The sequence below is a fragment of the Lissotriton vulgaris genome, chromosome 5 (assembly GCF_964263255.1).
Source record: "Lissotriton vulgaris chromosome 5, aLisVul1.2, whole genome shotgun sequence".
In the NCBI taxonomy this organism is placed as follows: Eukaryota; Metazoa; Chordata; class Amphibia; order Caudata; family Salamandridae; genus Lissotriton; species Lissotriton vulgaris.
The window spans coordinates 371880614-372168971 of NC_141693.1; the positions used below are offsets into that span (position 1 = coordinate 371880614).

Genomic DNA, 288358 nt, shown 5'->3' on the forward strand with positions numbered 1-288358 from the left:
CTCACATCTGAGTATACCCTTCCACGCTTATGGTGGACAAAAATGATTCAGAAAAGGGGGTGGTGATGAACAGAGTGTCTGAATTAGGCCGACCACTCTTACCCAGTCCAAAGATCAGGGCTTGATCCATCACCGTTTTTTAGCTCACTGCACCATCCCAGCTCAGAACTTGGCTATATGCAAATTAGTCTGACCCTGGCCCAGTGCATCATGGGAACAGGGCAGACCAAACTACCAAGCCAATTCTTATACTGGGAAGGAAACAAGCTACCGGGGACCGGTTTCTGGCATTTCAGCAGTCTTCGGCCCGGCTTGCTTGAATCCTGATGGTGCAATGAGCAAGGGACTCATATCTGAGTATACCCTTCCACGCTTATGGTGGACAAAAATGATTCAGAAAAGGGGGTGGTGATGAACAGAGTGTCTGAATTAAGCAGACCACTCTTACCCAGTCCAAAGATCAGGGCTTGATCCATCACCGTTTTTTAGCTCACTGCACCATCCCAGCTCAGAACTTGGCTATATGCAAATTAGTCTGACCCTGGCCCAGTGCATCATGGGAACAGGGCAGACCAAACTACCAAGCAATTCTTATACTGGGAAGGAAACAAGCTACCGGGGACCGGTTTCTGGCATTTCAGCCGTCTTCGGCCCGGCTTGCTTGAATCCTGATGGTGCAATGAGCAAGGGACTCACATCTGAGTATACCCTTCCACGCTTATGGTGGACAAAAATGATTCAGAAAAGGGGGTGGTGATGAACAGAGTGTCTGAATTAAGCAGACCACTCTTACCCAGTCCAAAGATCAGGGCTTGATCCATCACCGTTTAGTAGCTCACTGCACCATCCCAGCTCAGAACTTGGCTATATGCAAATTAGTCTGACCCTGGCCCAGTGCATCATGGGAACAGGGCAGACCAAACTACCAAGCCAATTCTCATACTGGGAAGGAAACAAGCTACCGGGGACCGGTTTCTGGCATTTCAGCCGTCTTCGGCCCGGCTTGCTTGAATCCTGATGGTGCAATGAGCAAGGGACTCACATCTGAGTATACCCTTCCACGCTTATGGTGGACAAAAATGATTCAGAAAAGGGGGTGGTGATGAACAGAGTGTCTGAATTAAGCAGACCACTCTTACCCAGTCCAAAGATCAGGGCTTGATCCATCACCGTAAATGCAAATAAGGCCACTCGTATGTACCGTACTTCTGGGGGGCAGGGGGGGCAAGCTCTCAGCCACGTTCTCCAGCAACAAAATTCGGGCCACTGAAACCCTCTGTGGCACCCGACCACCGCCTCTGCAACACTAATCTAGCCGCTACCTATGTAGGTGGGCAATACGGCATGGCGTTACCTCTCCAATGCTGAGCAGCTGTAGACACTGCGCCACTACTCCAATCCTGAGCAGCTGTATACACTGCGCCACCGTATCTCCACCAGGGGATGTAGCTGGGGACCCCAGCACCAGCACCGACAATGGATCTTAAACCCCCGGGTTCACTTATCAGCAGTCCGGAATGTCACGCTCCACACCCAATTGCTGCCACCTCCGAGGTACAATCCTTGAATGCCCGATCTTTCACCCAGCCTCTGCTGCCAGGTCTTCTCCACTTGCTCTCCGCTGTGACAGGCCTCACTGGCCCAAGCTGCAATGTCCTCTCACTCGCTCCTATCGCCACTGCATTGCCACCTTCCACATTGCTCTTTGTCCCCCAGGCTTTAGGTGCTGCCTATCTGGTATCCTGCACACTCCCCCAATGCTGCAGTCCTTACACACCCTCGGGCCTACTCACTGCACAGTGCTTCCGGCTCCGCTCCTCAGTGCAGTGCCCACCAGCTGTCACAGCCGGTGACTCTGCCTCCAACCCCGACCCAAGTCCCAAGGGAGGCCATAAGCCTGTGCCTCTATTAACCACCTAACGGCTGGGCAGCGCCCACTAGGTCTCCTCAGGCACTGCTATCCTCACTCTCTCACCACCAGCCAGCAGATCCAGGGAGAATTCGGCCACTTTTTAGGGCCCCACTCCCTATCCGACCCTCTACGAGTTCCGACTCAAGGGGCCTCCACACTACCGTCTCCCGGTCCTGTGACCTAGGCCCCAAAGCCGGGGCCTCAATTAGCCTTGCTGGGGGTCCGCCCGGCAGAGAGAGCAGAGACAGAGCGCCCCAGCGAGTCACAGCCTCCGTCGCTCCGCTCTCCACAGTGGGGACATTCTGCCAATGGCCCTGGAGCCCTCCGGGAGAGACCCCCCACACATCACGGGGCCTCTCCTCACTTTGCCACCAGCCAAATAACCACCACTCACCACCAGGCCAGTCTGTGGAAGGGACGACAACGTGCCCTTCCACCTCCGTCAGCAGGCTTAAATTACCCCCGGGGACGGGAGAATATAACAATTACTGCTGTGCCTTTTTTCCTCCGTGGATGACTAGGATGAAGAATGATAGACGACGAGAAGGTAGGAGCCGAGTTAGGCTGCGGCCGTTCTCTACGGCTGCTAGCCACGCCCTCCGGCTGATTGCATTTCTACGAATGTTAGCTGATGCCCAGGAGCCTCGTTGGCAGGCATAGCACATATGTGACCATCACCGGTTCTGAGCCATGTGCTCAGCTTTTATAGTCTTTTCACTATGTCTAGGCGCATTGCAGTAAATTACATGTAGTAAATCTATGATGTTACAAATGTTGCTTTACCACATGTTGCAAACCTGTTGAATCATTGTGAAGAACATAGTAAAAATACTGCCACTTGTTACACTGTATATATTGCACCGTTCCACCATTGCAAGCGCTATGTGATCAAGGCTGCATGTCTGGTGGCCGAAATGCGTCACTTGGACATTGATGCTATGAATAAACACAACTAAGCATTAAGCCTTGCCTACGGAGTCTGTTTCCTGGTACTTTGCTGCTCTTCTGGAGGGTTGCACTGCTGGAATCCTGGTGTGATATATATATATATATATATATATATATATTTTTTTTTTTTTCTCTCCTCCAGTGCCGGTTTGCGCACCTTGGGCTGTCGTGGAACGGTTCCCAGATAGGCCACCGACCGGCCTTGAACATGTACCAGCAATTACCTCCTCTGTTCCGAAGTAAGGCAGGACACCCGGAATGTGTTTGCGAAATTTATTCAGCAAAGTGAAAAAGTTACCTGAGTTAACTATAACTTGCGCCCCCGCAATGCTCTGCTTATGACCTCACATATTACATCACTCATGACATGGTCAGTGACATCACTGACATTCAAAGCGAGCACACTTGTTTGCTTCGGCCCTGCTCTCGCCAGCCCACGCAGCCCCGGGGACCATCAACTCCCCTGGGCTATTTAAAAAATGGGAGGGTGGCCACACGGCCCCCCTTCCATTTTTCAAATAGCCCCGGGAGGTGGCAATCCCTGGGACTGCAGGGGGGGCAAGTGGCCCTACACGCATTACAATAAAACATAGCTCTAGGGAGGTGGTGGTACCCGGGGCTGCAGGGGGGCATGTGGCCCCCACATTTCACACTATTAGCCCCGGGAGGTGGCAGTCCCCAGGGCTGCATGGGCGGACTGGAGAACCCCACGCATTGTAATTAAAAATAGCCTCAGGGAAGTGGTGGTCGGAGGGGCTGCGGGGGGCTGTGTGGCACCCCTGCATTAGAAACAATTAGCCCCGGGGAGGTGGCGGTCCCCATCGTGGCATGGGGGGGGCTGGAGCCCCCACGCATTACAATAAAACATAGTCCGGGGAGGTGGCGGTACCCGGGGCTGCAGGGGGCCGCATAGCCCCCCACACTTCAAACTATTAGTCCCAGTGAGGTGGCAGTCCCTAGGGCTGCGGGGGCCAGAGCGGACCCCCAATTCTTTATTTATTTTTGGCCCCAGGACAAATGAAGTACAGGAGCCAGCGCTTCGATTTCTGCCGATTTTGCAGATCCACCACGAATCCCGTGAAAATTCTTTTTCAAAAAATGCTTTTTTTTTAGCCTGGGGGTTGTGTTTTGATTCAACCTAGTCACAAGATGGCTGCCAATACTTCCTGGTTTGAAGTGTTGACAGCCAATCAGATCTCAGGCACAAAATCGAGAGGGTTCACTGATCCACCGCGGCCATAGTTGTTTACTACTGAACTGATTTACATCATTTAACAAAAAGAGTGCTCTCTTGACCAAGAGCTACCTTTCTGCCAAATTTGGTGTAATTCAGTTCAGCAGTTCGGGCTTTAGATGCGTCAACAGTTTCCTATGAACATTTTAGGACCGCCCCCTTTTTCTCAGCCCCTGCATGATGGATCACTCAGAAATTTTCAAGACCGCAGCTGACTTGACTGCCCCATTAGTTTTGAAAATTTTGCGAGGATTTGTCAAATGGCACCAAAATTATTGTCAAATCAAAAATGTTTTTCCTATGGAAACTAGGTCCGAACTAAAACTACCTACTGGCAACCGCCAGTAGGTAATATATATATATTGAACACATAAATCTTGAGCAATGTTCACGATTCAAAAGCCCGCAAACAGCTTGATGGTTCCAAGAAATTTCAATGGCCATTAAGATTTCTTTAAACAAACATGCTGTGCGCAGGCTTTTGAATCGCGAACATTTCTCAGGATTTATGTTTTCAATTTTGAGCAAGTCCCACACTCACTGACCTGCACTTTCCCACCATTCAGTGGATGTGACTTTGCTGTGGGAACGGCAATAACGAATATATATATATATATATATATATATATATATATATATATATATATATATATATATATATATATATATATATATATATTCACTGAAAAAAACCATAGGTTTCACACCAGTTATAGTTAGGAATTAGCATTTAAAAAACCTATTAAATTCACTGAAAAAACCATAGGTTTCACACCAGTTATAGTTAGCTGGAAATTTTACTGATATAAAACCATTGAAATTCCCACGTTATAGTTAGTCGGACTCACTATAACTTGCGCGTGCAATGCACTGCTGATGACATCACATATTACATCACTCATGACATGGTCAGTGACATCACTCATGACATCACTGATGACACCATCCTTGTGACACAGTCACAGACCTCCTCTCAGTGTAAAGTAACCCTTGAGACACATATTCAAAAATAGAAACTGAAATTTTTAAAAAATGGACATACCTATATCAGTTACAACAAGCAATTCTGTACTTCCACTATCTATATACACATCCACTCATTCACCAACAGTTCTATATAGTCACTCATACATATACTCACTCATCATATGAAGAGATACACCTATACATCCTGTTACACACCAACATTCATCCAAAAGTTACTCACACACATATTCACACGTGCAAATAAACTATTGAACAACCATTTATTTGAATATAGAGTTATACACACACTTCCACCTTACTTCTACTGAAAATTACACATATTTATTCTCTTAAACAATCACTTATAGAAACACATACTTATTTAAACAGGAAATCTTACAATCTCTTACTCTCACATATACTCACTTATATACATCAATATTCATATATACTAGATTAAAACATATGTAGTTACTGATAAAGACACTAGTGAGCCAGTCATTCACTCACTAACAAACACATATAGACACTCATCCACCCATACAGTCCTGCACATATGCTGTCTTCAAAACACATACAAACAAAGAGTCAGTCACTCATGCATCTATGTGCTAAGTAATACCTCCACCAAACCACATAGACACTCATACTGATACTACTAAAAATATCAAATAACCCATATACATACGCATGTAGCTACTTATCAAGACATGTAGCCACTTATACACAAAGTGAAACACTAATATATGTATTTAAATATTTAAACATAACTCACTAATATTTATTTTTCAGAAAGACACATATTCACTGGATGGTGTCATCAGTGATGTCATGAGTGATGTCACTGACCATGTCATGAGTGATGTAATATGTGATGTCATCAGCAGTGCATTGCACGCGCAAGTTATAGTGAGTCCGACTAACTATAACGTGGGAATTTCAATGGTTTTATATCAGTAAAATTTCCAGCTAACTATAACTGGTGTGAAACCTATGGTTTTTTCAGTGAATTTAATAGGTTTTTTAAATGCTAATTCCTAACTATAACTGGTGTGAAACCTATGGTTTTTTTCAGTGAATTTCAAAGGTTTTTTTAATGCTAATTCCTTACTATAAGTTTCACTTTATAAATAAGACTGTTAGCACTCTAGTTGTTCTTTTTAACACTCTGGTACATTCTGTCATTGGGCTACAGTTGGGCTACATCTAGTTGAATTTTGGGCTACATTTACAATTTTTGATCTCTGGTGGCCATCTTTGGGCTACATTGGGCTACTTTGGGCTACATTTGGGCTACATTTTGGCTCTAACATATATTAAGCCCAATGTAGCACAATACATATTTTTATAAAGTTAATTTTTTTACAAACCACTTCAGAATAGGGCTACCTGTCTCTACAATTATCCCATTTTTTTTTTTTAATTTTTGGGGGGAGCGCTCCCAGAGCGCGCCCCGGAGTGCGGCCCGAAAAGCGTATTTCTGAAAAGCGCCCCCGGGCGCGCTCCGGGGAGCGTCTCGTGAGCGCCAATATCGCAAACGAAAACATGATCGTGACGTATCGCGTAGCCGTGACCGCGTGATACGCACGGCGTAAGCGCACCCGGAAGTACTCGAGCGAATACGATCGCAAAACGTAAACTTCCGACGCGCTTACGCTGCGCGCCCCCGTGCGCGTAGCGTAAGCGCGTCGGGTCATGTGAGCAGAAAATAACACTTTTCATTGGTTCATAACAGTTTTAGTTTCATAATGATGAAGCCCCTGGTCTTGTGACCTGAAAATAACACTTCTCATTGGTTCAGGACAGTTTTTTTTTCTAAATGATGAAAGACCCCACCTTTTTTCCTTATTCTGACTTTGTCCTTTGACTGAGGAAGACCTGTTTGTTGCTCTCTCTACTTTTTTGCTCCAAATAATGGCTTCAGTAGTAGCATCAGCTGGTGCATCTGCCCCACCACCACCACCACCACCACCAAGAGGACCAGCTCCAAATTATATTGGTGGTCAAGAACAGGAGGAGGAGGAAGAGAAAGAGGAGGAGGGGAGAAGAAGATGGCTGCCAGAAGAAAATACACCTTACAAACCCAAACCACACATTGTTTGGCAGTTTTTGTCAATTCCAGAGGGGAAAAAAAAGGTGAATGCTCCCAAGGTGACTTGCCTCATCTGCAATGATGAACTTTCACGGGGCAACCCAAACAAGAAATATTCTTTTGGTAACTATACCATGATTCGGCACATGACAAGAAAACATCCAAACAACTACTCTCGTGCAGAGTTCCGGGAACTGGCCAGTAACCTCCCCCAGTCATCAAGGACCCCCTCCCAAAGAAACCAACCCACTTCCTCGCAACCAGAAACATCTGAGGTGATGCCTTGCATTCAGCCGAGATTTGCTGATTTTAAAATTACTTGTACTGCTTGTGGCAAGCTTATCTCCTATGGGGAACAAAGTATTAAGCTCATCGTCCTTGCAGGTGATAATCACAAGTGCCCCAAAAAGAAATAATTTTTTGGGTTTTTTGTTTTTTTGCTCCAGTTGAGCCAGTTTCAATTCCCTTTTTTTGTTTCTCCCCCTAAAAAATACAAAAAAAAATATAAAACTGTTTTGAAAAGCCAAAAAAAGTTCAAAAAGTTCCAAAAACACAAAAAAAATATAAAACAACAAAAAGAAGAAAAAAAAAAGTTCTTTTAAGAACTACCTCCAATTTCTAAATAAAAACTTCATTTTTTTAAAACTCTGTCATCTTTTTCCCTCATTTTACGCTCCCCGGTGCGCTACCTGGTGCGCGCACCGAGCGCTTCCCCCGCGCAAAACGAAAAAAATATATATATTTTAAATGCCCCGCGGGGCCCTTTTATAGCCCCCACATCAAACCTAGGGGGTCAAAGGGGTCTATCCCTGACGCCTTATGGTCAGTTCCCACTTTGTTTTAGCCACCTCTTATGTCTCGATTTTACCGAGACACAAGATGGCGACCGCTCTGGACTGTTTGGAATGTTTACAGACACCCGAGAGCCAATCAGCTTTCCATGCGCACCTCGCGTGTCGCGCCTGGAGCGCACTCCGGTGCGCGCACCGGTGCGCTGCTATAGATATATATATTTTTTTGAACCTAAATTACTCAAAATCCACTGGAGCACATATCTTGAGACATAGCAAAGGCACATCGGGCTACCAGTCCCTACAATTTTGCCAAGTTTGGTGTAAATCCATTCAGCCGTTCGGGCTAAAAGTGAAATCGACCGCCCTATGGAAATTAACATGGGGAAAACGCGTTTTGGGACCCCCCTTTTATCTCGGCCCCCGCTTATTGTATCCCCCCCAAACTTTCAGGGAAGGACCGGAGCTCGACGAGGCCATTTTCATGAAATTTTCAGGCAGATTCGTCAACCGGTGCCAAAGTTATTCCAAATAGAATTTTGAGATTTAACATTGAAAAAAATCCTAACTATAACTACCTACTGGCGACCGCCAGTAGGTAATATATATATATATATATGCATACATACATATATACATACATATATGGCACTTGCAACCCACAGTACAAAAGGAAGGAACAGGAATGGCACTCCTTGGAGCTGAAATATAATCAAGGATTTATTCCAACAAAGCTCAAAATAATTGGTAAAAGAGCGTCAACGCATTTCAGCGTGAAGCCTTTTTCACGATGCTGGCTCACAGTTTGTATACAGAATTTATCATGGCCATCAAAATGGAGACAAAAGAAGGGTGCAAACAATTCATCATATTGATCTTTTGTTTTGGTGGCCGTCTTGTGACATGTTTATCCCCGCCATTTACTAGAGTCATTTTTAAAAATAAAATCCTCCAAAAGTAACGTCATAAATAACAGACCTGAGAAGACAACATATTATGTAAAATGAGCATTTGGATATTCCTTATTACAATATTTCAGCTTCAATGCAACGTCTAAGAAGACAGTGATGTAATGTCGTATTTTTATACCCAAAATGCTCGGCAACTCGTAACAAATAATTTTTATGACAAAAAAATACAAAAATATGAAAATAATTGCAGGGAAATTCCCACCATGACACATTACCGGTCCTGATTGGCAGAATGGCAGCCATACTATCTCACTTGTTTCACATATTTCCACAAAAAAGTATGTACATTTTAAATTTCCTAGCAAATAGTAGTCATACGTCGTGATCTTTAGGTACTTGATAACATACAACGGAAACCTCTCGCCCATTGGGCAAATTATGACCTGGTTTCTTTGCCACAGTTAAATCCTATCTCCAATAAACAATTTATACTTTGGTTTACCAATAGCGAAAAACTCCTGCCCCATTGGGCCAAATAGTAACAAATTGTTATCTGTATGTGATACTCAAGGAATTGGCGTGAATCACATAGCCCTCAGGTCATTCTTATTGTGATGATACTCTCAGTACCAAGGTAACAATAATGCAATAATAAAAATAAAAATTCCAATCATTAGTGAAACACAAGAAAAAATCTCAAGAAATTTTCAAACAAAATGTAGATATCGCAGCTTTTTGTGTCACTCTCATGGAACTGGTAGTCGGCTCACCAATGAGTCAGTTACATCTAGATTGGCCCTGAAAAATAGAAAATACATTCCTGTGAATTATGTAAAAATATAAGAATTACAACCCTGTCTCTTCAAAACTGTCTCACCGCTGTGTCATAACTGTCTAGATAAAAACAATGATGAAAATCATTTAGAACAAGGCTAATTTCTCTAATGTTTCTGCAGGTAAGTATGCAACTCCTCATTGACGTTCAGGCCTGTAGGTTCTCTTGTGTTCAACCGTAGAATGTGCTTACACTCTAACTGCCTGAGTGCCCTCTCTCTTTCACCACCTCTGGGTCATTTCTCTACCTGATCAATCACAATATATGTCAGGGACTGTGGGTTTCAATCGTGATGTTGCTTGAAATGACGTGCCACAGGGTAAGTTTCATCTGTATTTCTGATTGACCGTATATGTTTTAATATCCTCATATGTACTTGTAGAATAGGGCTGCCCACATATGTCTTGTCACAAGGACAGACCTACACAAAAACTACAAATTCAGACTTGTAATTGAGAGATTTGTTTATTGTTTTTCTCTCCCCTAAGTCAGTGTAGAATACTTTAGTTTTCACACCATGCATGCAGGCTTTGTACTTGCTACACTTTCTGAATCCCTTTGCTGGTTTTAGCCAAGTCTCATGATCGGTGATCTGATTCTTGACTATGACATCTTTTATAAACCTAGATTTCCTGTAGGTGCTCAATGGTCTATTTCCCAAATCCAAACCTATCACTGGATCCTGTTTAATTAGGTGCCAATGCTTTCTGCTGAATTTTTCTTATCTGATTGTTGTTAGGGTTCAGGCTGTAGGCAGTGCAGACAAGGCTCCTGAAGGTCAGAGCCTTAATGCATGAGAAGTGAAATCATTAGTTCACTGAGGTGGTAGTTTGGTGACGGTCCCTAACTCACTTAAAAGATGGTCTCCCCTGTAAGCCGATGCTTGGCTTACTGTTCCTGACTGTGACCACGCCCCCTCCTTGTTCCTGTTTCCCGTGATAGTGTTTACTGTTTGTTGCCTTCATCTCCTACATGAGATACGAACCTCAAGCGCTGTTGAAGTTTTCTTTTGAGTCCTGCTGTTTGTCCATGGTCTCTGGTGCTAACGTGAGTGTCGCTGCTCCACTCCCTACCCCCTCTGGAGCCGGCCAGCGCGCCACGCTTTTCCATTCCCCCCTCCTGTTTATCGGCGTGGGTGACGCTGCTCCGCTCCATATACCCTTTGGAGCCAGCCAGCGCGCCATGCCGCTTCTTTCCTTCCCCCAGCTTGTCGGTGTAGGCAACACTGCTCTGCTCCTTTCCTCTCAGGAGCCGGCCAGCACGCCTCGCCATATTCTTCCATCTCTCTCTCTTACCGCGTGTGTGTCGCAGCTCCGCTCCCTACCTCATCAGGAGCCGGCCTGCACACCACGCCATTTTTTATTAGTATTTTCTTGCTTTTGTCGGAATTCGTGCACGCAGCTGCTCAGCTCCATTCCTCATCGGAGTCGGTCAGTGCTACACGCCGCATTTGAAATCCATACCTGTCTGTTATGTAAACGCGGCTGCCCCACTCCATTTCCCCAAGGGAACCAGTCAGCACGCCACCTTTTCCTTGTGTTTAAAAAATACTGCTTCACTTACCTGATATTCTGTGGAGCCAGTTTGTCTGTCTGAAATCCTTCCACTCTCTTTTGTGTTCCTTAGTGGCTATTTAGACTCCCACCTTATACTCCTTACTATCCCCAGGTAATCTAGTGTGAATGTGGATGAAAGTGAAATTCCTGTGTCCCTTATGTATCCCTACTCCCAGTAGCCTCCTTATGACTCCTCTACAGACTCCACTTGGACAGTTCCATTGCCTGGGATATCCCAATTTAGTCACCCACTACCACCCAAGTAGAAATCTCCGCTCTGCGGAGGCTTTCTTGGCTGTGGTACCCAAAGTTAGGAGAGCTAGGACCGGAGGCAGGATGTTCTCTCTGAACGCCTCGAAGTTGTGGAACTCACTTCCTTTACAACTCCGGTCCAACCCGAACCTGCTCTCCTTCCGCAAACAACTGAAGACCCTTCTGTTTACAAGGTCCACTGAGTTCTAACCTCTTCGGCACTGGCCAGCTCTGTCTACATCCCCAGCGCTTGGACGCCCATTGGGCAGCAATCGCGCTATATAAATCAATATTCAATTCAATATTCAATTCAAGAGATACTGGGACATTCTAGCTGGTAAGTGAACTATAATTACTGATACTGACATGCATTAATGCTCTAAGACTTGTTTGTAGCTTATTTATGGTCAACCCATTCCATCCAGTTCCGCATCACCAGCGTTACCTGTTGTACTATCTGGGGAAGAGTGGTGATCACTCTATGATTTATTCCCTCACTTTTTTGCAACCATTTCTTGTGAGTGAGTTTTTATATCTCCTCCTGTAATTGTTGTTTAACAGTGTTGGGACTAGCATCTTCGCTCCTGTGGAATCAAGCTTGGATCCGGTTGGTTATTAGTCTCAGGCCCGACAATTGTGCGCCATGCTGTAGGTAGTTATGAACCTGCACTCCTCTTGCACAGGTGTGTTACTACGTTGAGTTGTTCTTGTTCTCTCTTTATTATTTTTTTTATTGACTTGTTGATTGAATAGCAGCTCAATTCTTATTTTAGTACTGACTTTCTCTTTAGCTTGTTTCAGGATTTTCTCATTGTACCCCTGCACCGTTAATCTCTCTGTCATCTCTCTTTCTACTTGGAGAAAGGAATCCTGGGTACTGCAAATCCTCTTCGCTCTTATCAGTTCTCCATATTGTATGCTCCGTTTAAAGGCACCCGGATGTGAGCTAGTCGCATGCAGCGTTGAGTTACATGAGGTTTCTTTCCTGTATACCTTTGATGTAATTTTGTCCCCTATGACCTCTAATCTGATATCCAGGAAATCAATGCATGTGTCACTCACACGACTGGTAAAAGATAATTTCAAATTGTTATCATTGATCTGTGTGACAAATTCAGTAACTGATCTGCGATCACCTTTCCACAATATAAACAGATCATCTATATATTTGAGCCAGATAATAATGTTCGATGACCAGTCATGTGATCCTGTGCTGTGGAGCACCTGCTCCTCCCACCAGCCCATGTGTAGGTTTGCATAACTGAGGGCGAAGCAGGAGCCCATCACAGTCCCTTGCAACTGTTGAAACAGATCATTGTTAAAGACGAACACATTACTCTTCAGAAACCATTTTATCATGCCCATCAACATCTCATTATGCTTCAAGTAGTGGATCGGTATTGTTTTCAAAAAATACTGTACAGTATTCATCCCTTCTGCATGGCAAATTCACATCTAAGCAAACCATCAAGAAATCGGGCTCCCAGTGTAAATCAAAGATGTGTTTTAGGAAATCTGTGCTGTCTCTGATGTGTGATGGTATAGCTTGTACGTAATGCTGTAGGAAGTAATCTACTTATTTCCATCTATTCGCCAAAAAGCTACCAATAGCTGACATAACTGGTCTACCTGGGGGGCAATCTCTGTTCTTATTTACCTTAGGTAATAGATACAGTAATGGCAATTTAGGATGCTTAATGTGCAAGAAATTAAACTCTTCGTTACTTATGAAATTAGTCTCCCTCTAACTTTTTAAATCTCTGTGGAAACTTTCTTTCAAACCTTTGTAATCTCTTCAAGTGATTTTACAATAGCACTGTTTATCATTCAGTTGATTGTATGCTTCGTGCACATACATCTCTTTTGACCAAATCACTATGTTACCGCCCTTATATGAGGCATGCATAACCTATTTATTGCTTTTAGACCATTTATCCAGTACACGTTTGAATTTCAGATTCCATTGTGAATTCAACCTAGTCTTTCGACTTCTCGATTCCTTAGTGTTTTGAGATCTTGGGTTACACTCTCACTGTTGTCATGTGGCATAGATGGAATAAAACGTGACTTGCATTTAAATGGGGTAACTATTCTTTCGCTACACTGTATTCCAGTGATACCTCAGCTCCAGTGGGCACCATCTCCTCTTCCCTACTTTCTTGTTCTAAATCAGTCAGATCCCTCAAGAGATCTATATCTGCTATGGTGAGAGCGCTCTGGATAGGTGTAATTGTCAGTTTGGTACTAGGTTTTTTCTGCACTTTAAAGAATTGTTTTAGCTTTATCTTTCTTGTAAATAGAGGTCAATACAATTGAGAAGCAATGGGACAATAAGATATGCCCAGCGCAAGTGCTCAAATCAAACCAGGTGTTTGTTAAGCGCGACTACTCACTTGTAAGGGTCTCAAGGCGCTGGGTGTTTGGGGGGGTTCGCAGGTTCCAGTCCATCAAGAAGGGGGTCTGTCAAAGAGCCAGGTTTTGAGGTTTCTTGCGAAGATGGGGAGCGATGTTATCTGTCTGAGGTGGAGGGGAAGGTCGTTCCAGGCACTGGCTGCGTGGAAGGAGAAGGAGCGGCCTCCCGATCTGGTCTTCCTGGTGCAGGGGACCACAGCATAGGAGAGCTGGGCTGATAGTAGGGTCCTTTGGGGTGAGCAGAAATTGAGTCGGCTGTTCAGGTATGCTGGTCCGGTGTCGTGGAGGGCCTTGTGAGCATGGGTTAGCATTTTGAAGGTGACTCTAGCTTCGATGGGGAGCCAGTGGAGTGTGCGCAGGTGCTGAGAGATGTGGCAGTGGCTTGGCAGGTTGAGGACCAGTCTTGCGGCAGCATTTTGGATGTTCTGTAGTTTGCGGGTGAGGTTTTTGTTTTTTCCGCCATAGAGTGCATTGTTGTAGTCGAGCCTGCTGGTGACAAGGGCGTGAGAGATGGTCTTTCTGTGTTCGAAGGGGATCCATTTGAAGGTCTTACGAAGGAAGCGGAGGGTGGGGAAGCAGGAGGATGAGATGGAGTTGATCTGGCAGTCTATTTTGAGCTCTGAGTCCAGGATGATTCCCAGGTTGCGTGCGTGGTCCGTGGGGGTGGGCGGGCTTCCGAGGGTGGGGGGGCCACCAGGTGTCGTTCCAGGCATCTGGGTTTGGGTCCATGATGAGTACTTCCGTTTTGTTTGTGTTTAGTTGTAGGCAGCTGTTTTTCATCCATTTGGCGACGACTTCCATGCATTCTCGAAAGTTGTGTCTGGCGGTGTTGGGTTCGTTGGATAGGGAGAGGATGAGTTGGGTGTCGTCTGCGTATGACATAATGATGAGTCCATAGGTTCTGATGATCTATCTTCATCAGTTAGTCTCATTTGAAAGGTTGATTACCATATTTGAGTCCACTACTTCTTGCTGCGAGTTCTTGTCAATACTCCAGGTGTACTTCCATCTTCTTTTCTCTTCTGCACCATGCCTCTGCCGCCTCTTCATTTTTTTCGTTGATTTTGAGGTCTGTGGTCTGTCAGTCTGCCCGCGTGTAAAAAACTAAATTCATCATTTACTGATGTTGTTGGTCCACTTTTATCTGAAAGGGAGTCACAATCTGATTTGTAGCCTGTTTCTGAGCTTAGATCGCTCAGTGTGTTATCCTGCCGTGCTATGTTTTTCGTCTCCATTCTTTCATCCCTGATGTTATCAAACTTCCTAGAGAAAGTGTAAATTCTGCCTTGTTTATAATCTTTGCGATCACATTGAAATTTATGTGCCTTTCTTGCTGTGATGGTTTCTTCATACTTCTTCATTCATGACTTCAAATCTTTCAAAAATATCATCACAAGTTCCTTATCATTAGTATTATGTAACTGATCTGTCAATTCTTTAATGGTTTTTATAATGTTCTCTCTGTCAATGTTAGCATATTTATGAGCAAAGTGATCATCCTTTGTGAGCTCTCCGCACTGAGTTCTGCCCATTCTTTAAAGAGGTCCGGATGTGGATTTTCGTATGTGGGAGTGATCATGATATGTAGGCCCCCTGGCACTCTCAGTTTGTAGAGGAACGTGGAGCACTCCTATGACTTACTTCTTGTTTGACTCAAAGCTTAATATGATATCACCCTTTCTGTTGTGCGTGCTACCAGTGGTGGACACACTGACTCTATATGTCCAAAACAAACCCACCTTAAAACAAGTGTATACCACTTGACCACTGTGCACAGTTGCTATGCGTTATTGCTCATTCATTTTACATATTTTACTAAAACTTTCCCGAAATGAAACTTAAAACATCATCAACCAAACGAAATCCTTCTCAAAAATCAATTGTAATATCCCTTTGTTGTTTCATCATCATGTACATGTTTAATCTTAACACACAGGATCCGTTTGGAAACTGAAGCAGTGTTGTATGTCATGGTATTTTCCAGAAAGGAAATATTTTTGGTAATTTTTTTATAATCTTTTGTAATGTATAAGAATTATTGCTTGGGTTGGTGTTAAAGGATTACACAGTTTACCACTGAACTAGGAATTTGTACCACTTGGGGACCACATACAACCTGTTTACATTTCGTTTTTCACGTGTATTTCTCTTTATTTTCTTCATTTTCTGTTTTAACTGGACTTTTTGTAGTGGTGTTCAGTCACATGAGCATATCTTTTCTATTAGAAATACGCTGTTCGGAATTTTGTGGTATTGGTCGAATTTTTAAGCCACTTTTATGATTGGTGCTAGAGTGATACGATTTTCCTTCAGAAACGCACCGCTCAGAATTGTCCGGTACTAGTTACATTAGGAAGCTACAGTATGATTGTAACCGGCGAGATATGGTAGTAAGATGGCGATCACCATAGTGTTAGAAAGAGTTGTGTCACTGGGTCCGTCTTCAGTGTTGAGGTGAGAGAGGAAGAGAAATAGATGAGGGACAGACGTAGGCAGGAAGTAATCGGTATTGGGCAGAGACCGCTACGCCGGCACAAACCTGGTTGAACGGATGACAGTAACACAAAGGTACTCCGTGTTCAGTCGATTGAACAGAGTAGATTGATTTACATGTAACAACGAATGCAGAACCTCATAGACTTTGGTTTTTTGTGGTAGCAGTAGGGGACGAGTCGCGGTTGAATCCACAGATTAAATTTGATTTCAAGAGACGCTCAGGTGAACACGCATGGGTGTGTACGCAGCGTTAAATTGTGAAAGTAGGGCGGGTAGTTGATCCGAGCATGACGGTATTCAGTAAGTGTTCTTATGTGCATTTTCTTTCTTTGAACTCACAGAACGTTTTTGTTTATGCGGAAGTCAGTTGTAGAAGGCCGACAACAGGTAGCTCTTGGTAAGCACGTCTGGAATAGTATATACAAGATGCACAGCACATATGTGAATGTTGAAATGTTTAGAGGTGTTGCTTGGAAGATACGTGTCAGCCAAGATCTGTTGTTACACGCGTGGAGTTTGTCTTTTCACTTGTCTCTTCACTCGGTTCACAAGGGGTTCTTTTTTTTTATTGTTTTATCAGCAACACTCAGAGCAACTACATCACATGAAATAATTAATTTGAAGTAATGCTGTGTATTGATTTTTCCATGTACATTGAAGGCAGATTTACAGTATACTATATTGTTTGTTCCAAATTATAGCCCCCGAAGAAGGGCCAAGAGCCCGAAATGCATTTGGCTTCTGCGCTACAATGAAGAAAAGTGATTACAACTTCAAACTGAGAAGATTGTAGCATTGTGTTAGATATTTTATGTTTGTTTAATGAAACAAATTAAACAAACATGTATATTATGATGAAACAACAAAGGGATATTGCAATTGATTTTTGAGGACGATTTTGTTTGGTTGATGTTTTAAGTTTTATTTTGTGAAATTGTTTGTTAAATATGTAAAATTAATGAGCAATAACGCATAGCAACTGTGCACAGTGGTCAAGTGGTATACACTTGTTTTAAGGTGGGTTTGTTTTGGACATATAGAGTCAGTGTGTCCACCACTGGTAGCACGCACAATAGAAAAGGTGATATCATATTAAGCTTTGAATCAAACAAGTAGTGCTCCACGTTCCACTAAAAACCGGTATCACTGCCTCACCAAGTGGAAGCACCCATCATGTCTTTTGATGCTATATCTAGTTTAACAGAAAATAGGGCAAATACTTTAGCATACATAGCTGAACGAGAACGGATATTTATGCTCTAGTTACAGAAATGAAATAAGCCAATGTATAGGGGAACACAGTATCGCAGCAGTGGAAACAGCTTGAATATTTGACAAGGCGAGAACTAAATCAACACCTCCATGCATCCACACTGTTCCAGTACCACGGGGCTAAAAGGATTCCGATAGGACTATGACTCTCAATCAAACCAATGTTATTCAGGTTTTATCTGAACAAGGATTTTATGGAAAGATGGTATGCAATTCATAACAAATGCTCTTTAGATTTCATTTTACTGCTAATAGAGGAATTATCAACAATAATACGTGATATTGAAGAAGAAATTGCCAGTATTAAATCAGATTTGGAAGTAAGAATGGAATCGAACATATGGAACAAAACAATGGAAGAAATGAACTTGAAACTGGAAGCGTACTCTAAAGAACTGCATGAAGGAAAGTTACGGAAGTTCAAACGGGATACATTGGATTACAAGCTTAACGAGGTCTATACTTGGGCAGCGGTTTATGCATAGAGGCGGTGTATTTTACAAAGAACATCACTTCATCAGAGGAAAGTGTAGCAACAGAAAGAGAAGTAGATGTGAACCGAGCACCGGTGCAGGTGGACAGAAGAACAGAGGAAATCTCGACAGATGTTATGTCAGAATCACAACCGCAAGTAACCACATCAAAGCCTTTTTTAGGGCAGGGCGGAGATTCCAGTCAACCAACGGGAGCAACAGGTGGAAAACAAACAGGAAAACAAGGACAAGTAAAAGAAAAAGGGCGACAAAACCTGAGGAGTCACATAGCAACCTCAGAGTAAATATTTCCTCAACTTCACTGACAGCACAACAACAAATAGTTTTAAACAAGGGGCTAGGCTTCGTCCCTACTTACAAGACAAACAACTTGGAATGAGATGTAGCATTCTTTAAATTAAGAGGGTACTACGACTGAGACATTTTTTTACCAATGTTCTACCCCCTAGAGATAACCGCGAGGAAGAATTTGTGGAATTTAAACCAAAGTCCACTTTTCAAGCTCGGGTATCACATAAAGTATTAGATTCGCTTGAGAATTTAGTCAAAAAAGATCTACAGAAGCTGAAAAACAATGATCGAAGTAAAGGGAATTTTTCAATGCAGGAACTAAGTGGTTTGAGATCCCCGACACAGAACTCTGCAATACATATCCAAAAGGCTGACAAAGGAGGAGCCATAGTTATTATGGATAAGATCTTTTACATGCAAAAGGTTCACGAACATGTGTCTGACACAACAACATACCTCTATCTGGAATGTGACCCTACAATGAAACTGATGGAAACCATTAGCTTGATTCTGAGCAATACATTAAAAATGAGATGGACAACTGAAAAAACTAAAGCATACCTCACTACACAGAATCCTTGGAGACCCCGACTTTACATGTTACCAAAGATACATAACAATTTGAAGAATCCACCGTTTAGACCCATTGTCACTAGGTGTGACACCATATTTGAACCATTGGGACATTACTTGGATCACTTTTTACAACCGTTTGTACAAAATTGGGCTTCGTATGTCAAAGACACAACAGACTTTTTGAAAAAACTGCAAGGTATTGAAGTGAACAAAAACATCATTCTAGGAACCATCTATGTCAAATCATTGTATACATCAATCCCCCATGCTGGTGGGATGGAAACTGTGGAATGGGCACTGCTAAAGCAGACAAACGTCAGGTCAGAGAAAGTTTTTTTACTGGAACTGTTGCACTTCTGTCTAAACCACAGTTATTTTGAATGGGAGAATCTGTTCTATTTACAGCTAACTGGAACATTGATGGGGTTTTCTGGGGCCCCAGCCCATGCCAAAACGTTCATGGCCCACTACGAAGATGAACACACTGGGTAGATGGGGACTCTTCTATTATACTGCAGATACATTGATAATATATTTGTGATATGGACCGATACCAGTGAGAACTTGGAACGAAAAGTCAAGCAGTTGAATACATTTGATGAGCACAAACAGTTTACCTATGGTATCAGTGAAACAAGTATTTTGTTTTTGGATGTTCTGATTGAAGTGGATGGCGTGGGAATAAGGACCGAAGTACACTGTAAAGAGACAGATAAGAATAATGCACTGCAGTTTAATAGTTTTCAAACCAGGAATCTGATCCAAAATCTTCCTTAGTCACAGTTTCTGAGAGCCAAAAGAATCTGTTCAGATACAACAACACTGAATGAACATATAAAGAGGCAGAAACAAAATTATATAGCAAGGGGTTACCCAGAACAGATTTTGGATATAGCCATTAACCGTACCGAGAAGAAGGACAGAAGCAACCTGCTGGAGAAGCATTCCAAACACATCACGGAATCGACAAATGTTTGTGACAAAAATCTCCTCTATCTAACATAGTATTAAAAAATCCTCAACAGTAGTTGGGAGATCCTGCAGAACAAGGATGACTTTAAGGATCTGTTTAAAGTTAAACCATTACATGCCTACACCATGTCTAGGAACGTAAAAGAAATTTTACAATCAAATCCTCAAGTCACCACGGGAGAATACAAAGGGACTAAAAAATGTTATAGTTGAGTCCATTGTAATAATATTATTTTAGGTAACAAGCTACAGCATCCAACTACAGGAGAAACCATCAGATTACATCATAATGCAGACTGCATTACGAATAAGGTTATATACGGCATAAAGTGTCCGTGCGGACTACTTTATGTTGGTAAAACAGAGAGGAAAATAAAAGTTTGTATATCCAAACTTAAAAGTACAATACGAAATCAGAAAGTCAGTAGTTGCCTGGCAAAACAAGATAGAAGCACGACACATAATTGCCCAACTAAGATTCCAAATAATTGAGGTGGTGAAACCCACAGCAGGCAGGGATCTGACCAGGGTTCTATTACAACAAGAGATTTTTTGAATAAGGAAACTTAACACACAAGATCCGTTTGGTTTAAATGATAAAATTGAAATGGGATGTTTCTTGTGAATACAAAGAGCAACATTCAGAACTGTTGTGAAACTGAACCAGTGATGTATGTCATGATATTTTCCAGAAAGGAAATATTTTTTGTAAATTTTTTATAATCTTTTGTAATTATAAGAATTAATGCTTGGGTTGTTGTTAAATAGAATTACACTGTTTACCACTGGACTAGGAATCTGTACAACCAGGGGACTACACGCAACCTGTTTACATTTCGTTCTTCGCATGTATTTCTCTTTATTTTCTTCATTTTTCTTTATTTTCTGTTTTAACTGGACTTTTTGTAGTGGTGTTCAGTCACATGAGCACATCTTTTCTATTAGAAAGGCCCCGTTCGGAATTTTGTGGTATTGGTCAAATTTTTCTGCCACTTTTATGAATCGGTACTAGCCTGATACGATTTTCCTTCAGAAACGCGCCGCTCGGATTGTGCGGTACTAGTTACATTAGGAAGCTAAAGCATGATCGTAACCGGCGAGATATGGTAGTAAGATGGAGGTCACCATAGTGTTAGAAAGTGTTGTGTTACTGGATCCGTCATCCGTGTTGAGGCGAGAGAGGAAGAGAAATAGACGAGGGACAGATGCAGGCAGGAAGTAATCGGTATTGGGCAGAGACCGCTACGCCGGCACGAACCTGGTTGAACGGATGACAGTAACACAAAGGTACGCTGCGTTCAGTCGATTGAACAGAGTAGATTGATTTGACATGTAACAAAGAATGCAGACACTCATAGACTTTGGTTTTTTGTGGTTGCAGTAGGGGACGAGTTGCGGTTGAATCACAGATGACATTTGAATTCAAGAGACGCTCAGGTGAGCACGCATGGGTGTGTACGCAGCGTTAAATTGTGAAAGTAGGGCGAGTAGTTGATCCAAGCATGACGGTATTCAGTAAGTGTTCTTATGTGACTTTTCTTTCTTTACACTCACAGAACATTTTTGTTTATGCGGCAGTCAGTTGTAGAAGGCAGACAACAGATAGCTCTTGGTAAGCCCATCTGGAATAGTATATACAAGATGCACAACACATATGTGAAGGTTGAGGTGTGTAGAGGAGTTGCTTGGAAGATGTGTCAGCCAAGATCTGTTGTTACACCTGTGGAGGCTGTCTTTTCACTTGTCTCTTCACTCAGTTCACAAGGGGTTCTTTCTTCTTATTGTTTTATCAACAACACTCAGAGCAACTACATCACATGAATAATTAATTTGAAGTAATGCTGTGTATTGATTTTTCCATGTACATTGAAGGCAGATTAACAGTATACTATATTGTTTGTTCCAAATTATAGCCCCCGAAGAAGGGCCAAGGGCCCGAAATGCATTGGGCTTCAGGGCTACAATGAAGAAAAGTGACAACAACTTCAAACTGAGAAGATTGTAGCATTGTGTTAGATATTTTATGTTTGGTTATTGAAACAAATTAAACATGTATATGATGATGAAACAACAAAGGGATATTGCAATTGATTTTTGAGGAGGATTTCGTTTGGTTGATGATGTTTTAAGTTTCATTTGTGAAAGTTTTTGTAAAATATGCAAAATAAAGAAGCAGTAACGCATAGGAACTGTGCACAGTGGTCAAGTGGTATACACTTGTTTTATGGTGCCCCTGGAACTCTCCCCACTACTAGATATCTTTTAAGCGATTGTACCTCCCACCACTTGAAGATCTCTCTGCTTTTGTCAATCTTTCAAGTTTTGTAGAGATAGACTGAAAGGACGTTTGATCAGCACTGCTCTTAGAGCTAGATGTAGATGTTTCTTCCATACTTCTGTTAGATTCTCTAAATACACCCTCAGCCAATTTAAGCGTATGTTCTATGTCTTCATCCGCTATGTTGGAAGAGTATTCACTTCAGATGTTGTATTCAGGTAATTTTCCATGCTCCTTCTGTGACTCTAGCGCCTAGCCACTCTAGATGCACAGAGTGGTTCACAGTCGACTCCCACATACACAGCAATACAGGCAACCCAAGACTCCGTGCGTCTGATAGAGAACACCCGGATCCCTCACAGCGCACTTATCTTCGTTGTTTCTTTGTAGAGCGGGAGGACGGCAAGTTGTGGTTATACTTCTGCAGATCCGCGTATGCACGGCGTGCATCCTAAGCATCGGAGTGCCGAAAAACACCCTCGCCTTGGCGTGTAGAAATGCTGCACTTCCAACCTACAGTACAAAAGAAAGAAACAACACTCCTTGGATCTAAAATATATTTGAGGATTTATTCCAACAAAGCTCAAAATAATCGATAAAAGTGCGTCAACACATTTCGGCGCAAAGCCTTTGTCACAACGCTGGCTCACAGTTTGTATACACAATTTTTCATGGCCGTCAAAATAAACACAAAAGAAGGGTGCGAACAATTCATCGTATTGCTCTCTAGTTTTGGTGGCCATCTTGTAACATGTTTATACCGTCATTTACTCAAGTCATTTTTTAAAATAAAATCCTCTGAAAGTAACGTCATAAATAACAGAGCTGAGAGGACAACATAACATGTAAGATGGGCATTTGGATATCGGTATTACAATATTTCAGCTTCAATGCACGTCTAAGAAGACAGTGAGGTAATGTGATTTTTTTATACCCAAAAATGCTCGGCAACTCGTACCAAATCATTTTTATGACAAAAGAATAAAAAAATGTGAAAACAATTGCAGGGAAATTCCCTCCCTGTCACATTACCCGCACTGACTGGCAGAATGGCGGCCATACTATCTCGTGTGTCTCATATATTTCACAAAAAAGTATGTACATTTTAAATATCCTAGTGACTAGTAGTCATACGTTGTCATCTTTAAGATGTACGCTGTGCACACGCGGATCAGCAGATTATATATATATATATATATATATATATATATATATATATATATATATATATATATATATATATATATATATATATATATATATATATATATATATTCCATTTCAAAGGTCCAAGCTTTCAGAAGGCACACAGCAGCATTCTCATTCCTCAGTGAAGCGGTGTTGCGATCGTCAGCCCTACGCGTTTCGAGGCCGTCCGCCTCTCATCAGGGGCTTGTTACTCTGTTCTGGCGTTTCCGATATTTCTCTGATGCACGCATTTATTTATTTCAGCGTTAGATAGTTCCCATCTGTCCAGCCGTGCAGAGGAGCACCGTCTGATAAATTACAGGGGCCGAGATGGGAACTTAGCCCGATCGAATGGCAGCAGCAATTCGCAACTACTACAGGAAAATGTCCCAGTGCACGAGTGAAATATTAAACAGCTCAAAATGAACTGCGCCACCCGAGCCTAGAGGCGTGGCGCCCTTAGTGGCATCCGGGGGCAGAGCCAGCAGGGGACGTCTTCGAGGCGGAAACAGGAAAGAGTCAGCACCCAGTCCTAAACTATACTTTTGTTGTTTTCACTTTGAGGAAACGCTTCGGTTGAACGCAGTGATGGAGGAAGTTCCGGATCCGCCACCACGCTCGGGACGCGGCAGCCTAACCTGGTAATATGGGAAGATGTTGCAGCGCTGGCGGCAATGCGATATGTAAAATGCTATCGGCTGTTGGCCAGGGCTAAATACAGGGATCGTAAAAGAATCACATTTCCCGTGGGATGGTAACACAAGGGCTAATCGAATTTTGGTAACGTGGGTAGAGCTACGATAAGGAGTGCAATACTCATCCAGAGTATTTTTTAGAAAGTAATGCTGGTGAGCCAGTCAGGAGGAGGTGGGGCCAATATAGCATGCCGCAGAGTACTTTAGCCACGGGCACGAAAAGAGGCTTCATACATTACGTAGCAAAAATTGGGGCATGTCCGACTATAGTCTAATTAGGGCAAGATATTACAGATGCAGAACCCATTCTCGCGCCCGAATCATGCCATCTAGGGAAGCGTGTCACGATAGCGGTCTGTTTGCATTTTAAAGACCAGAGAAATGAGGATGTAATTCAAGTTCGGACATTTCAGGTAAAGACTGGCAAACGATTTAAACATGTTTGGTAACACCAATTATGGGCAGAAATGTTATTGCTGTTTATTTGTGTGGGTGGGTGCATTGGTTGGGGGTTTTGCCACAATAGCAATGCTTAGCGCGCTAGGAGGTGTACTTGAGTGGGGGTGTACCTGAAGACGAGTATTTCGAAATGCTGTCGTACGTTGCTACTAGAAAAAAAAATGAGGTTGCCATGCAAAACAAGTTTGCCGGATACTGCAAATGTAAACAATAAATAGTCCCTGCTTTCCAACATGGGAAGAAAATAACATGGAAATAATTATTTCGTTCGCCAGTGGGAAGACGCTGATAAAACAAGAGACGCATTTACCCACTCACCGACATTATTTTGTCAGAACCCTTAGCACCAAACTCCAGAAACAATAAATGTACCTATAACACATACTTAGATGATCTGATTTCACGAAAGGCGGAAGTTTGAAACCCCTACTTTACAGGGAGCCGTGAAATATGGACAACATTTTTCTCGAGGTGAAGACAGGAAGTGTTGTAATGTTTCCTTCTTCTCCCCCACAGGACACTAGGACACTTGTTGTTGTGAGGAACACTCGTTTATTATTACAAGATGTAATATTCGAGCCAAGGGCGCCGAGCGTCTAACTCTAACAGCTCCGGTCGCCAACTGCCTTTTTCGTCGCGTTCGCGCCTTTCCTCTGTTCTCCCTGCGCATGCGCGCCTATCCGCTCTAGCCTACGGCGTAACGCGTCATCGCGTATACGCCCGTAGACTAGAGCGCATACCACATATCTCCCCTCTTTAATGAAAACAAAGTTATAACATTTTTCCCCCCAACAGTAAGTGTCCTCCAGACGTGCACATTGTCAATGGGGGGCACCCAGGGGGCCGGCACCCAGCTAGTGTCCATCCATCACAAAGTCACTATAACGAGAGGGCACTACAACTGCCCTTCCGCTGCGGGTGTGTCTTACCGGCACGTTCTCTCGCGCCTCTGTCTGTTGTTGGGACACCCCAGCTTCTCTCACGTCTGTTCTCTGCTCCGCATTAGCTTGTATTCCTCCTCCGTCGGTCGGCCTTGCTCCCAGGACCACCGCTTCATTGTCCTCGCCTGCACCTTCCCCTTGGTTGTCTGTGCCGTGCTCAGGAAGGGGTCCTACCTCCGGGTGATCCATGTGTCTGTCGACTTCCTCGGCCTTGGGCCAGACTAGTATTTTGTTGACTCTGGCCATGCGATCTTGTGACCAGACCTTGCCGTCACTGAGGAGGGCCGCCCTGCCACGCACTTCTTTGACTTGTAGTGGCTGGCTGAATTTGCTTTCGCCCTTCTTTTGTAGGGTGGGGAGTTTGATCCTGACCCACTCCCCTTCTTCCAACGCCGTTTCTTTCGTGCTACGCCTTTTGTCATAGTGTGCCGCATAGATCTTCTGGGCCTTCTCCAGATTGCGTTGCACCACCGCTGGGGACCACTTGCTGGTGATGGTCTTCTCCCTCCATGCTACGTTGTCCCGGGTGAAGGGATGCCGTCCTCTTAGCACTTGGAACGGGCTATACCCCACTACCGAGGGCGTTATCCGGTAGGCCCATATCATGTTCATTACTTCCACCTCCCAGTCTTTTCCTTGCGATATGGCTGCCTGGATGGAGCCCATGAGCACCCTGTTGAACCTTTCGACCTGGCCGTTGCAAGCTGGATGGTACACAGCAGTGTGTCTCACTTCGATCCCGTTCCTCTTCATGTATCTCCCCCATTTGTCTGACACAAATTGCGGACCATTGTCGCTGAGGATAGTTCTGGGTATTCCCTCTCTGAGGAACACCTCGGTTAGGAACTTCAAGATCGTGTCCGTGTCCATCGACTCTTGTATGTCCACTTCTGGCCACTTAGAGTACTTATCTATCAACACACAGATGTACTTATTCACACCTCTACTGTCCAGCACGGGCCCCAGAATGTCTATGGCCACATCCTCCCAGGGGCCATGCGGGGTGTCGAACTTTCCCAGTGCTGGCCGGAGTGGGCGGAGCACCTTGTCCGCTCCTTGGCATTGCCCGCACTCCCGCACTTGTCTCTCGATGTGGGCATCCATTCCTGGCCACCAATACATCTGTTTGACCAACGCCTTGGTTTTCACTATGCCCAGATGCCCCTCGTGGAGCAATTTCAGCAGTCGGGGTATTAGTGTCAGTGGGGGCACCACTCTCTCTCCTCTGTACAAGAATATCCCCGAGTCACTCAGGGACAGTTCTTCTCTCATTTCGTAAAACCGTCGGACACCCTCCGTTAGCTTCTTCTTGTCCGGCCACCCTGACGTGAGATGTTTCCTCACTTCCATCTTCTCCTCACCGAGCTCGTACGCCGCCTGCCATTCCTGTGCACTGATTGATGTCTCATGATCCTCCATGCTGGCGACCATTTCCTCCGTGTCCGGGGTCTCTCCCGGCGCCTCTTCCATGGCTGATGCCCTGCTGAGGTAATCCGCTACCTTGTTCTGCGTACCTGGGAGATATTCTACATCGTATGTATAATCTAACAACTTCAGGGTCATTTTTGCTATTCTCGGGGTGGCGGTGTCATGGCCCGATGACGTCAACACTTTGACAAGTGGCTTGTGATCCGTTTGGAGCCTGAATCTCGTGCCCCATATGAACTGACGAAACTTGTTCAACGCCCACGTGACCGCCAGCATCTCCTTTTCGATTACGCTGTACCTTTGTTCCGTTGGGGACAGCGCCCGGGATGCAAAACTGATTGTTTCTTTGGTGCCGTCTTCCCTTTCCTGCGCCAAGACAGCCCCCAAGCCCTTGTCGCTTGCGTCTGTTGTTACAATAGTCTTGCCCATGGGGACATACCCCTGCAATGGGATGGCATGGCTGATACAGTCTTTGACGGACTCAAATTCGGACTGGGCCTCCCTGTCCCATTCGAACTTTGTGTTGTGCCTGATTAGCTGTCTCATCCTATACGTTCTCGTGGCGAAGTGTCTGACAAACTTGCTGTAATACTCGGCCATTCCGAGGAATGACCGTACTTCCTCTTTGGTCGTTGGGGCTTTTGCGTCCTTTATTGCCTTCACATTTAGTTCCTTCGGCGAGATGCCATGCGTGCCTATCTCGTGCCCTAAGTAGGTCACTGAGCGAGACCCAATTCTGCACTTGCTCCATTCCGCCGTCATTCCTTTGCTTTGCAGCACTCCCAACACTTGATGTAGTTTCTTGTCGTGCTCACCCTTGTCGGAGCCCATCACTAGGATGTCGTCTTGGAAGTATTGCACTCCCGAGATGTCTTTAAACAGCCTGTGCATCAACTTCTGGAAAACGGCCGCAGCGGATGCCAGGCCGAAGGGCATTCTCCTGAATTGGTAGCATCCAAAGGGTGTTATGAAGGCTGTGTACTTCCTGCTCGATGGGTGCAGCTCTATCTGGTAATACGCGGACGTGAGGTCAATGGTGGAAAAGTGTGTGATGCCTTTTGTCCTTGCTAGCATCTCCTCTATTCTGGGGAGCGGGAACCTCTCCACTATGAGGTTTTTGTTGAGCTCCCTCAGGTCCACACAGAGCCTGACCTTACCATTGGGCTTTTTAACTACTACCAAGGGCGATAGCCATTCCGCACTGTCCACTGGCTCGATGATTTCTAGCTCTTCCAACTTCCGTAGTTCCTGGCGCACCGCCTCACTTGTGGATATCGGTATGTTCCGGACCTTATGCACTACTGGTACTGCTCCCTCCTTAAGGACTATTTTATGCAAGAATTTGTCCAGTTTGCCTACCGTGCCCTCGAAGACTTTGGGGTATGCTGCCTTCCAGTCCTCCTCTTTCGAGAGGGGCCATTCATCCGTTAGCAAGATCTGTTCTTTCCCTCCTGGATTGAGTATGATGCCGAGGTCACCTGCGTCTCTCCATCCTAGTACCGATGGGCCCTTCTCCGCTACATACAGGGTGCACGTGGCTGACCGTCCTCTGAATTCGAACTCCAAGTCCCTGCATCCAACCAGTGGAATGGAATTTTCGGTATACGAGATGGGTCTGATGTCCGGCGGCCATAGGTCGGGCCCTATGACTGGCGCGAAGTCCTCTTCCCATATCGACCTTTGCACGATGGTCCAGGGGGACCCTGAATCCACGGCCACATGTACCTTGACGCCCCCGATGAGCATGTCGGTGCGGGGCTTGTCCCTTCGCTTCCCTGCTACGTCCAACACTTGATCTTCTATGCACAGCACCAGGTCATCCTCTTCCGGGTCGTCCTCCTCACTTACGTTGACCGTGGCCGCGTCGATGCACTTGACCGTGGACTTCGTCCCTTTCTTTCGGCAGACTTTTTCGAAGTGACCGGTCAGTCCACAGAATGAGCACCTGGCGCGAAACGCGGGACATCGTCTGTCCTGGGCCGCGTGCGCTGCACTGCCACATCTGTAGCACGCGAACTTCGTTCCCTGGCTGGGGCGAGACATCTGCTTCCCAGACCCCCTCGTGTCCTTCCTCGGGTCTCCGTTAGCACCTTTGGGCTTGCTGGATTGTGGTGCCTCATCAATCTTGTTGATCATCTGTCTCAGCCCACTTTCCCTTTTAGCCGCCTCCGCGCCTCTCTTCGACATTTCCGCCTTCTTGACCATCGCCACAACCTCTTTCAGGGTTGTCTCATTCATCGCCCACAGCTTGTCTTGGACTGCTCTGCTGGTGGTGTGCATTACAATTTGGTCTTTGATGTATTCATCCTGCAGGTTCCCATACCTACACGTGATTGCTAGCCTGCGGAGAGCTGCTACATAGTCGTCGATGGATTCCCCTGCCTCTTGTTTTCTCTGTTGGAAGTTATAGCGGTCTATCGAGACGCAAACTGCTGGGCGATAATGGCTGTCCAGGTCGTCCAGTGCGTTCACAAAGACATCCGTCTCCGCTGCACCCCTCTCTTTGGGCACCAGGTTCTTAAATACCCTTACCCCTTCTGGGCCTAAGTTGTGGAGCAACAGTCTCTTTTTCCTCTCCGGCTTGTATTCACCTTCACTTTCGTCTTCAAGGGCCTCAATGTAATTGAGGAAATATTCTTTCCAGTCTTCCCATTTTAGTTGGGGTTCTCCTGGTCTGGTTAGGAACGGGACGGGTGCCATTAGGGCTGACGCTTGATTCGCCATTCTGGCTTCGCCTCTAGGTCCTCCTTCCTGAGCTCTTAGGGTAGGTGCACCGGACGTTCCTGCGCTCTCTGCCGTGTCACCTTGGCCCCTTGGGCTACCTGGGGTATTGTCCCTCGTAGTGTGCGCTGTCTGTGCTACTTTCCCCCCTTCCTCTAGCTTGGGGGTGTCTCCTTTGGTTGCCAGGTTGCTGCCTGGGGGTTCCTGGAGTCCTGGGCCACACTAACCTGTATAGTGAGGCTTGTGATCTGTTCTTTGTCGTGCTGCTGCGCTGCTGCCACGCCCTTGCTCTTCCTTGTAGGTCCTGTGCCTTGCTGGCTCGTGGGTGTGGGCTGTGGGGTGTTTTTTTTTTTTTCTGCACCTGGTGGTGTCCGGATCTCAGCCTCGTCGCCACTGTAATGTTTCCTTCTTCTCCCCCACAGGACACTAGGACACTTGTTGTTGTGAGGAACACTCGTTTATTATTACAAGATGTAATATTCGAGCCAAGGGCGCCGAGCGTCTAACTCTAACAGCTCCGGTCGCCAACTGCCTTTTTCGTCGCGTTCGCGCCTTTCCTCTGTTCTCCCTGCGCATGCGCGCCTATCCGCTCTAGCCTACGGCGTAACGCGTCATCGCGTATACGCCCGTAGACTAGAGCGCATACCACAAGTGTAAATGCGGTAGAAAAAGAGCTTTGCCTCCCGAAGGTTTCCAAAAGCAATGGCATTTTAAGCGTTAGGAAAGGCCATGGTGATGAAAACAGGTTGTCATGCAAGGAAGACATTTTAAAATAGGCTGGGTTTCCATTATTCACTTAACTGGCAGTCACGCTTCTTGGTGAAATACACAGCAAAGTATGGAGCATGCTGGAACGCAGTTATTGGTTTTGTCAACAAAATAGGCATCCAGCCGCTAACTGTGGTTACGGCGCGGAAGTACGGGGCTATAAAAGAGCTTGGGATTTGCAAATAGCGAAAACAACTTTATTGCTCCTTATTAAAAGGAAAAAAATATTGTTCCTGCTTAAAAGGAAATGAAATTAAATGGTTATAAATCCAAGGTCTGTTAGTAGGGAGTCCTTGCTTGCTGAACCGGTAATAATAATAACCCTTCAGAATAGTGGCCAGAGCGCGAGAACGTACTCCCTGAAATTAAATGGCTAGGAACCCAAGGTCTGTTAGTAGGGAATTCTTGCTTGCTGAACCGGTAATAATAATAACCCTTCAGAATAGTGGCCAGAGCGCGAGAACGTACTCCCTGAAATTAAATGGCTAGGAACCCAAGGTCTGTTAGTAGGGAATTCTTGCTTGCTGAACCGGTAATAATAATAACCCTTCAGAATAGTGGCCATAGCGCGAGAACGTACTCCCTGAAATTAAATGGCTAGGAACCCAAGGTCTGTTAGTAGGGAATTCTTGTTTGCTGAAGCGATGGTTCAAGAACCGGTAATAATAACTCTTCAGAACCGCGAGGGTGCACCAGGGGATCATAGGCTTGGCATATTTACATTCCCGGGAACCCCTGGGCTGCTAGCGAATATGAAAGCTTTTCGTTCTTCTTAATTTGTGTTCTAGTGTTCCATTGAAAAATAGCCGGAAATACCGTAACATTGCTCAGAGCAAAAAGAGTCACGTTAATAGGCCTTTGCATAATTGAGTTGAAAAGAACGAAAGCGTTCGGCTGCTCTCACAGAGCAATAAAATGGATTGATGGTCCTTTACCATGCCGGGATACATTTATAAGGGAACGTATTTACAAACCCGAATGTTAAGGTACACGAGCCAAGTGGTCATAGTGAGCAAACAAAATACAAAAGTTATCTTACGGCAAACAAGGGGTTGGATCATAGGGCTGGCTGCCAGGAAAGTACACATATCTATTGGGATCAGAATTGTCTCTTTTCTACAGAAGTCAGCGGCCCCAGCAGCATGAGGTGTCAACTAAGGTTGTCTTTTCCTTTTGCTTTAGGTTTAAAAAATTGCTATTTTTGGTGTGGCATATGTTTAAAGCGGCCTCTTAACGGCAGGTAGCGCCTTATAAATCACTAAGAAAGGAACAGCTCACTCGGGTTTTATAGCAAATGGTTCAGAATTTATTGAAGATATGTCGCATATGATGACTTTAGGTGGCAAAACGTTATCAAAGATTAAGTGGTCACCGTTCAGTCGCTGATTATTGCCGAGTTATAGTGCTGTGCTCCTACTAATGGGGTTAAACAGTTGGTCAGACAGAATATGTGTGTCTTACAAAGGGCAGAAGGGTTATGTAATTCTTCCACAAAATGCGCCACATTACCCTGCATAATGTGCCTTTTCTTACTACGTAATTTAGTTAACTCTGCCACTTAATTTGGGCCTTCATGCATGGTCCTGCCTTCTTACGTTCGTGGTCCTGCCTTCTTACGTTTGGTGGTCCTGCCTTCCTACGTTCGTGGTCCTGCCTTCAAGATTCTAAGATGGAAGGTAGCAGGGACATGACAGGAGTAGAGAAGTGCTGGTCACCTGTAGTAGCATCTATTATCATTGCTGCTTGTAGTTGGTATACATTTGGGTATCTCGGGAAGAAGGCAGATAAAACAACGAGTTTGAGCAAGCACAACTAGGCAATCTGTACAATTTACACCAAATTTCCTAAATAAATTTCTGCTTTTCTTCGGCGTTATGACTCTGGGACATATGACTGGTTAAACCTAGTCTAAAAAATGAGGATTCTTTTAGGGCAACTGCTGTTTAATTTGCACATTGGAACACAACATCAATATGTTCCCAGACCGAACCGGCTTCGATAGTATGTGCTGCTCTGTATTAAATCATTGGAACATTAGTCAAGCAGGAGGGTACATAATAATAATAATAATAATAATAATACTGGATTTTGTAAAGCGCGAACAGCTACCTCGCTAGGAGGTGTCCCGGCGCTAGTGGAACACAGATGACCTGGGGCTAGAAAGATAGGAAAGCTAGCGGGGTAGGGAAAAAAGCCAGGTTTTCAACAGTCTCTTGAAGCTGGGTTCAGAAGGAGCCTGTTGAATTCCTGTGGCAGGGTGTTCCACAGAGCGGAAACGTTTGCCGAGAAAGTCCGACCGCCTAGTCGAGCCTTTTTTCGTGCGTGGGACTGCCATGCAGAGATCTAAACGCCAGCGTCAGTGCTTTAAATTTTATTCTGCTGGCAACTGGCAGCCAGTGCAGGGATCGAAGATGCGGAGAGACTGACTGCTTGAGTGGAATTCGCAGTAACAGTCTCGCAGCCGCATTTTGAACTACCTGAAGCTTTTGTGTCAGGTATTTTGGTAGGCCCAGGTGGAGTCCGTTGGCATAATCCAGCCGTGAGGTAACAGTAGCATGGATAACCGTTTTTTCGGCAGTTCTCCGGGAGGAGTCTCAAGATTTTTCGGAGATTTCTCAACTTGCTCAGGCAGCAGCCGATGAATGTTATTACATTTATAAAATCAAACATAGATAACATTTAAATTCAGGTAAAATCAAGCAAAGATAACATTTAAAAATCATGAATTATCAACCTTGCGCGGGTATAAAATATAAGCAGGACTACACGGTCGAAGACCTAATAATACTGCTATGGATATAGTGCTGGTAAGGGTAAATCCCAAGAATGTGTAACCTTACTGCAGAGGTGCTTAGCATTTGCTTTGCGGTACTCAATTACATCAACACCCATTACTACAAGTTCTGTGTTATGAATGGCACTTCAGTACTGAGGCACCAGGCCCCAGTCTAAAGGGAGCCTCTACCACTAATGACAGCTGTCGGGCTATTGGACAGGCCATCATTTGCATACATGTATTGCGCCATCAAAGTCTCGGCCAACTCTATCGAATTAAATTGCCAGTTAGAAAAGAGAACCTTACATGCATTTAATATATTCTGACTCAAATATTCTACTAACAAAGTACATTGTTACGGCCCAGGGGTGGTAGACGGCAATAGCTCAAAATCTAAACTGAAGGTATTAGTGATTGGCAAGTTCATATGTTTACAAATGTAAAGAAGCGCAAGAAGGGTTCCAATCCATCTACACCCTGGGGGGTTGAAGTCGAAGATCCAAACGAATGACATTTGACGGTTGATGAAGAATCCATTACATTTTATTTAGAAACAGATATTTGGTATGGCAGGACCATCCATTCCTTAAGGCAATCCCTACACTAGGGAGGATCAGCATTGCCGGACAACATATGTGTGCTCTTAGTATCTATTCTGGCCGTGGGTTGTTAATTCAAAGTTCTCTCATATCTGGGGAATGGTTGGCCATTGTGAGGGTATGAGGTTTGAATTCGTCTTATGTAGGAAGACGTCTTTATCGTGACCAACTGTAGTTACGTTAAGGGTTATATTGCCTCACTTTAAGTAATGCGTGTCGCAGTCATCCTGAAAGTTAATGTATTAACGGTTTACCTCCGGGTGGGACTGGCAACCACAAGGCAACTGTTAACCAGCAGGTGAGGAAAGCCACCCCGGGAATGAAGGGGGGTTCCCTAGGTCCCAGAGATGATTTTCTTGGGTTAGCCCCATTCAGACCAATACGGTGCAGTTGTCTTGATCAGGCCCCAACATAAGCATCAGAAGGGATGGGATGTTGCCGATGGGAGGCTCTACGTGCCATTAGTTGTGAATTCATACAGGAACAGAGGTGGCACCAGCAGCGCGAAGGCTCCTAGGTCGGGGGGGGGGGCGAGCGCGCCAGTAAGCTACTCGCCCTGTGGCGGGGTCCCAGGCAAGAAAAGGGGGTGGACTTCCCCTTTTTGGTATGGACTGGCTGCCCTTGGAAGGGGCAAGCAGTCATTGTGGGGCTCTGAGCTGGCGGGAGAGGGGGGACTGACCTGCTGGTGGTCCTGACCACTCCTGCCCTACCCGTATGACGGGGTGTCGGTTTATAGACATTGGAGGGGGTATACCCCGGTATGTTTGTCACGAGTAGTGGCAGATTATTTGGATTATTTACCTGCGGCTCTGTTGACCGGAGGGCGGTCAACTTAAGGAGAGCAGGCTATTTACCTGCGGCTCTGTTGACTGGAGGGCGGTCAACTTAAGGAGAGCAGGCTATCTTGGTTGGGGCCTGCTGGCACAGCCCGAAGGACAGGCAAAAAGCCCCCTTGGAGAGCGGGGCGTAAATATAATGACAATCTATAACTTTGAAATGATTCAATGCTGTTGTGTTGATAAGCAAGCATTTTTAAAAGATTTACCTTAAACCTTAATCAAGATGAATAAAAGATTAATGACAATGCTTGAAGTTTAATAAAGACTACGCGGTGAACGACAACAACCTGCTTCATGTCTTTATGGGAAGGGGGGCGACTTGCACCCGGTATGCACACTATGAACGGCGCCACCCGAGCCTAGAGGCGTGGCGCCCTTAGTGGCATCCGGGGGCAGAGCGAGCAGGGGACGTCTTCGAGGCGGAAACAGGAAAGAGTCAGCACCACACGTCATTAGGAGGCAGGGCCGACCTTCCCTCCCCCGAGGGTACAAAAGCCTCGGGGGAGGCAGAACTAACCCTCTTTGTTCTCTCCCAGCAGCTCCGGCGGCAGCGGACCAGTAAAGAAGTACCCACCCACCCATCCCTGCAACAAGGAAGAGAATGGCGGGGTCCCAGGCAAGAAAAGGGGGTGGACTTCCCCTTTTTGGTATGGACTGGCTGCCCTTGGAAGGGGCAAGCAGTCATTGTGGGGCTCTGAGCTGGCGGGAGAGGGGGGACTGACCTGCTGGTGGTCCTGACCACTCCTGCCCTACCCGTATGACGGGGTGTCGGTTTATAAACATTGGAGGGGGTATACCCCGGTATGTTTGTCACGAGTAGTGGCAGATTATTTGGATTATTTACCTGCGGCTCTGTTGACCGGAGGGCGGTCAACTTAAGGAGAGCAGGCTATTTACCTGCGGCTCTGTTGACTGGAGGGCGGTCAACTTAAGGAGAGCAGGCTATCTTGGTTGGGGCCTGCTGGCACAGCCCGAAGGACAGGCAAAAAGCCCCCTTGGAGAGCGGGGCGTAAATATAATGACAATCTATAACTTTGAAATGATTCAATGCTGTTGTGTTGATAAGCAAGCATTTTTAAAAGATTTACCTTAAACCTTAATCAAGATGAATAAAAGATTAATGACAATGCTTGAAGTTTAATAAAGACTACGCGGTGAACGACAACAACCTGCTTCATGTCTTTATGGGAAGGGGGGCGACTTGCACCCGGTATGCACACTATGATTCTTGGCGCAACGAGCCCACCATGGGCAAATGACTATTTTCTCTAAGGGACTACAAAACCCAGCATGCATAGAAACATATGACGTACTAACGCTGAAATAAATAAATGCGTGCATCAGAGAAATATCGGAAACGCCAGAACAGAGTAACAAGCCCCTGATGAGAGGCGGACGGCCTCGAAACGCGTAGGGCTGACGATCGCAACACCGCTTCACTGAGGAATGAGAATGCTGCTGTGTGCCTTCTGAAAGCTTGGACCTTTGAAATGAAATTAATCACACGGCTGTCCAGCCGTGCAGAGGAGCACCGTCTGATAAATTACAGGGGCCGAGATGGGAACTTAGCCCGATCGAATGGCAGCAGCAATTCGCAACTACTACAGGAAAATGTCCCAGTGCACGAGTGAAATATTAAACAGCTCAAAATGATTCTTGGCGCAACGAGCCCACCATGGGCAAATGACTATTTTCTCTAAGGGACTACAAAACCCAGCATGCATAGAAACATATGACGTACTAACGCTGAAATAAATAAATGCGTGCATCAGAGAAATATCGGAAACGCCAGAACAGAGTAACAAGCCCCTGATGAGAGGCGGACGGCCTCGAAACGCGTAGGGCTGACGATCGCAACACCGCTTCACTGAGGAGTGAGAATGCTGCTGTGTGCCTTCTGAAAGCTTGGACCTTTGAAATGAAATTAATCACACGGCTGTCCAGCCGTGCAGAGGAGCACCGTCTGATAAATTACAGGGGCCGAGATGGGAACTTAGCCCGATCGAATGGCAGCAGCAATTCGCAACTACTACAGGAAAATGTCCCAGTGCACGAGTGAAATATTAAACAGCTCAAAATGATTCTTGGCGCAACGAGCCCACCATGGGCAAATGACTATTTTCTCTAAGGGACTACAAAACCCAGCATGCATAGAAACATATGACGTACTAACGCTGAAATAAATAAATGCGTGCATCAGAGAAATATCGGAAACGCCAGAACAGAGTAACAAGCCCCTGATGAGAGGCGGACGGCCTCGAAACGCGTAGGGCTGACGATCGCAACACCGCTTCACTGAGGAATGAGAATGCTGCTGTGTGCCTTCTGAAAGCTTGGACCTTTGAAATGATATACATATATATATATATATATATATATATATATATATATCAGGGTTAACTGCCTGTTAATTTCCTCTCTCTCACTTAGGTGTTAATGCTGGTAGATGCAGACAAGGTGATCATCTAAGCAATTAAAAGAAGACAACCATGTATTATGCAATCAGATCAAGGTAAATATATAGGAAAAGAAATGTTATATGAACTGACCTATGATGTTGAAAAATGGGATGTAAAAGGCCCCTAATCAGATTTTCAATATTATGAAAAAACCAAAAATGTATGTAATCCTAAAAAGGAATTCAGGTGTAAAACCAAAAAATGTGTAGGGCTAGAAAATACGGATTAGTTCCTAAACTTCAGGAACTGACTAATTCCTTAATGCTTTTCCTTTATTTCTTTTCAGTAGACAAGTGCACAGGGAAATGAGATCTGCAGAAGTTTGTTGACAAGTCAATCAGATAAGTGATATCACTCATTAAGTAAAGAATATACAGCTTAGCGTTACCACCTGTGTGTAGATAGAGTGGATTCTTTATAGGTATTTTATTTACTTCTTCTCTTGCAGGGGTTCCTGGAGCAGCGAGACAAGTACCCGTCGATCAGGGATGCCCTGATATGGCGAAAGCGACGACCAAAAGCTGGAGTTCAACAACCCGCCGAGGAACCTCTAGAATTTGTGAAGTGCAGTGACCCGGAAGCAGGTGAGGGAAATTATAGGGCGGAAGACACTGGGGTCAACTAGAACACAAATTGCTCTTCCTTCTGTGCCGGCAACTTTTATTCATGGTAATGCTCCACCCTATCTGCAAACGTAATCGGTAGCGGAGCAGTCATAACAATAACTTTAAAGTGAAAACTGTACTTAATACAGAATCTTATATCTCAGCAGCTAACACAACTGAGAAAGCAGTTTAAGGGGTTAAATATCCTTTTCTAACCGTTAACTTGTTTAAAAAGTGCCTTATGTGCAAATAGATGTGGTAAAACTAAAAACGTTCTTCCATATATACTAATGTGCAAGCAGCACATAGTGCAAATACTGTGTATCAATTATATCACAGCAATCCTATATGAGTATGCTCACAACCTTCCTTACATCTGAGGCAGAGTATACCAAAATTTACAAAAGTAAAAAAGTACAGACCGTATAAAGTGATGCTGAAAACTGAAAAAAATAATGTGCGTTAATGCTGTAGTGCCGATTTCTCTGGGAATAGCTGACTGAGCTATTGTTATGCCATCCAGGCTGGGTAAAAAAGCCTGTTTTAAAATTACCCAGATAATCATTAAACCCATAACTTTCTGAAGTACATTTTGCGCCTCTTCTAGGATAACACATGGATAAAATAGACCTGTAAACAATATTTTCAACTTTGATTGCTGGACTATGGAAACCTGAGCACCAGCTGCTTTAAGTTGTCTACTCAATCCTACGAAGTCTCTCTGTTGGTGGGCAGCAGCAGTATACATATCTGAAAGACCCATATTTGAGTTTTATAGGGCATCAGGAAGGACTTCGCTTTGGTGAGAATACTCTTCTTGATGTGATAGTCCGCAAAGTTCACAATAATTGTGCAGGGATATTTTGCATTGGATAGGTGCTAGGTGGGGACCCGGTGAGCCCTCGTGATGGTAATATCTACAGGAGCGTTATCAAGGATGTGTGATTTAATCATAGCTTCAATGAACTGGAGAGAACTCTCATGACGCCCCATATTTTCTGCCCCTTCAGGAATCTCCACAAGTCTCAGATTCGATTTCCTAGTGCATCTTTCCATGTCATCCATTTGCTCTACGAGTCCTGCAACCTTTTTTGAATAATAGCAATATCTTTGTCCCAGGTGAGAGAACGATCCTCCAGATCGAAGATTCTTTGCTCTACCTCTTTATTCTCTCTGGTATTTGCTGCATGACCTCACCTTTTTTATTTAGTCATTGATGCAATACCTCTGTTTCCTGGGCCTGAAGCAATAATGGAATTGGTTTGATTTGGTAGTAGGGCAATTGGAACGTGTGGACGGTGTAAATCGTTTACCAGACATACCTATAAACCCCACTGTGGTGAGTAGCTGGGAAGTGTTGACTATTTTTCATTTTGACTGGATTTGGCCAAATAGTGTGACGTAGGTTTTTCTTGTTTTTGTTTCAAAATGTTCCGGTGTGGCAGTCAGATAACTACACCCTGATGAGACCCTATAAAAGTTTGAGGTCGAAACATCGACAATCCCCTCAATTGCTGGTTTTGAGGATTCACAAGTTGAGGGACTGATAATTCAGTTGGACCCACTTACTCCCTCAATTTTGCTTTAACAATGATCTCACAACCATTTGGCTTTGTACAGTGTCTTGTTTGCTTTACGTAGTAAATATGATCACTATATGTACTCTGCATCATCTGCACTTTATTAACTTATATAACTTTGTATTATATTGTACTGAACATGGATTCATACAATACAATTGCAACAGAAACCCAGATTTGATTTCTTTTCTACAATTCATTTGGAACAGAACTGCATTTCTTTCTAATTTGTCTTTGGATTCCTCTTAAGTTTTGGTTAAGTTTCCTGATGTAAATGAGTCCCACATGACTTTTTGTTTGGAATATAAAACTAAAACATTTGTGTCTTGCCAGAGGGGAAACAGCCTTTACCTCAAGCATTTACCACAGAGGACCTTTACAGCACAGTCTTTACCACGCAGGAAAGGACCACCCAGATAACCATTGTACCTTTAATACACAATGCAGGTAAGAATTTGTTTTCAAAATAATATACTTTTTATGTTATTTCAAAAGTGCTATTAAAGTTTAGGGATGGGTAGAGGTTAAGGAAGGTAAGGGTGACTTTAGGACTGAGAATGGGTAGAGGTAAGTGGAGGTGAGGTGACTTGAGGGTTTGGGGTGTGTAGAGGTAAAGTGATGTGAGGGTGACAAGGGTTTCTTGGGTGTGCAAAGGTAAAGGGAAGTGAGGGGCATTGAAAGTTTCAGGGTTCGGTAGAGATAAAGGGAGATGAGGGTGACAGAGGGTTTTCAGGGGTGGATAGAGGTAAAGGGAGGGGAGGGCAACTTGAGGGTTTCATGGGTGGGTAGATGTGAATGGAGTACAGGAGGTGAAGGTGGCTTGAGGGTTCAGGAGTGGGTAGAGGTAAACGGAGTTGAGGGTGACTTGAGGGCTCAGGGATGAGTGGATTGCATGCTGTCCCAGGCGAGACCCAAAAATGACAAAATAATGAAGTGACACTATTACAAAATGTGCTGAATTACACTGCAAAATATGCCTTTTCTTGCAGCATAATGTAGTCAAAGTTGGCCCTCACCTGCCACATAATTTCTGTGGCCTTGACCATAACCAATACATGCAAATTCAACAACTTGGCCGCTTGAATGCATCACCGTCCTAAAGGCTGAAAAGTCTAAAATCAGATTCTTTCTTCTTGTGCAAAGGTTTGCTAGGATGTACCTTCTTTATCAGCCCCTCCAATACTGCCACACAGTAGTGCAAATGCAAAATGTGATATTCTTACCCTTCTAGACCTGGAAAGCAGAGCATCATGAAAAATGTACGATAATAAATAACGGCATCTTCGTGCACTCATTGTGCACTTCAATTTAAAAAAGCAGAAAGGAAAGATGTTGACAAAGAAAGAAAATAGGTAAATTACTGGTCTTTTGCGAGTCCGCCTGGGCTGCTCCCCAAAGTAAACTCTACCTTTGGGGAGATGTGAGCTGGGAGGCGGTAAAGCCATACACTGCAGGACAGACGGGACCACTCCAGGGTCGGGCTGGGTCAGAAAATAAGCCTTTCCACCAAAATAAAAGTGCCCTCGATTAGCAAATGAGATAGCTTAAATAGTGGCCCAATTGGAAATTAAGGCAGTTTTAAACTTTTAATGACAATGTATATGTGTTTAGCAAAATGTGGGTTACTCTAGGCATTTATGCTTGCTGAAGTAAATGGCTATGGTAATACCAGCGGGGAAAAAAATGGCCCACTAGACCAAAAAACTAGGCCACATACTGTCATGCCAGACCAACCCATCCGGCACTACATAATTGACTTCCTTAGCCAATCTAAACATGGACCGCTCACTCCGGTGGTGACTGCATTCTATTCATCTACAGGATTGAAATTCTGTACACTCTGCCTGTTCAGCCAATCAGCTACTAATCTTAGCGGTGGTGCCCTCTCAGCCACCAGAACACAACTACTGAAACTATGCCTGTTTGTTTGGAAGGCTGCAGCTTACTAGTTGCGTCATATGTAGGCAATCCTTCATTAATTTACTTTGTCCTCTACATTCAACATTTTACCCTTAACCGCTCTCTTAGTGAACGTTCACTGCCAGCTACTTTTCTCCTCCTTTTACCAGTTGACTTTTCACTACAACAAGCTCTTGCCTTTTTCTTGCACCAGGTGGCCCTGAGTCCGCCTGCCATCCTCGTGGTGTTGGGACCGGCTGCCAGACATGCGGTGGTCCCGCACTGCGAATTAAGATGCGACTACCACCCTGGCGGTCGCATTCCGCATTTTGACAGTGCTGCGGGTGCTGCTTACAGCACCACCCGCTGCAATGTCAAATTTGCATGCCTGACATATTACTGCACCACATGGCAGGCACCACATTGTGCCTGCCATTTGGTGCAGCGACATTTAGTGGGATACCATAGGTACCCCCCAAGTGCACCCCTCCACGCACCTGGGGGCCTGCAATGGGCCCCCAAGGCCAATCTCCCCCAGCCTTTCCATGGTGGCAAAGATTCCATGGTGGCCCAAGTCCGCCCGGCCGGCAATTGGAACGATTGCCGACTGGCTGAAAAGCGGCAGACGCACTTTGTGTCCGCCGCGATACCCCCGCCATTATAATATAGCGGGATAATACTCGCTACGATTGCGTAACGGTCGCCACGGGCGGCTCGCAGGGCCTGATTTAGATCTCGGCGGACAGGTTACTCAGTCACAACGGTGACAGATATCCATTCTGCTAAAATATAAATCCCATAGGATATAATGGGATAAATATTTTGGATGATGGGATATCCGTCACCGTTGTGACGGAGTAACCCATCTGCCCAGATCTAAATCAGGCCCTAAGTGCTGGAGCTCAAATTTGTTCTCAAGAGCCCACGGCCATTGCTATAGAAGGTCAGGGTGCCAAGTATCAGTGCTGCATAGCTTTCATTCCAGCGCATTACTTTTTAATCTACCATCAGCCAGCCTCTGCCTCTTTATCTCACTCTGTCAGGTTTTCTTTCTTCTTTTGTTTTCCACCTTTCTTTTCTTCCTTTTTTACCACGTTCTCTTTCTTGCTCTGGGTTAAAGTCTGAGTGGGTTTGGTATGAAATGGTAAAAATGAAGGTACCCTAAAATGAGTGCAAATGAGCCCCACCTGCAACCACCGGCTAAAATCAGACACTTCCTATGTCCTCTATTGTTTGTTCCCCACTGTTTGGCTGTACACTGCCAACAGGCTCTCATTAAGATATTGTACACTTATTTCAGATCTACAGATTGGCCCTCCACTACCAGTAGTTTTCAGTTAGTCAGGCCTGCCAGTTGGCCAGATGACAACACCCTTTAGGTAGCTGTGCTTCATTGACTCTCAACCAATCAGGCAAACTGTGGACCAAATACTGATGGTAGCTTTTCTTCATTTGCCTGTCAATAGGACATACTCCATGACTGCATGCTTCTGGTAGCTGTGCCTCATTCGCATTCAGTTAATCTCACTTGTAGGCTTTGCACTTCCAGTAGCCATGCTTTACCGGGTCAGTTGAGAGAATGCCTTTATATATTTGGCTGGAACACACTTTGCAGCACATATCAAATATGATGTTCTATTATAATAAAGAGTGAGTTAGTAATTCTTATCCTTTTCAAAGAGATAAGCAATTTTCTTAGTGTGTGCAGATGACTGTATGGTTAATTTAGGAAAGGGGTTTCATGATTGTCAGGGACTTCAATGATGAAGGGTTTGATGATAGCCTCCTCGAGACATACCCAAGACAGCCTTTGGGTATGGATTACTCAACTTGTCTAAAGGTGTGACTGTTGTACTCTAAACACATTATAATCATTTTTTTTAATAGGAAAGAAAACATTTGCTCTGTCTGAATTTCACAGCCTTTCTAGGTCAACTTTTGGGCAAGGTGACCATTGAAAATTATTGATGTAACCATCATCTTCGCAGTATTAAGACATAGTATAGTTTGAGCATAATTTGAGAGGGCTTATTCTCTCCAGAACAGTTGCAACATTTTCTTGTGTTAATTTTAGATTACATTGTGGCATAGAAATGGAGGCTCAGATATTGGAAAGATAATATATGGCAGCTTAAATGTAAAAGCCATATATCATTCTCAAAACAGAGGGTGTTAAGAAGCATAATTTGTATTTTGTGAGATGCAGTTCATACCCTGAGAAGTTAGAAAAATTTGGAATTGACTATAGAGTTTTGGAAATTTAATTATCAGGGTTAGATGGTTGGAGTAATATACAATATATGTACACTGAGTAATTTACTTGAAATTATTTAATACGCAACTTTTACCTTTAATATACTAATTTGCTATTTTTTGAAAAAAGGTTCCTCGGGCCATAATAAAAAGTATTGTTAAAGGGGGGCTTTTTACCTTTACAATTACCTCTGCATAGGCCAAAATCCTCAGATATGGTCCTTTGACCAAAGTGTAGGACTTTGGGAGAGATATGCTAGGTATTAATTATTTGGACACATTTGTGTGGGAGAGTGTGGCGAGATGAGATCTGCAATAGAAAAGGGCAATCCATTTTGTCAAAGGTCTTCTCTGTGTTATGGGTTGCAGCCCACCAGGCTCATCTTTCTTTATAGCAAGACAGATATTATTGGAGAACAATCAATAGACAATGCAAGTTGGCCGTTGACCAAGCCTGTAAGGGAGAGTTGATCAATTAAAGGATTAAAGTTTCTAATCTAATGGCAAATATTTTAGTTAAACTTTCCTGTCAACATTAATTAACAAGATTTGTGTTTCTTCACTGATGGTAACTTTAAGTTGAAACATAGATAATTCCCATTCTAATGTTGCAGTAGGTCTTTAAAGTAGGACTCAATCTTATATTGGATGCTAAAGATCACTTGAATTGAGTCTTTTGTAGTATCTTTACAAGATTTCTGCATTTTCAGTTAAGATGTGTGCTCACCTTTGACAGGTGCAGTCTCATTGTATTCGTTCTTGCTTTTACGGTATCGTGCTAAATGTTTGCTGCATCTGTTTCTACCGAGAAGCATCCTGGCTAAAGGGGCGCCGGCCTATTTAATGAATCCAGCTAAATTGAAGATTATCTTCCAGGAGCGAACAAATTGTTTTACTACAGATGGACTAGCTGAAGAGTATTTGAATTGCATTTAGAGATACAGGTTTAAAATGGTGGAATGATGGGTGTCTAAATTATAGATTTTATGTATCTCTCATTTTTCGTTTTCCTTTTCTTTTCCCTCTATCTCTTTATTCCTGGATATTAGGTATAACTGACTATGATTATTAACAATTTTTCTTGTTTTTCTTTTTCCTGGCTCCGAAATGGAGGAATTTGTAGGTGGCTTGTGGGCAAGGGAAGGGAATCATGGCAGCTGTCATCTGCAGGACCATAAGTCCTAAAGCCTTGTTAAAGGGAGGGGAGGGGAAGGGGGGGACTCAGTGTGTTGGAGTGGTGGGAGGATGGAAGGGTAACAGTCGTGGGGTAAAAAGGGGGTGGGGGAAAATTCACAGTTTCAGCAAAGGAGAGACAACAAAAAAGGAAATGTATCAGGAGGGGGTGTGTATTTTGTGTATTCTGTCATATAAACAAGAGTATTGTGTGGCCTATTGCGAATTTAGGTTTTATGCTTGATGGTTTCCAGAGGAATTAAAATATGCTCTTTAAACATTTCTGGTCTGAATAACATTAATAAAAGAAGGAGGATTGCTGCTGAGCTACGCCATATTTACCCGGATCTTGTATGTCTCCAAGAGACGCATTTACCATGGAGTAAATGTCATTTGCCATATGATCATCGGATTCTCTCATGCTGTTTCCTCACAGCAATCAGTAATGACCCGCGGTGTTGCGATTTTAGTCAAATCCAACGTCTATATGGTTCGCCGAAAACTGGCAGACAAATTAGTTCACTGGGCCATAGTCGAATTTGCAGGGCGACTCAGAAATTTTACTCCATGTAATATCTATGGGTCTAATTTAGATGAGGCAGTAATTTTGGAAGAATTGAATATAGAACTTGCAACATGGCCAGCCCCGCTAATTATCTGTGGAGATATGAATATTAATCTAACTAATCAGGACGTTGTGGGGAGGGTCTTTAAGGCTTTGAATAATCTATTAAAGGACCATGGGTTGATAGACACATGGAAGAAACTATTCCCTGCAGATCCAGGATATACTTCTTATTCTTTCCCCCATAAAAAAATGGTGCAATTAGATTTTTTTTTTTAAGTACTGCCTCCCTGGCGGGGGTGGAAATGCAGATATGTCCTAGAATCTCATCAAACCATTCCCCTATTGTATTAACATTGTCAGGTTGGGGAGAGGCCGCGAGAACTTAAAAATGTTCCTTTGACCGGAAGCTATGTGTTAACAACAATTTTATAGATCATATTTCTAGGTGGTTAAAGGAATTTTTTGACATTAACATGGACTCAGCCAGCATCGACATAATATGGGATACGTTCAAGGCCTGTCTTAGGGGGGAAGTGTTGAGCTTCGGGTTATCTCATCAAAAAAAGCCTAGAGGGGAGATAGAGAGTCTTTATTCTGATCTGAAAAGGGCAGAGGAGAAATTGATTTATGGTATAGCACATCAGGGTAGTATTTTAGATTTAGAGGATGATGTTGCCAGAAAAAGGGCCAAAATAACGGGTGTTTGCGGCAAAGAGACCGCAAAAAAATACTTGACCCATAGGAAACTATGTCACGAATATGGGGAGACAGTTGGGAGATGTCTTGCCCTCAAACTGCGTATGAACGAAGTTAACCATAACTTTGCAGCATTAAAGGATAATATGGGGACATTAAGGTCGGACCCAGAAGGGATTCTAGCCATTTTTCATCAGTTTTACACTAATCTTTATACACACCAGCAAGGGGGGAGCAGTTGGAGTAAAACCTATGCCATTTGGGGATTTTCCTAAATTAGATTCAGAGGCGTCAGTTTTTTTGATGCCCCAATCACCATGAAAGAGTTAGAAATTGCAGTTAAGACTTCAGCAATGGGGAAAGCAGCTGGCCCCAATCATATACCGGGAGAGATATACAAGCTCTTCTTTAATCATTTGAAGGAAATGATGCTGGCAACGTTCAGGGCTGCTCAAACTGGGTTGGCTCCTAAGTCTTGGGATGAAACTGCAATTGTTGTTTTTGCAAGAAGGGCAAAGAGCTAGAGTTACCTGGCTCTTATCGCCCTATATCACTTTTAAATTGTGATGGCAAAATATACTTTAAAATTTTAGCTAACCGTCTCTCTAAAGTAATTGCCTCGCTAGTATCACATAACCAGCATGGATTTATACCTGGAAGGGGCACAGTGTCACACATCAATAAAGTGATCACCTTGTTCGATATAGCGCATGTTGAGAAGCGACACTTAGGGTTAATTTTATTAGACGCAGAAAAAGCGTTTGATCGTGTTGAGTGGGATTATTTATGGAGATTAATGGAAATTGCGGGTTTTCAGAAAAGTTTTATGACCGCTCTATAGGTTTTGTATGCTTCGCCAGTACCTAGAATAGCGGTAATGGGATCAATTTCAGAGATAGTAAAGATTACCAGAGGTATGAGACAGGGATGTCCCTGCTCCCCTTTATTTTTTTGCTTTATATATTAATCCTTTTGTAGAAATGCTCTCTAGGAGCCAGCTGATTAAGCCCTTTTCGTATGTGGTATCCCCCATACAGTATTTGCTTATGCAGATGACATCGCAGTGACATCCGAGGACCCGGCTACCGCACTCTTAGAGATCGAACGGTTAGCACTAGAATTTGACCAGGTGTCGGGCTATAAGCTGAATGTTACCAAAACGCAACTTGTATGTACAGATAATGTTGTATTACATGATCCAAGAGTCGTCATTGAAGCTACATACTTGGGTGTAAAAATCAGGACATCCATGACAGCATTAGTAGACGCAAATTGGGGGACATTACTTCGCAACATTGCTGAGTCTTTGGAGAGATGGAGCAGGTTATATTTCACTTTGATTGGTCATGGGAATATTTTAAAGATGAATATTCTTCCGAGGGTATTATACTTATTTAGAGCTACACCACTTGAAATATTGCCAACTCAACTGCAGAAGTTACAGGCACTTTGTTTTAAATTTTTGTGGGCCCCTGGTAAACCACGCCGAGCTATGAGATTCATGTCTCTTCCAACTGCAAGGGGTGGCTTAGCAATACCTGATTTTGTTTTGTATTATTATGTTTGTTCTTTGCAGAAAATGTCTATACTATTGATTGGAGAGGATATTGGTACCACTGCAGAAATAAGCTCCATTTGTTATTTAATATTAGGATCAGAAGCAAATCGTAGTTTATTTAGGTATATTGATGGGAGTTATTATGAACGGACCAGGTTTAAGGTCTTGGAAGCAGAGGTGAAAACATGGAGGAAAGTACGCAAACTAATTGATTTAGAAGGCCTAACCTATTACACTTCTATGAACGCGGCAAAGTTGCTCCCAACAATATTCCGCGATAGAGTGGCTATTGGTTGGCGAGACAAGGGTGTACTTCAGATAGGAGACTTATATGACGAGGGGGGACTTATTAAGCAGTATGCAGATTTGGTAAGGCTATAAAATTTATCTCATTTACAGTTTTTTAAGTTCCTTCAAATGCGGGATTTCCTAACACATAGGAATTTGAAATTGAACCCACATCCCTTTTTTGAGGATATCAAATCTCATGGTAAAATAGGGGTGTTTTATAAAATATTGTATACTTTTAAAAAGGATGACTTGGAGAAACATAATTTACAATGGGCATCGATATTGGGAGAAATTGAAACTGATGTGTCAATAGAAGAGGAAATCGCAAGATCGAAGGACGTTTTTTTATCTGCAAATCTAAAAGTAAAATTTTTTAAAACTTTATTCAATTTATATTACACCCCGGCACGTATGCATAAGTGGAGTGACTGATATGATGGTAAATGTTTTCGTTGCGGGGGTGACAACGCGGATGGTATCCATATATTTTTCAGTTGTGTCAAATTGAACAAGTTCTTAAAGCATATTGAAAAGTTTTTATCAATTATTCTTGGGTCAACACTTAATATTACTCCGGCCTTAATGCTTTTAGGGATGGGGCGAGTAGTCGCTAGAGGGAGTGTTTTTCATCAGCATCGATATTTGTTGTTTGTAGCAATGACTATGGCTCGTTTATATATCGCTGGGGACTGGCTTTGCACCGAGCTTCCAAGGTTCGAGGTCTGGCAGGCTAAAATGTATCAATTAGCCAACCTAGAATTAAGTTTGTATTCAATAAAAGGGGCAAGGAAACAAAAATTAGTAATGGGGTCTTCGCTGCTCATATGAACGCATGATGTATGGTCTCTTATCTGTTTTATAGTTTTGACATTCTTTAATACTTTTTTTGTTATTATGTATGTAATCCTGTTTTTTGGTATTTGTTCTAGCTGAACTGTGAAAATAAAATACATAAAAATAAAAAAAAGAAGCATTCTCGCTTTTATTTACATTTCTTCATATGTGGAACATTTCTTGTTGCATTTGATGTGGAGCTTGCTTAGTTCCAAAAGAAGCTTTCAATCTTCGCTCTCCCTCGTATTCCTTGTTTTCGGCTCCTCTTTATCTTAGGAGTCCAGATGATGTCTCCCCATCTTATTGATGGATCAAAACATAATCAACTACCACAATGGACCATAGCTAGAATATGTCATATATAAATTGGCTGTGTTTTTCTTGTTTTTAAGATACACAAATTTGATCACTGAATTTGTTCACAGTGGTGTATCACTTTGATGAGAGCACCAAACACATTTCTCAGTACACACCCACTGTACCTTCACAAGGTAAAGTTTTTTTTGTACTTTTCTAAAAAGTTCTTTATATCTGATTTATTTTAACTAATGATTAAATTAACCATTTGGTTCATTTGTATTGATTGCGTTGTTTTCAACTGTGGGACCATTGTTTCATATACATTTGCTTAATTCACACAGAACGTCTTCAGAGTTAATGTCAGCAAAGATACCTTCAATGGTTTTGATTATTTTTTTATACCTTCTCAAGGCTTTATTTGTTTTGGTTTCTTATCCAACAAATTCAATCATTTCACCTTTTAAAGTGGCTTTGCCTAAGTCTCAGGTGATACTGGGTTTGTTTCAATTCTGCACTTAAGAAAAAACTCTTATGTGAAAGCTGGAAAATGGCTCCTTACATTTTTTCAGAAAATGTTATTGCTTAGGTTGTGAGGTTTTAAGTTAAGAGACAAATGCATGGGTGCATAGTGAAAATCAGTTGTAGGGACGATGTCAGCTTCACATAATTTGGATAGATTCTGTTCACTCAAAAATAGTCTAATGTAGAACAGGCGTTGGGTTTGGCGAAGAACAATTGATATTTAGAACTCTCACAGTAGCGTATTCTCCAAGGATTAATGCAGATTTTGATCAAACATCAATATCTTGAATTGTGATTGAATATGTTCAGGCAGAATTGTGCATCCAATTTAGTTGAGAAGGTAGTTGAAGTTCCTACCCAGACTTGTGCAGTCAGAGGTCAACTGAGATGTTAGCTTTTCTACTTAATAATCAAGCTAATTATTGATAAGAATGGCACATACATATGGATGAGTGTTCTGTCCATTTAAGTCAAAGGTAATCTTAACTAGGGGTGGCCGAAACTCACAGAATTACTCAGTGGAATTCCTTGGAGATGCATAAAAACTCTGTGAGATTCCATGGAGTTCTGTCAATGGGCAGAAATACTGGAAAATTTAAAAAATGATGCGGCGGAACAGATCTGACAGTCTTTTATATTGGAAGGACACTTTGATTAATCCTTCACCAGGAATATATATCCAAAATATTTCTTTGTATATTCAAAAACCATATACCAGTATGTGGTCCAATGTTGTGTTTCTATTTATATATTTTTTTTTAAAAGTCAAGATACAACATCTATACACAAAGTTCAATATACAAAGACAATCACAAAGACATTTGTTACACAAATATATACAATTCCTGTTAACCCTAACTATTATTATGGATCCAAAACACGAATTTTTGGAATGCAATAATTATCTTTTGTAATCGGTATTAGTGAAGATAGCCCATATACATAAACACAACAGGAGGGAAAGCTCCTAAACCCTCTTCACTTTTTAGGTTGTGCTTAACAATTCCTTTTTGCATATAATTTAGATTTTTTGGGGCTTTTCCAAATAGTCTGTCGACACGTTTCAGCCCGGTTACTTAGGACTGGGGTAACACCAAGAAAACCTACAAAAACAAAACATATTTCCTGTATCTACCAATGTAAATATAAACAAATATAATTTTTACAAGAATATCTGGAGAGCAAAGGCATTTACACAGGCAAATAAGTGTGACTTAAACAATTAAGATATCAATCCTTGTCTTTGTGCAGCAGTAAGCAAGGTGTTGACACGGTGAGTAAATATCGAAATAGTGAACCCAAAAGATGAAGGCAGGAAAAGGCATGAAAAATAAAAACGTCTTTGAAGCTGAACAAACGTGCTGAACATTCAAACAGTGAATTGAAAGTGAGGAAATCACCCAATGAGGAAAACCAGAAAGACATCACATCAGTAAAAAGTGTCGCCAAAAAGGTTCGAATCATTCACGTGCGTCTCTCCTTTTTGTGACTCAAAAAAAAAAAGAATAGAAACTTCTTAAGTAAAGAGAGGAGTAAGCACTTGTGACTACTACGATTAGCATTCTGACCTGAAACTGTTCCGGCTCGTTGAAAGACTTGAGGACACCGATTATCAGTTAACTAAAGGGGTCCCAGGAAAGGAAGTTCTATTAAAGAAAAATGGAAAGAAAACCCAATAAAGTATCATTTAAAAATAGTATGGATTACCACTATGGAGGAGACAGGATTAAACCTCTTAGAAGGTATACATACTTTTACGGTATATTCATGGTGTATCCTATATAATTCCCGGAAGGAACCTCATGCATAATGGAAGAATCTGGTCTCTCTCTCTGTTTTAAATTTCCAATAATTCACTTGTGTTTTAAGAAAAATAAAGAGACCTGGGCAATAAATATCCTATGTAGTACGACCATGGAAGTCCTACAGCTTATTCTAATCGAACCATCGGAGGGAGGGCTCATCACTCACCATAAATTCTGGTATCGAACGGACGACAAATCAACTGTAGTGCGGCTTCTATCGCAATTAAGTCACGTAACAAGAACTGATGCGTCATTGTGTTTATAATCCACTTGAACATGAAAAACGAAGACAGACTAACAGCTTTGTGTTAGTCTATCATAGCAGCTTAGCTGCCGGATATACACAAATAAATGTAAGCAACCACTAAATCGGAAAGGAAGAAAAAATAATAAATAGGAATAAATAGAAAACTAATTAAACTTAACCAAAAACATAACCAAAGAAAATCACCCAATATCACATGTCTTGTTGCTATTATGCTGCCCCTCACATTCTAAACGTCACTTGTTCAATGACAATGTACCAGCATCCAAGCAAACATCACCAAATAGCATGTAACAGTGTAAATGTATGTCATTGAGGACTCGTATTTCATAATACTGATTATCATACGAAACTTACTAATTCTGACATCACTGATATTTACTGATATGGCAAGAAGATGTAATCCAGTAAATTGGTTCATTTATTATAAAAGAGCCCACATTTCATCCCAGTCATTTAGGCCTACGGTAGCTGTGTGGTATTTTTCTATCAATGTTGCTTCCAATCTATTTAGGGTCCTTTGTGTAGTATCACTGGATTTGTGTACTTTCAACTACAATCAATACGGACCAGTGTATTTCATTTTCGGTATGGCCATGGTTTTGGTATTGTTTGACAAGGGGTGCTCCTGGAATATTACATTCAATTCTTGATTTATGTTGCAAGATTCGGTTCTTCACTGGCTGTCTTGTCTGTCCTATATAGAACAAATTACAAGGACAATTCAGGCAGTAAATCATATTTTTGTATTACAATTTGAGATGGTTTTTTGTATCTGTTGTTGTCCATTTAATGTGACTTTTTTTGAGTCCGCTGTCAGTTGACATGCAACACAATTTTGGCATAAAAAGTGCCCAGGTACAGGTGATAAACATAGCATACCTCTTACATTTTTGTTGTTGTCCTACATTAAGTTAAATGGTGGCTCTCACCAACTGTTGACTGACATTTTTTTCCTTTACAGAAAGCAAACAAGGGTTTTGGAAGCCCAAGATGGCTTATTATTCTCCAGTTGTTTAAGATGATCTTTTTGATTTTATTGGCCTTTGCATTGTAAGTCAGGACACACGTAAGTGGTGTGTCTCCAGATATTTGTTTTGGTGCTAATAACTCCTCTCTGGGCATAAACCATGCTCTTTTTAGTGCTGTTTTGACCGATTTACGGGGATACCCTCGATTCAGCAACTTGTTTTTAAGGTTTTCAGCATTTGCAAAGTAGTCATTTTTGCTCGTACAATTTCTTCTGACTCTTAAAAATTGCCCATATGGCAAATTTTCCTTCAGACTTCTAGGATGTCCGCTTGAAAAGTGTAACAGAGTATTTCTATCTGTTGGTTTGGTGTACAAACTGACTTCCAATGTACCACTGGTACATTAAATCCATACATCGATTGTCTTAAGAAACACTCAAGACTAGCGAGAACAAGGATTTCATGATCCGTAGACACAGATATCCCCCCTCTTTTTGCAGCCCCTCTGTGATCAAACTGGTCGGTGTTCCAAACCTAATAATGATTACCAACCCTTGCACAGCAATTTAAACTAATCCCCATACCATGCAAATTTTCCTTCACCCCTATAAAGGAGCAAAAGTCTGTGCGGGGTCTCATCCCAGATGCCCTACTAGAATCATCTGGTGATGGTCCTGCAGGAGCCAATTACTACCCTTTCCCCATGAATGCATGGTGTGTCTCGTCTAATATCTGTTAACTGATAGTAACCCTCTGCGCCCCAATCCTCTTCAATGTCAAGAGGATCCCCCTCTCCCAATCTCCAATGTAGCTACATTATGCAGGGACAATACAACAGACTTCCTAATCACCAATGGTATACTTCAACTAGTCTGTAAGTCTATATTTTCCAGTGGGATGGTAGCACCACTTCTGCTCCACTATTCTGCGTGACGGAAAAGTAAGTACTGTCCATTAACAAATCCGCCAATGTTCAGTCTTCTTGGACTTTAATTCAGCTATCAGGTGTGTCCTCCAATGACGACTGTCTCTAGGATACGCTCCATGGAGCTGTACTTTGATGTCCCCGCCTTTTACCTCAACCAGTTCTCTATGACCCTCATTCACCCATCTACCATGGTTAACTATTGTTCCTACTTATCATTACTGCCAGGCAAGGTCTCAGGGGGCAATGGGTTACATCGTCTCTCCCCAGTGGAACGTCCTGGAATTCAGGTGAGTGGCTTGTGACACCAGCAGTACTTTATCTCAGCGTTATGCCATGCCCATGCATCTTCTGGACAGTCAAAAGAAAGTGTCTTACCCTGGGTAACCACTCCGAGCCTCACAAGCAACTGCAACATATATGCGAGGCCCTTGGTCCGAAGCTGTTGCTTGACTTCTACAAACGATTTCCACTGTGCTAGTACCTTTCAGGTATAAACAGGGAAGTTGGATATTGTATGATTTTCAAATTTCTATGGTCCCGGTGTGCGAGCCGTTCTGAGAATACAGTCCCGATCAAGGTAATAGAAGATCCTCACAATCAATGCTCTTTGAAGGGTCCCTGGCTGAAGGCGTGTGTCCAGTGCACAATGTGCACGCTCCTCCACAGACATATGGGTTAAACCTTCAGGTTTGAGGGAATAATGAATCTAGTTCTAAAAAAGGAATTCTGCAGAGTCTCCCTCCCATCATTCCGGAAACCCCACCAGGATGATATTATTATGGCAGGATCGTCCCTCTGTGTCCTCTGTTCTATCCTCCAATATCTTTGCAGTGACTGTCAGTCTCACCATTTGTTCTTTCAATGCGTCAGCATCTTGGTCCAATCCATCAATCCTTTGTTCCGTGGCAGTCACTCTTGCAGAGATTTTGTGCAAATCCGTCCGCAGTAGCCCCACCTCAATTGCCACTGAATCTATTTTGCCTTCCAGGACTTTGCACGTCCCATGTATGGCCTCCATTAGAGCCACCCTGGACAGTTTCGGCAATGGCCCCTAAGCATTGGCGTCAGTTTGTCTTGTGATACTTTGCGGCAGCCCTTATGGTTAGAAATATTGAGTCATTGTATTGCTTTGCAATCCCTTGGTTAGCTTGTCTTTCCCCATATTCAGATCACAACCTGCTCTTACCGTCTACCTCTGTGTCCCAGCCAGCTAAAGAATAGGTTCTGTTTCGGTGGGCACTCAATTACCCTTCCTCTGTGCTAGATCAGCAAACAGTGGCCTCCTAGTCTAGTCGGCTTTTGCAACAGTGCATGGAGTCCTTATCACTGACCAACTTAGTGGTCATAGCCACCCCTCATGACTTGCTCTGTATGTTATTAACCAATTAACGGCTCCACAGGGTCCAGTTATATCTCCAAGGAGTTACTGTGGTAGAACTGTTCCTTCAGATATCCTGCACTCCACTCACAGCAGTGTAGGGGTTACCCTTCTCATCCCAGTTACTCAGTCAAATACAAGACTGGAGCAGCTCCTGGGAGTGCACCTATTGCAGGCCGCCTATGCATGAGTTTCACTGAATGGTCCCCCAGCGTTGGTAGTATGATTCTGCTGTCCCATATGGGTCTATACTGGGCAGGGAGGAGGGCAGTGGCAGCTCAACGTAACACTCAGAGAAGATAGGAGGGGCAGTGGCAGGTCCATGGAACATGGTGGGCAAACTGGAGGGTACTGGGGCATGCACAGAGATACTAGAAGGCAGGGGGAGAAGGGGAGGGCAGCAAGCTAAGCACGGGGGCTAAGCAGGAGGGCAATGATAGGGCATGGACTCAGAAGATTGGGAAGGGACATTGAGCTAACTGGAGGGCAGTGGCAGCACATTGAGCCCTTCAGTACAATGTGGTGGGTCTAGTTGTATGGACCCAGACAACAGAGGGCAGGGAAGAGGTGGGTATGGGCAGCAAACTGACTGTGCAGGGCAGGTGGGAAGGGCAGTAGCAGAACAAAGGCCACAAGGGGATGGTACAGCTGCAGGGTATGGACTTGGACAATGGAGGGCAAGGAGGGGGGGCATGGACAGCAAGATTAGAAGGATGCAGCACAAAAGACAATGCCAGACTCTGCATCCAATAACGCCCTCGCCATGCATTATGGTGTTCATCTTACTTTACATTACAAAAACTCTAGAAATACACTGGGAAAAAAGGTTAAAGTGACTTTATAGTTAGGAATTGTAAGAATATCTAACTTTATGTCATAAGACTCTTACTTGAAGTGTTCCCTAGACTTCATGGGAGCAGAACAACGAGGTTTTTCACAATGACTCTCTAGGAGTTTCTCCACGCTTCCAAGGAAAACTCTTGTTGCTTGAAAAAAAACCTGGGGGGGAAAGGGGTATGGGACAGAGAAGAGATGGCTGGGTCGTGTGGCCAGGTGTCTTCTATAGCTACCTCTGTTTATTTTCTTGCGGTGACAACACTGTAATACACAAGCAACGATTACTAAGTTATTTTTTCATGTGCCGTCAATGAAAATAAGTAAGCGTGCTATTTCCTAAGCTTCTAAACTACCTACCCTTGAGAGACCAAGCTACTGCCCCTCTTTTATTTGATGGTTTGATCCCAGTATTATATATTCATACTGTAGAGTAGTGGTAGGTTAATATTTCCTGTGAAAATAACATAACAGTGAATTTCTCGTCATGGGTTTTTGTCTTATTTTAATATATATCTATATGACGTTCCTAAACTTTTACTAACCTTTCTTTTATCTTTTGTTTATCTCAGAGAATCTCCAGAAATGATATAACTGAAGAATTCCAGTCAGAAGAACAGCCAGGTAAGGTTGTGTAACGCTATACTAATAGGTTCTTTGAAATGATTTTCCTACTTCAGTATCTAATTACTTGTAAAACATGAAAAACTATTAACAATGAAATGCCTTCTTTTGTCTTTTCTTTTCTCTCATTTAAGGTTCTTGCATGACTGGGAAGATCGTCTTGGCAGCTGTTGTCCTGAAGCCTGATACCGGTAAGTTCCTTGCAATAACACCAACTGCTTCGCAAAAGTATCTCCAGAATTCTTTAAACTGCAGAAGTCCGATGTGTAGTGATTCTAACTACCGTCTGTGAAGAAACAATAATGCCGCCTTGCTACACTGACTCTAGAAACGCAACGAAAAACAAACATCTCCAAACGTCTAAACAGACTTGGTGAAGTGCGCAGTTCCTAGACCCAGCACAAGCCTCAGCTGTGCTCAGGGCTGGCGCAAATCACAGAGACACTGCAGTGCTGACCGCTCATCAAATGGCCATCTTGAATTTCCGCTTTTTAATTAAAGCAGACCAAGATCGCCTGTCATGTAGATTTAGGGTTCTAGGAGCGCTACAGTATCTTTTGTGTAAAGGGGCTAGAATAGCCCCCACAGAACGCTATACTCGTGTTTCTGAGTTCCTGAGACTTTACATTTAAAAAAACGTAGAAATTCACTGAGGAAAAACAAAGGTTAGAGGAATGTTCTAGTTAGGTGACAATGTCACTTAAAGCATTCCTTTTGAAACTAACAAAACCACTTAAATTTACCAGTTACAGCTATCTTGATTAACTATAACTCGTACACTAAACTATTACTTTTGCACTGTTTTTGCCCTCACATATTAATTCACTCATGATATTCATTGAATACAAACACACCAGGTGGAGGGCAGATATTTGCCCTGGGGCAGCAATGCAGGGTACAGAGGTAACTCTGCACAAAGCAACATACTTGTTTGTTTTTTGGCGACTGGTGACATTTGGAAATGGTGGGGCGGAACATTTGGGTATGGCTGTTATGTAAGTGAGCGAAGCAAGCAAGCTTAATGGACAAAGGTGGGGTCCAAGGTGGGTCCAAGGTGGGTCCTCCTCTTGATTAAAAAAATTGCCAAATGGTGCATTTTAAAGCAAATTAATTTGAAAAATCAATGCTTATCATGCAGTGGGAACACATAGTCTTGAAATATTAAACACATTAAAAAGTGCCCAATATCTTACTGCATTAATCTGTTTAAAAGTTACTGTAAGGTGCAAATTGTACAGTGCAACTACTTCAGACTTTTAAAGTGTTTGCTTCCCTTGCCCAGTGTCTTGCATTGCATGAGGCATCAACTTTGGAAGAAAATGCTGTAACCAGGCTTCGGGAAGCACCCACAGATGCTGACTGTAATCAATCATATTGAAATATGTGCAGACAGGTCTTTAATTAGGATGAAAAAGTGGGGTCTCTCCAAAAGGAACATGTAAAGTACATTTCTGTGATTCCCATAGGGGGCTACCTGCTCAGTATTTTGGTTTGTCTATGAGATGTAATAGCATCCAGATATATAACACAACTGACATACACCTAAAACTGGTCAACTGGTTTTGTAACTGGTTGTTAGCTGTTTAAGATAAATGGGTAACAACAATAGTGCCATAAATCATGGAACCCACACACTTCCACTCTCAGCTATGTGTCATTAAACAAAAGGCGCAAAAAGCAACTATTTTTGGAACACAGACTGACAGATATAATATTCTTAACAACATTCTGTGACCAAAAAAGGTCGGATTTTTCAAGTTTCAAAACCATGCATAAGTATATTTTTTTTAACAGAAAATGTTGAATGACCTTTGGCCTGAACATATTACAGCAGTGATCCTAGTTCGAAGAAAAGCATTTTATTTTCACCAAGTCACTGCAGCTGTGCAGAGATCGGGAAGGGTCAAAAAAATTCAGTATGCTCTAGCAAGCACTGGAAAGGCCTTGCTCCTGTGGTTCCAACTCACGCTGGTTTCAGGATACATTCACAATAACACACTGCATGTAAATTCTGAAAATATCAATGAACCAGCATATCTGTACCAGCTCCCGCTTTCAGCAGTGCTGTGTTGGAAGAATAACACATGCTGCACCGTAGGCCTGTCAAGGAGCAAGATAGGGTCTAGAGCCTGCTGGGAGAGTACTGGTATTAACTGAAAGAAATGGTGAATAGAAAACTTGGGAGCAACATCTATTGTAATGAAAGAATGTTAGGACTTCATCTCCCAGAATGATCTGGACTGACATGATCTGCTGATTGAGAGATATTTGGGAACACCAAGCCTTATGAAAAGAACTGCTAATGCTATTCATAACATACAGTTACAATAAATGTAGAAGCATCACAATGTCGAACTGTCAACTTACCTGTCATGTTTGTGACAACTCCATTGTTTCCACCAATAACCAAAGACAAGCAGGGACTTGCAGTTTCATCTTCCACTTTGTAGGTGTGTTCAGTGACCAGGACTGGCTGGAAGTCAGCCTCATGGCACAGGCCGCTTGAGGGCTGCAATGGTTGATTGTGTATTGCTGCTGCAGACTTACTGCCTGCATTGCTACCTTTTTGTTTTACTTAATCCATGTCGTTGTTGATCTTTAAAAGTGAGTAGAGTTTTGATTTTGATGCTTTTAATTGCCACTGGTTCTTATCATACAGCAAGCTTGAGTTTTCAATAAAGAAATTTAGTAGCTGATACGTGATGTAATGTCCTTTGTATTTAGGCATGAACAGGCGTGTGAAACCACTTCAATTATCAATGTAATTGTTGGACCCGGCCCTTTTGGCAGGTTCACCCCAAAACTTTTTGCTTTTGCCTAGCCTGTTTCTGTAACCTGGTGTTGGTGATTTTAGGTCTCTGCGCACTTTTTCACTGTGGTCCAGTGTAAAGTGCGTGCGCTCTCTGTGTGTGTGGTGAGAGTGACCTGCCCTCCCCTCGGAATGCATGGGGAATATGTGTGACCATGGTAGTTCCTGATGTGTGGGGAGTGCAGGGTCGAGTTTGGTATGTGCAAACTAGTGAGATTGAATGCTGCGCAATGATGTATGCGGCATGATTGTGTCTAGTGTGGAAGTGCCACTTCTAGAAGTTGGCATGTTTGTGTAATTTGTGTCTGACGTGTGATTGGCTGGAGCTGGCTGGTGAGCCTGGTTTCAGGAGTCAGGATGGGTCTGCCCCGGTGGTGAATGGAGAGATTAGCATGCAGATGTGAGGGAGGGAAACACATGGGACCTAAATAGGGCTGGGTTTTCCCTCCACAATGCTGGCTCCACCCCATTTGGTGCGTCTGATGTCCCTAGCCTGGCCAGTGAAAGGGAGTCCCCCATAACCAGTTGTAGCTGGTTCTTACATTGCCTACACCCTGCTAGAAAAAGGGATTTTTGGGTATAAAAAGAGGCTGTGACTTCTTGTAAAATTTTCTTGTTTCTGACTGGAATCAACCAGGGGCGTGCTGCTGCTGGGGCCCTGGGGAAGGCTTGCCTCCCTGGGTCCTGCCCAGACCCTGGACTGCTGATGGACCTGGATGCCTGGAGGATCTGTTTGCATGGGGTCTCCTTTGCTTCACTTTGCCCCAGGACCCTTTTCTGTGAATCCTGAGTTACTGGGAGCCTTTTTGATGCAGGGGTCATCTCTTGGGACTTTTGGGGCTGTCCGTGCCCCCAGCGCGACGTGAGCACTTTATTTTTGGGGAGAGCGCTGTGGTTTTCCCTCGAACGGAAGCGCTCCTGCCCTTTTGTCCCCCGAGTAAGCTGATAACGTCGTGGGCGGCCTTTCTTCACCCTGTGCCCTGAAACGCCAGGCCTACGCATCACTGCCGCTGCCTGGGAGAAAGAACCTCGAAGTAACTCTCCGCCATCAGCCCCGGGGCCGCTGACATCACCAAGAAGGCTGTGCTGGCATTGGGCCGCCGCGGGAGGCTTGCCGGAGAAGCCGCGCAATCATTGGCTGACTGTGGGAGGCTCGGCCCGTGAGGCAGCGCTGTGATTGGCCCAGCTGGGAGCAGTGCCGCATCAGAGGGGGCTCGTCTGAGAGGACGCGCCAGGATTGGCCCAGTGCTTGTGGAAGTCCCGCGCACGCCGCTTCCCCCTGCCGGGGGGGAAGCCGTTGTGTGTTTTCCGATCTCCCGTAGGGAGAGGGAGACCGGAGATACTGCCTGCCACCGAGGAGGAGTCCCGGTGCCTTGCGGGCTCCGTTTTGAAAGTCCCGGTCCCGAGATGGGGGACCGGATGAAGTGTCCGGGCGCCTGGTGCTGGCGGGGCTCTCATGTGCAGAGAGAGCCCCGCAAAGCGCTACCGCCGGGCCGGGCAACGAAGGAGAACCGCAGAGAAGAGACGCCGCAGGAGAGGAGACGCCGCCTCCCAACCAGTGGTGAGTGCTGGTGTCCCAGCGGGTCACTCCTCTGTGTTCCCTCTGCTTCTGAGTCCCCGAGCGGGACTCCAACGACGGGGCAAGTTATTTTTAGAGTCAGAGAGGCTCTTGGCTGGCATTTACTTTATTTTGAGTCCCCCGGGAGGGACTCCAACGATGGCAGCATTGTATATTCGAGCCTGCGAGGCTCCTGGGGCATTTGTGCATTTAGAGCCCCCAAGGCTCCCGGGAGCATAGTTGTTTTGGCCACTGAGCCTGCGAAGCTCACAGATGGTTCTTGGCCCCCCCAGTTGTTTCTAGAGCCAGTACGCTCTGGGGCCAGATTGTTTTAATTAAGGAGCCAGTGTGCTCCTGGGGCCCCATTGTTTCCCTGAGAGGTGCCAGAGAGGGCACCGCGCTTTGCCCTGAGCGGCCCCAGATGGCAGCGGGCCGCTCAGGGCGCAGATGTGACTTTGAGGACCTGTGTCCTGTCCCTAGTGTTTGAGGGGATCTGTTCATTCTCAGAGCCAGAGGGCTCCAACAGTGGGCGCAGTTTGGTTTCTAGGGTCAGTGAGGGCCCTGTCGCAGTTTTGTTGTTTCCCAGATGCCCAGCAATTAGAGGGCAGCTGCACCGTTTAGGCGCCATTTGAGTGAAAGTCCTTGTGAGGGACGGAGATGGCATAGAGGTGCCAGGCCTTCCACAGCTGCGCAGCACTTAGTGCCAGCTGCAGCGTTTAGGCCCTTGGGATTGTCATCAGCTGCCCAGCAAGTAGTGGGCAGCTGCAACGTTTAGGTTTGCGCCGGTGGCGCACCCCTGACTGGCGCTGCATTGGCAGCGTGCCCTGACATTCTGGACACAGGACATTTGAGCCCCTTCTTGAGATGGCCAGTTGGCCAGGGGGCTGGTATGTGGGTAGGGAGCGAGGCCCTAAATGTCATTTTTGCGCCATGTGGTTTTACTATGTTTATGATGCTAATTGCCTAATGTGATTTTTGCGCAATGTGATTTTACTATGTTTATGATGGTAATTGCCTAATGTGTTTTATGGGCTAGAGTGATGTGGTGCTAGGAAATGTAATGCATTTAGTATGTTTTACGCACCCTGTATTGATACCTCTAGAGATGGTTTTTCCTGTGGAGGTTTCTGTTAGTGAGATTATGTTTCACTGTGAGTTATGCCCCTAAATGGGATTTATTCTTAGGAGGCAGAGTCTAATGTGTTTAGACTAGTGAGGAGATTGCCTACTGTATTTTTACTGGTTAGGCCTAGTGTATTTCTGCGTAATGTGCTTTGCCATTATGCCTGGGATACCTCTAGATGTGTTTACATGCTTAGGAGGTTGTTTTGCCTAGTATAGTTTATACTAGAGAGGTTATGTGTCCATGCCTGATCTATGCCTATGGTTATTAGTACTGCGTAGTGTGTACCTACCTGTTACCAGTGGTTACTGGTTTTGGTCTATAATTGTTATTTTGCGCTACACTTATTCTATGTTCTAGAAGTGCTATTTCTGCTAAGTGTTGATTCTGACACTGGCCCACATGGCCCTGTCCTGGTGTAAATAATCCCTTGTGAATATTGCCCGTGACAGTTGGCACAATGTATATTGTTTGATTACTATCTGATGTGTTTTGACAATACAAAAGTTATTTTTATATAACCTTGTGTGGAGTTCCTTTTGTGGTGTGCCTAGGATGTTGTTGCTGTTGAGTGCGTTCGCAAATGCTTTACACATTGCCTCCGGAATATGTCTGTTTGCTCGTGCCAAGCTACCAAGGGGGTGAGCAGGCGTTATCTTGGCGTGTGACTCCATCGCCCTGACTAGAATGGTGGTTTCTGCCTGGCTTTGGCGTAAGCCTTAGCCAACCAGAAATCGCAGTTCTAACAGTAATGTGTTGAAATGACAACACTTAATAAACAGAGAGAGGGTGCAGTGAAGATCGAAGCATGCCACTTGGTTGCCCCAAGCATTGATAGAGACTGGCAAAACAATACAAAATTGTGCAAAATGGTTTAAGACATTATTAAAAAAAGCAGCGCTGCATATCCGGGTCAGTTGTAAAACATAAAGAATGCATTAGCAAATTAAGCAAGTATTTAACTTTTTCTATTTTCTTAGAATACCAGACACACCCATAGCAGCGCCAAGGAAATGTGATCTACGGCCTACGAACCCTCTCCCACCCCGGTTGATAATCCAAGACCTTTCACGCATGTTGGAACCGACAATGTGGGTCAATGTGTTAAAGCAGGGCACTGGCTTAGCAGACTGAGGCACCAGGAAGGCACTTTTAAAAATAAAAATGAACAGGCACACTCACCCTCCAGTCCGGCTATGGCCTTCACTGTTCACTTCACTGCTCACCAACTGGGCCCTACTGCAGCCCCACCCCCGCGACTCCTGAGCCAATTCTTGCACAGCTCCACTGACGTAAACAGCTGGAGACCAGCGTGAAGATTGGCTCGGTTAGGGGCTGCCAACGCTCCTCTGGAGACTTGGGGGCTCTGGATGTAATCCACCCTGGGCTCCTATCCTTGCAGGTTAGAGAGGGTTCAAGTGCACATGTCGGATTGGGCAGAGCAAAGCACCTGTTCAACTCGACATTCGCACTTCACCCCAAGAGGTCCCAGTTCGTCACACTCACTCAACAACCACCATTCAAGCTCCACCCCCTCACCCACATCTGACTCCGCCCACCCTCACCTGACTCTACAATACTAAATAGCAAAGTTCACCCGGGCCATGCCGCACACTTCTGTAGTGCTGTGGCTAATAAATAGAAAATTAATCACATTTATATGGGGCCAGTGGGCAGTGGGGCAATGCCCCCATGCTCTCATAAAGAAACTGCTGCTGGCTGAAGAGAAGGTCATTTCTGTATTATGATTGCTCACTCTTTGGAACATGGGGTTGGTACTAAAGCATGTCCACTGTATCTTTATGCTCCTTATCTGTGTTATAGTAAATGTGAGTTGTGTTAGTAGCAGACAATGTCTTTTTTGACCAGTCCACTAGCACTGACCTGAGTGTGGAAAGGAAGCCAAGCCAGTGGCGGTAGCTGAGCAATACCAGGCTAGGTGCCCTCTCGTGGCAGGCGCACCCCAGCTCTGGCTGTAGTGTAGTAAGTAACTACAGCAACCCAACCCAGTCCCCATCTTAACTTCCATAGTGCCAGTGTGTGGTTCGGTCCTGAGACATACTGGCACAATTTACCTGGTGCTCGCTAGAATCTGTGAGGGAATGTGTATCCTAGACCACCTACTTGGAAAAGAAGGTCGTTCGTTAGACACCCCACTAGGGTTTTTGAGGAAACTGGCATGTATTATCCAACCGCCAAAGACAATTTAAATGGGAGGGCCTAGCTCATAATTCATTATTGAGTTTTGCTAACTTAATGCCATCCCACTTGGTTTGAATCGGGTCCCGTTAACGACTTTGTAATCAGCCCTTAATGTACCTCAGCATAACTGTTAGCACCCCATCAACCCTCTGCTCTCCTCCCATCTTCCTCAGACCCCCCCACCACCAAATAAACACCACATTTTCTTTCTGCTCATGGCCAGATCAATCTGATTTAGGGCTGCCCGTGCTTGTGATGGTTTAGGTTAAAGACTAAACTGTGTGGGGCAGACGAATCTGTTCCAAAGGATGTGTACACGTGTTTAAAGTACATAAAAGTTTCTTCACTTCTTTGTCCGAATTTTAATATATTCCAAAACACTTCTTCAAGTTTCTCTTTAAATGATATTTATTCATCCATCGATCTTTAGTTTCAATCACAGATAATAAATCGTGAAATTCATCCAAACTGGTTGAATACAAAAACAGTTATTCAATTACCCAATGCATTTCGTGTCCAATGGTGTCCCTTCATCAGGGGTCTACATGGAAAGGGACAGAAAACTAGTGAGCTAGTCTCTACTACAATGTTTCATTAAAGTTCACACATTGTTATTCAATACAACTATAATATAGAAAAACACATTTTTTGTATCACCATATTAGAATACGCATGTCTCTGTCAGTGCCTTCGTGTCATGTTCCAAAATGTTGCCAAAAAATGAAACAATATGGGTCAAATGAAAATCAACATGGTCTCAATGACAAGTCCTCGATTATTCATACAATCCGAACACGAGCGTAGATAAATGCACTCTCGTGAACAAAAATGAGATGGTGAAAAACACGTTGAATACAGGCTTGATAGTCTGAACTCTAAAGCGGAAACTTAAAAAGATGCAAACTTACAAAATTATACCGCAACTGGCTTCATTCGAAATCCCGGGGAGACCAGCTGTTGACGTCGTGCTCACGTGTCGTGTAATAGCCTATGGTGGCAAGCCTCTTAAATGTGAAATCAAAATGCGGGGTAGCCCATCGATGATAGGTGGAGGATGGGTCAAGTGACGCAAATCCCATTGACGTGCCACTACACTGTTCGAAGTACATGTTTTTCCATTGAAAGTAACTGTGGAAAAGCGCAAAATGTAGACGTTCTAGCAAGAACACTTTTTCTGAGTTTTTAACTTCATTTTGAAGTAGGCACCATTCCAAAGCTTCCGACCCTTCATTGTGTGGAATCAAAGTGTACAGCGCTGTGACATCGACTGCACATAGCCAGATCTCTTCATTTTCAATCATATTTACAGTTTTCAACATGTTAGGAAATGCGGTAGTGTCCTTTATGTATGTCTGCCAGCTTTGTACTAAAGGCTGTAGGAACCAATCTAGATATTGTCCTAAAGGTTCTGATAGTGAACCACAAGCTCAAACGATCGGTCTAAATGGGGGAGTAACAGCGTTTTTATGCATTTTTGGCAGCATGTAAAATTGAGGTCTACGTGAATACTTTATGTTTAAAAATGTGTGCGTTTTTTCAGTAATCCACTCCATTTGTAGTGCGTGGTCAAGAATAGTTTTCAATGTTGACTGAAAAGAATTTGTGGGATCCTGTATAATTTCCTGTAAATATTCACATCTTGCCGGTGGGTCCAAACACTCTTTTCATAGAATTTAGTGTTCATCACAACAAGGGCTCGCCCTTTATCTGCCTTTTGAAAAGTTAATTCCGACTTTTGAGTCAAGCTTTTTAGTGTACTCCATTCATTCTTAGAAAAGTTACTATGTGTTTCACATTTGAAATTGATGGTCTTCATCTCAGATGTGATAACTCTGTTAAAAGAGTTTATGGTTTTATGTGACGTTGGGGCACAAAAAGTACTTTTAACCCTGAACTCTTTGGGCTCTTGGCCAGTCTCTCCAACTGTGGTGGGTTGTATATTGCTAAAGAAATTTCTGAGACGAAAAATCCTTAGAAATTTGAAAATGGCTATTTCTGTTTCCTGGAGGTTGGATTTGTAAACTGGCAAAATGTGTTTCCTTTGTTAAATAAAGCTAGTTGTGCCTTGGTCAGGTGAATGTTTGAAATATTCATCACAAGATTATTTTCGTCTTGCTCCTCGTCATTCGTATAGCTCTTTCTTCTTCTTTTTCTTTTTCCCCTCCTGCTTTTTCTATTAGAGGAGCATTGTTGGCTGCCGGGCTTGTAGATAAAAAAAAGAAACCTTTTTTAGTTTTTTCTGTTGGGCCTCCTTTTGACGTGCTCGCTAGAGGAATTCTATTTTGTGTCACTTCCGAATCTGAAACGACACTTTCTTGTGATGAATTGGTGTTACTCTTTGATTGTTACCATTTCCTTTGGTTGTATACTTCCGCCCAGGAATAAACCTCTTCTAATTTATAATCTATTGTATTGCGTCGATATTTCTTCACTTTTCTTTCATGAATTTTGTTTGCAAATCTTTCGAGTTTTTGGTTGATATCATCCAAAGTTTCTTGTAAGTCTTCGTGTTTAGCTAATTCTTTTTTGATCCCCGACAGTTCTTCTTCCAGAGTTTTCAAAACAATAGATAGTTCCTCTACGATTAGAAGGATCAGATCCAAAGAACATTTATTGAGGACCTGGTACCATTTTTCCAGGAATGCCTTATTGTTCCTGCACGACATTGGTTTTAAAGCGATCCTCAAACCTCTTGGGATGCGTTTATTCTTGTGATAATGTATAAGAGTTGTGGCATGTAACCGTTGGTTTATCTCTCGCTTACTTACATATTCCAGTTGTTTTAGTAATTGAGTCACTGTGCTCAATTGTGGACTAAATGCTCTAATTTTCTGTATCAATCCGTAAATTTGTTCAGCTTCTTCTGATGAATAAGCTAGTGTTTCTGCTTTGTTTGTTGTGATTTGAGCTATTTCTTTAAAAAACATTTTTGATGTGGTGCACCACAAAGCGGGGTTAGACAAAAAGCTAATTGAATAGTTCTTTGGTGCACTTGTTGTTATCTAATATTTCAGGTTTTATCAGAGGTTTCTTGTGTGCTACTCCATCCTAGCACTTAGTCTGAAAGTGCTCATGCAAATCTGAACTGTGTGAGGCAGACAAATCTGTTCCAAAGGATGTGTACACGTTTTTAAAGAACATAAAAGTTTCTTCACTTCTTTGTACGAATTTTAATATATTCCAAAACACTTCTTCAAGTTTCTCTTTAAATTATATTTATTCATCCATCGATCTTTAGTTTCAATCACAGATAATAAATCGTGAAATTCATCCAAACTGATTGAATCCAAAAACAGTTATTCAATTACCCAATGCATTTCGGGTCCAATGGTGACCCTTCATCAGTGGTCTACAAGGAAAGAGACAGAAAACTTGTGAGCTAGTCGCTACTACAATGTTTCATTAAAGTATAAGTTACCCTGATTAATAGATGTGTATTTAAATATTAATTGCTCCAAGCCTGGCTATAAAAGAATAAAATCTGAAGCTTAAAAATGTTCTAAAGCTCACTCCAGCGCAACTCGATCGCAACGTGGCAGCCATGTTGGTGAGGGTAAAAGATACGTCCATGGAAGTGAGCGGTGGCGATGTTAATACAGTAATAACGAAAAATAATAAAAGTCCCCTACACTATCTAAAAATGCAAAATTGAGAAAAGTAAAAAAAAATATCATGTGAAAAAAACTATGGGTGCGTGACAGAATGCTGTGTTACCTATGGTAAACATGGATACTAGACATGTCAACTCAATAGGCACAATACATAAATTTGACATGAAACCTTTCACAAGTAATTACAGGAACAACATCAGTATAATCAATAAAACAGTGGTTTGAGTCGTTAAAGAAAATAAGATAATTCAATCCTATTGTTCATCCCATGTGGGTACATGCTATCCAATTTTCTAATCCAATAATATTCTGATATTAAACGTTGCTTCTGTGGATCTACATCACCTTCTGATGTGATGGTTTCCAAAATTGTAAATCTGACTTGGGCTATGTTATGACCTGCTACAGTCCAGTGCGAAGCCACTGTGGATTTCAAGTTCTTCAAACGTATACTACTTTTATGTCTGCCAGTATTACTTTCACTTTCCTTTCAGTTTGACTGACGTAAATCTTGACACACAGGCATTTAATCGCATAAATGATATTCTTTGTATCGCATGTACTTGAATGCAGTAAAGGTATTTTCTTACCCGTCCTCGGGTGTGTGAATACACTGCCTAGAATGACATTGTTACAGTGTGTACAGTTTTCACATCTTTGCATTCCCTTGTGTGCCAGCTGTGTAGTCGTTTTATTTTTGCTAGTTAGAAATTCTTTTAAGTTCTTTGATCTACTGAAAGCAAAAGTGATTTTCTCAGCAAAAAGTGGTCTTAAATCCGGTTCTTAAGTGATCAAAGACCAGTGCTTACTCATTATTTTTGTGATTTTATTTGCTTGTGTAGAATACTTAAATACACACACGGTAGGATTCTTGTCTGGTTTGATTTTGCTTTTCAATAAGGATTCACTTCACATTTTATTCTTATATAGCCAGGCTTGGAGCAATTAATCTATAAATACACATCTATTATTCAGGGTAACTTATACCCGTGTTAATAACTACTGGTGCATATTTCCGTAACGTGAGGTTTCCTGTGTCACGTGACCCATCCTCCACCTATCATCGATAGACTACCCCGCATTTAGATTTCACATTTAAGAGGCTTGCCGTTATAGGCTATTACACGGCACATGAGCACGACGTCAACAGCTGGTCACTGCGGGATTTCGAATGAAGCCGTTGCGGTATAATTTTATAAGTTTGTATCTTTTTAAGTTTCCGCTTTAGAGTTGGGACTATCCAGCCTGTATTCAACGTGTTTTTCGCCATCTCATTATTGTTCACAAGAGTGCTTTTATCTACTCTCGTGTTCGGATTGTATGTATAGTCGAGAACTTGACATTGAGACCATGTTGATTTTCATTTGACCGATATTGTTTCAATTTTTGGCAACATTTTGGAACATGACACAAAGGCACTGACAGAGACATGCATAATATAATATGGTGATTATTAGACCTGGCATCTTTGGCGTGGTTTCCCCTGTCTTTTTGGCCTCTACCTCCTGTTTTTTTGATGCTGTGCTGGATTTCGTTTTTGCTGGTTTAGATGCCTTGGACTCTCTGCCACTGCTGATCAGTGCCAGAGTGTGAGTGCTCCCTGTGTAAATTGTTATTGTGATTGGATATACTTGATTGGCATATTTGTATCACCATGAAGTCCCTAGTAAAGTGCACTGGATGTGCCAGGGCTGGTGATGACAAATGCTACTAGTGGGCCTGCAGCACTGATTGTGCCACCCACATGAGTAGCTCTAAAATGGTGTCTCAGGCCTGCCACTGCAGTGCCTGTGTGCAGTCTGTGGACTGCCATGTCCTCCTGGTCAGTGTCCCCACTGACCAGGCCTAACCCTTCCCTTTTTGTGCACATTGTTCACCCCTTTGGAAGGCCCAAGGTACCCCCCTGGGTAGGGTGCAGTGTATGTGAAAGGTAGAGCATGTACTGGTGCAGGTGACATGCTCTGGTAGTGAATTACATCCATTTTCGTTTTTCACTATTGTAAAGCTATCTTGCTCCATAGGTTAACATGGGGGACGCTGGCTACAGTGGCTACCAGCATATCTTCCCATAGGAACAAGATAGTACATAAGAGTCTAGTATCCCTGAACTCTTTTAGGAAAGGTTGTTTTTGAATCCTGTGTTTGAGAACAGCACTTTTAGAAAGTTGCTGTTCTCTTGTCTGACCTTCCTGTGCGCCTTGGCCTGTTTGTGTTTGACTGTCTGGGTTGAGAGTGACAGGGGCTGGGGATTCCCCAGGAGGCTGGCTGAGTCAGCCCTAGGCTGAATGACTGCATTTGAAACTTGAGTTGTGGGAGGAGATAGCACCTGGGCCTGAATAGGACTGTGCCTGCCTTCCACAATGCTGGCTCCACCTCCTGCTGGGTGGCTGACGACCCTGCCCCTCACTCTGAAAGGAGCAGAGAAGCAAGGAAAACAAAGTGCTCAAGAAACACCCAGAACTGGTTCAGACCGGGCTCAGGTCCCACTTGCACAAAGAAAACAAAGACTTTTAGGGGTAAAAGTACAGGACCCCTGACAACAGAGCATTAGATCATCTTGGAATCAAGACGGAACCTCTGCCAAGGAGAAAGCTGAAACTGAAGAAGGAAGATTGTCCAGCTGTTGCTCTGCTGGATTGCTGTGCTGTTGCTTTGCTGCCAAGGAGAGGGAAATTACTTTGCTTTGTGCTGTGTCCCCTTGCTTGAAGGAATCTCCAAGGGCCTGAGAAGAGCTGGCTCCCTGTTATGAAGTCCCAGGAACAAAAGGACTTCACCCCCAGCTTCCCCTGAGCTCTACTGAGAGAGTTCTGTCCTTCCTGGAGTGCGTGGCCCATGTGTGGTTCCTCTGGAAGTTATACCTGTGCTGCGGAGCTGGAAACCAAGATTTAAAGACTTTGCTACAGAAAAGTTATTGCATCGCTCGCTCCGGAGCGCATCCCCGACAGTGCGAGGAAATTCCCGCCACTATGAAGGCCGAGATTGTCGCAGCGCCTGTTGGCGCTGCCAGAGCCGTCGCATCCTTTGTTTCCGGGATGCACCAGACCGGTGCGGGAAGACTAACATCGCTGCGAGTGTCGTCGCAGAGCCTGTCGTCGCTGGGTGAAATCGCCGCACCGCTTGCTTGCGAACCGAATCACGTCACTGCTAACATCGTCGCAGAGCCATCGCATCGAGGAGCTGTGAGAGAGAGATCGACGCTGGATCGTGTATCGTCGCCCCGGAGATCGTCGCAGCCCCTACGAGATCGTCGCATCGTGCCTTAACGAGAACAAACTTCCTACGGAACCTACACACCGGAATCCATACAAGTGGCCTTCCTCCCCATATAGACCGGATTCATCGCAACACGCCTGCTGCTGCAGCGGGGTTGTGCGCGTCGCCTCCCCAAGGTCTCAGGAGCAACGCATCGCTTGTTTTCCACCGCACCAGCTTCTGCTTTTGGAACTTTGTCACAACTAAAGGTACTGTTGGCTAAACGTGACGCAACTTTGAACTTTTCACGCATCTGTGGATTATTTTTATCGCAACCTTAACCCGTTCTATGCTCATGACGGAACCGCTACGTCATAAGCATCGGCTGAGCTGTGCTCATGACGGAGCGGTTCCGTCATGGCCCGCTCGGCGCGCCTGCACGGCGCGAATTTCGCGCCTGCGCTGAGCGTTCCATTGAGCGGGCGCGTTCGTGACGGAACCGCTCCGTCACGAGCACAGCTCAACCGCGGCTTGTGACGGAGCGGCTCCGTCACGAGCATGCGAGCGCCGCTCGGCCGCTCCACCCCCTTAGAGCTGCGGCAGAATTCCCGCCGCAGCGAAGGGGTTAAGAACTCTTTTGAAACCATATTCTTGAACTGTGTATGTTGGATTTTTTTCGTTTTGGCCTTGTGTAGTTTAGATTAAATACCTTTATTTTTCTAAACTGTTGTGGAGTCAGTTTGTGGTGTTTTCACTGTGTTACTGTGAGTGTTGGTACACATACTTTACACATTGCCTTCTGAATAGCCTTGACTGCTCGTGCCAAGCTACCTAGAGGGTGAGCAGGGGTTATCTCAGAGGGTTTCCTCCTTACCCTGACTAGAAGCAAGGGTCCCTATTTGGACAGTGGTACCTACCTCTGCCAACTAGAGACCCCCAGATCTAACAGTGATACTATACATTTTTTTTCTGTATTATAGTTATTGTATTGAATAACAATGTGTGAACTTTAATGAAACATTGTAGTAGAGACTAGCTCAAAAGTTTTCTGTCTCTTTCCTTGTAGACCCCTGATGAAGGGTCACCATTGGACCCGAAATGTATTGGGCAATTGAATAACTGTTTTTGGATTCAACCAGTTTGGATGAATTTCACGATTTATTATCTGTGATTGAAACAAAAGATTGATGGATGAATAAATATCATTTAAAGAGAAACTTGAAGAAGTGTTTTGGAATATATTAAAAGTCGTACAAAGAAGTGAAGAAACTTTTATGTTCTTTAAAAACGTGTACACATCCTTTGGAATAGATTTGTCTGCCCCACACAGCTCAGATTTGCACGAGTACTTTCAGACAATGTGCTAGGATCTAGTAACACACAAGGAACCTCTAATAGAACCTGAAAAAAATAGATAAAAACAAGTGCACCAAAGAATTAAACTATTCAATTAGGTTAAAGACTAGTCAGACAGTGTTCACAGCAAGAGCCGGAAGGGAACAGACAGCAGAGGTGGAGCCAATTCAGGCCATGCACTGGCAAGTGGCCACCACTGCCCCTAGGGACGATCCACATGATGTATTCAGTTTCAACTTAAGAGCAACCACTTACTCACTTGTAGCTTCTTTTAGATGTTTGCCTCAGGCCTACTGCTCATGATGACCACCAGGCCTGCACCACCAAAAGGGGAGTTGGAGAGTTGAGAGACCAGTTGTTAAGTCAATGTGACTACTCAGCCTCACTCTCTCAGACAACCCATCCCGCCTGAGGTCTGGCTCAGAGTGACAGTAGTGAAGTCACTCACGGCCCAGTGGGGAGTCAGTTGCTGAACTTGCCGCCATTGGAGTCAGTCATTCTCACTACTCCTAGAGAGTAGACTACAGGCCCTGAGAAATCTACTCACCCACAACGCTATGGTGAGTCATATTTTATCAGGGCGAGCTACTTTTAGAGCCTACTCGCCCTTTCTGACAAGCTGGCAAATAACAGGTGTTCTGTTCACTCACCAAGTGAATGAGCAAAAAAGATGTCTTTAAATCTTGTTTTATCTTGTCACATTTGCTCTACATTCACAAACAAAGGTAAAAAGTCAGTTAGTCTTCTTACATTTATTTTTCTTTCTCTGACCGTGAAGTTAAGAGGATTTTGTAAAGCGAACAGTGTGACAATCATGCTGTTTAACTTGTGTGAAATGGAAGGCTGTAAGATGTTAGGCTTTGTTCCTAACACAACATTGACCTTGCTAATAATTGATCTGTGCAAACATTTCAAAATATAATTCAGTAGTTATGAAGGCTCATAGTTGTAATTTTGTGTGGTGAAGAGAAGATTTTTATAGGATGAAAACCATTCAGAGCACTTTGCTTCATGATGTGCAAATCATAAATGTTTTTGCCGAAACCTAATTTCCAAATATTGCTTATGCGCTATACAGTTTTATCAGTAATACTGGATGTTAATCGGAAAGTTTGTGGTCATTTCAATGGAAAATGTGCTTTCTGTAAATGACTGTGCACTACCACATCATGCTTTGGTGATATATTTATTAATAGTTCGTTTCTAAACATGAACAGAGAAATATTCTTGCCCTTGCCCTGATGACAAAGCTTTTAATGAACTAAGAGGCACATCAGGCGCCATGTGCACACTATATGTGGGCTCAATTCTTATTATCCATGAAGCAAACATTTAGTCTATTATATATAAAAAAGTTTTTTGTACAGCAGAAATGCTGAATTTGCATATTTTAAGGTCTCTCATATGTCATAATGAAGAAAAAGGAGTCTATAAAATATGTGCCTAAAATCACACAATTTGAGACCAGTTTACTGGTCATGTGCATTACAGTTAGGTCGAATAGATTATTCAAATTAATAGCAATGCAGCTCTGCTAACATTTTTTATGATTTTTCGAGGCGCTAACACGCAGGAGTGAGAATACTTTCTGTCCTGTGATTGTCAGTCAGAGAGAGTGCATTAAGCTGTACCTGCACCCTACAGTGACTATGGGACAAAATGTAATCTACCCACAAGCTGTACGGAGCCGAACAATCTTAACGAAATAGGTTTCGTTTGACAGCAGGTTTGCTCAGTGGCAGACGCTTGGCAGTAGCTGAACTTGCGGCCATTTTGTAAAAATCTTTCCTCGATTGAGCGAGCATATTCTCTGTACAATTCGTTACTTCTTCTCATCTAAACGGGCGTTATTGTCTGTACTTATCGATTTGCAGTAGAAGATTGTTATCGTCCAGTTAAAATAATTTATGTAATATAGTCTTGGATGTGTTATATTACTTTAAATATTAGCACTACTTTAGTCAAATCTCTTATGACCTTTTATAATTTGATTAATGTATTATCCATGTACAATGTTCACGATTCTCTCTTTTGAAATAGTTGATTTGCTGTTTGAAAGATGGCGGAAGAATAGTACTTTATAAGTGGGTAGTTTAAACGTTTGTCCTTTTTCTCTTTCAACACATTGACGTTTGCAATGGGCGTATATCCTCTATGTCTATGGTCTGTGGTCTTGCACCGTGCCGTCCAATTTGTTCGCTTTCATTTTCCCATTTGGCAGGAGTCGCGACACTATTTTCCGCCTCAGACATGTCTTTGGTGCGGCTGCCGCCTGAGGGACGGGTTAGCCTGCTCAGTTTTTTGCTGGGTCTGTCTGTTCTATTACTGTCGCTGCTTCCTGGACTGGAGCCGCTGTTCGGTGGGACACCAGGACGGTTAGCGCTAGCTGTATACATCGCAGGACTGAATGGGCTGCTGTTGTTGCTATATCGTGCACTGCTTTACCAGGTACTTCGATTCTAAGTATAGACTAAAATTGCTTTCCTACCCAAGCCATTGGCCAAGTTGCTGGGTGCAGATCCTTAGTGTCAAGCAGTGCTAGTGGTCAAATAGAGTAGGTTTAGGCATTTGATCAAAATGTATAGTGTGACACTCCTTTACTGTAGGCGATGTAGCACGCACAATGACTTGAAATGGTGTTTAAATGCAAGAAGACTGTGTTTAATTCCCTCTTTTATGAGACCGAGGATGCGCTATTGTTTTCGGTTAGGTTTACATATCTTGAGTGTAAAGATTCGCTGCTTTTCTCTGTTTTTTTGCAATTCATTTCCGTAGCCAGATAACATTTATAATTTTTTGAATTGTGTATGCCTACTTTTGCTGTTATCTTTTTGTCGTTATTTTCTACAGTACCCTGTGGCTATCAATTGACAGTTTCTATTAAAGGCATGGCTGTTATATTAAAACGTTAACATTACTGTGCAGTAATTATTGGCAGCTGTTCATGCAATTTTGCCTTTATTTTATTTTAAGATTGCCTACGTTGTATTAATTGTTATTGGTTGTTATGAGATACTCAGTAAATGTTTGACTTACTTGAAATGACAGTGAGCAGTCTGCACACCTTGTCGTAGAGATTCCTCTCTATACCCAGAAACCACCTGCTGTCCCAGATATAGGTGATTCTCATCCAGTCTTATTTAACTTGTAGTCCGGCATTTAGAATGCCGGGTTGTAAGGTGGAGGGTTGAACGAGATTCTTAAAAGAACACGATATTCATGAAGCCCTGCATAAATATGTTCAAGCAATGAAGGCATTTTGATGTTCAATGACAATTAAATAAAGAATGATGGATCATTGTGATGAGTTCAAAGGATAGAAATCTCCATCTGCAAGTTAGTCACCCATCCCGATGAGATGGCTTGGGAGGTTGTCTGCTGAATTGATCTGTATGTAATTTTAAGTTTATAAGTGCCAGTGAAATATCGTTGTGGGTTAATGCACGTCACCTAGTTGTGTAACTCACTATTGTTAAGTCTGGCTCTTTTAGCATGCCCACGTTCGGGAACAGAGAAGTGGGAGACATTGAAAAAGTCAGTGGAAATGAATTTGCACGCTGACTTGCACTGAAGTGGGCGATTTTCTAAGTGTGAGACAGCTGAAATGAAGCCATTTTGTCTGCAAAATCAGAAGCGCCTCTCCCTAAATTAAAATTGTTGCCATGTATGCATAGACCGAGTCAGGTGGCTGCTTAATCTCATAACCCGACAATGCCCCATACCGAGAGAGCCAATGGGCGAGCCTCATTCCGTAATTGGTTTACTGCGTTACCAGTTACATTTTGGGACCAGACCACAGCATTTCGTGGACATTAACCTTTTAGGCAGGTGCATTGATGATTGAGGAACTGACTGTATTCATTTCATTTGCTTCTTGCTGTAAGCAGCATAAGTCAACATAACAGCAGCAGTGTGTCATAGTTATTAGAAAACAGCAGTGAAACCACCTGTCTGCTCTTGTGATCCTCAGAGTACGGGGTGTGGCTCTTCTCCCTTGCCCAGAGGCTCTTATTCTACTCAAGCCTCTGGCTTGCACGTAGGAGTTCCTTGGGTGCTTCTCTGAACTTCAGAACTTTGGGTGTGGTTATCCTTCTGCTCATGTCTGGCAGTGCTCCGGCTTTCGTCTAAGAGTACTTGCAAAATCAGCAGTTGCAAATTGCGAAAATCCTGTGCACAAAAAGTATGTTTATCAAGGAAACTTACTCTTCTCACTATTGACACTGTTTGTCCTTGTTCTGCCAAATCTGTTTGGTCGCGCCACTCTCACCCAGTGTCTTCTCGTTTTTTATATTATTTCAATGCACTGATCAAGAGTTGAGGCCAATCCTTTCATACTAGTAAGTTAACCAAGCTTTTGCAAACCCAGACCTGATATTTTAGGTAGGGTATTTCACATAGCATGATTGTAACTCTAGGAGCAATGGAACACCTTGCACAAATAACACTTTTATGATGGTAGGCACTATTTGTGCTGTACATAGAATGTTTTGTGTGCTCCTGACTGGTATTGGATGGCGGCTGAAGGAAGCTAAAAAGTTGCTTGTTTCACCTTGCCATACCCCAACAGGAAGTGGCTGTCAACAGTCGGCAGAGAGAATTTTAAAAAGGCGTTGTGTGGTTGTGTGTGTATATGTATATATATAAATATATATGTGTATATATGTGTGTATATATATATATATATATATTCCTAAAGCATTATGGGGCATGGAGTCATCAATGCGAATTTCGTTTTTTACCTTGGTAGGTTTCAATGTGTTGAATGAAGTGATGCTTTAGGAACTCTGCATGAAGTTACGCCCACTATGGACTTTGCATGAAGGCACGCCTATTGGGGTCATGGAAATAAATTAAGTCAGCCAAAGAGAAATGTGAACCTTTAATGTGATGAATTGCAGCCCTAGAAGAAGAGGCTTCATGTCTTGAAACGCGTCGGCGAAAGAATGAATAATGGTGTTTGGAAAAGGCTGTCTGCATATGAAAGCCGGATGGCAGGGTGTTGCTGAGTGACCTCTTGTTGCAGAGGGCAACTTTTGGTGGAAATATATATATATATATATATATATATATATATATACTGGGAAAGCAGCTCCAATATAGCGCACTCGCAACACCAGCGACACTCTAAATTTGCTCACTTCAAAGGTCTGCTTTTCTGGATTAGCACAGTACCATCCACGTTGAAATAGAAAGGACACAGTCTTTTGTCATTTCCACAGCAAAGTCTTTAAGCGTAGGATTAGCACAGTGCCATCCATGCAGAGCTGTAAAATGGCCAAAGCCTTTTACCACTCCAAGCACAGTATTGCAACTTTGGATTGGAAAATCCATCCAAGCCAATCCTGAAATGAATAAAAGCAACCCCTCACACATGTTTTGCTCATTAGAGCTCTTCATAGAGGTATAGCTTTGTCCAGACACAAGGGAGCTCCCAGTATAAGTCAAAACAAAAACACTTTCAGGCATAGTACGCAAAAATTATATATATATTTATCAAATCTAGCTCTGAAAGTCAGTTTTGTCAGGCTAATGAGATATAGCTTGAACAAATATATGGACAGTTATAAATGCTTTCCTTATTTCCTGCTAACAAAGAAGGGGAATGGGGGTCTAAGGGAATTTTTAAGACCAAAGCCCAGGCTACTATCCCCAATAGTCAATCATAAACACAAAAAAGCCTGTAGGTCTAAAAGGAGTCAAAGAGGTGCTTAAAGTTCATAAGGCTAAAAGCTACAAAAGTATACTGAATAACCAAATAATGTTGTTTCTCATAGCTGACTCAGCGCATCCGACCACTTGCAAAAGTAGGTGAAACCCAAGGTCCAGAGATGGATTCCCATCAGTCTTTGTAGGTTATCAAATTTTATTATCTGGTCATCCACTGGTTGGGCTAGCGTGTCTCTTGATCACTGAGACTGCATCTAGACCCACCTGTAGGACTGGGATCAAAGCCCACAATTGGCCGTAGACCATGCGTTTTGATCACCCAATGGGATAAAGTGCAGTGCAAAACCAAACAAAATGGAAGTGGTGTCAGAGTTAAAAAAGAATAAAGAACAAACAGCGAAGCAACTTTAATGGCTGTAAGTCTTTTTCTGATTAAAAACACAGAACAGCGCAAAAAAACAGTGTAAACAAATAACTGCTAGTTGGGCCGACATGTTTCTGCCATAACGGGGGAAAAGACCTCCCAAGGCTTTCTTCAGGGCCTCTGTTCTTATAAATATTTATGCTACTGCTGGTGCGTGCTACACAATGGAAAAACCAATTAAACTAAAGACTAAATCAAAAACATAAAGGATATGTGTTCTCTATTCCTCCATGCCAAATGGTGTATCATTCACCTACAGGAAAAGGAGCAAAATGGTATGAATGCAACAGGTCATGCCACTAGAAAACAGTTAAAAGAGATTTATTACTTACAAGGAACAAATGCCTTACTCACCCATAATGGCAGGGGATAATACCTCCCCTCGCCTGGACCAAGCTCAGGATAAGGGAGGCCACGCTCTACAAGAGTAAGGAAACAGGCAACTCACTATGAGGGAAGAGGGGTGACTCTACTCCTCTCCACTGTCAAAGGGTACCTATCATATTCCACTCTTAGAGACCTTTATAAAAACCAAAGACTCAACAGAAGGCTCACCCACAGCCCTCTAGTTTAACAAGCTGCTCATTCGGAAAGTGAAGAATGGTTAAACCCATGTCCAAGACCAGTATCTCCTTACCTCTCTGTCGTTACCTCAGGTGATTCCTAAGGTTGGAGGAGGCAACGATTGAGGGGCGGAGGCTGTCTTTTAAAGGGCATGGCAGGTACCTTAATTACCTGTGTGTCCAATCGGACTCAAGTTGAAAGGCAAAATCGCAACCTATCAGAGTGTTGCTAATTCAAGAAAAGCCTTCTGGTTTACCCAATCGGCACGAATTAAGAGAAACTCGTAGCCAATCAGGATGTTCGAATTTAGAAAAAGCCTTCTTGTTTGTATTACTCTCAGTGGGAAGTGTATAGTTATACGCCGACGACACCCAGCTGATCCTCTCCCTCACCAACGACCCCGCCACCGCCAGAGCCAACCTACACGAAGGGATGACAGACGTAGCCAAGTGGATGACGAACAGCCGCCTGAAACTGAACTCGGACAAGACGGAAGTCCTCATCCTGGGTTCTTCACCCTCCGCCTATGACGACTCCTGGTGGCCCCCCCGCCCTGGGCAGCGCTCCCAAACCAACAGACCATGCACGCAACCTGGGCTTCATCCTGGACTCCTCCCTCTCCATGACCAGACAAGTCTACGCCGTCTCCTCGTCATGCTTCAACATCCTGCGCATGCTACGTAAGATCTTCCAGTGGATCCCCACCGAGACCAGGCAGACGGTCACCCAGGCCCTCGTCACCAGCCGTCTGGACTACGGCAACTCCCCCTACGCAGGAACCACCGCCAAACTCCAGAAGAGACTACAGCGGATCCAGAACGCCTCAGCACGACTCATCCTGGACATCCCCTGTCGCAGCCACATCTCCGGACACCCGAGAGATCTGCACTGGTTCCTGGTCAACAAGAGCATCACCTTCCGTCTCCTCACCCACGCACACAAGGCCCTACACAACCAAGGCCCAGGATACCTCAACAGCCGCCTCAACTTCTACGCTCCCACACGCCAACTTCGATCGACCGGCCACGCCCTCGCCGCCGTCCCCCGGACCCGAAGAGCTACCACAGGAGGAAGGTCTTTCTCCTACCTGGCCGCCAAGACTTGGAACTCCCTCCCGACCCACCTCCGCCTGATCCAGGACCACCTCGCCTTCAGGAAGCAGCTCAAGACCTGGCTGTTCGAGCTGTAGCGGACCCCACCTCCCCTAGCGCCTTGAGACCCTCCGGGTGAGTAGTGCGCTATACAAATGCTGTGATTGATTGATAGTCCTTCACACTATGTGGAAATGGGATGGGTGAGGATCATAAACTAATGAGACCCCTCATTAGGAGGATCGTAAACGCCGCGTAGGAACTACAAACATGGCGCTAATTGTAAACGTGGTGATGTTATGACCACGTGATGTTGACTCGCGAGTGAGAGGAACTAGTAATCCCTCCGCGAGAAAAGCGAGCCCTCATTATTGTCTGATCTTTTACTATTGTACTAAATAAGGGGTTCTGTTGCCTCTTACGTTGTCTATAGTGAAGCACTAGAAACAAGACACGTAGCGAGATCACGAAGTTAGCGTGATCTCGCGAGAGTACAAAGAACTACTGAATGACCTCACAATTCAGGGGTGTGGAATTTAATAAAATATCTACTTGTCTTTGGGGCAGGTAGCTTCATAAATCTACTTGTCCTGTAACAAAATCCACTTGCCCCTTTGGTGCCATGTAGTGCAGCGACGAATTACAACAGCAATCTCGTTATATAAGAGCTATGATATAGCCTCTCTGATTATGCCAGGGCTCATACCATAGTAGTGTTTTAATACTTGCAATCCTCTTATGTTGCCACGTTTCTGCAGATCTAAATACTGGGGCTGAAGGTAGTAGTAAGCAATAGTTCCAGGGTTAGAATACCCTTTTGAGTCTCTGCAAACCTACTAACTTGCATGTTTGAGGGTTTTCAACAACTCTTCTCTATTCTTTTCCCGTACTGAGAAATGTTGGATATTTACTCTTGAGAATGGCAGATATAAACCTTCTTCCAGAGTTGGGAAAAAAGTGGTTGGAGGAAAAGTGAACTTGCAAACACTCAGATTTTTTGCATGAGTAAATCTACACATGGATATTTGCTCATGCTCAAAAATGTTGGTGTTTGCCAATGTTTGTTATAATGGTGAGAGCCTGGCAGCTCCCACACTAATAAGGTTTTACAAAAACCAGGCCAAAACAAGTCACACATTGACAAAACTAAAAAGCTGACCATCAATTTCAGATCTACTGGCTTTGCCAATGCTTATTTATTTTTGTTTCCCATAATCTTATTGAAACGGGTTACAACACGTTAATGAATGCTGCTGTAAAGAAATGGTACCTGAAGTTTTACAGTAGTTTAGCAAAATCTTTTTTTCCTGCTTTCATTTTTTTAAGGAACATTTTATTTTGAAAGCAAAGAATCATGAATCTTGCTTTCAAGCTTCTGCAAATATTTGCATCAAAGCAGGCAGCATTCTGGGAACATTATACATAGCCTCATATTGCTAAACTTTGAAAACGTGTGTACACATTTTTATACTGGAACCACTGTCAGTAGTCAGGTGGGACCTTACAACATTTACATAGAGCGCACACCCTAATAATAAAGGCTTTCAATTAATGAACTATAAATACAAGTTTGACCAACATCAACATATGGGCAAAAATATTACCATTACTGCAGACAGTGCCCTTCCTTAATCCATAATGTGGTACTGAAAAATGGCAGCCAAAGGGTTTGTGCTGCAGGGGGTTGGGCAAATGACACATGAAAACTTGTTGCTCTTGACCCCAAACAATATGTCCTGGGCGTCGGGCTATAGGAATTCCACATCCCTGCAATTAGAGAGGCTGTAGTTCGTGAGTGAAAAACGAGGCGATGAACCTCTGTGATAAGATTTTATAGAGCCATAGATCTTTAACTGACTCTCGTTGGGAGGCACGTAGCCTTACAAAGGAAAATCATACTGTCAGCAATATTGCCAGATTGAGGAACTAACGTGATCGGGTGAGAGCATTTCGGACTAAAATATGATGTCAGATTGGAGAGAACTCAATATTGTCTGATCTGATGCTATGGTGTTAAATAAGGGGTTCTGTTGCCTCTTACATTGTCTATGGTGAAGCATTGGAAACAAGACACGTAGCGAGATCACGAAGTTAGCGTGATCTCGCAAGAGTTCAAAGAACTACTGAATGACCTCACAATTAGAGAGGCTGTAGTTCGTGAGTGGAAAAACGAGGCGATGAACCTCTGTGATAAGTTTTTATAGAGCCATAGATCTTTAACTGACTCTCGTTGGGAGGCACGAAGCCTTACAAAGGAAAATCATACTGTCAGCAATGTTGCCGGATCACGGAACTAACGTGATTGGCCATCTGTGAAACATAGTCATATGAGGAGTTATGTTGTATACTTTTGATTTGCTCTTCCACTCCACTTTTGTTCCCTATCCAAAAACAGACACTCTGCCTAATGGAACCATTGGCATTTCTACTGATCCTGCCATTCCCACCCCAGCCAAGACATTTTGACACTGTATAGCGTAGTCAATAAAAAAAGACAAGTCCTCTTTCTCTTTTTTGACAAACATGGTTAAAAGCATATTTGCATACATTTATGTGCATTAGCTTGCTTAAGAGCCATCAATTCTTCGTTTTTGTTAATCATATCTCTCCTACCTGGTGCCTTTTGATAAAGGAATAGAAGTGTGCCTAAACCAGGGGTCTCCAACCGGTAGATCACGAGCTACCGGTAGCTCCTCGAGGCCCTGTGAGTAGCTCGCAATGGCATTTTCAGTTTTTAGCTCTTTAAAGTGTTTATCGTTGTTTGGGCCGTTTTTTTACGAGTCATTGCCCGCCCTCACCCTAACCACCTGCTCTGATAGGCCTAAGAGCTTAGCTGGGTCGGCTGGGGCGGGCTGAAGAGGATGACGTTATACGTATCTGAGTCATCGACGTAGCCCATCCACTCCCCAGCCTTTAAGAGCATGGCAACGCGCTTTTCATCATGCGCAGCGTGTGCACTGCTGGAATGGAGCTGCTCCCACTGCCTTTAGGAGCCTTGCACCTCGCTTACATCCAGTGTGACGTGCCCTTTGCCGATTCAGAGCAGCAGGGGCTGAAAAACTTGTGGCGTGGCACAGGCAGGATTAAATTGTTACCCCCCCTATCGGTGCCTGCACCACTTGTCTTTTCCAGTCCGACTCAGAGTATTTCGGTAGGTAAGTCCTGTCTTGAATTAGTTGCTGCACCCTGGCCACTGAATTAATTGATGAATAATTGTTAGCCCCTGCCCTAGCCTTAGTTTTTCTCAGCCCCAGGCGCCAGAAATATTCTTTCCCTGAGCCACTGTCAATAAAGAGGAGAGGGTATGTCATGGAAAGGGTGAGGAGGGGGAGAAGAGATTGATGATGCACTCGTGAATTAAAAAAATGTAAGCAATGAATAGGCGGACATGCCACTCTGCACATGAGCTGCTGGCTTCTGAAACAGGCAGACATGATGGCTGCATATTTTCAGCAGAGGGCGGGAGCTCTGTATGTGAGGTGAAGGGTCAGATAAACATGAGGCTATGTGAAGTGTAGGGATACTCTGATATTGCAAATGTGGGGCACAGGGAGGGGGTCACTTAAGAATCTGCCGTTGAGGGGCTGGCACACATGATGATGACAAGCAGAGATGACACTGTGCATGTGAGGTGCAGGGAACAAATTTACATGACAGTAAATGAGGTGCAGCTACAGAGGCTGTACATGTGCAAAGCAGGGAGGTATACATGAGGCTGTGCATTTGAAGTACAAGGACAAACTGGCATGATGCTTTGCGTGTGAGGAGCAGGGAGCAATCAGACGACTACATGTAAGATACGGGGAACACATTTATGACATCACATGTGAGATGCAGGGAGCAGGCACGCACGAGGCTGTCCACCACACAATAGGAGCTACAGGGGGATAAAATGGTCAGGCCGCCCCCCCCCCCCCACCTAGCTAGGGATCCCTTTATTCAGTGCTGCTAGATTCCCAAATTAAAAATGGTTCCCTTCAAACCATGATCAATTCTTTAAGAGCCAACCTGTTTTGTCGCCAAATACAATTCGGGCAACTTCGCCTGGGCTACTGGGGTTCCAAATTAATCCTATCTAAACAACTCGTAAGAGAGGGTCCGAGGGAAATGTTTAACGACAAAACAGGCTAATACCCCCTGTAAGACTACCTAAATAACAACAGAGCCTGTAAGTCAAATGGTGCTGAGGTGTGACAATTAACACTGGTGAGATTGCACGGAAGTGAACCTAACTAAAGACTATCAACAGTAGCTGATTAAGTCCTATCAGCCCACCCAATGGCGGAGCCTCATCATGTAGGACTCCAATACCAAGGTAAGTATGCAATCGCTCAGTTGTAATTTAGCGATGCATTACTCAACCGTGGTAAGGTCACCACCGTTGTTAGACTTGAGGGGGAGACTGATATGTGCAGTGCAGGAAAGGAAAATAAAGTGATGTGTGTTAAAATGGCTATCGAGGCAAACAAAGACCTTTATTAGCGTTTGCCTAGACGTCAGATTAAAAAATAGTGAAAAAACTGTGTGAAAAAATCACTGTTTGACTTGCTTGGTAGAAAACTAAGTAAGATATAAGAGGGCCAACATGTTTCTGCCTTAAATGTGAAGGATCACTGGCATTCGTCAGGGCCGAATTAATATCTGCTACTGCAAGACACTATAATATGTGTTAAAACTAAGGAAATGTACAAAAAAGTGAACAAAACGGAACCATCCTACCACATCTTGTCAGTGTTGTTGTGGTGATGCGATAGATCTTTCCTGTGGAAGTACAAGAAAAACAAAAAAGAAGAAAGAAAGAACAATGTGGACATTGCATTTTGACATTGCTCCAAAGTTAAATCTACACCAACCATACTATAGTGGGATGATGTATCGTGCAAAACCAGTGAAGACTCTCAAACCTCAGACTGGACCATCACTCATTGGTAATAGTCACATACAAGGTGCATTATGACACGTCACCCAGTGATTAAAATAATGTACACAGTTTTAACACTTACCCAGCAGAGTGTGGGAAGTGGACCTCACCTCACTCGGCAACTGCTCGGACGAATAAGGCACCGCTCTGAACATACAAAGACAATATCTCAAAAGATGCATGTCTCTGGGGTATATACTCCCTATATTTAATAAAACCCACATGCTTTCTCAACTGTCTGTCACGTGTTCCCACCCGGTGTCCAGGGTGGCCACGTATAACGAATATTGCATCTAAACCTCCAGTGTAATCAAGAAGATGCTCATTGGATTTGTATTAAAACAACTACTATTTTATCAACTAAACTAGTGAGTAATGGTGTTGATTACTCCTGTTTAGAACCAGTGGGGAGATATCCCCATTTCCTAAAGTCCATCTCAACAGCAGAGCAAAGGATTAAAGTTAAGCTGTTCAGAACTTAATGGAGGGGAGTCCTTCTGTTCTTATCTATTGACTAGGTGTAGGAATCAACCTCTGAACTCCCTAGGTCCATCCTGGTAACGTAACCCAGTCCCTGCTTACCTGTCCGACAGGTAAGCAGGGACTGGGTTACGTTACCAGGATGGACCTAGGGAGTTCAGAGGTTGATTCCTACACCTAGTCAATAGATAAGAACAGAAGGACTCCCCTCCATTAAGTTTTGAACAGCTTAACTTTAATCCTTTGCTCTGCTGTTGAGATGGACTTTAGGAAATGGGGATATCTCCCCACTGGTTCTAAACAGGAGTAATCAACACCATTACTCACTAGTTTAGTTGATAAAATAGTAGTTGTTTTAATACAAATCCAATGAGCATCTTCTTGATTACACTGGAGGTTTAGATGCAATATTCGTTATACGTGGCCACCCTGGACACCGGGTGGGAACACGTGACAGACAGTTGAGAAAGCATGTGGGTTTTATTAAATATAGGGAGTATATACCCCAGAGACATGCATCTTTTGAGATATTGTCTTTGTATGTTCAGAGCGGTGCCTTATTCGTCCGAGCAGTTGCCGGGTGAGGTGAGGTCCACTTCCCACACACTGCTGGGTAAGTGTTAAAACTGTGTACATTATTTTAATCACTGGGTGACGTGTCATAATGCACCTTGTATGTGACTATTACCAATGAGTGATGGTCCAGTCTGAGGTTTGAGAGTCTTCACTGGTTTTGCACGATACATCATCCCACTATAGTATGGTTGGTGTAGATTTAACTTTGGAGCAATGTCAAAATGCAATGTCCACATTGTTCTTTCTTTCTTCTTTTTTGTTTTTCTTGTACTTCCACAGGAAAGATCTATCGCATCACCACAACAACACTGACAAGATGTGGTAGGATGGTTCCGTTTTGTTCACTTTTTTGTACATTTCCTTAGTTTTAACACATATTATAGTGTCTTGCAGTAGCAGATATTAATTCGGCCCTGACGAATGCCAGTGATCCTTCACATTTAAGGCAGAAACATGTTGGCCCTCTTATATCTTACTTAGTTTTCTACCAAGCAAGTCAAACAGTGATTTTTTCACACTGTTTTTTCACTATTTTTTAATCTGACGTCTAGGCAAACGCTAATAAAGGTCTTTGTTTGCCTCGATAGCCATTTTAACACACATCACTTTATTTTCCTTTCCTGCACTGCACATATCAGTCTCCCCCTCAAGTCTAACAACGGTGGTGACCTTACCACGGTTGAGTAATGCATCGCTAAATTACAACTGGGCGATTGCATACTTACCTTGGTATTGGAGTCCTACATGATGAGGCTCCGCCATTGGGTGAGCTGATAGGACTTAATCAGCTACTGTTGATAGTCTTTAGTTAGGTTCACTTCCGTGCAATCTCACCAGTGTTAATTGTCACACCTCAGCACCATTTGACTTACAGGCTCTGTTGTTATTTAGGTTCCAAATTAATCCTTCATGGGAGGTTCACATCAAACCATCTGGTTGCGTCCATACTGCATACCTGCAACCATCAGTCGGGGTGAATCATTTTTAATTTGTTAGCTTCACCACTTTTTAGATGTGAGGATTATCTGTCAATATCCTCAAGGGGTCCAAAGGGCATCCATGACAATAGCATGTATTAATACTATATTCACATTTAGGTTTCTATAGTAATTTTGATTTCATGGGGTTGAGATTTTGTTATTAACGCACACACACATTACTTTTCTTTCTCTTTCAGTGAGAAAGTAACCGATGATAAGTGGACCTGCTGACTAGTATCAGTCAGCGGTCCCCTTGGTGGTGTTACCGTGAGGTGCTTTCTCTCTGTTCCAGACATTTTTTCATTTTTTTCATTTGATACTTGGGTGGTTCTATGATGGTATAACGTTTTAATTAGGATACACCACAACACAGCGACTTAGATAGGTCTGGGAGGGAGTTACAAAAGGTTTAGGTTACCCCTCCAGTGTTGGACACATAGATTTTGGTGTAACTATTAATGATTAGGCCCATTGTTGGTTTGTAATACGCACAAGGCTGTACCTGTGTGGTACATGGAAAACCCTGTTTCTCCTGCTGTTCAATAAGTGTTGTGCTCCAAGGCAGGCGCGCAACACCCATTGGACTCACTGGGCTTCAGCCCCCCCCTCTGTCGTGTGTGGCAGCCCGGGATGAGACGCTCCCCGGGCACACACACTGCCACACCTGAACGTTTCACAGGTCTTTAAAAGACCATTTTGAATGTTAATTAGGCCTTGCTGTTGTTTCACCCCTTGTTGGAGGCCCTGCAGCTCCACTCTGCCTACTGATCAAAGGTTCAGCCCCCCTTAGCACCCCCCCCCCCCCGAAATTTGGCTCTAGTTGCGCCTCTGCTCAAAGGTTTTGTTTTTAAGAGCACATTAAACTCAATATGGGAATACTGAGACACGTTCAGTACCAGCCTCCATCTTCCTATTGTCAGGGATCAATACCCCATACTCAGCTGCCCAGTCTAATCAGGGAGGAGCTTTTGTCCCTTTTTATAACAGCATCCAGGTGTTTTCCTTTCCCCCGAACACTCTCTGCTTTGTTTGTGGATCAACTGGACTGAGAGTGAACCACTTGAGTGTGAAGGTGACTTGCGATGTTTTAGAAATCGAAGATGGGATGAGTACTACGGAATCATTGAAATAAAGCAGACTTTTTTTAAGCGTTTCATGTGCCCTAGAGTAAAATTTGCCACATGAACATATATTCTAGGGAACTTTAAGTATTTTGTTCAAACTACAGTATGAGCTCCAAAGAAATTAGACTTAAACTCAATGAAGGGGGGGTCCCCTCGAGAAAATGTGCACATTGCTTCACCTTTAGTAGCTCACGACGATTTACACTGATCACAAGTAGCTCACTACCGAAAAGGTTGGAGACCCCTGGCCTAAACAAACACTTCCAAAGTTTAGAGGGACGTGCTCTTGTCCTTTTGAGCGCACCATTTCCATTTGAAAGTCTGCACACCTGCCTCATCTGACTGTCTCTCCAGAATCCTAGGAATGGAATTCTAAGGCGACGTGGCGGCATCTTCTGTCAAGAAAGTGCACGCTTTTTGACGAACTACATCTGTCTGACATGGAACAGCATGAGTCTGCATGCCTCTATTCTATTCCATCTGCTGTGCTAAACACACACACCAAATCACATACTTTCTCACAGGTGCATTATCATGTCTATGGGTAACCGAGCAAGGCAAAAAGGAAACTCAATTAACGAAGGTTATTAGATGGCATTGGCATATAATACGCTTATTTTATAGCAATTGTTCTGTGTGGTCTGGTAAAACATCTCATGGGCCATGATCTGGCCCTCCCCTGCATCATCACATGCCACCAACAATTCTCAAAATGTCTCTGACACTTGATCCTGTGTTAGGCTCTGTACAAGGCCATGGGAGAGAAAATCAATGCTGACAGATGAAAAGGCTGAACTATTCCCCACAGATAGCGTATTCAGTTCTGTGAACTGCTATTTTATGGACATTTGTTTTAGCTTGTGTAATCTATGACCCCAAATCACTCCTGCTGCATTCGGATTTAGCTTCAATGCCTGTAAAATACTGTTTAGATATCTTATTCACTTACACTACAATAGTCACATACACAACATATACTTGGATGGGATTAGGTGACAAAGCAGGGTATAAATCAGTTTGTGCATTGGCCTGACTCATTGTCTAATGCCAAATTACTTATGTTGAGTGAAAAAACCATCTATTTACATAATAGTGAGGGAAGACCTTTAAATAAGACCTCTTTTTCTGTGCCATCTCCCACTGTGCAGCGTACAGACCCTGTACCAAGGGTGGATACTTCAGACAGTGCTTAAAAGGGCTGCCCTAAGTTTGGCTCAGAACAGGTGAGGGCTGTTAATGTGTAACTTATGTGTACTCTCGGAATCACAAGTTCTCTATTGCGGAAATGGAGCACTGTGTATAATGGTTTTTCTCACTCGGAAAGCCTTCTCCGACTATAATCCTAAAACCTGCATGAAAAATTTACCTTGACTTACTTCTACTCCATTCCTCCAATTTTCTTTCTTCAGAGTGACCCACTGCATGCCTTCTATTCTGAGAATAACCTCCTCTCAGTCTCGTGCTTGTCTACTTCAATCATTCTTATTGTAATTCTGCAGTTATCTGATAGCTCATTTTATAAATCAAAACCTCTCATCTTTAAAACCCTATCCTTGTAATCAAACATTAGCCCCACTAATGATTACACCTACCTGGTATTAATATATCACAAAATAAATACATGCAATTTTTCTTAACTGCACATTACTAATCACAATAACCACTGGGCTATCCACTAACCTTGGGATCCATTGTAGCGTGCTTCTCTCTGTAAAGCGGTATAAAGCCTCATCAGGGATAGTAAGTGCTCTATAAATCCAATTGCAATAGTGAAACTCTTAAAGTTAAGATGGGGCGTGAGCAGGGCTGCAAGTCAAAACCAGCCTTAAATCCTTTTTAAAAATTTTTTTTTTACATCAGTTCATCAGTTTTGCACTGAATCGGTGCTGTGAATGGCACTACGCCAGGGATCTTCAGTATTTTCTGTGAGAGCTGCTTCTGACCAGTGGAAATTGTTTTGAGCTACTGACTGTCAAGGAACTAGCACATTGTTACCTGACCCCCAAGCTTCATTGACTTTAAACCTAATATCCATTGAGCCTGGTTTGAACAAAATGCTGTGACTAGGGGCACTGTGATAGGGCTGCCATGTCCGTTAGTAAGTGCATGGTCTGTAGGGATGTATGAACATGTTTGTGAATGATTGGGATATATGTGTGTGGGTGACTGAGCCTGTGTCATAAATTTACTTGTGGCACATGACATACCTTTTACCATATGAGGCATCGTTATGTGTACAACACAAACATACAACCTTTTTTCTAAATGGGAAAATATTAAAGTACAGAAAAAATGCTAAAATGTTCATTATAAGGAACATTTTTCTGCTCTTGATGGAACATTTTTGTGTACTTTAAATTTCTCCCATTCGATTCCTACTGTGTGTAAATGCCACACTTTGAAATGCAAGAAGATTAAAATGAAGAGTTAACATAATCAGTGCAATAATAGTTAACTTCTGCCCTTTGAATCTGACTATCCCTCCAATCACTCATTGACTATATTTTTGCCTTTGAGCCTGTACAGCTGTTTGTAGCTTTTTGGCTTTGTAGGCCTTTCACAAATACTGCCTACAAACATAAAGCGTTTTACGGGGAAAGAAGCAAGTGAAAGTGAGCTTGAGAATATTCTATTTCTTTCAAGAAGTTAGCGCTCTAAGTGATGCCCTGGTTATGGATGGAACTGGGAGGCACAGGAAGGGTCTCCAGAAAATGGACCGCTAGTTCTCGCACCAGGTACGAAAGAAATTGCTGAACATATTGATGTTGTCTGAATTGTGTAGGTCCACCTGGAAATGAGTGTGCTTCAATATCGGGGCTGGTTGTCCAGTCCTCAGTTTTGATTGTTCTCCTTTTTATAGTGCTCCTTTCATTACTTTGCTTTTCCTCCTGTTTATTTTAATGTTTAAGAGGTTGCTAAAGATCACTTGAGTTCCACTCATTTCACCTGCAGAGTGCTGCATCCATATGGCCACTTCACTATACTCAGAGATCATTATGAAATGCTGTTGTCCATAATGCATTGTTTTACCATACTAAGATAGCTAACACATTGGTTGTACATGTGGCAGCCATGCTTCAACTTTAAAACAACGATTAGTCTATTTACCATACTTTTGCAAGACAGACAACCGCTGCTATACTTAGCTTTGTTATTGCAAACTTATGCCCACAAGTTCAGAAGACAGCATATTTTCTTTTTTATTCTAGTATTCTTTGAATTTATCTTGCATATGTTTTTGAATTAGTGTGTATTTAATGCAGGTCTTCTCAGTGGGTGAATGGAAGGATGAGCCAACGGATTAAGGAATGAATGGACAACTTTAAAAATTAGTGGCAGACCGTGTGTATGGTGATTTACTGAGTGTCTGCATTCATCGTTGACACAAAAGGCACTTTCATTCATAAGCCAGGTCTATTGGCATCACTAATCTTTGTTCCCCTTATGCTCAAATGTTTGTACATTAGTCAAGCATCCAGGTTTGTCAATAGGACCTTATGGTCACTTTTTCCTCTACACATAATTTTCAACTTAAGAAAAAAAAAAGTCCTTTGCTCAGTAGGGAAAAAGAACATAATGTATTATTGAGCTTGTCTTTACCCAAATTGTGGGACTCTGTGTAGAGAGTTGGGCACAACCCTGCAGCAATCAAATCATTTTAAAAATCTCAATGTCCCAAAGATCTACAACAGTCCTCAATGTTCCCCCAGTCACATCTGCTATTGAAAGCACAAGAGGGAAAAAGCAAAACCATAATCTACAGTAACATGGAGCATCGGAAAATATGATTGTGTTATCTTTTTAAATGTGAACATATTTTTTTCATCCAGGTTGCAGTGCGAGCTTGTTTTCTTGGTTTTGCCTTTGGATGTGGTTTGCTGATCAGCTTTACACAATCTCCTTGGAAACACTTTGGCTGGTGAGTAGTGATCTAAACGTTGTGTAATTAAATGACTGTTTTGGTGTTTGTGGATTGTACATGTCAGCACTGTCTGCAAAAAATGGTCTTGCAGGAGCATTTTCCTGGTTTCTCAAACTGTTCTTTTGAAAACTGTATATAAATGCCTCGCCTCAAATTTAGGGAGAGCCAGAACTCCTTTGGAACCCTTTCTGTGCTGCTGGTATGCTGTCGGATTTCTTACTGATTTACTGCCCACACTTGAGAGTTTGACTATCCTGTTTTTCCTATCTCTTATTTCTGTTACTGAGAGCCTTCATGGCAATGAGGTATACATTTAACTGAGATTTTCCACATCTGTGCTTTACTATTTCTGTATTGTATTTCTTAGAATTTTGATTTAAACCTTTATGGTTTTCTTGAATTCCATTGTAGAACTCATTTTTGAGTCAGTCTTTACTTATTTAACTGTCTTTTTGAAATGCTGTTTTGGACATCATCTCTGGACCACATTGCTTCTTGAAATTATGGTTAACACCATCCCGATCCACCCCTTTTATGGGCTCATCATTGGGATGTAAGATTTAAGGGGTACAGCATGCCCATATTTCTAACTATTATGGGAGCAAACAATTTAGAGCACTGTGTAAATTATTAGTTTACCATATAATAAGGCCAGGTGCTGATAACGCCAAAGACAATGCTATTGATATCATGGCTTTGCATGGTTTTTGGAACCTGATGTGCTGGATGAAAAGTTTTCATCTCTACTAGGCATTGACTTTCTAGATTCAATAGTGAGAAGTCGAAGGGTGGCAAATACGTAAAACATCTGATAGGAACAAAAAACTAGTGTTGGGTGTAGACCAAAGCATAATGAGTTGTCTGTGCACGTCAATATGCTGAATGTACGATTTGTTTATTGCCTACAGATCTGAATTCATCGATTAGGTTAACCAGAAACCTTATGATAATTATATTACAAAGCTGCCTGGAAGGGGTCTTTAAGACTTTATGGAAACTGAATTGAAGACCGTAATTTGCCTTGTTGAAGGGTGATGCAGCTCATCAGCAGGAAATGTAAGAAATCCATAGTTGCCCTCGGACTCAAAGAAAATATGGGGCATAAATATTAAGAATTCGAATCCCACTTCCAAATGACCAACATATACTAATTGCACAAGACTTCAGATGTCTGGGACATTCAAAATGCTACTGCTCATGGTTTTCATGCAAGCTAGATGTTTTCAAGACTTTCCCATGCATTCAGATTTGAATCAGTACCTCCCGCGAGCTGTTGTGGAGCTTCTTGTGGTTCAATTGGTTGAGCCTGCTGTAACAGAAGCAGCAGTGTCTTTTGCCATTCAAGTCCATCTTGCCATTTATTCAGCATAAATCTGTTGAGATGAGAGAACGACCCAACACAGCACTCTAAAAACCTCTGTGGTGATCTCGCCACAAAGAGTTCGGCTTGGTAGTTCAATGGCTTCTAAAGTTTCTCTCTAAACCAAATGGCCTGTCACTGTCAGTTGTGTTGACACAAAAGAACCTGGTTAGCGGGTAGGTTGTATTGGACTTGGTAGCACTAGATATCTTGAAACGTTGCCTACTAACGCCTGTACTGCCATGTGGCAACCCATTATATCGGCAAATTGCAAGGAGTGAATGCTACTTAAGGAAACCTAATTGAGTTAATCAATGAAGGCCACAATTGTGAATCTTACACTAGCTCAAGTTTCCGCAGGAGCGTAGGTCCAAACCTCCCAAGACCACTGAATTGCCCAACAAAGCCCAAGCAAAACAGTGATATCTGGGGAAGAAGGGAAATAGAGAGAAGACCCCAATGGCCGTCCCTCGTCGTAACCTCTTTAAGGACAGGGCCACACACTCAGGAAAACCCTACATAAAACAAGAAAGAAAGACTATTGTCAGTATTAATATTACACAGATGTAATGTGGTGTTACTATATCATGCTGTGAGTGAATCATAAGTACCTATGTATTCCCTTCTTCGCTAAATGAAAACAACTTGCATAGCTAACGCTCCAGAATAAATCTGAAATAATCGAAAACCTGGTAAGAGTGTAATAGTCTCTATAGGACTGGATACTAAGTCTAGACAGATCTCGTAATACCTACCAAAGACTACTAGTCTCTAGCGAAGAGAAAAAATGAAGATAATGCCCCAAATACCTATGCAGCTACAGAAACAACCTCTTTATAGCCAGGTGGTGTTTCTTGTCATCAGGAATACCATGGGGTAATCAAAAAACGGAAATAAAGAAGATTGCATCTCCATGGACAAGTCGTTACTTCAACAGACAAAATGCAAATTAGGAACAATGGCACCGAGAGAATATGCCCATAGGAACTGTCTCCATGCAAAAAGGGAGAGCGGAGACTTTGAAAATCCAAGACACAAGGGAATGCACCTACCAAGGATTCACTTTGCCCCAGGACTGCGGGGAACCAACGCCCAGCCAATCACAACCTCTGAGAATGCACAAGTGAAATGAGGACGCCAACAAACAGCGCAGCCTCAAACAGGAACAGGCTCAGAGGGAGGCGAATGTCTAGAGCCGCGACATCGAGCAGGAACCGGAACAAGGAGACCCGAGAGCCAAGAGGTATGCAGCCCGCAGCGGTTTCAGGAACAGAGAGCCCGAAGGCGAACCAGACGTTCCACAAGTGACCTGGAAGTGAGGTGAAGACCTAGACGCTGGCAAGCGAAGCGGTCTAGTACGGAGTCAGAGTGTTTTTATAGTCCTCCGTCTCCGTTTGTGCTCGCGAACTCCGACAGTCCTGACAGAAACATGTAGCAGTCCAAAATTTGCGATTCTAATGTTTGGATTTCCCACTTACAATTTGCATGTCAGAAGAAGCTGCATAGTACCATTTCTTGCAGGATCAGTTGTGTGTGTGTGCAGCCCTCTTAAAAAGGTTTAAATTTATAATGGACATATTACTGCCCTAGTGAAAAAGTTGCATATCTTTTGTAAAGACATAGTGGGCACCACCAGCTAACATGTGAAACAGCCAGACAGCTGTCGTCTGCAAGCAATTCTGTTGATTTGGAACTTTAAAAAAACTGCTGGTTGAATTGATGCACTAGTTTCTATTAATAGGTTAGCTGTCCTCCTAATACACACTTCCTCGATGTGCAAAATGCTGATTGTTTTAGCAGCCATGAAACTAGGTAGTGTGGTGCATGGTACTTTTTAGGGTCTGGCTATTGATCACTTTAGCTGTAGGGCTAAACCCCGAGTTCTCCACAACACACACTATTCATTGTGCTGTAAAGGAAATAAAATCAAGAAAAGTGGCTGGTGTGCATTTTTGTTCAGCCATTAATGCTGGGTGTCGTGTCACGTTTGGTTAAGGTGTGTGTGTGTGTGTGTGTGTGTGTGTGTCTGTGTGTTTTGGCAGTTACAGCTAGAAGTATTTGCATGCTTGATTTTGCATTTTAATCACAGACCTTTTGGCAATGACATTGCTTGTTTAACAGATTTTAGGTATAAGGTGATGTCTGGTTCCAGATTAAATCCTGGACCATTCTACATAGTCACCAACTCATCTTTGCTTTAGCATAAGAGCTGCAATATCCATCTTCCCTAATTTTGTCATGTGAAAGGTTAGCTTGTGTTGAATAGTTAGGATATAGGTCCATTAATGGGAATATACATAAATGCACAAAACCTGAAGTCCTTCTCAAACATCATACTTCGGCTTCCAGGACATACTGAAATTGTTGCCCAATGTAAATGTACATTTAAAGACCCTAAACTTTGAAATAGTAGACATACTGTGTTTCTGGATATTCAACAATGTTTCTGCTGCTCTATTTCTGATGGATACATCTATCTGCAGATTACTCACCTTATGAATAGGTCCATGCTTGAATCTGCAGATTTTTCTCAGTAATTTCCCTCGCTCATCGGTAAGTAGTCATGTGGCTCCATGCTGGATCCGTTCTGCCCCTATAGTGATGTCAGGGCCTCAATATAGTCTCCACCTCCAGGCACTTATGTCCGTTTATTCCTTGTTCAGAGTGATACAGATTAGCATAATTGGTTACTGGATTAATGGTATTCATCAGTGCAGGCAACTTATTAGGATGTCAGTTTTGTCCTTTCCGTGCCTTCTGATGCAGATCCACAGCTCGCGTCCTCAAATTCTGCCAGGCCTGCTTGACATTTTCAGAACACTTTTTCCAGTGTGCAAGGGAGATGTCTCCTCTGAAAATTGCAAGTTTCAAACCCTGTAAGGATTGCCTCAAACGGATGTTGATGGCGGACCCCCATGAGGTTTCTCTCTAGTGCATGAACTCCAAAACATTGTTTGGCGTTCTGTATGAAGATGAACCCGAAGGCCATTTAGGGCTACAAAGTGCAACTCTGATGCAGAACACGGTCTGGACGCGTTCTCACTCACAAGGTCTGTCTCTAAATTGTTAATCCGCGAAGTTCTTTTCTGCAGGCAGGTTCAGAAAATCCAAAACCGTACCAGTGGCAAAGCCCTCTCATTACCATACCTCGAGCTAACGGTCATTGCGGATGCATTGTGCTGGGCTACGGAGGCCATTAAGGGAGGTAAAGATCACAGTACTCTAGTGTTAAGTGGAAGCTCCTCTCCACATCAACTTGTCGGAGTTGCAGGCAATACGCTTGCACTGAAAGCATTTCTCCTGTCCATCAAGGGGAAACGGCTGCAGGTTCTCACAGACAACACTACTGCTATGTGATACTGCACCACACAGGACGGAGTACTGTCGAGGCTCCTGTGCCAGTAGGCTCTGTGCCCTTTGAAAGGGCTGAGTCAAATCATCTCCTTGATTGGATGAACCTCTGGCAGGGTCTTTGAACGCCAGGGTTGATTAATTCAGCCATTGTTGCCTAGTGGGCCACAAATGGCAACTGCTCTCATAGGTGTGGCGTAAGTCCTCTTTCATCAATGGGGAGATTGAGCGGCAATAGTTGCCTGCTTTTATTCTTCTTTATAAAGTACTTAATGTCCTACTAACAGTTGGGCTTTCCTCCACCAAAGTTGTATATGCAGGACTTTCCCAGCGCGATGCTGGGAAAAGTTTGTTGTATGGTTTTTGTTGGAATGTGGTTTATTAGTTTGTGTAGGTAGGGACCTACCACTAGTAATAAGGCCACAATCACAATATAAGGTCCAGTCAAGGTCTCAATAAATTATTCCCTTTGTTCAACCCTTGATAACTGGCTACGAGCATGCAGTCGTAACTTGTGAGACAGGTGTATAAAACATTTAAAAACACCAATATATTAAATAAATAGGACACAAAGCTCAATGAAAATTCTTCACCAATTTATAAAAATAGGAAAAAAAATTAAGATTAAAATTACACTAAAATGATAAAAATCCAATGCAGGGAAAAGGAGATATTAATTTTTAAAGAATAAACAGTTTCTAGTGTCTAAAAGCCAAAAACGCCACTTTGGGACATCTGGTCCTGCTTGACATGGAGACAAAGTGAAAGTTTCATGCCTCGGTCAACTCCTAGAAGTCTTAGCAACAACACAAAGCTCTGGAGCTTTAATGGCGCAAATCTGAATCTCCGCGCGGTTCATTGTCCCCAGCTTGACTGTCGTTGACGGGTTGGTCTCTTTACGGAGCTTTTTACAAAAAATTTGCCAAACTTCTGGATCTTCTTCGAAAAAGTACTTTTGAGATTCCAAAGTTTCCACGACACCAGTCCAATGTTCCAGAAGCTCTGAGTTGCTCCTTGGGATGTTGGGACTACGTCTCTCACCATGCACCTGGTCAGATCCTATAAAGTCAGCTGGTTTCTTCTTGCTGGAGATGATGCATGTGAAGCTCTTATAACCTGTTGCTTTCAGGGAGTCTAACCTTGGCAAGTTGTTCGATGTATTCTATAATTTGCAATACTTTCGAGGTATATTTTTAGCTGGCTTCTATCAATATTTATACTTTATTAAAGTATTCCCATGTTAGCCTATGGAGTTAATGCGCTACAATGGGGAAATCGAAATCGGCAGTTTTTCCATCAGCAGTATATAAAACATCTTATAAAATGTCCCTTCTTACAAGGCACCCTACCCCTGGGGCAACTAAATTAGTTTAAGACTTTGGAAGTACGTTTTAATTCCAAAGTCAAATTAGCATATCATTGACTTTTAAAATGAAAGCAGGCAACACAGCAGTGCACACCCAAGTGCATTAAAACTGCAGGGACTCTAAACCCACATAGCCTATACTAGGGGCTTACAGGTAGGTTGTCATACCAATTGTACTTACACTTAACTACTGTGAGAAGGTGACCTGGTATATGCTGCCCACTAATTAAAGTGGGCACCCTGCACCAGTCCACACGACCCTTATGATGTATGAGGTCAAAGATAACCTTACTGAAAGGTATCCTAGTGGTAGCAATGGAGAGCAACCTTCAGGCTTAATCTTGAAGGAATGTAAAGCAGCTTGTTTTACCAGAATATCAGTTCAGTTCAACTTTATTCGGATACAATAGTACCCATAAAAGCACAAGAAACACAAAATTCATCACAGTAGTTAATACAAAAGATTAAAATTAAATATACAAATATCCAAAGTGCCTTGTGCAAAAGTGACCATCATGTTAATATACACAAATATTAAAACAATTCACAAATTATGGCATACAGGGTATGGGGTCCATCATAGATCTCCGCGCCCTTTTTGCGGTTTTGAGAAAAGTGCCAGTGCGGAAGATTAGTTCAACATCTTCTTCTAAATCTAGTATTGATCAGTATGCTACCTCCAGAGTAATTTGTCTTCTTTTGTTAAAATATGGATATAAAAACTGCTTGGAGTATTTGCTGTGATGTTTACAGAAAAATATAAAGTGCATAATAGTTTGCGCACTCCTCCCATCACAAGAACACAAGTTAGAATTAAGATTTGGGCTATAACCAAGTGGGAAGCAAAGTGCGAATCAGATTGTACCAGCTCTTAGTCGAAACAATAGGCTCATTTCCCAGCGGCTCATTGGTAAAGTCAGATACATGTGAAGCGGATAACAATACTGTTCAATAGCCATGTTTTTACGCACAGTTGATTTCCTGGACTCTACCAGCTCCAGCTCATTATTATATAGGGAATACAAAGCATTCTGCAGTTCCTTTTTTGCAATTAAAGCTGCTAGTATTGGATCCCGGAAGACATTTTCTCTGTTAATACTGCATAAGCTACTCAGCACACCTCTTAGCCATGGAATTTCTAAGCCCTTGTCACAATGTAAGCAGTCCTTGATAATCAGCTGTGTCAAGGATGCCGCTTCGTTCTTCCACACTTATACCCACATAAGTGCCGGTCGTGCCTGAATAAAATCAGTTATAAAATTAATGTTGAGCTAATTGTGACATGTATATTGGGGGTAGAAATTGGGGTGCTCAGTAATTTTCTGCAAAACCTGTTTTCTTCCTGCTGGATGACTGAGCAATGGACCGTTCCCCAGATCTCGGCGCCATATGTGGCCACCGGAGTGCACTGAAGTTTATATATTTTCTGTACTGCTAAAAGAGCACCCGTGGTCTTAGGACGAGGCAGACTTAACCTCATCGCTGCTATTGCTATTTTCCCCCTGTGCTGGGCCCCAATGATAATGGGTGTGGTCATGACGGAACCCTTCCGTCATCAGCACAGCTCAACCGTGTCTGATGACGGAATGGTTCCGTCACCAGCATCGAAGGGGTTAAAATTGAGATGGCCTTTGAGAACTTGCTCCTGGCGTGAGCTAAATGCTCACTGCAGGAGCCGTTGGCAGCAAAGGCCAATCCTAAATAAACGAAAGATCTTACCGAAGTCAATTTTTGTCCATCTATTGTGATTGGGCCTATTTCACGCTTCCCCGGGCCACTACTCATCAGAAAGGATTTCTTAAAATTTACACGCAGGTCTAACTTTTTCATATAATTATAAAAAATTTTGGACAAGAAGACGCAATGAGTTTGGAGTACGGCCTATAAGAACCGCATCGTCTGCATAAACAAGCACAGGGAATGGGCTCTTTGTTAATATATGGGACATCTTGAGTAGCCGTTTTCAAAGAGGTATTGAGCCCATTGATATATATGATAAAAAGCAGGGGGGCCAACACGCATCCTTGTCTGACCCCCTGCCAATATCAATGGACCCGAGACCTCTCCTCCCGTCCCAATCCTTACTTGGGCCTTGAGGTCTCAATGTAAATATGCTAAAAAAAAGTTACTAGTGTTTCGTCCAACCCACCAGCCAAAAAGATTGCCCACAGCCTTGGCCTATTTACTAGGTCAAAGGCTGTGGACAAATCCATAAAAGCCATGTAAATAGGGGACCTCTTTGCAATAGCATATTTACCAACGATTAAGTTTAGGTTAAGGCATTGTTCCGTGGTTCTTACCTTACCCCTGAAGCCCAACTGACATGGGTCCAGGATGTCATTTGCTTCTGTCCAATCCACAATTTTATTGTACAGGACTCTTCCTATGATTTTAAGGGCATTATCTATTAGGGAGATAGGTTGATAGTTGCACGGAAGAGATCTATCTCCCTTTGAAAAATCGGGACTATTATACCACTTGCCCAAGTCTCAGGTATTTTTGCCAAAGTCAGATTATCAAAAATATTCAAGAGCAGCGGGGCCCAGAAGGCCGGGTTCCACTTAATTAAATCGATAGGGAGCCCATCAGGGCCCGGCGCTTTATTGCCTAAACTCTGATTAATCGCTTCCACTACTTCTGGAATGCTTATTTCTATGGGTACTGGGCTACCTAGATTGAAGGTTGATTCGCATGGAGATGGAGTGGAATAAATAGCTGAAAAATGATCAACCCATGCGTCACTAGCGATGTTGCAGCTGATCGGCGTCAGAGACTGGCCCATAGAACGGACTTCCCTGACCGCCACCCAAAAGATGTTACCATTTTTCAAACTGGCAGCCTCGGACAATTTGTCCCATCGTTCCCTCAGGAGTTCGTTCTTCCTTCATCTGATAGTCTCCATATATTCCTTTCTAGCCTGTTTAACTCCTCTTATACACCTCGGAGTGGTAGCTAATGCCCTGTGTAAGTTCCTCCTAAATAGCTAAATGAAAGGAGAACCACACAGTGTGTATATAAAGTTATGTATTTATTAACCCCTTCCGCGCTGCATGAATTTTCGCACTGTGCAGGGGTTTTGAGTGGGCGGGATTCAGACGACCCCCGGCTGTCATCGGCACATGCCCACCTTAACGTCAGACGGCAAGGGGCCATCCGAAGCACACAAGTGGTTAATGTAACCGCCCTACTTGTCTGTGAGGCTAGGGCACAAAGCACACAATACTGAATCAATAGAACATTCGTAAATAGCACAATACACAGTGGGTTCCAGGGGGAGACCGAACCATATACTAAAAAAATGGTATAGCAACGATGACTTGACTAGACACAGTGCTTAGAGCATTTAGAATTGCTGGGACCCCAAGTAACCACCCAGAGGAGTGACAAGGGAACCCACGGAGGACGGGTGCAGTGTGGAAACACGACTGCGTGCTCCCTACAACTCTATGGGAAAGTCGCGGTTACAAATTTAAAGTTTAAGGACACTTCTACGAGGACTTCAAGCAAACCCTTTGGAACATAGGAGGTTCTTGGACCAACCCACAAATGAGTACTGAGGTACCCGCGTTACCTATCCCAGAGGAGCCGGGTGCTTAGGGGTCAAGTGGTGTCAGAAACATTTGCCGTTTCAATGGAGAGCTGCAAAGAATTACTGCTGCCAGGAAGGCGAAGAGTGTCCGGTGGAATCCAAGCCTGGATTCAAGGTGAGAGGAACCTAAGAGCAGAGGGGATAGTCTGGGTCACTTCAGATGAGCAGGGGCTCGGTGGTCGAACGCCCTCCGATGTCGGGTGCTTCAGGTGCAAAGGAGGGTTGCTTGACTCCAAAGCCACAGGGACCAGGATGTAAATGTGTAAATGTGGCGTATTTGTATAGCGCGAACAGTGACCCGGAGGCATCCCGGCGCTTGTACTCCTACCACAAGGGAACCCCTCCTGGCTTTTCCTTGTGGGGTGTCCACTCCTGGGCATCCCATGGTGAAACCAGGCATCCCTTGTGTATCAGGGGGCCTTTGTGGAGACTAAGCAAGCTATTGCCCAGAGTTGCAGCGTGGGACCCATGCTTAGAATCGGCACTGAGGCGAGAATATCCGTTCAGAGGAATTTAAGCCCGAAACCCGCCGAGGCGGGAATCGAACCCTGGTCCCTGGCCAGCGTTCTGCATCAAGGTCTGCCGCTCTAAGCATTGAGCCACACTTCTCCACTCAGGAGACATCGAGGACAACCAGAATCTGGAGGTGAGCTGTCCCATGAAGGATGTCCAGTGCTGAGGGGTCGATGTCCAGCTGGAGCACCAACAAGCATTGGCAAATACAACCCACACAGTCAGAGGAAACAGGTTACGGAGTGGACCAGCAATGTGCTCGGGACTCTCCAAGTAATGGAGAGTCGGCGCGTCTGGAGCAACCAGGTAAGCCCAAGAACAAACAAGGTGACTGTCGCCAGGACCCACAGGCCAATGGGCCAGGGATGGTGAGGAGACCTCAAGCAAGTTTGCAATGGACCAGCCCACAGGACACTCGGAGAGTGGAGGTTGGAAATCTTTGGTGCAAATTCTGCTCGGGGTCAGGACTACACGGTGTCCAATGCACAAGCTCGGGAATCGTCGACAAGCCTATGCAACTGCAAATGTACGCACTGCACAGGGTTTTGGGTTGCATGGTCCACACAAGGGATACTGGTGTCGGAATCGCTGAGAGCGCAGATCAACCTCTGGGACCTTCGGGAACCCACCTCATGTGTTGCTGAAATCTTCGGAGTCCTTAGGAGAAGCAAACCGGTCAGATGCGTTTAAGTGCCTGCTTTTGCAGGGGAGTAACTCCTTTACTCCAAGGGAGATTATTCAGTCATCCAGATTCGTCCAGGCAGTTGAAATACTTGGTTTCTTCTTAGCAAAATCTTGTCCAGGTAAAATCTAAAGCCATGTAGTCGGGTAACCAACTTTATACCCATGGGAAGGGGTTGGAAAGATTCTGTGGACCCTCCTAGTGGAGGGGCAGGACCGAGGGGTGGCTACACCCATGTCCTTTGTCCAGGTTTGCGCCTGAGCAGGAGCCGATGGCTCTCAGAACTGTTTTGAACTGGACTATGCACAGGGACACCGAATGTGCCCCCAGTGCAAACTCTCTGGCACTCTGAGTGCACCCACCCAGCCCCAATACACAAAACCCTGTCTGGGAGGTGGTCAGGTGACAGGATGCCTATTGTCATGCCTTCCTCTGCTCGAGCTTGGCTCCGCAGCAGGAGAGCAGAATCATCTCTGTGGCTGGCAGTATCCATTTTGTGCTGCCCTGGTCGAGAAAGCTGGTACAGGGTAGACCGGTGACCCACAGTAGTGGTTCCAGAAGGGTGGAATCATACCTCCCACACCAGTTACTTTTGTGGAGGTATGATTCCAAGGTGTTTGACACCAAACACAACATGTTTCTAAGCAGCCATTTTAAAGTTAACATTTTCCGCGAGGTTATAAAGCATGCACCAGGGTGATATGAGGGGCAACAATAATTCAGAGCAAATAGGAAGAACAGTGTTCACAGATTGGAAAGAATATACAAGTAGACGTTGTTGCTTGTAGTCTTTGCGTTTCCTTATTACAGTTGTGCTTTGGTTTTTACAGCTGAACAGCTAAAGCATTTCGCCCACACACCGGCTTCTTCAGGGCTAAATGGAGTTGCAGAAATGTTGCCAAGAGGGCTGAAGTGCATCAGCGATAAGGACACATCCGTGTCGGGACGCAGGAGATGCCGTATGAAGGCCAAAGTTCAACCTGTTTGTGACTCGCCAGGAAAGCTGAGTAGCGTCAGTGACGTCTATGCGTCCGAGTCAGGACGTGATACTGCGGTATTAACCTCTGAAAGAGGGGACCACCAGTAGGTCCATGGGGGTGAAGGTCCCTGGTCAGTACCCCTGTACTAAATGGCTGTATTTCTATGTTGAAGGGTGACCGAAGTCCGGGTCTGGTGAATTCAGGTCCTAGCGCGAAGGAGGTTATAATGCACTTAAACATATATGTCTGACTGCATCAGACAACCCCGGAGAATGGTTTCCGAAGGTTGCAGAGGGGCTCTGCTCATGCAGGGTCACCCTATTGCGTAAAACCCAGCACCCTGCCTTCAGGATTGTTAAGGCCTGCCATAGGGAAGACTAATAGGTATTTAAGTATAGATATAGTGAACCTATATCTCCGTAAGTGGTGCAAGCACTATCTTACACAATCTGCAGTAGCAGGCCTATTGTGTCCGTTTAGATGGCCTCAGGGGTGGCATAATACATGCTGCAGCCCATGGGAGGCCCCTGGGGTACCCATGCCCTGGGGTAATGGTGTACCATATACTAGATAATGATAAGTGCACCCCAGTATCCAATCTGGAGTGTAACTAAAGTACATACATTGCAATTTAAGGGAGAAAGCACATAGACTGGGGTCCTGGATAGCAGGATCCCAGTCAGACTAGGCCAAAAACAGTGATACACCACAAAAAGTGTGGGTAAACAATAAGAAGCATATCCTACTTTCCTACAACTACCATATACATTTTAAACAGAGCACAGGGCACATGCTAACACCCGCATTTTGCACCCCCAGCCAGACAGGAGCTCCAGTAATTGAATTAGTAGAGGGACTGGAAGAAGAGTGTTGGGGAAACTTAGCCATGCCAGTGGGTTGGCTTAGCTAGATCTTAACCTCCAGGAGAGAGTTCCTTCATTTTGGATTTTAAAGGAGTATGATTTTACGGGACAAGCATATGCCACACTTTGGAGGAAGCGGTCCTACTTCTGGGTGGCACCCTGTATGCCATTAATGAAGGGTGCCTCCCTGCTTGCCACCAAGGAGCACTGAATAAAAAATGGAAGAGCTGCTCAGCAACTGAGATTCCTGCCTGAAACTACAATAAGGATTGCCCTGTTGGAACCCTGACCAGCAGCAAGGAACTGCACTCTGGCAGCCAGTGTAGTTTTCGAATCTCTTCCGCTATTGGATCACCTGTTGTAATGCGTTTCTTGAAAGGATTGATCCATATGTTCTCGCCTACACCATTTCTGATGCCTCAGTAGGACCTTAATTTCCTTCTCACCTTTCTCATGTGGGCCCCCATTTGAGCTGATTAACAGTTGTTCCCTATGTTTCCTGACTTTAAAGAAAGGATTCTTCATTGAAATTACACCAGCTTGTTGCATAATTGAATTGCAAGTCCTGTCGGTCCCGCAGGTCCTGCAGATGTTGACCAACTTTTTTCTGTACATACTGGTTCTTCGAACAAAAGCTGCCTTCCGAACCGAAGGTTGTCACACCCTTTCACATGGGGCAGTCCCTATTTGTAGGATATGTGATGTCACTTATATGGAGGGATGGACCTGACCTAGAGCCGCACAACTTCACCTACTCACTTGCAAGGGAATTGCTGAGAAAATACTCCGAATCCAGTCTGGCCTATGGGTATATTCAAAAGGCGAAGACTCTGCGGTGCATTAGCAAAAGCAAGTAACTTTTTCTTTTCGGACGCCCTAGTGAGGTACATAAAACCTCTTTGTAGGGCACCTTTCTGACATTTCTGATGAGACCCCCACTTTTATAGCTTTTGACAATTTCTTGTAAGTCACATGCTCATAAAAACAAGAAAGGGCATCTGCACAATGTTTCATTTGGCATACCTGGTACCGTGTTCTACTGCCAATGAATCTGATTTTATTCCTGAACACTCTCTTATAGAGACGAGATTTAACAACAAACCATTTCGATTGTGTGGAAAGCAATCACTCCATTTAGCTTATAAAAATCACCTAAAATAGAAATTTCATGCAAGTATGTGATGCTACATTAACCCCTTCCGTGCCGGTCTGTTTCCCCCGATGTGCTGGGGCCGGGGTGGGGGGCCACACCCGTTCCAATGGAACGTTCAGCACAGCAGGGGAATCAGCCCAGCGTGCGAGCGTTCCACAGAATGGGCGAGGTCATGGCTAGCTCAGCTCGTCATGAGCACCGGAGCGCCGGAGCTCATGACGCGCTGACCTCGTCATGAGCACTCAAAGGGTTAAGACCAGAGATAGCATTGCGTTGAAACTTGCTGAGAGTGTTTGTTTATACCGAAGCCGTCACAGTGTTTATTCCTTGGTCAGAGTGATGCAGATTATCATCATTGGATTAATGTTATTCATGGCACTTATGAGTGAGGGCAATTTATTAGGATTTTGGCCTATGCTTTATATGTAAATGTACTGGAGCAGTTGTTTTCAAGCAAACTAGCCTAAGTTTATATGAAAACCGCTGTACTCAAATCTGGACTTGAATTAATGATTTAATTTGGTATGGCGCAAGAATCGCTCCAACTGGAGGATCTTGGACCACCGTCAGTATGGAAATGTAGGATAAGACAAACAATGCCATTTTTAGTGCTTTCCTAAACGTGTTGTTATAGTCCGGACAAGTTCTGACAGAAATTGGCAGTTTGTTCCAGAGGGTGGGGGCCAAATCAGAAAAAGACCTTCCGCTGTATCTAGATCAACGACTACGAGGGACTGACAGTAGCTCTTTCTCACTGGAACGCAGATTCCTAGCAAGGTGATACCGGTTGAACTTCTGACATAGATACTCAGTACCTTTGCCCAGGCAGGCTTTGTAGATTAAGCAGCACATATTGAATGTTATCCTTTGATCTACTGGCAAACAGTAAACCGATTTTAGAATGGGATCGGAGGCCGTTCTAGGCAGCCAATTACAAATAACCTGTGCTGCTGTATTTAGCACGCCCTGCAATTTCGACAATAGCGACTCATTGGCAGAGCCAATAGCTCATTGCTCTAGTCCAGCTGACTTTCAACAAGAGCCTGAATCAAGGTCATCCTGAGTAAGTGTAGTATGTGGAAACAGGCGCCTGTAGTAAAAAGAACTTGCTCTTTCATTTTAAATTCCTGATCTATCTTGACCCCCTATATTTTCTTTTACTACGTTGCTAGCGATAGGGGCCCTGCCTAACTCTGGCGGCTGCCAATCTGGACACCAAAGGGTTTGGGCCTTCTCAAACAGAATGATCTCTCTTTTCCCTGAGTTTAGCTGAAAGAAATTATCTAATCAAAGATTGAATTTTTGTTTCGTTTTTCTTTTTTTTCAATTTGTATTGTAAATGTATGTTTGTAAGGGGATGGAAAGGGAGGTCAGTGATTGGCAATTTTCTGCTGTGTACAGCGTGTCTGAGAGCTAATTTGCCACAATCCTATTTTAAATACAATGATAACAGGCACGAAAAAATGTGTGCTACTGCTGGTTATTATATTTTTCATATTGGTGATTTGGTATTTTATTTGATCTCGCCTGTAGGTATGTTTGTTCGCTATCGTTTTTCCACTACTCCGAGTATTTGATTACAGCAATCACAAACCCCAAAAGCTTGTCCCTGGACTCCTTTCTGCTGAATCACAGTATGGAATACTCATTAGCTGCTATATCTTCATGGTTGGAGTTCACAGTGGAGAAGTTCATTTACCCAGGTAAATCATCCAAATAAAATTTTTTATGTAGAAGCTAATTAAAATTCCTTGAATCCATATCAATCTGACTATTTATAGAGTGCTCATATGTGTGAGGTGTAGAAAAAGTCAAGGATACCTGAACACGTCCTCTCTGGTAGAGGGCTGTATATGAAGAGCCTCTTGATGCAATGTCCCTTTTATTAAAATGTTTTTCTGAAATGTTGAGGTCACTAGCAGGTCTTAGTCTGTGGATATCTTATCTTTCTGGAGGTATTCTGTGCCAACACTTGGGAAGCCATATGGGTTAAACACCAGGATTTAAATTTCATTTTTACACATACTGAGAGCCAGTAGAGTCTGCTTCTTATCCATGAGTTATGACTCAGTGTACAAAAACTTCTCCACAGGTTATCGAATTTTGATGCTGCTAAAGCTAATAAATTAACTAGGCCAAATACCAGCATAAAAGTATAGAAGTAGCAGTCACATATTAGTAAATGCTCTTATTACTAGTGCATATACAACTTTCAGAATTACAGAACCTGCTTTAAAAAGTGAAGTTGTGAAATGGGCTATTTTGATGGTCGGCCCTACTAGGCCTTTGAACAAAATAATCGTCCCATTGCACCTGCACATTGCTTATCTCATCCTTTACACTGACAGTGGGAGCAAAGAAAGAAGTGACAGCATTGAACAATGCAAGATTAATCAGAACTTCTTCTTGCATCCAAATAAGTTAGACACAATTGTCCAATGTTGTGCTGAAACTGCTGGTTTACTATTCTCAACAATGGCAAAACATTAAAACAAGCATTTGCAATGCAATAGGTCTCGCATTAGGAAAGTGTGAGCTATTGGTATTGTAAATGACAATTTTTTTAAATATGTGTTTTTTAAAATATATAAATTAATAGCATTGTTAGTCACAAAGCCAATAGCTTACACTATCCTAATGCGAGTCCTATTGGTTATGGCAATGCTTGTTGGTAGCAAGCAAGGACAGTGCTGTTGTGGTGCTGAGGGATGCTGTTGTGGTGCTGAGTGATGATGTGGTTGGGCTGAGTGATGTGGTGGTGTATTAGAGTGATGTGGTGGTGTCCCAGAGTGATGGGGTGGTGTCCCAGAGTGATGGGGTGGTGTCCCTGAGTGATGGGGTGGTGTCCCTGAGTGATGGGGTGGTGCCCCTGAGTGATGGGGTGGTGCCCCTGAGTGATGGGGTGGTGCCCCTGAGTGATGGGGTGGTGCCCCTGAGTGATGGGGTGGTGCCCCTGAGTGATGGGGTGGTGCCCCTGAGTGATGGGGTGGTGCCCTAGAGTGATGTGGTGGTGTCCTAGAGTGATGTGGTGGTGTTGTGTGGCGTTAAGCAGTGTGCAGCAGCGTGCAGCAACAGCGTGCAGCAGCATTGTGCAGCGTGCAGCAGTGTCCAGCGTGCAGCAGTGTCCGGCGTGCAGCAGTGTGCGGCGTGCAGCAGTGTGCGGCGTGCAGCAGTGTGCGGCGGTCAGCATTTGTGTTGTGCAGCAGTGTGCAGCATCCAGCAGTGTGAGTAATGCAGCAGCGTGCAGCAGTGTGTGGCGTGCAGCAGTGTGTGGCGTGCAGCAGTGTGTGGCGTGCAGCAGTGTGTGGCGTGCAGCAGTGTGTGGCGTGCAGCAGTGTGTGGCGTGCAGCAGTGTGTGGCGTGGGGGAAAAATGCACCGAGAGAGTGGGGGGAGCACGAGCTGACGAAAGAGTGGGGGAGGGGATACTCGAGCCGACGAAAGAGTGGGGGAGGGGGAAAGCTCGAGCCGACAAGAGTGGGGAAAGAAATGCACGATCCGACGAAAAAAGCATGAGTCAGAGAAGAAAGTAAAATGTGAGCCAGAGAAAGACAGGAAATGTGTAACGAGCCATGTAGAAAAGAAAAAAAAAGCTCTATGCATTTCTGGGGGGGTGCATTCCTTTCAAATCTGATGCGGGGGAAAGTAGCCTTTGAAGTCTGATGGATTGCATTGGATAAAGTAAAGACATGTTTTTGGATACTGAAATAATATGAGATTGTAGTGAATATCCACTCTAATCGCAAAAGTAAAAAACTACTGACTTAAACCAATCGAATAGCAGATGGCTATCTCGATTTCTTGAGTAGAAACCAAGGATTGAACAATTGAACCTCTTCTGGGGACACAGCAGTGACCAGGGTTCATTCCCCAATTCAGGGTTACGCTTTTCAACAACATTATCACGTGCACGACCGAGTGCACACAACAAAAACAAAACTGGAATCATACTGGTGATACAAGTGTACACTTAAACATTTGTATGTAATATTTCTCATTTGTTGCCTTTCGTTCACTTTAGTTGATGGATTTTCACCAGCGCCGGACTGAGAATGCAACCCAGCCCTAGCAATTAAGTCAGACCCGCCCTGAGGGAGGGGGTGATGGTGGGAAACACTGCTGCTGCTTTTTGTTACAGTAGACCGATATTGCAGCAATGCTGCAAAACCGGGCCCCAGTAACAACAAGCATTTGCAATGCAATAGGTCTCGCATTTATGCGAGTTTTAGCTTTTGACATTCCAAATAACAATGCCTTTTATTTTTGTTTTAAAAACATGAATAAAAGGCATTGTCATTTACAATGCTATTAGCTTAAACTCGGGTAACTGCGAAACCTAGTGCATTGCAAATGCTTGTTTTTAATCTTCTGTTTACAGTTTCCAGCTAGAGCAGCCCAAGCTGGCTTCCCTTAACTAACAGACTTTCCAGGTCCAAAACAACAGACATATCATTCACTCACATGCACCCATGAAGCAGAGCACGCTAAATGTGTCCGACAAAACTATGTTTACACTTCAGCACAAAGCTAATTCTTTTACAGGCTACATGATGATTCAACAATGCTGGAAGCAGCAATATTCCCAGAAGCGGCTTCTTTACTCATGCAGGGGTCTGTAGATTACAGCACTCTTAGGAGTGAGTAGTGTTAAGCAGATTTTATCATGACTCTTAATATGATGTCGCATGACATGAATGACCAACAAAGGAAGTAACATTAAACAAATGATCACAGTGTTCATAATAAAGCATCATTGAATCTTACATAGAAATATGTTCTAAAACGGCACGAAGAGATATTATATACATTGATTTAGATTAAATTTAGAAAACCTCTGTAATTCCAGCAAAGAAAAACTATTTAGTGTGAAGCAGGACTCCTGTTAGCTGAAGTGAGTAAAGAAAGGCTACACTTATGGAGTATTACCATGCTAATTCTTTTTTAAGGGGATGTTCTACAAGCAGATGAGCACCGAGTAGAGTCTGATGTGGTCTAGTGGCTAAAGTAGCTGACTTTGGAGACTACGGTTCAAATCCCGCACCTTGAGTTTCACCGTGTGTTTAACGAAATGTGCCAACACACCACATAATGTACAGTGCTCTGTCAGTCAATACTAGGTTGGCACTATATAAATCCAAATACATACATACGCATACATGCATACATCTGGATGGAAAGTGCTTGTATTTCTCACATGGTTTGTTGTTGCTTTTGTGAATGAGTGGGCCCTCCATCAAGTTTCAGTCACACTAGAAGTCAGAGACTTGAGGTTAATGCTTATGAGTTATAAGAGATATTAATTGGAAGAAATACAAAAAAATTAAGTACAATAACACCTATAACAACCTCTGTCCTCAACTTTAAGCTGCATTGCAAAATCGTATGATTTAGTGTACGTTTTATTTGCTTCGTGCAGTAACTGAGTGCAGACGATGTATTAACATCTGTATAAATTGCATAAAATTGTGTATTGTCACTTGCATTTATTGTTCTTATTCGCCGTTCAAATGTTCATTGATCTTCTTAGAATGCCCCCAGCCTTGTTAATTCAATATAGTCCCCCAAAATGATGTGATCTACATTCTAGCATAAGTGAGATCCTTCGTATTTGTTCGGTCTTATTTTTATTATGTGCAAGCTGTCTGGACGAAAAAGACTTGTTGTAGGCTTACCAAGAACTTACAGTGGGCTTCCATCCCGCTTATTATTTACCAATGGTTAGTTTTATTGTCTCTCTCATTTGCTTGCATCTTATTCGTTGACTCTTCTTGTTTTTGTTCCATCTTGTTCTGTATTTTACCTTTTTTTTTAAATGCATTTTTTTGGCAGGCGGCAGGCAACACATTGCTGTCAGACCATCAGCCTTAAAAAAAGAAAAAAGCTCTTTTGTATTACTTTTATTTCATTTTTAGGTCTCGCCTGTCGATGCGCATGCGCATCGAGCAAGCGAGACTATGGGGGCTTATCCACTCTTTATCCAACTTGCAAGGAATCGTGGCGATTCCTTGCAGTGCCCGTGACTTTTAAGCTCAATGCGCATGCGCATTGAGCTTAAAAGCGCGTGCACATCAGTTCCCTCATCCGCACGTCGCATTTCTCCTCCCCCCTCGCCCCCTCCCCTCCCCTGCCCGCCGTGTCGCATTTCTCCTCCCCCTCCCCTTATCTGTCTTCCCTTCGTCTGTTCCCTCTCCCCGCTCCGCCCCCTCCCCTGCCCGCCGTGTCGCATTTTTTTTTAAATCACCACTTACCCCCTACCCCCCAGCAATGCCAACACTGACGCCGTGCTCGGTGTTTCTCTTGTTATTGCATTGGTTTGAGTTCGCTGATTGTTTTGTAAAGCTCTCTGGCGCCCTGTTCGCGCAATGGAAAATCACAAAGATAAATGCATACCCTGCTCCCCCCTACCCCCCCTCCACCCTAGCAGGTTCTCTTCGTGCACTTACTCCTATTTATAGCCCTGAGACAGAATGATGATGTTGGAGCACTTCATGCAAAGCAGCCTGATGAGTGCACAGCTTTTATCTATATTTCCTTTGCACTTTAGTTTGAATGATTCAATGAGACATAGTTTTGGCAAACTGAATTGGTAATATCTGCCAGTGCCAGGATGGCGAGTGCAGCTTGCACCTTTCTGACTGCACTTTCGCTTGAGCGCATCTTGGCTGCCCCCAGAAGCGTAGCCGAATATGGGGGACATGGTGGCTACTATGGTTTGCCGATTTGACCCAGTGATGTTTTGCAATGTGAATGACTGGGCTTGCTGTAATATTGCCCATGTGCACCGAACATTCTTGAAATGTGACTCTATATGATTTGCCGCAGAAATCTTCAATAAAGTTCGTTATAAAAAAAGCATGTTTTTCGTGGCACTGAGACTAATAGCGAGGTGACGCCCGGTCCACCACAACGCTGTTAATACCGTCATCATTGCGCACACAGCTTTATCTTTTCAATGCATCTCACACTGTATGGTCCTAATGCTTTAAATAATGATGACTTACGTTGGTGGCGCTAGGCAAGACGCTGCTGCTAAAAGCCGTTCTTTGGCACTTTAGCTTGAATGATTTTAGCGACTCGTAATGTAGCTAAACTGCACCTGTAAAACTTGCTAGCACCAGGACTGCAGATACAGCTCTGACTCCCATGAATGAACTGCAGCTCGAGCGCATCTTCTTATGGCCCCTCGACTAATACTGAGATTAGTTCATGGACCATGAAGCTAAGATCTTTCACAGTATGGGGCAGATCAGAAGACGAGGGTTTGGAAAGTTTCTGTCCCCATTGTGCACAAACTATTTTTTTTTTTAGTTTAAAGAGGATTTTATTGAAATCACAAAATGTATTACACATAGATTAAATTCAAAAGTGAGTAAGCAATACAATGCATGTAAATGTGTTGGGAAAAGAGAACAAGGAAAGGGTAGGAAAAAAGGGAAGAAGGGGGGGAGGAGAGAAAAATATTTCCCTCACTCACCCTCAACCCCTCACCCTCACTCACCCTCACTTACCCTCACCCTCACTCACCCTCAATCCCTCACCCTCAATCCCTCACCCTCAATCCCTCACCCTCACTCACCCTCACCCTCACTCACCCTCAACCCCTCACCCTCACTCACCCTCAACCCCTCACCCTCACTCACCCTCACTCACCCTCACCCTCACTCACCCTCACTCACCCTCACTCACCCTCGCCTCGGTGCCTACTCGAATCATGGGTTCACACTCTGCAACCCTGGGCAATAGCTTGCTTAATCTCCACTACGGCCCACCGCGATGGGATGCCTGGTCTTCACCTTGGGGATGCCCATTAGGGGTTATCTCGCAGGGAAAGCCAGGACGGGTTCCCAAAGCAAGCGCTAAGAGACCTGTCGGTGATTTGGCGCTATATAAATCAAAATTAACATAACATAACATAACATTACAAATGCTATAGGTGTCACATTTGCGAAAGTTCAAACTATTGACATTGTAACTGACAAAGCTATTACTTTTGCTATTTTCAAAACCAACACATAAATAAAAAAAGTGTCATTTACAATACCAATTGCTCAAACTTTCCTAATGCGAGACCTATTGCATTTCCAATGCTTGTTATTATTTACTGAATCTGCTTCATCTGAATTAAAAATAATTCCAGCCACATCGTTTTGTAAGTTGTAGCGTAATCACTCCTGCACGTCGTTAAGCTTGGAACATTTCTGGAAAATGACACTGCTGCATCATTGTGCCTTTACGATTTTCTCCTTTTGGCCATTCTGCACATCATTATGCAGGTGACGTACAGCCAAAAGGCATTGGTAAAGCCACTGAGGGCCCAATGTGAGACCTTTTGGCTTTTCCAATGCTTTTTCGGGTTAATTGCCTTTTTAGTACCCAGGAAAAGAGTGGGATCCAAAATCTGTGCACCTTTTTAATCCTACAGTGTATTACCATCGTTATACACCCTCCAGAATGTTACCCTTTTAACACCCACATTTGTCTTTTCATAATAATCTTATCATTTCTTTGCCTTCTTTCTTCCCGATTGTAACCTCACCAGTTGAAAGGTCTCTTCAAGAGCCTAAGACGATACAGCGACTAAAGTAAGGATTTACTCAGGTCTAGCTGTTTGGAAATTCTAGATGTAATGTCCTGCAAAACTGTAGGGCCCATCCCACTAAAGGAAAAGCCGATAAAATCCTACACAGTAGCAATATTTTCAACGTGTTATGTGCAGAGTGGCTGCTCGGAGATTTTTGCATGAAATCTGACATTAAAACGTCCATACTGTTGTACCAGATATCAATGTGCAACGTGTTTGCTTAATGGCATTCTCACAGATATTGTTTCTTTATTCAAATCCCTTTAGTTTTCTCCTCGTTCAGAGTAAAAGAGATCCTCGTTAGAGATGCCCTTGCTGCTCTGTTTTAATGTTAAGGAATATCCAGTAAAGAAGTGACTTATTTTCAGGGGAAATGCCCAAGTACAGGATTTTCGTGCTTCATTAAATTTTCTTAAATGACATGACCGTTGTTTCAGCCAAAAGTGTTTTTCTAGTGCAGAGTGTCTGAGAATAATTTGATCTTAGTTGAAAGAAAATGTTTGACATAATTTTCAAAACTTACTATTTGTATCTGTGAATGTTTTCCAGGATTCCTGACATAGGCTGAGCTAAACGAAAGTTTATAAATTGAAGGAGTGTACCTGAAATTGAAAGCTGGAAAATGAACATATCTTTGAAAGCATTATTTAGCTTGCTGACGCTTATTCTTCATCTTTGTTATGTTAAGTTATTTTGTTATTGGATGCATATATACACCTTGTTTTATTCACTCTGGGGATTACAATGAAGTGTTGGAAACAGCCTCAGAGGTAACTTCAACATCAGGAGTTTTTAGGTCTCGCTATTCGATGCGCATGCGCATCGAGCTTGCGAGGATATTGGGCTTTAACCAGAGTTAAACTAACTTGCAAGGAATCGTGGCGATTCCTTGCAGTGCCCGTGACTTTTAAGCTCAATGCGCATGCGCATTGAGCTTAAAAGCGCGTGCACATCAGTTCCCTCAGCAGCACTCCAGGCCCCTGCTGCTTTCACACCTCCCCGCTCCGCCCCCTCCCCTGCCCGCCGTGTCGCATTTCTCCTCCCCCTCCCCTTATCTGCCTTCCCTCCGTTAATCTCCCCACTGCCCCACCCCCATTAGTGTCCTAACTACACTTCCAAGTCTCGCTACCTCGCCGCCTCCTCTCTATCCCTCTCTCTCCGTTCTTTTCCCATCTCTTCGTCCTCCCCTCTCCTTTTCTCAATATTCTTCTTTTCATACTTGTTTTTGCAGTAATCTGGTACATCTTTTGATTTTCGGCACTATCTCGACTCGTGTAGCTCGTGTTCCTCTGCCCATTTGTGCTTCCAGTATATTCCGTCATAGCCTACTCTCCTGTTCGAGCTTGCTTTCGGAAATTCCTGTCGCTTCCACACGGATCACAAGATGTTTTATCCAGGTTAGAGCTGTGCTGGCTAACTTCTCCCTTTTATTCCGCGATGTAAAGCTTTGAAACTCTCCATAGTTTCCTTCAATAGATAACTGTACACACAACTGTGGAAGCTATGGGTGTCGTCAGCTCTCAGTGCTCGCCAGAGTATCTCATTCCGGTATTTTCAGATAACAGAGCTTCCCCGTCGCTGGGCAGTCTGAGCAAGAAGCTCTCTGCGGTTCGGGCATGCAGATGTATATTGCCACATACATTGAGGTCCGATGCTGCCATGCTCCTTCTAGGTGTCTCTGGTACAGGATCCGCTCCTGACTGCGGGGATGCTTTTCAGTGCCTCGAAGTATACTTTGAACAGTGGCCTTCATGCAGGTTATTGTGCTCCGACTCCCCCTGGCTCCTATCCAGGCAGAGAAGCAGACAGGCCCACCTTCAGCCAATTCTACTACTTGGTGATAGCACGCACAGTGGCCTGCTGGCTGTTGTTGCCCCTTATCTTGAAGTGTCCCTGTTGTCTTTGTACTGTTGCAGCAAAGAGTACACGCAACCAGAAGATGCAGTCTAACCCGCCCCCATAATCTCTGTCTCCTACTGCGAAAACTCTCTAAGTAAGAGTTTTTTTTCATTACCTTTTGCTTACATAAAAGCCTGTTTGGCTCAGACACTTCGTGCAGTTAATTACATCATCAGCACCGATGTCAATGTGTTCTGTCGGGATTCCTAATTTAAAAAAAGTTGAAATGACGCAGCGTCTTTCCTCAAAATTAATTTGGAGCTAGCACTTGCAGGTGGGGGTAAAATGTTAGCACTCCGCAGCTTACAATAAACAGTGCGTCTTGCTTCTCCGCTAAACTCCCTCACCCTCACTCACCCTCAACCCCTCACCCTCACTCACCCTCACTCACCCTCACTCACCCTCAACCCCTCACCCTCAACCCCTCACCCTCAACCCCTCACCCTCACTCACACTCACCCTCACTCACACTCACCCTCACTCACACTCACCCTCACCCTCACTCACCCTCACTCACCCTCACTCACCCTCACTCACCCTCACTCACCCTCACCCTCACTCACCCTCACTCACCCTCACCCACCCTCAACCCCTTATCCTCACTCACCCTCACCCACCCTCAACCCCACTCACCCTCAACCCCTCACCCTCACCCTCAGTCACCCTCACCCTCACTCACCCTCAACCCCTCACCCTCAATCCCTCACCCTCACTCACCCTCAACCCCTCACTCACCCTCAACCCCTCACCCTCACCCACCCTCACCCTCACTCACCCTCAACCCCTCACCCTCACTCACCCTCACTCACCCTCACTCACCCTCACTCGCCCTCACTCGCCCTCACTCGCCCTCACTCGCCCTCACTCGCCCTCACTCGCCCTCACTCGCCCTCACTCGCCCTCACTCGCCCTCACTCGCCCTCACTCGCCCTCACTCGCCCTCACTCGCCCTCACTCGCCCTCACTCGCCCTCACTCGCCCTCACTCACCCTCACTCACCCTCACTCGCCCTCACTCGCCCTCACTCACCCTCACTCTCACTCACCCTCACTCACCCTCACTCACCCTCAACCCCTCACCCTCGCTCACCCTCAACCCCTCACCCTCAACCCCTCGCTCACCCTCACTCACCCTCACCCCCTCAGCCTCACCCTCACTCACCCTCACCCCCTCAGCCTCAGCCTCACTCACCCTCACCCCCTCAGCCTCACCCTCACTCACCCTCAATCACCCTCAACCCCTCACCCTCAACCCCTCACCCTCACTCACCCTCAACCCCTCACCCTCCCTCACCCTCAACCCCTCACACTCACTCACCCTCGACCCCTCACCCTCCCTCACCCTCGACCCCTCACCCTCACTCACCCTCAACCCCTCACCCTCGACCCCTCACCCTCCCTCACCCTCGACCCCTCACCCTCACTCACCCTCGACCCCTCACCCTCACTCACCCTCGACCCCTCACCCTCGACCCCTCACCCTCCCTCACCCTCGACCCCTCACCCTCACTCACCCTCACTCACCCTCACTCACCCTCACTCACCCTCGACCCCTCACCCTCGACCCCTCACCCTCGACCCCTCACCCTCACTCACCCTCACTCACCCTCACTCACCCTCACTCACCCTCACTCACCCTCACTCACCCTCACTCACCCTCGACCCCTCACCCTCAACCCCTCACCCTCAACCCCTCACCCTCAACCCCTCACCCTCACCCTCACTCACCCTCACAACACATATTGTGTTACAATAGGTGTCACATTTGCGAAAGATAAAACTATTGGCATTGTAAATAACAAAGCTATTAATTCGCTATTTTCAAAACAAGCACATAAATAAAAAATGTGTCCTTTACAATACCAATAGCTCAAACTTTCCTAATGCGAGACCTATTGCATTGCTGTGCTTCTCTCCCCTGCTGCACTCTCCTGCTCTCTAGAGATGTGGCCTAACGACCAGAGCTGCCATCTAAGTCACGTAAATACAAAACCCTCACTCACCCTCACCCTCACTCGCCCTTAACCCCTCACCCTCAATCCCTCACCCTCACCCTCACTCACCGTCACCCTCACTCACCCTCACTCACCCTCACTCACCCTCACTCACCCTCACTCACCCTCACTCACCCTCACTCACCCTCACTCACCCTCACTCACCCTCACTCACCCTCACTCACCCTCACTCACCCTCACTCACCCTCACCCTCACTCACCAACCCTCACCAACCCTCACTCACCCTCACTCACCCTCACTCACCCTCAACCCCTCACTCACCCTCAACCCCTCACCCTCACTCACCCTCTCTCACCCTCACTCACCCTCACTCACCCTCACTCACCCTCACTCACCCTCACTCGCCCTCCCTCGCCCTCACTCGCCCTCACTCGCCCTCACTCGCCCTCACTCGCCCTCACTCGCCCTCACTCGCCCTCACTCGCCCTCACTCGCCCTCACTCGCCCTCACTCGCCCTCACTCGCCCTCACTCGCCCTCACTCGCCCTCACTCGCCCTCACTCGCCCTCACTCGCCCTCACTCGCCCTCACTCGCCCTCACTCGCCCTCACTCGCCCTCACTCGCCCTCACTCGCCCTCACTCACCCTCACTCACCCTCACTCACCCTCACTCACCCTCAACCCCTCACCCTCGCTCACCCTCAACCCCTCACCCTCAACCCCTCGCTCACCCTCACTCACCCTCACCCTCAACCCCTCGCTCACCCTCACTCACCCTCACCCCCTCAGCCTCACCCTCACTCACCCTCACCCCCTCAGCCTCACCCTCACTCACCCTCAATCACCCTCAACCCCTCAGCCTCACCCTCACTCACCCTCAATCACCCTCAACCCCTCACCCTCAACCCCTCACCATCACTCACCCTCAACCCCTCACCCTCCCTCACCCTCAACCCCTCACACTCACTCACCCTCGACCCCTCACCCTCACTCACCCTCGACCCCTCACACTCACTCACCCTCAACCCCTCACCCTCACTCACCCTCGACCCCTCACCCTCCCTCACCCTCGACCCCTCACCCTCACTCACCCTCACTCACCCTCGACCCCTCACCCTCGACCCCTCACCCTCACTCACCCTCACTCACCCTCACTCACCCTCACTCACCCTCGACCCCTCACCCTCGACCCCTCACCCTCGACCCCTCCCCCTCAACCCCTCACCCTCACTCACCCTCACTCACCCTCACTCACCCTCAACCCCTCACCCTCAACCCCTCACCCTCACCCACCCTCACAACACATATTGTGTTACAATAGGTGTCACATTTGCGAAAGATAAAACTATTGGCATTGTAAATAACAAAGCTATTAATTCGCTATTTTCAAAACAAGCACATAAATAAAAAATGTGTCCTTTACAATACCAATAGCTCAAACTTTCCTAATGCGAGACCTATTGCATTGCTGTGCTTCTCTCCCCTGCTGCACTCTCCTGCTCTCTAGAGATGTGGCCTAACGACCAGAGCTGCCATCTAAGTCACGTAAATACAAAACCCTCACTCACCCTCACCCTCACTCGCCCTTAACCCCTCACCCTCAATCCCTCACCCTCACCCTCACTCACCGTCACCCTCACTCACCCTCAACCCCTCACCCTCACTCACCCTCAACCCCTCACCCTCACTCACCCTCACTCACCCTCACTCACCCTCACTCACCCTCACCCACCCTCACTCACCCTCACTCACCCTCACTCACCCTCACTCACCCTCACTCACCCTCACTCACCCTCACTCACCCTCACTCACCCTCACTCACCCTCACTCACTCACCCTCACTCACTCACCCTCACTCACCCTCACTCACTCACACTCACTCACTCACTCACTCACCCACCCTCACCCACCCTCACCCACCCTCACCCACCCTCACCCACCCTCACCCACCCTCACCCACCCTCACTCACCCTCACTCACCCTCACTCACCCTCACTCACCCTCACTCACCCTCACTCACCCTCAACACTTCATCCTCACTCACCCTCACTCACCCTCACTCACCCTCACTCACCCTCACTCACCCTCACTCACCCTCAACACTTCATCCTCACTCACCCTCAACCCCTCACACTCCCTCACCCTCAACCCCTCAGCCTCACCCTCACTCACCCTCAACCCCTCAGCCTCACCCTCACTCACCCTCAACCCCTCAGCCTCACCCTCACTCACCCTCAACCCCTCACCCTCACCCTCACTCACCCTCAACCCCTCACCCTCACTCACCCTCAACCCCTCACTCACCCTCACCCTCACTCACCCTCACCCTCACCCACCCTCACCCACCCTCACCCACCCTCACCCACCCTCACCCACCCTCACCCACCCTCACCCACCCTCACCCACCCTCACCCACCCTCACTCACCCTCACTCACCCTCACTCACCCTCACTCACCCTCACTCACCCTCACTCACCCTCACTCACCCTCAACACTTCATCCTCACTCACCCTCAACACTTCATCCTCACTCACCCTCAACACCTCATCCTCACTCACCCTCAACACCTCATCCTCACTCACCCTCAACCCCTCACACTCCCTCACCCTCAACCCCTCACCCTCACTCTCATTCACCCTCACTCACCCTCAACCCCTCAGCCTCACCCTCACTCACCCTCACTCACCCTCAACCCCTCAGCCTCACCCTCACTCACCCTCAACCCCTCACCCTCACTCACCCTCAACCCCTCACCCTCACTCACCCTCACTCACACTCAACCCCTCACTCACCCTCACCCTCACTCACCCTCACTCACCCTCACCCTCACTCACCCTCAACACCTCATCCTCACTCACCCTCACTCACCCTCAACACCTCATCCTCACTCACCCTCAACCCCTCACCCTCACTCACCCTCAACCCCTCACCCTCACTCACCCTCAACCCCTCACACTCCCTCACCCTCAACCCCTCACACTCCCTCACCCTCAACCCCTCACCCTCACTCTCATTCACCCTCACTCACCCTCAACCCCTCAGCCTCACCCTCACTCTCATTCACCCTCACTCACCCTCAACCCCTCAGCCTCACCCTCACTCTCATTCACCCTCACTCACCCTCAACCCCTCAGCCTCACCCTCACTCACCCTCACTCACCCTCACCCTCACTCACCCTCACCCTCACTCACCCTCACCCTCACTCACCCTCACCCTCACTCACCCTCACCCTCACTCACCCTCACCCTCACTCACCCACCCTCACCCACCCTCACCCACCATCACCCACCCTCACCCACCCTCACCCACCCTCACTCACCCTCACTCACCCTCACTCACCCTCACTCACCCTCACTCACCCTCACTCACCCTCACTCACCCTCACTCACCCTCACTCACCCTCACTCACCCTCACTCACCCTCACTCACCCTCACTCACCCTCAACACTTCATCCTCACTCACCCTCAACACCTCATCCTCACTCACCCTCAACCCCTCACACTCCCTCACCCTCAACCCCTCACCCTCACTCTCATTCACCCTCACTCACCCTCAGCCTCACCCTCACTCACCCTCAGCCTCACCCTCAACCCCTCAGCCTCACCCTCACTCACCCTCAACCCCTCAGCCTCACCCTCACTCACCCTCAACCCCTCACCCTCACCCTCACTCACCCTCAACCCCTCACCCTCACTCACCCTCACTCACCCTCACTCACCCTCACTCACCCTCACTCACCCTCACTCACCCTCACTCACCCTCACTCACCCTCACTCACCCTCACTCACCCTCACTCACCCTCACTCACCCTCACTCGCCCTCACTCGCCCTCACTCGCCCTCACTCGCCCTCACTCGCCCTCACTCGCCCTCACTCGCCCTCACTCGCCCTCACTCGCCCTCACTCACCCTCAACCCCTCACCCTCACTCACCCTCAACCCCTCACACTCCCTCACCCTCAACCCCTCACACTCCCTCACCCTCAACCCCTCACCCTCACTCTCATTCACCCTCACCCTCACTCTCATTCACCCTCACCCTCACCCTCACTCACCCTCACCCTCACTCACCCTCAACCCCTCACCCTCACCCTCACTCACCCTCAACCCCTCACCCTCACTCACCCTCACTCACACTCAACCCCTCACCCTCACTCACCCTCACCCTCACTCACCCTCACTCACACTCAACCCCTCACCCTCAACCCCTCACTCACCCTCAACCCCTCACTCACCCTCAACCCCTCACTCACCCTCGACCCCCTCACCCTCGACCCCTCCCCCTCAACCCCTCACCCTCACTCACCCTCGACCCCTCCCCCTCGACCCCTCACCCACCCTCACTCACCCTCACTCACCCTCAACCCCTCACCCTCACTCACCCTCACTCACCCTCACTCACCCTCACTCACCCTCACTCACCCTCAACCCCTCACCCTCACTCACCCTCAACCCCTCACCCTCACTCACCCTCGACCCCTCTCCCTCGACCCCTCACCCTCGACCCCTCCCCCTCAACCCCTCACCCTCACCCTCGACCCCTCACCCTCGACCCCTCACCCTCGACCCCTCCCCCTCAACCCCTCACCCTCACTCACCCTCACTCACCCTCACTCACCCTCAACCCCTCACCCTCAACCCCTCACCCTCACTCACCCTCACTCACCCCAACCCCTCACCCTCACTCACCCTCAACCCCTCACCCTCACTCACCCTCAACCCCCTCAACCCCTCACCCTCACTCCCTCACCCTCACTCACCCTCACCCTCACAACACATATTGTGTTACAATAGGTGTCACATTTGCGAAAGATAAAACTATTGGCATTGTAAATAACAAAGCTATTAATTCGCTATTTTCAAAACAAGCACATAAATAAATGTGTCCTTTACAATACCAATAGCTCAAACTTTCCTAATGCGAGACCTATTGCATTGCTGTGCTTCTCTCCCCTGCTGCACTCTCCTGCTCTCTAGAGATGTGGCCTAACGACCAGAGCTGCCATCTAAGTCACGTAAATACAAAACATGTTGCATTCCAAATGCTATAGGTGTCACATTCGCGAAAGTTATAACTATTGGCATTGTAAATGACAAAGCCATCAATTTAGCAATTTTAAAAACCAACAAATAAATAAAATATGTCATTTACAAGACCAATAACTCCAACTTTTCTAATGCGAGACCTATTGCATTTCTAATGCTTGTTATTTTTAATTGTAATCTTATGGTAGTCAATCACATGTTTTTTCTGAAGCAAAGCTAGTTTTCAGAATCCTAGACAGACAAATGATGGATTAAACCCAGATCTTTTGACTGGGTGTGAGTGTTTGATTGATTCAGATGCTCCGTCCATCACCGCCCCCTTTTGTACCGCTTTTGGCCGCCATAAGTGTGGCAGGGTATGTTCAGACGTGAGTCCCTTGCTCACTTTGCCACTGGATTCAAGCAAGCCGGGCTGAAGACGGCTGGAATGCCAGAAACCGGTCCTCGGAAGCTTGTTTCCGGTCCAGGGAAGACATGGCTTGGCAGTTCGGGCTGGACTGTTCCCATGAGGCACAGGTTCAGACTGATTTGCATATAGCCATGTCTGAACTGGGGTGGCAGAGTGGGCTAAAGAACAGTGATGCACAGCATGTAATATGTAATATGTAATATTTGTAAGTCACGCCTACAGCAGACTTTACAGCCGTAAGGCAGGGTGCTTTATATTACATGTGAGGGCATACCTGCATGAGCAGATATGCCTCTGTGCTGGTCAGTTCCATTACTGCCAGTGCAAGTGAAACATGTGCTGGGCACTGGTGAAAACGAGCTCCCAGCTACATGATGGTTTCACTGAAAATAGGGATATTTGGTATCAAACATCTTATTAATAAACCCACACTGATTCCATTGTTGGATGTATTAATACATGCCACCTGAAAATCTACCAGCCCATGATGCGTTAGCTGAATGGTTCTGGCCAGCCTGCCACCAGAGACGAGTGTCTGACCCCCAATGGTGAGAGACCTTTGCTTTCAGAAGGTTAGAAACCAAGCCTACTTGGGATGAGGATGATAACCCCCGCCCCTCCCCCAGGATGACCTGTTGATTAGCATTCCAAGGCAGGGGAGCTTCAAAGCATCTACCGCCTTTGAAATGCTAGTCTGGTTTCCCCCACAGGAGAGGAAGCTGACCCCCTTTGTCCAGAGCCCTTTGGCACCTGGACAGGTAGGAAAATTAGCTAGTCTGGCAGGCATGCCCATCCACAGGCTTGTTCAACCCCTAAGGTGGCCTAATCTGAGGTGGCCACAACTTTTCAGAGTCAGCCGTCTTTGTGTTGGCAAACGTAGGAATTCTGGGACAAAGTTATGCCCACTTCATACAGGAAGTGGTCATATAGAAGGCGTAGTGACCCCAAGGGTCAGTAGCCCATTGGCTACTACCCTACACTCCCCTAACATCCTTAAATTCAGTATTTAGGGGAGCCCCTGGCAGCAGAAAAGCAGATCCTGCTGACCCAAAAGAAGACTGATGTGAAGTGTCTCAAAGAGCAAGAACTGAAGTCTCCGCAACTGATTTGGCGCCAACCTTTTTGTCCTGTCTGCTGACTTCTGCAGTTGCGCCAAAATATGACTTGTCCTGCAGCTGCGGTACCCCCAAAGCCTGGGAAACCTGCCAGCACTTTGCCCAGGAGTCAAGAACTCCCATGAAGCAGCGGACGTGCTTTCCTGCACTCTGCAGGCAACCCAAGAGACCCGAGGGCGTCAAGACAGCCAAAACCCAACGCCTAAATACACCACGGCACCTGTCGATCCAAGGCCGAGTTGAAGTGGGCCAACAGTGTCAGTGTGGTCCCCCAGCTCTTCAGAGACTGAGTCTACTGTGGTTTTGCCTCTTGTTGACCTCTCGATGTCACCTGCAGCCTCTGCACACAGGCCCCCTATACTGCGACTGCTCCCAGTAAGGAAAACCAAGCAAGTAAAGACACCTCTGCCCCTTCGCCACTAGGCTGTGGAGAAGAGGACGAAAAGGTGTCCCTACGTCCACAAGCATTGTGAGGCCTAAGCCCTCCTGTTGGTTCAGCCAGATTGGCTCAACCCAGTCAGACTCCAGCCTCTTTACATGATGACCGCATTCCATAGACTTGCATTGGACACCCAACGCTGTTGTGCACCCCTGCACATGGCCACCCTGTGCCACATTTGGTGTCTGGTGCTGCCTTAGACATTGCCCACCACTCGCTTTATCTCCGGGAGATTGGTCCCGTAAATTGTTGTACTGTACCCCAATGCCGTACTTGGTCTTCCTTCCATAGGATAAAATTGCAGCTTCTAAAAATTGCACAACGTGGCGACTTTTTGAATACAAAAGAATTTCTCTTGCAAAACGTACTTGCATGATCATCTTGGTTCTGGTGCCTAAATATATCTAAAGATAGGTGTTATTTTTATAAATTTGTGTGAATCTCCTCGCTGAGTCTTTTGCATCATTTATTTACTATTGTGTGAATTTGCTGATGTCTTACATTCCCCTCTGATAAGCCTAAGGCTTCTCGACCACACTACTCCTTGAGGATCAACTTGGGATTGCTAGAGCAAGTCCCTGTCCACTCTTAAGGAAACCCCTAGGCTCTTTGCATGACATGTCTCATTTTGCTGTTTCATATAAAGGGCTAGCCTCCTACACAAACCTAGCCTGTCTTTCCTTGGCCCCCCCAAGCCATTGATCCTGGTTTTAACTGCCTTTCCCATGCATAGGCATGGTCTACTCTCTACAACAGAAGACCGTGATACGTGACTGCGAAGAGGCCATGAACGCTGACTGGTGAGGTTTATCCAGATCTTGATATTACTGATTATGCACAATCCACCAGAATGGTTTAGAGCCAACTTGTAAGCTATGTTTAGCAGATTACCTTCATTTGTGATAAATGTACCAGGAAAAATAAATGCTTTTTTCTTGGTGGTCACTACAAAGGTGACTTGAGTCCAAACATGTTGTTATATTTCACCCTACAATACACAGTCGAATAAACTTTTCATCCATGTTACATTTCTCAGAAATGTCGTTTTTCCCCCCATTTACAGATATGAAGCAAATAACATGGGTTGCTCTAATTGGATTAATGATGGTGATAATCGGGGAGTCCCTGAGAAAAGCTGCAATGCTTACTGCTGGTTCAAACTTCAATCATATTGTCCAGAATGAGAAGTCAAATACTCATATTCTTGTGACAGCTGGTGTCTACTCCTGGTTCAGGCATCCTTCTTATGTAGGCTGGTTTTACTGGAGTATTGGAACACAGGTAAGTCATGCTTAATATCTGCTCAGAATTTGGGATAGGTAATGCTAGTCTAAACACAATGTGGGAGCCATGAAATCTTTATTGCTTCCTCCATATTTTACACTCTACTCATGAATGTTTTAGTTGGTACAGGAGATATTGACATTGTGCCAATTTTATGTTCTAAATATTGGCCTCATTCACCTCATTAATGTGCTTCTGCGTATGTGCTTTTGTGTGCGAGTTTGCAGAGTCAAGTGAGTCCTATTCCTTTCAAAGTTTAAGATCATTGTCCGAGATGTGGTACAACCATATCTTTCATCAAACACGCTGTGAAAAGTGGAGTCTAAAAATATGAATTTATATTTGACTGAACCAGATATGTGCCTTTTGACAAATCAAGCGATCCCAGAGTCCTTTGTAATTGGCTTGCACGCCTATCTTTAACGTGATCTAAAAAATACTCTATAACAAACATCAGCATGGCAAGATATGTTAAAAGTCGGGTAAATTGAGAGCAGATGTTACTGTGAAGAAAAATAGCTGCAAGCCTACTTTAAGTTTAAATCACTTTTTAAGCAAAAATAAGCAACAATAGGGATGTCACAGCACAGAAATATAGGGATATCCCAGCACAGATAGACCGCTTTCCCTGCCCAAGCAGTTGAGCAACCAATGCTTCAATTACTTAATGGCAATTGCATTACTCTGAGTCCTCCTCCCTCTCTTCTATGCGTTACACATGAGGCTTTCCTGCTTCCTGGTCCCTATGGAATTGGGAATCAACCTTGGGGCAAAAGGAAAGGATAGGCCTCAAAATGATTGTTTTAAAAAAACCTTACAAAAAGAATGCTTACAAGACAAAGTGCCCGTCTCACACAAACGCAGAGTGGAGGAAATAGCCAACAAAAAAAGTCTTAAGGGACAATAAACGCAAATTCAGTGACTGAAACGACCATCAATGCCACCAAAACCAAAGAGAGATCCCACGAAGAGAAGTGCTTCCAAGGAGAAGGAAGAAAATTACTCAATCCCCTGAAAAGCTGACCCACTAAACCATCGAGATCAGACCGATTGTTCCAGGAACTCCGAAAAGCCATAATTGCAGCCCCCTGAAGTTTAAGGGAGGCAGCCTTCAACCCCAAAGAAGCCCCCTCCTGCAGAAAGAGCATCTCATCAAACAATGCAGAAGAAGCTGGGTCCAAACCCCTACCCCAACACCAGCTACTGAAAGAATGCAAGTGACACAAGTAAGACTAATTGGTAGAGGAGCGCCTAGTAGACTGCAGAGTCGGTGCAAAACTAGTTGGAACCCCCTTATGCAGCAGACCAAGCTGTTCAACCTCCAGGCTGCTAACCGCATCCGGGACAGAACATCCCACTGTAACACAAGGAATATCAAGGGGGAGGGAGTCGGAGGCAACAACCACTCCACCTCCCTCCTTTCCACAAGAAGAGGAAACCAAGAGGCCCAGGCCCAAACCGGGGCAACAAGAATGACCTATCATCGGCAAACACACCACCGCTCCGTAAGCACCACAGACATCTCCTGACAGAGGGAATAATCCACTGACAACGGAATGGCCCTGCTGAGTGTCCATCAAAGTATTGGAGATCCCACCAGAGAAGGAGACCTGATACCCCCGCCTGCTCACATAAGCCATAGCTGTAACGTTGTCCTTCTTGACACGAACGACCGCCCCCTTCAGAATCCTAGAGAAGGCCCTCAGAGCCAAGCAGACAGCCTCAAACTCCCTCCAATTCGAAGGCTACCTGCTTTGACACTGGTACCAAGAGTCCTTGACCTTATGCACCCCCATCCAGGCACCTCAACCCGCCATACTGCCATCTATTGTGATAATCAAGAGGGCAGGTAGGGAGAGAGACGCACCCCTCGGGACATGATCCCGACAAGCCACCAACCTAGGTCCACCCGGAACTGAGGGGAGGTAGGAATCTGAGACGTTAGAGGAAGGCCATGGGGAGACCAATGCGCCAGGATGTGAGCCATCAGTGTGTGCAAATAAAAGCAAGGCCAGGGAACCAGAAACACAGTTGGATCCCTCTGAACCTGGAGCCAATACGTTGCCACCTGGACGTGTCAAAACTCCAAATGTCACGGACTGGATCTTCACCACCCGCACCTTTGGCAACGTGTCCACGCCCAAATCAGTACGAAACCTTGCCCCAATAAAGAGACGTCCCGAGCGGAACAAGACAGGATTTGTTTGGATTGATAACAAAAAAATGTGTTCCTGCAAAATGTCCAGCACCACCCTTGTTAGTCTCTGAGCCAACCGGCTTGAGGGAGTGTGAACCAACCAGTCGTTGAGGTAAAAATGACAGAAGATTGCCTGACTGTGAGCCATCCCCACCAAAGCACCCAACAGCTTTTTGAAGACCCTTGGGGCATCTTGGAGGTCAATGGAGGTCATAAAGTCCCGGACACTGACCAAGGGAATTATGGCCTGCAAGGTCACCATTTTGAAATGAACGATCCTGACCCACACATTCACTCTCTTCAGATCTAGAACTTGCCTGAAACTACCGGGCACATTCTGAACTAGAAAAAAAATCTAATAGCAACCCAGCCCCTGTTCTTCCACGGGTACCGGGACAGTTACCGCCTTCTCCAGAAGAGCTAGAACCCCTTTCAGAAGAGCCCGCCTACTCCTCCTATCCCTGGGGAAAGGAGTACGGATGGTGCCCCAGCCTGGAGGCAGAGTGACAGACGATACGATAGCCACTACTGATAATGTTCAAGTCCCAATGATCCCTCACATCCCGACGCCATGTGTTCAGAAAAAATTAAAGCCTTCCGCCCACAGGAATTGACGCCCACCTGCAATAGTTTCAGGACTTCCGCTTGAAAGAATTCTGCTGATCTTTGGCACCCACCGAGGCAACAACTTTTTTTCGGCTGGAACTTCCTCTAATGCTCCGAAAAAGGATTGGAGAGCTTCAAGGTGGAATGAAATGAAGAAGAGAAAGAAGGCAGATCCTAAAAGCGATGCGAAGAAACAGAAGCCTTCCCTTTTGTATGGCACAGCATGCTTCGATTCTTGAAAACCTTGGTAATCATGCTCTCCAGTTGATCCCCAAATAGCAATTTACTGTCAAAAGGGGTCTTCAGGAGATAAGACTTCTCAGAAAAGTCCACCTTCCAATCCTGCCTCCGCAAATTCCTCAAAGTTAACACCTTGGAACCAGTTGTCAAGATTTCAAGACATACAAGGCATGCACACCAGCAACAAGGCCTGCTGCTTTCATGTGCACCAGCAACTCGGGACAATCAGTTCCTTCCTGAATCGCTGTGGCCAACTTCTCAAAGTCAGAAACGAGACTGAGCCGCATATGCTGAATAAATATCAGCTTTCAAAGTCAGATTTTCTACAGAGAAAGCCTTCTTATGCACCCGTCAATCTTTTTGTCTGTAGCATCAGAATGAGAACAATCCCAGGATTAATCGCAGTACGACCAATCAGAGTAGCCAGAATGGCGTCCACCTTAACAGTGTGCGGAAGAGAGTCCTCACCCTCCTCCAGTGAAAACGGCTTCTGTAGAAACCTGAGCTCTGAGGAGTGTTTCCAGGTCACATCATTCACCAGTGATCAAGTCCTTAATTTGGGTATGAAATGGAATAGCAAAAACAGGAGGCTTAACATATTGTGGGAACATGCCTTCCACTGCCTCAGAGGATGAAAAAGGCTCAAACCTCACATTCACACGGATGTGCTGCAGAATGTCTGGAATCTCCTCTCTCCGCACCAACTTCCCAGTAGAGGTGGAAGGGCGGTCAGCCTTAGAAGCTGAGGATTCTCCAGAAGGGGAGCCCAACAAACCCACAGCAGAACGAGCACCCCTGCGCCTGGGCTTAGCCCCGTCATCCAAAGCTTGGCCCAGAGCAGAGGCAGACCAGCAGGAATCTGCTAGTCTTCCTCCGAAGAGGACAAAACATGCCTGCGCGTGGATGCTCTCTTCCCCACCATCATAACAATAAGGAGTACAGAACAGGAAGCCCCCTTCAAATAGGCAGAACCTCAGCTCCCGCCCCCCTCCCCCTCACATCTCCTTCCCCAAGGGACCAATCCGGAACTGAGACACAAAATGAAACAGTCACTTTACCAATAATGAAGGTGGTATTTTTTTTTTTTTAAAACAGAATCCAACATGTACATAAGCAAATGAAAAAGAAATAAAAACGGCCTCACATGAGGCCCTTACTGTAGGCAGAGAGGAACTGTCAGCAGAGAAACCACGCCGTCCCCCTATTGTCGCTGCCTCTCTGGCTTGCCACTGACCTGGAAGCACAGCCCCTGCCACCGCGTGCCAGTAACTCTGTCTTCTGATGGATACATCTGCCTGCGGATTCCTTACCTTTTGAATATCCCCTGCGCCAACATTCCGCTGAAACTTTTTTCCTAGCTCTCCTTGCTGATGATGTCACAATGCCACGGCTCCGCTCTCATGACATACCCGGAGCCATAAAAAAGCCTTGTCGGCGTGATGACATCAGTTCCCTTTTTTCCGCCCCGTTGAAGCGTAACGGTTCTCTGGGACTCTCCATACTGTTTTCGAGTTACTTTGTATTTTCTCCAGGTTTTACTGTAGCTTTCAGATGGTGACGTAGAGAAAGTCAGGATTGAAGCACTGTAGAGAGTGCGGGGGTCATGTGTCCATCACTGACTCTCATGAAGACTGTTTGTGGTGTTTGTCATCGGATCACGACGTCGAATGCTGCTCATGCTGTCGCAAGATGAAACCGAAGGGCTTGAAAGAGCGTGAGGCCAAGCTCTTCATGGCTAATGTAAGGAAGGAGAAGAGGGGTCGAAAAAGGTCCAAATTAAAGTCCAAGTCTTCGACATTGCACGCTTCGAAGTTGAGGAAGCATAAGAAGAAAAGGAGGCATGGCTCTCGGCCTCGTTTGTCGAAGAGAAAGGCTTTGAAGTCACCTTCTCCGGCACCTCGTCTTCGTCAAAATGACTTTGTGTCTCCTTCACCATCTCCTCCGGTGACTCCGGTTCATACACCTTCGCCTAAAGATACCCCAGCGCGGTCGCCAATGCCGAGGGGCTTTCCGGCTTCGGAAGGCTTACAGACTCAGGATGAACCTTCTTCTGTGCACAGGACTGTGCCTGTGGATCCAGCTGTTCCGGCGCCAGCTGTACCTCGTGTGGATCCTGACTCTGCTCCATATCCTCCATTTCCTGGACCGGAGTCGAATCCATCGCAGTTTTTAAATACGATGTATGGTGTGTTTGCCAAGACGGCTTTCCCCTCCGGAGCAACTTCGGGTTCCGTGGCTCCGCTTGCCTTCAATTTGGGCGTGCCTCAACAATATGTCCGATGCAAAACAACAGTTGATGGACAGAATGCAGAACAATGTCATACATTCACCCCATTACAGAGATCTGGGCCTAAATCCATCGTTTTTTTAAACTCCACACCACCCCAGTTCAGACATGGCCATATGAAATCAGCCTTGACTCTGTGCCTCATTGGAACAGTCCAGCCGAACTGCCAAGCCATGTCTTTCCTGGACCGGAATCAAGCATCCTAGGACCGGTTTCTGGCTATCAGCCGTCTTCAGCCAGGATAGGTTAACTCCAGTGGTGTGGAGAGCATGGGACTCACGTCTGAGCATACCCATCCCACTCGGGGTGACAAATGCAAAACAACAGTTGATGGACAGAATGCAGAACAATGTCATACATTCACCCCTGTACAGAGATCTGGGCCTAAATCCATCGTTTTTTTGCACTCCACACCACCCCAGTTCAGACATGGCCATATGCAAATCAGCCTTGACCCTGTGCCTCATGGGAACAGTCCAGCCCGAACTGCCAAGCCATGTCTTTCCTGGACGGGAATCAAGCATGTTTCCCCCGCGCTCGTTCGCCTTTTCCAGGGCAGAATTCCGGCATTTACCACAAGAAGGCTATTAAGGCTGGCATCTTCATTAAGCAAGGAGCTGGCTGGCTGTTTAAATCGCAGCACCGTCCCTCCTCCCCACGTCTGTAGTTTTCTTATCGCCACGGACGCCGTCACGTGCCGGGGCTGCCCAGCAGGAAATCATATACTCTTTAAACATTACTGGAGATGGGAGTGACTATATAAAACGTTCATGACCACTTAAAGAAAATTCTATATTGAGAGTGCACAACTGCAAAAAGTGTACAGCTTGATTTCGGAATGTTAACATCTGTAAAATGTTTCTTAAACTGGTTAGATGGACGGTTTCACACCCTGTTAAGACGTTAATGGTGGTAAAGACCTACACGTCGCCAGAGGTTATAATAATGGCAGATGGGTCTGCGAGCTGCATGTCGCGTGGTGTTTATTATGCGGGAACTACCTGCCTCCCTCAATGTGGAGTTTACCTGCAATAGGAACTGCCACTCGAATAGCGGCTTCTCAGGCGCACGGGTCTGCAACCCACCCTCCCCCGCTACCTCAACCCACCCCAGTTGGAGTTCCATCAAAGGAGAAAAAAGTCCTTTCAGACCAGGGCATTCCGGGTTCTGCAAATCACCCCGCTGCTTTTCAGTTTTAATTAAGGTTGAGCAGCTCAGAGGCTAGTGCGTGCCCTCCGGTTTAAGGCAGCGAGCACGGATGAAAGCAGGGATGCTCGAAGCCCGCAGAAGGTGCAGTTTGTAAAATACCCCTACCTGGTCGCTTGGCGTGTCAGTAAGAAAGAGCAGAAATACCACAAACGGTGACGTTGTGGGGGCAAATCATTGAATAACCTGTTAGTTGTGGGCCTTGGGGGGAGAATTATTATGTGTGATTCAGGTTTTGTTGCAGTAACTGAAAGAATTATCTGTGTTTAGACAAACTGCTGCCCGTTATATGTAATGACCAGAAAACTGCAAGACAACTAGTTATTGTTAGAGAGTGCTTCAGCAATTACTTGGACTTGCCGCTTTCACATCCCTTACGTTCCCAGGGCAAAGGCTCACAAACCCACACATTTGTTTCGGAAGGTGATTGCTGACATCTTTCTCTTCTTCTTGCAGTGTATGTACCTTTCATACACTATTGATAGTGACAGGCCATTTTGCTCACAGCGTCAGTGCATCGAGTTGAAGGTGTCTGCAGCACGTCACCCTTCAGATATGTCAAGAATACACTATTGTCTCAGAATACGGACACTTCTGTATTTCCACGTAGACACTCAATGGGTAAATCCCTTGGACACATCTTGCCCAGGTTGTGGCTGTTTGGTTGTTGTAAAAGCTGATTAGTGCTGTGCCAATGATGTTGATTGCCGGGTTAGCTTCTCACTGTTACCTGTGACAATACCCCTGGCTCACAAAGAACATTGTGCATTTCTAGATTCCTCTGGTGCAAGTTACACATGTATTCGCTATATTTCTGGTACCCACCTGATTTCTTTAAATTAAACCTATTTGCGAAGGTGTCCTGGGTACCTACGTTAAGATGTCTGAAGGCACGGAAGGTGTTTATTGACTGTGTGGAATGTGCCACTGTCTGGCCGACCTGAAGAATGTGAATGGGCACACACAAACGGCACGTTTTCATAAGTAGTTGAGAATTAAGAGCAGCCTCGCAGGCATGTTACCCAGGGGCCTACTGCTATGGCAGGGGTCAGACCCCAGAAGCACTGGCACCCCTAGTGCAAGAGCCCCGACATGCCACCCTGAGAAGAAACCGAACTGCCCAATACGTTTTGGAGTATGCGTTCCCATGTGTACAAAGAAATTACAGACCAGTTTCCTTTAGTGTGTGATTTATGCATTGTGTTAGCTTCCTTGTGCTGTTTTCTAGTTTAGAAGCATATGTCCTGCTTAAAAGCCACAACTGTCACGAGGAGGGCATGACAATGACTGTATGTGCCTTCCACGTATTTCGTTGTCTGTTATTTCGAAAAAGACATTTTTGGGCCATTTGTCCAAGTTTGGTGGCGAGGCAATGTGCACTTTTGCTACTAGGAGTGTCTAAATATCCTTCAAAACATATGTGAATGTTTGTTTATCGAAGTAAAGAGCACGCTTTATTTTGGACAGATAATCAGTTCCATTCAATGACTGTAAAAACACACATTACCTCGTTTTTTTAGGTTTGGCAATAAGTTGTGTACTATGACTCCACTGACACCAACATTTGAGAACAAGCATTTACAATGCAACGGTTTCGCCTTTGGAAAATTTAGAGCTATTGGCAATATAAATGACACTGCCATTTATGTATCTGTTTTCAAAACCAACACATAAATACAAATTTTGTCATTTACAATGCCAATAGCTCAAACTTTTCTAAAGGCAAAACCGTTGAATTGTAAAGGCTTGTTGTTTATTCTTCCAGCTTTAAAGATTTTTGTTTCTTCCAGATAGGGATTCTAAACTTTGATACCCTGGGGAAGAAGGACTTTGCTTCAGTGAGTTCTGCTTTAAAATCCTTCAATGCTACCTGTTGTTTGGCTAGATATTCCTACACTTTCTGGGAATTAACTGCTACAGCTATAGCCAAGCTTTCTTAGGATTTCAGAGACCCTTTTCATAATGGTGCTGCGTTATCTATGCAGACTGGCCTGAATACATTGGATGCTGTGGTGCAATCAGTGGGCTCTATTGTTGTAAAGAAGACATGCATGAATGCACACTGCATACCTCTATGGTGCTGTTCAGCTCCTAGATTTGTGGATATGCCTTTTTAATGGCCAGAGTCTCACTGAAGAAAATGTCATGCTTGGTAACATTTAAAAAGTTGTTAAACTGTCCAATCTTTGCCCATTCGGAAATTTCATGAACCGTATGAGAAGTTTAAATTGTACACCTACCAGCTCTCCCAGCAGAAGCAAACTTTAGAACCTCACCAGTGTCTGCCATCGAAATTTTCTCAATCCTTCAGTGATGGAGATGGAGCTGAGGTTGCAGCTTCATTTTTTTTCTTCCTCCTTCACAAATGCAAAACTCCTCTTGAGTTACCCTTTGAACTTCAGTGACACTCTGGTCAGGAGACGGATAGCGTTATTCTTTCAGAGATGGTCTCTGGTAAACTCATATTTTGCTTAGGGGTATTTATTTGCCCTTCTGATGTTGACTTTGCATCAGGTTTTTGTGGTCTGCTCAGGCACATTGTTGACTTGCGCCTGTGGACCTTCAGTATGCAGAAAAGCACAGGAAATGCTTTAGGTTTACAGTTGGGATATTCATGTGCAGTTTAGGATTCCTCCTTTTTTGGACTTTAATATGCACAGTCTTCCCAAATATTATGGCAATTGTTACGGCTTTCTATTAAAACACCTGGATCGCTTTCTTTACCCCCTATATAGATGGCTTGTTAGTGAGGCCTCTTCGGGAGGTTCTTAATTTCAGTCTACCCATTACCTTTGTGCTCAGATTGGGATTTCCTTGAAATGTAAGGAATTCTCATTTGATTCCGTCAGTACTTTCAGTACCTAGGCCCTGTTAGAAATTAGGTGTCTGGTTGGCAGAGTTATAGCACCCTGTCCAAGCAAGAACCGATGCAGAGTCAGGATAAGTAACATACAGACTAAAGGATAACCTAGGCTCACCCTCTGGTAGCTTGGCACAGAACACTCGGGCTTATTTAAAGAGGCAATGTGGAAAGTATTTGTGCAATACAATACACAATACTGCAATGCAAACACCACAAAAAGACTCCACACCAGGTTAGAAAAATAGACAATTGTGTAAATAAATCAAGACCACAATGACAAAAACCCAATAAGTAGAAGTCGAGATATGAATTTTTAAACAATAAAAAGAGTTCAAGCGCTTAGAAGCAATGAGCACCAATGGGATTATCTAGTCGCGCTGGACCGGAGCAAATTCAACAGTTCAGGCTGACCGCGGTAGAGCACTGCTTGGGGACAAGTGCCACGCAGGCCTTGTGAACAGAGTACCTTGATACTAGTCGCAACAGCGAGATGGGTGCAGAAAATCAATGTGTAGATGTCGAGCCCCCAGTCCAGGTGATGTGTTGATTTTCTCCATGTAGTGGTGGTGATGCGCGGTTCTGATGCGTCTGCTTTGGAGGCGATTTGTTGATTCTGAGAGCAATGTGCTTATTCTACACTCGCAACAGTCTCAGTGAGCCGGTTCTACCAGTTCTTAAGCTGGAGATGTGTTGATTTTTCTGATGCAAGCGTCTCAGACCACTTCCAGTGGACCAGGCTCAGGAGCAGGGGTAGAGACTTTGATCGCCCTGAGACTCAAGCAGCCGGAGGTAAGCCAACAAGCCTTTGAAGATCTATTTGGTTGCAAGGCAGAGTCTTGCCCTCCCTCAGCAGGGTCCGGGAGCAGCAGGGCAGCCCAGTAGAAAAACAGGTCTTCCAGATCAGAAGTCCAGCAGAGTGTCAGTTCTTGATGCAGCACAGCAGTTCTTCTGACAGAGTTTAGTTACAGGTCAAGAAATGTCTGATTTGTTGGGGTCAGAGCCCCAGTACTTATGCCCAGTTGTGCCTTTGAAGTGGGGGTGACTTGAAAGAAGGGTCTTTGACGCGCACAGAAGCCCTTTTTTCCCCACCTCTGGCTCTAGAGTAGCTGTAGAGAGTAATCAGTCCTTTGTGCGAGGAAAGGACATGGCCTATTCAGGTGTAAGTGTCCGCGTCCGCTCCTCCCTCCCTTCTTGCCCAGGAAGAGCCATCCGAATACAGACTAGTACCCGGACACAACTAACCTTCCTGTGTTTGTGGATGTCTAGAGAAAATGCACAAAGTGTAGATGTCACCCACCCCAGAAATGTATTGGAGACAGTCTGCAGGCACACAGAGCTGTAAGAGCAAAGACCACCCTCTGCAACTCAACCCCGGTTAGCACCGAAGACACCACCTGCACGATGAACACCATCCACTCCGGATCACCAACCGACCCCTGCCCCCACCACGTTTTCAACAAGGTCGACTCAATCATCGCACCCCAACTCCGGGACGTCATCAACACCTCCTTCCACACCGCCACCTTCCCGGAGAGCTGGAAGCACGCCGAGCTCGGCGCCCTCCTGAAGAAACCCACTGCGGACCCCACCGACCTCAAGAACTTCCTCCCCATCTCGCTCCTCCCTTTTCCTGCCAAAGTCATCGAGAAGACCGTCAACAGACAGCTCGCCGCCTTCCTCGAGACAAATGGATCCCTCGACCCCTCGCAGTCCGGGTTCCGAGCCAACCACAGCACCGAGACCGCCCTGATCGCAGCCACCGATGACATCAGATCCCTGCTCGACAACGGGGAAACCAGGGCCCTCATCCTCCTGGATCTCTCCGCAGCATTCAACACAGTCTGCCACCGCTCCCTAGTACAGCGCCTCAGCAACATCGGAATCCAAGAAAAGGCACTGGAGTGGATCATCTCGTTCCTCACCGGAAGAACCAAGAGTCCGCTTCCCCCCGTTCAGATCCGAGGCCACCGAAGTCATCTGCGGTGTACCACAAGGATCATCACTCAGCCCAACCCTCTTCAACGTCTACATGAGCCCCCTCGCGGCCATCGCACGCCAACACAACCTCCACATCATCTCCTACGCCGACGATACTTAGCTGATCCTGCGCCTCACCAACAACCCCGCCGCCGCCAGGACCAGCCTACACGAAGGGATGCAAGACGTCGCCGGGTGGATGAAGAACAGCCGCCTGAAACTGAACTCAGACAAGACGGAAGTCCTTATCCTGGGACCATCGCCCTCCACATGGGATGACTCCTGGTGGCCCCTTGCCCTGTACCACACACACAACCTGGGCGTCATCCTGGACTCCTCCCTCTCGATGGCCAGACAAGTCAACGCCGTCTCCTCATCGTGCTTCAACACCCTGCGAATGCTCCGTAAGATCTTCAGATGGATCCCCACCGAGACCAGGAGGACCGTCACCCAAGCTCTCGTCACCAGCCGACTGGACTACGGGAACACCCTCTACGCAGGAACCACAGCCAAACTTCAGAAAAGACTCCAACGCATCCAGAACGCCTCTGCACGACTCATCCTGGACATCCCTTGACACAGCCACATCTCCGGCCACCTAAAAGACCTGCACTGGCTCCCCGTCAGTAGGAGGATCACGTTCAGGCTCCTCACTCACGCACACAAAGCTCTCCACGACCTGGGCCCCAAATACCTCAACGACCGCCTGACCTTCTACACGCCCACCCGCCAGCTACGATCGACCAGCCACGCCCTATCCACCGTACCACGCTTCCGCAGAGCCACCGCCGGAGGAAGATCCTTCTCCTACCTGGCGGCCAAGACCTGGAACTCCCTCACCATCCACCTTCGGCTGACCCAGGACCATCTCTCCTTCAGGAAGCAACTCAAGACCTGGCTGTTCAAGCAGTAACTGACCCCTCTCCCCCAGCGCCTTGAGACCCTTCCGGGTGAGTAGCGCGCTATACAAATGCTATGATTGATTGATTGATTGATGTTCCCTTTCTAAAAGTGGCATTTCTAAAGCAGAAATGTCAAGACCAACTTTACCACTAAAGAGGATTTATCATTACCATTCCAAAGATATGAAACCTGGTGCAGGTACTCATTTCTACTCCGGAACTACAGCTTAAAAGGGTATTAAGAATTTCCAATGTTAACCTATGAGAGGAGTAGGCCTCACAGTAGTGAAACATGTATTTAGGTGTTTTTCACTACCAGCACATGCAAAACTTAAAAGTACATGTCCTACCTTTTACTTTGTCAGCACTCTGTCTCATGGGCTACCTAGGGCCTAACTTAGGGGTGACCTATGTGTAATAAAGGGGAGTTTAAGGTTTGGCAAAGGGTTATAAATGCCAAGTCAAAATGACAGTGAAACTAAAACACATAGGCTCTGCAGTGGCAGGCCTGAGACATGTTTACCGTGCTACTTGTGTGGGTGGCACAATCAGTACTGCAGGCCCACTAGTAAAATGTAATTTACAGGCACAGGGTATATCGTATACCACATTACAAGGGACTTAGAAATAAATTAAATGTGCTAATCCTGTGTAAACCAATTGTACCATGTTTCGAGGAGAGAGCACATGCACTTTAGCACTGGTCAGGTGTGGTACAGTGCTCAGAACCCTAAAGCCAAAAACATGAATTCAGCAAAAAGAGGAGGAGGCAACATGTTTGGGGTGACACTTCAGAGAGCCATTTTCCAACAGGCCCTGTTTTCAAGACCACTCTTTTGAAAGATTTTCCCTAGTAAAGCCATTTGTTGGACGTGTCCCAGAGGGATAACAGATTCCCTGAGCACCATGTTCTGCAGGAATTGCAAGTGATCATTTCATCAGGAGGTGGTACACCAACCTTTGCATCATAGGAATGCTCCATTGGTGGACCTTTTTAGACCAGCAGAAACAGGAAATGTTGTATGTCTTCCTTACCTGAGCTTCTGATTGGTTCATTAGAAGATGTTCTGATTTTTTTAAAAACAAAAGTGTCCTCCTTTCCCTTTCAGTATAGCATGTCCACTTTTATTGTTGGCAATGTTTTGTCTAGACCCGTAAAACTGAGTGATCTTGCATACTAAATATTGTGATAGGTTGTAACTGGTTATCCCTGGTACACCTGTACTTAATTAAATCTGTGATGTAATCATTGGACTCGCATGCCCCAATTGCCAAATCTCATTATTCTTCCAAAGTTTCTTTGCTTCAATTGTATCGCGTGCAAGCTCCGTTTCTTATATTGCTGATCAACTTGATCCAATCTATGTTAGGCGAATCCATTGATATCCACCATTTACACATTTTCCAGCTTGCCAACAATATCAGATAAAACAGAAGTCCCAAGCCTATGCTTTATCCACTTCAAAGTTCAACCTCTGATCACTTCCAAAAAAGATTCATATATGGCTTACCTTGATTTCTAGTCCAAAGATTTCTTTAAGAAACGTACCCACTTTACATTTTAAAAAAAACTCTGCAGTTCATATCGTCAACCTCTCTGAGCAGACACTTCTTATAATATGTTTCCTGTTTCATTATTTTGGCCTACTTTGGTATCTAGTACGCTCTCTGGCGAGTCAGAAGGTGGTTTCTTTTTTGTGCAGCAGGCTTTAATGTGTAATAAATAAGTCTGTGATACTTTCCATAAATGTTCATGTGCGATCTCCAACTCTTTATTTTCCCATACTTAATATAACTGTGCAGACTTCTTGTTCACCTTTTTGTTTATTGCCCAATATCACATGGCTACTTCCTTCTTCGGCTTATGATTGATAGCCATCGCCTGTTCTATTCCAGTAGCCTGGTACTCGTACCAGCTTTGTGTCGACCAACATAAACAAAACTGCATATATTTGAATCTCTAACATTTTTCTTCTGTCATGGCCAGACATTTCTGCCAGTCTACAAGGGAAGGACACTCCTTTAAATATCCCTAGTTGTCCATCCCTGCTACCTTTAATTGGTGACTAAGTATGTTTTTCAAAAATTCTGGAGTCCCTGGGGAGTCCTATCAGTGAAGCATCTGAATAGTAAAGTATATTGAATATTTTCGTTAATGTTACCCATGTTCTCAAGGTCCTATTAAGTTTCACTTGTTTCACTTGTTTAAAGATTTTGGAGTCTCCGAACTTATATAGGAACTTATTATATGCTAAATTCTTTAGCATCGATGCATATAGCTGGCCTAGGTATGAATTATCTGGTTGTGTACTTGGCATCCAAAAGTCTTTTAATTGGAAAGCATATGCAGATGTTTGAAAGTCGAGTAAGCGAACCCGCACGATTTCTGCTTATTTCTAAGCTTCTTCCAGGACAGCCTGTCTGATTTTGACACCCATACATAGCTACCTATATTACCTTGAATTTTCTTTATTTATCCTTTTGGGAACGTTCAGGAGATGCAGTTGACAACCAAAGTAAGTTTGGGAAGTATCATCATTTTAACAAGGCTTGTTCTCCCATAGATATGTAAGGGTACATTATACCATTTCCACAATACGACTTGTATGTCATAATGAGATTGATAGCTGAGAGATCACTTTCCTCACTTGTTATTTTAATGCCCAAGTACCTTACTTGCTGCTTGGTGTCTTATAGTTTTCTCCCTTCTGCCAGAGTATAATCTCTGTTTATCTTCTTTGATTAGATACTCTGATAACTGTCCTAAGGGTCCCACTTGCTCCTATACCATACCTATCGAATACTGTGGATTCAAAGTGTAAAGAATACTATCTGATATAGTGCAAGCATTATTGGCAAACCAGACTCTAAATAGAATTATTGTCCAGTCAAGTCTAATTGCTTGTGCAAAGGATTTGATATAAAGTACAGAGAGTAGTGGGAGAAGTAGGCACCCCTGCCTTGTTCCTCTCTTTATCTGAAAACTATTTAATTCCCCATTTATTAAAATCCTAGAAGTGGAGGATTTCTATTATACATGGATTGTTTTAATAAAATTTTCTGTGAAGCCAAAAACCTTTATTGCCTCACACGTATAAGTCCAGTTCACTCTGTCAGATGCCTTAGCAGCATCTAATGCGACTATTTAAATATTTCACATGCAGTTGCCATATCTGTTGGTCTCATGAGTAAATGAGTTAACTCGTTTAGATGTCTGTTAGGCATCAAACCCCTTTGGTCCTCTAACCTCGGCTAGGGACCTGCTTTCCCCCCCCCCCCCCCCCCCCCCCCCCCCCCCACCATAGCTCAGTCTGCCATGCAGTGCCTCTGCCCAGGCAGGACTCCATGCAGGTACGCGTTCGAGCCTCGGCTCCTGCCTAGGTTGCACCCTCTGTTTGCCATGTTGCCTCTCCTGTTGTGCTTCTCTTTTTCCCATTATTGTGCCTTGTTTTTGCCTTGTTGTGCCTGTTTTTTTAATTTATTTATTGTGCCCTGCTTGTTGTTGTGCCATTCCGGCTGTTTTTCCCCGCTTCCCGCTACCCCACCCACTGCTGCTGCCCCGCGGCCCCTCCCCTCTGCCGTTTCCCGCTCTCTCCTCCCAGCTGTGCCTCCCTCCCAGCTCCCCTATTAATGCCGGCCGCTGCGCAGACGCGCCGCTGGTGCGCCAAAGGCAAGCCCGTCTGTGTCTGTCCGCGACCTGACCGTGGCCAGCACCACGAACCCTGGATCTCCGGCCATCCACCGCTACAACACCACCACCCTCCTCGCACTCCTCCCCGGAAGACTTAGGGAATGCCAACAGGTCTCTCCAAACACGATCCAAGGCCAGTTCTCCTCCTATCTCCACTGCTGACAGACCCTCGCCACCACCCCGGCCTCCAACATCGCCGACACCCTAAAATGCATCCTCCTCAACATACGCTCCGTAGACCAACACGGCATGGAAATCTGGAACCTACTTGGCTCCCTCTCGCTCAACATCCAGATCCAGACCACCACCAAAGCCACACTCCGAGGAAGCCTCGTCTACAGAATCCCCGGCTCACGGACACCTTTCGCTAACCCCATCACCGACTTCATCGCACCCCACGCCATTGCCTCAATGAACTACATACTCATTGGAGACCTGAACTTCCACCTCGACAACCCGAGCGACCCCCAACTCCACCATCCTTTGTGACAACCTCGCCAGCATCGGACTTAGACAACTTGTCAACACACCGACCCACAAAGCAGGACACATCCTCGATCCCATCTTCGCGGCAGGAATCCGCGTCAATTTAAGCCACGCAACGCAACTGCCATAGACCGACCACCACTGCGTACACTTCGCCGTCTACAAACCCAAGGCATCCAAACCAGCCCCACGCTCACCATGAAGGAACTGGAGCAAGGTTACACCCTCACACGAGACAACCACACCTGGGCATCCATCTCCAACTGCGCAGACTAGCTCGCCCCCTACACAACCCCGACATACAATGCCCCAGGAAAGCCGCCTGATTCACCACCGCTCTCCAAGAAGCCAGGCACACCGGCATACGCCTGGATAAGAACCACTATAAAGCCTTTGATTTGGCTATAAATTTGTGGCTCACGCAAGGTATACCACAAACTCTTGAGGGGGATGAATACTGCTCAAGCAGTCCATACCACTTACGTACAGTAAGGCGCACATGGCACGATCCCCAGGGTAGATATGTTGTAATGTCAGAGTCATGGGACGGTGAGACAACTGTTTGCTCTGTATACGTTCCTCCACGCCTACATGTGGGGACCCTCCTGCTGGTGAGCACCATGCTATTAGATATGCCAGACAGGATCCCGGTACTCGGTAGAGACATGAACACAATGGTGGAGCCGGGACTCAACAGGGAACCTAGTGCTCACCCACAGACCGACTGTAGGCCCCTGGTTCCCTTTCTGGAGGCACCTCTGGAGGCTACAACATCCACAAACAAAACAATATACATACTATTCCGCACCATGTGTGTTGCCTCCGAAGATTGATCCTTGGATTCTGAAAGACAGGTGTCTCAAAGACCAGATTAGGGAGTGTGAAGCTATAGTTTGTGGAGAAACTCTGCACCGTTGACTCTGTGGGAAGCATTCAAGACAATTGGGAGGGGGACAGGCCCAGGCCTTGATAAGAGGGGTGGGGGGGGGGGGGGGTGCTAAATAAGAACATTGACTCAAGTGATCTGATATATAAAAATATTATGGCTCTGGAGGCTAGGGTACTGGCTGAGGGGATGGAGGAGCTTTGATATTGGCTGCGCCTCAGGATGTTAGAGGCCCGGTGGAACACAGGGCGCATAGCAATGAACTGGCTACACAATGCTGGCTATACAATATGTGAGACAAGGCCCACAAATTAATGGCCTGGCTTGACAAAAGAGACACAGTCAGTTCCTGGGTCCTAGAGGTAAGAGATGATATGAGATGGGAGCAGTCCAGACCATGAGACCCTCCATTGCAGATACATGTGCCACCCATTATGAGTGATTGTAGAAGTCCACGATGACTAGAACGTCGGCCGATTTTTACCCACTTCTAGAGGGATCTACCACTGCGCACACTTCCACTGAAGACGGAGGCATTAGATGCCGACCTAACTGAAGACCTTACTGCAGCATTGCGAGACTTGCAGTCAGGGAAAGCTACTTGGCCTAAGGGTTTACTAGTGAATTATATAAAAGGATGGTGGACAAGGTGGCCACACACATGCTGTCCATGTTCCAAGAGGCGCAAGACAAGGTGCTCCTGTAGAGAGACCAACAAATAGCCACAGTAGTTGTAATACACAAGAAAGGCAAGCCACCTAGGGACTATAGCTCCTATAGGGCTATATCTCTACAGAATTTGGAGACTAAGGTACTGGCCAAAATCTTGGCGACTAGACTACGTAGTGTCATTATGTCAAAAATCCACCCTGATCATTCTGATTTTATTCCTCATCTGAGCACCCGCCTGAATCTGCGGCGCCTATTTTGAGTGGTCTATGAAATCAAGAAGCCTCAGGCAGACCCAGCGTTCGTAATGTCCCTTGATACCAAAATGGTGTTTGACAGCATAGTCGAACTATGTTTGCTGTGCTGGCGAGGCTGGGGCTGTTCCTGGGGTTCTACAACTGGGTCAGGATCCTTGGCCAGAGTGACGGTTAATGGTGCAGTCTCCCGAGGTTTTTTCCTGCATAAAGGCATATGGGAGGGCTGCCCCCCCTCTCCCATGCTATTTACCCTGGCTCTTTAGCTACTTGCTCGGTGAGGCAGGACCCACTGCTGTGGGGAATGCCCTGCAGATGAGAATGGGAGGAATGTATCTCCCTTTACACGGACGACATCCTAATATACTTGTCCAATCCCACACTCTCCAATTGCAGCACCCTCCTTATATTCAACCCATTCGGTAGCTACTCTGGCTACCATATCAACTGGACCAAATCATTAATTTTCCCACTGACGGGTGACGAACTGAGGCTCCACAGAACATGTGCGGCTCCTATATTGAGAGGCAGCTTCTTATATCTGGGAATACACATCACCCCCGATCTATTAGGAATTTACACACAAAAATCTTAGCCCACAACTACAAAGACTAATAGGGGATGCCATGCACTGCGGTACTTTGCCTCTGTCCCTGGTGGGAAGGGAAGAGTTGTATAAAACGATGACTTCCCCACGTCTGATATGTGTTTCAGAATGCGCCATACCGGATTCCTCATGAGTTCTTTCAAAAAATTGAACACGAAGTGCGAACACTACTATGGAAGGCGGGTACAACCCTTAGCGTGCTTCCAAAACGCCAGAAGGGAGTATACAATAGGGGGATCGCAGTGCCAGACATAGCTAAATACTACTGCGCCACCCAGCTGCTATTAGTTAATGATTGGGACTTCGCAGACCGACGGGAACCTGTGTATGGAGTAGATTGGATTGCGAAGGGACAGGAGGCAATCCTATATCGGAGAAAGGAAGAGGGAGAATTACGCCACATACCGAAACATTGGTTCGAATATGAAGAGAGGCCACAATGCTCCTGGGATGGAAAGGCAGGCTAACCAACATGATCCCACTTTGGGTTTGCAATCTGCTTTATGAGGTGGGGGGGGGGGGGGGCTTGAAGAGGTTTTCGGCATGGGAACTCTTAGGAAAAAAACATTGGCTGATATTTGGTGGGATCAAGCTTATGTATCTTTTGAGATCTTGAGTAGAGAATTTAAGCTGAGAGGAACGGAGAGGTATAAACACCTACAGCTGGGGCATGCCCTACAGAAAAACATACTGGAGGGAGAAAACACCTCACAAAGGTCTCTCCTCTGGAGGATCGTCTCCTCACAGAGGGCTTCCCCAAAGGGGGATTTCAGTTATGTACTGCTGGTTAAAAACTCCCCTGATCCATTGGGGAAGTTGAGGGAGGCTTGGAGAGGAGATCCTGGGGACTTATATGATGAAGATTGGATGGAGGCAATCCAAAGTCTGCCATAAGGTAGTCATTCGAGATAGATTCTGCCTTGGCCAACTTGGAATTCTGCACTGCTGTTACTATTCGCAGACCTAGCCAGCTAAGATTGGGAGGGCGCCCACATCTACATGTTTGCGGTTTGTGGACAGGAAGGTACATATTTCCACATTCGGTGGGAATGCCCAAAAATTCTGGAGTATTGAAAGGCTTTCACCTTGGTCATGTCCCCTGTGCTGTCGATTGTCATTCTATTAAATGCTAAATGGCTATTGCTGGAAGTGATTGGGTAGAGATTCTGGCCAAAATATCAGAAACTTTGGCTACTGCTGGCCGCAAGAGTGGCAAAAAGGAATATAACTAAGGCGTGGGGGAGTGCTGAACCTCCAAGACTAGGGGAATGAAAGTCTGACTTAGATTGGTGCAAAAAGGCAGAAAAAGTGGTTTACCAGAGAGGGGGGCTGTCGGAGAAAATCGAAGAAGGTACAGGGCATCAGGTAGGAATACTGGGGATTTTGAGAAACATTGTACACATATTAGGGGACCAGCTGCTGGATTGTTCCTGGGGATAATTGTTGCATTGCAGAGACACTGAAGATGGGCCATAAAAGCAACCTAGTCAATTGATTTTAAGATATTTGTGTGCTTGGTAACCGCTATGTATGTATCATGAGAAAAGAGATGTTTTGATCGTATGTACTATTTGATGAGCATGGTTCCACTAAAATGAGTTACAAAAAAGAAAAAGATTGTGACAATTGTAGCCTCATATCAGGTCAAGGGGGGACCGCTTAATGATTAAAGTACATCTGATTAAATATATCCTTCCAAAAAGGCACAAGATCTGCTGGTAAGCTTTTATAGAGTTCACTGGGTATTCTGTCAGTGCCACGGGCCTTCCCATTTTTTATCTATTTTTTTGGGGGGTGAAAATCTTGTGTTGTGTAATCTCGTGTTCAAATGCTTGCTTATGACATTCCAGGAGAGTGGGTAATTCCTCCCCTTTTAACCTTTGTCTGATTTGAGTTTGCTCTGGGTTCAGTTGTTCCTTATACACTATGCTAAAACTTTCTAACATTTCAGTTTTTATTGGCACTGTTGTAGTGAGATTGTTGCCTGTCCCTCTCTCTTTCAATACTTTATTGTAGTTCTTGAGTAAATCTGTTCTTGTTTTCCAAGCTAAAAGTGCGCCATTCTTTTCCCTATAGTCAGAGTGCTGTTTTTTTCTAGCTTTCCATTTGTTTTATATTCTCTTACTGAGAAGTGCCTTCTATTTAGTTTGGAGGCTTTCTAACTCTAGTCTTAATCTAAAATGTAGGGTAAGATCTTTTTGCACATTCAGTTTCAGCTCGGTTTCCTTATCTGCAATATGCTTAATAGTTTTATCCTTCTGTCCTCCTAGTTTTCTTGCTCTTTCAGCAGAAATATTAAGTACACGGCCTCTGATGCATGCCTTAAAGGCATCCCTAACCATGATATTTCCAGTGGAGCCTATAGTATTCTGAATAAAATCTTTATTTAATTGTCTCAATTCCTAGATTACATTATCATCAAGTAGGAGAACTCTTTTCAGGGTCCAGATTGTTATAGCTCTTATTGGCAGATAAATAGTAAGTTTAATCGCCAAATGATCTAACAACTGTGCTGATATGTAACTAACTGATTGCATCATTTCTGTGATACTCTTTATCAGCCAGAAAATAATCTATGCAGGAACGATGGACGTATTTTTTTTAACTGTAAAACGTGTAACCTTTTTGATCATTTTTTTTTAACTCCTTCCACCAGTTTTTGCCCTGTGCTATGAAGTGCTAATTGGACCCCCCTACCCCCTCACATGGAGAGTTATTTAAACACATCTGCGCAGCTGATTTGCCTAAGGCAAGCCTGTTTGTGCTAGGAACGCGTTCAGCACTAGCCCCCTGTGTGTTTTACATCCGATCTGGCGGGGATTACAAAGTACTCTAGCTCGAAGCTGCATGCCTGTAACGCCAAGGGTAAGAAGATGCAATTTCTTTGCTTACATTTTAGCTCTTCTGCTAAATGATTACAAACTATATGCCATACCGCTAATTAGAGCCCCCCCTCACCTATCAGCCTGGTTAACACCCATAAAAAGGGCTAACAGGCCAATACGCTGTGCTCTCTTAAATGCCAGGTCACTGGTAGAGCATAGCATTGAGCTCGCTGGGTTTCTAGAAAGCCAGCAGCTGGATATAGCATTTTTCACTGTATTCTGGACTGATTCTGCTTTAGGGCCAGATTTGACAGAGGCTGTCCCTTCCGGATTTCCTGCCATACACTAGACAGACCCCTAAAGAGGGTAGGAGGCTTAGCTATAATACACTGTGAATCCATTTCAGCCTCCTGTAGCATTGTGCCCTCAGTTGTTTGCGAAGCGCTTTCCTTTTGCATACAACTAACTAAGCCCTCCTAGGCCTGGGAATTCATTTTGTAGTTAATATGGGATCCCTACTGGAAGAAGGACTTGGCTTTAACAATTTCACCGTGCTAGGTGATTTTAACTTTCACCTCCACTCCACTACAGACCCTGACACTGAATGCCTTATGGATATGGGTAGTGCTGGCCTGGGACAACTGGTTCAAAAGTCCACACACGATGCTAGCCCTACTGGACCGTACTTTCTCTTCTTAAACATCAAAGCTCTCTGCCTATAACTTGGTCTGAGCATCATGCGGCTATCTTTGAATTAACCTTCCCGCTGGAATACAGGACCCCAAAATTTCTCCCAGGCCACTTAAAGCTTGTGCCTGCTCACTGCACCTTATCCGACCTCTTCAGAAGATTTAGATGTTGCCACTTTCATGTATACCATGGCTTCACTTTGCACCTGATCCAGCGGCGTACCAATAACAGATACTCCAATACCATATACTCACCTGGACCCATAAGCACACACAATTGATTAGACCACTGGATTCACCCTACCTTACCGCCCTTTTCAACTGAGTTCTTAGCGGCATGGAAATCCCTAGTACTTGGCTGGGGGCAGAGGTGGTCCCTATTTTCAACAAGCATTAGAAATGCAATAGGTCTCGCAGCATTAGAGTTAGTGCTTTTAGAATTGTTTATGGGTTTTTTTGTAAATCTTTAGCATGAGGTTGAGGGTGAGTGAGGGTGAGGCTGAGGGGTTGAGGGTGAGTGAGGGGTTGAGGGTGAGTGAGGGTGAGTGAGGGGTTGAGGGTGAGTGAGGGTGAGGGGTTGAGGGTGGGTGAGGGGTTGAGGGTGGGTGAGGGTGAGGGGGTGAGGGTGAGGGTGAGTGAGGGTGAGTGAGGGGTTGAGGGTGAGTGAGGGTGAGTGAGGGGTTGAGGGTGAGGGGTTGAGGGTGAGGGTGAGTGAGGGTGAGTGAGGGTGAGGGTGAGTGAGGGTGAGTGAGGGTGAGTGAGGGTGAGTGAGGGTGAGTGAGGGTGAGTGAGGGTGAGTGAGGGGTTGAGGGTGAGTGAGGGTGAGGGGTTGAGGGTGGGTGAGGGGTTGAGGGTGGGTGAGGGGTTGAGGGTGAGTGAGGGTGAGGGTGAGTGAGGGTGAGTGAGGGGTTGAGGGTGAGTGAGGGTGAGTGAGGGTGAGTGAGGGTGAGTGAGGGTGAGTGAGGGTGAGTGAGGGTGAGTGAGGGTGAGTGTGAGTGTGGGTGAGTGTGGGTGAGTGTGGGTGAGGGATTGAGGGTGAGGGATTGAGGGTGAGGGGTTGAGGGTGAGGGGTTGAGGGTGAGGGGTTGAGGGTGAGTGAGGGTGAGGGGTTGAGGGTGAGTGAGGGTGAGGGGTTGAGGGTGAGTGAGGGTGAGGGAGGGTGAGGGGGTGAGGGGGGGTGAGGGAGGGTGAGGGGGTGAGGGGGGGTGAGTGAGGGTGAGGGGTTGAGGGTGAAGGTGAGTGAGGGTGAGGGTGAGTGAGGGTGAGTGAGGGTGGGGGGTTGAGGGTGAAGGTGAGTGAGGGTGAGGGTGAGTGAGGGTGAGTGAGGGTGGGTGAGTGTGAGTGTGGGTGAGTGTGGGTGAGTGTGAGTGGGTGAGTGAGGGTGAGGGATTGAGGGTGAGGGGTTGAGGGTGGGTGAGGGGTTGAGGGTGAGTGAGGGTGAGGGGGTGAGTGGGGGTGAGTGAGGGTGAGGGGTTGAGGGTGAGTGAGGGTGAGGGGTTGAGGGTGAGTGAGGATGAGGGGTTGAGGGTGGGTGAGGGTGAGTGAGGGTGAGGGTGAGTGAAGGTGGGTGAGGGGTTGAGGGTGATTGAGGGTGAGGCGTTGAGGGTGAGTGAGGGTGAGGGGTTGAGGGTGAGTGAAGAATTACAATACAATACAATATACCAAGCCAGCTTCTCACACTAACTTTGAGGAATGTTTACAGTCTATAAAATACACAGAGTGAAGATAATGTATTCCAAATACTCTAAATCTGCTGTTCTGTAAACTATTAATGTATGATTTTGCCAGCATAACCAGTTAGAAGCCAGCAATGGCATTACAAGCAGGCAACGCACACATGCAGTACAGAGGCAAAACTCAGCCATTGCACAACCTGCACTAGCTAGAATCCAGCCAGCAGTTAACCAACCAACAACCTACGTGCAGCGCGGGCCCGCGTGCACACAAACACACCCACATAACACATAGAGTCAACCAACACACAAACAGACATCCAGCAAAGACTAAACACACAAGCCAACACACCCGGCACAGAACCGGCAACAGACCAGTAGTTTTAAATACAGTCGGCGTTTGGTGAGTGATTGGGGCACCATTTGGAAATGGTAATCTAAAATGGGGTACCAGCGTTTAATAATTAACGGCGCACTGCGTATGTGGGTGTGGAGGGGTGCTACCACGGAAAGTGGGCACATTCAGTTGCTTTCTCTCATAACGCCATATTCGAAGGGGTGGTGAGCTTTTAGAATTTCACATGAAACATTTTTTTCCTGCAGCTCTCAATTAATTGGAGGAGCAAGGGAGAATCCCTGCAGCTTTCCAGTCCAAAATCAATACCAATAATTCACTCAGATCAAAGAGAGATGGGAGCGATGGCTGAGGGAGGAGGGGGAGGGCGAGGGGAAAACGAGAAGAGGTGGGGTGATCCGCGGGGGAGGGGAGGGGAGGGGAAGGCACACGTCAGAGGACATGGTGGGGAGCTTTTAGAATTTCACATGAAACATTTTTTTCCTGCAGCTCTCAATTAATTGGAGGAGCAAGGGAGAATCCCTGCAGCTTTCCAGTCCAAAATCAATACCAATAATTCACTCAGATCAAAGAGAGATGGGAGCGATGGCTGAGAGGGGAGAGGTGCGACACGGCAGGATGTGACCGTTGCAGGTTTAAGACAGATTTGCATATAGCTGGGTCCAAACTGGAATGGCACGGTGAGCAAAAAAACGATGGATTTAGGTCCAGATGTAGGACATTGTTCTGCATTTTGTCCATCAATTGTTCTTTTTGCATAGTGCCATTATAAGGCAAGCTAATCTCAGAAGAATCTCTAGTGATGAACCCCTTTTAATCTTAAGTCAAAGAATTGGAGGTGCCAATTCTTGAGAAGGCTGCTGCCGGCAGATTTTCCAGAAAGAGCTGAATGCAACTCTCTCCAATACTCAGGCATTCAGGGTTCAGTACTTCAAGCTGGAATCTTCTCTTTTGCTTTAAGACCTTCTCTCCTTTGAGTTATAGGTTGCAACCTTCTAGCTTACAAGTGTATACCAATGTTATGTAAGTCTTTCCTAGGGCATGTACAACAAAACTATCCAAGTTACATGTACCCATAAATCAAAATTACTGCCCGTGTCAACTGCACAAAGTTCTTGTTTCTCCTAGCTACTGCCACTCTCAAAACTGTGACCTTCTGGTTTGTGCTCATTTGAGAACCTGAGTGCCACACCAACAGCTTATTCCATACTCACGAGTCAGATATAGGGGCTTCAACAAGCATCATGGACAACACATGTACAAAGATTCCACTGCTAATGTCCGTATTGCTAGTGGAAGCTGGGTAGCATCAGCGCAGGGAAAGCATGAGGTACAGCTAACCAACACGCAGGGCGAACTACAACTCCCAGCTCGTCCCACTTCCTGCAGCTATTTGTAGCTCATCAGAAACTAACAGATGTATTCTATTAGTGAGCTCACAGTGCAGACATCAGATACCTACTCAACAAGAGATTTGTTACAAAGAGACCCTACCAGTATACAACTTGATGAATTTTGTTGTACAATTTAAAATATACTGCTGCCAGAGAATCCTGTGCATTTCTTTAAGAGACCCCATTAATAGTTTCACTCAGATCAAAGAGAGATGGGAGCGATGGCTGAGGGAGGAGGGGGGGGCGAGGGGAAAACGAGAAGAGGTGGGGTGAGCCGCGGGGGAGGGGAGGGGAGGGGAGGGGAAGGCACACGTCAGAGGACATGGTGGGGAAGCAAAGCAAATGAGAGGAGCAAGGGAGAGAGTGGGGTGACAAGGGAAGAGTGAGGCGAGTGATGGAATGGGGTTACAAGTAGAAAGACATTGGCGAGGAGAGGCAGGAGAGAAAGAAAAGACGGACGTTCTAGCTTACAAGTGTATACCAATGTTATGTAAGTCTTTCCTAGGGCATGTACAACAAAACTATCCAAGTTACATGTACCCATAAATCAAAATTACTGCCCGTGTCAACTGCACAAAGTTCTTGTTTCTCCTAGCTACTGCCACTCTCAAAACTGTGACCTTCTGGTTTGTGCTCATTTGAGAACCTGAGTGCCACACCAACAGCTTATTCCATACTCACGAGTCAGATATAGGGGCATCAACAAGCATCATGGACAACACATGTACAAAGATTCCACTGCTAATGTCCGTATTGCTAGTGGAAGCTGGGTAGCATCAGCGCAGGGAAAGCATGAGGTACAGCTAACCAACACGCAGGGCGAACTACAACTCCCAGCTCGTCCCACTTCCTGCAGCTATTTGTAGCTCATCAGAAACTAACAGATGTATTCTATTAGTGAGCTCACAGTGCAGACATCAGATACCTACTCAACAAGAGATTTGTTACAAAGAGACCCTACCAGTATACAACTTGATGAATTTTGGTGTACAATTTAAAATATACTGCTGCCAGAGAATCCTGTGCATTTCTTTAAGAGACCCCATTAATAGTTTCACTCAGATCAAAGAGAGATGGGAGCGATGGCTGAGGGAGGAGGGGGAGGGCGAGGGGAAAACGAGAAGAGGTGGGGTGAGCCGCGGGGGAGGGGAGGGGAGGGGAAGGCACACGTCAGAGGACATGGTGGGGAAGCAAAGCAAATGAGAGGAGCAAGGGAGAGAGTGGGGTGACAAGGGAAGAGTGAGGCGAGTGATGGAATGGGGTTACAAGTAGAAAGACATTGGCGAGGAGAGGCAGGAGAGAAAGAAAACAAGACGGACGGACGGAAGAGAGGGGAGGGGGGAGGAGAAATGCGACACGGAGGGGAGGAGAAATGCGACACGGAGGGAAGGGGAGGGGGCGGAGCGGGTTAAAATATACAAACCAAAAACAAGCCTTTCACCGTAACACGGCGGGCAGGGGAGGGGGCGGGCAGGGGAGGGGGCGGAGAGGGGAGAGGTGCGACACGGCAGGATGTGACCGCTGCGGCGGTGTTACGCGGAAGGAAGTTAGACGGCGTTAGACGGAAGGAAGAGAGGGGAGGGGGAGGAGAAATGCGACACGGCGGGAGGGGGCGGAGCGGGTAAACAAAGACGGACGTGCACGCGCACGCGCTTTTAAGGTCAATGCGCATGCGCATAAGCTCAATGCGCATGCGCATTGACCTTAAAAGTCACGGGCACTGCAAGGAATCGCCACGATTCCTTGCAGTGTAGATAAAGAGTGGATAAGTCGCAATACTCTCGCTTGCTCGATGCGCATGCGCATCGACAGGCGAGACCTAAAAAGGGCTCGCCTCTCCTCCCAGCCAACTACAGACCCATCAGTTTAATAGACGTAGCACAGAAACTGTTTGGCAGGGTTTTGCTGAATCGGCTCCAGGATTGGATGGAAGAGGTGGGCGCCCTTAGTCCCTATCAGGCGGGATTTAGGAAGGGTGTATCCACAGTGGACCAGGTTTTCAGATTGAACCTTATCTATTGGAGGGCAGCAATATTCGAGGGCGGTAGTCTGTACACAATCTTTGTGGACTTACGGGCCGCCTTCGATCTGGTGCCCAGGGGGAAACTTTGGAGCGTCCTGGCAGAGATGGGCGTTCCCCCGGACATCCTATTAATCTTACAGAGGCTGCATCACAATAATTACGCCCGAGTGAGGTGTGGGAGGTCGGGGGAACTGACCGATAGATTCCCCGTTGGCCGGGGGGTAAGACAGGGGTGTGTGTTGGCACCGACCCTGTTCTGCCTCTTCGTCAACGGGGTAATCGCCCACCTGAATGCCACTGACTATACTGACGCCCCCAAATTGAATGGCAGCAGGGTGCCCGCAATCATGTTTGCGGACGACACCCTGCTGCTATCCAAAACCCCTATGGGGATACAGAGGATCCTTGATTCATTTGTAGCCTTCTGTACTGACAGGGGGCTAGAAATTAATGCGGCAAAAACCAAATTCATGGTTTTGAATCTGAGCCAAAAATTGCGGCCGAATCCGCAATTGGGAGCTGTACGGCTCGAGAGAGTAGCCACCTTTGAATACCTTGGTGTGACTCTTAACGAAACCATGTCTTGGGGATCCCACCAGAGTAGGGCGAACCTCAAACTTATACAAACTACTGGGGGTATCGCCCGGATGATGATAGGCTCCTCATACCGCCCGTTGGGGGCACTAATCCAGATATACAAGGCCCAGGCTAGGGGAGCGATCATGTATGGGGCGGAATTGTGGGGACATACACCTTGCCGGAGTCTGTCACTAACGGAAAACAAGTTTATAAGACAGATAGCCGCGCTTCCGCCCAGCACCCCGCTCCTCCCCTTGAGGCTTGATTTGGGTCTACGACCACTAGCTGATGAAATAAGCCTGAGACCCATAGCCTTCTGGCGCAGGCTGTGGAGCAGTAATGATCTTGCAGAATACAGGGCGGAACTGGTCGAATTATTGAACCACCCAAAAGCGCTTCGTATCCCCTGGGTCAAAAACATCCAAGTCACTTGTATGGAACTAGGGCTCCCTGACTTATGGACTGAGCCGGCGGATGCCGCACTAAACATCTCCAAAAGGTCCCTGGCTAATGTATATCATGAACAAAAATTAGCTAGGGCCCGAGCTGCCCAGGCAGAAGGGTCTCTATCCTCTGTGTTCTTTCAAAGCAAGGACCTTTATAGGTTTGAGAGGGTACTGGATCCTATTTCCCCCGTACTTGCTAGAAAGCTGTTTCTCCAATGGAGATACGGCACATTGCCCTTTCGGTCCTTTACAAGCACCTGGTCATCGTCTCCCTCCACAAAGCAGTGTCCGGCCTGTGATGCCATGGAGGAAACTGACTTACACGTGGCTTTCTTCTGCCCAGCCTACAAGGTAGCGAGAAAATACTGGCTCCTCCCGTTGATAAGGAATATGGGCTGCAGGGAATATGCACCAATGTATAGGATTTTAAAATCTGATGTCTCTGGCCCAACTGTCTTCGCATTAACAAAATTTCTTACCAATGTTTGGCATACGCGTAACCGTATTTTAAAGGAGTTGGGTCCTCCTAAAATCTTAGATGCATAGTTTTTATAGCACTTTTAGTATATGCATTCCAATGTTTTATCTTTTTATGCACTGGTTTATTTGTGATTGTATATGTGTATTGTTTATCTTTTATGGCCAAATGGCCGAAATAAAGATTGGAAATGAATGAAATGATTCATTTCCATACTTCAAGATTGATTATTTCTTACTCTTAACCAACGTTTCACTGTTCAAAAAGTTCTTTCCCCTGGTCGATGGACCATTTAGTTGAACTAGTTGATGGTGAAAATTAACTTAATTCTAACTTCTACTTTAAAGTAAAATAACCACAGACTCTGGTAAGTTTTAAGTCTATCTAAATAATTTGCATGTGAACCACTTCAAAGCACAGTACATTCACCATCACTCATAGGAGAGAAGATTCAATTAATTAAATCATCAACACATACTTCAAACTTGCAATGACTTATGCTCAGAAAGGAGAGGACCGAGAGAAAAGAACATCTGCAAATTTATGAAATGTATCGTTACCCAGGATGGTGTGCAGACCAACCCCCTGGACAAAGGGCTGATAGGGGCCCCCTGGGATAGTTCAGAGGATTAAGACCTCAGGACAGGATAGATTACCTCTCTAACACCGACTGTCACGGTGCACCCCTCTTCGACACACTCTTACTCGAAATACTTCCGCGATCTTGTTTCTAAGCCTAATAATTTAGGATATTAAGCTCTGCATTCGATTTTTCATCGAACAGCAACCCGAGCTCTGCATCATTCAGCATTGACGTCTGAATAACTAACTAAAAACTACCTCAATTATACCTGTTCTTGCCTCATGTACCACCCATTAATGTTTAAATATCGTAAAAATACTAAGTCTGATTGGTCAGGTAGGAGGAGGAAATCATGACACCATGCTTACATATCATTCATTTCAGTTAGCCCTTTGTTAATAAACCCATCCCCTTCATTTTTTAGTCATATTTTATTTTCCCACTCGCATTCACATTGCATCTGTAACAAATGTTTAACTTTATTATGCTGTTTCATTCATTCAAGTCTTTTATTGTTGTTTCTCAGGCTGTGGCCTTTTACTCTTCTTGACCCATACGTCATTCTTCAGGGCTGATTTTCATTTGTCATGCGCCAAACCAATGTGACATGTGACTTAGCTCACTTCAGACATACATGAGAGGCCCACATGCGCACTAGTAATAAAGAGAGAAAGACAGATGTTACTTTTAAGAATTTATGGCTTCACTGTATACCACCCATCCCTACTCTAATCCTTTTTAGGTCTCGCCTGTCGATGCGCATGCGCATCGAGCTTGCGAGACTATGGGGGCTTAACCACTCTTTAACTAACTTGCAAGGAATCGTGGCGATTCCTTGCAGTGCCCGTGACTTTTAAGCTCAATGCGCATGCGCATTGAGCTTAAAAGCGCGTGCACATCAGTTCCCTCATCCGCACGTCGCATTTCTCCTCCCCCCTCGCCCCCTCCCCTGCCCGCCGTGTCGCATTTCTCCTCCCCCTCCCCTTATCTGCCTTCCCTCCGTCTTGTTTGTGTCGCATTTCTCCTCCCCCCTCGCCCCCTCCCCTGCCCGCCGTGTCGCATTTCTCCTCCCCCCCCTCCCCTTATCTGCCTTCCCTCCGTCTTGTTTTCTCTCTTTGGTTTAATTTGCCTCACTCTTTCCTCGTTTTGCCTCTCTCTCTGCTCTTTTGCATCTCACTCTTTGAGCTGCTTTACCTTCTGCCACTAACTAACTCTTTGCACATTTGCCTCTCAATCTTTGCCTTTCTGCATTTTTGCTCTTGTCTTTCTGCAATCTTTGCCTTTCGGCACCTCCCCTCTCTATCAAGGAGCGGCATGAAGTGGGGGGTTGTATCGTGTAGCTAAAACATTTTTTTTTTTTTGCTAAATGCACAACCTGTTTTATCTTTAACACAACAACTGCTTTTTAAACATTTTTTAAACATTTTATTTACCCAGAATGCATACCAGGCTTTATTTTTAACACGGACGCACACATTTAACAATGGCGCCTGTGGCTCGCAGCCCGTCACCCCTGTCCCACCCCCAGTGCTGTGCTCAATGTTTCAGCACACCACCCGCTTATACTTTCACAATGGCTGCATGCCTTTCTTTTCATGTGAGCAAGCAGCCAGTGGCTGCTGCGCGGCTTAATTTTGAAAACACAGGCACTATTGTTTATCTTTAGCACGGCTCCTGCTTGTTAGAAAACATTTTTTTTTGCCCAGAACGCATACTGCGCTTTATCTTTAACACGGATGCACACATTTAACAAAGGTGCCAGTCGCTCGCAGCCCATCACCCCCTCCCTGTCAAGACCTAAGTACGCTGTCTCTTACCTTAGTGATGACAGGAATTCCTGTAGACAGCGTAGAGGTTTTCGCAGAGACGCAAGGGACCAACTTTCCAAAAACTCTAACCAAAACTTGCTGACTATATTTACAGCTAAGCATTAACTAAACTTTCGGGAGGAGGGCCGGTACTGGACGTTGACTGGTGAGTTATGCTTTTGACTGTCGGCCTGCGAATTAACAAGAACATAAAACTTACTATCCAATTCTATTCTTATAGTATTCCTACTTAAAAGCTGGTCCACTCTCTTCCCTATTTACAGAGCTAATATCCACTGAGCTGAGTCATACCTGCGAACAGTCCGGTTCTATCCACCGTCCAGTATTTCTTGTTTTGTCAGAATTGCAGTCTTGGAGTGGTCCTTTATGGATGACTTGTAGCTTTTCTGATTAGAATTTTGAGAATCTACTCCTCTCAAGATTAAATGGTGGGTTCTGATGAGCTCTTGTGTATCTTACCTAAGAAAAATGAAATACACCAAGAAAAGCGATAACTCGTGCATATGTAATTCACAATGACCTTCTTGTGAATACTCCTAGACAGAAATGTAACTTCGATACTTTTAAACATAAAATGTAAATCACAACGACTTTCTTGTGAATACTCATAAACAGAAAACAGATTTGTGCACTCTGTAAATCACAATAATCCTTAATGTGAAAAAATCAGGCTCTAAAGAAATCACAGATATTCAAATAGCCCCCAAAAGACACTATTCATAGAGTCAAATCCAATTTTAAATAACTTTCTTTCTTGCGTTGGGCGCCTTGAGAGTAACAAAAACTTAGCTTAAAAGTCTTCTTGTGCTGATCGTGAAGGATTGCTGAGCTGCAAGCAAAGTTCTTCTATTCTTGCGCTGGATAAGCTGTTCAATAGGCTTAGGAGATGCTCCCACGAAGTCCTCCGGTGGAGCGCTGGAAACAGGAACTCGCGTAGATGCCCTCTTGAAAATCCAGAGGCAAAGCGAGTTCCCGAGGTCTGGGTGCGGTTTAAATACCGTCCGCACCCAGAGACAACGTGCGCTTGCACGTTTCAACTGCCTTCGGCTTTCCGCGTGCAACGCGAGCAGAAGGCTTTCAGACTGCAAAAGTAAACGCACATGCGTTTATTTCGCCTTCGGCTTTCCGCGTGTAAAGGCTTTCTGGTAGCAAGGTCAAACATAATGAATTGCCTCAGATAAATCACAAAAATACCTAAACCAAGGTCTCCATGTAAAAGGACATAAAAATTGTATGACAACAACAGTAATTGCTATTTCTCTTGCAAAACGTATCTAAAATCATTTCACAAATACATAACGAGGTGCTGGTGCACGGGAAAGGGGTGGGTTTTTTCAGATGGGAAAATAAGGTTATGTACTGGATGTACATGACTGATGAGCATCTTGCAGGCTTCCATAGAAAGGGACAGGAGAATCGTGACAGTACTCCCTCCTCAAGATCCCCCCTAAGACCGGTGCAATAGGTTTGGGTTTCTCAGGATTTTGAGCATGGAACCTCTTTAATAATTTGGGAGCATTCTTTAAATGTTCCAAAGGTTCCCAAGACCTTTCCTCCGGGCCGTAACCTTTCCAATCAATAAGGTAAAGCAATCTTCCCCTAGACCTCTTGGAATCTATAATCGTCTTTACTTCGAATTCTGGACTTCCCTCAATATCAATGGAGGAAGGAGGTTGGATAAATCGAGTCTGAGAGTGAAAAGGTTTGATTAAAGATACGTGGAACACTGGATGAATCTGATATTTGGCAGGCAAGGTCAATCTCACACATACTGGATTTATGATTTTCTCTATGGGAAAAGGACCTATGAACCTAGGATTAAATTTACGATTCCCTTTTAATCTCAAATTTTTTGTGCTTAACCAAACCTTATCCCCAGGTGAATAAAGTGGAGGTTCAGACCTATGTTTGTCAGCAAACTTTTTCTGATCTTCTTTTGCTTTGGCTAAATTGAAAGCTGCTTGTTCTTGAACGGAGGATAATTTGGAAACATACTCAGAAATAGCTGGTACATGATTGAGTTCTTTTATCTCTTTAGGAAAAGACTTAGGGTGATAACCTAGGTTACAAAAAAAAGGTGACATACCAAGGGAGGAATGATCAACATTGTTATAGGCAAATTCCAGTTGACTTAGGAGTGTTGACCATTCCTCACCTACATTAGTTAGCATACAGCGAATGAATTGCTCTATAGTTTGATTGGTACGTTCAGTAAGACCATCTGTTTGAGGATGATAGCTAGAGGATAAACGTACATCCATATTCAGAAGAGACCTCAAGTTTTGCCAAACTCGTGAAACAAATTGGGACCCCCTGTCCGAAATTACCACTGAAGGAATCCCATGCAAGCGGACTACATTTTCCATTATCAAGTGTGCTAATTCCATACTAGTTGGTAGTTTCTTAAGCGGGACAAAATGAGCCATGCGTGAAAACTGGTCCACAATAGTTAGAATGGTGGTAAAGCCCTTTTTAGTGATTGGTAAATCTACAATAAAATCTAAAGAAATTGTGTGCCAAGGTTGAGGTGGTAAGGGTAGAGGGTTTAACAAACCACTTGGATTTTGATGAGAAGGTTTATTCTGAATACAAACACCACAAGTTTCAACAAAAAGTTGCACATCTTTAAACATGGAAGGCCACCAGAAGGTTCTTTTAATTAAGTCATAGGTCTTAATCTTACTTGGGTGAGCTGATAAGGCAGTATCATGATGAAAGTGTAGGATCCTTTCTTTTAGTGCATCAGTGGGTACAAAGATGAGATTCTGCATAAAGATCAAATCATCCCTTTCCTGTAAATAAGGATGTGATTCTTTCCAAACCTTGAAATCTTTCTTTGCCAATTCTTTCTTAATGTCTGCAATAACATCTCAAACAGTTATACTGGCTTGAAATCGTGACATAGGTATTACAGGTTTTACCTCAGAAGGAGCATCAATAAAAACCTCTCTCATTCTAGACAATGCATCAGCTTTCAAATTTTCTTTACCCGGTCGATAGGTAATAACAAAATTATAATCATTAAAGAACATTGACCATCTCAATTGTCTAGCAGATAGAGCTTTTACAGATCTCAAGGCTTGAAGATTTCTATGGTCCGTATATATTGTCACTGGATGTCTAGCTCCCAGCAAATAATGGCGCCATTCTTCGAAAGCTGCCTTTATTGCCAGAAGTTCTTTATCTGCAATTGCATAATTCAATTCTGCTTCAGATAGTTTTCTCGAGAGATATGCAATTGGGTGCATTTGTCCTGTGTCAACATGTCTTTGAGACAAAATACCTCCTACTGCAAATTGGGAAGCATCTGCTTCTACAATGAAAGGCTGGCTGGGATCTGGATGAGAAAGGATAAGGGCTGAAATAAATTTCTTTTTGAGACTCTGAAAAGCTTCTTCAGCTTGATCTGTCCATACAAATTTTACACCTTTTCTCAACAATTTTGTGATAGGAGTGATTGTTTTAGAAAAATCTTGAATGAACCGACGGTAGAAATTTGCGAACCCCAAGAAACTTTGAACTTGTTTTACAGAAGAAGGACTGGACCAGGATTCAACCGCTTCTACTTTCTTAGGGTCCATTTCTATCCCCTTAGGACTGATAACATATCCCAAGAATTCTACTTTTGAAGTGTGGAACAAACTTTTTTCCAACTTGACATACAAAGAATTAGAAAGCAGTTTTTTAAGAATAGCTCGGACCTGTTGCACGTGCTCTTCAGAATTTGAAAAGATAAGAATGTCGTCTATATAAACAACACAGCATACATCAATGAATTCATGCAGAACTTCATTTATAAAAAATTGGAAGGCTGCAGGGGCGTTGCAAAGACCAAAAGGCATGACTTGATATTCAAAAAGTCCAAATTTTGTACGGAAAGCTGTTTTCCATTCGTCGCCCTTTCGAACTCGTACCAAATGATAAGCTCCCCGCAAGTCCAATTTTGTATAAATGGTAGCCTTTTTGATCTGGTCTAACAAAGTGGGAATCAAAGGCAAAGGATACTGGTTTTTTACTGTCACATTGTTCAAAGCTCTATAATCTATGCACGTGCGCAATTCACCTCCCTTTTTCGGAATAAAAAAGAGAGCTGATGAGACAGGAGACTTGGAATGACGAATAAAGCCATTTGCCAGGTACTCATCCAATTACTCTCTAAGATGAACATTCTCTTTTTCCGTTAATGCATATATTCGGCTACAAGGCAGAGTAGCCCCTGGGACAAGATCAATTCTACAATCAAAGTCCCTGTGTGGAGGGAGAGTGTTTGCCTTTTTCTTGTCAAATACGTCTTGAAGATCTGAGTAAACAGATGGAACACCTTCTATTGCCAAAACTCTAGACGAATCGGAAGGAAAGTTAAACCCTTGAATAATTTCTCCAGATCTTTCAAGAAGAAAGCATTTATTAACGCAATGAGATGACTGAAAGGTTATAGTCTGAGACACCCAATCTATACTTGGGTTGTGTTTGATCAACCAAGGAATTCCCAGAATCATCTTGAACTGAGGGGCGTCTAGGATGTCAAATTGGATCTTTTCTCGGTGAATAGGTGAACAGTCCATGTCAAGAATTTCAGATTGTCGGCTAATCGGTCCTGAAGTTAACTCCTTACCATCTACTGCTCTAACAATCTCTGGATGATCTTTTAAAATAGACTCAAAGCCTAACTGGGAGAAAAACTTAGTATCCATAAAATTTCCCGTAGCTCCTGAGTCTATTACTGCTTCTACCTTTCTAGTTTGAGAGGAAGGCGATTGACTTCTTAACTAGACTAGAATACCAAAATGCTTACATCCCAAAGGTGGAACAGTAGAGGCCAAACTGGAAATTACACTCGATGAACCGACCTCTTCTTTCATCGAGTTTTCTAGTTTTCCGACGATTCTTGAGTTAGAGCTTGATCTGAGGATTTTGACTTAAACTTATTTGGTTTGGTTGGACAGTCTCTTACAAAGTGTCCAGTCTTACCACAGTAAAGACATTGATTTAATTTTCGTCTTTTTTCTTTTTCATCTTTAGAGAGCGGACCTCGAACAGTTCCAATTTGCATTGGTTCCACATGATCTGTCTTAGAGCCTACCTCCTTAACTGATGATGTATTTCTATCCTTTACAAATAAGATTTTATGGTCACTCTTCCCTTTTTCGCCCTTTATCTCACTAAGACGATGATTCAACTTTATCACAAGATCGATAAACTCATTGATATCATCAGGAGGTTCTAAGATTTGAGTTACCATATCTTTCAGGTCTTCCCGAAGACCTCTATAAAAAATAGAAATTCTTTTATCATACGGCCAATTAGCCTCAAGTACCAGACGATTGAATTGGGAGATGTAATGAAGCAGATCAGAAGACCCTTGTTTTAAACTCAATAACTCATTGTCTGCAGACTGCACAAACATATGTTTTGCAAAAATCTTCTTTAGGGCACGTTCAAAATTCCTGAAATTATACAAAATTGGATCATCTCTTTCAACTAAAGGAATGGACCAAAGAGCTGCATCACCTCCAAAATATGATAACATAAAGGCTACTTTGGAGGAGTCATCAGGAAAGGCTGATTTCTTGGCTAAGAAATGTCGATGACATTGTTGCAAGAATATGGAGAACTTGTTACAGTCCCCATAAAAACGTTCAGGTGGAGCTAAAGGTGTTGGTGTTGGGGTAACCACCTGAATCTGAGTTCCCCCCCCTGAGTCTGAGGATGAGGCCTGCACACTAACTGGACTCTGCTGAATGGCTGCTTGCAAAGCAGTCATGTCGTTTCTTAAAGAAACATTTTCATCCCTGATGTCCTTTAGAACTGCTGCTATTTCCTGTAAGGAAACCTGGTCCATTGCGTCTGGGCGAAATATTCTTCTTGGGCTTTGCCTTCTGTCAAGACCTAAGTACGCTGTCTCTTACCTTAGTGATGACAGGAATTCCTGTAGACAGCGTAGAGGTTTTCGCAGAGACGCAAGGGACCAACTTCCCAAAAACTCTAACCAAAACTTGCTGACTATATTTACAGCTAAGCATTAACTAGAACTTTCGGGAGGAGGGCCGGTACTGGACGTTGACTGGTGAGTTATGCTTTTGACTGTCGACCTGCGAATTAACAAGAACATAAAACTTACTATCCAATTCTATTCTTATAGTATTCCTACTTAAAAGCTGGTCCACCCTCTTCCCTATTTACAGAGCTAATATCCACTGAGCTGAGTCATACCTGCGAACAGTCCGGTTCTATCCACCGTCCAGTATTTCTTGTTTTGTCAGAATTGCAGTCTTGGAGTGGTCCTTTATGGATGACTTGTAGCTTTTCTGATTAGAATTTTGAGAATCTACTCCTCTCAAGATTAAATGGTGGGTTCTGATGAGCTCTTGTGTATCTTACCTAAGAAAAATGAAATACACCAAGAAAAGCGACAACTCGTGCATATGTAATTCACAATGACCTTCTTGTGAATACTCCTAGACAGAAATGTAACTTCGATACTTTTAAACATAAAATGTAAATCACAACGACTTTCTTGTGAATACTCATAAACAGAAAACAGATTTGTGCACTCTGTAAATCACAATAATCCTTAATGTGAAAAAATCAGGCTCTAAAGAAATCACAGATATTCAAATAGCCCCCAAAAGACACTATTCATAGAGTCAAATCCAATTTTAAATAACTTTCTTTCTTGCGTTGGGCGCCTTGAGAGTAACAAAAACTTAGCTTAAAAGTCTTCTTGTGCTGATCGTGAAGGATTGCTGAGCTGCAAGCAAAGTTCTTCTATTCTTGCGCTGGATAAGCTGTTCAATAGGCTTAGGAGATGCTCCCACAAAGTCCTCCGGTGGAGCGCTGGAAACAGGAACTCGCGTAGATGCTCTCTTGAAAATCCAGAGGCAAAGCGAGTTCCCGAGGTCTGGGTGCGGTTTAAATACCGTCCGCACCCAGAGACAACGTGCGCTTGCACGTTTCAACTGCCTTCGGCTTTCCGCGTGTAAAGGCTTTCTGGCAGCAAGGTCAAACATAATGAATTGCCTCAGATAAATCACAAAAATACCTAAACCAAGGTCTCCATGTAAAAGGACATAAAAATTGTATGACAACAACAGTAATTGCTATTTCTCTTGCAAAACGTATCTAAAATCATTTCACAAATACACAAATACATAACGAGGTGCTGGTGCACGGGAAAGGGGTGGGTTTTTTCAGATGGGAAAATAAGGTTATGTACTGGATGTACATGACTGAGCATCTTGCAGGCTTCCATAGAAAGGGACAGGAGAATCGTGACACTCTCGCCCCCAGCTCTGTGCTTACTATTTCAGCACTGTGCCCGCTTATAGTATCACAATAACAGAGCGCCGTGTTGTCTTGTGAGCAGGCAGCCAAAGGCTGCCACGCATCTTTATTTTGAAGACATACACCTCTCCCTCTTTTGATATCCGAGTCATGGAGATGCATGTGTCTACCCCCCAACCCTCCTTTTATTGCACCCCAGTTGGGTTTTGGGGCCCCTCTTATGTTGCTGTTACCTCCCCATATTGCTGTTACCCTCCTCCCTTTCTCGTGTAGATTCCACGATCCGCCCACCCATCCGTGTAAAAAAATAATACTTTACAATGAAATAGGTCAAATAGCTCGATTTTTCAGGACGCAGCTGCCGGGTAACTTTCAGTTTGTCAAATGCGGCTCAGATCTCTTCCTCCGTCCCACGACATCGCGCACGCCATCAGACTTCATTGCAATGCGCTCCCGCCCGCCCCCCCCACAGCAATGCCAAGAGCTTGTTCCTACACCTCTTCATCCTAAATTCACTGCCCCCTCCTCTGCCTCTTGACGCTACCATCAATACCTGTTTCATCTGCCCTCTTCCAAATTTTTGTTTTTCCTCTTTCTTCTGCCTACTACTGACATCATCTACAGCCTTTCTATCTCTTTCTCATAGAATAGATAAATGTTGTAGTGAAATGCCAAAATAAAGTGCCACTGTGAAGTATTTGTACAATGTTTTTGTACATTAATTTATTTGACGTTTGTTGTTTTTCGCATGCTCCTAGTGTTTGTTTACCCATCTTTAAAATCGAGCTACAGTAGCGAATTGCGCACACACACACAACACACAATCCAAAACACACAACACACACACAACTCAAGACAAACACAAACCCACACACACAACCACACACACGCACAACTAAACACACACAAAACACCACACACACAAAACACCACACACAACCCCCCACACACACAACCCCCCACACACACAACCCCCCACACACACAACCCCCCACACACACAACCCCCCACACACACAACCCCACACACCCACAACCCCACACACAACCCCCCCACACACACAACCCCACTCACCCCCCACATACCCACCCCCACACACACCCACCCCCACACACACCCACACCCCACACACACCCCACACACCCACACCCCCACCCCCATACCCCCACACACACCCACCCACAACATCACAATGCGCTACCACAGCATCACTGAAAGCCACAGCATCACTCGCCACCACAACAACTGGCACATCTTGGGTTGCCTTGTCCTGCAGCTAAATTCGAACTGTTCTGAACTAGAGTCTCATAATTTTCACAATTTTGCAGTAAAACGATCAAAGAGGTACTAACTTAATTTCGTCATCATTATTGAAGTGCAGTTTATCTTGTCCTCCTCAGTACTTCGTACATCTCTCTAGAGATGTGGCCTAACGACCAGAGCTGCCATCTAAGTCACGTACATACAAAACATGTTGCATTACAAATGCTATAGGTGTCACATTCGCGAAAGTTATAACTATTGGCATTGTAAATGACAAAGCTATCAATTTAGCTATTTTAAAAACCAACACATAAATAAAATATTTGTCATTTGCAAGACCAATAGCTCCAACTTTTCTAATGCGAGACCTATTGCATTTCCAATGCTTGTTACTTATGAATACTTTCCCCGCATTAGCATTAGTTTAAATAGCTCATTTTCGTTTTAGCTAAGCAGGTGCTATGCACACGAGTCTTCAAGAGACTCCATATTAGTGCCTTTTGCTCATGTGCAAGAATTTCCCTCCAAGCTTTAACACGTCATATTACGTAGATGCAGTTGACGCATGCACAGTAAAGATTTCCCTGTTGAAGCATTTTTATTAGTTTGTTCGAGTTGGTTAGCTTGAGTAAACACATACGCAAGCTTCTCTAACCCTCGTTTTTATGTGGTGCACATTTGTTTTACACAATACGTAATTAATTACATGTTGGGGAGTTAAATGAGAGGATTACATCCGAGCAAGTCTCTTCTCTACGAGTACTTGCTTCATCACATCCTCTTCTCTTGCGCCGGATATCATGAGAGCACTTTCAACCCCATGACCTCAATGCTCCTTGGTCCTCTGGAAACAGGAACAACTCAGCAAATGTCAAGAACATTTATGGGAAAATGACTATAACAGCCTAGAAAAGGTCAAATATAAATAGTGCCTGGCTAATTATAAATGCAAAAACAACAGTTTACTTGTCGGAGAAAATCTGTGAATTACACAAAAACGGAGAGAAGCTGCAAAAATATTATTCATTATTTAGGACAGTATCTTAACTTACCATGTCACCCTGTAATAATCAGACCTCTAGCAGTCAATCGCAATGTGATGACATAGTAAAATTATTCTTAAACAAAGTGGAACGTATTTATGACTCGATCAAAAGGACATGACTGAGGAAGCTTACTCACAATTGGAGAATGAAAGAGAACAGACAATACTGCTCTCTGAATTCTCTCTTCTCTCACCCAACCTAGTTCTCGGTCTAATCCATGCTGCCAAGTATTGAGGTGCTGGGTTTTTAGGGACCCGGTGGTGCCAGGGGACCACACCCGAAGACCTCTGAGTTCTCCCTGTTCTGGACTACAGAAACAGAGTCTTCTAGTTGAAGTCAGAGATCGAGTTTTATTGGCTGCAACCAAGTAACATGTGTCCTAGAAGTACGACAGCACGGGCCGTAAGTTCTCAGGAGACTGTTCGTCTTTACAGAACCAGCCTTCTCCTTATATACATAAATAACAGCTGCGGGCAAGAATTCTTGAGTTTATGATATGGCTATACACATATTTCTACAATAATACAAAGAGCGAAGTCATGCTGGTCAGTACATATTTTAGATGTCCAGTTAGTGATGGATTACCCCGCCAGATCCAGAATTCCCATCAGATATCGATGAAACACCAATAAGGTCGGGCACCCTCCCATCGTAAAACGGGTCATAAACAAGAATCATGGACAGGTGTATGTGTATGGAAAACAGGGTCTGTATGTAGTGAATGGTTTATGACCTGTTGTGCCTTGATGATATCTTGCTCGGCCACTGGGCGAGGAGCTGCCCGAACAGGCTTGGCTGGAGGCAGTGGAGTCAGCTCGGCCAGGTCTTGGGGAAGTCAGCTACGGTGGACGTGTCCTTTCAGATCAAACTCGGTCTTAATCAATTGACTATATGAGGGCAAGTCATAAGATGGATGCCGTTTACAAAATGGAGTCTGAGGGTTCGGGACGAAAACCACGATTTAAGGGTGTTAACATCACTCAATCATGACGCAAATGCATAGGGATAATGTCCTAATCATTACCGGTTCGTAGATACCAAATTCGTCATGGTACGACGATATTTTGTGATACGAGTGTTGGACCTCGATATCTGTGGAACAGCAGGGTCCGAATTTACAGTACCACAGACCCTCCTTTTGCCCTCATATTAGGCAATAACTCACGCTAATCGGAGTCCAAATCTGTATTGATGAATTCATGGAGATGCTGCTGTAGCATCATTCTGTTGCTCAATTCGTCCCTTGATACAGGCTTCCTTACACATGAAGTAGTGCAGAGGCCACATATTGCAGGAGCGCACTGCACAAACAGGCAGAACATAAACAGAACGGCTAAGATCATCCCGATGAAGATCAGAGTTTTCCATCCCCAGGCAGAGATCAGTTCCCAGAACCACCCTAGCAGAGACCAATCCCCTTTCTCCATGTGAAGGGAATCAGAGATTTTGTGTAATTTGGAGATGGCCTGGTACACCGTCGGAGCATTATCGGGGATGAAAATGCAGCAACTAGATTGGATCACTCTACATACACCACCACGGTCTGCAAGTATGACATCTAGGGCAACCCTGTTCTGAAGGGTCATAAGTCGATCCGACTGAAGCTCAGCTGTCAAGTTGCTAAGGGCACTGGCCATTTCAGTCACGGCGGACTCAACTATCCTCGTCAATTGTCGAATGTTCCTGCTGTTCACCATGGGCCCCCAAAATGGCAGAAAACCCTTTGCGAAGTCTCCAAACTCCTGACCCGCAGTGTCGCCTTGACTCACGAAACCCCTAACTGTCCTTGTCCGATGGTAATCTGCCCCGGCCGTGTAGGTGGGTGGCAGCAGAAACGAGATAAAGCATGTGCCCGAGAAGTCAGGGGGCAACCATGTGTAGGCTTTGTCATAGCAGACAAAATAGATGCCTTTAGCCGCCAAGAATGGAGGGGAAGTTCGGGAGGCAAACACATATGTTTCCGTGCATATGCTCTTCCCCAACTGTGCTTTGGGATCCCTGCCAATACCTTGCAGACACAAGTGACCTCGGTGGGGCACTATCCAGACTGGGGAGGATTTCTTTGTTTTCTGGCCTTTATTCAAAGAGATCCCGTATTTAGTCACGTTCCAACGGCTGTAGGGAGTGAGTTCATCTTTAGGAATCATCTGATACGTGTCAACATCCCTACTCATATTTCTTATTCCTACCACTAGTGCCTTGTTGCTGGAATCGCTCTCCATGGAACGGGGCGGGTATGGTTCTAGGGCGAACAGGAACATGGTCTGGAAAGCCCACAGAGAACCGTAATAACTGAATGGTAGGATGAAGTATGGAATGCCCTTATCTGTCGTGTGCGGCATGAGTCCGCAGATCCAACAATTCGATGTGTTCATTATAGACTGGTGCTGGTGTAGGAGCTGGATAAAGGAGTTATTTACGAACTCTAGTCTTCTGGCAGACTCGTGTTCAGGAAGAGGGTGAAAGGAGTGTAAAGAAGCAGTCGGAGAAGGTGTGGGCTGAGTGTTGTTTACAAAGGTGATTTGAAACGTGGATAAGGTGTAACCAATCAAGAACATCATTATGCTACATATCATCAAAATACATATTATCAGGAATTTCTTCCTGGCCATCACAGTGCATATTTTCGTTTTAAAGTTCATGTGTCTAGCAGGTCTCTCTACCCTCGGAAACTCCATCCTCTGGTTGCTGCCCGCGGTGGGGGTTTGCTTCTGCCAAGATGTGCGCTCTGTCTAGTCCGGGGTAATTCCCTCAGACTGACCAGAACCGTTGACCTAGGCGTCCCCGGCTGCACTCCTCAGACTTCAACCGCGGCCCTAGCAGCAGAACCGGATGGCGGTTCGAAAATCAAAAATGAGCTAGTTTCCTGGGCGAGAGAGCTGTAAAATCAAAAATAGTTCATGGGGAAAAGGGAAAAATCGCACTAATTTGATTGTCAGTTCCTTGGTCTGGACCTCAGATTATATCGTTCCTTTCCAGGCACGGTGTGATCTTCAAACAATGTTTCAGGTTCTGTAGTGTCCAACTGCATTGACGGTGGCACAGATCCCTGCAAAATACAATCGCTCTCTTTGTCGGTACCAGTTCCTTTTAATCGTGCATCGCTGAAGGGGACAAAACGAGGTATAAACTCAGTTTCGGAGTCAGCGACTCCTTGATGGACCCATCGGTCATATGGAAGGGGCAGCGGGACCCTTTTGCAATGGGCACCGTGCACCCAGTGTTTCTTCCCGAGGACACGTACTGCAGAGCGGGTGGACAGCAAAACCTGGAAAGGTCCGGTCCAGCGAGGCTCCTCGTTCTTTGTTCGTCTGAAGTTCCGAACCAGGATCCAGGAACCAGGTTCGATGGCGTGGCCTGGATCGTCAGACACCGGTGGAGAGGAGCTGTGGACCTGTTGATGTAAAGCATGCAGTTTAGTTGTCAGTTCGTGCAAATAGTCAAACAGTGCAGGGTACTCTATCTCACTGAGCTTTCTGGGCCTCGGTACTCCCCATATATTTGCTGGGCGCCCGAACACGATCTCGTGTGGGCTAAGTCCTAATCTGGAATGGACAATCATCCTGGTAGACAGGAGTGCTAAAGGCAGGGCGTCTGGCCACTTGAGACCTGTGCTGGCTTGGATCTTGGCCAGTTTCAATTTTAACGTGCCATTATAGCACTCTACCAATCCTGCCGATTGGGGATGATTTGCAGCATGGAATTTCTGGTGGATGCCTAGACACTCACACACTCTCTTCATCACTCGTCCCACGAATTCACTTCCATTATCACTCCAGACAATTCTAGGCATGCCAAATCTAGGGAAGAAATCCTTGACAAGGGCTTTGGCAGTTGACAATGCAGTGTTGTTCTTAAGGGGGTACGCTTCTACCCACCTGGAGAAGGCGCAAACGACAACAAGGACATATTTTAGGGTATTGCACCTCTCCATGTGAATGAAATCGAGTTGCAAGACCTCAAACGGATACGTTGGAGGTGCAAAATGACCAGCTGGGGTTGGGGTTCCCCTACCGGGGTTGTGCTTCAAACACACCATACAATTTCTGACCAGATTCTCTGCACATTTTGGGATACCACTATTCTGCCATACTGGGGCCAACAGCTTACATATTCCTTTCACACTGATGTGTGCCATTCCATGGGCCATCGTTACCACTGCGAGCACATAGGCGTTAGGTAACAACCATCGCTGATGTTCTGACAGTTCGACCCAACAACCATTCGCGTCTAATCTACCCTTGCTTTCTCTCCATTCATTCACCTCTTTCTCAGTAGCATCAGCTTGTATAGACTTCACGCTTTCGATGGTGTCCTCACACATACCCACATCAGGGGTCCATCTAGCGGGACCTACGACATACATCCGACTCATTGTGTTCCTTGCAGTTTCTTTCGCGACCTTATCGGCAAATGCATTCCCTCGACCAACATCATCTCGAATCTTTCTATGCGCGCTGGACTACACAATCGCAACCTGTAGGGGCAAGGTCAGTGACTCGAGAAGGTCGTGTACTAGCTGGCCGTGTTGAATTTTCGCACCATGTGACGTCAGGAACCCACGATCACGCCACAATCTTCCAAAACTGTGGGCTACGCCAAAGGCGTACTGACTATCAGTGTATACGTTAACTCGTTTTCCTTTCGCCAACACACACGCTCTTGTGAGTGCGACTAACTCTGCTGCTTGCGCAGAATTGTGGGGGATGCGAGCTGTCTCTACAATCATGTGTAATGTTGTCACGGCATATGCTGCAGTCGTATCACCATTCGTCAACTTGAAACATGAACCATCAACCCATAAATTATCATTACATTCGGGGAGGGGAGTGTCCTGCAAGTCTACTCTCCCTTGTGTCTCTTCCTCTGTCCTAAAGCAGCAATCATGTTTGTCGACCTCATCTGTCTCTGCTGGAATGGGTAATAACGTAGCAGGGTTGAGTGTATCACACCTCTTTATATGAATGTGACTTGCTAACAGGGTCAATTCATAGCTGGATAGTCGAGCACTAGTTAGATGTTGCGTTTTCGTCCTGTTTAGTAGGATATCTACTGCATGTGGGACCATAACGGTCAGAGTATTATTCATGACTAACCCAGCAGACTGTCGAATACAGACAGCCGCTGCAGCAGTGGCCCTCAAGCAACTTGGTAATGCCTTAGCTACAGGATCTAGAGTCGCGGAGAAATATGCACATGGGCGTTGTTTGTCCCCAAAGTGCTGCGTCAAGACTGATTATGCGCAACCTTCCTTCTCATGGTCGTATAATGTAAACGGCTTGCTGTAATCGGGGTTGCCCAACACAGGAGCCGAACATAATGCCTCACGCAACTCCTGGAAACTCGCCTGACAATCTTCAGACCAAGGCAACGGATTGGGTGTGTCTTTACGCATTAATGCCAGCAAGGGTTTGGCCAATAGTGAGAAGTTCGGTATCCATTGTCTACAGTACGATGTAATGCCCAAGAAGGCACGCACTTCTCTTTGTGTCCTTGGGACACTCAATTCTGCAATTGCCTGTATTTTTTCTGGGGTCAGTCTCCTTCCCTCCTTCGATAAGATGTGACCTAAGTAGGTTACTTCTTGTCGGCAAAATTGTAATTTGGAAAGCGAGACCTTGTGCTTCATGTCACATAAATGACGCAACAATGACAATGTAGCTCGCTTGCAAATCTCTTCAGTATCTGCAGTGATCAGTAAATCGTCAACATACTGAATCAGAGTCGCGCCACCAGGTAGAACAATCGTATCGAGTTGTGTTTTCAGAGCCTGACTGAATATTGATGGACTCTCACAGTAGCCCTGAGGAGCGCGTTTAAAGCGGAAGCTTCGTCCTCCTAAATTGAAGCCAAAAATATCTCTGCTCTCCTCGGCAATCGGGATGCTGAAGAAAGCATTCTTCAGGTCAATCACTGAAAACCAATTGGCTGAGGCTGGAACCATTGTCAATAAGGCAGTAATGTCGGGGACGACTGGAAACTGTGGTACAATGATCTTATTCACTTCCCTTAGATCGATCACAAATCGGTACACAGGAGGCTGTGAAGGATCGGTACGCTTTAAAACAGGCAAAACAGGACTGTTACAAATGTTGCCTGTAGTCTCTTCGATGACATCTTTCGTAATCAGATCGTAGACGATCGCTAACAAAGCCTTTTCACATTCGTTTGATATTCTATATTGGGGAATACGTGGCAACCTAACATTAGCTTTTAATGTTATGACACGGTGCTATCTCCAAATGACCTACATTATTAGAACCATTCGTCCAAAGTACATCTGGAAGAGATGACAACTGTCGGAATTCTTTCCTTTGACAAATACATCGGGGAAATCACTTTCTTACCAAGGGTAAGTTGTACTCCCGAAGGAGAACAGTACAAAGTCGCATATAATCTCTTCAACAAATCCAAACCTAACAAATTTTCGCCACAACCTGTTGTAAGAATGAGGGGTGCTTCTAATTCGCATGGGCAAACAGAAAGGGGCATGGGACTGGAGATCGGGTTTCTAACAGGGGCGCCAGAAAAACCTACTGAAACATTCATTTCGCCGGACAAAGGTGCGCCAGGAAGTTTTGAGTGCATAATAGAACTTTTTGTAGCACCAGTATCCAGCAGAAATGGCTCCGACACTCCCGATGTAATCACCTCGACATAAGGTCCATTCTGATCTACTGGAACTGAAACAACTCCCTCTCTTTGTCCATGGCTGTCCTAGCAATTATTACCCTCATTCTCGTTTTCTGCGTAATAGTCATCAGCATAGTACTGAGCTGACCTGGAAGACGCATTATTCTGTTGGTCAAAGCTATTCATAGAATTCTGAGGCGGAAAGGAAATGGTATTCTGGGAGAAATTTCCACGGCCCCTACCTCTAGGAGCCTGTTGAACACCTCTACCTCTTGCACCGGAAACACCGTTTAAACGTCGCGCAAGAGCTTGACAATTACTTTTGAAATGACCCTCTTCTTTGCAATATGCACATTGATTCGGGCCATACGGAGAACGCTGGTGGGAAAACTCGTTTCCTTGCGCGTTTCTCGAATACTGCTGTGGTTGCTGATAATAGGGCTGGCTAGGAGTGCGAGGCGGATAGGCTTGCTGGAGAAGAACTTTAGTTTTTAGTTCTTTAGTCTTCTTGTCTGTCTTATCTAGCTCGTCTTTGCGTCTATTTTCATAGTACTGGGCTGTGGCTAAAATCTGCGCTGACGTGGAAACAGCCCAAGCACTCTCTGAATCTTTCAATTTATTGCACAGTTCAGGAAGCAGATTATGTACAAATTTGTCTACAAACCATCTTTGGCCACCCTCGGTAGCCATGTCCTGACCACTATGATCGGTGAAAGTCTCCTCAAATCTCGTGAAAAAGTCAGACACATTCTCATCTTTCTTCTGCTTGCACGCAGATAGCTTGTCCCAATTTTAAACGTAATTCAGGCATTAACGTTTTCATGTATGCGATAATCCTACCGGGAAGTTCTGCTATTAAAGGCTCGGGTTTAGAACCACCAACTTGTCTAGCATCAGTAGCAGTAATATTAGCCCATGAGTCACCTAGTTCTTGATCATGATCTGCATGACGAATTTTACTCCATAAAGGATGCGGAACAACATTCCCAAACAACATGTCTATATCTGCTAAATTAATTATACACGAGCTGGCGGTCTGTGATAATTCCTTGTAATATCCAGCTGGGTTTTTACGTGGATCAGGTAGTGTCTGTTTGAGTGCTAAAACTTCGGATCTTGTCCAGGGGACATGTACCCATACATGCTGGAAATGCGGTGGAACAGGTGGTTGTGCATTCGCATCACCTTCCCTCCATACTGGAGGAACCTCTCTCATGGGGTACTGTCGCGCCTTTTTCCTACCAGACATATCATCCTCATTAAACGATCTAGAGCTGTTTCCCTTACTCCTATAAGATAACAACAGATCCATTGCTCGTTCAACATCTGCACCTATAATCATGCCTTCGTAAAATTTGAATCTCATGCGGGCTAGTTCCTGCATTCTGCGTTTTGGGTCATTGTCTTGTAAATCTTCCCAGAGGTACACGCACATCTCTTCAAATACATATCTTTGAGTGGATGAATCCCACTGACGGAAGACTTCCATAACAGACTGAACATCATATCTTACAGTATCAGTAACTCATTTGCGCGCTAACTCATTCAGCACTTCTCTTTCCTCGTAGTCGGGTAGTTGACTACGCAACTGTCTACGTTCTGTTTTAGGGGTCGTTTTAGGCGACCCAAAGAAGGGCGAGAATAGACCAGTGACAGTACTTGCCACTCTCTGTCTGACAGATGGAGAAGCTTGCGGCGAGGCAGATGCGCCAGAAAAGACAGGCTGATGTAAAGAGGAAGTCGAAGCAACAGCAGAGGAAGTTGAGGCAGTAGCAGACGTAGTATCATAGTGAATAGTTGGAGCAGTATGCAAAGTTGTAGAAGTAGATGGAGTATGTAGCAAAGGCGGCGGCCCTTGAGAAGGCTGCGCCGGAGAAGTAGGAACCAGCTGAAGAGGAGCTGGTGCTTGTGCAAGAGCTGCTTTTCGTGCGCTGGGGCGCGGTATAACAATACGCCTCGGGGGTCCAACAATACTCGATGTATATGGGGGTGGTGAGTTCAATAAATGGGACATTAATGGGTCTTTCTCGGATGTTCCCTTTGAGTCTTTTCCCTCATGTGGTAACATCTGGTAGCATTTATCTACTGCTAGTTTCTTGCTTCTGAGCATTTGTTCACTTTCCTGCTCTTCCTCATTATCCCTGTATGCGATGGCAGCTTGTACCATCGACATGCCTCTTTTATTTTTCTTTGCTAATTTTATTTCTTTCTGTTTGGCATCTTTGCGCGAAAAGAGTCAAACATCGCCGGCCGGGCTTTCTTCTTGAACAATTTGACCTCGAGGTTGTCTAATATTTCTGAGTCAAAACTACCATATTGGGGCCATTTTAAAACACCATCCTTGCGGGTGTATTTTATCCATACCTCATTATACGTGATAGGACCTACTCCGTGCTTTATATTAAACTCATATGTTGGAGTTCCAATCGGAGGAACCGGACACGAATCCTCTAATCGGGAGTCCTTACTACAACCAAGACAAAACAAGTTTCCAAGTCTGCTGAGACCAGGCATCTTCGCTCACTAGTCTAGCTTCAAACTTCAAGGGATTATCTAATTATGATATTGTCGTGAATACACGAACCCCTCGGTTTTGGTGCTTGCAAGAACCAATACAAACCGTATCTCTGGGATACCAAAACTAAGAACCAAACTAAGGTCTGGGAGACGCTCCACTTATACTTAACTGAATATTGAAGATCGGTGACGTCACTAGAAGACTCGTCTATCGTTTCGCTCTACCAAGGATCACTGGGTCCAAAACCGGGCGATAGTCAGGGCAGCAGTCCTTCGTAGCCGCCGGGACGCGGGGAACCTCGCAGCAAAGACCTTCGGAACCACGTTGACATGCAGGGGTCGCTGAAGTGGCTGGCCGTCCTCCGGAATTTTCACACGAAGCTCCTCACGAACATCTGGCTTGGGCCGTCACCGCTTGATATCGCCTCGAGTTGGGCGCCAACTGAGGTGCCGGGTTTTTAGGGACCCGGTGGTGCCGGGGGACCACACCCGAAGACCTCCGAGTTCTCCCTGTTCTGGACTACAGAAACACAGAGTCTTCTAGTTGAAGTCAGAGATCGAGTTTTATTGGCTGCAACCAAGTAACATGTGTCCTAGAAGTACGACAGCACGGGCCGTAAGTTCTCAGGAGACTGTTCGTTTTTACAGAACCAGCCTTCTCCTTATATACATAAATAACAGCTGCGGGCAAGAATTCTTGAGTTTATGATATGGCTATACACATATTTCTACAATAATACAAAGAGCGAAGTCATGCTGGTCAGTACATATTTTAGATGTCCAGTTAGTGATGGATTACCCCGCCAGATCCAGAATTCCCATCAGATATCGATGAAACACCAATAAGGTCGGGCACCCTCCCATCGTAAAACGGGTCATAAACAAGAATCATGGACAGGTGTATGTGTATGGAAAACAGGGTCTGTATGTAGTGAATGGTTTATGACATGTTGTGCCTTGATGATATCTTGCTCGGCCACTGGGCGAGGAGCTGCCCGAACAGGCTTGGCTGGAGGCAGTGGAGTCAGCTCGGCCAGGTCATGGGGAAGTCAGCTACGGTGGACGTGTCCTTTCAGATCAAACTCGGTCTTAATCAATTGACTATATGAGGGCAAGTCATAAGATGGATGCCGTTTACAAAATGGAGTCTGATGGTTCGGGACGGAAACCACGATTTAAGGGCGTTAGCATCACTCAATCATGACGCAAATGCATAGGGATAATGTCCTAATCATTACCGGTTCGTAGATACCAAATTCGTCATGGTACGACGATATTTTGTGATACGAGTGTTGGACCTCGATATCTTTGGAACAGCAGGGTCTGAATTTACAGTACCACAGTATGGCTCCCCACTGAATATGTCCCCCCCACCCCCCTCCTCCCCCCCCGCCAGCGGTGGTTAAAATTGCTCCAGACTTAATGGCTAAAACCCTAACCACTTTATTTAATTTGATGTTTAAAACCAGTCAGTTTCCCAAAGCATGGAAGGTGCTGCCTTTAATAAAAAAAACAAGTCTAAATCCAAATGATCCTAACAATTTTCACCCCATCTTATGGCTCCCGCTGCCTGGTATGTTAGTTGAAAAGGCCATGAACACCCAACTATAAGACTTTATCTAGTGTAATCAGCTGCTAGGTGCCACACAGTATGGCTCTAGAAGTGGCCACAGTACGGAATGTGCTCTGATCAAGTCCACAGAAGAAATCAGAGGCACGAAATGCTGTCTTAGTATTGTTAGATCTCTGCAGCATTTAATATGGTTCATCTTATCTTTTAATAGACCGACTAGTCCTGATGCGAGTACGGGGAACTAAACTGACCCTGTTGCAGTCTTCTATTCAGAAAGAAAACCATTATTAGCCCTAGACTCCTTTGTCTCAGAGCCTTTTTCAATCCCATGCGGGGGTCCTACGGTCCTCGTTCAGCCCCATACTGTTTAATGTGTATGTGTCATCTCTGGCTCCTCTAAGATTATTCGGTTTCTCACTTGCATCTTATGCCGATGACACACAAATAGACTTGACATTATCCAACCAGGACACAGGCACAGATAATATATTTCACGACTGTATGTGGGCCATCAGCTCTTGGATGAGCAATATCTGCTTAAGATTGAACTTGGGAAAAACAAAAAATTTTCTTTTGGGAAATAAGACTTCTTTCTGGACACCATGCAAGTGGCCAGATCGATTAGGCTCACTGCCCGTGCTGATGAGAAAAGCCAAAAACCAGGGTGTTCAAATGGACCACAAACTCTCCTTTGGTGACAAGGTAAACTCAGTCACAGCCTCCACCTTCCTCACCCTGTGGATGATTAAAACGATTCTTCAGTTCATCCCTTATAAGTCACAAAAAACTGTTTTCACCACTGTGGTCCTGTCAAAATTAGATTATTGTAATGGACTCCACTTAAACATGCAGCAACAAATTACAAATAGACTAGTCAATTTGTTGTGGAACCTAGAACTAATTGCAATACAATTTCAGTGAGTGGATTCTTATTGAAAATTCTCCGTAGAAAACGATGGTAAAAAGTCATCATGACTCGTTAATCCAATATGGTAGATTTTTCAAAATGGCTGCCCATTATTTGAGATATAGGGTATAACTGTTTATATGCCCATGTGTGGTATCATTTTATGTTTTTAGGGACGGGAAAGTCAAAAATAACATAAAAAATTGTTTCTGATGACCATAATATCAAATAATCGCAGACTGTCAGACAATGTTTGAAGGATCCAACAAATGAGACGTGTATTCTCTCAACACTGTTTTTTGTTTCTGACCGTGCCAAGAGATACAGCCAGACCCCTATTATAACATTCGACCAGCCGCTTTTCCACAAAGCACTTAGCATCATAGCCAATGAATCACAGGACAGTCCTTTAAAGAAGGTCATTCTGAGACTAGGAGGCCTGCACACAATCATGAGTTTTCTTGGATGCATCGCTTTTTTGATGAGTGGAGCAGGCTTGGTTGATGTACTTGAGATCATATCTTCAGGAAATGCTGTAAAGCACATGTTTTCTGGTAAAGCTATTGCAAGAGCGAATCGTGGTCATCTTATTGTTTCATCCGTTTTCAACACTATTTTAGCAATGCAAGCCTTAGATGATAACGAACATTTACAGGCAGCTAGATCTTTGTTTAATAATCTTCTTAATGGGGAGCTTTCTGTTGAGGATGTTACACATAATGCTGTTGTTGAAATTGCAACCAAACTGCTGAAGGCCAAAGACTCCTCAACTTTGGTTACAATATTTGGAAATGGTCAACATCCTGAAACAATTCTTAAAAGCTGAAAGAACAGGAAATTGGCATCTACATCTTGCAATGGTAAAGGAGATGCTACCTTTTTTGTAGCATGTGGCCATAATTTATATGTCAGTTCTGCACAACTGTATTATGAGAGAATGGTTGAGCTTGAATTTGAAGTTCCTGATGTATACACAGCATTTGCAAATGGTCTGCATGTTCTCCGAAGAAGTGATAGTTTTTGGGGTGGCCTTTCCACTGATTTGGTAAATGAACAAGTTCTAATGAAGAATATAAAAGGATTCGGCGGAATGACCCATGGAAAAGGTATGACCGAACAGCAGCAGCTTGCCTGGGTTATGTCATTCCTTATTTGCGCCCATTTGAATGAATGCATGCATGACTTTGCTTCAGTGAAGCATGCAGCAAGTGAACAACATGCTACTATGACCAGTTCAAGAATTGAACGCGATAAAGGAGATACACAGAAGGTTCTGGTATATGTAGAACAGCTCAATGTTTTTGAGCGAGACAGCAACCTGCGTAACATTGTCACTGTAGTTACTTATGGCAGTGATGTTAATCCTGAACTTGCAGAAGAAATTAGAAATAGAATTCTGAATGAGATGACGGACAAAAGAGTCTCTGAGTTCTTTCAGAAAAAGCAACCAGGTGAAGGTAATGAAATCAGTTTAATCTGTTATATTGAAAGAAGAAACCTTTGTTATGGATCCTGAACTATTGTTTCAGCGCTTGTTGCTTTGTGCTCAGACTAGTGGCGTGGATTTGCAGGAGGTGTTTCGTTATGAGCTTTGCTCATACCCAGCTATTTTATTCAATAAACATGGACTTATGAGGGAATCTAAGAAGTCGCAGCTTGCCAATTATATTAAAGAGCAAGTACCAGCCGTTGCTAACATGCCCGAAAATATGCAGTTCGTCATTGAAGGTGGGTCGTTACTACATCGCCTTCCTTGGAGTCCGAATTAGACATTCCATGAGCTGCTTTGTGCCTGTGAGAGATATTTGCTAACAAAGTGATGGCCAGGCAATAATAGTATTCAACGGATATGGAGATACGTTTTCTACAAAATCAGAAGCCCAGCTAAAAAGAAACCGAGGTATTGTAGGACCTAAAGTAAATTCCATAACTTTATTACCTCCATTGCCATCCAGAAATAATTATTTCTGAGTAATAATGAAAATAAACAAGCCTTCATTGCTCAATTATCGCAAAAGTTACAAGAAGCTGGGTGTAAAACAACGCAAGCTCATAGTGATGCAGACTTCACGGTCCTTTTGGAGGCTATTGAGTCGGCCAAACCTCATCCTACAGCCATTGTTGGTGAGGACACTGATCTTCTCATACTACTCATTCATCATTTTCAAGAAAACGAATTTGATATTTTCCTTTACCCAGAACCTAAAATCTTCCAAAAACATAACTGTGTATGATATTAGCAAATGCTTTAGGTAATGACGTCTGCTCTCACATCTTATTTGCTCACGCCGTATTAGGATGTGATACCACCTCCAAACCATTTGGATTAGGAAAACGTGACTCCATAAAGTTGCTAAAAAAATCAGGCAGCTTCAAAGAAAGTGCTGCTGTATTCCAAATTTCAAAAAAATCAACAGAAGAAATTCAAAAGGCTGGTCTTAATGCTATTATATCGTTGTATGGAGGAATAACAGGAGACAGCACACTACATGATAAGAGACTTCATACTTTAACTTCAAAGGCAAAAAAATCAACAATACATGTGAAACCGCAAGTCTTGCCTCCTACAGAGGATGCCTGCAAATTTCATTCGCTCAGTGTATCATCAGGTGCAGCAGAGGATGGGTATTCATATGGATCCATTACAGTGGGGATTTGAAGTGAAAGATGGAAGATTGGCTCCCATTAGAATGAGTCAAGCACAAGCACCAGATAATTTATTAAAATGTGTATAATGTGGCTGTATCAAGAGTCAATGTGCGACTCTGCAATGTATATGCAAAAGACCGGGAATAGTGTGCACAGATACGTGCACGGATTGTCCAGGAATAAGCTGTTGCAATTCCATGGAAGTAGACATGGACGATGATTGAAATCATACTATTCTTATACTAAGGAGGGCTGTTTGAATGTATCTCTTTAACAATTTTCATTTGTCAGTGTCATATTGAGAAGTGCTATATTATCTAGTTGAAATTTGTTGATCCTTTTCAAATGATGTTAAAAGAATGTAAATAAAAAATGTCAAAACTATGTTTGGCATATTAACATATAATTATCCTTGTTTATTGTATGAATCCCAATTTGATGTTAGTCATCAAACCATTTTTGATGTTATTTTTGACTTTCCCGTCCCTAAAACATATAAAATGATAATACACATGGGCATATAAACAGTTATACCCTATATCTCAAATAACGGGCAGCCATTTTGAAAAATCTGCCATATTGGATTAATGCGTCATGATAGTGGTAGACTTTTCACCATCGTTTTCTACAGAAAATTTTCAATAAGAATCCAATCACAGAAATTGTATTGCAATTAGTTCTAGGTTAGCCCATTTTTGGAACTAATTTGACTAGACTAAAAAGCCTGCGGCCAGCCTTCGGTCTCGTGAACCCAAATTCAAGTTGGTCCCAGTCTAAATTCAGAAACTTTGTCTCCTGGCGAGGCACCGCATCAAATGTAAAGCCCTTTGTACAGCCTTGAAGGCATTTTACAATACAGTCCCCTACCAACATAGGCAGAATTTTAAATGGTATGAGCCCAACAGAACACTTTGTTCTTTATGAGCTAAAACCCTTTTGGTTCCCAAATTCAAGAGGACCAACTGGGGTGGCAGACGTTTCATCACCTGAACTGCCAAGGCAAGTAATTCACTTCCTTTTTTTAATAGATCTTTCCCCAATCTGCTTGCTTTCAGCAAGGAGCTGAAAATGTGACTTTTTACCAACTAGGCCCAGGCTTCTTTTTTTTTTTTGCTGTACAACTGAGCTAGCGCCAGGACACCTTTTGGGTATTCAAGCCCTCTATAAATATATTAACATAACATGTTTAATCATATTATTTATTTTCCTACTCATTTGTGACACATTTGTATATGTGGGTTTAGATGTTTTGTCTAACTGTTTATTCGTTACAATATTAGTCTCCACCAATAAAAATTGCAATATTGTATTCTAGTAGATTGCATTCTAAAGCGATGAGATTGAAAGGGTCATTACAGTTTGGGCCGTAATACCCAAAAGCAAGACGTAACCAGCCAATTCCTAAAGTAGCTGATATCCATCTACCAGAAGAATCTGTTTAATAATCTTCTAGTCCAACTCCTGCATTATTCGTCATAACTACCTCTACTCCCTTTGTTACTCCAGTTTGGCCTGAACAAATTATATCCGGCAACCATGAGAACGTCTTGGCACACCGTCTGCATTCTCTTCTTTCTAAATGTGTTTCTTAGAGAAAAATGACAGTGGTTTTCAAATCTTTCAAATATTCAGCAGTTAACCTCTGCTTCCTTCTATCCCTCAGACAATTAACATTCCATGTTATAATTTCAATCTGTTTCCCTATTCCTAATCTTTTGATGCGTATGCTTTACTGATATCGGAGGTTCGGAGTTAGGTAGTTGTAATTTATATGCCCTGCTTACAAATGCAGAAGCATTGTGATTATACAAAAACAGCTTCTATAACAACTATATCTCGATTAAATTGGAGACTTTCAAGTTTACACAGAATGGGGGCTTTTGGTTGATAATGTAACATATGTTTGTGAAGTTTACACTGATGTTTCCTGTGCTGTAACTTCTGTGTAAGGGATTCTTTCCCTGATGTCGACTCTGCTGTAACTATTCTGCTTGTGAGAGAGCCATCTCTGCAGTAGCTCTTCTACTGATTACTGAAACCAGCACTTAATTTGCTGATGTTCTACCTATGCTATAGTTTCAGTGAAGCCTGTTAAATATAACATATTCAATCCATCTATCCCTCTCTTAAAGCTTGTCTCTCATGTTCTTATTTTGTGCTACTTATGATGTCACAAGCTTTCTGTTAATGAAGACATAGCTGCTCACCTGTAATTGATTATTTGAGTTGAGTTGTGTCATCATAATGCCTTCTGTCCAAGAAAACAGCCAAGGTGCAAGGCAACTTGGAGAGCGCATCATTATGGCTGCAGATTAAACAAAGAAACGAAAACTGGCGTTTGATTGTTTCAATCCTTTTTTTCTCAAATGAACTGAGATGAGCACCAAGGAGATATTTATTGGAACATTTATTTTTGCACACTAGAAGTAAAATATGTCTGCATGTATTTACGCACTGGGAAACTCAATGTTTTTTTAATATAGCCTTATATCCCGCCGTAGCGGGCTATGCCGGTTATTAAAGGCCCGCTCCAGCGTTAAAGGGCTGAGCCCAAGGCGAGGGCCTTTAACAAGGGAACGAGTCTTTAATAGCCGGTGTTAGAACTGGGGGGTCTCTAGTTGGCAGAGGTTGGTACCACTGTCCAAATAGGGACCCTTGCTTCTAGTCAGGGTAAGGAGGAAACCCTCTGAAATAACCCCTGCTCACCCACTTGGTAGCTTGGCACGAGCAGTCAAGGCTTATCAAAGGCAATGTGTAAAGTATTTGTACCAAAACTCACAGTAACACAGTGAAAAACACCACAAACTGACTCCGCAACAGTTTAGAAAAATAAAGGTATTTAATCTAAACTACACAAGACCAAAACGACAAAAATCCAACATACACAGTTCAAGAATATGGTTGCAAAAGAGTTCTTAAGGTTAGCGTTAAAATAATCCACAGTTGCGTGAAAAGTTCACAGTTGTCACATTTAGCCAACAGTACCTTTAAATGCGACAAAGTTCCAAAACAGAAGCTGGCGCAGTGGAAAGCAAGCGATGCGTCACTCCTGAGACCTTGGGGAGGCGATGCGACAATTCCGCTGGATGTAGCGGGTGTGTTGCGACGAATCCGGTCTGTATGGAGAGGGATGCGATACCTTGTATGGATTCCGGTGCGGACGTTCTGTAGTTTAAAAAAAGCTCGAAAAGGCACGATGCAATGATCTTTGGGGACTGCGACGATCTCCGGGGCGACGATGCACGGCTTACCTGTGATCTTTCTCTCGCAGCTCCTCGATGCGATTGCTCTGCGACAATTCTCGCAGCGACGTGATGCGGTGATCACCCCCAGCGGCGACAGGCTCTGCAACGATGTTCGCAGCGATGGAAATCTTCCCGCAAACGAAGGATGCAATGTCTTTAGACAGCGACGACAGGCGCTGCGACGATCTCTGTCTTCGTAGTGGCGGGAATTTTCTCACTAACCCGGAGATGCGATAAAACTTGCAGAAAGTTCCTTAAAAGCGCTTGGTTTCCAGCTTCCCAACCCAGGTACAACTTCCAGAGGCACCACACATGGGCCACGCACTCCAGGAAGGACAGAACTCTCTCAGCAGAGTTCAGGGAAGCTGGGGGTGAAGTCTTTTTGTTCCTGGGACTTCATAACGGGGAGCCTGCTCTTCTCAGGCCCTTGGAGATTCCTTCAAGCAAGGGGAGACAGCACCAAGCAAAGTCCTCCCCTCTCCATTGGCAGCAAAGCAACAGCAGGTCAGTCCAGCAGAGCAACAGCAGGACAGTCTTCCTTCTTCAGTTTCAGCTTTCTCCTTGGCAGAGGTTCCTTCTTGATTCTAGGATGATCTAATTTTCTGTAGTCAGGGGTCCTGTTCTTATACCCCTAAAAGTCTTTGCTCCCTTTGTGCAGGGGGGCTCTGAGCCCAGTCTGAACCAGTTCTGGGTGTTCCTTGAGCACGTTGTTTTCCTGGCCTCTCCTTTCCTTTCAGGGAGAGGGGCAGGGTTGTCAGCCGCCCAGCAGGAGGTGGAGCCGCATTGTGGGAGGCAGGCACAGCCCTATTCAGGCCCAGGTGCTATCCCCTCCTACCACTCTAAATGCAGATGGAGCTATTCAGCCCAGGGAGGGCCCATTCAGACTCTGGGAGCCACCCAGCCCCTGTCACTCACAAACCAGACAGTCAATTCACAAACAGGCCAAGGCACACAAAGGTCAGACAAGAGAACAGCAACTGTCTAAAAGTGCTGTTCTCAAACACAGGATTTAAAAACAACCTTCCCTAAAAGATGTGTCATTAAATTCTGAGTTCAGGGATGCCAGACTTTTATGTCCTACTGTGCTCCTATGGGAAGACATGCTGGTAGCCACTGTAGCCAGCATCCCCCATTATAGCATATGGGGCAAGATAGCCTTACAATAGTGAAAAACGAAAATGGCTGTAATTCACTACCAGAGCATGTTACCTGCGCAAGTATATGCTCTACCTTTCACATACACTGCACCCTGCCCAAGGGGGTACCTCGGGCCTTTCATAGGGGTGACCAATGTGTACAGAAAGGGAAGGGTTAGGCCTGGCCAGTAGGGACACTGACCAGGAGGACATGGCAGTTCACAGACTGCACACAGGCACTGCAGTGGCAGGCCTTAGACACCATTTTAGGACTACTCAGGTGGGTGGCACAATCAGTGCTGCAGGCCCACTATTAGCCTTTGTTATCACCAGCCCTGGCACACTCAGTGCACTTTACTAGGGACTTCTTGGTGACACAAATATGCCAATCATGGATAACAAATCATAATAACAATTTACACAGGGAGCACATGCACTTTGACACTGAACAGCAGTGGCAAAAGGCCCAAAGCATCTAAACCAGCACAGCATCAAAACTACAGGAGGTAGAAGCAAAAAGATAGGGGGAAACCACACAAAAGAGGCCTGGTCGAACAGCCGGTATAGGGCTGAATGTTCTAACAAATAAAACTAAGGCCTCTTGAAGCCCGAGGGGTTTTAAATCCCCTCGGGTCAGAGGCCTTTGTGAAAACAACATTGGAATGTTGCTTTGCAGGCCTTTACCGGCTAGTAGAAGCACGGAGCACTCCATTGTCTTCAATGGAGTGCTCCACATTCCAATGTTCTAATTGTGCTTACATTAATCTCATTCTAATATGTTGTGGAACAAATTCCTATTAATGTGTCCCTGGATTCTGCTTTTATCATTCATGTCTGCAACTATAGTATCACAAAAGAAGTGGCAAGATACTATGGATTTAAGTGATTTGCCGGAAGGGTAATGGTGTGAATGAAATGCACCTTACCATACATTAAATATTGCAAGTCACCCCACAGTTCCATTTCCTTATAAAGGAACTTTGCCTTAGATTTCATTATCGCTGAACTTCTCAGTGGTTTGCAGTATCCTTAAAATGTACAGCAGAGGGTACTTTATGCCATATATGATCCTGCAATCCGTGTATAAAAAGTCTGTCTCCATTTTCCGTATTACAGTCAAGCTAGCGATCGTTCTGCTCACCTGCCGTAGCAATATGACATCATATTGCCTTCTGCATTGACCACCAGCCAATGTAAAAGACAGGCCAAAAAGCATAATTACAGCTTGAGTTTACACAACCAAACAAGAACTGGCTTTTAAATGTTCTGATCTGTTTTTCTAAAATGAACAGTGATCACTAGGATGGGGATGTTTATGGCATCATGTTTATTTTGTTCACACTATAGGGAGTGACAGGATGTACAGATTTACTCTGCACTACAGATTTACATTAAACTGATTATAATATCTTTTTTCAACAAATTCCTAACAACTTTTTGGTGTGTTTCATTTAACACTACCCATTCCATCTTAATTCTTCTCGTCTACGACCATACCATCTCCTTCATATGAAGGAGCAAGACACTAGGGATTTAATTGGTTTGTGGGAATGTCAAAGGTGTAATCATGTGTTATAAGGAATGAAATGCGTTCTTCCGTACGTTAAAAGTATATTGCAAGTCACCTCGTACACCCATGACCTTTATATTGGGAACTCTGCCTTTGGCTGCGCTCTTCTACATGGTCCCAAACCCCATGGTGAATTGAAATATCCTTATGTATGTCAGGGAGTACTTTATCCCATATATTACAGCTGAGTTGTGACATTTGTAGTCCGCATTAATTTTAAAATGGTCTAGTTGCTCAATAACCTATTATATTTGAGTTGTGACGTTATAATGCCTGCTGCCAGAGCCAACAGCCAAAGTGAGAGACAGTACAAAGATTAATACAGCTGCAGTTTGCACAAGAAAGTGAGAACTGGTTTTTCTTTCTTCTGATCACAACTTATTTTAGAAAAACATATTAGAAGAAAGGAGATCTTTATTGTAACATGTTAATTTTTTATGGCATAGTAAATTACAGGAAAGATACGATCTCTACGTTTTTTGTGATACATTCTGAGTAACCGTATTTTGATCTGACTTGCATTAAACTATTTCTAATATCCTTTTGCAGCAAATTACTAATTGCTGTTGGGTGTATTTAATTTCAAACTGCAGATTCCATTTTTATTCTTAATACCCTTATACCAGCTCTTTCATATCACTTTCTGAGTAAGACCCCAAGAATTTTTTATTTTTTTGGGGTATCATTTTTATTTTATTAAAGAAAAAGAACTTATACACAAGGCAATAAGACAATACATTCGGACATGTGTTCAAGGAGGAAGGAAACTGCAGTACAATATAATACAAACATCATTGACACAAAGGGGGTGGCGAGTGAGGAAACCAGATCAGTGATCATAAAAGCTACACAAGACTTGGAATGCCGGGTCAGGGGGAAAGGGGAACCTCTGGGGTCTCCACGAATGGAGGCGTGCATATATTTCCACGGTAGGAGTTCCATTGGCTCCAAATTTTATTCCATTTCCTGGGTCTACCCTGTGCCACATACACGGTCTTCTTCCCTGAACATACACCAGTCCATGTTCTCCTTCCATGCCAAGAACGTGGGCGGCCGCTGGGAGCCCCACAACTGCGCGATGTCTCTCTTACATATCGTATTACCCAGGGTCGCCCACTGCATCTGTGCCACGTCATAGTCCTTCGGTTCCCAGACATTCAACAGGCAACGCCTTAATTCGGGCAATAGTGCCACCCCGTGACTTTCCATCACAGCATGTACACGATTCCAGAATGCCAAAACCCCCGGGCACTCCCAAATTATACGGAGGAAGGTTCAAACCAGTCCACAACCACGCTTACATAACCCATCCACTGAATAACCCATTTGAATCAAGCGCGGGCCAGTGACATATATCCGATGTAGGATTTTAAGTTGAACGAGTCGAACACGGGCCGGATTCGCGGCCTCCTTCGGCGAGGATAGCGCCGACTGCCAGTCCTCGTCATCCAACTCTAAACCGTCGCTCGTTCAAACCTCCCTGAGCCGCACCAATAGATCCGTTCGATTATTAATCAATTTCTTATATATTAAAGAAATAGTGCTGTCGGGCACGTGTCCGTCAAGCACCCGATCTTCTAGTGGGGAGGATTCGGGGATGTCAATACCCTCAGGAAAAACCGAACTCAATGCGTGGGTAATCTGTGCATAACGGAAGAATACTCTACCTTCAGTGCCTCGTAGGTCTTGATTTTACTCTTGACCTATAGATCACTCACCCTACTAATACCAATCATATCCCATTTTTCAAATCCTTTTGTCTTCCACAGGCAACCCAGTCTTTCAGACGCATAAAGCGGAGTCGCACGGTCAGTCGAACCCTCCATCCCGTTGCCGCATTCGCATCGTGCCACACTCGTACCTCTGTCTTGGTGGGTCCCGAGAGTTCCCTACCTGCTGCTTTGGAATAAAGAGCCCTGTTATAGTCCCCACCCGGTAACAAGTACTTACCATCTCGAATGCAGGGTTAGAGGCTGGTCCATACATTCAATGATTGATCTCTCCCAACTGAGAAGCCCAATAATATTGCATGATATCCGGAAGTGCTATACCTCCGTCGTACCAAGGAAGCGTGAGCTTGGCGAGGGCAATACGCGAGCGTCAATTCCAGATCAATCGTCTCTGCAAACTCTCCACCTCCCAAAAATAACTCGCCGGAATAACATCAAACGTATTCTGGAGCGCATATAGAAATCGCGGTAAGGACATCATTTTAAAAAGAGCTGCGCGCCCAAGTGGTGAAAGCGGTAGCTTGAGCCAGCCCACAAAGTCAGATTTTAACCTCTGAAGGGGAGGGAGCAGATTACGATAATAACGAGCCACGGGATCTAAAGTTATAAAGATCCCCAAGTACTTAAATCGGATGGGACAACGGCACGGTAAAGGGGGGGTATCACCCGAAAGCACATACACACAGGACTTGGTCCAATTGATCACAAGGCCGGAGTTCCTTCCCAACTAGGTGAGCACATCAAACAATACATTCAACGACTTACGAGGGGACGTGAGGTACAACAAAATGTCGTTCGCATAGAGCGATATGCGATCCTCAAATTCCGGGGTCCACTGAATACCCTTCATCGAAGGCTCCCATCGCAGCCAGGCAGCCAGGGGCTCCAGAGCAAAGGCGAAAAGAAGAGGGGACAACGGACAGCCCTGCCGCGTACCCCTCCCAAGAACAAAAGGCTTAGAGACTTGACCATTCACTACCACCTGTGCCAATGGCTCCTCATACAAAAGTTTCACCCAGCCAATGAAACCAGGACCAAAACCATATTTTGCAAGAGCGGCCCAGAGGTACGGCCACTCCACCGTATCAAAAGCCATCGTAGCGTCCAAGGAAACCAAAATGGCAGGCTCACGCAGCGATGCCGCCCTCGCGAGATCACAGTGCAAGCGCCTCAGGTTAAGTGCTGTATTGCGGTGTGGGATGAAAACGGACTGATCCGGATGAATCAAATCACTAATTACTTTTATCAAGCGGTTTGCCAGCTACTTAGCGAGAATCTTTAGTTCGGCGTTTAAGAGCGAAATGGGCCTATAGGACGCACAGCGATCTCGTGGTTTCCCCACCTTATGAATCACCACGATGGTAGCAAGACGCTGATCACGAGGAAGGGAGCCGATGTCTCGTGACTCTAGAAACATATCACGGAGATACGGCGCCATTTTGTCAGGATGCAACTTGTAGAGTTCGATGGGCAGGCCATTAGGGCCTATAGCTTTGCCTGAGCGCACAGAGCGAATAGCGAGGGCCACCTAGTCAGCTGAAAATACAGCGTCCATTAAGTCCCTATCCGATTCCGACAGGTGAGGCAATGCAATGGCACGCAGCAACAGGTGGGAGTCCTCCTCCGGTCTATCGGAGACTGAGGAGTACACATTTCGGAAATGTTCTGCGAAACACTCGACAATCTCAGTCTGATCAGTCACACACACTCCATCAAGTTTCTCAATCACAGGAACCACACAACTCTCCCTCTCCTTTTTATCCAGCCAAGCGATCAGTTTCCCAGCCTTATCTCCCACATCATACAGTCTGTCCTGCTGCTCTCTACTCATGACTTTAGCGGCATCCGTCACCAGGGCCCTGTAATCCAGTTGTTTGTGGCTGAGGGCATGAAGCTTGTTACAAGTCACACCCAGTTCCAAATCCTTTTCTAGCTCAGTTATTTCAGTCTCTAAACGGACCACCTCCTCAGTCTTACTTTTCTTGGCACCAGCGATTAACAATAAAGCCTGTCCTTGGATGACCGTCTTAAATGCCTCCCACAGTGACACTGAGGAGGACACGGACCCCTCGCTCTCAGCAAAGTTCTGATCCAGGGACTTAATCAAGTCAGCTCGAGTTTTTGGGTTGCGAAGATACCAGGGATTGATCGGGGCAACCCGTCCCTCGACACTCATACTAGTGCTGATCTGGAGCCACAGTGGGGGGTGATCTGATATACCCCGGGCCAGATGTCTAATCTCCCTGGCAGAGGAGGCCTGCACCGCCGGCATCAAAACATAGTCCAGTCTGGAGAGACTGCCGTGGGCCCCAGAGTGGAAGGTGTATTGTACCTGTCCCGGATGCATCAACCTCCAACAGTCTACCAAACCCAGTGTCTCCAAAAGCCCACTTAACCAAGACTGTGACCTAGTGAGGTCTCTGGGGGATAGCGATCTACACTACCGGAGACAACTCAATTGAAATCTCCGCCCATCACCAGTATACCATCTGGGAGCCCCAGTACCACACGCCCAAGATCAGCAAAAGTCGAGGTCTGTAGACCAGGCGGGACAAATACAGAAATCAGCGAGACAGTCCTCCCCTCCAACCTGCCTGTGATTGCAGCGTAGCGCCCCCTGTCATCAAGAACCATGTTGTCTATTTCCAAAGGGAGAGAGTTCTTGACTAGGATGCCCACGCCCCTAGAACCAGTAGTGAACCCAGAGTGTACAGCGAGACGATTTCCTTGCCGATTCATGGCGTGACAAGTGTTTCCAATCAAGTGCGTCTTCTGCAACAACACAACATCAGGGGAGAGGCGTCTCAACAGTTGCAACACTACTCCCCGCTTTATCCTTTCCCACAACCCATTGACATTCCAACACAGCCGTTTCAATCCACTACCCCCATCCCGGAAGTGAATGCAGAATCCACCCCATAGCGAACACAGTACCCAGATAAAAGAATGAACGTTGCCTTGAAGTGAAACATTCCCAAACTTCCCCTTCCACCCCCAACATGATCCCGTTACAATACCCCCCCTGCACCCCTGCGTTAGACTCAAAAGCATCCCCAACTTGCAGTGTGCCTGTCGCCCTAACATTAAACTAGTCTACAAAAAGAAACCCAGAGGAGGAAAGAGTCCCACTCCCCCCGCCACCCTCGGTATGCCACCATAAATCACATAAGTATGAAAGACATCAAACCGAACTGTATGGTATGGTAATTGTTCGGAAATCAGAAACCACATTGTCATTCTTGCTCCGGCACGCCACCCTCCGCTCCACCCGAGTGTTCCGCTCGATCTCCCCGCTTTAGTAATGTATCCAGCCAGTCACTCACGCTCTTGGGACTGTCAAAGAAAAACTTCCGGTCCTCATACTCGACACGGAGCCTGGTTGGAAATAACATCGCATATTTCAAGTCCATGTCTCTCAACCGTTGCTTCACCCCCTGAAACCCTATCCTCTGCCCCTGAACGAACTGGGTAAAGTCCGGGTAGAAGCTCACCGTTGTGTTTTCAAACTTCACTTCACCCGCGATGCCTGCAGAATAGCGTCTCTGTCTCTGAAGTTGAAAATTCTGGCGATAATCGGCCTCGGAGGGGCACCCGGCTTAGACTTCCCACCCGGTACTCGGTGCGCGCGCTCCACGGTAAACAATTTACTTAGGCCTTTGGGGGCGAGGTAATTTAGGATGAGGTCCTCCAAAAGGAGATCTGCAGCGGGATTTTCCGATTTTTCAGTGTCCCCAATAATACGTACATTATTGTGTCTTTCACTGTGACCCCAAGAATTTAGGTGGATTGTGAGGATGGTGTGACAATGTATTAAATAAAAAACTAAAATACCCTCTGCCATACTTTCAGATTTCAGTTTCCTTCTAAAGGAACACATACTTCATCCTTGTTCCTCTTTATGGTCACGGAACTTACTCTGTGACTTGCATTAGCCTTATAATGTGCATTAGGTGATGCTTTATCCCATGTATTATAATTTTAATTCTCCGAAGCAAAAACATTTGGCATTGCCAATGCATGCTCCTATTAATAGTTTGAACAGCCTGGTAAAATTAGCTTATCAATTGTTCGTGGAGGAGAAATAAACCTTGTGTTGTTCAGACGGAGGTATGTAAAGACTCCTGTAAAATTGGCACACAGTTACCAATCATTATGGTCCAATGACAACTCCATGAGCAGTGGCTATTCTTTGGTGTACTGTGCCTGGTCTAAAATGAGACCGGCTTGAGGTTGCCAATGTATCAGGCAATGAAATGGAGAAATTCTAGTTTGTTCGGGCTCTACTACATTGAGATCCCCTACTTTGGAGATGACCAAATGTTCTTAAGAATGGCAATCTAATTTGTGTGGAATCTTTTTGTTAGTTTTCAAAAGTACTGCTAGGATCAAGTCAATATGCTTAAAAAGACCAAACATGTGGACGTACTATATTGAGAAATTCCAAGCGTTCTGACCATATGGGCCAGGAGATTGTTGTATTGCAAAACTGGGGTGAGATGGGTTGGGGGAAACAAAAGGATTAGAAGGGATCCAGGTAAGCGCCTTAGTGCTGTGAAAAGGCCATCGTTTGGTCAAGGTTATGTGCATGGTACACTGAGTGCCAGCATGTGAATTTTAAGGTCTCATTAGGGGAGTGAGCAGTATGACCCGTAGGAGACTGCTGCATGTTGATATGTGGGAACTAAGAAGATCTAGAGATTGTGGCAGCATTTGCTTGGTTTATAACACGTAGCTGTTTGTGACGTATGGAGGCCTTAATGCATCTCCAGTTATCTTGGACCCATGTATCATTCTAAAAGTTGTGCGCAGAGTCGTTGAGTGAAGTACTGGTATTTTATTCTGGGCATGTGGTCTATCAAAGGTTGCCATGTACACGAGAATTTCTTTTCTGAATGCGCTAGTAATCTGATGCGTGGCAAGGACTGGCCAGAGTTTATGGAACCAGAGTGTTATGTGGGGACATTTTTTTCTCCAGAAGAGAGCTAGGATTTGCTTGACAGCTGTTGTCATATGACGGATGAGCATCCTGTCCAGGTCAGTTATGTCTCATGTTTGAAAGTTTTACGCTTGGACTCAATGTGGTTAGACCAGCTGAGTTTGCGGTTCCATTGATTTGGCCCAGGATCTCCTCAAAAGAAATTCTGAAATATTGCCCAGGACTACTTCATGTGCAGACAGGTCCCCTCCTGCAACCCACAATGCCAGCATAGGGTTGATGCCATGGGGAACATTCTACGAAGGTTTAAGGTCGATTATTTCTGGTGAATACTGCGCATGGTCCTGGGTATGTTGTGCCAGAGTTGTTCCAGTCTTTGGATGATATTTCTTTATGCAAGTTCCTGTCCCATCGAGATTGATAAGTATGGAGTTGTGTTGGTTTGGAGTCTTGGAGGACATGTTCTGTCCTGTAAATTAAACCTTTCATGTCTGAGCATGTGCTTACTAGGATCTCAAAGGGTGAGAGACCTCATGGCAGCAGAGGAGTTGGATGGGTATAGTGCCCAGTGTCGTAACTGGCAATATTTGAGTCGGCATTTCTCTGTGATCTGAATCTCTTTTTTGTACTCTTCAAACAGTTTAATAGGTTGTCTTTGAAAGTTGCCTTTTAGGATCCTGCATTCCCCCTTTACCCAATCTGAAAAATCCTTTCAATCAAAGGTAGAGAAGTCAGTATTTGAAGCTGTTGGTGTGTTCGGGAATGGGTAGGCTGTGAGGCCTTTCCTGACCACAATATGTTCCCATAGAGTGAGTGTGTGTGTGTGTGTGTGTGTGTTTAGGGTTTTATTTTACAGTATTCCACCTAGGTTACCCTCGACCACTCCTCCAGTCAGTTGGTAATGCGAAAAAGAGGTACCGTATCGAGGAGGCAGCCCATTGAAAAAAAGCCTTGCATTTGCAGGGAAGGGATGTCCTGCAAGCGTACTGGGAGGTTAAGGATATATGACTTGTCTGGCTTTATTTTAAAGCCGGACACTACTTCAAACTAGTCCAGTTCCACAACTAACCCCGGTAGGGACCCCGGGAGTGTAGTTAGTGTAAGAAGGATGCCATCCATAAATAAGTTGATTTTATGCCTTGGGACCCTAATCTAATTGGAAGTAATCTTCCATTAGGCCTACATACTTTTATACCTTACCAGCACTTTTGATTCAGGAAAATGATAATACTAATTTATTTCAGCTATGTTTTAATGTTCTGCCTGTTTCTTTGACGACGCTGGTTTTGAGATGGCTGTGTACCCCTTGCTTCCTACATGTATGTATGTGCTCTGATGCGGCTAGTTGCATTTAAATAAAACAATCAAATTATATATGTATGTGCATATATATTTAAATGTCATGTTGAGCTATCAAGTGATCTAATTCTGAAAATGTATTTGTTTTTAAGGTTTTACTCTGCAACCCTGTCTGCACAATTGGCTATGCAGTGGCATCATGGCGATTTTTCAAAGAGCGAATAGAAGAGGAGGAATTCACACTGATTCACTTCTTCGGAGATCAATACTTGGATTATAAACGGAAGGTGCCGACAGGACTACCTTTCATTAAAGGTTTTAAAGTGGAGCTGTAAATAATGGGTAACATTAACCGGCTCCCCTAGTCGGAAGTCATCCTGAGCGGGCTGGCTCCATATTTAGTGGAAGTTCAACTACGCACATGCAGTTGTGACACCCAAGGACTTTAGTAGCCAAGTTCCCTTTACAGTGCTATCTGTTTTGGAGCGCAGTAGGCTAGGAAATGTCAACAACGTGGTTCCTCAAGAAGACCACATCAGATTGGACGCAAAGAACAGTTTTGCTCATAGAATTCACATTATGCAATGAACGCCACAAAGACCGACTTGAAAATAGTGTTCTTGGCAAGAAATCATGCTTTGCGAAAGGGTCTTTTATGTGCAAATATATAAGAATATAGAAAACCCAACTGTTCGATCCTGCCACTACCTTACAATCCTGCCACCACAGCTTTACACTGAGAAACCGAAGAAAAGGATTTAAACACAAGCAGAATACATTTGGCTCCAAATGTTGAGTTCCGAATGTGAGCACTTTGTTAAGTCGTGACTTATCTCTGTGGTTACGGGAATAAAATGATTGTTGATGGGCATGCAGCTGGTTACTGAAAAAGCAGAATGGTCTGAAACCATTTCTAATTCGAACCACTGGCATGTCTCAAAGTATTTAATGGCAGTGCTCATGCACTTCCATGGGCATTCACAACAAATGTCATTCTTGTCTATTTGTCCTTAACCTTGAAGCCCTTGAGGAACTATTCCAACCCAAAAGATTTGCAGTGGTTTTTAAACTAGTGGATGGATATAAGGGAAAATGTCACATGTATTTACACTTCGGACCGAAATCGAAATGCATCTTGCACATTTATTCTGTGGTATTCCTGCTAAGTGCAACAAAGGTTGTAGAAAAATGTAAATGTTGCTTTAAAGATTTTTTCGATTTGATTTGAGAACTTTCCTTGATGTCTATTGAATAATATTTAAAGAAAGATCTGAGGAACATTCCTTATTCCAGCGTGATTGTAATCTTCCTTTGTTCCTTCGAATAGCAGAGCTCCACTTTTCAAGGACACACTTCCCAGCTTTTGACAGATTTGTTTTTTAACCACAAATTTGGGATATTGATTGAGTGACCGTGTTAAAGGAATGAGTTCGTTTCCATAAGATTGCAAACCGGCCACTGTAAAAATCCGTCCTTGTAATCTCTATGACGCATTTTTATACATTGCACCAAAGTAAAATGTTTTTACTCAAAGGCTATAAGTTTTATTTTTAGGATGGTGAAGTATTTTGCCCATGTGCACACTTTGACATTTCCTGCATTGTATGATTCGTTTAACGGTTTCAAACAGAAATGCTTCCACATCTGAGGTGTAGTTTTCTTCTATACATTCAAATGACACAGCATGTGATCAAAGGTGTCTAAGCACTTTGTCTGATGTGTGAAGTCACCACTTACCAGAAAAGTTTGAGCTGTTTTTTTTTTTTTTTTTAAACTGTGAATGTTTTTTTTCCAAAGTTGGTATTATTGTACCGGCAACGACAATGTGTTCAGCATTACCTTGTCAAGGTGATTAGACTATCAGCCTACCATTTTAATTTAGGTTTTGCTGTTAACCAAAGAATGTGTTTCCTTGTCAGGTCAACACCATTTCCTCAGTGGCGAATCTGAGGTCAAGAGTGTTTGTGATGTGACACTCCGCCTTAAGAGATGGATTCTGGCATTGATAGGTTGGTCTGTGTACCTCCAGTCAGATGTATCGGTGTCTGTGCCGGGTTTTCATTGGGATTAGCAGCCTCTGAGCATAGACACACCTCCTTGAAACGTTTAAGAGATTGTATACACTAACTCCTCCCTCTCACAAAGAAAAAGTCAGGAATGAATAGAGGAAATGATTTGCACATATTGGGAATTGATGGCTTTTATTGGTGTGGCACAGCCTCACCTATCAATTTCAATACTATTCTTCTGATCAGTTGTGCTCTAAAAAAAGTGTTCACTTCGTTTTTGTTCAGGTTCTTGGGGACTCGGCAGTGTTTATATATTTAATGTGATGGAAAAGAGGAGAATAGGGTAATTAACATTGTAATATGTTTAATAGCTCTACTGTTTTCAGAGGAAGATCAAGACGAGTGCACAACATGCTGACTTGTATTTATATGTTTCATAGTGGAAAAGTCGGAAATGCTGTTTAATTTGAATTCTTAATATGTATATTCATATTTCACAGCTTTGCATTTTAGCAAGACAATCCTAACTTTCAGGATTACATTTGCCAAAAGTTAGAAGTCACCTTTTTATTTTGTTGGAGATCTAAACCGTCGACCAGGTAGCTTTTTCTTTTGCCACAGGCTCCTGTGACCTACCATCCCAATGCGACCTTGATATCCGACCCAAATTCTCATCACGTTCTGTTATTTTAGATCTGGTTTCAATAACAAACCACATGCAGAACTCTGTCCTAATTACGTCACGTAACATTTTTGGTAAAGAATATAATTTCTGTTGTTCTCTCTAGCTCTTTTTAGCTAGGTTCACACAATGTCAAATACTTAATAGCTGTGACTTTGAGGTCCCACACATGAAAACACAAATGCACATCGCAAATGTATATACCTAAAAAGCTATCTTACTACCACTGGTATCTGCAACTTACAGGTGTCCTCATTGTTTCAGCAGTAGATAGTCAACTTCCTGAACTCATTGGAACTACAACTTGTAGCCTGCATGTAACACTCTTTCCATCCCACGTGCTCAACTCGCCAATGTTATGCAATCTTTTCTCATAATTGTATTCTCTAATTCACTGACATTTCCATGGATTATTAGCAGACAGTTAGAAGAAAAACATGTTTGTCCCTTGCACTGGGTCAAACTAATCTAGAAGTGTGTCCAGTTGAGCAATAGTGAGGACACGCCTGTGACTTCATTCACAATGTTAGGCTTTAACAGTAATGGTATAAAAGGCTAAAGTAGGTCTGCAAAAACTGGGCACTACTCCAAGCAGATGAGTTGGGTATCCTAAAGAACTGTTGTTGCAGGGCTAAAATGCTCCCAGGCCATTTTGCACTTGTCTTCCATTTGAGGAGCTTTGCACGAGTATACATTTTTTCATATCGGAAGTCTCTTAAACATGACAAGATATTACTCTACAGTCTGTTACCAAACAACCTCAGCTAGAGTCTGTTCTGTAAGATGTTTTTCATCTGGATCTCCCAGGGAATTGTAGCCAGCTAGAGTTTTCAGATTTTTGGCTGGAGCATTGTTGAATGGTCTTGTCTTACGAAAGTATTCAACTGTTTGCTGGAAGGGGATGCATCCTTGTGAAATGAAAAGCCACAATAGAAAGACCGATCTTAATAAAAATATTTCATGTCTGAGTTACACTCCAGACCCGTCTCCCTACTACTACGCCTTGTTATACTTTTGGAGAAAGTAGTTGTAGGGCTGGTTTAGTAGTTGCCAAATCTAATCGGTTACTTGATCCTGCCTAGTCCAGCTTTCTCCCTGTAAATTCTTCTCAACTCATGGTCAACCTGTTCAAGATTATCTGGGAAGAAGATTAACTGTAGTGGTATTAGAGTGCCTGTCCTGTTAGATTCATTAACAACGTTTGATACCATTGCCTGTATCCTCCTCCTTAACCAGCTACACCATGCTGAATTCAGATGAACATCTCTAGAATGGTTTAAGACGTTCTTTATGGACAATTCTTAGAGAATAGCCTTACCACTGAGCTGCTCAAACTCATTTTAGATTTAGGTGTCTCTGAAGGAATCTGTTTTGTCCACATTGTGATATCTAGTTGTGACCTTTTAGCCTCCCTGTTATAAAAAGTAAAGGTTGGCAAACATTTTGCTCTTACCCAGACAACACACATTTAAATTGACAAGTAGGCTTTCGTGTGTGGTCAATGAGTTTTAGCCTACTTATTAACTTTATTTTAGGCTACTGTTCAGTGATGAATGCCAACAGTATTCTTAAAATTAGCTGATCTAAAACAGAGGTTTTGGTTACATTCTGGCAATCTCCTTTTGGGATGGCTTCATCCGACTACTTTCACCAGCACTTGTTACCACCACATTAAGACACTGTGTCGAATTTTGCATGAACAGCCCATCTACATGCGACAGTGGTAAATGCCTTTATCCAGTCTTTGCTTAGCCATGGAAATAACATGTACCTGGCAGCCCCAGAAAGCTCAGATGCTATGTACAATTAGTCACAGCCAGATTGCTAGAAGGGCTGCTTAAGTGTGGACGTGTAACGAGCGCAGTCTGAGCCCAACACGTACTGCAAAATAGGAAACCAATCCTCTTTAAATCTCTTGTCATTGGCTTTTCTCCAACTCACCTTCTTTCTTGATGTACACTTTCAGGGGATACTACCTTTCATACTCGCCAAGATCCTTATATTAGAGCCTACTCTTAGCCCTCTTCCCAATTCCGCTATAAGGAATAGAGGTTAGAGGTTTCCCTAGTGCTGCAGTTAGCATATGGAGCAACTTGCACTATAAATTGCACCCATAGAAATGCCTCCCACCATTTTGAAAAATACTAAAAACATGGTTCAGGTCAGGTTGCAAACAAGGTTTATTGAAAACTGTTATCCTTAAACACCAATATGGACATGTATTCACAATACATACACACCTCACTTAAAATGCAACAACATTTATATCAAAACGATTGAAGTATATATTTAACAGCATCCAAAATCGACATAGTGCTGTATTTTAAAAAGAGGGTTACATATATTTTATTCAGGTATCCTTAAACAAACACACAATTAACACGGGTTAAAGTGTATTTGGAGTCCAACAAACAAGGAAGCTACCCCTTACTCATATGTACCATATCACCAGGTTCAGGCATAGACACTTTAATACTATTGACACCAATATTGGTAGGCTATTTATAAAGATACTGAAATATGTTGTCACTTACCAACATTCCTGTGGTAAGTGCTATTGAAGATTTATGTAATATGTACGCATTGTCAGATTTTAAGCACACTAGATAAGCTAATTTTTTTAAAGTGATAATTTAGAAGAAAAAGATCCAGACGAGACAATACCCCTCTCATTATGCTTTGAAACATGCTTGTTTACTCAACAGGAGGTGCAGTGGTTCATAATTGCATCTTTGTTTAGTGCCAAGGTGCTCTAACTTTAGTTTTACCTTAAAAAATTTAAATAACAAGCATAACCTACTTCAATGTTTGAATAGATTTGAATGTCCTCAAGCACATTTGTTACTTTTCTCAAGGCTGATCATCCCTCTAATGGCACCCATTACATTTCTTGACCCCCTACTGAGTTTCAGTCACCTACCCATACACCGCTGGTGGGGACACCTTTTTTCATTGGCTATTCCCTATGATGTTCGGGAGGTCTCTGCTTCACACTCCCCAAATCTAACCAAGATACAACCTTGTGTGTAGCCTACTGTTAACCTGTTGGCTTCAGGCGTTGCTAAATGCCTGAATTATGTGTGCCTAATAAATGGAGCCAAAAAACATTTATTAAATATCTGAAGCAGCAAAATAATTATTATGATTGGATCAGTCAATTTTCCTGAGTTGCTTTTCCCTCAAAAAGTGATTTAGTTTAGCTTTTGCTACTACAATAAAACAGATTTGAGCCAGCCATGTACATTATGCAGGCTAACTTTCACAAGCTATTCCGAGTGTTCCTTTTATGCGATAAATTGCTATTTCTTCAAATGCAGTACTTTTTTCAAGGATCTTGTTGCAGCACTTTCAATTGATGGAAACCCGGGCATGTGCTTATGAGTCAGAACTAGGATTTTTTTTTAATCAAAAAACTCAATACAAGGCTTTAGGTTTAAGCATGGAAGACGATGGTAACTTGCACTATAATACAAATAGATGCATAATAAAATGTAATGTGTTTTCAGGTAACCATATACCAAAGAGGGTTACAGAATGGCATTTTATGTTGACATGGTAACTGTAAATTTTCTTTTGATGTTGGTCAAGGAATAAGTTAGATGTCAGCCCAGACTTTGAGGGACCAGTCATGTAGCTGAATTCTAACATATTACATTCAGCATTAAATTTCCGTTGCTGACACACAATACTGTCCAGTAGGAGGAATACAGTTCAGTAGGAGGTAATTTGTTTCGGTGATGGAACAGATATTTAAATTGGCCTACAGTTTAATGCTTGCTTAGTGTGGTAGCTATCCAATATTTTATTCCTCAAAAAGCTGCATACTTTTGTCGGAATACTATTGTATGCGGCAGAGAATATGAGCATTTTTTAGATCCAGATTTGTACTTTTCTGTAATTCCAGCCTGCATCTCTAGCCAGCAGTGCTATGAACACGTGTAGTGTGAATTCACCTAGCATGAGTGACCACAGCGAAATTGTGGCTTTCGATTTTTAAGATTCAAGAGGACTGGAAACTTAAATTGGATACTTATAATATGGGCTTTATTACTCAGTATTTTGTGTCCTTTACAACACATCAGTATGATAGAATGAGTTAGAATTGTGTCCTTCTTTATGTGCAGTTAGGTATTTTATATAGCTTCTAAATGCTTACTTAATTTCCAGTTTTTTAGAACATTATGGAACTGAAAACCCCATTGGCAGACCGTTACTGTATATATTTAAAGGGTGTCGCAAGCTGATTTCAACTATTCAAACAGGTGAGCTTTATCAAAGTGCATTTTGCACAGTGCCCTGCTCCGGTGTAGTAAGGCTGTAGCCCAGTGACTTGACCTAGTGACATAATTTTAGTAACATATTATAAAGCCCTTCAGAGCAACATCTTTTAAGATGTCGATTACACATTAATTTTGCAATCTCTTAAAAGCATGTGGATGAAGAACTCCATTTTAATTCTTTTGAAATCCACTACTCTAACTGCCTTTCACATTAGACTGCTGCACTTTTTACTGAACCTTTTAATTGTTTTTAGTTGGTTATAATCTGAACTATACAAAATCAGATGCTAGCAAATAGACTTTGACTTTCATCCTTACAAGAACATTTGATCATTGATTCAGGAGTAATCCAATCTATTATTACTTCATTCAAGTTGAAATTAAAATAAAACGTAATTGTTTAGAGACATTGCCTTGGATGTTTTTACTCCTCCATTCATTATCTCACAATAAATAACTTTAGTTGAATCGAGCGTTTCTTCCTTGGTCACCTCCACTGCCACACTACAAATTGTTCATGTGAAAGATACCACCCATAGAATACATCAACATTTAGTATGGCATGTCAGATTTTAAAATTTGTGTCTTGTACAGCAAAACACAGTTTATGTAGGCTTTGGTAAGTAACCTAAATGGGCTGTAATGTCTAGTGAAAAGAAGGAAGACATAGCCAACATCATGGAACACTACATGTGTTCCCAAAAGCTGTTCTCTCTAGTACTGGTTGACTCTGGTTGAGATCTCAGGGTCGTTAGTTATATTATTTTACACTAATGACAAAAGAGGACTTCACATCGTGTGCGGGTTTAGGTCACTATTCCTGTACTAAAGCATACCTGCTGAAGGTCTATACATCTATGATTGTCAGGTTAAAATAGGCGAACATTCAAAAAAAGCATTTTTTCTTTGTGTTAAACAAGGTATTTACTTTATGCCTCGTTTCATATTTAGAATTCAAAATGTAATAACTTAGCATTGGAGACGCCCTGGGTCTACTGAAGTCCAGGCAGCACTCACCACTCCAGAAGCCTATTAATGAATGACTTTGTCCTGAATCTCTTTATAATCATCTGGTTTCGGTCTAAACGTATAAATACCTCGGTCTTAAATTACTGAATGCCGTTCCCGATCTATCTGTCTTTGTATTTCTATCACACACACTTTTCTGAATTATCCTTCTTATTTGTAATTTCCTTCTCTTTGTGGCACCGTTATGGGCGACTTAATGTTTAGCTAGCCATCTCAATTCATCTGCAAAGAGAAATATCCCCTCATTTTCATTGTCTTAAAGGATTACTGTGGAGTACTGTACTCTTGAGTTGCGCAAATGCACCAAATGTATTAAAGAGGCATTTCTTAACATATAATTTTAGTTGCTGCAGTGGAGCTTTATTCATGTCTGACGCATCCTGCAAGTAACATTACAACATGGCTATCAATATTCTTGCACTTCAATGCCTAAGTTATGTTTAACGTCTATCTGATAATCTATTTGTCTTAGTTTTCAACACGTGTGTATGTTGCTCATGGTTCGCAAACACTACTTTAGCAAAAGACACACTGATGCTAAGGAAGTCCGAATGAACGAATGCTCTAAATGGCACCTGTATTTCAAAGACACATGATGCTTTGGGCCATATGTCGGCCAAAATTATATGTTTCAGACGGAACACTGTGAATTTACAATTGGTACTTTTGTATCACGGCTTGTACCCCCCTCACACTGCCTCCCAGAAAAGTTGAGATTGATTGTTTTTCTGCAAACCATATCATAGGGATTTATTTTTCCGTCATTGGATCTTGATTAACTTTTTCATTCTGATGAAGCACCAAAATGTAACCATTTGCGTGTAAAATGTATTTACCTCTTACTCATACCACAGCAGTGGTGTTTACAGGTCTCATGTTTATTCGTGTAATATGTATGGCACCAGTCTTAGCAAATAATGTTGTTATTGAACGTGGCCCATTATCCTTGTGGTCGATCTGTGACTTTCAGGATACAAGATAAATCCTGTTTTCTTTTTAGTTGTGGCTGCACCATACCTGTACATGTCAAATTTACTTGTGTTCAAATAATTCCCTGTCGGAACTGGTTAACTTACTAAGGTTTTAAGTGTAATGTGCTTTAACGTAAAGTAGAACGAGATTTTTAACCCTGGAGTATTGTGCACTCCTTTTATTTATTTTTTATTGCAAGTATGTGTATTGGCAATTATTTTACCAAATAGTTCTTATATTTTACAAAGCTGGTTATAAGACGGGGTTAGACAGTTGCCTTGTTACTCCATCCTATGAAATAGTCTTGTGAATATTGTCACAGTGTTTCATTGTCTAGTAGCAGGGGTTCACAAAGACAATTGCAGGAACTTGAGCGTCAATTTAGCCCAATATACACACAAGAACAATTGTGTGGATTCGGATCAATGGTACAAAAAGGAAACCTGTAGCAATTCACTTATTACTTTTGCAATGAGTAAGCACTCGAATTCTGGACAATCGTTACATTGTATAATTTATCGGGGATTGCAAAATCCCTTGTTTTTTTGTAGAGCACCTGAAATGTAAATTTTGAAAAAAACTGAATAAATTAAAATATGTAAAAATGTATTTCATTTGTACAACAGATGTTAATCAAATATATAAAGTTTAATATTTTGCAGACAAATATTTGGTGTGTTTGTTTTTATACCGTCTCTGCTGCAGTGATAGCTTTGGTGAGCTGTGCAAGGGTTTGTGTGACAGTCACGAATTATAGCAGGGAATTTTTCTTCTTCAATATGAATGAGCACGAAATTTTCCCACCCAAATGTGATATCAAAAATCACATAAAATAGAGAACAAAAATACCTTCAAGTAAATCAGCAAAAAAATGAAAGCACCGTGTTGTCTGCACATGGATAGGAATATCATATGAAAATAACCTTGAAATTCTTGCTTACATAATTTTTTGCTGATGGACTCCAGTGAAGTGATGGAGTAGAGTTGTATATAAGCAGGACCGGTGCGCACGGACATCAGTTCCTTCCTTTCTGAAGATGATCCAGAGTTCAGCTTCGTACGTTGACTGTTTTCTAACTGCTTCTAAAACAGTATCACCAGTATGCTAGGGAATTATGTCCACACCTAGAACAGACCCCAATTAATGCTGCGACTGCAGATGTCAGATGATGGTCACAGACCTATACAAAGTGTGTCTTTGTTGGCTGGGCTCAGGACAAGACTCTAAGTCATGTGATAAGCGACCCTTCATGCACCCGAAGGTGAACTGAGACCAGGAGGGGAAACTATGTTGCTGAGCACAAGAAGAAGCGGAAGCCTTTGCATAGGTCTTTCTCATGCTCTAATTTATGACCAACTTGTAGGCTTCACTCATGCTCCAAATCACAGACTCAATCCTGAGGGCACTCTGTTGCCAGCTGAACTTGGCAATAGAATTACTCCAGTCAGTTAAAGTCCAGGTGCAAACATAAGAAATTGAAGCAGGATTCCACCATATTCGTCCACTCTGACTCCGAGATGGCACGAGTACGTCATATTCTCAGTTGCACCCAACACAAGGTCATTGCCCCTAGAATCAATTGCTCAGCTGGTCCCGACATACCACAAATTTCCCAGACCCTCGTTGACACCAGAAGCTGTTCAAGGCCTTCATAGGGGCTGTTGCACATTTAATGTGTGCTTTCATCACCCACTGGTGTGCCTTCTGGCCCCTTGGATTCACAGGAGTCTTTAGTTGGATAACTGGCAGAAGAACCATCCCCGACACTGCTTCTTTCAGACTCATTATAAAGCCCTTACCAATGTCAGTACATACTACTACTCTGGCCCGAGATCTACACCAGTCCCAGTATAACCTCATGCCAGTGCGAACGTAACTGCCGCTGGAGTATGACCTACTGCCAACACAGTGTCTGACCCCAAATCTGGCTTTTGCTCAAGCCTAACCAATGTATCACTAAGAAATACGAAGTAGGGCAACTAGTTGTCATGCAACCCGACTTTAATCAGGTTCCTCTGCCCCATCACACCTACCAGCATGGGCTCCATTCTCTCTTTATTTCCGACTGGTCCTGTACCAGAGAAGGGAACGTCCCAAGATGATGGTGATAGGGGTGACTTGCTTCCCCCTCACTATACTGATGATGCCTTTTATATTGATTCATGTCAGTGGGTTTGACACCACACTTGAGACAGAGCTTGACTTACCACTTGGGCTACCAGTGCCTCATTTGCAGTCGGGGTCCAGAGGCCAGCTGAGGCACTAGAATTACAGTGGTGATTTTGCAGTCTGGGCCAGCAACCTCTGAGCCCTTTTTATCTTTTAACGATACTCTAAGTTCTATATTTTTGGCTGCTTATTTTTGCTCACCTGTGAATGGGCAGGTGACAAGATGTCAGACCAGTGCCTGGAGACCCAGATTTCCTCACCCAGCACCCCACTCCAGAGAATCCTATTGTAAACGCCTCAACCAGCAAGATAAACTATCACTTCTCCCGATAGTGAATCCAAGGGTAATGATGCTTTTAGAAAGCACATGTTTTCATAGGCCAATTTAGCACTGCACTCCGTCAATACTGTTTGTTTGCTGGAAGGTTACACATGCCCTATGGGACATGGCCAGTGAGATTATGCCAGCAGTCCCAAAAGACCGTGGGCCTCATTGGCCAAGACGTCCCACAATAGACTGAACTTCACCAAATATGTTTTCAGCGCAGGTCTGGATACTAAAGACTGTCTGAGGTTGGGTAAAGATTAGTTTTGTCCTTCGCCACCATGTGTGGATGTGTTGCACAGCATCCTCTAGCAATATACAGGCCTCCCACCTAGATATACTTTTTGATGGGTCTCGCCTTTTGGGTGAGAAGGTGTACTCTGCATTTGAGCCCTTTGAGGACAGCAGGGCTTCAGCACACTGCTTGGGGCTAATTACCCCTGCCAAACAATTCCCTCATCAATTCAGAACGTTTAGATACTATTCCAGTGGACTGTAGTATAGACAGCATTTACTACCAGTTATACATCAGACACCCCAGTCCTTTGAAGGACATGAATCTGGCAAACAGCATGCAGGCAAGCAGGGTCCTCCAATTCCTCTTACCCGGATACCATAGCCACTATACCACTTTAGTTTTTCCTTAAAGGGAATGTCCAACCATTGGGCCCTGCCCATCTTTAGAGGTCGGGGATCTAAGTATTCCAGTACCTTGACAACTGACTGAAAGCGGGCTCACCACAGTCGTAGACATCCTCTGCAAAATAGCAAACTGCTTGACGTGTGGCTCACTATCAATTAATTGTAGTCCCATCTCACTCCTTTAAAGCGCCTTCATTATATTGGAGCACTCCTGAACACAGTGGAGTTCAGAGCTTTCCCTCTGCCACAGCGAGTCCAAGACATTTAGAGTATGAGCCAGATGCTTCAGGTTCGAACCTGGATCACAGTGAGAGCAGCTCTGAGGCTTCTTGGTCTCTTAGCCTCCTGAATCTGCTTCCATCCACTGTGCCTTATGGCACATGCAAGCTCTGCTATGAAAGTAGTGGCGTCATGCATGCTGACATCAGTTTCTTTCTTTTCACATCTTATGATGCTGATCAGGACTACTCTGGTCTTTTCAAGACCCCTTTTCCGAAAATGTTACCAGTGAGCTAGGTAAAATGTCACCTCCAAAGAACAGGGTTCAAGCTGTGTAGGGACTATCGCTAACAAATGGGTGTGACAGACCCCATGGAGTATCACTATGGTGCCTAGGTTCTACCCACGACTCCTCTCAGCTTAATCCATAAACCAAACTGGATCGTGAAGTGTATCTGTACGTTGCCTAACCTGGGAAGGCTCCAGGCAGTGACCTGCAGAAGTATAAAGAAAGGTTGAACTCCCAAAATTGTTACTGAGGCAGATAATTTTTGCAGTCTCAAGAAGTTGAAGTGAGAATCGTCCGCTTCTCACAACTCTCAAACTCTTGAGGAAGCAAGGGCTTCAACATGCCACTTCATCTTGCTTTAGCTTACCGTCTGAGTCGATTCGGAGTCTAATCCCCATGCACCCCGAATTAACAGGTCCATTCGGGATTCAAGCAAGCCTTTAGGGAGGTCATGCTGTACATTTTGGGAACTTTACTGGCTCTTTCTGGCATACATTGGGCCCCAGTTGGAATTCCACTAGCGGGTCCACCCTCCATACTTTCTGTGCCCCTTGAACCCACTTTTGGTTCTGCACCAGTTCCGATGTGGACTTTGCTTCAGGTGCCACCACTGTGCCCTGGTCCTTTTGCATTAACGCTGGTGTCCACACCAGGGAAGGATTTGTAGCCCATTGTGTTTGCTGACTCTGAGCAGAATCCACCTCGATGGAGTCTACGCCCTACTCCTAGGATGCTTGATTCCGGTCCAGGGAAGACATGGCTTGGCAGTTTGGGCTGGACTGTTCCCATGAGGCACAGGGTCAAGACTGATTTGCATATGGTCATGTCTGAACTGGGGTTGCTAGGTGAGCAAAATAACGATGGATTAAACCTAGATCTGTGACTGGGGGTGAATGTTTTGTCATTGTGCAACATTCCGTCCATTATCTTGTTTGTTTTGCTGTTCACCCTATGTGGGAAGGGTATGCCCAGAAGTGGGTCCCTTGCGCACTATGCCACTGGAGTCAAGCTATCCTGGCTGAAGACGGCTGATAGCCAGAAACCGGTCCTAGGATGCTTGATTCCGGTCCAGGGAAGACATGGCTTGGCAGTTCGGGCTGGACTGTTCCCCTGAGGCACAGGGTCAAGACTGATTTGCACATGGTCATGTCTGAACTGGGGTGGCTTGTTGAGCAAATTAACGATGGATTAAACCCAGATCTGTGACTGGGGGTGAATGTTTTGCCATTGTGCAACATTCCGTCCTTCATCTTGTTTTTTTTTTAGGTTCTACCCACGACTCTTCTCAGCTTAATCCATAAACCAAACTGTATCGTGAAGTGTATCTGTACGTTGCCTAACATGGGAAGGCTCCAGGCAGTGACCTGCAGAAATTGAAAGAAAGGTCCCACTCCCAAAGTTGTTCCTGAGGCAGATAATTTTTGCAGTCTCAAAAAGTTGAAGTGAGAATCGTCCGCTTCTCACAACTCTCAAACTCTTGAGAGGCAGCAAGGGCTTCAACATGCCACTTAATCTTGCTCTAGCTTACCGTCTGAGTCGATTCGGAGTCTAGTCTCCATGCACCCCAAATTAACAGGTCCATTCGGGATTCGAGCAAGCCTTTAGGGAGGTCATGCTATACATTTTGGACACTTTACTGGCTCTCTCTGGCATATTTTGGGTCCCAGTTGGAATTCCGCCAGCGGGTCCACCCTCCATGCCTTCTGTGCCCCTTGAACCCACTTTTGGTTCTGCACCAGCTCCGATGTGGACTTTGCTTCAGGTGACCCCACTGTGCACTGGTCCCTTTGCATTAATGCTGGTGTTCACACCAGGGGAGGATTTGTAGCCCATTGTGTTTGCTGACTCTGAGCAGAATCCACCTCGACACAGTCTACGCCCTACTCCCACCAGAGTACAGCTGGCTTTAACCCTTCTGAATCAGATAACTTGTCCTAACCACTTGGTTACCAAATCTTTTTAGCACTAACTAAGACAATGGGAATTTTGATGAAGGGGAGGATTGTGTCCCCCAATATGATAACGAAAACTGCTGTTATGGACTACACGGTGCCAGTGGCGTGAATACTTATCCGGATACTGGTCATGTTTCTCCCCCTGGCCCTACGCAGAGGAGAGTGCCTCATTCACTGTCATTAGGTGAAGGGGGCTAAAGCACAACCCGTATAGCACTCTAGTATGTATTTGAACACTAATGTTTTTAAAGAGGTACACCAGCCTGGTCAAGCGCCGGCAGAGTCTCTAATACCATCTAATGAGGCCCTCATGGATACCCCTTTGGGCACTTGGGAAAACCATGTTCAGGACCACTAGTTAGGCACTTCACACGGCACCATAGACAAGACCCAGGGAACCCTGACTTTGTTACCAAACGTCCCACCGCAAGTATTTTGGTGTCAGCATTCACATGTAAGGTTAATTCCAATGCCTTCCTCACTACCCGCCTTATCAGCAGTCTGAGATAAGATACAGCTGGCAAGCCCATCTTTTCCTTCATGAGCTGCTCTGCTATTTCAGAATACCAGCTGCCTCATTGGCCGACTACTCCCAGGCCCTTTGGGACATCAGTCAAGGAATTGTGAAGCACGCTACTCACCCGTGAGGGCCTCAAGGAGTTTGAGGGGTGCAGCTCCAAGTCAGCCCAAGAGTCAGCTCTTGAGGCTCTTCCTGAAGGTGTACAGAGTGGAACAGCGTCTGATAATGATTGGGAGCTCGTTCCAGGTCTTTGCCGTGATGTAGGAGAAGACTCTTACCCGCTCTGGCTCTGCGGATGCTTGGGGTTTCGGCAGTTAGAGTGGAGGTTTGTCTTAGGTACGTGGAAGGAGACTTTCGTTGAGGTATTGGGGTCTGGTGTTGTGAAAGGATTTGTAGGCGTGGATGAGTAGCATGAAGCTTACTCTTTTCTCGACAGGGAGCCAGTGGCGGTCTTGTATGTGTTTGGTGATGTGTTCATGTCGTGGGATGCCGAAGACTAGACTGGCCGCGTTGTTCTGGATGGTCTGGAGTTTGCTGAGCAGGCATTTGTTGATTCTGGCATAGAGGGCGGTTCCGTAGTCCAATTTGCTTGTTATGAGTGCGTGGGTGACGGTCTTTCTGGATTCGGGGGGATCAATTTGAAGGTCTTGTGAAAGATGCGGAGGGTGTTGAAGCAGGTGGAGGCTACGGCATTGATCTGTTGGGTCATGGTGACGGAGGAGTAGAGTATGATGCTGAGGTTGCGGGTGTGGTCTGTGGGAGTGGGGGGGGCTTTCCGAGGGCAGTGGGCCACCAGGTGATGTCTCATGCTGAGGGTTGGGTTAGATGATGAGGACTTCTGTCTTCTCCGAGTTGAGCTTCAGGCAGCTGTTTGTTCATCCATGATGCAACGTCTTTCATTCCTTCCTGGAAGCTGAGCCTGGTGGTGTGGGGATCCTTTGTGAGGGAGAGTATGAGCTGGGTGTCGTTGGCGTAGGATTCTATGCGGAGTCCATGCTGTCTGACGATGGCGACGAGGGGGCCATGTAGATGTTGAAGAGCGGGGGCAAAGCGATGATGCTTGGGGTACTCCGCAGTTGATTTCTAGATTCGGAGAGGAAGGGCAGAAGTCTGATTCTTTGGGTTCTGCTGGTGAGGAAGGAGCGGAGCCAGTCGAGAGAGTGAGTGCGGTGGGAGATTGTGGTGAAGGCTGCAGAGAGATCTAGTAGGATGAGGACCAAGGTGTGGCCTTGGTCGAGGAGAGTGCAAATGTCGTCTATGGTGGCGAGGACGGCGGTCTCTGTGCTGTGGTTTCAGAATCTGGACTGGCAAGGGTCGAGGATGGAGTTCTCTTCGATGAACTTCGTTAGCTGGACGGTGACTACCTTCTTGGTGACTTTAACCATGAAGGGGAGGAGAGAGATGAGTCAGTTTTTGAGGTCCGTCTGGTCTGCAGAGGGATTCTTGACTTATGCTTGTTTCCAGTCGTTGGGGAAAGTGCTGGATTCGAAAGTGGCGTTGATGGTGCATCATAGCTCAAGTGCTATGGCGGCGGTGGCTCTCTGGAAGATGTGCAGAGGGCAGGGATACGTGGGGGCTCCTGAGTGACTGCTTTTCATTGTCCAGGCGAAGATGGTAGGGTGGCTGTTATTGCTCGAGGAAGGTGTGGTTTCAGTGTCTGGTGTCTGTTTGTTGAAGTTGTTGTAGAGGGACTTCATTTTCAGATGGAAGTAGGAGCCAAGTTTGCAGCAAAGGTCCTGGGAGGTTGTGACGTCCGTGGCTTTGCAGGAGAGTTTGGTGAATTCCTGAATGGTACTGAAGAGTTCCTTTGAGTTGCTGGAGTTAGCGAGGATTTTGTTCTGGATGAAGGTCCTTTTGGTGGATCTGATGAGTTGGTAGTATTATGTCATGGCGTTCTTGTAGGTGGTCCGATCTTGAGTAGTTTTGCTGTTCCTCCATAACTTCTCGAGACATCTGCAGGTGCGTCTGGATTCTTGGAGGTCGGTGGTGAACCAGGTGGCCTTCCTGGGGTGCTTTCTGTTGGGGTTGCGGAGGGGGGCACGCTTGTCTGCACAGTTGGTGATTCATCTGTATAGTTCTTTGGCTGCAGAGTTGGTGTCGGTCGAGGTGGGAGCGGGATCGTGGTTGAGGGTGGAGTTGAGGTGCTCCTCGGTGACCTTGCTCCAGTTCCTTTGCGGAGGGCGTCGTGTAGGTTTGTGAACTGTGGCTTTGTCGAAAGACACGTTTTACCCAGTGCTGGTCCGTCCAGGGGGGTTGTGTGGTGTGGCTGAAGTGGATGTTGTTACCACCTGAGAAGATGGGGTTGAGGGTGTGTCCTTACTTGTAGGTGGAGGATGGTGACAATCTGTTTCAGCCTGATGTTGGTGAGATTGTCCAGGAGGAGTTTAGGTCTCTGAGGTTGTCGAGGTGAAAGTTGAGGTCTCCAAGCAATATTTAGCCCATGGAGGCAATGCTGTGGGGTGCAAGGAGGTCGGTGATGGTTGTGTTGAACACGGTTCAAGGTCCGGGAGGTCTGTAGGCGAGGGTGCCGCGTAGTGTTGTTCTGGGGCTAGTCTGGATCTGGAAATGGAGGTGTTTTGTGGTGGACAAGGAGTCGTTCGTGCTGGACTTGGTGAGTCGGGGGGAGTTCTTGTGTGCAATGGCGAGTTCTCCTCTTGGGTGGTCCTTCCTCTGGATCTTGTATCCGTCGGGGATGGTGGTAGCAATGTCGGGGCAGAGGTGAGGTTGGTCCAGATTTCCGTGAAGAAGGCGACATCTGGTGAGAGGGTGTCAGTGGTGGCCCAAGTGGTGGTGGACATGGTGGCCCAAGTCTTACAGGGAGTTCAGAATGGCCTCTGGGTATCACTGACTCAAGCTATCCAGGATGGCCGATATGCAAGTAAATTTGTATTCACTCCGACTTGGAGATGGTCGACTGCCTAGGGCGGGCAATGGGTATGAGTGGCGACGCCTAGATGTGGTCTTTTGGCTTCTCCAGGGATGTCCAAGCAACCTGATGGACATGCCATTTGATAGGTTTTGCCTTTGTGGCAAGAAAGCGGCCTTAGCCCTTAGCATCTTCAAGAAAACAGTGCCACAGCACATTCCTTGGACCTGTCTGCCCCACCCAGACAGTTTAAACAGCAATTTCGTCCTGTTTGGAGCTACAGTAGGTGTTTCCAATGCTGCTGAGTTCAAACCCAGTCAACAGTCCAATAGGTCTCTCAGCCTTTTTGTGGTAGAGGCTGTAGTTTGCAAAGGCAATGCCCAGGACATCAGGGACAATGTGCTGCTCAGTCTCTTGGCACTGCAGCATCTGCAGTCAAAACAAAATTGCTTTAGTGCGTCTCTTCTGACACACAGCCACCCTTTCAGAGGCGGGATCAGATATTTCCTCCAAGTGTGGCAAGCCATCGCTTCAAACAAGTGGGTCCCTAAATTGTACATCAGGGCTATGCCCTCCCATTTCTTTTCACCCTGCTGCACCTTCCACCACCATCAGGGCAGCTGACTGAGAGCCACCTGTACCCTTGCAGCTGGACATGCAGGCCCTTTTGGCCAAAGAGGCCATAGAGTGCATTCCCGCATCTGAAGTAGAAGCTGAGCAATACTACTGCTACTTCCAGGTGCTGAAGATGGTAGGATTTCTTCATCCTGTTTTAGATCTCTTACCTCTGCACCTTCCTGTGGACGAAAAAATTCAAGAAGCTCATTCTTGCTAAGGCATTGATTCATTCAGCCTAGAGCAGTGTTCCGCGCACCTGTATGTGTTCCTGCCTCTCCTGACTTCTGAAGATCTGTACATATCGCGTCCACATCATCCTTGCTGCACAGTACTGAGCCGAGAGTGTGTGTGTCCGGTATCTGGGACTCCTGGGCATGAGCATCTGTCCTATCAAGCAGCTGTTTTGGAGGCATCTTCTGTGACGGCAGTAGGCAGGTTGTGGCACCCGGGCCTGCACAATTTGCAGCTCCATGCTTGGCAATTGAGCAGTGGCACATGACTTCATATGACCTTTCTCATGAGATTGCCATGTTGGTGACTGGGCATTCCTCCACAAAATCGGGGTCAACTAGACATTGGTACAGTTTTGTAGCTTTGCACGGCAGCCTCCACAGAGACCCAGTGCAAGCCAAGTTATCTAAAGTTTTATTGTTTGCTTTATGCCTGGTCTAGCAAGGACTTACTTTCGGTAAAGTGATGGCCCTTTAGACAGCTCGTTCGACTTTTTTGTGGTTTTAGGATCAGACTTATTTATTTAAATCCTCTGTTGCAATGCGAGTTTTGGAAGTTTTGCAACACTTGTTTCTGCCAACACTCTTTGTGATACAACAGCGTGACTTGAAATTAGTTTTTTTTATGTTTCCCCTTTTTGAGCCGATGTGCAGTTGTCCATCAGGCTTCTGGCACTAACATAAGCTAGGCTTGTGAGCCAGCTGTAGGCTCTTACGGTCAACCAACCTTATACAACATTCTTCTCAAACAAGTTGGTGGGGAGTCCCCAAGCTTTCTTTCTGTCTAAAGTGGCAATCCATTTTATGTCAAGCAGCCTATCCCGCTTCTGGCATTCTTTGCCCCCGTTCATTCATCTTAGGAGTAGAATAATCCACCATTTGTAGCCTAAGAAGGAACTAAGCTTTTATGTAGATTGCTCCGAAGATCATTGGGTGGATGATCAGCTCTTTGGGGGGTTCTCGGGGCAAAGAAGTGCAAATCAGTACAAAACCGACCATCACAAATGGACCATGTTCTTCCTAAAGATATTCTACGCACTAGAGAGGAAGTGGCATCCAGAAGGCTCATGTGCTAATTTTTACAAGAGCTAAGACCGGTACTACTGCACTTGTGCAAAGTACATGTTTGGTACATTTTTCATGTGGCCACTTGGGAATTGGTAACTATGTTCACAAGGCCATACTGTCTTAGCTGGCTGGTCTGTTCAAAGGTGCATTTTGCCCGCTCAGTCATGCTGGACTCCTTGATCTTAGCCAAATCACCTGGGCAGGTATTGCTTTGACATTGTTCAAAAGGTAAGGAATTTGCTGTTAGAAAGATCTATCAGAAGAACACGTTACTTAACTTCAGTGATAATCCGTCTGGTGGATTCTCTATCTTACTGCAGATTCCTCACCGACCAGCCCGCACACTCTGGGAATTGGACTCTCTCTTTTTTATTTTTTTATTTTCTTCTATCTAAAAAAGTCCCAATCTAGAGATCTGTATACTGATAATGCCAATCTGCTTTGCGTCTAAGGGCTTGAACTTGAAGTTCACTTATGCAATGAGCTGATGTCATTGCAATGAGGAAGACTATCTTTAAGGTCAGTAGATGCAGCGAGCAGCCATGCATTATACACATGAGAAACCTCATAACTAAGTTAAGGCCCTACTATGTGGGGTTATCTGGAGCAAAAAAAGGGAGGCTACGCAGAAGATGACCTTGTCAAGGTGGATAGTCCTCTGCAATAAGATCTGCTATGTACAGGCCAAGACACTGCCTCCAGAAAGTCTGGAAGCTCATTCCAAAAGCATTAAGGCTGATACTACTCCATTGGAAAATGGAGTGCCTGTCCTTGACATCTAAAACACACAAGATGATGGACGGAATGTTGCACAATGGCAAAACATTCACCCGCAGTCACAGATCTAGGTTTAATCCATCGTTATTGTGCTCACCAAGCCACCCTAGTTCAGACATGGCCATATGCAAATCAGTCTTGACCCTGTGCCTCATGGGAACAGTCCAGACGGAACTGCCAAGCCATGTCCTCCCTGGACCGGAATTAAGCGTCCTAGGACCGGTTTCTGGCTATCAGCCTTCATCAACCAGGATACCTTGACTCCAGTGGCTTAGTGAGCACGGGCCCCACGTCTGGGCTTATCCTCCCCACATAGGGTGAACAGCAAAACACACAAGATGATGGACGGAATGTTGCACTATGGCAAAACATTCACCTCCAGTCACAGATCTGGGTTTAATCCATTGTTATTTTGCTCACCAAGCCACCCCAGTTCAGACCTGGCCATATGCAAATCAGTCTTTACCCTGTGCCTCATGGGAACAGTCCAGACCGAACTGCCAAGCCATGCCTTCCCTGGACCGGAATCAAGCATACTAGGACTGGTTTCTGGTTATCAGCCTTCATCAGCCAGGATAGCTTGACTCCAGTGGCTTAGTGAGCCTTGACACCTGCCAGGCTGAGATGTGGGCACCAGTGCATAAGATCACGATCACTGCTACCTTGACAGCCAAGTCCAGTGAGGTGGTCTGAGCCCACTCCTCAGATCCCCCACCTCAGGAGGTACTATTTTGGCATCTGTTCTAAGGTGAGGAATCTGCAGTTAGAGGTATCCATCAAAGGAACACGTTTCACATCTTTGGTAGTGCTTTTTCTGGTGGGTTCTCTAACTGCAGTTTCTTCACCGCCCTTCCAACCTTTCTGTTCTGTTCTGTGGAGTGGGTTCTTTTGAACAACTGAAAAGGTCCCAAGTTAGTATTCATCATACTGTTACCAACAATTGTTCATGCACATTCCCATTCATTCTGAAAGGGAAAAGACAAGAAACTGACGTCCGTGCACTGGGTGGCGCTTATATTTGGCTCAGCTCCATCACTTCCTTGGGAAGTATGGAACCACACAGCACCACCTAGCGAAGCACCTTTATGGAATAGTTTTCCATACCTAGTCTGGAACTTGGGGAGTATTCCAATGTGAGAAATCTGCAGTTAGGTGGAGAATCAAAAATTAGCTAGCATTCGTGCCAAGAATTTTCAATTCTTTTAAGGACACGGAGGTGAGGATTATGCTATCTCTTTCTTTACTGTTAAAATCACAGCAGCCAAAAAACACACAGTTTAATATGAAAAAACTACATTGTCCATGATGCTTAGCCTTAGCCACGCCTCCTTAGCCCTCATAAGAGCCCTGGTAACAGTCCCATTAACCTCTTTCTTTGCTCGAACTTGCAGAAAAGGTCCAATAACCAAACAGTCGTAATATTCTCCAATATGGAAATAACCGGAATTCAGTTCCAACCCAAGTCTTCAAATGAAGAATCTTCTTTCTTTTTGATTGTCAGCGCCTAGAAAAACCAAATATGAACAACCTGTAACTTCTGTTTAATATCAGCATAAGCTACTTCACAACGGCGGGTAAGCATCATCAAACATTGAAAATAGGGATAATCTTCGCCTCTGTGTCCTTAATAGAATTGAAAATTCTTGGCGCGAATGCTAGCTAATTTTTGATTTTATTACAGGACCGGAGGCTTCGGATTATGCTAGTTTAATGCTTTATCAAAAACAACAGATGTTATGTCTCCCACCGGCTTATAATAAAATTGCTTGAATGTCGACTCAGACGACCAGTCTGCACATGCATGATATCCTGAATGTTAGCTCCTAATAAATATGACTTGGATGCCATGGCACCACGCTCCGAATGTGCCCCAAACAATTGAACAACAATACCAGCCTCTTTCATGATAAACTTAAGCCACCTGGCAATGGTGGCAGTGGACACAGGTTTGAATGGTTTTTGCACGGCAATCAAAAGTTGGGATATACCAGTCGGTCTCAGAGAACGAGTACATTCCTCGTAAGTTTTCAAGCATTGGACTACACATAGCTTTACATTACTGGGAAAAGCATTATATTCAACATGCCTAGATAGTTTTTGTACGACCAGTAATAGTAAAACAAACTCCTTCCGGAGTAAATACTCTACCTGTAACCTCCAGAGCACGTACATCCGATGAACGTCTGCAAGCCGACAAACATAACAGCATAGCTAACTTTGCAAAAAACTGCTTTCTCAACAGCAGGTTGTTAGAAGGCCAAGAATCTAAGAGTTTGATCATTAAGGAAACATCCCACAACCCAGAATACCTGGGTTTAGGAGGATTTGCCACTCGTATGCCCATAAGGAGTTTGCATACAAAAGGGTGCATACCCACCTGTTTCCCGTCAATGTGGGTGTGCCCCGCGGAAATGGCCGACCTGAAATTATTCACTGATCTATAGGCCAGACCGCTAGCCGCCTTTTCTGACAAAAAATTTACAACATGGGAAAGGCCTGCCCCCACGGGATCCAAGTCCTGTTCCACGCACCAACCCAACCAGCTCTTCCAGGCTGACCAGTATCGCTTCCTCGTGGGTGGGGCCCAAGCTTGTTTGATGAATTCAGAAGCCATTCCCGAAACTCCAGGCAAGTCCCACTGTTGCCTGAAAGCCTCCATGCCATCAGCAATAGGCGTTGTGACAGAATCAACGGGTGCTGTTCCCCGAGAGGTCCCAGGAGAAGAAACTCTTACCAAGGGAGCAACCTGGGGAGGTCGCAGCACATCCCGAGCAGAACCGGGAACCAAGGCTGCAACCTCCACAGAGTCGTCACTAACACAACCTCCGTTCTCTGCTTGAGAATATGAGAAGTCACTCGCGTAATGAGAAGGAAAGGTGGGAACGCGTAGTTTACTGTCCCCGGCCAATCCTGCAGAAATGCATCCGTAGCTGCCGCTGCTGGATCCGGCCTCCAACTGAAAAACCTGGCGAGTTGCCGGTTCAGCCTGGATGCAAACAAATCGATCTGGAACGGACCCCACAGGTCCCGTAACCATTGGAACATTCTGGGAAGAAGCTGCCAATCGCTATAATCCCCGAGATGTCTCGAATTCCAGTCCGCAACGACATTGGACTGTCCTGGAATGTACTCCGCTATCACCGTGATCTGGCGATTGTGGCAATAGTGCCAGAAGTCCTTGGCTATTTCCACTAACATGGACTATCTCGTCCCCCCCCCCCCCCCCCCCCCAATTTACATTTATGTACCGCACCGCAGACACGTTGTCCAGTCGAAGGAGAATGCAACATGAAGTCTGCTGGGGGGACAGGGTCCGAATCGCGAACGACCCTGCGAGAAGCTCTAGACAATTTATGTGCAATTCTAGCTCCTGAGGCGACCACCTGCCTCCTGTGGGAACATTGCCACAGCGCGCCCCCCAGCCCCAACGGCTGGCGTCGGACTCTATAACCACCTCGGGCTGAGAGCCGAAAATGACTCTGCCGTTCCATGCCTCAACATGGCTCAACCACCAACGCATCTTGTCTCTCACCTCCTGCAACAGAGGAACTAGATCCGTATAAGCCAGACCTCTCTGAAGATGTTGTATCTTGAGCCTCTGTAGCGCCCTGTAATGAAGGGGTCCAGGGAATATTACCTGAATGGACGACGTCAACAACCCCACTACTCTGGTGATCGTCCTGATTGAGACCATCTGTTTGCCGAGAAGAGACACAATCTCCTTCTTCAGGTCCTTCAACTTGGACTTTGGAAGACTCAACTAAGCCGACATGGAATTGATCAAAAAACCCAGAAAGTCAGTCGATTGCGACGGGGTCAGAGCCGATTTGACCTGATTGATCACAAACCCTAGGTTCTGTATCAATGAGATAGTCATCTGCAGATGTTGGGTTACCAGCTCCGGATTGTGAGCCATGATCAGGATGTCGTCCAGATAAATTATCAAGCGCACTCCCTGTTCCTGGAGGTGCGCGACCACCGGCTTCAAAACCTTGGTGAAGCACCAAGGAGCCGAGGAAAGCCCGAAAGGAAGGGCCAAAAACTCGAACCACCGACCGTTCCAGTGAAACTGAAGGAAACAACGGTGTGTAGGATAAATGGGGATGGACAGGTAAGCATCCTTGAGATCTAACCTGACCATCCAATCGCCTTGCTGCAGTAAATCTGCCAACAGATGGATCCCCTCCATCTTGAAATGGTTGTAAACCAGGAAGTAGTTGAATTCCCTCAAATTCAAAACCAGTCTGTGACTCCCACCTTTCTTCTGAACAAGGAAGATATTGCTTGAAAATCCGTGTGGACTGTAGTCGCATACTGCTATGGCGTGTTTTCGAAGCAATTCCTCTATTTCGTTGTGTATAAAAACTCTCTTGTTGGGAAAAAAGGAGAGCCCTCGTTGGAGTATCCTGCTTGGGTGTTTCGTAAAAGTCTAAGCGGAAACCCTGAACTGTCTGCAAAACCCACGCGTCTTGAGTAAGAAGACACCAGTTGTGAAGGAAGAACTGAATGCGACCCCCCCCCCAATGGCAAAAGACAACAGTCTAGAGCGCTCACCTGATGAGTTCTGGGCGTGGAAACCAGCCCTGTTGCCACTTCCTTGGAACCTGCCTTTGGAAAATCGGCGTTGGGTGGGATAAAAGGTGCCTTCTCTCGTAGAGTCCCAGTCTCCTCTACCACGTCCATAACCACCTCTGGGGGGACCCTTATTGGCGAAGCGGCCTGGCGAGCGTCCCCTGCCTCACCCGACCCTGGTAAAAAGGTCCTGCTTGAACACACGCTTGATACCTGATTGCGCTTTATCAAGTGAGGTGAAGGTGCCCACGTACTGAGAGACATCCTTCACAAAGCGCTCCCCTAACAGATTGCCCTCGGCCAGTGGTCCTGGTTCCGCTGCAGCTAAGTCAGTCAGATTAGTGTCCATCCTCATAAGTAAGGATTTGCATCTATCAGTAGAGAGTGCACAATTGGCATTACCTAGCAAACAAATGGCCCTTTGGGTCCAACCAGCGAGAATGTCGGGGTCTACCGGAATGTTGGCTTCTTTGGCCGCCAAGGCCATCTCCAGAATCTTAGCTAACGGACCAACCACATCAAGCATCTTGTCTTGACAACCGCCCCAGGCGCGGTCTATCCCCTTTTTTGGGTCCTTGGCTAATTTCTTTAAGAAGGTGAGCAAGCTGATGTCTATTTCAGGGGTTTCAGCGACCTTATGGGCCAGATCGGGTCGAGGGCACTCCGACAGCAGCTGGTTTCTAACCTACTTATCAAAGCCCTTCCGAAGGTTCTCTTGAAGGTACTCTGCCACTTCTGGTGCAGGAAACCAATCCGAAGATCTGGGATGAACAATCTCACTGGGATTAAAGGCTAAAGTGGTATTAGGAGGAGGAGCAGACCTTGAAGAGGCAGCCTTCTTGGCCTTCTTCTTGGGAGGAGCCTCCTCGTTAGTGTCGGTAGTGCCAGTGCCTGTCGTAGTGGTAGTGTCCGTGTCCACATAGACCTTCTGCTTACTTTTTGACTTGCCGCCAGAAGCATATGCATGATCTGGACCCGATGCTGGGGGCAGGGAACCTAAGGCACTAGTGTGAGGCCATTGACTATCCTTCCCTGACTCAGTAGCTGGTGGAGCATCCTTGCTAGCCTTATTCTTCGTGAGCCCATGGCGCTTAGCAAAACTTTCAAGCTGCTTGGTGATAGCTTTCAGAGCAGCTGCCAATGCTTGTTGCACAGACGTGGGCACTGCACTCTCAATTGCCTTGTTAACTGAGGATTGGACGGAAGCATCCAAAGCCTCCACAATCTTATCCTCAACAACAGCCCCAGGCTGTTCCTCATAATATCCATCCTCCACCTCCTCATCAAAATACACCCATTCCTCCATAATCTACACTACAGTGAGGCAAGATAGGGATAATAATGCTCACAGAAGGAAGGCAACTGGAGGAGTATTGGGGGGGGGGGGGTCAGGCCAACTGCACACAGTTTATAAGAAATAATTAAACCAGTACCAGACTGCCTCCACAAAGCAGTAGTCGAATTCTTGCAGCCCCAGAAGGGCGTAGGAGCCAAGAAACAAGTATAGGGAGCATGCGCGCACTCTAGAATAGGCAAAAACTATTGTGGCAACCAGTCAGGTGTCTTCCTCCACCAGCTCGTGACAAAATGCGGTGAAAGTGTTAAAACGGGCAAACCAGCCTGTGCAGCCCAATGTGCGCCCAAATCCTACGAAAAAAACGCCCAATAGGGGCGCGTCACGCTGCATGCGCTGGCCAGGTGGTTTGCGGGCGCTTACGGGCGATTAGGGAGAGCCCACGCGCCACCTACTGAGCGGCGGACCCGCCGACAACAGAGAAAACGACCGCACTGCAGCCCGGTACCTCACGTGTTGAAGCACGACCTGGAGGAAAGGAGAACACGGAGCGGAGCTCCGAAATTGAGCGCAGGAGCGCTCGATAAGCAATGCCGTGTCTAGCGGCCCCACACCAAAGAAAAAAGGCCGCAACAGCACGGGAAGCGCCCGCGAAGAACAGGGAGTAATTTCAAAACCACACAATTTGAGCAATAACTAAATGGAGAATCGGGCAAACAGCACAGCTAAGCAGTGTCAAAAATAAGCGCAAAGCGCTTGAATCACACTACGTATGCCAAAATGCCAAAGTCAGTCAATCTAGGCAATAATGAGTCGAGCACTTATCTTTTGCTGTGAGCAGCAAAGCAAGAGGAAGATGGGACTGCTACCAGGGCTCTTATGAGGGCTAAGGAGAGATGGCTAAGGCTAAGCACCATGGACAATGTCGTTTTTTCATATTAAACTGTGTGTTTATTGGCTGCTGTGATTTTAACAGTAAAGAAAGAGATAGCATAATCCAAATCCTCCGGTCCTGTAATAGAATCCACCAGAAAGAGAGTTGCAGAAGTTAAATAAATTGTTCTTTAATTACACTATTTACAAGAACAATACAATTGAAGGAAATTGCTTCCATAAGCATGCATCCTCATGTAGGAGAAACTACGCTGTCACTTTAAGCATTTATTTGTCTGTGTATTCTTAACATATATTGGGGGTGATAGAAAGCCCCCTTTTTACAGCTGCATGAGTAGGTTCCAGGAACTCAGGGCTCTGGCTTTTCATCTGTTTTTTTTTTACCTCTCATTTCAATTTCGTACGCAGTACTTGTTTTATATTTGACACCTGTTAGAAGTGGGGGTCTCTCGTTGGTGCAAGTATTCACTTGTGACAAGCAGGGACCCTCTCCTCTAAGTCAGGGCGAAGGATGACCCCTTTGAATTACCCTTGCTCACCCTTTAGGTGCGTGGCGTGAGCAGCCAAGGCTATTCTCCAGGCGTTGTTAGTTAAGCATTTGTAATAACACACAGTAAAAATACCAATCCCCCCACAAATGGACACCAGGCTGTAGATATGTAAAAATACGTAATCTTTATATAAAAATATATATATATATATATATATATATATATATATATATATATATATATATATATACAGGTAAGACTTATCACAAGACCAGTATAACGACTTTAGACTTAGGCCACCAGATTGTAAATAGACAAGTGTTTCTTAGTTGCAGTTCAAATGGTTTCCTTGAGCTCAATTCACTTAAAAATGGTTCTCTTAGTCTCTTTTCCCTTCAACACAGTTCTCTCAGTTCTTTGGTCCTTAAAAATGCTTTTTCTAGGGTATCTAGTTATTTGAGGCCACTCTTGGGCCAGCGGGACGCTTCCTAGCGCTTCTGGGCGCTTTAAACTGGAGAAATCGGCAGGCCCTACTAATACTCACGCATCTCGCGGTGCGGGTTGAATGGAGACCAGAGAGGGGCCTCGAGAAACCCAGGGCCTTTTCTGGAGGTGGGGGCTCTCGCAGTGAGGAGCAGGGAGGCGATGAGAGGAGCCTCGAGAAACCCAGGGCCTTTTCCGAAGGTGGGGGCTTTCGAGCCTCGAGAAACCCAGGGCCCTTTCCGGACTTCACGGAGTCTGTTCTCTGGGTCTGTTGGTCCGGTGGGTATTTCAGGCGGGAGCGTGGGGGCACACCAACGAGCCTCCAGTGGCAGGTGACACGGCGATTTCCCTCAGCGGGGGGAGAGCAGCTCGGCGGCACGGGGCTCTCCCTCGGCGTGGACGGGGAAACACAGTTTGGTCACGGCCTCGAGGAGGGGCTAGGGGGCACCAAGGTCACGGCTCCGGCGGGGGCAGAAATCCTCGCAATTACCGGCAGATGAGCAGAGAGCAGGTTGAGCCAGATGATCCTGTGGCTCAGGTCAGGGGGCAAGCTCAGTCAACCCCTTGGAGAAAGTTTCTAGCACAAGTCTACAAAGTCTTTTCAGCAAGTCTTTTCCTCTCCTTTCTCAGCAAGGCAAGCAGCAGGCCAGTCCTTCCAGCGTCATCTTCTCCTTCTAGTTAGGCAGAGGTTCTTTGTGGGAAACAGGATTCTGATTTACAAGGAGCAGGGCTCCTACTTTTATACAGCATTTTCTTTGTTCTCACAGGCCAGGGGGCCTCTGCATAACTTCATTCAGTCTCTGAGCACTTTGTTGGGGGTACTCTGGCTTCTGCTTTCAGTTGGAGCCAGCATTGTGTGGACAGGGGCAGCCAGGAGTACCTTGTTGACAGTGCTTCGCCTCTCCTGGGCCAGGTGTCGGCTGAGTCATCAATCTGTCCCCAGGGGGCGGAGCCAGCATTGTGGTGGCAGACCACAGCCCTATTCAGAGTCCAGGGGCACCCCCACCTCCCACCAAGGTGTAATCCTTGCATTCACCACCTGTCATCCACCAGCCCCGTCACTCACATAACCCAGATAGTCAGATACACATCCTAGAAGAGGCGGGCTGAAATGGTTAGGCAAGCAAAGGCTAACTTTCTAAAAGTGGCATTTGCAAACCCCGGATATTAAAATAAACTTTACTAAAAGATGTATTTTAGTATTCTGAGTTCAGGCATACTAAACTTGACTTTCTACCATGTTCCCTGAGCCTGCTGGGATTATAGGGTGTAATAATTCCAGCAGCTCATCTTGGCCTAAGAGAACAGGTAGCCTTACAATAGTGAAAAACGAATTTGGCTGTAATTCACTATTAGGACATGCCACACACATCAGGACTTGTCCTACCTTACACTTACAATGCACCCTGCCCTTGGGGTGACTGATATGAAGCAAAGGGAAGACTTAGAGGCTGGCAAGTGTGTGCACTTGCCCAGCCAGCATGACAGTACCAGACTGCACACAAGTTCTGCAATGGCAGACCCTAGACACATTTAAAAGGCTGCTTCTGTGGGTGGCGCAACCAGCGCTGCAGGCCCACTAGCAGTATTGGCATTTACAAGCCCTGGCACTCCTGGGAACTGACTGTAAATCCAATGAACCAATCATGAACATCAATCACATATACATTTTGCACAGGGCACTTTAGCACTGGACAGCAGTGGTAAAGTGCCCAGAGTCATTAAACCAACAAAAACAGGTCAGAGAGAATATTGGAGGAAGGCAAAAAGTTCAGGGATGACCCTGCCCAGAGGGCCAAGTCCAACAACACATATCACACACTATATCATCATCTACGGTGTAGTTGAATGATTTTCTAAAATATTAGACTTTTACTGTTTTCCCACATTTTTCTCTGCCCATGAAGCATCAGTTCTGTCAGGAATGTTTTTAGAGTGCTCTTTAAGAGGAACCTCACCCTAAGGTAATCAATATATTAATTCAGAGTGCCCGTTCAACTATTATCAGATTTATGGATTGTAGAGGGTGGTAAATGCTCAAGAAAGAGCACCAAGTAACAAAAAGAAAGCCGGTTAGAACTAAGGGTGAAAGCAGCCGAACTGGGTGAGAACAATAACACTGAGGAAATTAGTTAATAATAAAAATCAAGGTTTAAAACATTTTCTTTTCTTCATTTAAGTTTTGTGTGAAGAGTTAGAGGATGAGTGTTCTATATTTTTTGCTCCTGCAACTTCTGCCGCGCACCCTCCTCTCTGTATTGTATCGATTTTTGGAAGAAGAATAGAGAAGGTTTGGAAGGATCTCCGCAGTCTGCCCGGCAAGCGGAACTTAAATAGTTTTTTAAGACTATGTGGATCAGTAAGATAGATGGCTCTGTGAATATGAGCCAAAGTTTTGCTGTGAATCCTCTTCTCTATCGGTAACCAGTCAGAGTCCTTCAATCTAGCTGATATTGAACAGTGTCCATGAAGACGAGTAGTAGTCATGCTGTCGATTTCTGTACCAATTGAAGTTTGCTTATGAGTTGATTGGGAAATTCCAGGTAAAGGGAGTTTGAGTAAATCAGCCTAGAAGTTATAAAAGGGTCGATCTCAGTTTTCCTAGCCAGAAGAGGGAGGATATCTAATAGATTGCAGAGAATTTTTTAGAAGCGTTGAGCATATGGATGTGATAGAGAGAACCTGATGTTTAAAGGAGAGAGGAATGTCTTATTATGGCACTGGAGAAATTCAGCTATTATTGGGATGAATATTTTTATGAAGTCACTTCTGAGGTGCATTGCAGTTAATTGTTCCTGGAATTCCAACAATGACTACTGTCTGCACTGGTTATATCTTGTGCTTCCTCTATTTGCAAACATAGGTTTTCAAATGCATCCAGAGATCGAGAGAGATAAAAGTTTATCTTTCCTAAAGATGTTGTTAATTTTCTGGCTTGTGTTCAGTCCAGGATGTAATTGATGCAGTTGAAGAATTTGAAAATAAAGCATCTCCAGCAACAGGCGGTCTTTAAGTACTGAGCCTAGATCAAAATCTACTTTTTTTTTTTAGAGATATCTTAATATAAGTAGTCCACTACATTTTAACATTTTTAGGTGCAAATAAAAAAGTACCTGTTTCTAAAAATGTTTTCAGATGCTAAAATATAAATGGAAGTTACGCAGACTAATATTGGAATGTATATTTACCTATTAATGTGGCATAATGTTGGAAACTTAGGAGCTCTCCTACGGAGGTCTTAATGACATGTGTTCCCAAAGTCCAGGAGTCCTTCTCTGCCCAAAATATCTTTCCATAGCACACTTTACTAGGAATTACCTAGATCCTTGGTCACTTCCTGAGAAGTCTGCATCATCCTCACTACAGTTGTCTGTCAGGAGCCATATTCAATCTGGCTGGAGAAGCTATGGTAATTTGTGCTCAAGTGGCACAGACTCTTCCCAACGAGATTTCAGGAGCACATGTGCTGTCCTGGTCAACGAGCCCAACGAGTTCTGGAGTGCCTGGTGGTCACTGATGGTCACTGATGCCCAGAACCAGAATCGATGCAGAGAAGGTAGATGGGTAACCTCTGTGCCTTTTGAGATGAAGGTTAGTATGGAGTGTAAGCTGTCTTATCCCTGCGGCCGCTCCCTTGTACTGTTGCCAAGTCCTATTGCTTATAATATGTCGTCAATGTAAAGACCTCCCTTTCCTTCTTTAATATAGTTGTAACTGGGCTGATGCCAAAGGCAGTGCATGAATCTTTGCTGGCCATATTGGATTCTGCTTACCTTGCCTCACTTTCTGCACCCTTCACCCTCAAAGAAAAATCTCACTGGCAGCTATATCGAGTGTTCAGACGTTTTGTACATTGACTGTTGAGAGTCATGTTCAGCAAAATTGACAATCTTTGAAAGTACATGGTGTTTGTGCTACATGCCGAATTCATACTTCAATAACAACAGAACGCATCTCCCTCCCCAATATTTATTTACCGTTCAAGAACCTAAAGGTCTAAAATATGAAAGACCTGTTCTCTGCAACTGCAGCCACCATGTTGAAATAGCCTTCCAGCCATTTCAAGTATGTGGGGGCCCACTAGGATATGGGCACACGACCTAGGGGTATGACACAGGCAAGGGAATATCTAGGCCTGAGATCAAGGATAGACACACACACGTTTGGTACTCTGTGTGGACCGGAAGTCCCAAGCGACCCTGGCCCGTTTCTTTAAGCCCTCTGGCCACGCCGACCCAGAAGGTGCTACATAGTGTGGAGGTGCTTCCGGTCTTTACTGGTGATTCTGGAAATACAAGACCGCTACATCCCTTCCCAAATCAGTCTTGTAACCAAATTAAACATGAAATAACTAACACACAAAGTCCACCAGTCTTTGGCAAGTTCTCGGGTTTGGTCTGAGGTTATACGGGCGTCGACCAGCTGATGACTTTTCAGGGCTCCCTCTCTGCGGTGATAGCAGCATCCTTGCAAGAGTGACTGCTGGTGATTCTTGACTGTGATTTTCTGGGACATTTAAATCAGTTTCTCCAGGGGGTGTCATTTCTGGGTGTTGTCGAGTGGCAGGCACTGATGGTATCTGCTTAAACCAGGAGACATTGTGTGTCAACTCCTCTCCATTCCGCTCTACAGTGACAGCGGTGCCTTTTGTCGATTTCACGATCCATGGTTCAGCTTCGTAGGGGGTGCAGAACTTTCCGCCCCGGCCGCCGTGATCATACGAGCACTGAATCTCCAGGGACCAGTGTCCGGTAGTTTGCTCTCTGCCGCTGACTGGCTTTATCATTGGTCCTTTGCCTCCTCTCTTGGACAGCCTCCGGGCTATATGGTTCAGGACTCCACCCGTCTGCCATGGTGAGCATGTCACGCCTCGGTCCTCCCGGCATGAGTGACCAGGGAGATCGCTGCGTTGTGCTGTGTGGTGTGCTTCTGTACTCCCGGAGGAAGTGTTGGAGTGCTTCTTCGGGAACGGCCCCTTCCAAAGTGGCTAGGCGTAAAATCTTGTTAATCGTCCGCATGAATTGCTCAACTTCCCCGTTGGCCTGGGGCCACTGTGGTGTGATGTGGTGGTGCTTTATTCCTAACCTCTTCAGGAAATCCTTAAATTCGCTTCCTTGAAATGAAGGTCCATTGTCTGTTTTGAGGACATGGGGAATGCCAAATAGGGCAAACGTCTTGCTTAGAATTGGTTGGATGTTTGTAAAACTGGTGGATGGTGCTAGGTCCACGATGGGGTACTTGGTATAGCTGTCTACCAATGCTACTGTGACTCTCCCATCGGGGAAACTTCTGAAATCTAGACTGACCCACGGCCACGGAGATGGGGCTGGGTCTTCTGTGATGACGGCTGCTGAAACTTCAAATGTGCTCGTGAGTTGACAGGCTCGACAGTTTTGAACCACGGCGTCAATGGTGTTTTCGAGATTGGGGAACCACACCTGTTCACGCATTCTGGACTTCATCCTTCGGGTGCCTTGATGGCCTTCATGTGCTAGTAGCGTCGCTTGCTCTTGTAGCTCTAGTGGAATAACAACTTGCGACCCTCTCAGGATGAGGCTGTTGTCTGCAATGCTGAGTTCGTCTCTGACTCTCCAGAACTATCCTAAACGTGTCCTGTCGGTCTCACTCCACCCTTGGACATTTCTTAGTAAGCCTTCCCACGAACCATTCTTTATCGCCTCGGCGACCCTCTGGAGTATTACATCTTTTGCGTTGTGCGTAGTTATTAGGTCTGCTGACATTGCCTGAGGGCAGGCCCACTGTGAGATCATGTTGACGAATTTCTCAGTTTTTGCTTCTTGTTTCGCTTCTAAGTCTGCTGCAGCGGCTGGGTGCCGGTTTAAAAAGTCCGCTGGGTTGTTCGCCCCTGGTCTGTATACTAGGTTCATTTTGTATTGTTGTATTTGTATTGCCCAGCGTTCAATTTGAGGCGGGGGGTGAGGAGCAGTTCCCTTGAACAACGGGATTAACGTCTGGTGGTCCGTGACTACTCGAAACGGGTGGCCGCTGACATAGAGATGAAAGTGGTTGCATGCCCACTTAACGGCCAGAGTTTCTCTTTCAATTTGTGAATACCGCGCTTCGGTTGCGGTTAGCTCTTTGCTAGCAAATGCCAAGGAGGCCCAAACTCCTGGCTCAGTCTCTTGGGTAAGCAGTGCCCCTAGGCCTACTGGGCTTGCATCCACTAATACTTCGGTGTGTTTTGGCATGTCAAAGTATGCCATTGTTGTCCCGTCTAGTAGCGCTGATTTGACTTGGTTAAAGGTGTTCTCTTCCGTGCGTGACCATTTCCATGGGTTTTCTTAGTTAGGTTTCGCAGGGGCTCCGCAATCGTTGCTAAGTTCGGGATGAATCGTGCACAGTATTGCGCCATCCCCAGAAAACTTCTCACCTCCGACGCCCTTGTCGGTGCCGGGGCAAACTGAATTGCATGGGATTTTCTGGGGTCTACTTGGACTCCTTCTAAATTGAAAACATACCCAAAGAATTAGATTGGTTTTTGAAAGAATTTACACTTGTCCTTATGTAAGGCCACTCCATGCTCGGCTTATCGCTGGAGCGTGGTCTTCGATGACGCTGTTCAATTGTTTTGGAATGGATCAAAATATCATCACTTATGTTCAGTACACCTTGGAGTCCCGACAGAATTTCTTTTACTGTGTTTTGAAAGATTTCGGCTGCTGATGATATTCCAAAGTTCAATCTTTTGTTCCTCCGGAGTCCCAGGTGCGTTGAAAACTTTGTTATATGCCTGATTTTCTCTGCTAGCCTTAACTGGTGATAGCCGGCATTTAGATCTAATTTTGAAAACCATTGCGATCCATTTAAATCAGCCAGTATGTCATCTACTGTGGGCGTGATGTCTCTCTCTCGCTTTATGGCCCTATTGGGCATCCTCATATCTATGCAGATCCGTATTTTCCCTGGCTGCCTGGGCTTTTCAGCTATAACCATGGGTGACACCCACGGTGTTGGGCCTGTTACCTTTTCAATTACCCCTTGCTTTTCTAGTTGGATCAGCTCCTGTTCGACTGCTGGCCGGAGATGAAACTGGATTCTCCGGTGTCTCAGCGCAACCGGTTGGATTGCTTTGTCAATATATAACTTTACAGGTTGCCTCTTGATTGTCCGTAAGCCTTCAAACAGTTTCGGAAATAGCTGCAGAACATCCTCTGTTTGGAGCACTTTTACAGAGTTGGCAAAAGCAATTAGGTTGAGGTCTTCTGCAGTGTGGCTTCCGATCAACAGATCTGCCTCTCTGTCGACAACGTGGAACGTTGTTGTGACCTCTTGCCCTTCAGAACTCACCTGTACTGTTATTTTCCCTTTTAGAGGGAGTGGCTATTGACTTCCATATGTTAAGATCCGAATCTTGGACGGGGTTAGCTGAGGCCTTGGGTTCAGGTTCTTGTAGTGTTGCAGTCCCATCACGTTCACTTTTGCTCCAGTATCAATCAAACCAGTCACTGTTGACCTGTCGTTCTCCATTTGGCATTTTGGCTGAGGTCTCCGCATTTTCTTCAGGTCACTCGCAAATGACACAAAGTAGCATTCGTCGTCTTCTTCTGTGGAGGAATCTTCTAGACGCGAGTAGTGGCGAGACTGTGTCTTCCCGGGCCGTGATGTTGGTGCTTGTTCGAGGGACAGATGCTTCACTGTGCCTGTTAGCGTCTTCTTCCCTGAGGGGTTTTTCCCACGAAAACCTCCCCGACACACACTTGCAAAATGATTCGGTACTCCACATTTTGAGCACGTCTTCCCTCTCCCGGGGCATCCATCTTGATTTTGTTCTTTGCGCCCACAGTATTCACACGGTGGGCGTCGTTCAGGTAGGTTATCTCCCTCGCCCACCGCGGTTGGAGGCGCAAATCGCATCGACTCGTTCTGTCTTCACGCTGGCTGGTCTGCTTGCGGGTTGAGTGTCGCTTCCATCGCTGTTGCTCGAACATCTGACAACTCATGCGACCGAGCGAGGAGCAGGATTACCTCCAATGTGATGCGCGGCTGACGTAATATTAGCGTCCTCAGTGGCTTGTTGCGGCAGCCCTGAATGAGCTGTGCTGTGACTTCTTTAGTCTGATCATCTTCCGTGCACGTGCTCACCAATTCTCTGAGGCGTGCGTGGAATGCGTCCATTGTTTCTCCTTCTCTCTGTCTTGATTGTCTGAATTTGAATCGTTCATAGTGGGGGTTAAGCTGAGGGTCAAAGAGAGCATTCAGTGCCCTGATGGCTACATTGTAATCATTGGCTGCTCCAGTGTTTAGGAGGTGTGCAAAGAGTTTGTAGATCTCATCTCCTCCGAAGTGAAGGAGTAGCCACCTTTTCACGTCTTCATCTGTTTCTCTTGTGGCCACAAAATAGTTATTAAAGCGCCCAATCCACACTGCCCACCTTGGGGACGCTGTCGCTGGGTCAATCAATTTACTAAATGGTGGTAGCGCTTGTATTTGTGAGTGTGCCGACTGCTGTGTCGGAGGCTGTACAGGAGGTGCTGCCTGTTGTTGCCCTGCTGCTGCTGGGGCTTGCTGGTTCGATATTGTAGGTTGTCTGGGATTTGTTGCTCTGTTCCCTGGGTCTCGGTCAGTTTGGAACTCACCCCACCTTGTATCTTCTTTCCTTAGCTCCTTTATTTTTTTTTTCTTTTCCTCTTTTAGTGATGGTGGGTCTGTAGCTTTCACTCTGCTTGGTTATGCAATTTTCCTTGTCCCTGTGCTACTATTTGTTTGCTTCCTGCGGTGTTGTAGGGGCGAGTTGCTGTTGCCAATGCTTTTTTCCTTTTTTTTTGCTGCCAATGCTTGTTGGCTTATTCAAACGTTGTCTCCCGCTTGTGTTCGGGCTATTTCTAACTCTCCTCGCGTGTCGTGTGGCTCCTGCCGCTGCGAGCGCGTCTTCTGTGCTCGGAGCTCACTTGAACTGACCTTGCGTCTGTCTGCGCATGCGCGCGCTTCGACTGCCGATAGCCGGTCACTGGGATGAGGTGCGGGCCCGTCTCTGGCGCCCACGCGCTCTCTGCGGTGATCGCCCCGGTGTTTGCACACAGCGCTGCTTGTGCGCGCTGCTTACCGGCGGTTGCTTGTAGCCGCTGGGGATCTTCAGCGTGTGACGCGCCCATTCTGCAGCACCACTGCAGGTACTTGCTGGGTGGCTTCGCGGGGCACAGGCACTGCTATCCCATCCTCGTCGCCAGTGCGGGGGCCCACTAGGATATGGGCACATGACCTTGGGATATGACACAGGCAGGGGAATATCTAGGCCAGAGATCAAGGATAGACACACACACGTTTGGTACTCTGTGTGGACCGGAAGTCCTGAGCGACCCCGGCCCGTTTATTTAAGCACTCTGGCCACGCCTGGCCAGAAGGTGCTACATAGTGTGGAGGCACCGGTCTTTACTGGTGTTTCTGGAACACTAGACTGCTACAAAGTAGACATCCACCTTACCTACGTGTTCAAAAATGTCTTTCCTAAAAAGCTATCTTTTTCCTGCAAAAAAACATTAAGTTCGGTCGGTTACGAAATGATAGCTGAGTCCTATGTCCTGTGATCTATTACACAACACAATATCATGTTAATTATGGGAATACTTGCCAAACCTTTCTGTCTGTGCACCTACTACATGGCCATGACTCTCCTAATCATTCACTGCCCAACATTCATGAATAGTATAAGCAAAAAAATGCTATGGACAGCCCTATTATAAAAGGTGAGTCTTATCCTTCCAGCTCCGGAGCGCTTTTCCTGAGAGCACTACATCATCATTACTCCCATCTACAAAAATGTTGAGGAATGCAAGGGAGAGACTCTAATGCGTCACTCAGGAATTATTGACAGAAATGCTGGTTGCTGATGACTACGCTAGTCAGAATATGGGAGATACCAAAATCGAACACCTTTTGTTAATGGAAGACATAATAGCATCACAGACATGGTCCAGAAAGTGGTTAATGCCAAAAATAATTAAGAACGCTTGGTGTTCCATTCTCCTCTTGTTCCATTTTCACATTCCATATGTTAGTGTAAAAAGTTATTATGCAATGTAATCAGAATGTATTTATATGAATAGATTCTTAGAATGAGACCGCTGGAGAGAAGCAGCTGGGCAGAGGAGTTGTTAATGGCTGCTCTCAGGGACTGAATACACTGTAGACTTACCTTTGTGTCTTGTATTTTGGTGAAGTCAACACAACAGAAATTGAAGAAAGGCCTAGAATCAATGAGACCCTTAACCTTCAGAAACCTATTTTCAACCTCCACTCTGTCATAACATTCCTGATCCAAGCTAACACAAGTAACCTGGTTACTTGTGGGGTGACCTTCCAAAGGATGAAAAAGCCAAACAAAATTCCTCTGCCACTCCAGTAGCCCCCTGTGCTCTGCAGTGCAGCACACTGTCAAGCCAACAAAATATCCGCATTTCAGGCCTTCACTTTTAGTACTTGGAGTTGATAACATAGGAATTCCAATATGGCAAGCTTGCCCAATTTCCAGCCCCTGAAATTCAAACTCCTCCCCAATCCCCCCAAATAGACACTCATTGCCTGGCTCCTCTGTTGCAGGATCCTGTGTTTGGGAAGAGATATGACAACATTTTCTTACAGAGATACAACCCAGATTCATTACAGTGGTTTGTATTAGAAATGCCTTCCCAAGATCACCCAACAGGCACTGTTTCGGATAGAACAACAATGGATACACTGTTTATCCACGTCCATCCACGACCTGAACAAAGACATTCCACGGGCGGCCTTGAACAACAGATGAGCACTGGTTTAACGTCTGTGTACATGAGCACCTACTTTGACAGATGCTCCTTAGTGTGAATGACTCTGCTTCACTATCCTCGCCGAGCAACACTCTACGTGCTACCAGCTCGGGTCATAGAGCACTTTGATGTACATATGAATGCACATACTTGGTGGGGTCTATTACTCCGACATGTAACTAACAATCGACGGGGTTCCCCTCCATATCCAGTGGGTGTTTATCGGTGTCCTCACCGGTCGCTTATACCATGAGCCATATCAGGCACGTCTTTACTCTGCCTTTTGACTGTTTTTGCCCCTACTACTACCATGATGGTCGGTAAACTAACAAACCCCACTATGACAATTCCTTTGAGTGCACACGTCATGTGACAACACCCTTTGACCACCAGGAGCAGTGGGTACGTAATACTTTGGGTACCACTATAGAGTTTTGTCCACAGTATACTTATTGCGGACAGTATTTACCACGTGTTCTATTTAACATTCCTACCCCGTATCCACCATAGGAACATGTCCCACACACCCACTAGATGAGCCATGACTTGCCCGCTCCCACTCCCAAGATGGCCACTACTGCGACCCGATTGTGTGCCTCATTCACCACGAGTTACAGTCTATGACGTAGGCTGGACGCCGCCCGCCTCCCCAACCTGCATTTGGCCCAGAAATGATACTTTAACTCCGCCTGGAGACGAGCGCACTCAGCCCGGTACAGGCGTAGAGGGTAGGTGATCTGCTGAGGTCCCCCGCTGGACATTTAAGTACTCTAGAGACATAGGGGCAGTTGCCCAGGACCAACCGGTTCGCTTACGTTACTCTCGGTTTGTTGGGCGTTGACAACATTGTCATTTGGACCGCGCTCCTCCCTCCCACTAGCCTACTTGTTGCACTCTGGAGGGGGCTGACCGGGTACTGTGAGGTGTGACCACTTGGTCGGCCATGGGCTTCCACTGAGGGAAGTGGCCACACACACGCGCAGTGCCTGGCCACGAACTTCATTTGCTGGGGGGTTGTGTTGCAGGGGAGACGAGTTTACCTCCCGGTGGCTGTCCGCTTGCAAAGAGGAGTGGCAAGACCTGTAAACACTGTGTTTTACCTCTGCCCCACTAACTCGTGCCCTATGAAACCTTTTTTGAAATTGATTTTATTTTACAGCACACCATACAAGTTTTATTGTGACAGATGGCACGTTTCCTCCATCATACATTTGTTTGCCTGCTGGTTTTATGGTTGATTTTAACTATTATTCCCCACAGTGACCACCAGTTCCTATAGCTAGACCAGTCTTCTTATATATGGTTGGATAGAGTCCAACTATATGTTTTTAACATGCACCTAGGGTTGTAAATCACGCCCCTAATTCACGTATAATTTGTATACTATTATTGTGCCTAGTCCGCCATTGGACTGTCTTGCATATGTAAGGAGGGAACTAGGAGGTTGGATGTGAACATCATGCGACCACTACAGGGATGTTTACAATATTTTACAGGAGATCTTATGTACACTTTTCATATTGTTTTCTTTAGGTCATTGAACAGCACTACTGGAGAGACTTGATGTAGTGTTCTTAAGTGGTAGTTAGCTATTATCTGCACCATTAAGTGTCGATAGATTTAACTTTCACACATTAGGTCCTGAAGAATTGCCACGGTATTGAGTAACCACTAGGCAAGAAACATGTTGACCCCATGAGATGAGCATAGCTTCAACTGAACCCTCACGTCAGGGAAGCCCCCACGCTACACGCTTTTAAAGAGGTGGATAACCAACCTGAATAAAAACATTAAAAACATTATTTGGAATATCTAACCTTTTTTAACGCACTCACTGCACTTCACTGTATCTACACTTTCACAGGCCACATACTCCCACTTCATCAAACGGCTAAGGAACAAAATATCTACGACAAAGAGCCCCTTTGCGGGTACCCATTGGGTATTGCAGTGCCGATTCAATGAGGAGCAGGTCCAGATGATGAAGCATGCCACCTAGCTTGCTGGGTGTGTGAGGACCCTAGTTACTTACCAGTGGGATCCCCTCCGTATCCCCACTCCTCCTAGTACCCCTCCACCACCACCATCTCCTTGTTGGTGGATGGTCCACCTATCTGTATTAACTAGGCACCACAATTAGAGGAACATCATTCGCATTGGCTTTAAAAAGCCCTCCAGTCCCCCCTTTTTGAGAAAGAAAACATTTTCTTACAGACACATAAGATTGAAAAAATTAATTCTTGTTGCCTGGTAAAATGTTCCCGGATATACCCTGTAGTAAAGTGATCACTCCAGATGCTCCGTTGTTATTCAAAAGTTTAATGTGTGCAGAAAAATCTGTAGAGAAACCCCTTGCCAGCCAGCAGTTTTTCAACTGACCTGGAAGTCCCAACAACAAGAGAACCCCGAACCTGTGATGTCAGAGTTCCCTAAAGTATGCAGGCATAATGCACTAGACACCAATTACAACACACCTATACTTATCAGCACACTCTTACCAACATCAATTACTTATTCAATAGACCCTTGAAACGCACCTCAAGACACGAGGTAGGTGAAAAACAGGAGCTTCTTTATTTCACACTTCAAACAAGAATGGTATTGCAGGTAATGCCCGCTGTAACGGCTTCACAGTTGATTCACATTACAAAGTTCCATGAAAGGAACTGAATGGGTAGACAGAGGGGGAAAGGAAAGAATGAAGAAAGTGAGGGAAAAAGGGAGAAGGAAGGAAACAGACATGGAAGAAGGAAATAGGCACCAATAACAATTATATGGTAATAATAAGGCAATACATTCCAGAACAACTGGCATGCAATGCAAATGATACAACAAATTCCACTTGAATGAATGAATGAATGAATGAATGAATGAGATAGAATTTCTAAAGCGCGACAATCACCTGGGGTTTTTTAGGCTCTTAACGGGGCATGAAGGCTCTGGAGAAAGTTACATTATTTATTTATTGAACAGCCAAGTCTTCAGGTTCTTCCTGAATTCCAATAGATTAGTCTTAGATTTTAGTTCTACTGAATGTGAGTTTCACAGCCTTGATGTACATACAATGAATCCTCTCCCTCCCTAGTTGGTTTTCTTAAATCTAGGGATTACAACATTTCCACTGGTGGATGAACGCAGGGAGCGTGCCGGGGTGTAGTGCTGAAAACGCTGTATTAGATACTCTGGTCCAGTGCCTTGTGCTCTGAAGGTAATGCAGAGTGCCTTAAACTGAACCCGTTTATATAAAGGAAGCCAGGGTAATTGGATCAGTGCTTGAGATGTGGATTTATGTTTTGGAATGCCTAACAATAATCGTGCTGCTGCATTCTGGAGTGTTTGCAGCTTATGTAAAAGTTGTTTTCGAATATTGAAGGAAAGCTCATTGCAGTAGTCTACTTTAGATGAAAGGAGGGTAATAACTACTGTCTTCTGCAGTCTAGATGGAATGAAAGGCAACACTTTCCTTAGAATTTTTAAAATAAAGAAACATGCTGAAGTGATATGATTTATTTGTTCTTCAAAGGATAGTTTAGTGTCAATGATTACTCCAAGATTTTTTGATCCTTCATCAAACAAAAGTGACCCGTAATTTTGGACAACCCTCGAAGATGGCAGTCTTGCTCGGGGTGAAAAATGTATATGGTCAGGCACGGTCTCTCACCCAAAATTAGTAATTCCAGATTTGACTTTTCTGACTGTTCTGATGTCGGCACAGTGGACCCAAGGGTTTATGAATGCAAACTGTCCATCTCATTCATACTGAGGGTTATAAAAGCAGAGTCAGAGGAAGTAGAAACTTCAGTTTGTGTTGCGTAAATCTTTCCAATGGCTGAAAACCTTTTAATTTAGGTAGCACATAATCTGGCTCCACGCTAGTTACTTCTCCTGTAAGTGCGTTATTACACCATGAAGACAAGTTGTAGATTACTTTGGACACCCTTTCAAGATTCCAGCATATGCCATCTTGAGAGACAATACTTCTCTTATTAACCATTACAATTTTGATGGGATTATAGTGCTTATTATGTCCATTCTTTACTAATCTAGGTGTGTGGATGTGAACCAAATCCCCAATTACCAACTTGTGGTGTTCGTCATACCTCAGTTTTGGATTTTACCTGATGATGTTGTACCATCTTTAGAATACCTCCAGTGCTCTCTTTAGAAATATTAATGCCAGAAGGAGGACATATGGATTTGATTTACCAGGGGCAAATTATTAGTATAGGTTCCCCACCTCTCCATAGGAAGGTAGGGGATCTGCTGTGCTGAGTTGGAAGGCATTCTGGACGTCCAGATTCTCTTTCTGATAGCTACTTTTAGGGAAGCATCTTCATTTAAAGTCACGTGCGCACTGTCTTTGAGAACCCTATTGAATTGCCCAACAATTCCATTACATTGGGGTTCTTACAATGCTGTTCTGAGATGCTTTATCTTTTGTGTGGCGAGAAATTCTGTCTTTCCTGATGACACAAACTGTACCTCTTTATCAGCCAACTGAAAATGTCCTATAGAAACACAAGAACAAATTTAGCGAAAACTCATTCTGCAAACATGAATTCTGGCCAAATACAATGGTAATCTATCACGACGACCGCATATTTCATGTCAACAGGTAGATTTCAGAAGGGGCTGGATATGTTTAACCAAGTCTTCTGCCAAAGTGTGGTGGGCCTTGGAGCATTGTGCATGAGAGGAATGCTGGCTTTAGGTGTCATGTCATGCCAGAGGACAAACAGGTGGCACAATTTTTCACATGGCGTTCAGCCTTGATGTCCATTCCTGACCACCAGAAATGGCTTCTTAATTACATTTTCAGTTATGACATGTCTAGGTGCCCATGGCGACCTTGATTGATGGGGTTGTTTCTTATTTCTTCAGGGAGAATACCTTAGTCATTATGAAATGCAAATTCTCCTAAAATAGTAAGTTCTTGTGCTACCTTTGTGAAAGAATGGAGAGGGCCTCTCAAACTTTTAATATCAGGCCATCCTGCACACATACATGTGTGCAGACTCGCTGTAGTGCAACATCTTTCTAGTTTTCCATCCGCCACTTTTCCTCATTCACTCCCTCTCCACTTATGGCACATACATCACTTATATACATGACCCCTTGCATCTCACCTACCTCAGACTTTCTGGTCCATGGTATTCTGGCTAAACAATCAACTGGTTTGTCTTTGTACCCTTGTATATGCATGACATCGAAATTATACTCTTTGAACAAGATCTGGGTAAGAGACTTGTGATCAGTATGAAGGGAGATTCTGTTACCCCAGATAAAATATCAAAAATGGTTCTGTCCACAGTTACCAAAAGTTCACCTTTAAATCACAGAATGTTGTTTCTCTTCTTAGCGGCAGATGCTGCCATCTATTGACTTTAACCAGATCTTTGTGTTAGTACTGCTTTCAATCTATAAGAGCTAGCATCCACAGTGATTGTGCACAGTTTTCTCTATTCAAAAAGTTGTTGAGTAAGGGCACTGACATTTTGATCCTTTATGCATTAAAAAGCTTAATCCCGACCCCATGCAAATTCATTGTCCTTTCATGAGAATTTCCTAGGAAGTTGCATTAATAAGGCAACGTTTTTGAGGACTTTTCCAGAATATTTGCATAATCCAGTAAAGGGCATCAGGAGCAGGTGCATTCTTTATGGCATCCACCAATGACTCTTTGGGAGTAACACCCTCCTCAGATATAGTATGCCTCAGATAGTTAACCTGTTTCTTGAATAATTTGCATTTATTTTGACAAAGCACTTAACCTCCATTGGACAGTCTCTTACAGACCTCTTGCAGAAGGTCATAATGATCTTCCATGTTTTTGGTGAAAATCAACACCTGAACTTTAGAACAAAGTATGTGGGCACCCATGCCTTTAAAATGTGATTAATCACACGTTAGGATACCGGTGCGGGTGAGGCCACGCCAAACGGCATTCTGTGGTACTGAAAAACAGCAAGTGATAAAAGCTGTAAGTAATGTGAACTGTTCTGCAGGTTCAATCTGGTGATAGACACTACGCAGATCCAATGCGGAAAAAACTGAGACCCCATCCACCATGGTTAAGATGTCATTCACCTTTGGTAATAGTTGACTGTCTACAGCCGTGGTACTCATAGTACAGCACGTGGGCCGCCAGCGACCCGGCAGGCCTTCCTTGGTGGCCCGTGGACCTTGCAGGTAATGTACCCATGGCCCACCAGAAGAGAGAGAAAGTGGAGAGTGGGGAGAGAGAGAGTGGAGAGAGTAGAGAGAGAGAGAGAGAAGAGAGAGAGAGAGAGAGAGAGAGAGAGAGAGAGAGAGAGAGAGAGAGAGAGAGAGAGAGACTGACTGAGAGACTGCCAGAGAGAGAGACTGACCAAGAGACTGACTGACACAGAGAGAGAGAGACTAACAGAGAGACTGAGAGAGAGCCTGAGACTGACTGACTGACAGAGAGTCTGACTGACAGAGAGACTGACAGAGAGAGAGACTGACTGCCATAGAGACTGACTAACAGAGAGAGAGGCTGACTGAGTGAGAGAGATAGACTGACTGACTGAGAAAGAGAGACTGGCTGACAAAAAGAGAGAGAGACCGACAGAAAGAGGGAGACTGACATAGAGAGACTGACTAACAGAGAGAGACTGACTGACTGACAGAGAGAGAGACTGTCGCAGAGAGAGAGACTGACACAGAGAGACTGACTGACTGACTGAGGGAGGGAGAGACTGACTAACAGAGAGAGCTGGCTGACTGACTGACAGAGAGAGAGAGAGACCGACAGAAAGACTGACTGAGTGACTGACTGAGGGAGGGAGAGACTGACAGACATAGAGAGAGAGAGACGGACTGAGAGAGACAGAGAGAGAGAAAGACTGACAGAGAGAACTGACAGAGAGAATGACTGACTGACTGACAGTGAGAGAAACTGGCTTACAGAGAGACACAGACTGACAGAAAGAGCGAGAGAGACTGACTGAGAATGACTGAGAGAGAGATTGACTGACAGAGAGAGACTGACTGAGAGACTGACTGACTGACAGGGAGAGAGAAACTGCCTGGGAGAGAGTCTGACTGACAGATAGAGACTGACTGACTGACTGACTGACAGAGAGAGAGAGACTGACTGGATGACAGAGAGAGAGACTGACTTACTGAGGGAGAGAGACTGACTGACTGACTAAGGGAGAGAGAGACTGACCGACTGAGAGAGAGAGAGAGACTGACAGAGAGAGAGAGAGAGAGAAGAACAGAGAGAGAGAGAGACTGACAGGGAGAGAGAGACTGACTGGCTGAGAGAGAGACTGACTGAGACTGACAGAGAGAGAGACTGACAGAGAGACTGACTGACTGACTGACAGAGAGACTGACTGACCGAAAGAGAGACTGACTGACTGAGAGAGAGACTGACTGACTGAGAGAGAGACTGACAGACTGAGAGAGAGACTGACAGAGAGGGAGAGACTGACAGAGAGAGAGAGAGAGACTGATGAGAGAGAGAGAGCCTGACAGACACAGATAGAGAGAGAGAGAGAGAGAGAGAGAGAGAGAGAGAGAGAGAGAGAGAGAGAGAGAGAGAGAGACTGTGATGGAATTGGGGTCAAAGTAAGTATGAAGCTATGTAATGACTCTTAAGATTGCTATTGTCTGCTAATAATAATTTATTATCAAAATGTGCTCTTTGTAGTTACATCTGCTTTTGAAATACAGCATTATCGCATGACCCCACTTCTCTGATCCCACCCCTACCGATGCGGCCCTTGGCCAAAAATCACACTGTAATTTTGGCCCTCGACAGAAAGTTTGTGAGTACCCATGGTCTACAGTAATAAAGCATTCAAGGCACGAACGGTTACACATAGCCTCAAACTCCCATTGCTTTTTTTGTGTGAAGACAACTGGTGAAATCCAGTCAGAAGACTCCGTCTCTTTGATGATACCCTCACTTTGAAGACTGTCCAATACTAGCTGAAGTTCTTTACAGATACTGAACGATACATTCTCGACTTTCCACCAGAACTACATTCTTCTTTAATTTTATGTGTGGAGCGAACCCTCTTAATTTGTTCATACTGCTGTCGAACATTTCATGAAATTTGCTTTAATTTTTCTTTTCCAGATTTTCTACCTTGACTACCATCACGGAATATGCTGCACATGGATGTACTCTTTCTGTTCTTTCAAAAGGCATTGAATATGGCTGTCACAAATGTCGACATTATTACCATACATGTCTATACAGTTATCTTGACCTTAATTCTCAATCACTATTGGGTCTTGCATTCATGTTAATAATCAGAAGACAGGACAGAAATCTAGAATTGAATCTACTTATGTCACTTGTGTATATCTTGTATATAGTGCACCTTTGACTTCACCAGTCACCACATTTCACTCCTTCACAACAGTCACTTTTTTTTCATTGCTGCAATGTATTTGTGTTTGTGACAGCCTTATTCAATGCCCTTTAAAATAACAAAAAGAGTCAATCAACTCTGTCGTTAAAAATGTTTCTTTCTCAGTGTGTTTTTTTTAATCAAAAATTGTGTTCCACTCATTAATAAATTAAGATACATCATTGCCTATGTATTGAATAAATGAATCTCAGCAATTGTATTACCCAACAGAACCAACAGTTTTCTATATTACTAATACCCAGGTTCTGAGGGACACAGGGTCGGCCCAAACTTTCTTAAAACCTACCTTTTCAGCAATTAGTGTATATCCATAGACCGAGGTAACGCCAAGACGCCTTAGGGCATTTGAGCGCTCTACAAAACCAATAAATCAAATGAAACCTTCACTTTTATTATCAACCATGAAAAATTCAACCTGCCTAATTTAAAGTTCAAGTTAGAGGTAGACTAATGCCACTCTCTACAGACCCCCCCCCCCCAGAGAATAAACAAATCACCTCTATACCTTAGATATCAACCCCATGGACTAACAGTTAGCCTTCGATATTGACAATTTTAATGCCTAAGATAAGGAAGATTTTGTCTCCAAATGTAATATCCTTTGTGATAAATGTATTGAATTGTGTTAAATGAAACAGTTTAACAACACAATAAGAAAGGGTGTTCAGTTTAGCCCATTGCAATCATTACTAAATCCCAATTCAAAGAACGGTTGAGCTGTGTTACCACTTGTGACCCACGCAGTAACCACAGAAGATGATACTCAGTCACTGGAATGTACTATCCACATTCAGCACCACATTCGAGAAGCCCTATTTTGCAAACATCAGGGACCATGTGGTGAATGTTTACTGGCATATTCACTATCAATCCATCATTATGGGCTAATGTCGATTTTGAATTTTAAATGTGGACCCTTTAGTGTCTGCAAATATACCAGGAATACCAAGACCGTTGTCCATGACAACATTATTTCAATACATTTAAAAAAATTAAACCCCCTGTTGATTAATACCAGTATCCAGTGCGTTGCCCCAGGTTTTCCCTTCTCTACACAATATATCGTACGAGAGATCTGATTTTTGCCAGATTCATAAATGTTTTTGCACATCCAAATGTAACTCATGTGTGCAAAAACTCAATTTACCTACTTAATCTCTTCATTTGATTCGTACACCCATGATTTATGAAATTTTAGATTCATACAGTTCAAATATATCTATGGAATACTTTGCGCCATGGGGGTGTGCCAAGGGTGGTGGATGGGCATTCCCATGCAACTACCCAAGGTTTCTCATGCTAAACCCAATTTACTAAACACAGTAGATTGGGGTTAGCGTGAGAAAACTACGCCCTTTCAAACTAGGCGCAAGGAAGGAGAAAGGCTTTCTTTTCTCCTTCCTTTTCCGACTTTGCATGCGTGCTGCACTGTGTATCTCGTCACGCTGGACCGGGACAAAGTCACAGGCTCAGACTGACCGTGCTGGAGCAGGGGCTGGATACATGGACCTAGTTAAACTCATTGAACAAAGTACCTTAAATCTGGGTTGCGAAGCATTGTGAGGCCCAATATGTAGAATGGGTCATGCATCGGTGGTTCTGATGGGCAGCGGGCTGCTATGCGAGGTCCTGTATTGAGGATGCGTTGTGCAGCTGTGGTTCCAAAGAGCTGCAGGGTCCCGTGTCGAGGAAGTGTTGCTCAGTGGCGGTTCAGATGTGGAACTTCAAGTTGATGCTTCACACTGCATCGGTTGTGCTTGGACCACAGCTGGGCTGGCAGAACACATTCTGGACCGAATACAAGGGTCCAGGAATGTGGTGGCACCACTTGGGGGCAAGTCTCACAGCAGACAGAGTTCAGGCACTGGAGTCAAGGTGAGAATTTTCTCTCCTTAAGGCTCTGATCAGGAGACAAGACACCTAGACCTTCAAGTCACTCTAGTGGTCCTGGGTTCAAGATGCAGATCTAGTCCTCTTCACTCAGGCTGCGGGACAGCAGAGTAGCAGTCTGTCTTGAAGCATGGTACCTCAGTCCTTCTGTGTCTTCCATAGGTCCAGAGGTGTACTGAATAATTGGGTCTGATGGTCCATTATTTATAACTGGTGCCAGCTTGGAAGTAGAAGGTTAGGGAGATTAAAACCCCCAGAGGTGTTTGGAATTTCCTGACTCACTGTCCTGGACCCAGCTTGTCTGGGGGCACAAAAACACTAGTGTCAAACCCTTAGCGAGTGTGCTCTGGTAGAGGCTTTGTGAAATGCAAGTATAGAAGATGATGGCTCCTCCCTCCATCAAGTCAGAGATGGCGGCTCAAACAGTCAACACCTATTCACCCCTTATCTCACTGTCTTGAAGCAATACACAAAGACCAACTGCCAGCTACACCTAAGGATGTGACCCAGAATAAAGGCTGCAGGCCCCAAATGGTTGGGACCAGAAAATGCCAACTACTTTCTAAAAGTGGCATTTTCAGAATTGTGACTTAAAACCTGACTTTACCATTAAAGAGGGATTTAAAATTCAATTCGTTGGACACCAAACTTGACATTCCTACCTGCTCCCAATTGAAAGTTACCACTTATAAGATGTAATAGTGTAACCTAGTGTGATCCTATGGGGGAGGCAGGCCTTGCAGTAGTGAAAAATGAATTTAAGAGTTTTTCACTAAAAGGAAAATTAAAGGTTAAAAGTACACTTCCAACTTTTTACATACACTACACCCTGCCCTATGGGCTGTTGAGGGCCTACCCTTAGTGTGACCTATGTATTCAAAAGGAAGGTTTAGGCCGGGCAAGAGTTTTATTTTGCCAGGTCGAAAGGGCAGTTAAAAACTACACACACAGACTGCAATGGCAGGCCTAAGACATGTTGATAAGGTTACTTAAATGGGTGGCACAATATGTGCTGCAGACCCAATAGTAGCATTTAATTAACAAGCCTTGTGTAAAGGTAGTACCACTTTACAAGTGTCTAACAAGTGAATTAAATGTGCCAATTGGTTGTAAGCTAATTTTATCATGTTTAAAGGAGTGAGTACAAACACTTTAACACTGGTTAGCAGTGGTAAAGTGCACAGAGTCCTATGGCCAACAAAAACGACTTCAGCAAAAATGGAGGAGTGAGGCAAACGGTTTGGTGGAAGACTACCTTAAGACTGGCATGTCTAACACATTGTATTGTATATTGTGTAAGTGATTAACATCTAGACATAAAAGTAATTGATAGTGTACAAAACCAGACATGCAGTGACATCTACTTGTATATGTTATGGGAAGCGTATCCGCCCATTTCATCCACCTAGTCTGAGTGAACAATTCACATGACACCACATGCAGGACAACAGCAGTTGGTGGCTGCTGAATGAGGGGTTTGAATTGAAACAGTACCTGCAGTGTTGTCATTTATAGAGGAATTGTGATGTCTGAGAGTATATTTTAATAAAGGGTTTCCAATGGCAAGAGAGCATTAGAGGTGGACATGCAGCCTGTGCTGCTGATAAGGATGCATGACAGAAAAGATCATCTAGTTTACAAACATCACTTGAACATGCCATTTTTTTAAAGTTCCCTATAGTTCATACCTACATGCTATTAGTGACGTCCTGCCACATGACATCTCTTCCGCAGTGAAGCTGCTCTTCCTCTTGTGTCCAGTGGTCTGCATCTTACCTGATCTGGCAGGCATCAGGGTGTGGGATGCATTTACATACCACAAATTGTGACAGGTGCCTGATGTAAGATTGTGGTCAGGCGTTATCTATTGCTTGTTTACAATCATTCAGCTACATATGCATTGTATGTAGAGATTACCCATGTCTTTCTGCCTCTATGCATTAGGCAGAGAATTGTGTGAACTACAACGTTAGTGTTACTTATAGTAACATCACATTTGAGATTTCAGGCTCCACCCAGTCATTTGCATAGTTGTAAGGGGGTTGAGTGGTGAAGTACGTATGCTACAGAGCAGATAAATTTGCTTTTTGGTGAACTGTATTTGTGCATGAATGTATACATGTTAGTAGATATACTATAACATGTTTACTTTCAGATGTTTTCCTTTGTGAATGGAGCCGTTGCTGGTTTGTAAACCTGTACCTCCCAAATGCATGCTCAAATAAATACACGTTACTTCGAGATATGTGCATTTAATATTGATTTATTAATCTCTGCACAACAAGCATCATTTTGTAACGAACCAATCTCCTTCTACCAACTCTCTTTACCACCCCATTAGAAGAGCATCCAGCCCAAACAAGTGAACCACTGTTAATCAGCTTCATGCTTTACTTGACCATGGCTAGCAGGCAAGTGGTTAAACGCATACTAAAACACTGTAAAAATCCAATGATATACAGTTTTTTTGAATGAGAACACAGAAACAAAGAGCAATGAAGACAGGCAGAAAATGGGAGATAAAACACCAGAAGTGCAGCTCCATGGGATCCGAGTAGTAAATTAAAACATTAACCATCTAAATTCAATACCAAATTCATCTTTTTTTTAATTCACTTGAGTGCTGATAAACGACTTCTGGATATCTTTCAGTAGCCACATAATATCGGGATCCTTATATGGATTTATTAATTTGATATCTGAGGTTATGTGAAGTTTTTTTCAATACTGTCTCATAATCTTCACAATACATACATTGGTTGTCTTCCTATTGATTTGTTGGCTCTACTTCAATGCACAAGGCCACTAGGCATGCCTCAAAATTATTGAAATAGCACAAATGTTATGTTTGCAGGGGTAAACGAAGTCATTCGAGAGGCAACAGTGCACAATAAAAATGTTACTGCCTTCTATATAAAATCGATAAAGATGTGCCCGGTTCACAAAGAGTTTCTGTGGATAGGTGAGACTTACTCATGACATACTCCTGATTTTACAGGAGCATACCCTATCTCGTCAAGAAAGAAAACTTTGTGAATTGGGTATAAAGCAAGACTGTCGAATTAGACATTTCATGTAATACCTATATAAAGAAATGTAGCGACGTTTTACAAAATCAATCCAGTAAATAGGTAATGTTAGATGTTTTGTTGTAAATAATTTTCCTTAATGTGATGTCACCTGATGCAGTAAGACCTATTGTAAATGTTCGCTCAGATAACACATCCTTGTCCCGTTACTATTCATCGGAATATGCATAATAGAATAATATAAATTATTTCTATTAAATCTACAGTGCGGTCTTCCAAAGTTCTGCAGAATGCATTTCACATCTAATTAAGCCACTAATAAGAACTGTGTACAAATTGAGAAAGGAGCAGGAAAATTGAATTGAGTAATCAAAATCTCATTAATTAACATATTTTTCTTGCGAAATTCATTTAGATAATTTTGCCAATACTGTGGCTGGCTCCTCATTGAATGAAAGGAATACACTTAGCTGTTTATGTTTCCTTTCAAATTAAAGGCTCGTACATGATGCAGTATCTACGTGACACTCAACAAATGTTGCCATGCACCAATAAAATCAAACTATAAATGCATAACCAAATTTTCTACCCCATATGTAAAACGTACACTATTAACACTGTGTTGAGGAAAACATGAGAACTGTTCAATGAAAGTATATATTTAGAAATTAGTTCCAAGAAGACAGAACACTTGCCTTTTTTACAAGAACAGGATTTTGTTTTACCTCCACAATAAATGGACACATTAATACATGACCCTAAGGTATTTATTGTATTCCCACAAAGCATTCCTCGACCCATTATGTGAAAACTATTTCAAGAAAGAATATTAAATGTTGTCATACCCTACTCTTCTTTCACCTGCAGAACAATCAGCTAGCACATTTCTCAGTTTTCTTTTTGGATCAAACATTAAGGCACAACAACAGCCTCTTCTTTTGATTGCCAATGAACAGTACTGAAATAATAGCTTCTGTTCTGAGCACCAAACACATGTGACACAAATGTTTGTTTATTCACCCAAAATAAAAATGAAGGGCCTCATAGTTTATTTGCCGCAAGGTAGCGCAGCAGGCCTTGCTGCTGCCCTGCCCTACAGCAAAAGAAAAGGGCAGGATTGCGCTGTATGCATTAGATACAGCACATTCCTGTCCTTTTGTCCTGTGCCAACGCACAATGGGCTGCCGTGTGCCAACACAGGTACCTTTGCACCATGGTGCAAAGCAGCATGCGTTGCGGGAATGATTATTTTTGTGCAGGAAGGGAAACCTTCCTGCACAAAACCAATCACAAGAGGGTTTTTCCTCTTACTAGTGCGCTGCAGAATGCAGCACACATGGAAAGAGGAAATTAGAGATATTTCTCCTGGTTGTGCCTCCGGGAGGCATACGTTTTTGGCACTGCCTCAGACTTACGATTTCTCGTAAATCTGGGGCAGTGTCAGAAAGCCATGGATGTTGCTGGGAACGCCCCCAGCAACACTCATGGAATGCCCCTTTCACACAGTTTTCTGCACATATTTATGAGGCTATGAAAAGCCACGTAACGTGGCCTTATAAATATGCCCGTGTCACATTGCGCCACAGGAACGTCAAAAAAGTGACATTCCAGCGACGCAAAAGAACAAGTCCTAAAATGCAAGTCTTTGAATATGAGGACATTTATTGGAATAGCGTAATTAAATTATCTGTATTACATATGTTTTTTTATAAATTTCTGAGACTTCACCGGACCATTCTTTATGTACAAATGACAAGAATCAACAGAAACATAAGGTTTTCATCACCAAAAGTTGGAAGAATGAGGATGTAAAGAGGGGATGAGTACTGTTTCGACCAGATCTGGAGAAGCACTTATGCACAGCAACAATGTTTTCTTCTCTGTCACTTACCCTTTTATATTGCTGGCAACGGTAATCCAGATTACAAACATATTTTATAGTTGCAAAGCCGCCTACCACCTCGGTATTTGCCTGCTCAGTGGATGAAAAGTAGAACATTGTGTCACTCTTGAAAATACAGGGCAAGGATCTCTCAGCATATAGTTGAACCAGTGCACCAGCAGCACTACTGTAGGCTGAGCAGGCGGGCAACTAGAGCCAAATTTCGGGGGGGAGGGGCTGAAAAATATTTCGGGGGGCTAATTCTTCCAAACACAGACAGAGTGGCTGTAAGAATGGGTGAACACACAACAAAAGCCTCATTTACAATGAATGGTATTTTAAAGACCTGTTAAGTACACGGGTGCGGCTGCAATTAAGATGCTCGCCAGCCCGCGAAGACGTGTCAGCCAATCACAATTGGTAATAAATGTTGGCAAAGGATTTTGTTATAGATGGCATCCTCGGTCGTTATGTGCCGTCCATAATTCGGTTTTTGAATATCAGTTACAATTAGGTGCGCACTTGAGAATGATGTTGTCCGTTAGCTTTTGTTTGACTATCATTTCAGATGGAGGTTATCTAATAGCCATAATTGTGCATTGTTTTTATCCACTAGGAAACCCAGAGAAGGCAGTAAAAATGTCAGGAACTTTATACTGAACTCACTGACAAAGGACGTCAGAAATGGACTAGTTTTAAATTGTATTCTTAATAATTATTATTCTTTCTTAATAATCAAACAATGTCATGTTCATATTACCTTAGGTTAATGAATAAGAAGGGCCATTTTCATGTATCTATTTATGGAGTTTTATAAAGTTATAAAGTTACATTTTGCCAAACGACAACTTCAGAGAACTATGAAACTAAGAAAAAGTATTGAATGAACAGGATGGTTGGAAGGAAGGGTGGGATGCAGTGAAGCAGAAATACTAAATAAGGGGCCAATTATGATAGCAGTTTTTCCGCATCCTCCGGGCCGGCGGAAGCCACCGCCGGCCCGGAGGATGAGGAAAAACCGCTGCGGAGCCTCCAAAGACCCACTGCCAAATTAGGAGGGCTGGTGGGTCTGTAATTCCTTCCGCAGCTTTTCCGCCGCGGTCGCCTTCCGACCGCGGCGGAAAAGCTCTAACGTGACTGGCGGTGTCTGATAGCCATATTAGGATGGTGGTGAATACATGCTTTTCCACAGCAGCTTCTCCGCCGTGGAAAAGCATACAGACTTTCACTTCGGGTGCCAGTTGCGGGCCCCCTGGGTGAAGGGGGGGTGGGGTGTGCACATGGTGGGGTACCTATAGTACCCCCCCTGCATTTGCGTGCACAAAGCGGCAGGCACTGCGCAGTGCCTGCTGCTTTGCGCATGCAAATGCGATGCATGCATTTTTAACCTTGCGGCGGGTGCAGCTTGAAGCTGCACCTGCCGCAATGTTACAGATAGACGATGTGACCGCCACCCTTGCGGTCACATCCTAATCTATTCGGAGGGAATGCCGCAGCCCCTGCGGACGTTCCCTCCTCCTCAGGGATCCTAATGACCCCCATAGTTATAGAGAAGCAGTTTAATATAGACTGTATAGGCAGATCAAAGATAGGGTATGGAAATTGATGTAAGCACTAAAGTTGTTATTTTAAATGTGATGCGGACAAGGTGTAAAGTTCTAGCCATGCGTTATTCAGGCACCACCCTATTTAGCCTCGCTTCCAGTTTAGGAGGTCTCCCACCACTCCCTAGCATCGCCTTGACTTACACAGATGGCGACCTCACTCTGAGTGCAAGGTTGTACTCCATATCGAGCTGAGGCTAGTAGTGTTTGCCAATACTTAGGATACATGGAGAACAGTGAGGGTGATGACTCCATCTTACTGGCCTTTGCAAAGAAGTGAAACCAGAAATCCCAGCGCTGTTTATGAATAGGTGGCATTGTCAAAGATGATGGGCAATGGCAACAGAATATTAAAAGGTCTGTGGTTCATAAGTGTTGGCGAATAAATCAAGATTAGCGTTTCATGACAGTACAATAGTAACAAAAATGGGCAGTTTTACACAATGCATGCATACTTAAATGGTATTTTGTTCGATGTAAGTGGAAATGTGGTATCTTATATAAATATGTTTTTCTGAACTGTTGTCAGTATTTTTGATGCATTGAAATCCTCATTATCTTTAAACGTAAATACAAAGATTTGTGTATCTAATTGAATATGCTACAACTGTTGCAGCATTCTTGCAGTGTGTGTTCACAGGCATGTTAGGACTAGAACACATTACAGTTTTTATTTTATAGAATTTTGCCTCATATATAACTTAATTTCCCAAGCTTTATTGCCTACACTTAGATCCCTAAATGTATTCCCTTGATATGTGACCTTGATATGGATTTGGAAACAATGCAAGCATCTTCTTGAGGGTCTGTCGAGGACCTTGTCCTAGCCACTGAAACATCCCTTGTATTGGTGCACCAGTTCAACTCTTAGTGAATCTTTGTTTTGAACACACAGTAATAGCATTCGCAATGCAGCCATTTCTTCACTAAGTGTCCAAGTCTTTTCTGCTAGGGATCTCAATTCCATTTTTCACTTTGCTTTTGTAGTGATCTTTCATTTTCAACAAGGGATCATCGATGAGAATGTTTAATATTCTGTTGTCTCCCTTCATCTCAGCGCTCTTCTCTCTGTGGTCTTCAGCTCCAACAGTCAAGTCATTCCTAATGCAGAAAAACAGAGTACCTTCTTCAGAATACGTTGCATGAATCAACAAACAGCAGTGGAAGCAAGGCTACGCTTTGTAATATGTGGTGGAGTATGAGTAATGGGTTATATTGATTTTGTACCTGGTTTATGTATTGTTCTTCTGCTGTTGATCCATGCTCGTTTAAGGCAACAACCTTCCTAGCTAAACAAAAGGCCCTTTCTTTCTGGTCAGGTTTCCTATAGCTAAGGTTAGACCTTTCTTTATGTAGGGTATTCTCTCTGTCTGATCATGTATTTCCTTCACATCAGATTAGGACAATTAGAACACTTTGATTTCCTCCAGAGACTAGAATTATTTGTACTCCTTTCCTGATAAGTGATGATGCACTGTTTCCTTAAGGGTGCCTTAGTGAGTCACAGGGTTCATAGTGTAATCCTACAGGAGAGACAATTAATGTATTTGCTGAATTCGTTTGTAAAAAGGGAAAGAAAGGGTTCAAAAGACCCAACATACATATTTCACTTTTATTACACACATGCCAGAAAAAACTGTTAATGCATAATAAATATTGTGAGGAATTAATAGATTTCATCACCTTTGAAACTATGCTGCTTACAGCTAGTCTTTGTCATAATTTCTCATGTATTGGTAACCTGTGTGACAGCTAATGCAATCTTGGTTTTGGCTTCAGCCTTTTAACACTATAGTATTTCAATGAAGACACTTGATCAGTTAATGAGACTTCTGTTTACATTAGTGTTTCGAGGTTCCTAATTCTCGTGAGGAGAGCCCTGATTTAGTTGTAAACCCTCATGCTGTTATTTCGATATAAATGATGAAATGCCTTCAAGGCACCGCTGTTTTGCATCCACTGCCTTCAGAAACTTGAATCAGATATAGTTTACAGGGGTTATGTCAGCACTCTAACATGTTGGAGACTTTCTCATAATTTATCAAGTATTCTCAAATGTGTGACCCAAGTTCATTCTGGTTCTTGAAGTCCATCATTTAGCAGCAATATAACAGTGCAGTCTTTCACCAGTTCATGAGCTACAACTTTACACTATTCTACTTTTTTCGTAATAAACAGTAAAATACACATCTGAGGTATGCTTCTATTTGCAGCAGAAAGAAAAATTGTGTAAGATAGATATGTGTGAGGCTGCAAGTACCATGATATGCTGAGGTCTCACTGGGGACCAACACCAAATTCTATAAAGGCTGAAGCTGCCTAGTCGGAGTGCAACCAGACTTTGCCGTCAAACTTTTTCTGTGGGCTGCCAGTTTGAGGGTTGCTGAGTGGTGATGTTTTTTTTGTCGTGCAGCCGTCTACGTTTTCTAAGTTTGCCATGTATGATGCTTACAAAGTCTAAAAAACTAAGCAAAGTAAACGAGGGAGCTTTAGTAATCATCTGTAACAGGGAGAATGGGATACTGTTGCTTCCCAGAGCCACAATTGGGCAGTGGGTAAACTGCAGCTTCTCAGCAGTGGCGCACTGACATTCCATGCTGTAATAAGTCCCACCCTCTGAAGGTCAGACCTTGAGAGATGCGGGTGATTGTCCAGCTGCCGCTCAGAGATAAGGGTAGCGCTGAACTGTAGTGATGCAGCGTGGCAGACAGAATGTTCTCTCCGTACACAGCTATTAGCACCCATCCAACCATTCTTTGCGGTTAGTAGACCCATCTTCTTGGGTAGAACATCTAACTGCAAGCAACCATCTTCTGTGCAATCATAGACAAGCAGTAAGGAACCTTCATGAACCTGTGGGGGGATGGCTGAATTTAAACTTCTCTTTGGGCAAAGTCTTGAAACTTTTCCCATTTTTGTAATGGGCAAAACACGTAATGTGGCTAAGATTAAATATTTACTAACAACCTCTCTTGGATCGAATTGGTTTGCTGCCAAGGGAATGTATTCTTCTTCAAATTGAAAATATTGGGTGGATACTGTTTGGACGGTTCAAGACAGGACAACTCCTGAAACACTGATCTGCTCTGAAGATGGGCAATGGCCATGAAAAGACTTTAAGGATATTGTTTACTTGCGATGTGGTGGTGATTTCACCTTGAAAACTGTTACCTGAGAAACCACAATACAATTGGATCTCATTGGATATCAACGTTCAGGTACCATAAATGCATACGCTGACTCGCCTGAATGCCACCACATCTTTCCCATACACATTTTCTGTGGCTTGCAGGGGCTCAGTGTTTTTCTACAAAGGAAGGGAACCTCTTGCTTCTCACACAATGTATCCACCAACTACTCGCAGACACGGAGGATAATGCAACTGTTGAAAAACTGCATTCCTCGAAGATTAATGATGAATGTGTGTAAAGAGCATGATTACATGGAAAGTGGTACTGACTTAAAATTGTGAACAAATGTCTAATATGGTGATTTGAGAGATATCAAGTACCCAAATTCATTAGGGCCTCACGCGCGTTAAACGTCTGAATACTATGAGTGCTCCAGATGCTCATTCTGATCCGTGGTAAGTCCTCCTCTTCAATCCTTTTGATTTGGGTCCAAATTTTGTCATACTTCCTAAAATTATGAAGTTACCAACATTGGTCGGAATATGGACCTTATGTGCACATGTAGGGGATCAAAGTATTAGAATATGGGAGAAATCAGCCACAGTCTTGATGCGATTGAGCTCCAAAAATGCTCAGACAAACTAACCTAATAAAGTAGACTGTTTTTGTGAGAAGTTCATATCTAAACCATGCTAGCTGCACACAAGCATAAAACCCATCCTCAGAGAAAATGCATATGGTATGCAATAACTATCCTAGGCATCATTACAGTGAGGAAATAAATATATATATAAAGTCTGTTAGACATTTCAGCCTGAGGGTAGTCTTCCTTCTAAACCTTTTTGCCTTACTCCTCCATTTTTGCTGATCCTGTTTTTGTTGGCCTTAGGACTCTGTGCACATTAGCATTGCTAAACAGTACTTACGTGGAGTGTCTGTCCTGCACAGATGTAACAGAAAGCCAACCCCAATAGAAGCTCTGTGCTGTTCACAGTGTCATTTAGTGAAACGGCAAACTGGCAAAGGAACATGAACAGAAGACCCATCTTCCCAGGTCAGCCCGCTGGAATATTTGCAATAAATGAAAAACTGAAGCTCCCTTTAATACATTTAAAAACCTCAAACTTTGTGTACCTCATATTAAGGTTGTCCATGCACCATAACTGATGAAGGATCAGATGGGAGGTGGAGATAAGCATCACAAACATTTGACTTCCGTTGAACATAATGAATCTTCCAAGCATGAGACAAATTCATCCAAATAACCAAAGAATATATCTTATGACACATTAAAAATGGGCCAATAAATTGTATCCACAATTTAGCAGCAAAGTATGAACAGGCAAAAAACAGGAAGACAACCAAATATTTCAAAGCGGAACATAATCTTGATTTATCAGCACATTCTTCATATTGACATTTGAACAATGTAGAGCTGTCGCCTGAACCAAGGGGTCAATACTAGGAACAGATGTAAAGAACTCTTAGATGAAATCCTTGCAAACAGAAATTGATATTGCTCCAAGCTATGAATAGCTCACTATGTTTGCCCATTTATGTTTGGGGCGATAACCAGAAGGCAGGATTTGTTCCACTCCCAATTCCTTAAGTAAAATACTCCTGAAATAATTGTATGTGGTAACCCATGAAGTAAAAAATGATGTAAAAAACACTTCATTATTCCTTTTGCTGTAGGTAGCTTTGGTAACATGAAACATCTTTGAGAAAGTATCCACTGTGACCACAATTGCCTGTTATCCTTCAGAGGATGGAAGGTTCATTATGAAATTTGTAGAAATTGTTAGCCAGGGTTCTGGAACCACAGGGTATGGTTGCAAATATCCAGAAGGCCTAGCATATAGGAAATCATGTCTAGCACAAATTGGATGAAGTAAAACATATTCCTGAACATCAAAATGAACTGTAACATAACAAGAAAATAATAAAACCAAATCCAAGGTAGTCTTAAATGCCCTATGGTCAGAGATCACTGAACCATGACATCTTCATAACTTCCAGCAGAAACCTATTGAGACAAAAGTAGCTTGCTGACTTAAATATGACCCTTGCTCTGTCCTACTGCTCAGGTGATCGTGCTGTTGCGCGAGGCCGAGTGCGGGCGGTTAGCTATGGGTTAGTGGGGTGGTGGGGGGCGGAGCGAGGCGGAGCCGTAGGTGCTGCGAAGCCCCGACTAGGCCAGTGCTGCTCCCAGGACGTCCAGGGACCTTGGGCCAGCTGCGGATGCAGCCGCCTCTATGTGGGGCGAGGCAGCAGCGCAGTTTCTCCCCTCGTGGGCCTTGGCTGCGGAATTGCACCCCTGGATTGGACTTTAAGGAGTAACAGCAGAGAAGTGGCTGGTGACCTGTAGGCAGACCTAGAGGTTAGGAGACCCTGTGGTGCCCCGACTGACCCCAAAATGGCAGCCGTCCCTCCCATTTTCAAGTATGGTGCGGGGGCACCCTGAGAGGGGAAAGCAGTAATAGCAGGGCCCCAGGAATGGTCTCAGCAATCCGTGAAAAGGACCCGGATGTGGGGACCTACAGGTGTATTAACTCCTTTGCTGACCTTAAGATGGTCGCCAAGGGAGACTTTCACCACGAGGAGCCCCGACCTTGGAATCTGTCCCTTCCCACCTCTCTGCCTCGTTCCTTTGGTTCCTGTTCCATTGTTTCCCAGCCTCAATCCCCCGCGCTATACTGACACTCTCTGAGTACACCAGTTCACTACCCTGACAGTGGAGTCCGAGCATTATGTCCGACAACTTGAGGAGCTGCTTGGTTCAGCTGTTGAGGAGCTCGGCCCTGATTCATCACCTTAGCTGCCACCTACCCAGCTGGACATTGGGCACAGTTTCTCCCCATCTCCCTGTTTCTCCCTTCCCCTCCCCCTCCCATGACAAATTTTCTGTAACTCTGCCCTTTTTCTTTGGTTACTAAGTTTTGATTGCTTTTAACGAATGTAATATGTTCGCCTGTAACTCTAATCCTCACTGTTTAACCCATGTAAAATGTGTAACTTGCAACTTGCTGTTCCTTATGTAAAGCGCTCTGATACCTATGGGTCTAGCCAGCGCACTATAAAACTCAAGATAAATAAATAAGTAAATAAATATAGCCAATATGCCCAAATTATAGGAGTCTAGTCAGAGTAAGCTAGATACACACAAAAGATAACCTGTGCTCACCCTCTGGTAGCTTGGCAAAGAGCAGTCAGGCTTACCTAAAGAGGCAATGTGTAAAGTATTTGTGCAACACATATACACACACACAATACCACAATTGTTAGAACTGGCTATTTTTGGTTGGCTAAGGCTGACTCCAAAGCCAGGCAGAAACCACCATTCTAGTCAGGGCAAGGGAGTCACACGCCAGGATAACCCCTGCTCACCCCCTTGGTATCTTGGCACGAGCAGACAGGCTTATCCCGGAGGCAATGTGTAAAGCATTTGCGCACGCACACAACAGCAACAACATCCTAGGCACACCACAAAAGGAACTCCACACAAGGTTATATAAAAATAACTTTTGTATTGTCAAAACACATCAGATAGTAATCACACAATATACATTGTGCCAACTGGCATGGGCAATATTCACACGGGATTATTTACAGGACAGGGCCACATGAGCCACTGTCAGAATCAACACTTAGCAGAAATAGCACTTCTAGAACATAGAAAAAGTGTAGCACAAAATAACAATTATAGGTCACAACCAGTAACCACTGGTATAAGGTAGGTACACACTACGCAATACTAATAACCATAGGCCTAGATCACGCATGGACACATAACCTCTCTAGTATAAACTGTACTAGGCAAAACACCACCACCTAAGAATAAAATACATTTAGGGGTATAGGTCAGAAGCGTTACACATGATGCAAAGAAACATTCAGAGGTGTAGGTAAGACACATAATGCATAAAACACATTCAGAGGTGTCACAGGCATAATGGCATAGCACATTACGCATAACTCACATTTGGGCCTAAACAGTATAACTACAGTAGGCAATCTCTCACTAGTCTAAACACATTAGACTCTGCCTCCTAAGAATAAATCATATTTAGGGGCGTAACTCACAGAGTGAAAACATCTCACTAGCATAAACCTTCATAGGTAAAATAACCTCATAATCACATTGCGCAAACATCACCTTAGGCAATTGCTATCATAAACATAGTAAAATCACATTACGCAATAATCACATACCAGCCCCCTGGTCAACTGGCCATCTCAAGAAAGGGACCCAAAAGCCCTGTGTCCAGAATGTCAGGGCGCGCTGCCAATGCAGCGCCAGTCAGGGGTGCGCCAACGGCGCAAAACCTAAATGCTGTAGCTGCCCACTAAGTGCTGGGCAGCTGGGAACAACAACAGGGCTTAAACGTTGCAGCTGGCACTAAGTGCTGCACAGCTGTAGCAGGCCTGGCACCACTGTGCCATCTCTGTCCCTCTCAGGGACTCTCTCTCTCAAATTGCGCCTAAACAGTGCAGCTGCCCACTAATTGCTGGGCAGCTGGGAATCAGCCAAACTGCGACAGGGCCCTCACTGGCCCTTGACAGAACTGCGCCAACTGCGAACTGCGCCAACTGCTGGAGCCACACGGGGCTCTGTAAATAAAGATGTCCCCCAGCACTGAAGCATCCCGCGGGGGGGAAAACACGGGCCTCTCTGTGGGCTCCCTAAAGCAACTAGGCCCTTCTAATCAATAAAGGCATGGGCCTCTCGGGGCCCTCTAAACCATAATGTGCCCCTTTGTTGGAGCCCTTGCGGCTCTTAAACAAATTTGTGCCAACGTTGGAGCGGCCCACTGCTAGACGGGGCCGCTCAAGACTCAGGGGCCTTGCACATGTGGGCTCACAAACGCACCATTTCCCGCAAGTGCCGCCGTCGGCACGCACTTGAAACACCCATGGAGTCCCCCAGCCCTCCTCTGACTTACCGGGCTGTTCACGGGGGACTCCTCGTCATCTATGGACATCAGCACTTCTCCACCCGGTCATGGCGCGGGCCTGTGGGGCTCCTCTCCTCTCACGGGAGACTTGCGCAGACAGGCCTTGTCGGTAGCACCTCGCAGCATGGCGGGAAGCAGCTCCGGTCCTCCTCCCTATGCGGGAGATCGGCAACTTTTCCATCTGTTATGACAGGAATCCCCACAGGATATAAAATCCTGAGGCAAGACCGCCCGATAAAAACTGGTGGCGGCACTGCCATAATACATAAAGACAGTCTCCATATCTCCATATTAGAACAAGCTCTTCTTCCCTCTATGGAAATTATGATTTTTAAAATAAATACCAGTAACAAACACCACTGGAAAGGCGCTTTAGTCTACCGCCCCCCAGGCACCGACACCAGTTTTACCCTGGCCCTCACTGAAATTCTTGCTCCTCACATGAAAGCTAAAGAACATTTCATTCTACTTGGTGATTTTAATATCCATGCAGATACACCAGAGGACCCTGATGCCAAACTCCTACTGGAGGACCTTGCTCTACTTGGCCTACACCTACGAAATAGTGGTCCCACCCACAGAGGTGGCCACACCTTAGACCTCATTTTCACTAACGATCCTTCAATTCACTGTCACCCCCCCAAATCAGTATACTGGTCTGACCACAGCATGCTGGAGTTTTCCTTCATGCAACTCACCAAACCTCCCGAACCTTCTGCTACCAGGAGCATTAAACGTAGACCATGGCACAAGATATCCCCGGAAGCATTCGTAGAAACATGGAAAACTCCAACCTTTTCCGACTCTGATACCCCTGACTTGGCCCTGGCCAAACTTAACAACTCCCTCCTCGATACAATAAACCTCTTAGCTCCTCAAAAACTGGTCAAATTACCAACCACTAATAACAAAAAAGAAATCTGGTACACTGAAGCTCTAAAAACTGAAAAACAAAAGTGTAGAAAGCTAGAGAAACAATGGAGGAAGAACCACTCCAGTGAAAGTAAAGAGCTTTATCAACAAGCTGCCTCCTCCTACTACAACAACATAAAAAGGCAAGGAAAACTAGCTTACAGTCCCAAATAGACGAAGCAGACAACTCTACCAGAGAACTTTATAAAATCCTAAGAAGCTTCACGAATCCCACAGCCTGCGAAAGTCCTGATACTTTTTCGCAGGATCTGTGTAACAAAATATCTCTATACTTCGAGGAAAAAATTGATACCATCTACAAAAAATACTGGCCAAACACCCCAACAACACAGAGACGCTTGACGTTCTCTGTTCACAAACCAATGCTGAAACTTTCATTAAGATTCCTGAAATTTCTAAGGACGAGATAAAATCCTTACTAAATACCACAAAAACAGGGTCCCCCCTCGACCTTCTTCCCCCCAGAGTGATGAACATGCTCTGCACTGACCTCTGCCCCTCTATCCAAAGAGTTTTGAACCTTTCCTATATAGAAGGTAAACTCCCCCAGCAATGGAAAGAGGCAGTGGTGAATCCTATTCGGAAAAATGCCACCTCCCCATGGACAGAGCTCTCTAACCTCCGTCCCATCTCTTTGTTGCCCCTCCTGAGTAAACTGGCCGAAAAGCATGTTAACATCCACTTGTCCAGGTTCATTGAGGCGACAGGGGGCCTGGACCACTCCCAATCTGGGTTCAGGCCCAACTACAGCACCGAATCTGCTCTCCTCACCGTGACCGATAACATCAAGATGTCACAGGACAGAGGAGGCTCAATGATTCTGGTGCTGTTAGACCTGTCGGCCGCATTTGATACTGTGTCCCATAAGATCCTCATGAGCCGTTTACAGGGAGTGGGCATAGGAGGTCAAGCCCTCTCCTGGCTGGAGAGTTTCCTGTCCGGGCGTTCACAATCTGTCAGCCTGGGACCATATCGCTCCTCTTCCAGGATGCTCACGAAGGGGGTGCCACAGGGCTCATGCCTAAGCCCCACATTGTTTAATGTGTACGTGGCCCCCCTTGCTGAGATTGTGAGAAAATATGGATTCACCCCGGTGTCTTACGCTGACGACACCCAGCTTCTTTACCCTTTCCATTCCTTCAACTCCAACGTTAGGGACAACTTTGCGGAAGGAATGAGGGCCATTTCCAATTGGATGGCTGCCAACCGCCTCCAATGCAACGTTGGAAAAACGGAGCTAATGCTTTTTGGAAAAGCGTCCTTACTGTGGTCCCCCGACTGGTGGCCCCTTGACTTGGGACCAGTACCCACCCCTAAACTAACAGTAAAAAATCTGGGGGTGAAGCTGGATCGGGATCTTACCTTGAAGGAACATGTGAATGCAGTCGCTGGGGCATGCTTTCACACCATCGGTCTGTTAAGAAGAGTCTTCCCCTACCTTTCTGACAACTATAGAAAGACCCTAGTGCAGACTATGGTGATAAGCAAAATTGACTACTGCAACGGACTCCTTATTCAAGCTAATGAGAGTGCTATTAATCGCCTCCAAGTAGTCCAAAACACAGCAGCAAGACTGGTCCTGAACGCCCCCCCCAGAACCCCTTCCAAACCCCTGCTGCGTGAACTGCATTGGCTGCCAATACGACAACGCACCAAGTTCAAGATCTGTTGCATTGTCCACAAGTGCTTGTTCGGGAAAGGCCCTGACTATCTGTCCCAAAAGCTACCTTTCTATAAACCTGACAGAGCCTTACGGTCAAGCAACCAATTGCTACTTAAAACCCCTCTTGTCAAAAAAACCAGACAAGGGGGCAGAGCCTTTTCTCTGGTAGGGCCCAAGCTCTGGAATAATCTTCCAACTGACCTCAGACAAACCCATAATCACTCCTCTTTCAGGAAGAAACTAAAAACCGTCTTATTCCAGGAAGAATACAAATTTCCAAACATCAGTTTACAACCTCATTCTCTGTTCTATAGCAGCTATTCCATCCTGCGAGCAAAGCGCGGAGATACCTCGTAAGGGGTCGATTCTTGCGCTATACAAGAACATAAAAATAAAATAAATAAAATGCTCGGCACGACTTCTCTTGGGTACCAGCAGGGCTCCTGTGCAGGGCTCTCTCCAGATACAGGAGCCCTGCTTACACCGGCGCTGCCAGGCTCCTTCTCGGCCGGGGCTTCCGGGTGATCGGTGGGCAACTACGGGGTAGGCTCCCGTCTACAATAACAGTGGGGAAACAAATACGCAGGGTAGGCTCCTGCCAAAAATGCAAGTATGCACAAACGCATCGCCATAAGCGGGGTGAGCACCCGCGATGAGCCCAAGAAGGGGGGAGATGCCAGCACACGATGCAGCCCAGCGCTGCAGGCATAAAATAACAGCGCTTTCTAAGCTCTAGGCAGAGTCACGAGCCTTCTCCCTAAAAAGTGATCCCAGGGCGCTTAGGCTTCAACAAGCCTGGGCAAAGGTAAGAAAGCAAGGCAAAGGGTCCCAAAAGTCCTGGGCAGCAAAGTCCATCAGGTATCCAGGGGCTGGGCTTGGCCCAGGGAGGCAAGCCTTCCCCTGGGCCCAAGCAGCAGCACGCCCCTGGCAGGATTCAAGTCAGAAACAAGAACATTTTGTAAGGGGACACAGCCCCTTTTTATACAGTAAAATCCTTTGTCTAGCAGGGTGCAGGCAATGTGAGAACCTGCTACAACTGGTTATAGGGAACTCCTTTCACTGGCCAGGCTAGGGACATCAGAGGCACCACAGGGGGTGGAGCCAGCATTGTGGAGGGAAAACCCAGCCCTATTTAAACCCAGGTGCACCCCTCCCCTCACATCAGCATGCTAATCACTCCATTCTCCACCGGGGCAGACCCACCCAGACTCTTGGAGCCAGGCTCACCAGCCATCTCCAGCCAATCACACGTCAGACACAAATTACACAAATATGCCAACTTCTAGAAGTGGCACTTCTACACTAGACACATTCATGCCGCATACATCATTGCGCAGCATTCAATCTCACGAGTTCGCACATACCAAACTCGACCCTGCACTCCCCACACATCAGGAACTACCCTGGGCATACATATTCCCCATTCATTCCTATGGGAGGGCAGGTCACTCTCACCACACACACAGAGAGCTCACGCACTTTACACTGTACCACAGTGAAAAAGTGCGCAGAGACCTAAAATCCACAACACCAGGTCACAGAAACAGGCTAGGAAAAAGCAAAAAGTTTCGGGGTAAACCTGCCAAAAAGGGCCAGGTCCAACAGCAATGAATACACCACAAAAAGGCTCCACACAGGCAAGGCTATCAGAAAGCAGATGTATGTAGATGGGGACTTAGGCACACCTATCCTTCCTGGGTTGTGGCTGTCTAAAGGGAATGCACAAAGATTATCTGTCACCCTCCACAGACGTGTATTGGAGACAGGCACACAGAGCAGTAAGAGCAGAGGAATATCCACTTTCTGAAAGTGCAATTTCTAAAACAGTAATGTTAAATTCAACTTCAAAAGTGAGGAGGATTTATCATTACCATTCCAAAGATATGAAACATGAAAAAGCTACTCCTCTCTGATCAGGAGTTACAGCTTAAGGAATTCCCACTGCTAGCCTGTGAGAGGGGTAGGCTTCACTAGTGGAAAACAAATGTGGGTATTTGTCACTATCAGGACATATACAAATTTAACACACATGTCCTACATTTTACTTACATAGCACTCTGCCCTTAGGGTTACTTAAGGCCTACCTTAGCCGTGCCTTATATGTAATAAAAGGGGAGTTTGAGGCTTGTGAAGTAGTGTTAAATGCTAAGGTGAAGTGGCAGTAAGCTGCACTCACAGTCACTGCAATGGCAGGCCTGAGATAGGTTTGAAAGTTTACTTATGTGGGTGGCACAATCAGTGTTGCAGGCCCACTAATTAATTGACTTACAGGCCTTGGGTATTTGTTATAACACTTTACAAGGGACTTACTAGTAAACCAAATATGCCAATAAGGTACACACCAGTTTCACAATGTTTAGGGGGAAACACATGCACTTTAGAACTGGATAGCTGTGGTAAAGTGTTCAGAGTCCTAATGCCAACAGAAAAAAATCAGCATACACATGAGGTAAAATAAAAAAGGTCTGGGGAAAGACCACCTTAAATATGACAGGTCTAACGCATGTCCCACAGCTGAAAGTGGGGAGATCTACTCAACCTCTAGGGAGTTCTCATCACTAAGGTGGAGAAACTCAAATAGACCATCAGCATTGGCGTGGCCTAGCCCAGGTCTGTGTTCTACCCTGAAGTGCATACTGTGTAAAGAAAGAGACTGCCTTAACACTTAACAATTTTGGATTCTCACCCCTCATTGCATGAGCCACCTGAGGGGCCTGTGGTCAGTCTGAATCAAAAAGAGAGTGGCAAACAGGTATGGCTTAAACTTCTTCAGGGTCCAGACCAGAGTAAAAGCTTCTCTCATAACAATACTCCACCTCTGTTCACTGTGTAGTAACTTCTTGGAGATGATGCTACAGGTTGGTGTAGGCCCTCCTCACTAAGCTGGGATAGTACTGCTCCTATGCAATGCTCTGAGGCATTTGTCTGAACGATAAACTCCTTGGAAAAGTTAGGGGGCTTGAGCACAGGAGCTTTGCATATGGCCTGCTTAAGGAAGTCAAATGCAGTTTGGCATTCCTCTGTCCAAATCACATTCCTGGGCATCCTCTTTAATGTCAGCTCAGTCAATGGGGCAAAAACAGATTCAATCTATAGTCTGAGGAATATTTAGTTAATGGCTTATATTATACAACAAAACACAGGCTTAACAGAAGTTAGTGATTAAAAAGGGGTGCCTTTCCTACCCCAGTAGGATTTACTAGTGCCTTACAGTCATCTATAATACAGTACTAATGTGTGCCTGAAAATTCAGGGTTAGACACTTACTGGCCCTTCCAGGACCACTCCCTTATTTGGCAACACTATTATAGCTAAACCTAGGCCTAAAGATATCTATCTGGGTATATCTGTTTTGGATATACCCATCTCTCCTCGGGGAAAGCAAAAACTCTGTACATATAAGTTGAAGATTTGTTTGGAGGACAACAGATCTGTCAGATAAGTCATGGGGTTTGTGAGGGTCTTACCCTCTTCATGACCTTATCCAACTCAGATCACTTCTACACAATAAATGTTATTTGCAGGGATTTATTATAACTCAGTGTGAGAAATTGGGTTACAAGTTGAGGAGGGTGAAACCCTACCGTAGCAGCAACCACCATCCTTGTCAGGGTAAGGCACAAGCAAATCGCAAATTAACCTGTGCTCAACTCCATGGTCGCTTGGCACAGAGCAGTCAGCTTAACTTATATGCAATAAATAAATTATGCACCATTCAAACAGTAATAAAGTGAAAACACAACACAAGAAACATTCCACACTAATTTAGAAAAATAGAGAATATTTTAATAAATAAACACCAAAATGACAAAAATCCAGTCAGCAGAAACAGTGATATACAACTTTTCTGTGAATATAGCACCAAAAAGCAAAACACCAACAGAGGATATCTGGTCACGCAGGATTGGGACTAAGGGCCATATGTATGAACAGATTTTCCCATAGACACAGAATGGGGAAAAACCTTTGATACATCTGGCCCTAAGTCACATGTTCAGACCGACCACGATGGAGCATGGTTTGGTTACAGGGACCCACTTGGCCCTCTGAACAAGTGTACCTTATACTCTGGTTTTGGTACATTGCACGGTCCTGCGCTGAGGATGCGTTGCACTTCTGATGCATTGCTTCGGTTCTGAGGAACTATGATGTGAGGGCCTGCATTATCATTGAGGATTATGAGGGCCTGCTTCAAGGATGAGTTATGCAGCTGAAGAGATGAGTCGGTTCTGAGTAGCTGTAAGGCAGCAATGCGAGAAACTGTGTCTTTGTGGAGGCTGCCGTTGAGGAGAGATTAGTGATGCAGGGCCTACGCTGGGGAGGTACCGTACAGTGGCAATTCCAATGCGGGCTGCAAGGCCAATGTGCAGTCCTTGCGCTGGGAGAACCCTCGCAGCTGAGGCGATACGTCTGGTCTGCTCGGGGTTGCATTGGTTCTGTTGAATCCACAGATGGGCTGGCAGAGTACTTCTGACCCAGTTCCAAGGGTCCAGGGCAGTAGTGGTATCACATGGCGGGGCAGGACTCACAAATGGCAGAGTCCAGGTGCTTGTTTAAAGATGGTTGGACCCTTCTGTCCATGAAGCTTTGGTCAGGAGGCCAGCCAGCTATCTCTTGGAGTCCCTCTCGGGTCCTAGGTTCAACAATTGCTGGTCCAGTCCTTCATACCCGGGCAAGAGGGCAGAATATCACCATACCAGAGCAGCAGTCCTGCAGAGCAGCAGTCCAGCAGAGTGGTAGCCCTTTCAGCAGCAGAGCCATCCGTCTTCCTGGCAGAGCCTCCACAGGTCCAGATGTGTGCTCGAGTTGGTGTCTGGCGTCTAATATTTATAACTGGCACATCCTTTGAAGTGGGAGAAGCTTCTAGGGTTTTCACTTTGAAGTGCACAGGTTTCCTGCCTTCCCTGGCTCCAGAGAAACTACAGGGGTTATGCAGCCCTTTATATGGAGGCAGGACGCAGCTTAGTCAAGTGTAAGTAGGGCTGTGCCCAGCTGTTAATGGGCTAGATCTCCTAGTACTCCTGCTAGGTTGTTTGCACAATCTATAAAACTACCAGTCACATCCTCCAGATATCACTATTACACCCCTCACAGACAAGTAGTCACACACTATCAGAAGCACTCTCACGTAAACTGGCAGCAAAGCTAATAGATCTGGTTGTTAACTAAAAGTGCTACTTCATTGAAAGTTAGTGTGGGTGTTGTTTTTTTTTTTGTAACATCATTTTTATTGCAACACCAATATAATCGTACAGTCAAGATAAGCAGCAATATCAATTCACTGTGTACAAGAGTAGTATTAACCAGTCTTTCAGTTATCCGGGAGGTCCACCCTTTCCTCCGATGCGGGTGGCCTCATCCATGGGTGCTTCTCGTATTATCTTACATTGTCTGTCAGTGGTAGTAGGCAAGCACTTCTGGGTTGCTTTTATGATTTTCACCCCTCCCCCTCCCCCAATTTCGGTTCCCCAACAGCCCGCCAATTCCAGCTTCCTTCCCACCCTCCCCCGTGGTCGCTCTGCGCCGTATCAGCAGTATAAAAGTGTCTGGTGCGTTGTAGGAGGAACAGACATTCGCTAAGGTGTGCTCTCCTGTACAGTGACAGGGCCTGCCCCATCTAGCTCACCCTCGCCCTCCAACTCCTCAGCGTCCATGTCACGGAGCGCCTGCACCATCATTTCCCATACAGTTGCCCTCTCCAGAGCCTTCTCGTCATTCATCCTCCATGCCACCTGGTATCTCAAGGTACTTTCACATGCTGCCCACCTCAGGCATTCCCCATACCATCTTTTATATGTGGGCCCCACTCTCGACTTCCAGTTCCTCGTAATCTCCCGCTTGGCCAGAATAAGTCCCAAGTCTATAAATTTGCTAGTAGTCTTGTTTCTAGGCGTGTGCGGGAACCAACGGAGGATGCCAACCGCTTTAGTGTACTGGATATCTCTGTCCGTCGCGCTGTTAAGGGCCCGCCCAACTTCCTGCCAGTAGTCTCCCAGAGAGGGGCAATCCCACAACATGTGACCCAGGTCCGCCCCGACTGTAGTACATCTGGGGCAAGCAGCGTTGTCTACCCCAAAATACTGTTGTATTTTCCCCGGTGTGAGGTATGCCCTGTGAATAACATAGAAGTGGATTAATTGAAACCTGGCGTTTCTCGAGCTCTTCCGTGCTCGCCTTAGTAACTGGCCCCAGGTCGTGTCCGGTATCTCCACTTGCAGGTCCAGCTCCCACTTGGCCTTCAGGGCCGTCAATGGTTGCAAGGCCTCCCGCTGCATCCTAGAGTACAAGCAAGTGACAGCCTTAAAGGTCCCCGCTGCCATCATCGTGTATTGACAGGCCATAGAGATGCCCGGCTCCTGCAACCCTTCCCCCCAGTGGGCTTGCATAGCGCCTGTTACCGCTGCATGCAACAAGTAGTCGCCCCTCGGCAGGTCGAAACGCTCCTGCAAGTCCTGAAACTGCAGCAACACCCCATCCTTATATAAATCACCCAGCATTTGTATCCCCGCCTCCTCCCAACCTAGCAAGCGCGACCAGTCCCCTCCATGCGGGAGGGCCGTGACCATTCCCAACGGAATTTCAGGGGCATACATAAGGCGGACTCCCGCCCGCTTACGGGCCCAGTCCCAGCAGAGTCGAAACGTCTGCTCCTCGACCGTCAAATCTCCCACCCGGAGCTTCTGGTGCAGCGTGATGTACGCCAGAACATGCCGCGGGGTACCATCTACTCTCGCGTCTTCAGGGCCTCTATACACTCTCGCAACCTCCTGAGTAAAAATCTGCAGCTGCGCAGCCAGGTAATACCCTTCAAAATCCGGCACCGCCATCCCTCCTTCATCCTTGGGGCGCAGCAGAGTGTCGAGCGCTATGCGCCTCCTTCCCGTGCCCCATAGGAACGCTATGAGCAGAGATCTCAGGCGTTTAAAGACAGAGCTCGGGATCCACACCGGAAGTGTCCTAAAATAATACAAAAGCCTGGGCAGGGCCACCATTTTGAGCAGGGAGATCCTACCAGCCAGGGATAACGGCAGGGTCGACCAGAAGTCCATGGACCCCCGTAGGGCATTAATACAGCGGGTGATGTTGCCTTCCAGTAAATCAGCCGGGGTATGATAAACATAGACCCCCAAATAATGCAGACAGCGCGGCTCCCATCTAAGTTCTTGTGCAGTGAGTGGGCATGGTTCTCCTGACCTCAGGGGGAACAGGCAGGATTTAGGCCAGTTGACCCTCAGGCCCGACAACCGGCCGAACCGCCCTAGTAGCCGCCGTGCCCCCTCGAGCTCAGGGCCCGCGTCGGCCAGAAACATCAACAGGTCGTCTGCGTATAAAGAAATGAAGTGCGGTTTGCCCCTAAACGATAAACCGGCATAGTGGCGGCCCAGCCTGGCCTCCACAGCGAAGGGTTCCATCGCCAAAGCGAACAGGAGCGGAGATAGGGAACATCCTTGTCTGTTGCCACGCCTGACCGGTTATTGCCTCGAGATCAGAGTACCTACTCGAACTCTCGCTACCGCGTCAGTGTACAGGACCTTAGTCCAGTTTATGTATCCGTCCCCCAGTCCGAAGCGTCGCATCACCTCATACAGGTATCCCCACTCAAGGCTGTCAAAGGCCTTCTCTATGTCAATGGAAAGGACAAATGGGGAAACGGCGCTCGGCCAGTCCGCACCCATCAGTCTCGTAAGTCTACGAATATTGTGGGTAGTGTTGCGTGTCGGAATAAAACCGCACTGGTCCTTATGAACAAGGCCCGTCATGTGCACCAGCAGTCTGTTGGCAAGAATTTTACTCAGGATCTTGTAGTCCGTCGTCAACATGGACAGCGGACGGTACGAGGACAAAGCCGCACCCTCTCTGCCCGGTTTTAAGAGCGGGATCATGAGGGCCTCACTCATGGAGGTCGGGAGCCTACCCTTCGTTTGAGCTTCATTGTATACCTCGCGCAGCCGCGGAGCAAGGTACTCTAGATATTTACTGTAGAATTCGATCGGGAGCCCGTCAAGTCCCGGGGTCTTGTTCCTGGCCATTTGCTTTACTGCACACCCTATCTCTCCAAGAGTGATGGGCCGACCCAGCTCTTCCGCCTCTGAGTCCTCCACCCTTGGCAGTTGTAAGCCGTCCAAGAACTCTCCTAGCTCATCCGCCCCTCCTGTCTCACCACTCTCATAGAGCCCCTCGTAATAAGTACGTAACTTATTCAGGATCCCGGGTTGAGTATGGCAGGGCTCCTCCCCCACCTCCTGGATCATCATGATCGGCATGCCCCTCCTGACCGGGTTAGCGAGCCATGCCAGCATAGACCCCGCCTTATCGCCCTCCGCATGTGCCCTCGTCATGTACGCCTTATGGTCAAAGCTGCGCAGCCGTTCCAGCTCTACAGCCAGCCCCTCCCGTGCCCCACTAAGCCCCTCCTGCAACTCAGGGTGATTCGGGCGACTCTTCTCCAGTTCCCTCAGCCGCGTTTCAGCCTTATCCAAATCGTCCATCAAAGTCTTGCAAGCCCCAGCCGTGTGCCCAATACAGTGTCCCCGCACCACCACCTTAAACGCATCCCACTCTACCGCCCTCGTGGAGACCGAACCACTGTTCTCCTCAAAGTAACTCTCAATGCGTTCTCCTAGAGCCTCCCTAAACAGCAGATCATCCAGGGTGTCGGGTTGCAGGCGCCATGTTGGCACGCAGTTAACAGTCACCATCCAGTTCAGAGATATCAACAATGGGTTGTGGTCCGATAGCGTCCTGGCCAAGTATTCCGCCCCACCCACTGCAGGGAGCACGCATGGCGAACAAAGAAACGCATCTAGCCTTACGTGCAGATCATGCAGGTGCGAGTGAAAAGAGTAGTCCCTAGTAGTGGGGTGCAACGCCCTCCATGCATCCCTGAGGGCCCAGCTCTCCTGCCATTCCAACCTGCGCTTGGCGACTCTATGCACTGGGGACGCGCGCAGTGGGGGATGGGACCTATCCAATAACACATCCTCGACTGAGTTGAAATCCCCCCCCAAGAGGACCGGCCCTGCTAAATAACCCGCCAGTTTGCCCGAGATTGTAGACAGAAATGCGGGCAGATCTACATTAGGGGCGTACACATTGCAGAGAGATATCACCCTGCCTCTCAGCCTCCCCTCCACCGCCACATACCTGCCCTCCGGGTCCACCAATGTTTTTGTCACCTGGAAGGGGACCCCTGCCCGTATCCAAATCAGTGTCCCCCTTGCAAAAGCTGAGAACGTCGTGTAAAACAGCTGCCCCCTCCAGCGTCTCTGCAGAGCAGCCCCCTCTTGCTTATTAAGATGCGTTTCTTGCAGGAACGCTATATGAACCCCTCTACGCTTGAGGTATGCCTGAACCTTATGCCTGCGTGTCATTGACTGCATACCCCGCACATTCCAGGACACACATTTCAATGCCCCGGTACTAGCCATCCCCCCCCCACACAACTGGACCAGACAGCAAAGAACAATGTCCTCACATGTTCCGCGACCACGGGCCACCCCACCCACCCTCTCCAAACAGGAAGCCAAACCCCTCCAACAACAACTACCCCCTGAGCAACCCCAACTGCTCGCAACGCCCGCCCCCCCAGGACAGGCCCCCCGCAACTGGAAGTACCCCCATCCAAACCAACACTCCCAACCACCCCTCAAAGAAAGGCAGTAATGGCCGCAGTCTCCACTGCGGTGACCTTAGGGGCCAGTAAGGCGTGGCTCGATGCGCTAGGTCCTCAAAGCAAATCAACCCCGCGCACTCCACCCCACAATCCCCACATTATAGCGCCCCAAGACCTCAAGTAACAGCGTTCCACTGCCACGGGCCCAGTGCCCCGGTGACCAACCAGTGAGTCCACTCCACTAGTTCAGTTCAACACGCCTCAAGTATCTCCTCCGAAGTCTGCGGCGTCACAATAGGGCCCCGGGCTCCACCAAATTCCGATCGTCCCGTCTCCGAGCCCGTGCCCGAGTCCTCTGAGCCCGTACCCTTCCCGGACTGGCTTCTGGTGGTCCTGGATAAGTCCGCTACCGCCTGTAGGGCCGCCTGCCTCTCCGCCTCAGTCTGCGACACCGAAGGTCTGCCGGTCCTCCTGCGGTTCCTCCTGATCCGTTGGGATTTCCTGACCGGTTGCGCCACCTTAGCCTCCTCCTCCCTGGCCTTAGCACCGTCCGTTCCTGCTTTGTAAGTGTCCCACCAGGTCAAAGCGTCCGCAGAGGATGTGAAGAAGAGAGACTGTTCATCCACCACCACTCTCAGCTTGGCGGGGAACAACAGAGAGTACTTGATGCCTTCATCGCGGAGCTCCCGCTTAAGGGACAGAAAGTTCGCCCTGAGCCGCTGTGTCTCAAACGTATAATCCGGGAACATAGTGACCCTGCTGTTGGCCACTTGAAAGGGCCCTGCCTCTCTCGCCCTTTGCAAAAGCCAGTCCCTGTCCCGGTAATGGAGCAACTTGAACACCACTGGGCGAGGAGGGAGGCCTGAGGCCGGCGGGCGCGCCGGAACCCTATGCGCCCGTTCCAGGGAGAAGAAGGGGGACAGTCCCTCCGGTGCCACCTCCGTTCGCAACCAGTTATCGAGGTAGCCCACCATATCGTCGCCTTCAATTTTTTCCGGCAGGCCCACGAGGCGTACGTTGTTGCGCCTATTCCGGTTTTCCGCATCTTCGGCCCTCCGTTCCAGCACCTTCAAGCGGTCCATCACCTCCGACATCTGCGCCTTCACCGCTGCATGGCCCGGGGCTAATTCCTTAACCGTGATCTCCACGGACTTCACTCTGTCCTTAAGTTTATCATGGTCGGCCTTCAGGAGGCCCAATCCCGTCGCCACCTGAGCTATATCTTGTTGCAAAGCGTCCTTTGTGGTGGCGATGGCCTCCAGGATACGGTCCTGCATCCGCTGTAATGCCGATTGGTCTCGATCCGCTCCTTCCGCAGCCTCTGTATCGGTCGCACCTTCTCCCTTCCTATTTGGCTTCCCCATCTGGGCCGGCTCGAGCGGTGGTCTCCAACTCTGTCCCTGCTCTTTCTCCGCACGTCGCCGGGCCCTGCCCTCAGGAAGGGTCCCTGCAGCCGCAGCGGAAAAGCCTGTCCTTTTCGTGCCCGGGGCGCTGCTCAGGTCTCCGGATCCAAGGCTGTCTCTAGGGATCAAAGTCTCCGATCAACCGCTAGCCCGGATGGCGCCAGTCGTGCTCAGAGGCCCGGGGTCACCGTCACTGGGACATAGCCACACTGTCGCCTCCTCTACCAAGGGGCGGATCCCAACCGCCCGGGGTGCGCCCAAGGTCCACTCCAACACCTAGGGAGGGGTGCGATGCAACCGCTAGCACCTCCGACCTGTAGGGGTAGCAGCTGTTAGGGGGGCTCCGGCCCGGCGACTCCGTCGTCTCCGTGTCTCATGCCACCGCCGCCATTTTAGGTCGAGGATTTCGCGCCTGAGTCCAACTTTCAGAGTCGGATAACTGGCTTGGAATGGCCCGGTGTCGTCCTTCGTGGGCACCGGACCCTCCGTGGTACCTTCCAGTGTCGGATGATATCAATTACGTCGGGGTCCGATCAGATTTTCAGGATATTTTCCGGGATCGGGCGCGGAGCTCCGAGCTCACGCTGCCTACCTCCTCGGCATCCAAGCCACGCCCCCCGTTAGTGTGGGTGTTGTTGTGAATGGTTTAATGAGTAACTGCAAAAATGAGGCAATTGCTAGATGAGAAGATGCCTGAATGACATAATGAGTGACTAAGTATGAGGATGATGAGCAATTGAGTACATGGACAGATAGATCAATAACTTACTGTCCCACTCTGCACTGTTGTGCACAGATGGTACTTTTTTTGTTAAGAGTATTAATCCTGTGGTAAAAAAGCTGAACAAAAAGAAGCCGAACTGAAGCTAGGCAGGTATATCTGGCTCAACCACTGAAAGCATCCAGTACCTGTGCTGTGTTTCGCAGATGGTCAGGCTGCCATCGTAAATCCTCTCTAAATGTTCTTCCTTTGGTTCTTTAGGTTCTTTTAATCTGAAAGAATAAACATGTCGCACGCTTATAATCACCATGGACTTGACATGGCATAATTATCATTTTCATCATAAATATGTAATTTATGGTGCAAAGAAATGCAAGTATACATACACGACCTGCCTTACTAGCCAAACTACTTTAACTAATAAGAAAGAAACAAGAAAGGATGTGTTTATAGAAACGCAACTGGTATCTCTTATAATTGTGTATGGTCAATGATTCGTATTCTATATTCACATAATGTTGAATTCAGCATCAATACTTTTGCAAAGTAGCTGCCATGTGTGTGCATTGGCCTGCAGACACGGCCGGACTGGGAATGCAAAGCATCCCTGACAATCAACTCGGACCAGCCCCTTGGGGTGGGGGGGGGGGAGGGGGGGAGGTGTTGCTGGTGAAAACACTGCTGCTGCTACACTTCTGCTGCTTTTGTTACAGGGTGGGGGGATATTGCAGTGCTGCTGCAAAACCGGCCCTCAGTAACAAAACTGTCCTCCACCCTTCTGACCCACTGGGAAAATACCCGGTGCCCGCTACGGCTCTGTCTGCAGAAGAGCTGCTTAAACGTTTCAAAACGTGCCAAAGTACATGAAGAGGGGGAACACAGAGGTGTTGGTGTGTGTACCCTTTTAATAATAAAGATTCTAGGGGCATATTACCAAGCAATAGCAACAATTATCGCTATTGCTTGGTTAGAGACAAAAATTTACCGCTGAGCTGCGGCGATTTGTACCGCAAATAAACCTTGGTATTACCAAGGTTTATCGCAAATGCGATAAAAATCGCCGCAATGCATGAATATCGCTGAAAAGTCAGCGATATTCATGCATTACCGAGCTAATGCTCTTAGCCATGTTATTCACCTCCCTTTGGATAACATGGCTAAGAACTGCTCAGGGCAGGTGTTAGCTTTTGGAGATATTCGCGCTTAGCGCGAATATCTCCAAAAGTTGGTAATAGGAGATAGCGATGTTAGCAACTGTTTTCAGTCACTAACATCTTGGCACGCCCACTTTGCATGTCATTAGTGATAAATATCACTGACATGCGAAGTGGGGCCCAAGATGGTCGCTATCTCCTACTAGCTATCGCTAACTGGTGTTAGCCACAGCTAGGTAATAGGGAGATAATTTTATCTCCGCTTTCTTGGCTTTTAAAGCCAAAAAAGCGGAGATAAACCTCCTTGATAATATGCCCCCTAATTTTTACCCTACACTTAAGAAGAATCTGGGGGCATATTACCAAGCAATAGCGATAATTATCGCTATTGCTTGGTTAGAGACAAAAATTTACCGCAGCGCTGCGGCGATTTTTACCGCAAATAAACCTTGGTATTACCAAGGTTTAACGCAAATGCGGTAAAAATCGCCGCAAAGCATGAATATCGCTGAAAAGTCAGTGATATTCATGCATTAGCGAGCTAATGCTCTTAGCCATGTTATCCACCTCCCATTGGATAACATGGCTAAGAACTGCTCAGGGCAGGTGTTAGTTTTTGGAGATATTCCCGCTTAGCACGAATATCTCCAAAAGTTGGTAATAGGAGATAGCGATGTTAGCGACTGTTTTCAGTCTCTAACATCTTGGCACGCCCACTTTGCATCTCAATAGTGATAAATATCACTGACATGCAAAGTGGGGCCCAAGATGGTTGCTATCTCCTACTAGCTGTCGCTAACTGGTGTTAGCGGCAGCTAGGTAATAGGGAGATAATTTTATCTCCGCTTTCTTGTCTTTTAAAGCCAAAAAAGCGGAGATAAACCCCCTTGATAATATGCCCCCTGGTGATTATTGGAATCTAGAGTGAATATGTCTTAGATGTTGGAAATATCGGGTCTGAGTCTCAAAGTTAACTTACACTTTTGAGTTATTTAAACTTTTGAGTAGGTTTACTACTTGTTGCGTATTCACAAAATGTGAGCGCAAAATACTGCGAAAAAAAGAAAAAATTAAAAGTAGTAAGTACTTTTTCTTCAATTTTCCCTGTACTGTATCCTCGGGAGACTTGGCAGATGGCTGGAAATCAGCTGCATTGTCTATTATAGTCCTGATGAAGGCCCTGTTAAATATACAATGCCTGCTGACATACGAGATCTACAGGCTGTCATTGTCTTATTTTTCAATCCACTGTCAATGTTACTGAACTGAATTTGTAAACTATTCACATTTGGTGTATTGTCTTTATGTGAACATATGCCAACAATATGTTTCTATTTTTCTCTATGTTCCTATGTGTGCTGTGTTGTGCAGCACACCTAGAAATAGCAACAGGCCATTGATTGTTTATGTGCAGGAAGGTAAAAAAAATAAATGACATTTTGCAGCTTCTATGTGTGCTGCATGAAACAGCATACATAGAAGTTTCAAAATGTCATTTCAGATTGTTTATGTGCAGGAAGGGGATACCTTCCTGCACATAATCAATTTTCCCCTACAACGCAGGCACCCTTGCACTATGGTGCTAGGGTGTCTGCGTTGGCGCTAGGTAGCTAAAGTTAGTGTCAGCGCATGGGGAAACAAAGGGTTGCACCCTATTCTTGTAAATACGGTGCAGCCTGAGTTTTAGAGGTGGCGGAGAGTAGCGATAAGCCAAGGTGGCTAACACTGTGCTCCAAAAAGCTGTGTGGGTGGATGCACAGCCGTTTGTTTATTAAGTGTTCGTTGCTTTTTTTGGTTCTCCACAGGCGGCGTTATAGCCCCTAAAAACGCCCTATGAAAACAAGTGAAAGTGGTGCCAGTGGGTCACTAGAACCATCCCTGTGGGAACTCCGTATTTTCTCTTAGTGAAATAAGAGAATTCCATACAACTTTTCTCCGTAGTGTAAGAGCAGTAGTTTACTCTGGGTGTTATTTTTCAACAAAGTTCATATTGACGTAATCAATAACATTCAATTAATAAGGCATCATTGTTTCATTATGATATCCAATGCATTTCGGGCCGTTAAACAGCCCTTCATCAGGGAAATACACTGTAAAGGAACAAAATGATAAATCATACTATGTCACGTTGTCACATCATGATATCATTTGCATTAATCTTGGTGTGTACTGGCTCACCACATTAGTACTGCTATTTAGAGGGTATAGTCAGCTATCAATATAACATGGGTAAAAATTAACCTAAACAAAACGCTCACAGCGTGTAACTTACATTTCTGCCCTTGATCGTGGTTGTCTGTGGGCTGTTGGTAAAGATAGGAAAAATATCAATGGTGACCGCTCAGGTTTTTAGTTATGTATCAGTCGGGATTCGGTATTAGACTAACCTGTTAGCGTATGTAGGTGTTTCTCACTGACAGCATCAGAACGCTCCTCATCGTGTGTGGGCGCCGCTTGCTGAAGCGTTCGCCATTATTTGTGTTTGTTCGGCGTTGTTCGCGATCACGTGGTGCATAGCCACTGGAGAAAGACTAAGTTGTTGGTGTTTGCTCAGAATAAGGTTTTAATGTTCATTCTACTAGTCGAAACGATTAACTAATGAATTTATAGGTGCAATAAATGTAGTTAAATACAAAAAAATTATTTATGCGTTAAGATGGAAAAATGTTTATGGCTAAAAGGGTCAGTTCGAACCCCGTGTTGGGAGTAATACAATGGATAGGGTGTGTGTATCTTATTGTGGTGAGCCGTGGGGTCAATGAATGTTAAAATGACAATGTTATATGAGTACCAAGCACAAATTGAAATCATGCTGTAACTTTTCAATAATCACAGTTATACCAAGTGGCATCAAGGTAGCAAGTACATAAGTAACAAGAAAACTCTATTCTATCATTGAGACCGTTCGGTCTTTGGGTGCAAAGTTTATAAATCCAAAAGTTCTCTCTTTGAAGGAGATGCTTGGTGTTATCTCTTCCCTCCTCTTTTGTAACATTTTCCAGAACCAGATATTTTAGTTGAGCGATATTGTGTTTTTCTTCAATAAAATGTAATGCTAGCATTGATTTAGTGTTTTTCAGTCAAATGCTAGATTTGTGTTCCGTTATTCTCACTTTAATGCGACGTTCTGTCTTTCCTATATACAATTTGCCGCATGGGCATTTGATCCAATATATTACATTGCAAGTATCGCATGTGGCATTTACTTTTAGTTTTATCTGGTTTCCTTGCATTGGATGATTGATGGTGTTGCCTTTGAGGACATTATTGCAGTGCCCACAGTTCAAGCACGGTCTGGTGCCTTTATACACTTCTATGGTCTCAGTTCTCTGTTGGATCATTTCTCCTAGATTCCTGGTTCTCGTGTAGGCGAAAAGGGGTGGATCCTTAAAACAATCATTGAAATCTGGTTCCAAGATGAGCATACTCCTGTGTTTAAGTATGGTTCTTTTAAATTGTGTGCTTGATGTTGCGAATTTGGAGATAGCCACAATTCTGGTTTGCTCTTTTTTGGTTTTAGATTGTAATAGTGTTGTCCTGGTTATCTGTTCAAGTTTACTTTTGGATTCCTCTATACTATGTATGGGGTATCCTCTCTGTTTGAATTTATCCATTATTTCTGATGTTCTCTGTTCCAATGCGGATTGTTCTGAAGTAATCCTTTTGATTCTCGCCATTTGGGAAAAGGGTAAGTATTTTTTAAGATTGTGTTCATGAAAGCTAGTGTAGTGTAGCATATTGTTTCTGTCTGTGCTTTTTACATGTAGGTCAGTCATTAGACCTTCCTGCGTGCGGGTGATTTTAACATCCAAAAAGGTGATGGTTGTATCTGACATTTGCCAAGTTAGTTGTATCCTCTCATCAATATTGTTAAATTCTGTCAAGGCAAAGTGTAGGTCTTCTTTTGAGCTTTTCCAGATGATAAATATATCATCGATGTATCTGATGAATACTCTCAAATTGTCACTCCATCTGGCTTTGGAAAGTAAGTGTTCTTCTTCATAATTCTTCATGAAGAGGTTAGCGTATACCGGCGCTGCTGAGTTGCCCATGGCAGTGCCCACAAGTTGCTGGTACCATGAATCTTTATATTGAAAATAGCTTTGATATAGTGAAAAGATCATGAGTTCCATAAGAAACGTTTGTAGGGATACATCAAGGTCGGTCTCCATAAGGGTTCTCTCTATTGCTTCAATACCCAAAGAGTGGGGTATACTGGTATATGAGGAACATACGTCTGCTGTGCAGAGTATCAATTGTTCTTCTGGTTGAATGGTTATGGTTTCCAATTTTGTTAAGAAATCAGTGGTATCTTTAACGTAGGTACTCATCTGTTTGACCGATGGTTGTAGGTATTTATCTAGCAGTTGTCCTATAGGTTCATGTAAGCTCCCCTTGGTGGATATTATGGGTCTTAATGGTGGATTGTTTAGATTCTTGTGTATTTTGGGAACCATGTGTAGTGTTCGGCTTTTGGGATTTTCTCTAAAAAGAAATTTCTTTGTTTTTTCATTAATAGTACCCATGTCATATGCTTTTTCAATGATATTTCTCAGTGTTTGCATAAACTCCCTTGTGGGGTTGTGGTCCAATTTCATGTATGTATTGGTATCCATTACATGTTCTGACACTTTTTGTTCATACATGTTCCGATTCATTATGACTATTGCACCGCCCTTATCTGCTTTTGTACAGATGATTTTTTCATTCGTAGATAGTTTCCTGAGTGTATCTAGGTCCTTTTGTGTGATATTTTTTGTGCGACGTTGACTGGTTTTGATTTTTGTAAGATCTTGCTTAACCACTTTTTCGAAGATATCTAAGGTTTTATGACTGATGGGTGCTTGAAAAGAGCTTGGTGGTCGTAGTCCTAATAATTGGTCTATTTCTTGGTTTGTGGGTTTGGTTAACACATTGTCAATGAAATGTCGTACCCGTAATTTTCGCATGAGCTTAAAGAAACTGACCTCCAATTCTAGGTTGTCTGTGTTATAGGTTGGTACAAATGATGTTCCTTTTTGTAGTAACTGTTTTTCATGGTGACTCAATGGGTACTCACTAATGTTGATGACTAGTTGATCTTGGGTGTTTTCTTCTTGTCCTTGTTGGCACCTGATACGCTCCTCGTGGTTGGTGCTTCCTTCTCCTTCTCTTTTTCTTTTTCCTTTGTTTTGTCCTCGCCTGGGTCTCCTTTTTGTGCTTGGCCCTGTTCCAAAAAATGATTGTGTTCGGTTTGTGCACTACCTGTTGGATGTTCAGATAAGTCAGCTTCCGGTCTAACTATTGGTTGTGTTCTACTGGTTGTGGGTCGTTCTTTTTGTTGAGCAGGTTTTGTGGTTTGTCTTCCGAGCCTGAATGTCCATTGAAACCAGGATTTTATTTGTAAAAGAATAAGTGCTGAAGCCCAAAGTTTTTCTCAGAAGCCTGAGTCCAGTGCTATTGAATTATTGAGTGTCAAGGTGGCTTAGTCATGTTTTCTCCTGTGTACTTTTTTATCCACCATCATTCAGACACTCTCTATCCCTTTCTCAAATTCTTGCAGTGTCAAAGTTTAATGAGGGAAAATATGTGTGGGTATCGAAAAATTAGTGCCAGTCGGTTTCGCCCACAACCACTTCAAATTAAGCACTGAACCTGATCTGTGAATAAGGATGGAGCATTTCCACCTGCAACTGTGAATCAAGGCCTTCTGTGCGGCTACACGAATCCATGCATGGCACAGATCTTCGCATCAAGGTGCCAAGTTTGTCTCATTGTTGGGGTACACAGTAAGAAAACAGCTCATCGCCTCCCCACGCAGTAAGAAGCCGAAGCATCACCTCTCCAGTAAGGAACAGACGCATCAACTCCCCTGCACAGATGTAAGGAACCAAAGCATCACCTCCCCTGGAGCAAGAACCGACGTATCACCTTCCCTGAGTGTAAGGAACTGCGCATCACGTTTCCTGCGACCCTTTTTGTTTGTGTGCGCGACGCATCCAAGGTACTTTGTGTGAAAAGTGTTGCATCTGCAATTTGCTTTGAACAGAACTATTTCTACAATTTTAAAGTCATATTTTATTACTGTATTGTGGATTTTTGTCGTTTTGGTCTTGTTTGGTTTAGATTACTTATTTTTCTAAACTGGTGTGGTGTCCATTTGTAGTGTTTTCACTGAAATATTGTATGTGTTCACAAATGCTTTAAGCACTGCCTCTGAGATAAGCCTGTCTGCTGGTGTCAAGCTACCAAGGGGGTGAGCAGGGATTATTTTAGAAGTGCATTTCCCTTACCCTGACTAGAAGCAAGGGTCCCTATTTGGACAAAGGTACCTAGCTCTGCCAACTAGAGACCCCCATTTCTAACAATACGTATATAGCAGAACATACGCTGTTCTAAAGTGCGCTTTGACCATACTTGTTCCATGAGATGCTTCACTGGCTTAAATAACATCTCCCCCAAAAAACTTTGACACCTTCAAGGGGAAATCTACTGTTCTCTTAACTTTAATTCCCGCCCTGTCTCCAGAAACAATCTGAACCCAATACTTTATTTAACTAATTGATAATTGTTTACCAGCTTTCTGGATTTATAAAAAATACCATAGAAATATCTCCAGAAATTGCGGGAGAGAAAGATTTACTATTCTAACTCCAGTCCTTGAATATGTGGAAAAGGTATTTGTGAGCCTTGAAAAAGGTTTACTTTTGGCAAACTGGGAGAGCACAAATACAGACATGCCATTGTGCATGCATGAACTCTTTTCACGTGACCACCAGAGACTGCTGGGAACTGACAGACTGTGTAGCATGAACAGGCAAAACACTTTTGCAATGAAGCCTCTCCCCATTTTGAGGGCCTCTTCCCCTCCATGATCCCTTCTCTTTCTAAACTGTAGCATCACATGTAAAACCTTATTAGAAGATTCTCAGGTCTCCTAACATCCAAACACTGGAATTCCCACCCATGCCTATTCTCTAATTAATTATCACACTTGGTTTGTAATGGATGTGAAAACTTGACTCCATCTGCACTAGAGATGAAGCCTCTTCAACATGTTTCACTGAGTTCTTGATGTTTCTCATGGGCATATGTACAATTAAATGTCAGAGCACTGAGCTGCGCCAAACTTGGCAGTACTGCACCCTGTCATTTCCAAAAAGCAAGGACGCGCCATATTTACACCAATATGACACACTCATGTGTTTTCCCTAGAGCTGGCACTAAATTTAGTTGCCTAGTGCCTTGCACCATTGTGTAAGGGTACCTGCATTGCAGCGAATGGATGTTTATGTGCCAGAAGGGACACCTTCTGTATATAAACAATCAATAATGGCGATTTGTTACTTCTTAATTGTTTCAGTGCAGGAAGAGACACCTTCCTGCACACAACCAATCATTCATGGTGTTTGCAAAAACTAGGAGAAATAAAGGTATTTCTCCTCGTATCGCCATTCTAAAGCCTGCTGTTGCATGGTGCTAGTTTTTGGCGCTGCCTCAGATTTACACATCCTTCTAAATATGAGGCAGCATCAAAAAGCAATGGGTGTTGTGGTGGAACCACCACAGCAACGCCCATTGCACGCCCCCTTCATGCAGATACCTGTGTGAAAGGGGAAGATATTTACAAAGCAGCATTAAGCCACAAAAAGTGGCTCAGTGCCACTTTGTAAATATGGAGCATGGCATTGTGACACAGGTACGTCATTAAAAGTGACAGTCCTTTGACACAGTCCCCTTGTAAATATGCCCCTTAGTGTCTAGCTGCTACTTTGTTGACATGTACATGCATTGCAAATGTCATAAATTAAACTACTAAAGATGGATCTGATGGCTCAGGAGACTAATGCACCCTTTTAGGGATCGATGTTTGATCCCCATAGTTATAAGTTCACATCCTGGTAAATCCACTCAGCCTTCTCATCCTAAGGAGGATAATAATAGGAGTACCATTCTAACAATAAACAGATCTCATTCAGATCTTATTCAGCGCATATAAACCCAATGGACAACATACACTTTACAATTTTCCGAGTGGAGCTCTTGACATCAGTGTTGGGTTGGGAAAAATTCAAGCATCACACAAAGAACAAGTATAGCAAATGGGTCACATTTGTGCAGCAGTAGAGGGGTAACTGTGTAGTATATGGTTTGTGGTGCATTTTGGAGCACACTATTGCAAATATAATACTAAACATGGTGTGGTGGCACACCATCATTAACAGACAGCACATTTTGCATTGAAATGGCCACTACATTTGAACAGACATGCAGTTGTACTGTTAAAACTGCAAAGTGCACAAAAGAAAGAAAAAGTGTGGAAATTGACTTTCAGCGAACATTTTTTATTTGCACATCACTAAAGTAAAGAGTCTTGATTTTTGTCATACTGTTAAAAACTTTGGGCCTTATTCACAAAGGGCCTCTGCACTCGTTGCGGAGTCCCCGCAGTCGTGGGTGAGACTCTGTAGTCGAGGCCGAAACTACACACTGAGAATTTGAGTGTGGAGTCTTCCTCATGACTGCGGGAACTCCACTACGATTGCGGAGGCCCTTTGTAAATTAGACTCTTTGTTTGCACACAAGAATGTGCTTCATTTGTGATTTCCTTACTGCTGATATATTTTTAAATATTTGTGCAGGTCATTTACATATATTTAAATGTTGTGTGATAAAAAAAAATCCTACATTCTATCTTTGCAAACATCCTGACCTCAGCCAGATTTTCAAATAGGCCAGTTCACAAACTCCTCTCAATTTGCAGTCAGGGGAAAAGAACACTAAACACCAATCTCCACATTAAAAGAATAAGCAGCAGTTTGTCAGAATACATAGTATGACATTTGACCTCTTTGAAAGGAAAGGAAAAAAGACATATAGAAATGATAAAAACGCATGCTTCGTGCTCATTCGCTTCCAGAACCTCAGCATGGTTATTTTTGGGGGTGCTAGCACCCCCATCCACTCCTACTTCCAATTCCTAGGCAATCGATCCCACTGGGACGAACAATTTATCAGGGGACAACTTCGAGGGCGTGATGATGATCACACAACTTGCAATTCCAAACCCAGAGCAGTAAAACGAATTATTTTCATTTCACGTCCCGGCACCTTTTTAATGCTCACTGCATTTATTTCTAGGTTTGTACCTTGGCTCGAGACGCTCCTTGACCTTGGCGATAGACCGCACATAGGGGGCAATCTGCTTAGTGATGGTTGTCAGGTAGCTGTTCTCCTGTTTCAGCTGCTGTAGGTCGTGTAGCTGTGCTGCACTCAAGAATAAAGCAGTATTAGTGAAATCCGATCCAGTATTGATTCTTCATTAAAGTAGAAAAGGTCTTGTACAGAATTTCTTTTGCTCGTTTGTAGCATACAAAATATTTCAAAATGTTTTGTGTTGCGGTTACATACAATGTTCATTCTGTTCTATAGACATTGCTATGTTCCACGGTCATTTATCAAATTTATTGAACATTAAAATTAATGACCGAAATGCCAGGAAATTAGTGCCCGTCTTGACAGTTGAAGCAGATTCAGTAACTGCTAATGGGTGTCTAAAGTGACATGGTACTTACGGTAAATGCAGGACGCTAATCACACACATCTCTTTTTTACACACTGTTTGCAATAATAGAAATATTCTACAAGCTTGTGAAAGAAAATGACTGATGTCGTAACATGTTGATGGTCAAGTTTTTTCATTTTCGGCAGAATCTGGGATAACTGGAACAATATGTAAAGCCTGTGTTAATGCGCTGGGAGAGAAAACTGAAAGACAAGTAGGGCCAACCCTTTTAGCAAACGGGAACCTGGGTTTCCAGGGAGTAATTGTGAACATTGATTCTCTAGGATTTATTTGAATTGTTCTTATGGTTTGGGTGGATGGTACAATACCGTTATGGAAAACACGATCGTAGCATTGAACTTCCTTTCGACAAGGGTATGCATTTATTTGTGAAGAGTAGAAGAAACAACTGTGGAAAAAAGAAACACACATTTGTTTACTTCTGAATATTATCTTCCACCGTATTGCTGAAAGATTTTCCCAATTACGACAACTGTATCATTCCATCGGTTGAAAAGAACGTATTCATCGTTGTCAATTTTATATTCAAAAACATCTTTTTTTTTATATACAAGTGGGCAAAGGGTGATGATGGCGATGTACACAAAAAGTGAACTCAGCCAGTGAAAGCAAAGGATAGTTGTAGTGTCACAAGTGCCTGAGTTGAGTCTAAGAAAAGCATGGAGAGCAACAGACTAATGGATATTTTGAACCAAGTACCTCACATACAGCTTCTGGTGAGACTGGGGGGTGCCAGGACATCTCATCTTTTCCCTTATAACATGGATGCTCCGAGCCAACATTTCCACTGACAGCATGTAAGATCCGAACCTCTGCGCTGCTGGAAAAGAATAAACTAGTTGTTCACACAGAAATGAGTTTATGTCTAGCCAGTGATGACCTGCTCCAGTACACCTCTTCCTGTTGGTGGTCTCCATCACTACCAATCAATCATATCATTTGTAAAGCGCACTACTCACCCGTGAGGGTCTCAAGGCGATGGGGTGGGGAATGCTGCTACTGCTCGAAAAGCCAGGTCTTGAGGAGTTTTCTGAAGGTCAGGGGGTCTTGGGTCTGCCTTAGGTGGATGGGGAGGGTGTTCCAGGTCTTGGTGGCGAGGTGGGAGAATGATCTGCTGCTGGAGGTCGCTCTTCGGAAGCGGGGGACTGTGGCGAGGGCAAGGTCGGCGGAGTGGAGCTGGCGGGTGGGGGTGTAGAAGCTGTTGAGGTACGTTGGCCTGGTGTTGTGGAGTGCCTTGTGTGCGTGGGTGAAGAGCTTAAAGGTTATCCTCTTGTTGACCGGGAGCCAGTGCAGGTCTCTCAGGTGGGGTGTGATGTGGCTGCGGCGAAGGATATCAAGGATCAGGCGTGCAGAGGCGTTCTGGATGCGTTGGAGCCGTCTCAGGAGTTTGACCGAGGCTCCTACATAGAGGGCGTTTCCGTAGACCAACCTGATTCTGATGAGGGCCTGGGTGACCGTTCTTCTCGTTTAAGTGGGGATATACTTGTAGATCCTGCGGAGCATGCGGAGGGTGTTGAAGCAGGAGGAGGAGACAGCGTTGACCTGTTTAGTCATGAGAGGGTGGAGTCGAGGATGACACTTAGGTTGCGTGCGTGGTCGGTGGGTGTTGGAGCGGTTCCCAGTACGGTCGGCCACCAGTACGGTCGGCCACCAGGAGTCGTCCCAGGCCGAAGGGGTGGATCCGAGGATAAGGACCTCCTTCTTGTCCGAGTTCAGCTTCACTGTCTGAGGCTAACAGTTCAGTTGCAAGTTGGCCCAAAATTCACCCCAGATATCTTTGAGTGTGCCAGTTCCTAGTAGGTTTTTTGAGGATCATTATACTGAAAGAGAAGTTTCAACTAACTTCAAAAGTAAAGAGGGGGCCCTTTAAACCCATGCAATGCTATTTGCTAGCACAAATGTAATATTAAAAAACATAAGGGGTCATTTGAAATTTGATATAGTAGGACCCATGCTGTAAATCAGTGTGACTGCTGGCCTGCAAACCCAAGGGTTCCCTTGCCTTGTTTAGAAGTTGGACAATTAATAGTTTTCTAACTGCCTTTAGTCAATAAGGTGCCCCATATGTAGCAAAAAAAAAGTCCATGTGCATCAAAGCAATTCATCGTTTATGTCACAGAAACAAATCACCACTTTAGTGGTTTGTTTCTGAGGAAAAAAATATATGACTAAATGGGCCACATTGACAAGGAGCACTACCTGGCAATCAATCGTCAAATGCCCCCCACCAGGTTTATGAGAGAGAGTGGAGGCCTCTAAGGCCCCAGTATGCTCTCAGATCCCCATATAGGGTCTAAATTACCTGGTTGATTTTCAAATGTGACAGTGCTCTGGGTTGGGCTGATATTACCAAAAGTGGTTCGAGGTCAATTCCACTTCCCAAAATACTATTTTATTAGGTTTCGACCTGGCGAGGGCACGCAGTGCCCCGCCCAGATCGAAAACTTTTGTTTACACTATGGGGGACTTGAACACTCCCCTTCTTCCATTGGCTAGCTCCATAAATGGAGGCTAGCCATTGGAAGAGATTGGCCGTCAATCACGGTTTCCAGAGAAAACGCGATTCGGGGGCGTGTCTGGGTCTTTTTTTAAGCCCCGCCCCTTGTTGCCGTGTGTCCCGGGCCGCGCTGTGATTGGCTGCCGGCCCGGGACACCCCCGTGACGTCAGCCAATCACAGCACGGCCCGGGACCTGACTTGTTTTTTAGAAATCAACTCACGGACTCGGCAAAGGTGCCCGTGGCTTCTGCTTGATGCTCTGCGCAGCGCCCTCCTGGCAGCCACATGCCCCCAAGGCCCATCACATACAGTAAAACCCTGTTCAGCTGGCTGTAATGTTATTTAATTTAAAGACTCGTTTTGTCCATTTTGGAAGGATGATAGGCTGAGCCAGGTGGGGTCGGCTTCATCATTCTCATAACATTTTCATAGCGCCTAATTAGCATAAAGAGTTGTGAACCTAAGAGCCTCCGATTCTACTGTGATCGGTGTAGCAGGCGCACCAACCCACTGATCTATCTTCGGCCGTTCTTTTACATGAACCCCCACGCTGCGCCTTTGTCAGGCTTCGTATGTTTTTAGCCCACATGAAGCGACTGCAGTTCCTGGATATGTAATTGATGTTTCTGCACAATCTGTGCTTGAAACAATGAGCCCTGTTCTCTTGGGCGGAATCCTCCCGGGATGAAGGTGGGGGGGGGGCTCTCTCCAGGAGGTGTCATGGCCAGCATCTCCCCTGGACTCCCGCCGTCTCTCGGGGCTTTGGGGGGTGGGGGTAACTGTGTGTGGGGCGGGAGGT

At 44.9% G+C, this 288358-nt stretch overlaps 2 protein-coding genes across 2 annotated transcripts in view; one reads left to right on the forward strand and one right to left on the reverse strand.

The window, feature by feature from the left end:
- Positions 1 to 74229: 74229 nt before the first annotated feature.
- On the forward strand, positions 74230 to 205601 carry ICMT (isoprenylcysteine carboxyl methyltransferase). The gene is made up of 5 exons (XM_086921719.1): positions 74230 to 74544; positions 91754 to 91842; positions 107236 to 107405; positions 126209 to 126426; positions 196115 to 205601. The coding sequence occupies exons 1-5, from the start codon at positions 74251 to 74253 to the stop codon at positions 196295 to 196297; spliced, it is 954 nt and encodes a 317-aa protein (XP_086777845.1). The 5' UTR covers positions 74230 to 74250; the 3' UTR covers positions 196298 to 205601.
- Positions 205602 to 252610: 47009 nt separating this feature from the next.
- Positions 252611 to 288358, reverse strand: part of RNF207 (ring finger protein 207) — a 900262-nt gene continuing 864514 nt past the window's right edge. Inside the window, exons 16-18 of the mRNA XM_086921721.1 lie at positions 284625 to 284742; positions 274531 to 274614; positions 252611 to 253024 (exon numbers count right to left, since the gene is read on the reverse strand). Coding sequence (XP_086777847.1) covers positions 252850 to 253024; positions 274531 to 274614; positions 284625 to 284742 — 377 coding nt within the window. The 3' untranslated portion in view covers positions 252611 to 252849. The remainder of the gene's footprint in view (positions 253025 to 274530; positions 274615 to 284624; positions 284743 to 288358) is intronic.

Coding starts and splice junctions, on each gene's coding strand:
- ICMT (XM_086921719.1), top strand. CDS start 74,251: ATGTCTATGGTCTGTGGTCTTGCACCGTGCCGTCCAATTTGTTCGCTT. Junction 91,843..107,235: donor CCTTGGAAACACTTTGGCTG/GTGAGTAGTGAT, acceptor TCTCGCCTGTAG/GTATGTTTGTTCGCTATCGT. Junction 126,427..196,114: donor ACTGGAGTATTGGAACACAG/GTAAGTCATGCT, acceptor TTTGTTTTTAAG/GTTTTACTCTGCAACCCTGT.